General features: G+C 41.7%; 8 protein-coding genes across 18 annotated transcripts; 4 read left to right on the forward strand and 4 right to left on the reverse strand.

Moving 5' to 3' along the window:
* Positions 1-13,358: 13,358 nt before the first annotated feature.
* On the reverse strand, positions 13,359-176,625 carry LOC117429602 (protein CASP-like). Of its 6 annotated transcripts, none has more exons than XM_058998292.1 (24): positions 176,382-176,625; positions 134,588-134,698; positions 109,397-109,444; positions 101,251-101,329; positions 93,494-93,631; positions 92,118-92,241; positions 87,995-88,071; positions 87,216-87,282; positions 73,184-73,232; positions 70,443-70,547; positions 68,799-68,987; positions 68,111-68,169; positions 66,462-66,510; positions 65,540-65,636; positions 61,328-62,074; positions 57,163-57,228; positions 55,630-55,731; positions 54,390-54,877; positions 52,379-52,705; positions 51,751-51,910; positions 41,422-41,691; positions 37,612-37,800; positions 34,280-34,547; positions 22,209-33,386 (listed from the first exon to the last, which is right to left on the reverse strand). In XM_058998292.1, the coding sequence occupies exons 1-24, from the start codon at positions 176,442-176,444 to the stop codon at positions 32,903-32,905; spliced, it is 4,356 nt and encodes a 1,451-aa protein (XP_058854275.1). In that variant the 5' UTR covers positions 176,445-176,625; the 3' UTR covers positions 22,209-32,902. The 6 variants fall into 6 exon arrangements, with proteins under 6 accessions (XP_058854279.1, XP_058854275.1, XP_058854274.1 ...); XM_058998291.1 differs by having other exon boundaries at positions 57,148-57,228; XM_058998296.1 differs by lacking the exons at positions 22,209-33,386; positions 34,280-34,547; positions 37,612-37,800; ... (5 more) ...; positions 57,163-57,228; positions 61,328-62,074 and adding exons at positions 13,359-14,880; positions 15,158-15,222; positions 15,741-15,821; ... (4 more) ...; positions 19,034-19,100; positions 19,575-19,711 and having other exon boundaries at positions 176,382-176,609.
* A 10,538-nt stretch (positions 176,626-187,163) lies between these two features.
* LOC117429842 (myosin regulatory light chain 2B, cardiac muscle isoform) lies at positions 187,164-192,259 on the forward strand. 2 transcript variants are annotated; one of them, XM_034049714.3, is made up of 7 exons: positions 187,164-187,306; positions 189,632-189,721; positions 190,087-190,162; positions 190,805-190,909; positions 191,278-191,356; positions 191,618-191,666; positions 191,936-192,259. In XM_034049714.3, the coding sequence occupies exons 1-7, from the start codon at positions 187,304-187,306 to the stop codon at positions 192,038-192,040; spliced, it is 507 nt and encodes a 168-aa protein (XP_033905605.1). In that variant the 5' UTR covers positions 187,164-187,303; the 3' UTR covers positions 192,041-192,259. The 2 variants fall into 2 exon arrangements, with proteins under 2 accessions (XP_033905605.1, XP_058855240.1); XM_058999257.1 differs by lacking the exon at positions 187,164-187,306 and adding an exon at positions 188,940-189,083.
* A 4,589-nt stretch (positions 192,260-196,848) lies between these two features.
* Positions 196,849-237,194, reverse strand: LOC117429170 (collagen alpha-1(XXVI) chain-like). 3 transcript variants are annotated; one of them, XM_058998298.1, is made up of 14 exons: positions 236,691-237,194; positions 231,018-231,140; positions 228,593-228,696; positions 210,280-210,341; positions 209,286-209,412; positions 209,102-209,191; positions 207,406-207,552; positions 204,033-204,107; positions 202,679-202,731; positions 202,478-202,531; positions 201,983-202,018; positions 201,209-201,274; positions 199,508-199,592; positions 196,849-199,273 (listed from the first exon to the last, which is right to left on the reverse strand). In XM_058998298.1, exons 1-14 carry the CDS (start codon positions 236,849-236,851, stop codon positions 199,119-199,121), a joined length of 1,338 nt encoding a protein of 445 aa, XP_058854281.1. In that variant the 5' UTR covers positions 236,852-237,194; the 3' UTR covers positions 196,849-199,118. The 3 variants fall into 3 exon arrangements, with proteins under 3 accessions (XP_058854281.1, XP_058854282.1, XP_058854284.1); XM_058998299.1 differs by having other exon boundaries at positions 228,593-228,690; positions 236,691-237,193; XM_058998301.1 differs by having other exon boundaries at positions 201,221-201,274; positions 236,691-237,193.
* Positions 237,195-239,586: 2,392 nt separating this feature from the next.
* Positions 239,587-247,226, forward strand: LOC117429366 (intraflagellar transport protein 22 homolog). Its single transcript, XM_058998306.1, has 5 exons — positions 239,587-239,889; positions 240,177-240,259; positions 245,172-245,261; positions 245,432-245,634; positions 246,413-247,226. Exons 1-5 carry the CDS (start codon positions 239,851-239,853, stop codon positions 246,559-246,561), a joined length of 564 nt encoding a protein of 187 aa, XP_058854289.1. The 5' UTR covers positions 239,587-239,850; the 3' UTR covers positions 246,562-247,226.
* Positions 247,227-247,542: 316 nt separating this feature from the next.
* LOC117429364 (protein MIS12 homolog) lies at positions 247,543-249,712 on the reverse strand. Of its 2 annotated transcripts, none has more exons than XM_058998305.1 (2): positions 249,618-249,712; positions 247,543-248,496 (listed from the first exon to the last, which is right to left on the reverse strand). In XM_058998305.1, the coding sequence occupies exon 2, from the start codon at positions 248,477-248,479 to the stop codon at positions 247,850-247,852; it is 630 nt and encodes a 209-aa protein (XP_058854288.1). In that variant the 5' UTR covers positions 248,480-248,496; positions 249,618-249,712; the 3' UTR covers positions 247,543-247,849. The 2 variants fall into 2 exon arrangements, with proteins under 2 accessions (XP_058854288.1, XP_033904655.3); XM_034048764.3 differs by lacking the exon at positions 249,618-249,712 and adding an exon at positions 249,495-249,611.
* A 58-nt stretch (positions 249,713-249,770) lies between these two features.
* Positions 249,771-254,000, forward strand: LOC131696491 (uncharacterized). Of its 2 annotated transcripts, none has more exons than XM_058998303.1 (7): positions 249,771-249,883; positions 251,078-251,171; positions 251,498-251,585; positions 251,710-252,115; positions 252,349-252,442; positions 253,032-253,119; positions 253,445-254,000. In XM_058998303.1, exons 1-7 carry the CDS (start codon positions 249,838-249,840, stop codon positions 253,817-253,819), a joined length of 1,191 nt encoding a protein of 396 aa, XP_058854286.1. In that variant the 5' UTR covers positions 249,771-249,837; the 3' UTR covers positions 253,820-254,000. The 2 variants fall into 2 exon arrangements, with proteins under 2 accessions (XP_058854286.1, XP_058854287.1); XM_058998304.1 differs by having other exon boundaries at positions 253,566-254,000.
* Positions 254,001-254,534: 534 nt separating this feature from the next.
* On the reverse strand, positions 254,535-257,624 carry LOC131700525 (putative nuclease HARBI1). The gene is made up of 2 exons (XM_058998302.1): positions 257,187-257,624; positions 254,535-256,073 (listed from the first exon to the last, which is right to left on the reverse strand). Exons 1-2 carry the CDS (start codon positions 257,478-257,480, stop codon positions 255,033-255,035), a joined length of 1,335 nt encoding a protein of 444 aa, XP_058854285.1. The 5' UTR covers positions 257,481-257,624; the 3' UTR covers positions 254,535-255,032.
* Positions 257,625-257,729: 105 nt separating this feature from the next.
* Positions 257,730-263,241, forward strand: LOC117429362 (derlin-2). Its single transcript, XM_034048763.3, has 7 exons — positions 257,730-257,880; positions 258,713-258,778; positions 259,319-259,392; positions 260,060-260,153; positions 261,376-261,571; positions 262,370-262,460; positions 262,763-263,241. Exons 1-7 carry the CDS (start codon positions 257,788-257,790, stop codon positions 262,848-262,850), a joined length of 702 nt encoding a protein of 233 aa, XP_033904654.3. The 5' UTR covers positions 257,730-257,787; the 3' UTR covers positions 262,851-263,241.
* Positions 263,242-267,334: the final 4,093 nt, after the last annotated feature.

Raw genomic sequence — 267,334 nt, forward strand, 5'->3', positions numbered from 1 at the left:
GGAAGAACCTTGCAGTTGCTACAGTAATCTTTATAGTTATAATAGAATGCTCTTCAACAACCTGGGTCCCTCCCTAGATCTTGCTGTCCTGTGAATAACACTGACTGGACTGCCCTGCACTGGACTCTCTGAAGGATCTCTGCAGTTTAAAATTGTGCAGTAACCCTTATAGAAGTTCACCATAGTAAAAGCATAGCAAAGTGTAATAAAGCATAGTGAAAGCACGCTTAAGCACTGTAAAGCCAATTGAGCAATGGTAAAGCATATTAAAAAAACAAAACAAAAAGCAAACTGGTAAACGATGGGAAATAGTATAACCATGGGAAAACAGCATTGCCATGGACATTTACCATGATAACCTTAAGAAGAGACAGTTTATACTGGGGCTACTCTCAGAAGAGCCATTTCTTCAGTTGTTGTTTAGAGAGGGGTTGATTTAATCAATCTGTACCCCATTGGGATAAGCCTCAACGGAGGGTTTGTTAGAGCATTTTACAGCACTGGGTGCTGTATCCAAGGTAAAATGCTCAAATAAATCCATCAGTGGCTTATTCTGGCAGGGTACAGGTTGACCAATCCAACCCCAATCTTGTAATGAATTCTGTTTGGTTATTGCTTTGGAAAGTTCAGAGGTTGCTTTGTAAACTGGCCTCATATTTATTTTAGTTTCAGTTGAATGGAGGGACGCATGCGTTGTGCATACTGAGACCCTGGGGCAGGATGATACACTACATGTGTCCACTGTGCCTCCCTGTCCCATGACTGGCCCCTGTGAACCTGTCCCCCCTGTAGATTGAGAAAGCTGCTTGTGAAACTGGATCCCAGTCCCTAATGGCCATCCCAGCCGGGGAGATCTGTAGTAAACAGAGCCCCAGTCTCACAGCATCGTGTTTATCTGGGTTGTCAAAACATATAGGCCTCTTGCTATTAAAAGCTGTGCCCATGTGCCAGAAACATACAGACACATGTTTACAACTCTGTAAAGTGCTTTGTGATGGTGGTCCACTATGAAAGGTATGATATAAAAATATATTATTATTATTATTATTATTATTATTATTATTATTATTATTATTATTATGTCCTAGTCATGAGTCAGGTTCTACAGGCTACACTTTCACTGCTGCCCTGGGCCTTAGCTGCTCCAGTGGTGACTCTTTTAGACAACCATTGCTCTGCTCTGCAATGGTGGTCTTCTCTGTTACACGACACTGTAGACACACACACACACACACACACACACACACACACACACACACACACACACACTAGTGAAGCAGGCTGCTCTGAGAATTCTCCACCCCCACGCACTCTCTCACAGATTCTTACTTTAAACAATATTCCAAAAATTCCTGTCTAGTGGGGGATGGGAGGGGTGGGCAGCTGGACAGCTGAGGAGCCCTTAGAAGGCAGAGAAAAAAAAACAACAAAGACAACAACAAAAAAAATAAAAAAACTTACAAAAAAAATGTTTTGCTTGTCAGGACAGACCTTCGATATAACCCTGTCACATCTTCAAAGGGGGGCTCAATGAAAGCAAAGCCTCTTGAAATACTACACTGATGATATCTGGAATAATCTTGAAAAGCAGGCCTCTTGAAATACTACACTGATGATATCTGGAATAATCTTGAAAAGCAGGCCTCTTGAAATACTACACTGATGATATCTGGAATAATCTTGAAAAGCAGGCCTCTTGAAATAGTACACTGATGATATCTGGAAGGAATACTCTCGAAAAACAAAGCCTCTTGAAATAGTACACTGATGATATCTGGAATAATCTTGAAAAGCAGGCCTCTTGAAATACTACACTGATGATATCTGGAATAATCTTGAAAAGCAGGCCTCTTGAAATAGTACACTGATGATATCTGGAATAATCTTGAAAAGCAGGCCTCTTGAAATAGTACACTGATGATACCTGGAGTAAACTCTGTAAGCTGACATGTAAGACCCACCCAGCCTGCCAAGATGGTTAAAAGTGTTCTTAAATAGCAATACAAACAAATTATATGTATTACTAACAAAAAACAATGACTGTAACATTAAATAAGTTTAGTTAACAAAACACACAGTATGTTTCTGCTCATGTTTAATTACAACATCAATGTATTTGCAATTTGACTGCAATTGCTTCAACCAGGTCTGCCCCATCGTCGCTGCTGAGCTGAAGAAGAAAAAGATGAAGAAGAAGAAGAAGAAGATGATGAAGAAGAAGACAATCTTCTGCCAAGGCTGGTGCTGCACAAACCCATTATTCAGATACATCTCTCTACAGAAATCAGGTGTGGTCATTAGTGTTGATTCACCATTCAAGGACCGTGATTGGACATCTCTGCATTAGAGCCTTGAATGGGATACTTTAATTGGTGGGCTCATTTAAAATCAGTTGAGCTTCTGTTTAGGATGACAGTACTGGGCATTATTACTGCTTAACACTGCAGGGGTGCTGGTGGTATTTGCAGGGCAGGGGGATACAGGTATACAACATGAATGCTCTGTTTTAGCTCAAGGAATTAAAACCCAAATGTTAACATTGTGTTTTGTTTTTTTACAGTGATAATCTATAAAGCTAACGTTTTCATTATGGGCTTGTGAGGTAACAACCTAAGATAAACTACAATATGAAAACCGTATGAGGCACCTTAAATAATAACACGAGCACAATCTCCAACTGGAATCCTGCTGATCCACTGCTACCCTCCCCGAGGACTGAGGAGAGTGGCAGGGGAAAGCAGCCTCAAGCCAGAACACACTAATCATTAACACAATCAATCCAATTCAGCAGAACACAGTGTGCACAGCAGGCAGGCCTCACATAGCAAAGAGAGAGCTTTTTAAACAAGACCAGCTTAAATGATCTATATTCATTCACTCCAAGACGCTTCCTCCAAGAGCTCCCTGTCACGGAGGCTGTTTGGAACGTATGCTTTACAGTGGCAACTATCATGTTTAATGGAAAAGTGCATGAAAAACATTGCATGCCGGTTCATTCAGTCACAGAGGATGAGGGTCTGCAAGAGGGGCAGTTTGCAAAAATTGGCTAAAAATAAACTTCTAAAAATTAACAAAAAATTGACTTCTTTACTACAGAAGTCGTTTCACCTTTAATGGAACTACAATAGGGTTGCAGAAATGAACTGGTCTGGTGCCATATTCTGTCTATCGACTCCTATGTCCAATTACAATACAATCATTTTTATGTATTCATAATGCTAAACAACATACTTCAGCTTTTTAAAGATGGAATGCAAAATGCAAAAAATGGATGCCAAGTAGGAAAAATGATCTTAAAGTCAGAAACACTGCACAAGTGGAAAAAAAAGAATGTGACAATAGACGGTTAAAACTATTATATTACCAAATTTATGACATTTCCCAATGTCTCTTCCTGGTTTCTTCTGTGCCTCCTCTTTCTTGTGTCACTGCAACTCACCCAAGGGCTTGGCTGGGGAATCCTTGTACTCTTAATCAGGAACAAAATCCCAAATAAAGGAGCCCATACCTGATACAGGTATCCGGTGGAGGGGGAGGCTGTGCTGCTGCTGCAGACACAGACACAGACCAAGACTGTTAGCAAGGATACATATAAGAAAGAAAAAAATGTGCCCTGAGGTTTCACTCAGTCACATGCGGAAATGTAAGACTGAATCCATGACACTGATTGGGTAAGAGGTTCCGCCCCTTCGAATGTGTTCCTTATATTCTTTAAATATTAAAATGAAGACATATGCTGCCAACATTCATGTATGCGGTCACCTGCATTGCCAGCCAACGAATGCTCTTTTGTCAGTGCCAGCGCTTGACTGAGTCACCGGGAGCAAGCACCCACAATGGTTAGTTTCCCTGTGCATGCGTGTGAATTGCAACAAGTGGTTTTTAAAGTGTTCATTGTTGTTGACTGTAAGGCCTATGTGGTGTTCATTATTGGTTGCATGGATTTAATCTGTTCCGGTCATTAATGTTGCATATCCTGGAATTAGAAAAGGATTTTCCTCAGCAGTCAGTATTCTCAAAGGAAGACCATCATGAGATGACACCTGTCTTCAAATAAATCAATCAATCAAGTGAAACCTTTATTTATCCAGATTCAATGTTACATTAATACATACCGCTTTGTAGTTTTCCCATTATTATTTATTTCTTAGCAGATGCCCTTATCCAGGGTGACTTACAATTGTTACAAGATATCACATTATTTTTACATCCAATTACATTCTTTTTTACACATTATTTTTACATACAATTACCCATTTATACAGTTGGGTTTTTACTGGAGCAATCTAGGTAAAGCACCTTGCTCAAGGATACAGCAGCAGTGTCCCCCCACCTGGGATTGAACCCACGATCCTCCGGTCAAGAGTCCAGAGCCCTAACCACTACTCGACACTGCTGCCCATGTACAGTACTTAACAAAAAACTGAAAATTGAAAAATGTGACTTAGAAATCTACCATGAAATACTGTACTACTATTATGGCTTCTGGTAGTGTTTTGCAGTATTGGTTAGTAGTTTTGATTACATGATGTTAAATAAAATATCTAAATGATGTTCATAACGTTTTTTTTTTAAAATTATGTCTCAATCCTAAAATTATATGTGATGAAAAACTTTGGTCCATATCTGTACTGTAAAGTTCAGTAAATCCTATTTGGAATATCATTTTATTCCCAGTGTATCACCCTGAAGAAACGCTAGCAGAACCAGCAGACCACAGCATTACCAGCAATGGATTGGGTACCAATACGCACAATGTTGCTGATACAGTTGCACACTAGTAGTAATATGGTACCATGATATTGCAATTCCCTCTGTGTTCTGGACCATGGCATGTCAGATTATAAAGGCAGTACCACTGTGATACTCCAATGCATCACACTGCATCATTATAGCTGCTCTACCATTGTCATTGGCGATCACTTGGTAAGAGACCTTCATTTAAAAACTACTGTGCAATATTTTAATTTATATTCAAATCAATGTTTTTAAGATTTGTTATAGGCAGGCCTTATCGATATCGTTGTAACTGTAATAAATGCCTGCATTGATATTTGTGATTCATGTTTATTTTATTGTACGAGAAATCAATAAGAATGATTTGTTGGGAGGGCGGGGTCAAAGTTGACATCTGTAGTTTGAAATAGGAAATGGAGGGATGCTTGCTTCTCTGCTGGGAATTCAGAAAATCAATGGTGTCAATCCATCAATCAGGCTGGCTCAGATTCCCCCGACACAAACGAGATGCACTCTCACCAATATTGTATGGAAACGAAGGCATAAAAGTGTTAAGTGGCTCAGTGTTGATTCCAGTCCAGGCTGTCTGAAATGAAGCCAGCACTCACAGTGCTATGGCATGACACGTGTAGAATTCAATACAAACAAACACTGCTGTTTCAAAAGCGAAGTAAGTTGCCTGTAAAATTCTACATTCAACATCCCTTACAAACTAATCTGCGACCAGGGGCAATGACAGCACAGACAGCAGCAATGCTGAGGCTGCCATTGGTAGAATGGAACCATCCAACTTTCACCTGGGAGGGGCCCTGCTGAGTGCACAAGACGAATCGATACTGCATGTGAATATTCAGCTGGAAACACAGACACAGTCTGCTTTCTTCATCATTCACGCCGTCCTGCCTGGAGAAGGCGGAAGCCGAAACATCAGATTACCTCGATCTCATTTTGAGAAAGAGCTGAACTGGAAGAGCATTGGAATGTGCCACATACAGTTAGTGAAGAGGCTGGGACTGCTCTGATCTCATGGGAAGCAAAGCATTGTAGCCCCTATCAGGCCAGGCATCAGAGTGCTCTTTCACTGCACGCTCTTACTGTTTACACTCTGGGACTGGTGGGAAGGAAAGTAAACACTTTGCCGCAATGGCTTTGTACTGAGGGGCAATGGAAGCACAAGGGCAGCTACAGTGTTATGGTAACATAGTGGTATGAACACTGGTAAATCCATTGCAGTGCTATGGTACCACATCAGAACCAGCACATGCTAATATATCAGGACCACTGTTTCTATTGTTTTGACCTGCAACACTTACCACACTGCAGCCCAGCACTCCAACCACTGAGCTACTCCAACCCACTGCCTTCCAAACTGCAGCCCAGCGCTCCAACCAGTGAGCTAATCCAACCCACTGCCTTCCACACTGCAGTCCAGCCCTCCAACCAGTGAGCTACTCCAACCCACTGCCTTCCACACTGCAGCCCAGCACTCCAACCACTAAGCTACTGAAACCCACTGCCTTCCAAACTGCAGCCCAGCGCTCCAACCACTGAGCTACTGAAACCCACTTCCTTCCACACTGCAACCCAGTCCTCCAACCACTGAGCTACTCCAACCCACTGCCTTCCACACTGCAGCCCAGTCCTCCAACCACTGAGCTACTCCAACCCACTGCCTTCCACACTGCAGCCCAGCACTTCATACACCATTTTAGTATTCTTCTGGGGCATAAATGAACCTTAATGATCCGTGATAATAAACCAGCCCTGGCAGAACTGCTCTTTCCTTTGCAGAGCTGATAAACACACTGCTTCATCTGAACAAAGGGACTTCCTGTCTGAAAGAGCAACAGTGAGGGTCGAGAGGCAGCAAGAAGCCGATTGGTTCACATCAGTCACAAAGCAGCAAATCACGTATGGGTGCTGCAGGGAATCAACTGCAAGACTTCAGTCTGGCGTTATGACAACAGCGTTATGTTACCATGGTGACAATTCCAAGACAGGATCAGTGGCTGAAGTGCATGCCGGGCAGCTGAATATATTTACAGTGCCCTAAAGGGGGGGGAGGGGGGGGGGGGAGCCACAGATATGGGGACTTGGGACAGGGAGATTGATATACAATCTAATCATTTACTTTCCAGCGGTTCTTTGTTTATTACACAGTTCAGGGTGTGATCATAACCTTTGCAGTAGTAGGACCATTCCATGAAAATGGTGCTAAACCAATGGTGTAGATAAGCCAATGGTATAAGACCAAAGCATTGTAATACAACACAGTTTGACCTTTAGGAAGTCTTGGGCTTGACAGTAATCTGTTATTAATGACACCCAATGTAACAATAATGTTCATGAAATGGCCCAGCACTTAAACAAAACTTAGCGATAAAATTAGAGGTTTTAATTAAAGACCAGTGCTGGTACGAACATGGGTTTCTCATGTTCTAATATATATATATATTTTTAAATTCAACGACTATTCAAACATTCTTTCACTTTAAATTAACTGGAAAAGTATAATTACAGTTCATTTTAAATTAACTGGAAAAGTATAATTAGGGTTGAGTAAAATCAACACAGCGGTTCCACGTTATATTACCTGTTAAAGAAAGCAAAGAAACACTCTCCTGTTTATTTCAGGTGTTATTTATGCACTGATTTCCTTTGCCTGATATTTTTCTGATGCAGTCGTTTGTTGTTAGAAAACATGGAACAAGTATTGAATAGCAGTTTGCTACGCATGAGGAATGACGGCTGTATTCATGTTATTTTTCTGAAAAGTGATTTAACATTGGATAGAAAAAACTGTTAGTTCCAAAAATGCAAGCACTGCTGTGATAGATGAAGGCTGCAATATGGTAGAGAAGTTAAGATTATTTTGTGTCAAAGCAAATGGCTGGCCAGCAGCACACGGCTGTACAAACAAGTCCTTTGATCTCCAGCCCTGACATGAAAGAAGTTTGCCCTTCGGGAGTCCACTGGGGTATAAAACTAGTTAACAGGTTTTTGCTTAGAAAATACAGCTGGTTTATGACGGGGTCATAAAGCTAGTTTTCAAGGGGACCGAAGAGCCAGGCTCTAAGACTTCAGAGAGATCCAAAAAGAGATAATACTGGGATCAAAGGGTCTTAGGCAAATCGGAGAGATAGGAACAAGGAAGATGACAAAAACCAGATGTATGGACCTTTGTGACACCAGGGTCTGAAGAAAGCACTGAGTTCAGAGATCTTCACACTAGATCACACACACACACACACACACACACACACACACACACACACACTCACACTAAATGAAATATATGGTAATAGGATAATGAGTTGTACCTTTTCTATTGGTTAAGTGTCAGAGAAAGAGGAGGAGAGAGACACCTATGCAGAAGGGTATTTAATGTCATGCAACAATTGTAAGAACGAGTATTCTGTGTCCTGTACCTGGGACCAGACTCCCTGCATATTTCAATAAACCTAACAACTGACTGAAGAAAAGGACTCTGTGCAGTTTCTTGAATCTACTTACTCACCATCCTTTTTTAAGTTACATCATTTGTAAATTCTGTTACAGTACAGTACGAATAGGAACCTGGTTATTTTTGAATAAATTCCAAGCACGGTTTGTTCCAATATTCAACTATTTGTCCAGCATGATTAAAGACACTGACAAGGACTTCTCATTGATTGCCAAAGTTGCTTTTTAATACTGCTGTAGATGATTGCGTGCTCATAGTTATCGCTAATTACTATAATGTCGAGACAAAACAAACTAATGTGTTGTTAGGGGCCGTCCCTACATGTGTGGTTAAAGTATCACTTACTGAACCATGTACTGTTGAATAGAATTTCATTCATAAAGAAACACTGATCCACCACGCCCTCTTTCATCCAGTACATGGTGAAGAAGGGTACTGGCTGCTTGTAGACTTGGTTGGTCCTGCTCCCTCCCTGCCCGGTCCAGGACAGACTCCTCTTGGTTGGTCCTGTTCCCTCCCTGCCCGGTCCAGGACAGACTGCTCTTGGTTGGTTTTGTTCCCTCTCTGCCCGGTCCAGGACAGACTGCTCTTGGTTGGTTTTGTTCCCTCTCTGCCCGGTCCAGGACAGACTCCTCTTGGTTGGTCCTGTTCCCTCCCTGCCCGGTCCAGGACAGACTGCTCTTGGTTGGTTTTGTTCCCTCTCTGCCCGGTCCAGGACAGACTCCTCTTGGTTGGTTTTGTTCCGTCTCTGCCCGGTCCAGGACAGACTCCTCTTGGTTGGTCCTGCTCCCTCTCTGCCCGGTCCAGGACAGACTCCTCTTGGTTGGTCCTGCTCCCTCCCTGCCCGGTCCAGGACAGACTCCTCTTGGTTGGTCCTGCTCCCTCCCTGCCCGGTCCAGGACAGACTCCTCTTGGTTGGTTTTGTTCCCTCTCTGCCCGGTCCAGGACAGACTCCTCTTGGTTGGTCCTGCTCCCTCCCTGCCCGGTCCAGGACAGACTCCTCTTGGTTGGTCCTGCTCCCTCTCTGCCCGGTCCAGGACAGACTGCTCTTGGTTGGTTTTGTTCCCTCTCTACCCAGTCCAGGACAGACTCCTCTTGGTTGGTTTTGTTTCCTCTCTGCCCGGTCCAGGAGAGACTCCTCTTGGTTGGTCCTGCTCCCTCCCTGCCCGGTCCAGGACAGACTCCTCTTGGTTGGTTTTGTTCCCTCTCTGCCCGGTCCAGGTCAGACTCTTCTTGGTTGGTCCTGTTCCCTCTCTGCCCGGTCCAGGACAGACTCCTCTTGGTTGGTCCTGCTCCCTCCCTGCCCGGTCCAGGACAGACTCCTCTGGTTGGTCTTGTTCCCTCTCTGCCCGGTCCAGGACAGACTCCTCTTGGTTGGTTTTGTTCCCTCTCTGCCCGGTCCAGGAGAGACTCCTCTTGGTTGGTTTTGTTCCCTCTCTGCCCGGTCCAGGACAGACTCCTCTTGGTTGGTTTTGTTCCCTCTCTGCCCGGTCCAGGACAGACTCCCCTTGGTTGGTCCTGCTCCCTCCCTGCCCGGTCCAGGACAGACTCCTCTGGGACACAGCTACTGATCGGGTGGGGTGTTGCTCAGATGATGTGTCCAGGTTGGGTTTCCTGGGGTGTATTGGGTTTCTTGTGGATGGCAGTCCATTAGAATCTCTTGGGGGAAGCTGTTACCAACACTGAGGCCTGGCTTGTAATGAACGAGCCACAGAGCCACACAGCACCTGCAGGCTACTTGACACTGGAGTGGGTAGCCACTCGTCTCTTTCTTTTTTCAGCGACAGCGTCATTGATTTTCTGAATGCTTTATAGAAAGTGGTCCCTCGCTATTACACGCTTGTAAAAGCCACAAACTCTGTAAATCATTAGGCCATGTCGACAGTGAATTGTCATACACAATCCTTATTAATTTGTTTCAATATGAGTGAGCACTGTACTTTCATTTGGAATATATATATATATATATATATATATATATATATATATATATATATATATATATATATATATATATATATATATAAAAATGCATGGCAGTTGATTAAAAGTCTGCTTCCCAGGACCTAATCACTCCCGGTGCTGTAGGTCAATCCCACTCTACTGGTCCAGTAGTTATCATCGTGTTGCCTACAGTAGTGGGAGAACTGGGAAGTAGCAGCTTAATTTATAAAAATCTGTGATCAAAAATAAAGTAAAAACAAACAAGCACTGAACTAAGAGTTCCCTTTCAAAAACAAAGCTTTCACTGAAAGAAATTTAACTACTGGTTACTAGGCTGCCACCTCTGAGGAAAAAAAAAAAAAAATAAACCTCCGAATAGAAGGAGGGGCTGTTAAAAGTTTAAACTCTCTTTAGATATCCTGTATAATTCATCCAATAGGAAACATTGATAATATTTCTACTATAGGATTGACAGCCAATTCATATTGTGTGTCTATGGCAGTAATGTTGTGTCCTGATGTATCTAACTTGTGCTCAGTTTACTGTACTGGCATTTAGTGTCCTGGCAACACATATGGATTTCCCGGGACAGCATCCTCAAAACTATCCAGGGAAAACTGGGACAGGCGGCAACCCTACTGGTTACCAAAAATGAAAGCTACCAAACCAAACCAAACCAAACCAAACCAAACCATTCAGGTAATTCAGGTAACATTGCTGAAGTAATGCAGTATTTTTTTTTACAGGGGCCTTCCTGTTATTATCACACAATATTTAGTACCCAAGAGACACCCTTCCACCTCACTCTGAATGCATGTCTTCAATAAAACACACAGACAGCTCTTACCTTCCATGTTTATCAGCTGCTTTTTCTGCAGAAGGGATGAAAAAGAAAAAAAAAAGATGTCAAGCATTTCCTCTCGAGTGAGCTTCATGGATTGGCTCCTGCCCTACATGTGACCCTCCATCCAAAAACTGTTGCTTGGCAACCGTAGAAGTGTAGTTGAGAATTCTAGTTCAGAGTAATTCTCCTCACAGAATGAAGTTTGGTTTTTGTCAACAAAAGTTTAGCTAGTTTTAAGAACAAAACTACTGTTTATTTAAGAAAGGGCAGGTTTGTTTTCAACCCAGTGCTCAAAAGACAGCAGTCTATAAATGTCAGGTGGACAGTGACAACGTACTGTTCTGAGTCTGCAGTAACCATTGGATTAGAATTTCAGCAGCACGCCACTGGATTGGAATGTAAGCAAAGACACACTTGAAACTAGTCCTGGGTAAGCATGTTATCCCACTTCAGTGCAATAACAAAAATGTATCCCACGCTGGTGGTATAAATATTATATATGTATCTTTACAGGTTTCTGAAATATGTGGGGACACAATGCAGCAGTTCATTTTTTACTGGGATGACAACAATAATCAAAAGATGATTCCATAACACTGAAAATCCAAAGCCAGTCAAACAAAATACGAAGATGCTTCTAAAAAGAGTCCCTGCTTGCATGTATAAAAAACCTGGGGAACTGGCACAGAGTTAAGAACCCCTGACCTTGTTTAATGGCTGTGAAGTGACGTCAATACCTGGGGACTGTGTAGAGAATGCAAAAGCAAAAGGCTTGTACTGTAAAAGAGAGAGTGTGTGAGAGCAAGAGACAGATAAAGAGAGAGTGAGTGCTGACAAGCCCCTCCTCTGGACTGTGAAATCCAGTTTACTCACGTCTGGATAAGCGGCCACTGTCAGTGAACTTTTTTTCGCCCCTGGATGATAATGGAGGAGAGTAATCCATCACTCTGCTGCTGGTTAAAGGGGGAGTGTCCTCTTCTCTTCCCTGCCTCGCTACACCCTGATGGGGGGGCTGGGGTTGGCTGGGCCCCCTCCAAGGCTGATGGATGGGTTTGACTCATTCCGATGCTAAGCCAGGCTTTGCTAGTTGATGTAAAAAATTGCTAGATTGTGAACGCATCCAGATGCTGTCTTATTTTAATACGACCATTGATCAATGTCATCTTCTGTGTGGTTTATAAATACATGATCAACCATACAGAATGCTGTGTACAGCCACTACCCTCCAAGCACCAAGTGACAGAGCTGATGAATAAATGCAGAATGACTGGGAGTTGTTCATATAGGAATGGATGTGTGTCTATTTTTTCTCTACTCTAGATCTCTTGCACTTTAATTATATTCAGTATCCCTGAATAGTTTTCCCATCTCCAAATACAAGCAATAGATTTTAATGAACAATCAATCAATCAATCTCACACACTTCCATAATGATTCAATTTATATTTATCACACCGTTACATGTTAGAAGGATTAAGAGACCTGGTTTAGTCCAGGTCACTTAACCGAGAAAATATATACTGTATATTGCTAGTGAAGCACATTAATTGAGAAGGCTGGATTTGAACCCAGGGTGACACAAAGGAAAGAAAAACACCCTGAGTTATTCATTTGATTTACAATATTTAATAAGGTAACAAAAACACAAATCAAACAAACACGCGCCTCTGCGTCTCGTTAGCCTGGTAATTAGGGTCTAAACCGTCAGACTTGCTCTTCACTAATGAACTGCTATACAAACAACGGGACTCAATGTTGAAAAGGGCTGAATTATTCAGCATCCCTTTAGAAGCGCTTGGTCTGTCCAGGGAGCTGTTACATTTGGAATGCAGGATTCTGAGCGAAGGTTCAAGCAGTGAAACGCTCCCTGAAGCTATGCATTGTGGGAGGAGTGGGGTGCGAAGGCAAGAGAGTTAGTCGTGTATTCCATTGCATCTGCTCTGGAAGAGGATTTAAGGAGTCGCAATCTGGTTAATTTTACTCACATATATCTGTCATGCTTCTAACCCACTTAATATCACCATAAGAAGGTTTACATGAAGGTGCTGCTAAGTATTGAAATGTCCCAACATAAAGTATGGGAGCACAATACAGCAAACAGAGCACTGCAATGGGTATGATTACTTCTCTTGTATTACAATGCCAGGCACATGCACAGTATAGTAGACTGTATATTTAAAATCATTTTATTAATGAACACTTGTAAATCACTGCATATTTGCTATCAATACTTTTTTTGCCAGGTTATTGGTGAACTCTTGACAAAACTCTGCTGAGTCCCTCTGAATTAAAAGCAGGATATGCTTACTTGGCGTGGGTCTGTATGTTTTGGGAGGCACAAAGGCAACAGAATGAATCAAGGACGCAGAATGAATGCTGAGATATTTTATTTATATTGTGCATCTACCAGAATCAATAATGTCAAAGTTAAAGCATTTGGATTTGAGATAAAAAGGAAATATTACAGAGACAAGGGTCAAAACTCTTCCTTCTTTGGCTGGCCCCAACCAAACCAAGACCTAAAACCGCAGCGGGTTTACCAAGATACAAGACTGTTCACCTGTTCAATCTGACCCGTCTTCAAATCTACACTAGATTACAATAGAATCAGAGAAACTACAAAGCTAACTTCAATATAATATGTTTAACGTAATTTGCAATCACACACACGCCTCGTCGTGGAGAAATGTATCCGTATTAGCAATCAAGGGCAGGTTGTGTGTTTATCAATTTTGGAACTCAAATGATTAAACAGGGTTATAAACGGAAAAGGGCTCAAATCGGCAGTGATGTCATGTTGCCATGGACTGCCATCTCCTTGACTACAGCCTCCAACAGCTGCGTGAGTCCATCGCTGTGATGCTGCGTTATCAGCAATCAAGCAGGCGTTTCATATTTCTATCAGCGGAAGCTACAGCATTGTAAAGATAGGGTGTCCCAGACAGGCACATGTTTAAATGGTCCCTCGACATTACAAGAAATGACACACAATAAACTAGCTCCTTGTGTCCCGCTCCACATTAAAGCTGCAGTGCCCCACAGTCATGCTTCACATCACACTACAATATGATTCCTGGATGTTTCTGTGTACTTCATCAGACACTGTTGGCTTACCAGTTCGTTTCCATTAGCATCTGGCATCTGGAATCTGGTGACTAGTCTGTGTGTGTGTGTGCGCGTGTGTGTGTGTAAGTCTTCCCACTCTTTTCCCTTGCTTAACTAGCCCAGGTAAACATTGCTGATAAGGTGTCTTTATCAGTTACTGGATTATGTTTTCACATGCATTTTATAATCTAATCCAAGACTGACTGCAGTTACTGGAATTAAAAGAGAAGTGTCCATCATCCTGGTCTTACGTAAAGTAAAGGAAAAGAGACCAACCCCCGTTATATATCAATGTAAATAGTAAATCATCTGTTACTTCAAAGAAAACAATGGCACTACTTCGTTAAAGCTACGGTACCAGACATGATTAATAAACCACAAAACCAAAATCAAACATTAAAGAAATGCCACTAGATGTCATTTAAATCAAATCCGAGTAACGTTTTAAGGGCCATAATGATCAGAAACTCTTTCTACGGCCCATACTTACTCCCAAGCTTATCCTTTATCTTTTAAGGTGCTAAAGGACAACATGTTACACATCTGATCGATACAGCGCTGTCACAACAAGACTTGAAAAAGACAACACTCTGACAGAATGGAGGGGATTGCAGGTAAGAATAAAGTATATAGATCTGCGCTCTACTGAAAAAGCTGATAGCCATGCAGTGCCCCCTAGTGGTGCAGAGCGGGGCGGGGGGCCCGGCCCCACAATCCTCTGCTGCATCACTGCCACATCTCGCCATTCTCCCCGTTCTCATGGAAACGGTGCACATGGTCCGAAAACCTAGCAAACGAGGAAAGAAAACTGTTTTATAACACAAACCCACACATCTATATAAAGATTTCCATTTCAACAACATATTCCCAAGTTTATTAACTGTGACTGCTGCGTACCAGCCCATACTGTCTCAAGACTGACCAATCAATGGGATAGTTAAAACAAAACGCTGATGCGTCAGAAGAAAAGCAGTGGAACATACATATATATAGATATATAGATAGATATATATATAGATAGATATATAGATAAATAGATATAGATATATATAGTGAGTCCTCACTTCTTAGCACAGAATGCAGTGCAGTCTCGTCCAATGCTCTCACTCCAGGCAGTTTTGTACAGCACCTAGGAGCACAGAAACAGATCAGGACACACAGGCAGCTGCTTCAGGCAATGGCTCTTTGGGGAAGATCAGTAATAATTACAGCACAGTTCTAACTTCTTATTTTTATTTCGTGCCACTAAAATCCAGCAGTCCCAGTCTCAATACTGGACTCCTGGAAACTGTCATCCACACCTAGAAAACACTCAACAGTGCTCAATTCAGAAATACTGCACTAACAGAAACGTTACACATGAAACGACAAACTCCAACGTTGAGTTTCTCTTAATGATCCCATTAAGAGGACTCTACCCTTGAGTTGTGAATGAAGCTGTATAGAACAAATCGTTTCTAGCATGCTTTATTCACTTATAGGGTGTAATACCCAGTTTGTAATGCCCAATGTTCATGGCTGTAATCCAGGTAGCCATCAGCAGCACTGAAGACCACCTCCATCCCTGCCAAGTCCATCGTCTCATTTAGTTCAACCCTCAGTGTGTTGCCAAGCTCCCTGGCTGAGTCTGTCAGAGGGATCACTTACCAGGAAGACCAGACAGTGCAGCAGGATGGTGTAGAAGAAAGCAATGGTCCGAGCCACCTTGTTGGAGAGAATGACTCTGCCCTGCAACACACAGCACAACACCAGCACTGCTGTTTACTCTCATATGGTATTGCTTACTTCAACATGTACTTAACAATGGAACTTCAATAAAACATCACACATAAAAAGAAATCAAACTCCTATTTTTCAGTTTCATATAAAATCGAACCCTAACAAACTCACCATGCTCAGGGTAGCTTTATCCCATGGGCTGAGACTCAGATAGCGCCGCTGGCGCTCCTTTGGGAAAAAAAAAATACAATAAAAACATGTTTTCTTTGTTATAGTGTAAAAGGAATTTGAATTTTAAAAGCTGCTGAGTCAGGGTTACCCTCTTGCTGAAGGAGGCGAAGGGGTCCAGCCTCTCCTCATACTGGGAGGAGTAGCGCATCACTGTGTCATCACTGCTGCCTGCCTGCAGGGGGAGCCAGAGGGAAACGCTGCATCATAACACGCTCATTAAATCAACGTAAAATAAGGGTGCGCTGATACTCGTATTTTCCAAGTAATTACCTTTAAGACATTTGAAATTGTTAGGCATTAATTAAATTAAATACACCATGTTAATTACTCAACACAAAACAATGCGCCCCCTCGGTTTCACTTGTTTACACAATTAGTGAGTATCAATCAGTACAAATCTGACAGTGTCATTTAATATAGAACCTGTCATAATTAGAACCAAAACTAATTTATATTTTATAAGCCATTATTTTACTTACCTTTCTTTTATCTTTTTGATACCAACTATATATACATATATATACATATTTTATTTTCCTTCCGTTTCCTTAGAATTGTGTTATCTCTGGAGTGAATTGTGGGATTGTAGTCCCTGGCGAGGTGTTATCTCTGATTAAAGTCGACAAAGAACTACATATCCCAGCTTCCACAGCGGCAGCTCGAGTTTAAGGATAAGAGGATAATTCAGTTCCAATCAGCTTTTAATACACTCAACGCGGAAGTTAATTGCCATTGATTGGTACTCAATTGTAAAGGTGAGGGAAGGGCCCTTTTCTTGTTGTGAAATCAACACATTCATACATAGGTGGGTTTTGATTTATTTAATACCTTCCAATAAATACTTCTTAAAAGGCAATTACTCTGAAAATCAGCACAACCCTACGGTAAAACCTCTATTACCTGAACTAATTGGGATAATCAAATTACAACCCAAATTAAAATGTGTTTCTGAATAGCAAACAATCCATTATGAATGGATAACAGGGTTCATAATTGGGCATATCAGTCCATGGTACTTGTCTGTTTTTATGAATTAAACAGTGGCCAGCTTAGGCTCCTGAGTGGTGCATCCAGTAAAGGCGCTCCGCGTGGAGTGCAGGATGCGCCCTATAGCCTGGAGATCGCAGGTTTGAATCTCATTGCAAATGGCACACTGTTATGGATGGCCAGATACTGTAGAAAGACACAACAGTCTGAAAGCATTCATACAAATCCGCTTTACTGGATAATGCATCCTCCTTATGCACAGACATCTCCAAATCCCCAGCAGAATTGTAAATCAATAATTTACCATTATAATTTATCTAGGGCTGTATATACAAAGTACATGGGATTTCATAACCTTGAAAGAAAAAAAGAAACAGCACTTTTTTCCATAAGGCAGCTGATCAATAATAAATGAATGTCCACCTTCTTAACATCATAGTGCCGAGGCCGGAATGCATTGCTAGATGTCTGTTGGGTATGATTATGGGACGGTGCCATGCAGTGTTTTAACAGAGTTATCTTTAATATGCTTTTAAGAGCGTTCAAATCCCGGACTTGGAAGTAGTTTTCACGACTTCATATAAACATTACGATGATCTAATGACTGTTGCATTAAAGCAAACTATCAGGATATATTATGAATATTCTAAACTACAAGGACGTGTGTCAACTGGCCTTGGGAATCGTAACTTTTTTATGATGTAAAATAATGTGTGTGAGAGTGAGTGTGAGGGTTCCTACCCTGCCTGGGTAGCTCTGCAGGAACTTGATCTTCTCGTACAGTTTGATGTTGTCGGCTCGCAGGCTGTCCAGCTCACTTTGCAGGGCCTGCATGGTGTGCTGCACAGAGCGGCTCTCCTGGAGAGAGGGGAAAGAGTGAAGGACATAGAATACATGACACAGCTTTCCAGGGGAAGGGACAATGAGATCCGAGAGTGAGTTTTATAGATTATTTGTATTATGTAACATTAATTTATATATATAAAGGAATGATGTTATTTATGATATCTATATATGGGTTGGATTGTGTCAAAGGCATTTCCAGAAGTGAAGACATTGAAATGGCCTAACAATATATTTTGAGATGAGTTTGTTGTTATTATTATTATTGTCAATGTGACAATATTGTGACAATGTAGTATGGGTGAGTGTGTGGGGGGGGGAAACAAAACATACCTCATGTCCCTGTAATACATTACTATTATTATTATATATACACAACTCGCTGGAATTGGTAAAATAGTTTTAAGAGAAAACTTTCAATGCAGGATTATTTACTTCAATCCCAACTTTCATTATTGTGGTGATCCATGTTCCCCTGGAGGTGTGTGTGTGTGTTTCGCTGTGTGTGTTTCTCTCTGTGTGTGTCTGTCTCTGAGCCCCATACCGCCTCAAGTTCCTGGTTGCGTGCTCGTAAACGCTCCCTCTGGCTGGAGATGATGGAGAGCAGGGAGTCCATCTGTCCTTGAGGGAGCTCGGCCTGGGGGGAGGCACTGAGACCTGGGCAGGGTAGGAGCACACAAGGGGGTGGTGGGTCACGTATTCACAAAAGATAACCAGGGCTGTCCTCGGGTTAAAACACTGGGTCATATTCATTAAGGTTTATCTCAAACAGCCCTGTTCTGAAGCAAGTGCAAAGACACTGGTTCAGAAAACAAAATAAATCATTTGCAATGGTATGAAACTAGCAGGAAACTGCTCGGAACAAGCATACAAACACTCCTGCCTGCTACTGAACTGGTCTCTCTTATAACGTGACAGTTTTTTCTCTCTCAAAACTAATACATTCTGCGCACTACGCCTCAACATATAAACCAAAAACAATCAGGCTCATTAATCAGTGTCTTTAGTTTGTAATGTTTTAATGCAATTAAAGAAATGTCACAAAACTAGTAACTAGCAGCTCAGCAGGTTCATGATAATGATGTTTCATTAGTTTCATGAGAAATTTTTAAGACAGATTAAAGATAAATGAAGAGAATGAGCATTTCAATCTGGTTTACCAGAGAAGAGAGCAGTCGCCTCCTTTATCGGCTCAGGGATTCTTTCCATATGGCTGACATCCGCCCCCTGTAATCAAGTAAAGCCTTTCAGATACTATCAGTACCACACCCCACACATCTCCCATCAGCATTACAGCCAGCCGTATCAGCAGAAACAGCCTACATACATTACACAAACATGGAAGTGTGACAAACCTATGAGCAGGCAACTCTGTGCAGACTCATACCAGTCTCCTTACAAAGTTTCATCTCAACTGGATATGCGGTTCCCTTGAAATGTAACATACAGTATGCAAGTACTGCATGTACGTACATACAGGCGCTGGGGAAAATGTTTCTGAAGACACGGCTAAGCTGAAAAGACTTAGGAAACACAGCATAAAACTGCAGAGGTGAGAGTGAAGGAAGGGGAAATATCTGATATGCTAGAACTCCTTTAACACTCTCCTTATTGACCTGTGCAGTGCCTCCACTTATTGAGCACCAGTACCAGGCAGAGTGCCCGCTGGGTAGGTTCTGAATGAGCCGGGCTGGTACCCACCTCTGCGTCGGGCCTCTGCAGTGATGTCATGGCCTGGATGGTGCTCAGGTCGTGCTCCAGCTTGCTGATCAGGTCCTTCTGCTCCACGCTGGTCCGCACTGCCTCTGTAAACTCCAGCTGCAGCTCAGCATAGCGCCCTGTCACAAGAGCCGGTCAGTCTCATAGCACTCCAGTGAATTCACTTTTTACTCTGTCAAATGTTATTGGCTAATGCATGAGCCACTGGAAAGATGCTTACAATATATTTGACACACGAAACACAACAGTGTTCCAAAGAGGCACATAACATTGAGGAAGGCTTTCCTTATAGTTTTACCAACTGTACTTACCAGAGAATGTAAATAACACAAATCCAACCGATCCGAGGGCTAACCTCATGCTTGATGCATCTGATACATTGAGATACAGGTACTAACATGCTTGATCCTGGTGGTTGGGCATAATCTTTTTCACTGATTATACACACACGCTTGCATGCTATTGTTTCTGTCTCTTCAGTTTGTCTTTTCAAGAACGGTCTAGTCCAGAGGTCTGTCTGTGCTCAGTTCACTGGTTGGTCAGACACGCATGAACAGGATTGTTGAAGAATAAAAACACGTTAAATCGAAATATTGATGGTCAAATGCATGCTACAATACATGGTAGGATGTGTCTTACTGGCCCGACATCATGGTTATTGCATTACTGCTGTTCAATTTAAATACTTCTTACCTACCCTGCTGTGTTAAATTTATTTTAGGATTAGTTATAATTGTGACAGGCATATTGCCCTATGCAAGCAGCCTATTATGTTTGATGCAATATATATGTAAACTTAATATAGACACCTACAGATATTCAGCTGCCGTTCTGCCCAGTGCTTGCAATGACATTTCATGTTTTTGCATTCTTGGTATGTACAGCTATAAACTCCAGAAAGGTGATGGAGAATTACAGTCCAATGAATACACAAGACTTAGCTGTCACTTAAACCAAATATCAATATAGAACAATAACCCACTGCACCAGCAACACTTTTAAAAGGGAAACAAATGGCATATATGTTGTCCATAAAAACATTTTTATACAAATGATGTTTTATACAGCATTACCAACAATGCACCCAGATTAGTATTATAAACTAGAAACTACACCATTCATTCTTGACCATTTCCCATATTGAACACCTTTAAAAGACCTCCAGATGAACCAGAAACGAGCCACGCTATACGAAGCAGTGCACTGCACCATGTTTGAAACAGCTCTCTGAGCATAGAGCAGAAGGAAGGAAGGTAAAGAGCCACACTGTACGAAGCAGTGCACTGCACCATGTTTGAAACAGCTCTCTGAGCATAGAGCAGAAGGAAGGAAGGTAAAGAGCCACACTGTACGAAGCAGTGCACTGCACCATGTTTGAAACAGCTCTCTGAGCACAGAGCAGGAGGAAGGAAGGGTTAAGCTACAGTGGCACATGATTAACCCTCCTGAGCCATATCGATCTTCCAATAAAACCATTCTCGTCTGGAGGCTTGTGCGCGTTCTGTCTGGAAGGAAGAGATTGGCATGACAGGAAGCCTTTGTTTTGTCTACATTAGCTAATCTGTTGGATCCACTGAATATGCAGTACTGACAGCATGCAGTATTATGCTTTGGATTGTGATGAGTATACTGTATACACTGGGCTCCAAGACATAACAGAAGTTGCTGCAAACTTTATCATTCTGAAAGTACCTGTAAAAATAAATCTAGAAGCAGGGCTTACCGGAATTGTCGTTGGTTAGCGATTGCATTTCTACCTACCCGCTAAATGTTGTCACCAGTTTACTTTTTCAATTTAAAGAACTTCTTATAGGTTGGCATGATTTCTGAAAGAACATCTTTAAATGAATAAATAAATAAATAAATAAATCCATAAAATACTATCCATCAAGCAAGCCAGCAGTGCATGAACAAGCCCCAGTAATCTTAGTCTTGTAAAGGCACAGCACTGAAGTGAACTGATTTTGAAAGTGTCACTTTCGCACTATGTAGTATTCAATTGACCTTCACAAAGGCTACGTAACTCTGTGTGTGTGTCTTTTCAAAATGAACCGGCAGACAGGTGTTCATTAGATAGTCATAACATTAGCTACAAACCAATAGAACATTCTGAATTGTAGGTGACTCATAGCCATTCAAACTTTTACTGCAATTACTGAGATATATAAAATTATAAAATCTGCAGGTAATGTATTATTGTAACATATATTATTACAAAAGTATATACTTACATGGATTGTAAAATGATTCTTAAGGGTAATTCACACTTGCATAGTGTTCTATAGCCTTTATGAAGGTTGTCAATGCTACATTGCGTTATTTTTTTATAGAGTCAAAAATATATTAACCAAAAAACTATTAATCCAGCAACCCCTTTAACATGTTTTCTTTAAACGTTGTAAACAGCTTGAATTATAAATATCAACCTTAAACACTTGATCATAACATGTTAGCAATTCTGAAATGAAATATCAGACAACCAGAAATAAGACAAACGTTTCCTGTTCGTGGCACATTGTCTCTCGGACAGATTTGTAAAAAGAAATAACGAAATAAAATGTTTGAAAATGTTTGCTGGGGTTTTCAAATAAATAAATGAACACACGGCACGCCAGGTTGTGTTTGTATAAAAGATATTTACTTCAATTATCACACCTAGGGTGCTAGTGAATAATAATAATAATAATAATAATAATAATAATAATAATAATAATAATAATAATAATAATACATTGTGTGAGTTTCATACAGTGATATTGCTTCTCCATATTGTATAGGGACTGTCTTACAGTGCTGAGAACAGACTGACATGGTAGAACTGAAATAAAAAACTCAAATGTTCAGAATGGGACAGGTGACAGAGAAAACCAACGCTATCTTGCTGAGGGAGTGACCTCCCAGTGCCACCAATCATGCAGCCTCTTATATATTTATAATATATTTATATATTTTTTAAATATAAAGAAAAACACAAGACGTTTCAGAAGGTGAGCCACAAGGAAACACAGGGGCAGCCCAAGTGCTACTTTCACAAAGAAAGACATTGGTCAACTGGGTTCCATTTACAACAGGGTAGAAACTTCAATGTGAAGTTTGGTAGTGAAAATAAAATGAAAAATAAAGGAAAATTGCACACAATTGTTTAACCCTAGAATGGCAGAGGCCTCCAACTTGGCAACCAAATTGCAGCAACTCCTGCTAAAACAAGTGTCTCCTGGTTACTGGCAAGAATATCTTAAAGCTATTGAAGACATCGGAGTATTACCATTAACTAGCGCATGACAAACAAGTAGGATATTTTTATGGTATTAATTCATGTTCTACTCATTGAAATTTACAGTAGTCTATCTGGACCACAATGTGTAACATTATATTTATTGTATCACGGATTTAGTGTGACATTCCACCTCAAAACACAGCTGCCACTTAAAAAGATGCATTCATTACAACAGGCATCGAGGGGCTAGGATGGCAGGTTGGAGACCTCTATTTAAGCATGAACATGGCCTGTTCAATTGATAAAAGTAGTGTCCCTGTTTATGGATATCAGCTGAAAAATATTCTTCTAGAAAAACGGCTTATAAATCTGGTAGTAGTAAAGTGATACGACGTAAGAGCCAGTAAATTGGCGGCGAATCAGTTAGCTAGTTACAAATTGTGAATGAAAATCTCTACAGAACCTCCACAAAGCAGGATATGGCCAAATATACTGCGACGAGGAGGCAGAAGGGAATCCATCCAGAACATTAAACACTAAATGATAAACCCCAAGGTAGTTTTTACTTGGGTCAGTAGGCAGTAACGTTATTGTTGAGACACCATTCGACTCCTCGACGCAGATATACACACACGCACACTCAGCTGAAACTGTAAGACACCAAGAGGGGAAGAGCTTATAAAAACTATTAGGTAAAAAATTTGGGAGAGTTGGGTCAATCAGACACTAAATGGTTCCTATATCCTGAATTTTGGGGTAGCCCAATCATTCTCATATCAATTTCTGAGACAGGCAGTGGAGAATCCCTGGTGTGCTGCCTTACAGAAAGTCAGAGCGGCAGCAAGGCTCCATGGGAACTGTAGTTCTAATAAGCATGTCTGTACATGAGTCTGTGGAAGGGTTACCAATACAACAGTCCTAGACAGGGTCTTTATTGTAACAGATGTCTGCCAACAATGGAGTCAGTGTGTGTGTGTGTGTGTGTGTGTGTGTGGGGGGGGGGGGGGGCGACAAAATTAGAAGGAATAACAGTCGCCATCCACCTCCAGGAGGTTTGAGGAAATGCATTAAGAGCAAGACGTTTATTGCTAAGCTTTTAATCTGCATCAATTCTACATACAGCCAACGTGCCTGTGTCATTGTGCAGGGCTGTGCCAATGTGCTCAGTATGTGGCAGCAACGTTCTACATTTAAGTTGCTAGATGTCTTTGCAACAAAATGCAGCTGGAAATCAACACAACAGCTTCGCCCCCAAAGGTATATGTAACATGGCACAGCTGTGTGTGGACTTGTGGTTTGCGGAACGCAGTATGGAAACTTTTTCATAGCCCCCTTAATTTGTCGTGACAGCTATAGTAAAACTACCACCCTTTTTCTGCAGCTGAGAAGTTTTCTAACCCAGAAACGAGTTTCTAGAAATGCACACAAGCTTGTGATACATATTTCATAGCACAATGGACAACTCGACCTTGTATATGTTTTAAAATTCATTGTCATACCTCTCATTAGCTCTACTGTGCTCCCGCATCATTTTGCTATCTGAAATATTGAGTACAGCACATGTAGAATTTACTGTCAACATGGCCTAACCGCGAATTAACTGGGGTTCTGTATTATCAAATCCTAAAACAACGAGGACCAATATATTGTCACTGCTCTGTACAAACATGCTTTTAAAATATTGTAACCAGTAAGGGAATACATGGAAAGCACAGAGCAGGCAGGCTGTCATACCTGTAGAAAAGGAATCCAACAGGAAAATGTGCTCCTGGCTTCAGTGTTAAACCTACATGGGTGTGTGTAACCCCAAAACTAACAATACATTAAAAATACATTAAAAAGTTCACCAGTACAGGAATAATGGGAGCAGTGACAATGGCAATAAAGCTAAAAAAGAGGCAAGGACATAATAGTAACAGGGCATTGCCACTGAGCTAGCATCTGGAAACGTGTTGCCATGGTCAACCTGGGTGCTTCAGTCACTTAACTTTCCCCCAGGACACAGGGGGGGCATACGAAATTCATGGGGGGGACGGCAGAAACATCTACCACACAATGGAAAGATTACTCATCCCAAACAGGGACCAATTACAATAAAAACACACATGTCTCAAGTGCTGCCTCATGTAATGACAAAATATATAATCTGATACAAAGAGATATAGATGAACAGTGAAGACAGAGGTGACATTAACACTATGTTCAAAACCTGAAATACTACGACTGCAACTCAAAAATGTATACATTATCATGGTTTGTTCTCACTAGAGGTGGTTGTGTTGATATGATTTTAATTGTACATTGTAACTTTTTTTTAAGCTAAAACATAATGCCACAAATGATAATAATGATCCCATAAAGGGAATCCTTGCTTACTTTATTGCAATTTTACTTTATTTCACTAGGTAGCATCCTTGAATATCGGGATTTGACCATTTGCCCACAATGGGGGCTTTTTGTTTGAAGTAGCTAAGGGCCAGCCTAGTTTTTTCAGCAGTTCTCAAATGGGGAGCAGGCTAAAGACACAAGAATATGGAACACTATACAAAAAGATTTATGATTCAGTCATTTTTATAACAAAAAATATTTCAGACATACGCACCACATAATGATGTTTCGTAAATATAACGTAGAACATTTGCTACTTTGATTACAAAACAAAACTCCCGGTTTCCCTTCTGAGCGGGCAGCTCCAATTATAGCTACCAAACGCTTGAGCTACTGCTGGAAATATTTTATAAACGTATTTTCAATAGGAATAACAAGTTCAATTTGCATTTGAAATTAAGCCTATTCTAGGCTAATTTTTTTTTTTTTTTTTTTTTTTTTAAAGATCTTGCCAGAAAACACCTGGATTTGGACACTCAAGGGCTTGCTGTCTATTCCTGCTCAACACCTACCTCTACAGAAATCGGCCGACATCCACCCCCACGTGTGGCACTCAAGGATCATTTTCCAAATAGAGGTGAGGATACAGGTAAACACTTTGTATATATATTATGTGAATAAAGATCCTGAGACAGAGATCCTTGATAGCCACGAAGCAGGCTCCTCATACAAAAAAAAAATAAAATAAAAAGCTTTTAGCGCTACAGCCTTTCACAAAGTAACAGCAGCTTCCGAAACCATATACGTGAACTGCCATTGCATCACACCACAATTAGGCATTCCAGCAGCCCAATAAAATAGCTTTCAATGAGCACATCTGCTTGTTTATTCTGAGATTTTAGAGGTTTTGAATGGGGTGCGAGAGTAGATCTAACCTCCGGTATTGATTTTCAGTTTAACAATCTCTTTTTCAATGGCGACTGCTTACTACCTACACTGTGTTAGAATCGCTCTTAACAAGCTAATGCTAGTTTCCATCATTAGCAGACCTAAGATCAAAGCAGCTGGATTCGAGAACCGTCATAATATGCATCCACTGCAAGCAAGGGCAGGTTTTGAACCTCGAACCTTTGAAATAATCATGTATGCAGAATGGAAGGCCAGCACACCTGTACCGCCTTACCTCTGCCAGACAACGATACTAAAGCTTAATAATGCATGTGGGGGAGCCCTGCACTACCATCTTAACACATCTAGCAACTGCCAAGGAGGGGTCTCCTAATTTGCCCAAGAAAATGAAGCAGTCTTGCTGGATTCCCATTCATTTCAAAACTGGCACTGATGATGCTGTGTATCTGGTAGCCATCTATCTCCTTCACCCCTTGCACAGTCTTGTTCTGTCTAGATCGTAAATTACAGTGTAATCCCCAATGTCCTTCCTAATCCCAATGATTTCCCTAAAACCGCCACACTACAGTTCAGTGAATTATCGTGCAAATTCGCTGCAAGGCTACGGCTGCTGGCTTCTGAAACCAAACCAAATTACTTCAGTAGAAATGGACCACCCTCAACTGACTGAAGGGTTCATTAAAAAAAAAAAAAAAATTCACTACCTATCTACGGTCTGGGAGGCTTAAAGTTTGAACACAGCATTCTGTAAGGTATTTTATTGCCACTTCATTTAGATTCATGTGAGGCCAGATTTCAATCTCCTTCAGATCGCAAGTTCTGTTAATCGCTCATGCACTGCAAATGAAGAGATGCAGGGAGGGCAGTGTGCTGTTCAGCACCTACACAGATCACAGCCAATGCTTGAAGAACCACACAGAGAGGGGCGAGGACACAGAAAAGGCTTCAGTTACCAGTAAGTCCATTGGTTTTCACTGTCCTTGCACTGAAACAAGTAGTTCATCTATTGGATAAAAACGGCCACCTAGCGAAAATTAATCTCATTACGGCAGAATGTTTCCTGTTAGGTTTTGCTGTGCAACTGCTTTAAACTCATTAGTAATTTCATTTAAAGATGACCCGCCTTACACATTTCCTATTTTCAAATTAAAATGTACACTGCTTTATTGCCAATGTTTACTATTCCCTAGATCTTTTGTAATTTCAATCCACAATTGTCACAGAACTGTAACTCAGGAGAGTTTTAATTTAACAAATCATTTCATATGCTTGTCACTTATATATCAGTGACATATATATCAAGCATTATTCAATCCATCCAAACAGACAATATAAATAACTCATGAGTTTAATATAATGGTGTGTCTGGGGGAGCTGGTTAAGTAATTAAATCAAACTTGTCTTCAGATTTGTTACAACACTAAATGGACCAAGTTTCTCCATCCACACACTGTGATGGCGAAGTGCAGATTTTAGGTCCAGTGTTGAGATGAAACAACGCAACAAAATCTGGAAAACTAAGTGCTATAAAACCCAGAAAGCTGTTTGCGTTTCATTTGTCATTCTTAGATAGATGGTGTGCTGCAAATTAGACCAGCAAGCCGGAAAGCTACAAGGTAAAGGACTGTTTCCATTGCAGTTTGTGAAATGTGGTTTGATTATGAAAATAGTCTTGTATAAAAGACTACATTTACGAGCAGGCCTGAAAAGCGCTCTACTTTGTTTGTGCTTTGGTTGTGAAGTGTTATTAAAAAATGATGGAAAGAACTACAGCGTATCGATTTGTCACCTTTCTCCGTTATCCAATAACGAGTGGTCCTCAGTTCAATAAGTGCGTGGATTAGATGTGCTGTTTGTAAGTACTGTATGTTTAAAATGGCTACAGAGTTGCTGGACTGGGACAGCCAGGTTTGCTGCAGTGACACACTGGGAGAGCTTTGGTTTGTAACCAAGTATAAAAAGGCATCCTATTCATGTGACTGCACTGCCCTGCTACCACGCTACAGCTCTATAGAGGGAGACAGAGCTCTGGAGGGGGCTTCGTTTTTACGAACCTGCCTTGCCAGAGTAATTGCATTGCCCTGGCTGCGCAGTACAAGACTCTAGAGAGTGCTGGGGTTTGGAACCACATGTTTAAAGGCATTGCACCCCAGAGTTCCTGCTTACTCTCCCTCTCTCTCTTTCAGCAGTGCTGTGGCGGTATCTGAGGGTGTGCTAGGTTTGTAACCATATGTAAAGGCATACTTTCCACAGAGTCACTGCAGTGCCCCCTGCTGTTCCTGCCACACAGCAGCAATGCTATGCCACGGGAGTCAGTTTCCCAGATCACAGAGCTGTTTAAGTCTCTGTTTAAGTGCTTAGTTCAGTTTCTATGCTAACATGATGCTGGTTAGACTAGGGTGTCAATCTAGTGGTTTATGGGGGTGATTGCAAATCACCCTGTGAGGTGAGGCATGTATATTTAGCAGATTTGTAATAAACACACAATTATTGAATGTTTTACAGTATATTCAAGAGATTTTCCATTCAGCCTAATTGGTAACTGCAGCTTCAGAGATAAACTGCTATTGAGATTTTCCTGTGAACACATTTGTGTGCTTTATGAATGGAGTGGTACATTTCCACAACTCTTAAATAGAGTATTACTGGGGCCCTGGTACCCTGCTTGTGCTTTTTATGTGCTGTACATTGGAATTTAAGGCAACCCTTTTTTGCTGGGATATTCACATGAGTTTAGGTAACGCTTGTGCTGAAGGATCAGAGAAGACTGATCCTTGTATGTTGGGACTACTCTTTTGAGATTATTATTGTGCCTCAATTTAAATGTGTTGCCCAAATTCTGGCTTTCACATGTTCTACTTGTCATTTGACAGCAAGGTGGAGTGGGACACACCTCATTCTTCCTGTACTTTTGGGATTGTGGTTTACAATATGAACACGTTTGCATCTTGCACGACTGTAATCAGGTAATGTTTTCCAGGTTCTGTGATAACGCTGTATATATTTTATAACGAATACCGACTGAAGCCTTTTCTGCTTGCGATCCGCACAGTGTTTAAAAAGCAACTCAAATCTAATACTCCATAAAAAATAAAAGAAACAAAATTCTACACAGTTTTGGACAAAGCCAGCGCAAACCCTGACCACAAGTATAAGATTTCTATCTGAGTGCTGCTTACCACTTTGGAACTACTTTGGGACTGGCAAAGCACCCCATCTGCCATCTTGACACATCCTTGCTAACTGCTTCCATCTTTAATGCTGTACAGAATCCATCAATTTAATGAACTTTTAAGTGCTGAGAAGCTATTTCCCTAAATATAGACTACATGCTGATTTTAGTGTTGTAAAGGGTTGCACCCCAATACATACACTTTGCCATGCTACCACCGACTACTGTTATTATAAAACCAAACTGGCCCTGTATATTTACTTTGACCTCAAGACCCTAACACGATAGAAGGTAGCACTGCAAAACACAAGCCCTTCCACTCCAGTCAGCGCTTGTAGTCCACCAAAACACTGCAGTGCTCCAACAATGTCTTTAACAAAATAACACTTGTTAATAAACATTTTAGCTTATTACACAGCATGGTGCTAGGTTTTGTACTGTGACCTGCACATTGTACTGTGTCTTGGGTGTATCGTTGCACCCTTAGTTAAATATAGTCAGAAGTGGCCGCTGGCTTTGTGCTGTTCTACAAAGTTTAAGCCTCCTGAAGCAGTTTGAATTCACTTGTCTCCTATCCCTGCTCCTTTTCTGTTACTTCAATGAGTATTTTTCATTAGCTTAAGAACACTTGAATAACCCAGTTGCTAAGTGCTTTTCTGTTGCTGCAAGACTAGTGTGAGAGAGAATACAATTACTGAAAAAGATACACGTCATGCAAGGAAAAAAGGTTACGTCATCTTCTAACAGTGAAAGAAACCTGCAGCGGATTCCTGAACGGATACATTTTGTTTGGTGTCTTCTTGAAATATTAAACTAGAAAAAAAACACAAAAAACTGTAACATTATTAAATCATATCGAGTTATGAATGCACCATATAATGTTATCATCACCGGTTGCTTACTTATTTTTCTCTTAAAACAATATAAATGACACAGTCAAAATAATCTTCAGAGTTCATTAATATACATGTATGACAACGACATCTTGTAAATATTATCCAATACTGCCGGCAGTCTATCAGTCTAAAAAAAGTAACTTGCCCCCTTTTAATCCCTTCCTAACAAACACAAAAAAATGGACATCAAATAAAAATACAGCACCTATAAATAAGCGGAAAACAAAAGAACGAAAATAAAATCCTTATATACTGAAATCATCTACTGTAAGAAGTCTTAAAGATATGGCGATAAAAGAAACCTAAAAATCAGCTACACTGTAGAAGCCATACATTGATAAACACAGCTTATTAGAAAGTAAGGGTGGCAGTTGTGCACTCGGTGTGTGCGCAGGTACGTACAAAACACCCACAGACTTATAAAATCTCACGCACTCGCTCGCACGCGTGTGCAAATGCACGCTAACACACACCCAACACTCACACGTACATATAGACAATAGGGAAGGCGTGGGCACTGGCGTACTCAAGGCTTGTGTTTAAGAGGGGCAGGCGTGTCGTGTGTGTTCGTTTGTGCAGATATTAGAATAGATACTGAGAAGTGATTTAGATAATATTTGTCCTGATAGACTGGAGTCCCTTTGCCATGCAGTAGAGGTGAAATAGTTCATTGTGTATCGTGAAAATGATACAATATGAACAGAACTTGTACTGTATTCCACACAGTGACTCTTTAATAATGAATCCATGGGAGACGTATTCAACCATGTTATCATTGAAGGTTTATACTTTATCATTATTGACCATTTCATCGTATTGCACGTCACAGGTGCACAGCAGTGTATCGTAGCACTAAGTGCATTTGCACTCAGTTTAGTTGTGAGCTTAACGAATGCTTCTCTGTAGCACGGTGGCTAACATGCTATTTTGTTTTCAAAACTCGCAAGTGCTCCATCTGAACAGCAGCTTCTATAAGAAACGCAATTGGATGATCCTTGATCATTTTACACTGACAATCGGGAAAAAGAAATAACCTGGAAGACGCACTTCTGCCTCCAACCTCACAGATTCTATGTGTCTGTTAAGTCGTAGCAGTATTTATTTGGCAAAGTAATAAGCCCTAAGGTAAGTTTTGCTACGCTTGGACTGCAATACTATCCTCTGGTATCGCAGCGTGGAGTGTGGCAAAGGAGGAGCTTTCTTTGGGTAAAATGTATGACTGCTACACTGTCTACAATATCAGAAAGCATATTTGGAAACCAATGGGTATTTAAAAATAGGTACTCCTTTTGGACATCTTTCAGTGGAACAATGGGACTGAATTAAAGGGTTAGACCAACGACACAGATGAACCATTCCACCTCTTTGTGCTGGAGTGTGTAAAGAACACACACACACATACATACACATTAATAAATGCTACACATACGTGTGTAATGTCTGCGGCTGTGTCTTGCTCGCAGCATTGCTCGCAGGTCATTTTGGGCCATTTTGCAGGTCAGTCTGTGAGGCTGGTGACCTGTGCGACTCTGGCATTTTGGAATCGCTATATTTTTCTGTGACGCACACACAAGCCTAAAAACAAGCCCCCACAGCAGCACTTTTAAACCTGTGCCCCACACCACCCGGGTATGAGGTCTGAACAGCATGGTTAGAGGTTAAAAAGCAGGTTCTTTTGTTTAAAAAATACGTAGACGCTAATCTTCTTTTGTTTGTTTTTACGCCATATTTCCTGATTTTGGCCTAAAATGGAGTGTATTAAACAAACCCCTTACAGGCCCTCAAAAGACCTAGAAGTCAGTTAAAGCTATAAAACAAAATGTTCACTACTCAAGAACTCTACTCCACAAGAAAAAAAAAACACTAGATCAGCTACCACAATTTTTTTTTTTTTTTCATGACATGACCTTTTTTGATATATTTTTTTTTGTTAAAAAATAAGTGAAATTAAATGTGTCATCTTATTTTCCTTTCAAAGTTGAAAACAGCAACCCCCCCCCCCCCAAAAAAAAATCTAGGAATCCAAACTAGTGTGTTTAGAGTCGGCAGACTGTGCAATCTCTTAGTGGCAACCGAACAGCTATAAAATGTATTTTTTTGTTCCTGTTCTTATTTATGTTTTTTTCTCTAAAGTCGTTATAGTGTGATGGAACTCCGGAGCCATCAGATGGCTGCTTCAGGAAAAACAAAAATCAAAAGAAGAGGAAGGAGGTGGTGGGGGGTGTAGAGACTCCTATTCCACGCCCCTCCCATTCGGTATTTAATGCTCGGGACTTGCTCTGGAATTGTCTTCTTTAGTTTTCCGTGCTTGACATCCGAGCACAAAAAAAGGATCCAAATTACACGCACACACACACACGCACGCACGCACACACACACACAAGGCAAAAGTTGTAACAGTTATTCAGCTTGACAGCGTGAAAATAATTCACTCTGGAGACGGTATTAAAAACACTTTGAGAAGGTTAAACACCTCTGAAAAAAAAAAAGAAAAAAGTTTACAGTTTTCATCCTTTTGAAACTGCTCAGACTCCTGGGTTTTAATGCTCCTTTAAGTCTCTGGTTCTCCTTTTCTTTTTGTTTCTTTTTATATATATATTTTTTGCACCATTGGCCTATGGTGTATGGGCCCTGTGGCCAGCAGGGCTTTAATAAGTGCTTTTGCGAATAAAACCAGAAGAGGTCCAAGTAGAATCCCCCCCAGGAATCCAAAATGACCCTTTGCTTTTCTCCTCTTGTCTGCCGGGCTGCGGCAACAAAAAAAAAATGCTAACAACCCTAGCGAGCTTCAGAACTCCCACTCGGACGGCTCCTCGCGGCTGGCTGCTTTCTCCAAGCGGTGGATGATGTTGTTCAGGTTGGCTGCTTTCTTCTTGCGCAGGCTGCTGTCCCTAGGATTCCTTGCGGTGGCTGGCGCTGCGTCGGGGAAGCTGAATACGCTCTGGATGGCGCCGCCCTTGTGGCCGCTGGTGCCTGGTGCGCTGGAGGTTGAGGTAGTGGCGTCCTGGGAGGTGGGGGAGCGTGCAGGGGTCTCGGGACCCCCCTCCTCTCTGGGGTCGGCCCCCTCCCCCTCTGAAGCCCCTCCGTACTCCTCTGGACCGAGGGAGCCCCCTGGCCGGCCCTCCACTGTGCCGTCGGACTCGGTGCCGTCGCAGCTGTCCCCCTCTCCCCCCGCCTTGCACCCCTGCGCTGAGGGAGAACCGCTCTCACCCCCTGCTGCCTGATTGCCAGCCTGGATCTCCTCAATAAACAGCTCCCTGCGGATCCGGGACCTGCACACAGCAATGACCAAACAAGCATGTGAGTAACAGACGTCTAATTCAAATTTACACATAACCAAAAGGTGGATGCATAGCAACAGCATGTACAGAATATTATACAGGGTGATTAGAAAGTAACTTTGCCACATCAACGCACCATATCTCATGTGGTACACTTACTTTCTAATCACCCTGTAGAATAAGAATGTCAATGAATAGTTTAGTTAAAATTAGACAAGTATTATTTATGTCTGCTTCGACCCACCTACTAATGTATTACTGATATATCTCTATGTAGGTTTTTAACATAAAAATGTATTACACTAAAATCATACTTTCTAAACGCAGCTCTCTACAAAATATTCACGGGTGTAGGAAGAAGTCAATACATAACCGAGTCGGTCTGCTTGTGATGTGGATGTGTTGTGACACCCTGAATCCTTTCTGCAAACTCCAGCTCGAGAGCCTCTGGTGTGGTGCATCACTAGTGTGCACAGTGACTGAACTTCTGTAAGTGTCTCGGCTCAATGACATCCTCACAAGCACAGTGCTGTTTAGTTGGCTAGACTTTTATTGCTCTTCATCTTGGGTGAAAGCAATCCTGCCATCACACATCCACACTTGAAGCAGGTATGTGGACCCCAGCTCCGAGACTGGCAGTGTGAGTTAGGGTGCTAACACTCTACAGAGTTCCAGCTCCGAGACTGGCAGTGTGGGTTAGGGTGCTAACGCTCTACAGAGTTCCAGCTCCGAGACTGGCAGTGTGGGTTAGGGTGCTAATGCTCTACAGAGTTCCAGCTCCGAGACTGGCAGTGTGGGTTAGGGTGCTAACGCTCTACAGAGTTCCAGCTCCGAGACTGGCAGTGTGGGTTAGGGTGCTAACGCTCTACAGAGTCCCTGCTCACCTGTAGTTGTGGAACCAGTTGATGACGGTGCTGGTCTTGAGGTTGAGCTGGCTCGCGAGCTCCTCAATGGTTTTGGGGGAGGGGTATGGTTTCTGCTGGTAGGCTCGTTTCAGGGCCTCCTTCTCCTCTGGTGCCAGGACCACACGGGGCTTCTTGAGGTGGTGCTGCTGATGCTGGGGACTGGCCCCCTGGCTGTAGTCCAGACCAGCCAGGTTGCTGTCACCCGGCTGACTGTCACTCACAGAGCTGTGGCGCCGCTTCATGTATGCTGTGGAGACACAAGGGGGCGATACTGAGTTACAATACAATACAAAAAAGTACTAAAGTTTAAAGACATGAAAAGAAAGTCAAAGGGCAAGGTTCTGTAAGACAGGAATTTTGAGGCAGAAAAAAAATGAAATATTCAGCTGTTTCACGTTAAGTGGGTATATTTGAAGAACTCATCTCATGCCATTAAATCCTATGTAGGCCTCTTTGCTCATTTTAAGGAGTTTTTTCTTAATTTGCATTCATTTTTTCAATTACAACGCCATCTTTAAACAACTTCAGTTTTCAGTGCGTTTAGCATTATGAGATGTGAGCCTACGAAGCCGACACTCAAAATATAAGAATGTGACAATAGACAAGTTTCTGCAAATATACCCTATGGTAGTTCCATTAACACACAACTTCCACTATAAAACATATGTGGTCTTTTGACCATTTTGCATGCAAAATGTCCCTCTTATAGACTCTTGTACAGTAAAACCTGCCTTAGCGACCACCTCTGAAGAGAGACCGCCTGTCACGAGTGACTACGTGCAGAGGACACGGAACGTCTCGCTCCTATAACTGTGACCAGCGACCACATTTTACTCCCATCCATAAAAACAAACCTGTAGGATCAACTGATCTCCGCTTATCAGTCAGTTTCTTTGAAGTTTCTAGCAAAAGATTTTTTCTTTTGCTCGTTACCGTTTCTGCTTTATACGGCTTCATGCTCAACATGAACCCGAACCGGAACTTGAACACACAGGAACTTGAAAGGAAGATGTGAAGATGTGTTGAAACGAAAGGTCTACACTACTGTAAGTTACAGTTTAAAGCTAAAAGTAGTCAACATGGAAGCAAAAAATAAACAAAGCAAACCCAAAGTGTTTCTTACCCTGGAGCAACGTGTTGAACAACATCACTATAGAAGCTGGTACCAGCTGCCAAACAGTTTGGAAAAACAAAATCCAAAACCTGTTCCGACTGAAGGCAGAAATCCTTGTCGATTATGAGTCAAGGTACTCTAGACTGAAACCACGCTCATTTTTTTAGAAAACATTTTAGTCTTTTTGATAAGGATTGTATAACTTCACAGTCTAGAAAATAATAGCTTGCGTTAGTACTGCATTTCCTCTTCTTTTGAGGAACATAAATGTTAATAAACCCACCAAGAGATTTTAAATACAGTACTGTATACTGTATGTAAAGTTAATACAAAAAAAAAACTAAGACAGTGTAGTGGATGCCTTTTGAAGCCTGTGATTAACATTTTACAGGAACCATCAGTAACAACAGTAGCCTTTCTGTACATCGTAGAAGTGCCCTTTTTACAGCTGACCTTTGAAGAGCAACCACCTCTTACAAGCGACCACTTTTGCTTACTCCTATGAGTGGCCGCCCCTTGGCAGGTTTTACTGTATTTTATTACGATTCAGAACACAAAGTGAATCTCAGTTGTAAATTCTTGCAATGAAGAGTACTGGTCAGAGATGGTAGTAAACGTGTAGTGCTGGTAATTCTGCAGTTTTCCCCCATATGTTTCCTTGGTTATACTATGCATTTACCAGAGTTTACCATATCTCTCTGGGATTTACAATACTTCCCTATGCTTTACCATATTTTCACTGTGCTTTATTACAATTTGCTCTGCTTTTATTATGGGGAACCTATTTAATTCCCATTAGAATCAAAACCCCTCAAAGAGTAGGCCCATACTGAGGTTCTTTATTTCATATTCCTTAACCAGGCCGATCAAGTTCAATGCATCATCTGCATGCCCTCTGCACAGCATGCCACTGAGCACAGCACCTCTACATTTAAAACAGTGTTTCTTCTGCCTGCCAGCAGATGGCGCTCTTTTTTCACTTTTCTGATCAAAACATCATCACTCCCTTAACTCGTCACAGCTTTACCACCTGGAGTTGCACAGGTGCATTTTCTCAGTGAGTTGGAAGTGGACGTGAGTAATTTCAATTGGTTTTCTTGACAGCAGACTTGATCTACACGCTTGTGTATAGCCATTCGTCCCACAAACGTATCCCAATGGATGGAGTCCAGTGATTAAATAGAGAATATATAATAACCCATGATGCCAAAATATCTTCGTATCCCCTGGATAGAACAGTCCATACATACCAACGATTAAATTAAGCAATACATCCTAGTGATACTTCAAATAATATCCATTGACTAACAAAGTATGACTATGACTGGGCAGAACATTTGTTCTTAATTCTACCCTTTCAAAAAGAATGTGGTTCTGCAGTGGTGACTGACTGTCAAGACTGGTATCACACGGAATACTTGTTAAAATATTCTAGATACACATCATTGATCAACATTGCAATTAGCAGTATTCTGTTAAAATGAGCTTCTCACAGTGGCAACAAATTACTTCAATTGAAGTCCCTGTTAGTCAATTAACTTGGCTTCAAATGAAGCTGAAAAATGATCATCTAAAATACCAATTCCTAGTCTTTCAAAGGAGCAGAACGAATACTCCAATCTGGATGAACTCTCGTACTGAGTTAGGAACACAAACCTGGCTGCTTTAGAAGTAAATCTGATGTCGGCCACAGTGCGTCAGGTAAGAGCTGCAGATGCCAGAATCTACAGGATTGTTTAGTCCTGGAACAAGTTTTTCATGTTTATATATTCTTTCAAAATTGAAATCTAAAATATTGGAATATTCTTCAATTGAATGAGCTGGACAACAAAAGTATAACTTGTACCATATTACTCCAAATAAATGGAGAGTTAAATAGACTGAGTTCCCCACTAAAATACCTATTACCTGCTTCAGACAAAACATTTGACTGAGACAAATAATAGGGTTCAAAAAAACTCCCCCCCCATTCATTTCCAGTTATTGATGGACAGAGAGACAGACGGACACAGACAGGCAGGCACAACTGGACAGTGACGCACAGCAACATGATTGACACAGTAGGAAACCTGTGCAGAAGTTCCTGAGCGGTGTCACTGCACTGAGTGTGGAGGCAGTGGCCCCCCCTCAGTGGGTAGGACGGTGGGCAGGGGGCTGTCTGCGGGGGCAGTGCAGGGATGGGGTGGGAGCGGGTTACCTTTCTTCTCCATGCGCTTCATGTCCATGAGCTTCTCCACGTTGTGCGGGTCGCTTAGCCAGAGTTGCATGCGCACAAAGGGCTCCCTCCCCTTCAAGCTCAACTTGTGCCAGGGCTTGGGTCGGGCCAGGAGGTCCGAGACAGAGCCCTGGGTCAGGCCTAGGATGGTCTCCCCAAACAGCCGCTGCCCTGCAGAACACAAGCACAAAAGGATAGGGGGTGTTAACCCTTCGTTGTGCCCAAACACTTTGCAGCTCAAAGGGGTCGCGAGTGCTTTGCAGGCCGCAGGGAGTGACTGTGCCAACGCAGCAGTGGGATGGGTTGCAAGGCTGGCTTTGTGGTGTAATAAACAAGGCTGTCGTCCACAACTCAAACACTCATTGTTTCTGAGGTATAGGAGTGTAGTGGACAAACATGTAGGCTTTAACAAAGGCCTACGCTGTCACAAGCCTTTCCTAGACTTTCGTTCCACTTTGATCAGGTGTACTGTCCTCTGTCTGTTCATTTCTAGTATCGCAGGCAATAGGATCCAACCTACAGGTCAACTCAATCAAAATACCCAGCGGTGCTTTATGTCCTGTGTTATTTCCCATTTCTATGGTGCGATTCAATGAAACTTCATAGGTGGACACCCACATACGCAGCTGTGTCAGCAAGCATGGCAAGACGTGACTGTAGCATAAAAAGCAAGGAAATGGCTCTTGCAGGGTCCTATTACCTGCAAAGTAGGAAAGAAGTGAACTATAGTGTTAGCTTTACCCGTCCGCTTAAACAGGTATTCCTCAGGATGGTAATAATTTGTAATAATTATATCCAAGCCCAGACAAAACCTATTTGAAGAAAAAAATGATCGCCATTAATAGTTTCTAAATCAGATCAGAAGGTAGCCAAGACAGCAATGCCTGCTGTATAACAAAAAATGCAGTAACAGTTTGTCCAGGTAGAGACACCATACAGTGCAAACAAAATATTGGCATAACCACTTTAAACCACAGGGTGGCAGTGTTGTGATTCTCAGTCAGGTTCCAACACAGACTAAACTACACAATCTGATACAAGACACCACCCTGAGCTCTTTTGAAGTTCTTGTTACAATCGGTTTGTATCGGCAGTTCAACATATCTGCATGGCCTTACTCCAGCATGCTACTAGTTTAACTGGAGGATCCCACAACCAATACAAATTAAACACACACATACTGAACCGCAGACCTGGGGCCAAGTGCAATTCGTACTTCATTGCAATTCTAATGTAATTGTAATTGCACCTCTGCACACCTATGTAATTGTAATCACAATATCACTGATCGATTACAGTTCACTCATTTATTTGTCATTCGATCATTCCACTTTTGGATGAGCCCATTTGTTGGAGAAATCTAGTATGTTTGTGTAATTGCACCTGTGATTATTGCTGGTTATTTATATAGAGTAAACATGTTAATGTGTGGAGTTGTTGCTGTTTTTAGTGTAATTATAAGTATACCTGTAATTACTGCAGCATAACTGTAACTAATTGTAATTGAACAATGTAGCATTGTAATTGTAGGCACACAACACTTGCCCTGAAATGGGTGTCTCTTATAGTCAACCCCAATGAAGAGATCATCTCCCAGCAATCGGGTCCACTTGGTCTGGAATGACCCGATACCATCATTGGTGTGAAATCCATTTCTTTAAACAATGTCATCTCTGATGTCACAACAAGAGATTACATTAGAGAAGCTCTGGAAGCATTCCCTAAAGATCACATCAGCCACTTCACTTTTCTTACAGCGATCCTTTTACATACAGAAATACCAACCAACCCTATTCCAAAACCATGTGCAGTCAGGGTTTATAAAAGAAGAGGCGAGCGTATTTACACAGTGGAAAAACACAGCTCTGTTCCACTGAGAGTGTTCGGGGTCAGCCCTCACCAAGCCCCCTGCTTTTGAAGCAGAGTCTCTTCTTGTGTCTGGGCTGCTAAGCACACAGCAGGGGGGGGGCTGGGTTAGTAAGAAACACGAGCGAGAAGAATCAAGCAACCAAGACCCCCTGTGGCTGCCAGACCAACACAACAGCAACAAAGAAACGCACGCCTCCCCCTCGGAATACTGTCGTTTCTTTTTTAAAATAAACCCTTTCAAACACAGCTAGGCACACTGTCTTCTAATGTATTGAGAGGTCTTATAAATCACTTTCAGAAATACTAACAGAAACCTAAATTCATAAATTCAATGGCAAACATTTAGACTATAAATAAGCCAATCACTGTTAAGGATCAAAATTCCAGTACATCTTATCTTGTGCGGAGATGCCATGCAGTGCACAGAGCGCAAGACCGAATTCTAAAGTTAAAAAACCACAGCTTTTATTATTATTATTATTATTATTATTATTTATTTCTTAGCTGACGCCCTTATCCAGGGTGACTTATAATTGTTACAAGATATTGCATTATTTTTACATACAATTACCCATTTATACAGTTGAGTTTTTACTGAAGCAATCTAGGTAAAGTACCTTGCTCAAGGGTACAGCAGCAGTGTCCCCATCGGGGATTGAAACCACGACCCTCCGGTCAAGAGTCCAGAGCCCTAACCACTACTCCACACTGCTGCCCGTATGTTTAATAGTAGTTTCAGAGTACACTCTTGGTTTTTTGTGACTTATAATAGTTAATATGTTGTGTGTCGGGTGTCTCTTATTGTAACAGAAATCATTTTGCACAGTGCCTCGTTTCATGGTACTCTTGCCCAAACTGCACCCGATCTCCAATACCAATAATACACTCCACTTATTAACCTAAACGTACACTGCATTCAAACAGCCAACACTGCTGATACTGCCTAAAGACTCTGCGTACCTTTCAGCTTATCGAAGAGGGACAGAAATAAAAGCGCCACAGCCTAGCCTGTGTCATCAGGAATTCTGGGTGGCAAATCGTCAACCACATGAGGAAAAAGCAAGGGAATGACTTCTCCTCCCTCTGATAAACCTGCCTGCACTTCCAATCTTGAGCCGCATCCAAAAAAGGCTAAAGGGAAATGTCAGTGCCCTGGGAGCCAGCAGACAGTAACTGTTTAATTATAGTGAACCACAGATGTGTGGATTACATTACTGGGTGATAATGGACCTGGAATTTTGCAGTGAAGTGCCTTGTTAACTATTGTATGTATTTCATTATCACAGACTCGATGCAATACTTATGGTGTGTTTCGAACCAACAGGACACAGCCACTTAAAAAAAATCAACCTCAAAATTTTTTAATCCACATCAATACATATTATATACAAGAATGCATGCCTCACTGTGCATACAACAAACACTCGAGGTAGCAACTGTGCACTTCAGAATAAAAGTGGATACAATGAACTCTCTTTTCTGTGGAGGAGTGCTCTCACCCAGGTTGTTGAAAGAGCAGGTGAGATACACAGAGCTGGAGGAGTGCACTCACCCAGGTTGTTGAAAGAGCAGGTGAGATACACAGAGCTGGAGGAGTGCACTCACCCAGGTTGTTGAAAGAGCAGGTGAGATACACAGAGCTGGAGGAGTGCACTCACCCAGGTTGTTGAAAGAGCAGGTGAGATACACAGAGCTGGAGGAGTGCACTCACCCAGGTTGTTGAAAGAGCAGGTGAGATACACAGAGCTGGAGGAGTGCACTCACCCAGGTTGTTGAAAGAGCAGGTGAGATACACAGAGCTGGAGGAGTGCACTCACCCAGGTTGTTGAAAGAGCAGGTGAGATACACAGAGCTGGAGGAGTGCACTCACCCAGGTTGTTGAAAGAGCAGGTAAGATACATAGAGCTGGAGGAGGGCACTCACCCAGGTTGTTGTCGGTCAGCACCTCTTTGACCTTCTTGGTGATGACGTAGGTGTCCAGCTCGGGGGACATGGCCACCATCTCCTGGATGCCGAGTCCGGAGTGTCCAGGGGGGGGCAGTGGCGTGCCAGGCTGGGACTCGGATGGCTCGCTGGGCTCCGGGGCAGCGGGCTGGGCGGCCGGCTCTCCCAGGCTCTTCATGGACTCCCCTCCCGAGCTCATGGGAGACTCAGGGGCTGGGCTGCAGCTCGCTGATGTCTTGGGAGTGCTCTCTGGAAAAAAAGCAGACAAGGGACTAGTGTCAGAGGGGGAATGCAATACTGATTACTGGAACTGTCCCACAACACAAAGCTCTTTCAGTTTTAAAGGACAGAGAATATGACATTTTATTCTTAATTTTAGGGTATTTGATCACATTCTAGGGGATTCAACTGTATTTAAGTTTTGTTTTTATTGTGAATTGGAGATCAATACATTTAAAAAAATACAACTAAGGTACACTTGATTTACCATTTAATTAAAGAAGTGCTTCACTTGGCTTGCCCTCCCAAGAGCAGAATTATATTGCCTTATAAAAGTGGTGTACTGATATTGTTAATCTGAAGCTGAATGTAACTGTTCTGTTTTTACTCAGTGGGGGTAGATGACCATTCCGTATCATTAGGGACAGTTTCAAACATTCAGGCAATGAGAAGTCCAGTATTATAATGTTTCAGCTAATGTCTTCATCAATGACCACTGATACTGCCCAGATATATATCTATACACTTGACAAGATCGGAAGTCCCTGGATTGTCAGCACAGAGTGACCATGAGCTCTCTGCCAAACTGCCCCCATCAGAGAAGCCGGACAGTCACTTATTTGCACAGCTCCTATGCAGTCTGGTGTGTCTATGGTTATATTTCATTGAGCTTCACATTGTCACCTAATGAGAATCTCCCTGGCCTCGCTGGCAGTTCTTTATTGTAAGGTCTGAATCGTTTCTTAACCAGTTTATTGCTGTATTTTGTCCTTTTATTGTTCTTAATAGACATTTTAATCCATTACATCAACTTGCTAGGATTGAATTTGCTACAAAATATATTGGAATTGTGTTGCTTCCTACAGAGATTACCTTAACAGCGAACATATGTAGCTGTGCAGTTATTTTGCTTGGAAAATGTCTCAACAGTAGACACAAGCAAGCAACCTGGGAGCCAAAAGAAGCTCAATAAATTCAATGAGAATCACATCGTTCTGAAGACACTGAGTCGAAACATTTGTCACTGAATTTATTATGTTTCTAAATTCTGTACTATTGAGTGTTTAATCGTCATGGATAATCCCCAAGAGGCAAGCTTGTGACACAGCGTGGGGAAGCGCAGGTCTCTGCACAGAGCTGTATCTCCGACAGCTAGAACTGGAGAAGTGACTGTACAATGGAGACTGGTATTACTGTACATTAAATACTGTACAAGTCTTTGAAGAATTGCAGAAACCTGTTTTTGGGTGTCAAATGAAGAACAAGAATCCCAATCAGTCATACTGCCTTGGTAGTAAATAGATCACATTGGCAGTACCATTGTGGGCTGTCTTACTAAACTTTTGGCCTTTTATTGAAAAGGGGAAGATTATCTAGTCAGGTTATTCTGTCACATAGACTTACTGATGCATGGCTCTATATAGGTATGTATACAGGGTTTAAACACACAAGGGCTATTGCTCCCCCATAAGAAACAAGACCCACCCCCCTCCCCTAAGAACATCCCTTCATTTTTAAAGTACACAGAAAATAACAATTGATGATCAAAATGATAAATTCAAATATCTGATCACATTCTAGGTTGTTATACAGTGTAAGTTCAGTTTACAACTGCAAAGCGATCAATGCATTTAAAAAACGTTACCAATGATTTCCCAATTAAATAAAGTGGTGCTTTAGCTCGGCCCCCTAAGAGTCAAGTGGTTACGTAGATGGAGAGACACAGACACAGACAGAGCTATACATAGAACACACTGACCTACGCAAGAGATAAAGAAAAGAAACACACCGTCTCAAACAAGCAATGCATCTTCCACGGTTCAGGTAGGCGTATTAATCGACACATTTTCACATGCACACAGATGCATCACCACCTCCGTAAGTGAATGAGCTGTATGGATGACTGCCGAGGTGCTGCAGTCTCAGTGCAGGCTGCCCTGCTGCTTGCGAATGCGGCCCACGGTGAGAGACTGGGCCAGCCCAGCAGAGGAGAGCTCTGGCAGGCCATCCATCTTGCTCAGGCTGCCCTGTCAAGGACGGCACAGACTGCCGTGTGGTGAGCCGGGGAGCCGCGTCCTTTAACCCGCAGCAAGGTCAGGCTGTCGGCTGGGGGAGGGGCTGCTCGATGCTGCTAGAATGGGATCCCCAGCGACTGCTTAATCCAATTGAATAAAAAGAAGCAGAGGACCCCAGTCCAAACTCAAATTCAATGCGGCCCAACAGTATGCAACTACACTTATAAAACTATAAAAAGATCAGACTGTACATGAGTCCAACATGTATTTGTGATCACCAGTTATGTACAGTAAAAATGAATTTTGTAAAGGCAGATGGACAGTACAATACATCAATTCATTGCCAGTTTAACACAGGAGATGTGATTTTCCCAACATAAAATGTCATATTGGTAAAATTCCTTGAGGGAAGTTGGGGTTGAAAATCTCCAGAATGGACCACATAAACTACTCATTACCTTGGAGATACCCCAGTCTTGGGTAAGGAAGCTCCTGCCAACCAAGTGCCTACTATCAAGATCTTTACCTTGACTTGTATCAGGGAGATGCAGCTTTTACTGTACATATAATAGAATAAATATCAAGGATTATATTTACAAATTAAAATAGCATATTTGCTAAGGCTGGATTTGAATCCACAGCACAGGATTGAGGCATGTCTCTATTACTCTCACTAGCAGAGGGGAAAGGCGCCCGTCTGAATGTAGACACTCATTTCACAAATGAATTGTCTTTCAACGCTGTCCTCTTCCAAGGGCCCTGTGTTTGTTTGCTCAGCCTCACAGGGTGCACTGTAGTCCTGAGGAACATCTCTCTCTCTGTGCTTCACCTCTCTGTACGCAGGCTGGCTGCAGCTTGCAAGTGAGCAGTCCGGGCTGCTGTCACTTGCGATCATCTCCCGCTGTGTTAATGGAAACAGCTGGGAGGGGGCCAGTCAGTTTGCATCTGCGGCAGGAGGGATTTCCGCTTGGTGACATTTTTACTGCCGGCGTGGCGAGAGGCGCGAGGGCTGGAGCTGAAATGACAGGTTGCCCTCTGACACCGTGCCTGCCAACCACCCACAACACAACCGCTTGGGGAAAAAAAAAAATAAAAACCACGAACGCTGCTGGTTATACTGGGAGCAAAAAATATACTGCAGTAGTATCCATCCATCCTGTATTGAAGTCATCACTACTGTACGTTAGTTATCTGAATAATACTGCTCTATATTTGTTTAAAGATGAATTACCCTTATGAATGACTTTTTCCCTTTATTCTTTTATACAATACAGTGTTGATGCAACATGTGTTTCATTGTGTGAATCTCACACTAGCACCATTCTATGCGCCAAGAAGTGCACTGAATACAGTTCACGGATATAATCTGATTCAGAACAGTACTTATTAAAAATCTAAACGAATATACTAACTGGATTCTGTACGATGTGTTGAGCTACTTTAAATGTCAATAAGGTAATTTTTTCAAAGAGTCTGAGAGGAACAACACACGAGCGTTACACAAGTTTTCCACACTGAGAAAGCACTGGTGTTTAAAAAGCAAACTGTAAATCTGTTACCCCAAAGAGATCCCAAATGAGTTAAAAGCCTAGTTTCAAAGCTTCTGGGCAGCATCACCCCTTATGGGAAATCCTCCCCACAGGAATGTAATTACAAAGTGCTTTCCAAGCCTACTGACATCAGCACGGTCCAGATGCTTCCACTGAAGTGCTGTGGATCGAATCCCTTCCCCTGGCTCTGCATTTTATTCATGGTCAATCCTACTCACATGCTCAGTACAGGCTAACATACTGGAACAGTGTCAGAAAGCAGGGGAACGCGTTTGTGGGTTAAAAAACCGTACAGCACGCTACCTTTACTTTACAGAACAGAAATATTCTTCTATTCCCTCATGTGATTATTCTAAGAAAAACACTGCTGAATAGGAAAACTAAGATCAACCTCTTTTTTTGTGTGTGTTTTTGTTGAAGGAATGCGCTGGTTACCTTGGGGCACAATACCTTAGATCTCGCCCGCTACTGCTGGCATTCAAGACAAACAATGAAAGCAGACAGATGAGGGGGCAGGATGTCTCGTCACACTTTTAACAAACTACCTGGAGCGGTTTTCGCTTACGTCAAGACCTAAGGAAGAGACTGTTTTGGTTTATTTAATCACAACATCTTAGTTAGCGAGATCCATTTATCCTACCAAGAATATAAAAAACTCATATATAAAAGTGAACAAGTTTGCTGTGCCAGCCAGCAGACCCCCTCAAAGCAACAATCGGTAGAAAACAGAAAAATCTCACCAACACCAAACTAACACAGAAACAAATAAATGTGGCTGAAGCCCAATGTGTTCCCTGTTTACCGAATGAATGGAAACCACGCTATTCATTAATGCAAATGAGATAATGCATCAAAACCATTCAAATCCTGCCTACTTTTTATTTAAAACACATTTGGCCAGCTCCCAGTTTCCTCATCCATGGTATCCTTTTAAAAGGCACTTGAATTGTTAGCACAGCTATCTATTAAGAGCAGCGAATTAAACCCATCACAAGAACATAATGTCCTTTTAAATTCTTGCCAGACTGGATTAGGCATGAAGACAAGCTTTTTTTAAGCTACAGATTTTAAAAGCCATTAATTCAAATCCTTAAAAAAAAAAAAGACATCCCCATAATCTATATATATTGTTTTGCCTAATTTGTGATAAAAATTATAGAGAAAGGGTACTTAATGTAGGACAGGCAGTAAAAGCAATTCATCATGCTCCTGCTCCGCTGCTCGCGTTATGGGCCGGCTCCTTTTCAGCATTCATCATGTAATCAGCAGATTATTTGCATATTAATCAGGCAGTGGAGCGCGAGAGAAGAGAGTTGCGGCCAAATGCTGCGCTGTCTCGGGAGGAGAGCTCAGTAATTATCATACATCAGCGTTATGATGGGGTAATTGATTACAACATCTCCGAGAGGCCCCAGGGAGGCCCCACGCTCACCCAGCCCCCTGCTCCCTACTCCGCTGTGTGCATTTGCATAGGAGCACTCAGCCTCCTTCATTAGTCCTGTCCTTACCTCTCCTGCTGCACAGGTCTAGCTCGCAGTGCTCCTTCCCAAATACAGCCTGCCTTTCTTTCATCCTGTCTCCAGCTCAACAGACCCAGCTACATTTCTCTTTCTCTCAATTTTATTTTAGTCATCATCCATAACTATTAAAACACTAAACATAGCTAAATTTAGAACTAAAAGAAACCTAATAAATTCAATGACAAGCATTTCTTTCTTTCTCTTTAGGGACCTAATGCAAAAACCCTTATGCGCTGATTGTGCCTATTATTATTATTACACCGTGTAACAAATTTTTTTTTTTTTTTGGTTCCTGGGTAGTAAGTGTTATTTCCTAATTGCTTATGCCTCAAAAGTATAGAAAATGGCTATTATTCCCCACAAACTTTGCTTTTGTGACCAGGACAGTGATATTTTGAAATTTACCTATTTCCAATGAGAAAACGGGTGAATTTGTGTCTTTTCGTTCACATAAAGTCAGAAAAAAACAACATATGAATCCAAATTAACATGTATTTATACTAAAGTAATACAAAAATGACTACAAAAGATTTAGAAGTGAGTAGTTTTTTGAGATTTACGATTATACTGTAAATCACTTTCACGAATCAGCCCCCAAATGTAGTCTCCCATCATGTTCTCGTTATACTGTCCTTCATTGACAGCTCATCCAGGAGCCTCAAAGCCGTGCTGCTCCATAATGGTAACAAGTACCCGTCTCTTCCCCTGGCTCACTTGGTGCACCTCAAAGAGGATTACAACAGCATCAAGACCTTGCTGGACGCCTTGAAGTATGATGAGTACGGCTGGGACCCCCGGAAGGTGCTGATGCCACCACTGCACATCAAATTGGGCCTTATGAAACAATTTGTCAGAGCTCTAGATAAGGAGTCGGCAGCCTTCAAGTACCTTCAAGACTTCTTCCCTAAGCTGTCTGAGGCAAAGGTCAAAGCCGATGTCTTCGTCGGACCACAGATAAAGAAGATCCTGAAGTGCAATGAATTCCCCAAGAAGCTCACTAGTAAGGAGAAAGCGGCTTGGAATAGCTTTGTCGCAGTGGTTTGGGGCTTCCTGGGCAATCACAAGGCCGAAAACTATGTGGAGCTGGTTGAGACTCTGGTGAAGAACTACGGCACAATGGGCTGTAGGATGTCCCTCAAAGTCCATATCCTTGATGCTCATCTTGATAAATTCAAGGAGAACATGGGAGCGTACTCTGAGGAGCAAGGCGAGCGCTTCCACCAGGATATACTGGACTTTGAACGCCGCTACCAAGGACAGTATAACGAGAACATGATGGGAGACTACATTTGGGGGCTGATTCGTGAAAGTGATTTACAGTATAATCGTAAATCTCAAAAAACTACTCACTTCTAAATCTTTTGTAGTCATTTTTGTATTACTTTAGTATAAATACATGTTAATTTGGATTCATATTTGTTTTTTTCTGACTTTATGTGAACGAACAGACACAAATTCGCCCGTTTTCTCATTGGAAATAGGTAAATTTCAAAATATCACTGTCCTGGTCACAAAAGCAAAGTTTGTGGGGAATAATAGCCATTTTCTATACTTTTGAGGCATAAGCAATTAGGAAATAACACTTACTACCCAGGAACAAAAATTGTGTTACATAGTGTTATTATTATTATTATTATTATTATTATTATTATTATTTATTTATTAGCAGATGCCCTTATCCAGGGCGACTTACAATTGTTATCACATTATTTTTTACACATTATTTTTACATACAATTACCCATTTATACAGTTGGGTTTTTTACTGGAGCAATCTAGGTAAAGTACCTTGCTCAAGGGTACAGCAGCAGTGTCTCCCACCTGGAATTGAACCCACAACCCTCCGGTCAGGAGTCCAGAGCCCTAACCACTACTCCACACTGCTGCCTATCCGTCTATCTTGAGCAAACTTCAAATCATACACTCCTAACCTGCTATAAACATTTCGGATTGCATTTGGCTAGAATACAATAAACTCTCGATTTCATACAGATGCGGTTATGAGGAGCCTCTGAAAGTATGGCACCGGTTTTGATAAAGAGCGGGTCAGAACCTCAAAAGCACTATCCACCTGAACTGAACAGCCTGCCATTCCATCTAGGGTCCCTCTGAGACAGCTGGCTTTGTGGCTGAGCTGAAACCCCCAAGCAAGCTGGATATGAACACAAGGACACTAACATGCAAACTCCTACATTAACCCCTCTCTCCTGCTGCACAGGCCTATAGTGTGCGCATCCCACAACCTCTCTCTCTCCTGCCTTTCCCTCACCACACCTCTTTAATAAATTATACTTCATACTCATCATCTTTAGTGATGCAGAAGCTTGCACACTTGGGGTTTGCATGAGATGTTAAGCAGTCCTGTCGACTGTAAGGAGGTCCCATAACATGCAGGGTAGTTAACTGTGTCCTAGCTGAAACGATCCAGGGCTGTAATTAGGGTGACCACGTGGTTCCTGGTTCACTGGGACCGTTCAAATTCTTTAACTCTCATCCTAAATTGCTTTGAACAGTTGTCTTTTTTGTAATGCTTTAATTTGTACTGCAGTCTAGTGATAAACATAGAGCGAACGCTGCAGTAAACACCGATACACAGCGTAGAGACTAGCTGTAAATCTTATGTACACTGGGAAATGTTTAAAACAAATATTTAATTCCTGGTTTAGTTTCTGGACTGGGTGTTTGAGTACTATGGTTAGAAAACAATGCTTTACGAATTACATACAACAGAATGTATTGCGAAGCAAGTTAATAACCTGAAAAAAGGTGATCCCGATTCTTTTGAGATAATTCACAAATCACAGGTAAATCAACTGTAGAAATGTTAATTTGTTTCCAACTTTTACTCAAGATTGTTCGCTAGGAGAAAGAAAATGTTTCTTTTAAACATTGCAGTGTATCCAGATCATTTAACAATGCTGGTGCTCTAACTGAAATGAATGGCGTATTGTGGGAACTGAAATAATGTTAACATCACAATCAGAGAAGCAGTTTTCTATATATAAGGCAAATGTCAAATGTGATATTCGTATGTACGACTGCCTGCACTATATCATGGACTCCGGGGGTTTCATCCCCGGGGGGGATAATAAAAGTGGTAACGTTTATTCAGTGACTAATCAAAAGGCTTCATTTGACAGGAACGGTGCTCTACATGTGTTAACTGTACTGCACTGGACTGTATCACTTCAATGCTCAGCAGCTTCCCCACACTGCAGAACAATAGGGCACTTCCACAAGCGCGGCTGCCCTTTGAAGCACATGACACACGCTCTAAAAACCGAGGATTTATTTTTAGTCGAGGCGACTCGTTTCCTGATCCCATGAGGCAGTGACAATTAATGCGGAACTGCGATATTGAACTAGGCAGAACTTGCACTTGTGCAGCACTCCCTATATCCTACTGCAATGGGAAGGGCTTTAGTGTTGAACCATCCAGCTGCCATATTAAAGGAACGCTACAGCACTCCCCCCCCTGGTGTCTCATGGTTGAAATTACAACTCTACACTGTTCAAATTGTTTAAAGAGGAACTGCTTTATAATGTATTTTTAAATGACAACACACAGCTTTTGTTCTGTTAAAATGTTTCATATTAAAGTTTGCTGGGTGCTGGCCTATAGTTGCATTCCCCCTCTATAAACTTTATTCACAGTTGGGTATAACTTATACAAGGGCAGTGAAAGCATAAACACAACAACAAGACATATTAACAGAAACAAAAAGGGGAGTGTTTGTATTTGAAAGTCATTTGTAAGGGAGTAGCAGAACACTTTGATAAAACTAGCTGCATCAAATATGAAGAACAATGCAGTACCATAAAGCCCCCTCTAAGACAGCGGCAGACCCCCCTCCTCCCCCGCGTGTTGTGTCAAAGGGCCCCTTACTGGGACGGTACAGGGTCTGATTGGGTGGTTTTGTTCCTGGTGACGCGGCTGCCCTCTGCAGCAGGCTAGTGATGAATGGTGCTGGGATTGCTAGACAAACAGACAGGCAGCCCAGACTCCCCGGGGACTGGGAGACACACAGCTGGAGAAACCTACTCCGGAAAGAGGGAGAGCAGCAGGAGCTCAATTGCATTTGGGGAGCGGAGATTAAACTAAACTCAACGGCCGTGATTGTAAGCTTTTATCCATCTCTGGTCTGTGTCATATAATAAATGGATTGAGAAAGGCAATGGGGGGGGAGGGAGGGGGGGGGGGTACTGGAAAGACACCTCCACCGCATCACTAAACAAGAATAGTCCCAGTGCCTAGAGAACAAACTGCTACAATATTAGCTATAATCAATTTGTTAAATAACTATATTAAAACAGATGACAAACAGCAGTAAATCAGCAATGCATACTGTATATCCTCCACCATGGCTGTAAATACTATATTCGACTGGTATCATAAATATACACATCTGCCTCCATTGTATTGCCAGGTTCTGATGTACTCAGTAACTTGCAATAAATAACATCCTTACCATCACATTTGAATCGAGCAATTCTTAAGAATATACACATGTGTGAAAATGGAAATGTGACATACATTGCTCCCACTATCTTGCAGATAGAATAATAATATGGGACTCTTTTTCTAGTCCTGGGCAAAGAAATACATACCCCAGCTTCCACAGCAGTAGCTCATGTTTGGTTTATGGTGACAAATCAGTTGCATTTGGTAGTTTTGCAACATACTTTCATTGCCTGTTTACAGACTCTTTTAAAACACTCAACGCGGAAGTTAACTGTCATTGACTGGTGCTCAATTTTAAAGGCGAGGGAAGCTTTTCTTGGTTTGAAATCAAACACATTAATAAATAGGTGTGTTTTGATTTATTTAATCCCTGCAGACAAATTCTTCTTGAAGGCAATTACTCTGAAAATACAAGTATCAGCACACCCCTATTAACTACTAAAATATAAATCAGAGACTCAGACGTTGAACTGATGGGGCCAGTAAGTATTCTCGAGTCGTTTCTGGGTGTTGTTTTCTTTGTGTTTATTTTGTTGCTCTTACCTTGCGGCTGGCCCTGCAGGGGGAGCACGTTCTGGCCCAGCTCCCCGTTGAGCCACAGCTGCATGCGGATGAAGGGCTCCCGGCCTTTCTGGGTCAGCTTGCTCCAGGGCTTGGGCCGGGACAGCATATCACTCACACTCCCCTGAGACAGACCCAGAACCTGTGGGGGGAGAGGAGACACCGTCAGCACAAGCACACACAGCATTCCAGCACGCTTGCTCACTACATGCTAATCTTCTGAAAATACACACTTGAAATTCAGAAATCTGGACCTCTTCTACGCACGTGGAGCAACCCATGCAACCAATTTACAACCAATTCATTCGATAAGAAAACATCATCAGCAAGGCCTAAGTGTAATGAGTTTAGTGGTCTCAAATTAGCCCTCAGTAGAATCCACATGAACAAAGCAAGCACACAAACCATTGTGCTGTAAGACACGTGAGGACTAAACAGCAAAGAAAACGTTTTAGCCATGTTGTCATGTTCAACCTCTACTGAACCAAGTGCTCTCTGTGTAACACCTTCCCACGGTTAGAAACTCTCAGTAGCTCTGCTAGTGTTGAGTTTCCAGCCCTCCACCACCCCCTTGTTGTCCAGTGACTCTGTGGTGAGCGTGGGCCCTGACCTTTTCTCCGAAGATGCGCTGGCAGATTCCGTTCTTGGCCAACTTGTCCTTGACCTGCCTGGTGAGCTCCAGCGTGTCCACCTCCTGGTACATGTAGAACTCATACTGCTCAGGGGTGAGCGGGGGCACGGCCGGCTTGGCAGGCTTGCCGAGGGGCAGCAGCGGGGAGGAGGGCAGGGGGCTGCTCTGGGGGGTCTCGCTGCAGCTGGCTCCCTGCATGCTCAACTCCGAGCCCTGGGAATAGGGAGACTCGGCGCTGGGCCAGTCCTTCCAGTAGTCTGAAGAGGAGGAGGGGGCGGTCGAGGACCCTGCCAGCCGGGGGGGCTTCTAACAACAACGGGAACAGGAACACAAGACAGGCAACCAGTCAGCAACCACGCTTTCCAAAGGGGGATTTATCATTGATGGGATCGCATTACGAATTTTTCATCTTTTACCTGTTCAATGTCCTATAATGCGTGTTCCCAGCAAATGTCCTCTTTTTCAAACAGTGGGTCTGCTTCTAAGAAGACTTCTTAAAGCAATTTTTTTTTAAACAATTATTTTTATTCATTTTCCAATTATTCTCCTAATTTGGAATGTCCAATTATAATTCAACCTGGCTCACCGCCGAAATGAGTGCCGTCAGCTGTCCGCTTTCTTTCACTCTGCAAGCCCGCCGTGCAGCCATATTCAGAACTTACAGCGTCGGAGGATCGCGCAGTTCTGAATTGCATACAGCCACAGGGGTCTCTGGTGAGCCAAGGACTCCACAGCCGACCTAACCCCTTTCTCACCGGGCAGCACTTGGCCAATTGTGCGCCACCCCCTGGGAACGCTCGTCCACGGTCGGCAGTGGCATAGCTTGGATTCGAACCGGCGATCTCCAAGCTATAGGGCTCATCCTGCACTCCAGTGGAGTGCCTTTATCAGATGCGCCACTCAGAAGCTCTTTCCTTAAAGCAATTTTGCAGAGATTTTTTACAAATTCCCTGTTGCTACAATTGCAGAGGGGCAAAAATTACAGTTGCACACTACTAGTGGTCATTTCTTAAACCACCTTTAGGAGTCTTTTCAGAGGCGTTCCTGTGGTTGAAAAAGTTGTGTTAATGTATATGCTAACTAAAATAAGGTATTGTATTAGGTAATAAGTATATTACCTAATACAACAGTTGGTCCTTCATTCCTACTCCTTATAAGTTTCGTGAAAATCTGAGCAGTTTACATTATGCCCATTTTAGTTTATTTAAAAGTATGAAATTAATTATACTGGGATTGTCTTTCAGTAAAGCCACTTGGTGCTGAAAGATCTGCCAGGGTTTAAAAGACTCTCAGTCAGGGCCAGTAGTCAAAGGTCTTGGTTATCTGCCTTCACCGCTGAAGCACATATTAATTTTACTCGGTCTGTTAGACTAGATAAATAAAAGTGATCTTCAAGATTTATTACAGTTTTGACTAATTGTGTACTCTTTCTGAAGTGTAACATTCTGCCATTAATCTATAGAATGTGTCATTGCGCAATGTGCAAGGAGTATAGGGATCTGGAGACGTGCTTAATAACCATGTTATCTACACGCGCCACAATGTCGGACACATGATTCGAGAAAAATAATAAGATTACAGTTCTCAATAAAGCAATCGTTTCATCTTGTCAGTACTGAAGCAGCTAGTGAACTATCCCCTGCAAATGTACTCTATTCTTTTCATTTATACACTTTGTTTGAAATAATCCGACTTCCATCAACTGGGGCTACTGCCTATAATACTGTTGGCTTTTCATTTCTGTAATGAATTTTGGAGTTTACAAAAAAGTCCACACAACAGGGATAGACCATAAAGCATAAGCGTTTCCCTATGTTGCCCTACACAGAAGCACTTGACTTTCATTTAGTGGATTGCTCAAGCTACTGTCTACTGAGGGCTAAGTTTAGACCACCAGACCCATTACACAGTACTTGAATTCAAACCTCCAGAGATGAGGGTAGTCCACTAACCCACTGCCCCGCCCAGAGATCTGAAGTCCAGCTCATACCTCTTTGCTTTCCTCCTGTTGGCGGCTCTCGTCTCCAGTAGGGGGTGCGCTCCGCCTCTCGGAGTGCATGGTGCTCCACCACTGGTCCCTCCAGGAGCCCCCACGCCCGCTCTCTGCGTTCTTGCCTTGCTTAGGGCCTCCGTCGGTGATGCCATGCAGCTCTGCGATGGACGACTCTGTGCTCTCTTTCTTGATGGAGCCTCCGGAGTGGAAGTCCAGGATGGAGGAGGAGCCCTTTTTCAGGGACAAGGCCAGTGGGGAGAAGGTGGGGACAGCCGTCAGGGAGGCAGAGGTCAGCAGCTTGGGAGACAGCAGCGATAGGTCGGCCTGGGAGATGGGCGTGGCTTTGAGGACAGGATCTAAAGCAGCCTGCTGGGCCTCCATCTCACGCCGGGCCTGCTCCAGGATTGAGCGGATAGCCTCATCAGAGCTGCCGATGCTGCCCCCTGATACACTGCTGGAGGGGGGAGGAGGCTGGGAGGGCTCCACTGCAGACACAGGCACAGAGTTATTAAAGAGGTGAATTGATCACATACACTGAACCATTGTATTAACTACATGGATTTAGCATATACTTGGATGGAACTCAACACATTAGCAGCATGTTTTAGCAATTTTTTTTTCCAGATCCTAGACTTTTATTGTACTGTATAGTGTCGCTTTACCGTAGTTAATGTAACTGCATGTTGACGTTTACAGTAAAAAACAAAACAAAACTGAAGGAACAGCGCAGATTACAGCAACTTTCATTAACCATTACACCTGGTTATAAAAATGTGTTCAGACTGGATTGTTTTGAAGTTTTACAGGAGCTTTATTTTTTCCCTATTTTTACAGAGGGTGTATCAAAAATCACAGATTTTCACCCATAATTTTGAAACTTACTGCAACATGAACACAATTGGCTTATGTGGTCTTCCCATGTCTTGAGAAATCAAGTACTGCTGTAACCTTTAAACTCTGTTACCTCCACAGAGTTGAAAGGTCACAAATATCTTAATAATCATTGATAATCACTGCCAACACAAAAAAGGTAAGGGAGGGGCTTATAAATGGTATTTGTAGCTAAATCTACTTTAAATGCAGTAGAATCCCAGGAAAGAACAGCAAAAACGTGAAACTATTCTGTGTACAGCAGTGGCCTTCCATTTGTGCCAGCTGGCTTCTGTTGTAAACATGACTGACTGTAAGGGCACAGCTGCACTGCACAGGGAACGCTTTCACAGGCTGACTGCCTCACCTGTTTTCTGCACCTGCAGCTCCCTCTTGGCTTGCTCCAGGATGGACTTGATGGCCTCGTCAGACCCGCTCTCTGAGGTTCGGATCCGGGTCGTAATGTTCCCTGCGAGGGCAGAGACCAGAGAGTGAGGCCACAGGAGGGGGAGAGAGGCTTTACCACTCCAGCACAGGCTAAACAACCCAGTCAACACAAGTCAACTGTAAACCAGCCCTGCAGTCCAGCACAAGAGAGGAAAAGAACCGCACTCCACACTCAGGATGTGCAGTACAATCCCTGATACTTTACTAAGGGTCTATTGTAATGATCTATATGCTTTTAACTCTGTATCAATCCAGCTCCCGTTTCCCCATTGACACCCTTATCAACAATTAAAAGAGACAGAGGAAGGAGGTGTGCAAAAGAACTTAAGACGGTGGCATTATTAAAACTCAGCACTACTTATATCATTAAAATAGACTGTAGCACGGTTTACTTTTAAACACATTTAAGTGCGTACACTTGCTTTGAACTATTTTTTTTTTTTTTAAATCCTGCACACCCGTGTAATGCATTATGCACACCCATATTCTCTTTTATAGATTTTGCTAAAACTGATAACTAGACAGCATATATTTTAATGATGGACAAAAACTGTTGTACTGTGTAGTATACAGAATACCGTGATTGTTTTTATAGTTGGAAACACTAAAAGAAACTCAATTTGATGAAAAGCACTCCGACTAGAAGGCTTTCTCAATGTCTTCACTGTTTTATCAGAGATGGTGTTAAATGGACAGGGTTGAATTAGCGCAAACGGCACGCTGTGCACGAGTCAAGGAGGTTACAGTAACCAGTGGGCTGAGTACGTCCTAATCCCCTCACACCTCCTGAATCTGACGGTCCCACAGCTGCTGCCCATAGCACACGTTCCTGAAGCGAGTGCGTGTTTATGGTGGCGATACAAATGGTTCAGAGAGGGAGAACCTCATTTGAAAGAACTAACAAAGTCAGACTAAACCACGCCTTTCCAGCTTATCATGCAGATCTGAACTGGGAGACTTTTTATCCTGGTTACTTATTACATAGAAGTGACGATCACAATGGTTCATTGCACTAGTACAATCGTTTGATATGGGTATTTTAAATAGACCTTCGGAGACTTTAAAGTGTATTTTTTGTTTCAGCTTTCAAACCTGTATTAACACAGTCACCTGAACTAAGTGGTCATCTTCTCAGACCAGCTAGTAAACCCAAGACATACATGTGCAAGTAAATGGCACCTGTCTACAGCAACCACAAATACGCAGCCCCTTCGGAGACCAGTTAGTTCAGATTTCACTGTATTTCCACCACATCAGGAACTGGGTATTTCTTTAGTTTTTTTTCCCGGGTGACCCGACCCCCTCCTCTTTCCTGAAACACTCACGTCGCTGTTTTTTTTTTTTTACCAGATTCCAGGCCAGAATGAGAAACGTGTGCAAAGCTAAGACAACCACACACAAGTATAGTTTATCACACTCCAATCACCAGAGCACAGACCTGGCCGCGACGTACCTTCTGAGCCATTTCTTCTTTTCGGTAGCTCTTGAAATACTCTGTTCAGGTTCTGGCCTGGATTCTCTGTTGAAAAACAAGCGGCGACAGATAGAAGATGAGTCAGGGGTTGGACATCCCAATGGAACTGGGGAGGGGGTTAGAATCAGGGGAGTGGAACTGAACTAAACTGATCTCGACAATATAAGCCTACAGCAATTCTGCACTGGCAGCCACTTTACAGCCAGTAATACACAGCAAAGACTTCCTACCCCCTTCTAATTCCTGGTGCCAATATGCAGTCCCTTTGGTTTTACTGTATTTACCGTATACATCTGACATGTTCAGAAACTGCCTGAAAAAAGGGATCAGCCGCAAAATGGGCTAAGTTACAACTGAGTTTAAAGTGACCCATTGGCAGCTTAAATTTTAAGGAACTTCTTCAATTAAATTAACAACAAGGGCCAATTTAGCCCAAGCTTGGCCCCACTGTAGATACTGAATCTTTTATATGGCTGATCCTTCCTTCCAGGTGTCTCCATCCATTCTAACCAGACTGCAGTAATTACTGCTGCTCTATTTGAGTTCTACCTGACCTCCTGAGTGGAATTTTTTAAGGTTTAAACCTCATTTTACCTAATGATGTTATGAACAATCCCTTCTATGTTAGCTATTATAAATATGTTCTTAATCAATGGGCTAGTGATTTTGGCTCGCTCTTTTAAAGAACTACAGCTTACTCCAGACGTCTTTTACTGTGCTATTTAGACTAAATGCCTGTGTGCTTAGTTTCGTACACCTCTGGCACTATTGCTAGCTATTACTGGAACAGTATTGACACAGAGCTGTTCCTGACCAACTGATGTATTACTCTGCATTCCACTGTATATTACTTGTTGACTATACCTCAAATCCTCATCAATTCTGTAGCAGGGTTACATCAGATTGTACTTTATTTTGACTGCTTATTTTTTTTTTATCAGTTTCGTTTCTGGCAAGTTTCTATGCAATGATGTTTTCTGGAGCGAACGTTTTCTACTGTGCAGTTGTGTCTTTTTAGTGTTTTCAGTTTGTGTTTTCTATTTAAGCTTCAACAAAGCCTAGGACTCGGGTCTAGGAAGTATGCTGTTGCTCTGTTTTAGTATCTAACGGTCCCTCTACAAATAAAGGAACAGTCTTGTACCTGTGTAACAGCCTCCCTCTGCTCCGTGCTGGTTAAGCAGAGAAAGCAAAGCTTTTAAAATATTGCAATGTATGTTTTCGGTGGCTCCCTCGAATCATGCTGACAGTGTATTTCCCACACACTCTTTGTTGTGTCAGGCCCGCGAGTGGAAGAATACAAGAGAAACACACCCTCAACATGCTTAGAGGTGGCCACCAAGCATTTAAATTATAATATGCTCTGCTGGGGACATGACTGATAATACTGCACAACAACTGGGGAATGAGTGAACGGGAACTAAAGCTACAGAAAGGTGGGGACATTTCTTTAAAAGGGGTGTAAGTCCCACCTTTCAGTTTGGATAGAGCTCATTCTCCTTATACAGGCATTGCAAGTCTTTTAAAAGCTGAACAACTGAATGGGCAGCAGACATTTCCTTTGTAGCAATTCCAAATAGCAGACACGAATATGGAGACTCAAGAACACACGTTCCATGAGCTCTGCTCAGTAGAACTGTGCCACACAGAGTTTTGCCATGGGCAGCATTTTGTTTAGCTGTCAAGTTCAAGTTGTTCCCTGGTTATAATTAAGAGAGACTCCTATTAGTAGCTACTGTTAAGCACGCATCAAGCAGATACTTGTCATGTTGGCATTTATGGATTACTGATATAATTATGTACACAGCTTTATTGTAGGGACTGTCCATTGTATATTCACAACTGGCTTAATCAACATGTAAAAGAGTCTCATTTGCCATGACAAACTTGATCCAAATTGGGATTTGATCCAGTACACCAACTGGGAAAAATACTTACATCTCTATAGTAAAATACTAGACAACAAAACCAGATTAGAATTAGAAAAGGGGGTTCTGTAGTCTACTGCAATTAACATTGTTGTAATGTTAAAACAATTTGGCAGTGAAGCAGATACTTTTTTTACCAGACAATACAAACGTAACTGAGAGAATCACGGCATACAGCTGTGCACCAAATATTAAGACAATAGCTCTTACTTGTACAATACCCACAATCCAACGTGACCTAGAGAATCACCAAATACAGTACCAAGAAAGTCACAATTTCAAAGCGTTTTATCATCCAGAAACCAAAAAGTCACACTCCCGGAGGTTTTTACACTGAAATATACTTCCTGTGCAGCAGGTATGAAGACCCCACCTGCTTTCACAGTGGTGGCAGGGGAAACAAGCTCAACCAAGTGAAGTGAAAATAAATCTTGCACTGAACAATACACAGCAAAAAGGATAAGGGAGGAAGAAAATGATTTTTAAATGTTTGGTTATTCCCCTTTAAAAGTTACTAATATCACTGCTTTATTCATGTCTACCTCTATAAAGCGCTGCGACGGATCTAAATGTTTACAGTCTGGAACATGAGTCTATTATTTATAAAGACTAACAGAGGTTGTTCATACTCAGCTTTTAATTGTTCTCATTTTGTTCTTGTTAAATTCGAACCGGAGCAATTCCCAGATAATGAATTAAGTGACAAGCTATCTGACAGAACTGTTCAGCAATAATGAAATACATTTAAACATTTTAGCAACATTAATTTTAATAATTGTATTCAGTACAACCAAGTTATAGACCATGTATTAGAATAAATATACACTGCCACTGTTCAGAGAGTTTCCCAATGTTTAAAATGTCTAGTTTTGTATATATGTACATAATTCACAAGTTAATAAGAACCTATGACTAACACCCTTAATATTTCCACATGTGCCATTAGGTCATCTTCACCACACGTTCTCATTGCTTATGAATGCAAGCTGGTCAGTGCTGGCTGGTGCTATAGAAGCGAGACACATACCTTTTAATCCTTCCCAGTGAACAGCAGCACGGAACTAGATGCATAAAGCATCAGTATGCTGGTACGCACACTGCCTTCACAGGCACTTCCCAGCACGCCAGGGTTTTATGAATACAAATCAAATGTGAGTTTCTAATGTTCTTGTAATACAGTTAGTGTTCCTGCAGCAACAGAAAATCCACCTGATACTAAAGTTTCTGCATAATAATAATTGTAAATCTTGTTGCAAACCTGTGATCACTTTGTGTTTTAATCCACACTGGCTTATTTTCTTACTGCAGTGGTACAGAAACTTCCACCAAAAGAAGGATTTTACGTGTTGGAAGAAACCAAGTGCGGCCTACATGCGGTATTGGTATTGGATTGTTTGAGATCTTATTATTTGGTCCTAGAGTGTCTTATTGATTCCTAAAACGCGTGTTACAGTCAACAGACAAAATAAAGCATTCTGATGGCTTTGTATTGTGTACTAACACTGCCAAAAGGCCATTAACTTTATAAGCCAATAGAACAGTGGTAACAGACAAGATAGCGCTCAAAATGATAGCCAACAGCCTTACATCCGTTTCTTTTAAATGAATAGTTATCATGCATTTCTATTAGTTAAGCATTAATCTCTAATCATGTTGAGCGCTGCTTTTCTGTTCTACTTCCAATTAATGTAACCACTCTAGGATATGTTTTTTTTTATATATAAAAGTTTGAGGGCCCTATTCTGAAACAAGTTTGAGAGTAAAAACAATAACACCAATAACATCCCCATCGTGGGACCAAGGGCTTATTCATAAAGCATTAGTACGCTGGTGGGCGCATTGCACTCACAGGCATTTCCCAGGAAGGTATTGTTTTATGAATACAACACCAAGATCTGAATTAAATCAAAGATAATAGCTACAGCTTTATCTAGTTTTGATGGGACCAACACTTTGATTTGATCCTGGACAAAGTTTCAAAAGTTCATGTCATACCCTTTATAGGTTTGTTTACCACAGTATTTCAGCATTCATGTTTAATATGCATTTACCATAGTTTACCATGTTTTTAAATATGCTTTACGATACCTCTATGGGCTGAACAAAGCTCATGCTTCACCGTGCTTTCAGTATGCTTTGGTTTTGCTATGGTAAACTTTTGTAAGTGTGAATGAGGCTGGTGTATGGTTGTGTGTGGGTGTTTCGGCTCAGCTACTCACCTCTCTGTCGGCCCTGGATGCTGCGCAGTGCTAGGATGTTCTGCTCGTCGGACAGGAACTGCTTCATCTTGTGGAAGGGCTCCTTGCCGCGGATGGTCAGCTTGTTCCAGGGCTTGGGCCGAGCCAGGATCTCGCTGACCGAGCCTTGGGACAGGCCCAGCACGTAGTGTCCGAAGATGCGCTGCCCGATGTTGTGCTTGATGAGCTGCTCCTTGACCTGACGGGCGATCTCCGCAGTGTCCATGTCCTCACCCTCGGAGACGCTGCCCGCGCCCTCAGACTGGCATGGGGAGGGAGCCATGCCATTGACATCCGGGCTGCCGGACTGCTGCTGCTGCTGGAGGGGGCTGGCGGAGAGGGAGTTTGTGCTGTAGTGCCCAGGGGAAAAGAGCATGGTGGGGGTGCCTGCACTGGACTCCTGGAGGGCCTTGGAGTAGAAAGTCTGCATGAGCTGGCGCTGAAGGAGGGAGTTCAGGGCCACCTTCCCCGCCAGAGGGAAAGCAGTGGCTGTGCCAACCAGGGGGGACCCAAAAAAATCCTGTCCGATTCCGGTGGGCGAGAATTGGTGGGTGCCGTTGGCGCTGGAGGCCTGCTCTGCAGCGCCGGTGCTGTGGTTGGCAGACACCCGTAGCAGCTGGGAGGGGGGAGGAGAGGCTTGAAGGATGGCAGCGGCTTTGGTGGAGGTGGTGGTGACGGCGCGCTGGCTTGCTTCCGGTGTCGGCTCTTTCCCTTTCCTCCCGGCCGACCCTACAAGAAAGGTCAAACACAATGCATTATGGGGGAGCGAAAGGGTGTGCGTCAAAAAAATAAAATAAAAAAGCATAGTTAAACTAAAAAATATATATATATGTATATATATATATGTATATATATATATATATATATATATATATATATATATTAGCCTGGGTTTAAAAAAAAAACTACAAAAAAGGAAGAAAAAAGTGCATCTTTTACTTTATATAAAAAAAATAAAAAAATAAAAAAGATAGATAAATAGGGCTATTTGCTCAGACCCCCCACAGACAAAACGCCTATGCATTTGATGTTTGTACCTTTCTTGTATGGTGAAGCCAGTCAGAGAAGCCTATACCCAATTCAAGTCTTTCCAATTGATAGAAACAAAACAAAGGCCACCGCTCTCCAGCCAGTGCTGACAGAACCCTGTTAGAAGTGGTCTGGAGTCCTGGGAGCTCAGGTGGATTAATGTCAGTTAGTCCGCTTCTTTCTCACCCTGTCTCCAGTATCCAGCTGAGTCCCTGCAGTGGAAGCCTGGTACCGTCCTTACTGCTTAATCTGCAGCCGAGGCAGGGTGGACTGAAACATGCATGCCTGCTCCCCTACTCTGTGGAAGGAAGTACAGTGCATCTGCCTACTAACAGTGTCCTGTGTCGTTTGCCTAATGAACGCTAAACTGCAGCGATGCGCTGTCCCTGGCAGGCATGTAGATCTATGTAGGCAGAGGCAGCTGTGTCCAGGCTACCTCCGTGCTGGTCTTTCTCCTGAATCTCTTTCCCTTCTTTTCATAACTGATCGGGGGCTGGCTGGTTACAGCTTGTGGGATGTTTTATTGTTACAGTCTTGTGTTGCATCACCACACATTGCTTATCCTTGAGGCCACTGAACAGATATATGTGTGTGTGTGTGGGTGTGTGTGTGTTGTGCCATATATGGAAGAAAAATCCTGGTGGACTGAGGCCAGTGAATTGTTAGTCTTTTGTGCCACAGTACTTTAAAAAGATACCAAAAAATGCTGGCCGTATTTGAAAAAAAAAAGAAAAAATTCTGGTGGATTGAAGCCAGCGAATTGTTACCAAAGTCCTTCATATTTTAAAGGAACCCCCGCCCCCAAAAAAAAATGTGAAAGAAAAATCCTGATGGATTCTGTCATTGTAAAATTTTGCGCAAATATTACAAAAATAAAGATCAAAAAAATAAATAAAAGTTGCCGACTAAGGACTGAACAGCACTGCTCGACTTTGAAGTTTCCAAAGAGCTTGATGTGGATCGGTTTTGAAAACGATAAGAAGGGACTGATATAAACTGCAGTGGGTTGGTTGCAGCTACCAAGAATATACATTGATTAGGACAGCAGTATTGAAAGACTACAGGCAATGAGCCACATCTCAAACTAGAACATTTCTGAGAATATACCAAAATAAAAAATATACAAAATGTTTTTGATCAAACAGAAACTCCTATAGCATATTAACATTGAACTGTAGCACATAACCCTCCTATTATGTTGAGAATGTGTCTACATCTATCACACTGACCCCAAGCATAACCTATGATTATGTTCCCATTACTATTAAACACTCAATACTGCTAAATTTAAAACAAACTTGGTATTTCTAAAGGTTGAAAGAAAAGTCATAAAATGTCATGATGAAGAGATTATGATTTAAAACTTGAATGCTCTATCAGGTCAACCTGACCTAAAGCAAAACAGGACTCAAATAATTTGTATAACACCTTGACACCTCTGTTTAACCTTGCAGTGCAGACACAGCTACACACACAGCACATGTGTCTGTGCAGAATGATTAGTATGGCTGTAGATTCAGATTAAACTCTTTGGACAATTTCTTGATGCTCCCCATACGCATCACAGATTTCACGATACCTGTGAAATGTGCCATTACCATGTAATATGTGAAAGGTCCCATTTCTGAGAGAATAGTGTAAATATACTTAAACATAAACACATATTTCTGCTAAAGATCTCTCTGTCCAGTACAAGGGGACATGTCACATGCTTGTTGTTATTTTTACATTTATTTATGTTTTTATTTTGGTTGATAATTCACTGATGACAAAAATGTAAATGTCTTTAAAAGGTGGACAAATGAAATATTCTACAAATTAGCATGTACTATTTTTCAGGTAAGCATTTAAAGATTTGGGAACATTTGTTGAATGAATTTTGAATGTGACTATTCTGCTTAAATACATATATCATGTTTAAATCATGACATATCTGAAAATACCTATTTTTAAATAGTGAAATAAGCCATTTTTTACCATGAAAAAAAATACAGCCCCAATCATAGATCCCTTGTTTCTGCACCACTGTTACAAAGTACCATTGGAACAACACTATTAACAATGTGGATGAAACCTTGTGTGGGAGAATGTATTGTTGGTGGCTCCAGAGAGGCTCCGATGTCATTCTTCTTGCTGCTGCATCTCTGATATTTCACACTAACACCAGGTTACTCTTTAAGCACATCTCAAGGTGTTTGGTGTTCCAATACGTCAGAGTTCAAAAAGCATTCATTAAAAATTACATTAATTTTTTTTTTAACTGGATTCTAAAAGGATGCACAATAACCAGCTTGATCTAAAGTTTAATGAATGCATTACTAAAATAAAATGGTTGATCAACTTTGAATGAAATTAGTTTCTTTTTGCTAAATTACTACTGTAAGTGTTTCAAGTCTAAAATGCATTGTGATTGTCAATGCTAGAATCCATATTTGTTGCAGGGGGCTCTGCATGAATAAGAAAGCTTGTTCACAAATAAAAAAGCACAGTTACAATACTTAAAAGTGCTTCTCTTTATGCAGACCTGAAGCGCATTCCTGTGACATTTCCACAGCCCTGCACAGAGCACTGCTCAAAGGCCAGGACGAGGGGAGGGGAGTCAGGGTTTAATGTGCTTGCCCTCAAGGTGCCAGCGTTGCACCATCTAGAATAAATGTGTGCAACCTTAAAAGAGCATAAAAATAACATTTGCATGGGGATATAAACAGTGTGGTCAAACTATAAGACAATGCAGGCCTTATTCTCAGAGCGTTCTCCCTTTAAGTTACTCAACAAAGAACTAAAGGACTTGAATTATGTAATTTAGTGCTGGTTTCTAGTAAAACAAACACGTCTTTTTCTACTATAAAATAATAAGAGCCTGGAGTAAACGCTTTGAAAATATAAGTCAAGTAGATACACGTCTGATATAGTGTTTGAAGTTTTAAACAGTACCCTAACCCATTTGTGAGGCGTACTATCACTATCTTGGTGGGTTTTTCCTGTTTCTCCCAAGTCTTAAGCACTGTATGCTTGCTTTGACTTTACAGCAACTGCCTTCAATGCTCTATTGATGATGAAACAGAAGCTGAATCCCCTAAAAACACTCTGTGTCTTCTTCAATTGGATTCAATGCAGAGCATATCTGAGATGCCCAGGCCCCCCTCCCCAGTGCCAGGACCTTACCGCTCAGCTCGCTGTTGGCAATGCGCAGCGTGGTGCTCTCGGACTGCAGGGCGCGGTTCTTCTCCAGCAGCAGCACCTCCAGCGGCTTCGACGCATCCTGGGAAAGGAGGGGAGACCGTCACCAACACACCACACCACCCCGCACCCCGGCACTCAAACACTACTAAAAAAATAATACATTATGGAACTTGTGAATTGCTACAGAACCCCCTACAACTGTTTACAAGAAACACATTACTTGACCTTTATTAAACAAGTTGAGGACACAATGCCCATATTTCTGGAGCCTGGTCTTTAAACAATATAACTACATTTATATTTCTGAATACCAGGATCCATGGCTAGTGCTAGAGTCTAAACCTCACTATGCCAAAATGCTGTTCTATCAAAATCAAGATTACAGTTGGTCACTTAGATTGTGTCCTGTTAGCATGCCTGTCAGTTATTATTGTGCAAGAACAGCATCCACACGATTAAAGACATTCTGAATTGTGTAAATACAACACTCTGTTTGTCTGATCAGTTCAGAGCATGTTTAGCAGGAGCCTGACTGATCACCAGGACCCTAGAGTTCAGGTACCGTATTATTGCAAAAATAAGTGTTTACACCCATGTTCAGACACATGGCAAAATTACATTGTAAATTATGATTACACTATAAACACTTGCAAAGCTTTGGATTAAAAATGTTGGACAGACACCACACAATTCATAATAAGTCAGTTAGCATTAGTTTTATCCATATATACAAGTTTTTACTTTGATCTGCTTCAACTCTTCATGCGCTTACATTTACTCACAGGCGCATGGGCTTACAGTTGTGATAATACAGTAACAATCAAACTAAATAACAGCCTCAGGACAAGTAGATTAGTGGATTCATGTCCCAAGCCAGCACTGTCCTTACGGCTGGGGTCCGTACCTGTGTAGCAGAACTTTCAGACGGTACAAACTCCATGGACTTCAAGATACTGCAGAGAAAAAAAACAACAGCACTGAATTACCTTCTGCAACAGACAGCAGGGACAATAGCAGTGGTGACTCAATGGCAGCATTCTAGGATAACTGCATCACAAAGAGAGAATCGGCTTCTTTCATGTGAGTTCTGAGATCAGCCTCCATACACACACACACACACACAACAAGCTTTGTAGTCATCTCCTCTCATCCACACCCTATGTAGTGGTGGTATGTAAAGATAATGGTTGCTAATTCAAATGACTTACAATGAATTCCAATTGAACAATGAATGGCTTCTATTTTCTTGTGACTTTTATGGATAATATTTAAATACTGGTCCACTGGAATCCATATGGATCTGTAGACATTCCTTTAATAGGAAGTGCTGTGGGTTTATACTACATACTGTAGTAGACTCTGACATTGATGTGATGCAGCCATCTGATCTTTCTTTATGTCAGATAGTTTGTGTCAAATCAACATAACTATATTATATAAAAACTATAGTATAGGGTGCTGTGTAAGGTACAAGCTGATTTTCACCCACTCAAGGTCAGAGCGGCCAGTAAGCCACTCGCGGCCAGCCACTGGCCCCTGATGGAGTGGATATCAGCTTGTATCGTACAGCACCCTACACAGTATTCTATGTATCTGCAATAGTCGTCATGATGCACATTCTCTAACTGATTTGAAAAGGTGGTAGAGAAGCAGGCACACTGGATGCACACAAGCTGAAAAGAGAAAAAGACAATCAAAGAGAGTGACACAACGATTAGACAGGGGCAATGCAGAACATTTACACAGAAACAAAAAAATATACATATATTTATGTATATATAACGCTAAGTCAGATTTCAAATCTGAACCCTTCCTGCTCAACAGAATACATACCCAACTCTATCTCAGGATCCCATCTCCCATTCCTTCCCACTTCCCAGGACTTGATGCAAAAGCCTTCTAACACTGTGTTCCAGAAACTAATGGGAAGAACTGTCCTGACAAGCAGACCAAGCCACAGCTGTGCGGCCAATGAGATGTGAGCTCTGCTCTGTGGAGTGGCCGGCAGCGTGTGGACCATCTTGAGATATTTCCAGGCTGTGTTTAAAGGTTAATGGGATCTAAGCATTCAGTCTGTCAGAGAGCTACACTGCTGGTTTCAGATATCTCATGGAAAGGAATGCCCTGCTAGACACCAAGAGAGCAATGCTTCATCGTGTTGAGACGCCCTTACAGGGGATTGTAATACAGTGAATCCTCTTTATTCAGGCCAGTCAAGGGACCAACTAAATGTGGCCCGAATAAACGTTTCAAGTTAGCCATTCATTAAAGGTTCAAATTAAACTCAGTAAAATCACCCACTGAATTTATGATAAAAATTGTCATCAGGATCAGGAGCTTGATTTGTATCATGATGCCTCTTTATACCCATACTGGAGACTGGGCTACTCCATAGACAGGGTAGGGGCCAGGAGGATGGAAGCCAGACCAACAGGGTTCATTGACAGGGATGTATGGTTATTCATCTAACAGACAAACACTTCCCCCAGCACCTACCTGCACCGCCTCCTCTGTCACACACTACCTACTGCAAAAGGGTTTTTAAAGACTTACTTCAGCTCCTTCTTGACTTCTTCATAGTCACCCTGTCCCTTCAGCTTCTCCTCCAGTTGCTGGAGAGACAGCAGGCATTAGGGAAAGTTAACTGTCGATATGTTCAAAATCTCACAACATGGCAAATGTACAGTAAAGTGCAGCAAAGCAGAGGGAAGTACCGTAGAATCACAGGGACGCAAAGCAAAAACATGTTCAATTCAAGATGAAATTAGGGGGTACAGCAAAATAGTAAAGCATTGTAAAGCACATGGGTGGAAGATAAAACACAGGGGTGCTCAGTAAATCACAGGGTGGCAGAGTAAAGCACAGGGGAGCAGGGTAAAGCACAGGGGAGCAGGGTACAGCACAGGGGAGCAGGGTTAAGCACATGGATACTCGGTAAAGCACAGGGGAGCAGGGTACAGCACAAGGGAGCAGGGTACAGCACAGGGGAGCAGGGTTAAGCACATGGATACTCCGTAAAGCACAGGGGAGCAGGGTACAGCACAAGGGAGCAGGGTACAGCACAGGGGAGCAGGGTTAAGCACATGGATACTCCGTAAAGCACAGGGGAGCAGGGTACAGCACAGGGGAGCAGGGTACAGCACAGGGAGCAGGGTACAGCACAGGGGAGCAGGGTTAAGCACACAGATATTCGGTAAAGCACAGGGGAGCAGGGTACAGCAGGACTGGCATGGTCAATCACCTTGAGTGTGGAGTTCTTGGTGCTGAGCTGCTGTTCCAGCTGGCTGATCTGGCTGGTTGAGCTGTCGCGCAGTTTGCTCAGGCTGGCCTGCAGTCTCTGTACGTCCTCCACCAGCTGCCCAATCTCCCGGTCCTTGGCTGTGAGCTCCACCTCCAGGCTGGACCGTGTCAGCACCTCCAGTGCCTGCTCCTGCCGGCACAGACCAGCAGAGTTAGGGTCAATTCCATTTTTAATCCCAATTCCCTTTTAATCAATTCAAATACCTATTCCAATCATTTTACAAAAAAAAAAGGCTTTATTGAGCAAACAAATACTACTTAATGAACTTGTCAGGTAACCTGATAAAGCCTATGGCATAAACCTAAAAGACTATGCCGTAAAACGGAATAGGAATTGTAATTGTATAAAAGGGAACTGGGATGAGAAATGGAATTGGAATTGAAAAAATGGAATTGACCCCAACTCTGTAGACCAGACAGCACACCGCACACCGGGGTCAGCCAGGCCAAACCAGCAGGCATGGCACTGACTCACCACCAAATGACAAAGAATGCGGCAAGATCCATGTTCCTACCCTTGAAGGGGTTATTATTTGTTTGTTTATTTAGCAGACGCCTTTATCCAAGGCAATTTACAGAAACTAGGGTGTGTGAACATCAGCTGCAGAGTCACTTACTACGTCTCACCCGAAAGACGGAGCACAAGGAGGTTAAGTGACTTGCTCAGGGTCACACAATGAGCCAGAGGCTGAGGTGGGATTTGAACCGGGGACCTCCTGGTTACAAAGGTTCTGGATAATGAAGTGATTCCATAAATCATCCCTCAAGTGCAATTCCATTCCCTGTGTAGGTCATTTTGAAATAAGTACATGGAAAACAGTTAAAGAAAGACTACTTTCAAGTAATCTTTTATGATTGCCCTTCCTAGTTTATTTCACCTTAGAATTACCTTCAGGGTCAAACATCCAGCTCCTTCCCCTAACCACTGACCTGGTTTGACCGTGAAGACATTGCTAAGGTGACCAAAGAAGTAATTAAACCTAGTAGCAGATATCATTCTAAAGAACACACATACATGTTTGCTGTGCTTGCATTCAAAATTGCACAAGTGAGACCTAGCAAATGTGGGTGAGATTTATGGAGTAGTTTCATAAGCTACAGTAATTAGCTTCAGTGTCCTTTCCCAGATTGTGTATTTCACTTAAAAAGTGTGGCTAAATACACTCTAAAACGTGTGCCAAAGAATGTCCTTAGCCAGTTTCATTACAACTCTCACTCTCTCTCTCTCTCTCTCTCTCTCTCTCTCTCTCTCTCTCTCTCTCTCTCTCTCTCTCTCTCTCTCTCTCTCTCTCTCTCTCTCTCTCTCTCTCTCTCTCTCTCTCTCTCTCTCTCTCTCTCTCTCTCTCTCTCTCTCTCTCTCTCTCTCTCTCTCTCTCTCTCTGTGTCTGTCTCTGTCTCTCTCTCATACAGTATGTACATGCTCCTCTACTGAAACCCCAGTGGGGGGTAGCACAGGTATCTATTTAGTAGTGATAACTTACATTGCTGGTGTTTGGGTGCTATCAAATGGCCCAGGCTGTGTGAATATGGGGGGAGGGGGGTCTATGTGCATCAGTCCCCCAGTTTAAATGACCGTGGCCCTTACCACATCAGGGGCCTTCTGGATCTGCGTGGCCAGCTGAAGGGATTTGTTAGCGGATGTCAGCTGCTCCCGTAGGCCCTCTGCCTCTCTCTCAGCCACCTCGGCTCTCTGCACCAGAAAAACAACGGATTCATTTCAACAACCGACAGTTACTACAAGCACATTCATCAAGTCATGAACCAGCGGCTGTAACTGATTTCCTAAACAATCCACCTAATAAACATTAAGGGGGAGAGAGAGACAGAAAATAAGAAATTCAGAAAGTGATGGATTTTCATTTGAAACGGTACAAGGAGGAAATAATGGAGCCATTATGACAGTAATTTCACGCTTGTGGAGAGGAATCCCCCTGCTGATAGTGGCGTCGCGGGCTGATGAACCTCCCAGACTGATAGGAGGAACACTGGAGAGACTGCGCCTGCTCTCCCCTCTCCACCCGCCACGGGGATGCAGTGGGGAGGACATTCTGAAGCAAGTGTATTCTGAGAGGTTATTGCTAACGACACAAAACTAACAAGAAACGAGAACAAATCACTAGCTCTTGCTAGTTTATTTTTTTTACTGTTTAATTCCTCTTTGAATACTTGCCTTTCCACTTGTCTCAAAATAGGACCCCCTGAGTGTGTGTGTGTGTGTATATATAATTGACGACATTGAAAAAGACTGTTTGTCATTGAACTGATTAAGTTTCTTTAAGTATTTCTAAACTTCTCTGGATGCTGGCGAGCTACCGACCTCTGGAAGGCAAAGGTAAGCCCTGCAGGTGTCCGCTTGAGCTAACCAGGTGCTTAGCCAGTAGGGTCTGCTGTAGTGCGATTATGAGAAACAGTCCCTGCTGATTCTGCCCCCTAACCCGGGGATTCAGAGCCAGACGCTCCCTATGGAATCCCTAGTGTAGACTGTCAACTTGGCACAGCCAGGACTCAAACCGGCACTCCCCTGACTGTATGACTCTCCCTGCACACCACTCAGTCATGCTTTTACCAGGTGAGCCACTCAGGGACCCCTGCTCCACCTTATGTTTTACATCTAATAGGTTTTCAACTCACCTAGAAAACAGTGGAGCTAACTGGAGCAAGGGCTTAATAAATCTAGCTCAATATACTGGCATCAACATAAAAAATGAACACATACAACTTTGATTTAGTAGTACAGACTTGATATGTGTTGATAAGATCGATGTCTCTAGATTGACAGCAAGGTATTAAAGATGTAATAGTAATCTGTCTGTTTCTATGTGGGAGCTTTGCCAGGATTCAATCCCTCTGTCTAGCCCACACAAAATATCTCCAAATACAATGGTCCCAAGTTCTTAAAACTTTAATGAAACGTGTCATTCTCAGAAGCTAAATAATTACAATAGCTGTGTAAATTAGTCTTATTATTTGATCATAATGTAGCTGATTGCTCTTCAGAAATTATATACAGCAAAAAAATAATAATTATAGGGTTTGGGTTAGATAATTACACAGCGGCAGGATTTTAGAAAAATGATCAGAGCTTTTTTCCGTCTTCTAAAGGTAAAATTTAATTACACGCATTGCTTTTGTTCTAAGACACAGCACAAGTATCTATATAGATACAGTAAATGTAGTAGATTTCTCAGTACTTACATGGGGTTCAGTTGCCTACTATATTACTACTACTACTCAATGTACTTGTACCTAACACAATAGTTCCAGAAATGTTCTCCACCAAGCGCTATTCATTATATTGTTCACAAATGTGCAGTTTTGAAAGAAACGCATGCTACAGCAAACACGTATTGTCATTTGAAAACATGATATCTGGCTCTACACTAGGTTAAAGAACTCACTCTTTGCAAGCCATGTTATTAGACTGTCTTACACTTCCTGGTTCCTTTCAACTGGTGAAATTGTCCCCACTCCTTCACTGGCTTCTTTCCAGTCAATAAACCAATCAGCTGTGTCCCTTTATTGACTGACATGCTTTCAGCCAGTAACATGGTGTGACTGAAAACACTGCTGGGGGGAAATGAACAAGGAAGTAAAGCAGTAGCAGACTTCCTCGAAGGCATGGCAAGCACACTGGGAAATGTTCTTGAAGCTAGTGTAGTGCCAGATGTCTCTTTTAAATGAAAATACATTCTATATAACATGCGTTTCAACAAGAGCTGCACATCTGAGACCTGGGTAGCTAATGGAAGTGCAAAATGGGTAAGATTTCTGTTAGCTACAATTACTTTAACTCGCATGAAGACATTCCTTCCAGTTCCAGCTTGCTGTTTTCATTCAAAAGATCAGTAAAATGTGACGTATACAATATTTGTTTTTCATACATTTTCTGTTGTTGTTGTTTTATAGTTAAATATGAAAGCATCACTACAATGCAAAATAAAAGGAAAAACCTGTAGGGTTTTGTTTGTTACTAGAGGTGCTGTTCAACACATCGTTGGTCAAAATTGCAATTAGCAGCATTCTGCTAAAATGAGCTTCTCACAGTGCCAACAGATGACTTAAATTGAAGTCACTATTTGTTGAACAATCTCTAAAATATCAATTCCAATTCCTTGAAATGAATTATAATTGGGAATTGATTTTAAAAAGGAATTGGAAATGGAATTGGAATTGAAAAACAGAAATTGACCCCAACCCTGACACCGATTACAATTTTAAAACCAGAACACGCCCATCATACAGAGGGTCGTCATATTACCTTTAACTATATTATACCCAGATTTTCAAACAAATAAAAACCTGTCCAAAAGAAGATCAGAAACTCACCTGGTTGGCTCTCTCCAGATCTGTCATAACCATCTCGATCTCATCAGCCCTGCGAAGGACAAGACAGTTAATACAGTAACAGGCTTGTCAAACCATACTGTGTACTGCACCCTGATCCAGTATGAAAAGCACTGCCCTTCTTTGGATTAATCACAGATTCTCAATACCTGAAGACATTTTAATGGTCTGAGCAATGGACCGTAAAGCATTGATGATTCCACCCTAGTGTTAAAACATTTAATTAAAGTCAACATGTATTGCATGCTACTCAGGGGAGTAACATTGAAATGAATAGAGTGCGGCAATGCTCATGTGCACCATTGCATACGTGTGAGATTGGGTTTTTAGCATTGTGATACAAAAATGTGAAACAAATGTAAGAAATAAATATCCAGAAACTTACAGGAATCTGTCATAATGCAACCAAGATTCAAGCAAGACAACTCCAATCCATTCTGATTTCATCCAGTACTCCAGTACATTAGGACTGGGCTAGACTTATTATTAGTATGTCGTGATTTCCCACTACACCGTTTAAACTGGATTAAATCAGAATGGAAGCACCTTTCACCGATTCTCCAGAGGCTCCAGCAGCAGGAGGCTATTTTGGTAAATGCATTTATTCACATATCACCTGCTTAGTACAGCTTCATCACAATGTATACTAAACTCCTTCACCCAAAACAGAACAACAAACACGGCAAGGCTGAACCACAAGACATAACAAGAGATTTTCGCTATACCACAGCTGAGTGCTTCAACCAAACCGCCCACTGAACCCAGAGTTAGATTTTAAAAAGTAAAGACGTTACCAGCCGTTCATTCTGACAGATTTATACAAAAGACTGATAACCGCTGATCTCCTTAAATGGGTTAGATTAGTCCCAGGCATTTTACAAATAAAAACTGTTTCAAATTGAATTACATCAATAATCCCTCAATGGAGGCTGTGTGGTCCAGTGGTTAAAGAAAAGGGCTTGTAACCAGAAGGTCCCCGGTTCAAATCCCACCTCAGCCACTGACTCATTGTGTGACCCTGAGCAAGTCACTTAACCGCCTTGTGCTCCGTCTTTCGTGTGAGACGTAGTTGTAAGTGACTCTGCAGCTGATGCATAGTTCACACACCCTAGTCTCTGTAAGTCGCCTTGGATAAAGGTGTCTGCTAAATAAACAAATAATAATAATAATAATAATAATAATAATAATAATAATAATAATAATAATAATGTGAATTCTCTGGAGGTGGGTCTTCCATTTCCCAGTGCAAAGTCTGTTGTGAGCAGCCTCTCCAGCACTGTGCAATGCCTGGGTATCAGTGAGCTGGGCAGGAGGTCTGCTGAGCAGACAGTTAACTTGCACTTGACATCCCTATCCTGTTCTATTCCCAATGCCTGGAAGAGGGGATCTGAAACTACGGGATCGGGACCCCCGGGAGGCAGAGGGGTGCAGTCCACATCACATTCTATACCTGTTTTGTCGATCGGTCAATTGATACGTACCACATTAAAGAGGAAGTAGTGGGGTTCCGAAAATATAGCGTTACACGTCCCCACGTGTTGCTGCAATTGTTTAAATAACGCACCTGTCATTTCTCTTTTCATTGTTAACATCCTGACAATGTTTTACACTTATAAGTCTGTTTCAAAGCTCTTTTCAAAATGTCAGCTCAAGTGCACTCATAGTGTAAGGATTATTGCCCACATTGTCAAACAGGTAACACAGCAATAACGATCCATGATGTGGTACGGACCAGAAAAGCCAGAGCACTTGTTATGTTTTTTTTTTTTGTATTTCTCTTCCTGCAGTGATTTAGAGGACAGATCTCAAACCCCAGTGCACTGGATCGGACATTTTGAAACAAGCTTTGAAACAGACTTTAAAGTTATAAGTGTAAAAAGTTGTCAGGATGTTAACAATGAAAAGAAAAATGACAGGTATGTTATTTAAACAGTTGTAGCAGCACGTGGGGACGTGTAACGCTATATTTTTCGGAACCCTGCTACTCACTCTTTAAGAATAATACAAACTGTTGGGTTTTTTACATGCATTCCCATTCTACATATAGATGCATTTATGTAATCCAGCTTGTTTGTACACATTTTGCTCTAAATCTCCCTCTACTTGGCTTGGAGCTTGCTTTGAGTTTCACTGGAGATCCTAAATACCTGCGCTGAACTGCCCTGCTCATTCCATTCAAATCTTTCAACCCTGCCAGCCCCACCCACCAATATACACAGAAAAGGAGAGAAGAGGCAGGGCCATTTGAAAGCTTATATTGTCATATGATCTGAAGGGAATGATAAAGGCAGGTTTAAAGAAGAATAAAAATGATTTAATATTTAAGCAACAGGACCAAGCATCATGAAATAGAAATGGAAATATTGAAATGACACCTGAAGCTATTTGCTCTTTAAAATCCATCCCCACCTGAAACAATCTTTGGTTTACCCTCTCATGCCATTGAGCCCCTCTCAGTTACAGCCTAATCCTTCAGGCGGTGAGTAGCGAGGATCTGGCTGGGAGTGCGTGCCTCAACGAGAGAGGCATACCAGCAGTAAAACTGAAGGATTACACTGGTGTAGTCTTTAGGCTCCCCTTAATACACTCTAATCGGATATCATATTTTCTATTCTGTTAGCGCAGAGCTGGATCCCACCCAAAGGCTTGGTCAAGGCGTTTATTCAAAGTTCACCTGCTTAGCTCAGAGTTTTTACACAGGCTCTGCCAGGGTCACTGCATCACATCCATTTGCTTTAAATGGACATGTAACTGTACAAAATAAGGCTGTCATTTTATCAAGGGGTTTTGGGGGACAGAAATACAGCTGGGTGTACTTTATTTGTTATAATTAGTTGTAAATGTGTACATCTATATTTGCTGGTTGTTTCGAAGAAGCATAGAGAAATCTAGACAGCAATCTAAATATTTCTAATATAAAATCCAAACATATTTGCCTGTTCACAATTGCCTTGCCCACAAATCTACAGTGAAATAAGGAATCTGACTCAAAAAGATTTCAAGAGCTGTGTAAAATATCTGATCTCGATACTGAACAATGATGGAGAATTAACAAAGCTAAGGAAGATGTTGTAGTTTGACTCCAGGGTACAGTTTATAATCAGAGAAGTACACACTTGTCTCACTGTGGATAGTAATTACAGCGAATCAATTTTTCTGTTTTAAAAGAAGAAACCGTCTACAGTTTCATCATTCCCAAACGCCATTTAATGAAAAGGACTATGGAGGATTTTGCTACACACATTGACATGAGCAACTTCCGTGAGCGACACTGAAAATGAAAAGAGGGATGAAACAATATAGTGGAGAAAGTGAAAGGTAGGGAAGAAATAAACGCTACCAAGCACACCTTACGAGGCACAGTCTAATACGACAGTTTTGTGATCACTGCAAATTCATAGGCTTACGTTAATCGCAGGAAAAAAACAGGCATTACCAGTAAGTATATCCGACGTTAATGCAATCCACAGGGGTTAAGCAGCGAAAGCAGTCAATCAAGGTACAGATGTGAAATATTTCTAAATACGTTTGGATTTAGCTGGATTTGACTCTAAACCCCAGCAGTGTTATAGACAGAACAGAATGCTGCCTGTATCACTAATACAGGTCACAGTCTTTCACACAGGGAGTTACCATACAACAGGCTTCAGTGCTTAAGACAGATATGGCAGGCAACAGCTTTGCTAAAGCTTTCTAAAAAATAACAAGGAATACACTATCAAAGCCAGGAACTGTACAGAAATAGCAGAGCCCATTCACCATTTCAATTCTGGATACCATTCTACAGTTTAAGTTGGACTTTCAGAAATCCTACGAAACAAAATGCAAGATTCGGAAAGAGGAATCTATTTGATTGATGTAAATAGTGGTTTATATACAATACACTGTTAAAAGGGGGGGACTTTGAGAAAACCATCTCTACGAGTGTGTGTTATTAGTGTGATTGCATACAAGTAAAATGCCAGGCTTGATCCTATTTTAAAATTGAAACCGTGGTGGTACTGAGATCAAATTAATACAACTCTGAGACTTAATCATCACTGCACTGGTATCCATGGAAGAAAAGGGTTACATTTACAAAATAAAAAAATGACAGTTCATTATGAATGTAAAATGTTCTGAAGCCACTCGGTTACAGTTTCAAGCATATCACATTTTCTTTATGCATCCAAAACAAGACTTTAAAAAGGATGATACTTGTATGTGTGGCCCTGTATAACTGAATATTTAGATACCTTAGACAAAGTAGGTTCTATATAATTGACGAATAAAGATGTTGTTAGATTAAATTAAATAATTTTTACACACAGCATTTATGATTGCTACAAACAAGCCTTCCTAACCAGATTACAAAGTTTGCCAGTGACTGAGCGACATTCAAACCAAGAATTGACAGGTTCTTCGCTCTAATCTCTAGACTGTACCATCCCTGATCCCTGATTGCTAAAGTAACCCATTTTGACCTAAAAGGTTTTCATTATCTCCAGTCTCTTGAGAAGCTGCAACTCACAGGAAAGTCCTATAGCAAACTCACCTATTCACAAATTAACAATGATAATATGCAGGTCCTCAATTTGCAAGCAAATGAAACGGTCTCTCTTTCTCTTAAACACAGTTCAATCCTCTACGGTTAGAAAAATAACCTTTCTTTTGTCACTAGTCTGTCTGCCTGCCTGCCTGCGTCTATCACAGGAGCATTGTTCATGGTGTGGTGAATTCAATTATGACGCACAGCACATCGGGTCTCTAAAAGGGATATGATATGAATAATATAACATGTGAAGGAGAGCTCTATTAAAAGGCAGTGTGAATGAGTCTTCCATCAGTCAGAACTGGGTCGCTGGGCTTTGACCCTCAGGCTGAATCTGTAGCCTGCAATACTATGTCTTCACCACTAGGAGGAACCACCTGGCCTTTATGAAGGTGAAAATTGTTTGGTGCTCTGTTTTGAACCTTCTTAAAACTGTCAACCTGTTTACCCTTTGCTGTGCCCGTGACGAAATTCATTTTATAGTTTATAGCAATGATGTTGTTGTAGGTTCGTTGTAGGATGACAATGAAAAACACTTCCAAGTATAAAAATTGACAGAACATGTCTAAATGCCCTTTTCTGGTTATATATGATCCTATTTTGTTCTGGGTGGTAATCTTGTTGGTAAATCGGGTTAGTTTGACAGTCGGGTAGTATTCATAAACCATTTATCTCTTAAGCTTGCATAAAAAAAACTTAGCCACACTTAAATATTACAGGCATCTAATACTGTAAGATCTTCAGCTCATTCTGAACATAGCTGATATGTAGCCATGTCTAGCTTAAAAGGTGTTTTAGGAATACCAGTTAAAATTCTGTTGAACAGTAATAATAGTAGCAGTAGTCAGTATTTCTTATTCATCATGACAGAAATGATTACAGTGTTGTACGGAAAAAAAGGTCAGTATTTTGCACAAAGGTTACAGCAGACCAGACGCAGGGAAACCTACATGGTTTAATATAATAAAAAGAATGCTTTAAATTACAAACTGGAATGACATGACGTGACACAAACCCTTGTTGGCTACTCCTCATGTGATTCTTTTTTTGGAATGCATTTCCTGTACAATGTTGCGGAATGAGATTTCTATCTAAAAGAATAGACTGAGAACAGGCAGCACTGCTTCTGCTTTCCGCAGTGATGGGTTAAAGAAAAGACCCTCATGGGAGCTAGCCAGGCACTGTATTAGAAACACCTTGAACCTGCAAGCACAGCAGACTCCAAGGCAGGGCCTAGGACTGCCTGCAGTACCTGAGGGACATTGTTATTATTACTAAAACACACACACAGCACAGCAGGTCTATACTGCGCCTCATTAATGCGTCTCCCGGTCTTCCTGCCTCAGCCAGTTTGTAGCAGAGGGGTGCTTATGAACACAGACAGACCAGACTCGGGCACCGCCATGACCTTTCTCTCTCGCCGCTGTCGGAAATGAGAAGTTAACCCGCGGGTGAGGCCCTACAGCCTGGAATAGCCGGCTATATGAATTCCCAGTAATCCCGCTCGCGCTCTCTCTCATATCCTGTGTTCGTGCTCGTCCCAAATCCCCCGGGGCTATCACGCCATTTCGCTCATTACATTTATATCTACCCCCTCTCCCCTCACTCTTTGCCCTCGCTGCTGCCACCGAACAGGGATTGTTTGCTTTTTCCAGTTGCTTAACCTTTTTCTGAAGATTGAGTGCCCAGATGGCTGCTGGGTTTGAGTCCTGCAAGCGAAAGCAGGCAGGCAGGCAGGCAGGCAGGGAGGATGTGCTGTACTAAGAATGTCCTCCTGTACTCACATTGCCATTGCTCGATTTCCTTTCCTTTCTCCACATCAGTGGAGAGCTGGGGGCCGGTTTAACCCCTTTAAGGAATCGTCTGTTTCTCCCCTGCCTGACAGCTTGTCACTATGCGGGCTAGCTAACTCAGATTAGAACAACTATTGATATTATCGATAAAACTATAAGCGATTATCATATTATTGGAAAAATCGTGTTTTTCACCTAACGCTAGAAAGGCTCAGCGCCACTGATACTGAGATGTTTTGTTCCTCTCTTGTCCTGTAGACAATGATTTGTCCAAAAAGAGATATTGGGGGGAGGGGGGTTAAGTGCAAACACTTTAAAAACTAATATTATCTCAGACACGTTTTGATCAATTCACTAGGCAAAATATATGACAGAATGAGTTAGGGGTTCAAACAATTTCGGATATCTAAAACTCTAAATGGAATCAGCCATTTCCAATACTAAATACTGCTCCCTAAAATGCTGTGCACATGCTCTGAAGCAGCTGGGCTGTACTTCCCATCTCTAGTTTGGGGTTCAGGGTTTTCCTGAGACTGTACCCTGTGCATGGAGCTAACTGTTCACATGCAGAGTCTGCTTCAATGCAGCACTCTGACATGTTTTCTATTTAAAGAGCACCCAATCAATAAGACATTAATCTTTCAACAAAACAAAACCCAATACACATGGCAACCACTTTTAAATAGGAAAAAATAAACTAAAGGTCTTTATCTTCCTAACCTGGTAAATATAAAGTGAAAGCTGGGAAAAGCAAGCTTCTGAGTGCATGTGCGGATCTGTAGAGAGTGCATTCATCTGGCAGTACAAGAGCTTTTAGGGGTTAAAGAAATACATATTACTAGTAGTAGAAGAAGTGGTCACTTTTCAGGTTTTAAAGAAAGCAAATCGTCTATTTTCCAGGTTTTCAATAATCCAGGATAATTATGTTATTTATGATTATCAATATAATCTACAACTACAATCAGATTTTGCAGTGTTGACTAAACATTTCCAGTTAAGGCAGCAGTTCATTATAGGCGAATCCTCTCTTTTGAATCTACAGCTCTGACCAATTGAGACTTGGAAGCCAGCCCCTCAGTGTGTGACTCAAAGTCATCCTGACAAGTACACTGCCAGCCCTCCACCCTTGAGAGTGGCAACACAGGCTGGCCTGCACTTAGAGGAGCAACACGACAGGCAGGCCTGCACTCAGAGAAGCAACACGACAGGCAGGCCTGCACTCAGAGAAGCAACACGACAGGCAGGCCTGCACTCAGAGAAGCAACACGACAGGCAGGCCTGCACTCAAGAGAGCAACACGACAGACAAACTTTTAGATAGAAGTCCTTCTCTTGAATGTATTATGTTTCTTTTAGGGTTTCTAAATTGTAATTTTTACTATGAGCAATTATAAATCATGTATGAGAAATCAACTAATCGCTGTCAGTTCTAAATATATCACTTTTTTATGTTTAATAGTAGTTCCGGAGTACAATCTTTGTTTTTGTGATTTCTAATAAGTATGCTGTGTGTTGGCTGACTCTTATTGTAACAGAAATCATTTTGTACAGTTTGAGCAGCCAGTCGCCCAAACTCTCCTATAACAAGGAGACACCCAACACACAGCAAATTAAATTATAGCATATCTGAGTAAATCTGTCCTGTATATATAGTACAATAAGTCAACAGATCTCCCCTTACAATTGTTTTCCTTCAATTCCATATCATAAGGATCACACAAGACAAGTGATCATCAATAGTTCTAATGAATCAATAGTCCAAATGACCCCCTAACTTATTATTGACTGATGTGTAATATCAGGGTTCATATTGACGGAGATACCTGAGAATGTGTGTCGATCCCTGTGCATGTGTGTGTGCGATTCTCCATCAGCACTGCATGGGTTAACCCCGCCTGCACCAGGCTGGTGCTCTGCTCAGCCGAGCGGTAAATGGGGAGGCTTGGAGGAGGCAAGCAGCCACGCTGAGAGGGCTGTGATGTAAAGCGCTGCATTAAAATTTCAGATCATAGCACGCCACGCGGCCAGGGCTGCTGTCTGCCTGAATGGAGAGCTGGGGGAGGGGGCACCCGACACCCTGCAGCCTTCTCGGCAAACAGCAACATTCCTCAGCTAACACCACTGAGGAGGGGGCCAACAAACCATGAAACAAATCGATGAGTTCCATTATCCTGCTCGACTGCAGATCCCTCCCTCCTCCCCTCTCACGCACACGGACACTGGCGTCACCTTCACAAACACAGAGAAGTAGGAAGGACTAGTGCCAAGACCAAATTTGGAAAAGGGTGAGGATGGGTTCTGGTTTTAGGATGGTATCATTGTAGTTAAGCAGTACTTTGCCAATTATGATCAGCAATACCTCTAATGTACCTTCTCCTCCTCAATCAGGAATATTCTGCTTCCAGTACTGTGCATAGTCAAAACTCATTCAGGTTCTACCATCCTTTTACAACATCCTTCCCCGGGAGTTTTTACCCGTCACACAAAACTTAACCCCATAAAATACTGGTTTAAGCAAGAAATCCATTACTTTACATTCAGTAGACACACTTACGTAAATGACTCATTAAAGCAATGCAAGGCTGTCTATTTTGTGTACTGTGGTACTGATACAAGCCAACTTCATTAATTTGTACCAAACCTGGTACAAATAAAGTATAAAAGTTTACCATGGTAAATTTATACTGTACCTTTTCCATTAGTTATACTGAACACTGACTGTATTTTGCAATGGTTAGCCATGCTTTTTAATATGCTTTACCATACCTCCATGTGCTTTACAATGCTTACCTATGCTTTACCATGCTTTCACTGTGCATTATTACACTGTGCTATGCTTGTACTGCAGGAAACTTTTATAAGGGTGGTGAAGGAGGTCAGTCTTTAAAACACAATGAAGACTTTCATCCTATCTGCAATGAATCATGTCATGTCCATAGTGTACCGTTACAAGTCTGTTTGCAGATTGATGGCAGGATTGCAACGGGATTGGAAAGCATGCTTTACTGAACTCCTTTCCTGGAGAGACATACAGTACAGTACTGTACTCCTCGGAGTTTTGTAAGCTTCATGTGGTTGATTGGTTGTGCGCTAAGTCATGTGCAGTTTACTGTAGCGCCACTGACCCTAGACATACTGACATAAGAACACAAACTTCAAAAAAATAAATAAATAAAAGGAGTCGTGTCATTTGCAAAAGGTTTTTTTTTTTTTTTTTAATTAATGTATTTGCATAATTTAACACTCTTGCATACATGTGGAAAGAGATTCTGTAGCTTTGAGAAAGAAGGTCAGTACCATGAAACCATAGGTCACCATGTGGAATAGAATCAAGGCAAATGCTAAAACACAGGTCCAACAACTCTGCCAATCAAACCTCTGGCAATAAGGGCCAATCTTGACCTAGTTGCTGATACCATCAAGAATATATGCTAAGGAATGTCCATACCAAGTTCATCCAAATGTATTCACCCGTTTATTCATACGTTCTGTTACTGACTTAATTTTATACATCTGCCACCAAGTGTGAAGGAATTAAATGTTTTTATACAGCTTATCTAGTAGCATTATAGTGGAAAGAATGTATAGATACAAAACCCAAACAGCACTCCAGTAAGCATAATCACTGTGCAAACGAATGATTTTAGAGAGCTAAACATTTTAATCGTAAAGCCTTTTTATTAATATTATTATATTTATAACCCCTAAGAACAGCTGTATTAAAATGCCCTTGGCACATTTGTGGTTGAGCCAAATCATGATTTTTGAACAAGAAAGCAACTCCCATTTATTTAATGAATGAGGATCTGGCCAAAACAGAAAGCTGTGCTTCACGGCGCACTGTAACGCCTGAAGGCATCTGAAGTAGTCCAAAAACGAAAGATCATGGGGGAAGCAGTGAAACTGAAGTGAAGCCAAAATCAGCGTCCCTTCACAGCTCAGCGAGACTGAGAGACAGAGACAGAGGGAGTGAAAGAGAGAGAGAAAACCAGTTGTGATTAAACTTCTTTAGCACACGCTTTAAAGTGTATTGCAATCTGAGGGTATATGGAGGCATACTTACAGTACATAGAGAGAGATAGATCAAACCTGGGATTGCCCACTTTGGCCTGAGTTTGTCTGGTCTGGACTGAGTTTTTTTATCCAAGTTTAATTTGACCTGATTTTGCAGGAAATTATCAGGTTCAGTCTAACATGGACTGTTGGTTTGGTCTGGGATATATTAGCATGCTGTGGCCTGGAACTATCAGCTCAGACCAAGTTTCATCCCTGTGTCTGGTCTGGGATATGTTAGCACGCTTTGGCCTGGTCCAGGTTGCTCTGTCTGATCTGGGCTGTGTTAGTCAGGCCTGGATGGCAGAGGCCCAGCAGACAGAGCTCTTAAAGCAGCAATGTGAAAGCTCCCAGCCTGAAAGCCGCTTGTTTCAGGGGGAATGTTTTCCATGACTAGTTTGAATTGAAATGTAATTAGCCTCTGGAGACAGAACAAGGAGCCATTGATGAAGTACAAGCAGTCTGTCTGTGCAGAGCCTGTGTGTGTGGGGGAGGTGCCCAGCCCCTGCATGTTTATTAATGAGGGGCATCTCCACACAGCCCTCGCCAACCCAGTTGCCAGCTAGAACAACCTCAACAACCTCCACTCTCACACCCTGGGCTGCAGCTCGAAAAGGTACATTACAAAGTGTAATAAACACACTCAGCACATGTGACCAAGGACTTCGTTTTGGAAACCATCTTGAGGCTTGGGTTCGAATCTAGAAAATGTTCGTTGACCAGTATTAAATATCAAAAAACCGCCTTGAAATCTGACACAATTTGGCATTGCCAGCGAACCCTGCCATGCATTACATTGAAGAAAGAGTTTCCGAATTATAAAAACAATCTGATATCTTGATAAGCAATGGCTGAGTTTAGTTGTGAAGCTCTGTCTAAACAGTGCCAGGGATATTATTTTTAATGTCTTCATATCTGTCTTTTTTCGTGAAGACTACTATACAACTCTACAAGATATGAAATCCCTACTGCTGTACTATCTTCACTACTGGGGGTTGAATTTGGGGGAAGGATGACCCATTTCAGCCACCCCCCACAAAGAAAAAACAGCGTTAAAATGAAAGGTACCGTGAAATCCATCAATCAAAATGCCATCTTTCTGTTTGCACAATGACATCAACAAATAGCCCTCCACTGGGCCGGACACACAGAGCTCCTTTTCAAAGTGGCAGAGAGCTTGTGTATACAGGCCCACAGCTGTCTGCTGCAGTATGCAGCCGCCAATGAAACCCTTATTCTTTATCTGGGGAAGCACCAGATTTCAGAGTGTCCACTTCACAGTATTATTAGAAAAGATAACCGGGGTGGTCCCGCAACCACTGGGCAGAAACACAATACAAACAGCCTGGCCCCTGCTGCTCGCTTCACCATGCTGGAGATTGAGGAAATCTTTACATTCATTATGCAATACCATTGTCTAAGGAAGGACTGTACCTTCAACACATAAAATCGCACGTTGTTTTTTTTATTGTTATGGTTATTGGGACAAAACTTCATAACGATAACAGCTGAATACTTCAGTTTATAGGAACATTTCACTGATCAGAATATAATAATTCTCATTAATTAAAGCTAATTAACATGAATAGTAAGTTTCATGACAACCGGATAAGCGTTTTTCCAGATATACCCACGTTCGTAAGACCGTCTCCATTATATCCCCTTTGCAGGGGATAACAATAATACAATTGACTCCTGATTTCCTTCATAAATGTACATTCCTTAAATAAAAAATGGAAGGATATGATACTGCTTTTAAATGACTTTATTGATAAGCTTTATTTTAGTAATTTGTAGTCAACTTTCCTAGCGCCTGTATAAAGCCAGTACTCATATTAACTCAATGCACCGTTTTGAATTCAGCTGCACCTCCGAACTAGTGTATTCTTCCAAACATATTTTACATCTTGGTTCTCTGACTGTCAGGAGATGCCAGGCTGCTATAAACTTGACCCTGCTTCACAACAGCAAGCGCCACCCTGCAGGCCTCCTCCCAGTCTCCACTCTGACTGCCATGACCATCAATCTCACGCACACACACAAAGAGAGCAAGCAGCCCTGGCTTCCTGGAGTGTGGAGAGCTCACAGACACTGTGGCTCTGGATCCCAGATAGACAATGAGATCTGACACGACACCCAGCACAACACCTGGACTACTGACAGGTGAGCTTGTGCGCTTTTCACAGCCGCTACAGCAGAAAGTAGTACTGACACGGCTTTAAGAACGCACTTTCAAACATATCAACTGTCCTAAATTGCTTGTTAATACCGTACAGTTAAGTACAGCACTTTTATAAAAAACTATATAGCTGTACAAACCACTTTCAGTACATGTCTTGGTGTTTCTTTATACTATACAGAATAAAGACAGCTGGCTTTGTATATATACAGTGCTCCCCCTTTATAACGCTGTTGTCGGGAGCCTCAATAAGTGACTGTGGGGCAAATGAAAGCTATGACCATATAAGCTGCTTCACTGTATAAAAAAGTAACCAAAAGTTCAGCACAATAAAGTGGGGAGCGGGGCTAATGTTAAATGTGTTTTAAAGCACTGGTTAGGATCCCTTTGTCATGAGATTGCCACACTAACATACTGTATTGCTAGGATAGGTAGAGCACAGGAGACAGCGCAGATAGGGAATGAGTTTGTTCAACATGCTCCATGGTGTTGGGCAATGCTGAAAGGCTTCAGGCTATTCACTGGGGAAGAGCAGTAGCACTCCAGTGTGGTTATCTGGAGAAACCCCAGCACTGTGGTGACATGGGGCTTGTTCACTTCAAAGCAGTGCAAGCAGCCCTGGCAAGCACCTCTTTTATTTGGTTACTGAAGCTATAATTAAGAAGCTTCCAAAAGCTGGGTGGTAAGCCCCAAAATAGCCTTGGGGCTCAAATGCAGCAATAGGCAACATAGTTGTGTGACAGCTCGACATGTAAATTACAGCCTTGGCCCAACCACAGTGTGAGAGGGAGGGAGTGCTTCGGAGGGAGCAGCCATTTCCACTCTGGGGAAATATTACACCTCATTGCCACACTACTGCAACCCACTTGTCTGAACTGATGGTGGTTTATCTGGCGTGCAAAAAAATAGAATCGCTCCATTCCAACCACCCAAGAGTATGAGTAAAATGTTACTTTAGTAACTGTTTTGTACCATCTGCAAACCTTTTGATCAACATAAATTTAGTTTAGCTGTTTTCATTTCAGAATATATTCTTTGGTGCAGGAAATTGTACATCAGTTGCCCAAAACACTTTCCTAGCAGAGACCTGAATAGCCAAGCCCTCCTCCAGAGCAGTGTCTAGGGGGGAGATTACTGAGCTGTAGTGGGCCGGGCTTGATGGGAAAAGATGGATTGAGCGACATGCATAACGTGAAATTGAAGCAAGCCATGTGCTGTTAAAATAATCCCACTGGTAAATTTCTTCTGGAAAGCTCTACCTTAGTGGGTATAATGGACGGTACATCCTGACATTTCTAATAGTACTGTATATTAAAGTTTACCACAGTATATTTGCACGTTTCCCATGGTTATATGATGCATTTCCCATAGTTTACCAAGCATAAAAAGAAAAATAAATCCAAACTCCATCATAATGTGGATACAATGTGTTAATGGAGACTGAGCTCCAAAGACTCACTTCGCTGTGGTTTCTTCATCATATTTTGACTTTAGATCGAACAGCTCTGCCTGAGTCGAGTCCAGTGCTGAAAAGAGATTGTAGAAATGTTAATAGTACATGAAGATGAAGTAACCAACTGCAGCAAAGAAAAACTAAACTGATTCCTTTTTATCTTTTTACTTATTTAGACAGTTACTTAAAGTTTCAATCTTATGCAGTGAAATTATGTAATGAAAATGCCCTCTCTGAGGTTGTAGCTGTCTGCAATAAGTGTTACTGCACAGACACACCTGAAGCCATACTTCAGAATAGCTAGGCAGATTTTCAATTGACTCTAATTAGTTTAATTAGTGCAATGTGTCCTTCAACACCACTTTACAGCAGACATGCCATCTAAACTGTCAGAATTATTTTTGGTTTGGAGTTTTTCCAAAACCAGGTGTAAATTTGACTGCAATTATTTAACTGTCTGAAAACTTGAGATACCACTGTATACTATCCATAACTACAAAAACACTAAACAGTGGTACATTTAGAAATACTAAAAGAAAATGCAATGGCCAAAGTTAAATAAGTCTTTCTCAATGTCTAAAAGACATTTTGTAAAATTCAGTGACAGACATTTTGACTAAAAGTCTTTCTGGATGTCTGAAGACATGGAGAAAAACTTTCTGTCTAAATGTTTGTCATTGAATTTGATATAGTTTCTAAATGTAACCCTTTTATTTTCTAGGACACTTGGATAAGCAGGGTGCAGTGTTTGGCTGTGTTGTGGCTCCGGGGCTGTGGGCTCGTACCTGACTGCAGTGAATGGCTCTTGTGTTCTGCCTCATCCAACCTGGAGGACAGGGACTCCTGTGCCTCCTGCAGCTTCCTGAAACACAGAGCGAGAGAGAGAGAGAAGGATCCAGATCAGCTCAACTAAACAAGCGGTGCCATCACACTTCCACTGGAGTAGCTACACTGCCTCCCAGTCCCTCAGCTCTAATCACAAGGCCAAACTGCTTACCTCCGAGTTCCTTATCCCTAAAAACTAAGCCACACTACCCCCTAGTCCCTCAGATTTAACTACTAGGCTGCACTACCTCCTAGCCCCTCTTCTCTAACAACTAAGCCACACTACCTCCCAGCCCCTCTTCTCTAACAACTAAGTCACACTACCTCCCAGTCTCTCAGTTCTAACCGCTGTTTGAAATGTTTAAGTATGATCTGGAAACCACATCCCCATGGCCAAACTTTCCATTTTTGTTTTATTGGACCTACATAATGGAACTCCACCAAGAGCATCATAGAATACAGTTGGATACCCAGTTTGAAAAAAGCGTCTGATGTCTATCATCCTGAAACCAAAAAGGTTACACAAGTCAATATGGTACCCATATAAGGTTGGAGGTCAAGATCAAAACAATGCATTTCCCCCTAGGTGTTTATAATCTAAAAGCCAGCAGAAATGAAGCATGTACCTCAAATGAAGTGCCTAGGAAGTTCTGTAAGGAGTTTATTTTACACTTTACTGAGTGTGGGGCTGAAAGTGCAGGAAAGGGCCTGTCTATAGCAGAGCTTCATCTCTTTCACAGGGGGGCCTCACCGAGGAGGTCAGGTCTCAGGAGACTGCCCAAGCCACAGGTATTAAAACAAACAGCAGTGATTTGCTGCGATTGAGTGTCGGTTCTGGGAAGTGCAGCGGCAGTCCTTATCCGTGACTCATAAGGCCACATCCTCGGCTGCTCTTTGAAGCCCTTGCCTTGCTGATCAGCAGCTTGGACTGCCCTAGTGAATATAAATAAAAACACGCCGGGGCCTTTGTAGCAAGCGCCAACACAAACGGGCCGGCCGGATATCCTGAGAGCACAACCCTTACAACGCAAAGCGCAGGCCATCTCTGTCCCCTTAGCCAGATTGTGGAGCTTGTTTTTTTTCAATCTAATAACCAACCCTTTAAAAACATTTCCTGACCTTATTAAAAAAGGCATTGATAAAGACTTCTAGTCAAAACGCCTCATATCATTTTTAGTTTCTTTTAGTATTTTTAGACAATCCGTTATCACTTTCTCGTACTGAAGATTGTTTTGTTTTAATTTTGACTGGATTGTGTAACAAAGTTAGTGTAAGTCTTATAAGAAACTGAACGGTTGATCTGATCAGCCTGTACCCTAATAGACCACATTTATATTATTTAGAGCATTTTACAGTACCAGCATATTAACCCTGGATTGCATCAACCATTTAGAGGTAATCCCTAGATAACTATGGGTGGGTAGTTTGTGCAATCCAGGATACATCCCCATTGCTGTAAAACACTAACAAACCCAGTGTAGATTAACTTAGACAAGTTTTGATTAGTGACTCATGTGTTTCAAAATACAGTGACTGCCGTCCAGTGAATGTATAGTGTGGTGGCTGGATAAAAGGACTTCATCAAGTCAAAGTAAAAATAAAAACAGCAAAAACGAGAGGGGAATTGCTATTCTAAACAAGGTGTCTCCACATTCTAAACCAGAAAGTGTCCAATTAAAGGAATTATAGCACAAATATCTGTTTGAAAAACAGTCTTCTGCTGCAGGCAGCCCCTCAAGAGAGATCGTTTGAAACGTTTAAAAACCAACACACACCTGTGGGCCAATTCAGTTAAGAGGCTTGCAATGCTCAGAAACCACAACAAAACTGAAGGAAACACAGCCCTGCGCTGCACAGCAGGAAAGATCCACAGTAACCGAAGCCTGTGTGTGAATTGATCTTATTTGCACTCCATTTTAAAGCTGCAGTGCCCCATAACCACAGTGACTAAAGCAGAGACAACTTGATACTCTTGTTCTTTATACTACCGTGGCTATATTCATACTTCTTGCTAGCCATTCAGTTCCATTTCATCACAATCAGTTTAAAGTATATGTGGAATTAATCCACTTCCGCCATATTTCCATCTGCACAATGAAACCAGTCTGTAAAACTTGTTTCAATATCAAACTGCGGCTGCCTGCCGGCTCCATCTGCAGTCTGCAGGGATGGTAGTAAGACTCGCATTGCATAGCAGTTTAACCCGTTCCAGGTTTTAATGCAAGCTTGATCAGCCACAGTGTACAGGTAACAAGCTCAGGTGTGTCTTAACTCACAGCAAAATCAGGATTAGATCAAACTGCTATCCAATGGAAGCCTTATTTCCATCCCTGGTCTACAATCCAATCTGCAATTGGATGTTACGCAAAGGTCAAAGATCACTTGTATGTATCTAGTCTGATTGTCATTTATAAATGAATTCACCTACCTGCAATATTTCTCTGATAGGATAATGAATTCAAAGATCTCCGTTTTCTCATTGGACGCTCATTACGTACATTTCTCCATCAAGATGACTGGGCCAAAGCAGATTTCAAACTCTTACTGTTAAGAGTCCCAGTTCACATCATGTTGCTAAGACTGCCAGTTCAATTCATGTTGCTAAGAGTGCCAGTTCAAATCATGTTGCTAAGAGTGCCAGTTCAAATCATGTTGGTATGAGCTGGACATCAGGTCACCCCTTTAACTCAATTCCAGTGGCAAATGGAAACATGGCATGTTCGAAACTCATTTAGCATGTTCAGGCCTTTCTGTCCCGACAGCGTCTCCCCTCTACATACTTCACTGTTGCGGTCTGTTTTTTGTTCCCACAATAGAATAGATAGTGGGTGCTGTAGGGGGAGCTTGTATTTGGAAATAAATCCTCCAAATCATCTGAGCTATTACAGCTTTTGCCTGCGAGTTTGGAATCAATGCCTAAGCAGATTAAATCACGATTTACATGAAAATGATCGTGAATGTTGTTAAAACTGAAGCGACAGGGCCATGACAGTAAGTAACCAGTTGATTGTAAGTACGTCACCCCTTATTGTGAAGCACTTGGAACGTCTTCATGGTGATAAGGATGGAATCGTGGATCAAACATTAGGAGGCAGGTAATCAAGCATTAAGCCCAACCAACAGCACTGATCAGGATTAGGGATGACTAGTCAAACAATACAGAACAAGCATTAAGGCCCAAATGTAAACAAACATGGAATTACAGGCATTTGAGGGGATTATGGCTTTAGGAGTTGACTACATTTTGTCCCACATAACCAGTGGTTCAGGTGTCTGAGAGCTCCCGGACTTCACAGAGAGACAGCTGCCAGCCATTCCTCACCGCGAGTGAAGCATGTTTTATAAACCACTACCTGACACCTGTGCTGCTTTTCAAAAACACCAGGGCTGGGACTGGCAGGCTCAAGCAACTGAAAACCCCAGGAGACAGTGCCAGGTCTAATTAGCACCATCCTTTAAGGCTGCCAGTGTGAAAATTGACACTAGAGGTTCAGTATATGCACTGGTCACTGGTCACCCTGAAACAGCGAGCTTGAGAGACATTTCCTTATTAATACCTGGGATAATACAAAATAATAATAATAATAATAATTTATTTCTTAGCAGACGCCCTTATCCAGGGCGACTTACAAGATATCACATTATTTTTACATACAATTACCCATTTATACAGTTGGGTTTTTACTGGAGCAATCTAGGTAAAGTACCTTGCTCAAGGGTACAGCAGCAGTGTCCCCACCGGGGATTGAACCCATGACCCTCCGGTCAAGAGTCCAGAGCCCTAACCACTACTGAGGAAGAAGCTTTAAACTAGCTATATAGGTCATTTTGGAACAAGACAACTTCCTGCTAACTTCATTGGCCAGCTGTAGTAGTAGGTTCAGGTATGTGCAAACAACAAAGTCAAAACAGTAACTCAGCAACTTTGGGGAAATTAGTTGTTTTAATGATACCAGAAAATGATACCAGAAACTTCAGACAGCCAGGATGCAAACCTGCAATCCCCTGACTGCACACCACGTGGCCGTGCCTTTACCAGGTGAGCCACTCTGAGATCTTGTAGCCCCCCACCACCCCCCTCACCTCTCCTTCTCTGCATAGTCGTTTTGTAGTTGCTGTTCCTTCTCAAGCGCGAGGGTCTCTGCCTGGGTCTTCAGTGTCTGCTCGTACTCCCGGATCTTCTCTTTAAGTGCTTTAATTGTGACTTCTACAGAGGAGAGAGAGAGAGAGAGAGAGAGAGAGAGAGAGAGAGAGAGAGAGAGAGGGAGGGAGGGTGAGCAGGGCTGTGAAAGCATTTGCTTCTGACTGAGAGCTCTCTGTTTTCAACTCTTTTTTTTTTCCTCCCTGTGATTTAAACTCCAGCGTTTCAACCCTGACACATAATCAATGACAACGAGTCCCTTCAGAGACCTTTTACTCCTTAACTGTTAAATTGAACTTTAAACGTTTAGGTTGTGGAGGATCAATGGCTTCAGCTAGGGAGAGTGTGTGTGTTTGGGGAGGGGGTGGGCGGGAGGAAAATCAATGTCAAAATATAATATTGCCGCTAGCGAGCGGTCTCAATTAGCTCTCGCCGGAAGGGAGATTAATAAAGTCCCCATGCGCAGGTGGAGCGCTCATGTCGGGACAGGCTTGCTCGATAGCTGGACAGTCCCACAGCTGGCTTTGTAACTGACACGGATCAGGGGAGTGTTTATTTCTGTAAACTGCTGTATCCAGGCAAGCAGATTACTCAGGGCTGGAGAAACACCGCCTGCTCAAAGTTTATTAAAGAATCTTCTAGGAGATCACTTTCGTTTCAGTGCATATTATAAAACAGGTGGGTCTGCTTTAACCCATCATTATAATTCTTACTCAGGTGCACACTGTAGAGTATGCTTTCTTACTCATATTTATAAAAACAAGGCTTTTCTGGAGGGCTACCTTTTTTTAATAGGATCAGCTAAATTATGTATACACATTTATATACACTTCTATGAATGTTTAAATTTGTAAAGCACTTCTGAGTGGTTGTGAGTTCTGATTTTATAATTAATAATTTGCATATATAATTAATAAACTGCATATATAATTAATTGCAGCTGGATTCTAATTATATCAGAATCCAGCTGCAAAACCTTTAAAGGTCACGGCACCATAGGATTTCTTTGGAATCAGAAATACTAAAATAAATAAATTCTATGACAAAACTAGAGGTCTTTTTCAGTTGTCTTCAAATGGTTGGAAGACATTAAATTCTTTGGGATCAGAAAGTACTGAAAAGAAGCCGGAAACTAGGATTCTACAAGCACAGATTCACATTTAAATTCAGTGCTGTGAGCAATAGGATCACTCAGAATGAGTAAACACCATACAAAGAGGAAAAGAGAAGGTCAAAGAAATGACATTTGAATTGAACAAACCAAATTCCTACACTGACGCAATGGAGAGCACCCCTGGGTATAGGGGGATAGACGCACCCTGATTCTTGACCTCGGCGAATTCCTTGTTGTACTCCTCCAGCGTCTCGCGCAGCTTCTGGTTCTCGGTCTCAATGTCGTGCATGCGTTGCACCTTCAGCTGGAGCTGCTGGCCCAGGTCTAGTGCTGGCACCGGATCTGCAGAACAGCCCAGAGCAGCACAGTCACACACACAAAGGCAGAGAACATCACTGCACAAACCCCAGGACTGAATCTGCTTAACGTCCTACATCATCTTAAACTGAATATATAATGTAGTCTGTAACTAGAAAACCCATCATGAGAAGCACTACAATAGAGTGCAGAGATTTTTTTTTGTTTTTTTTTTAATTTTGGGGGATTAATACACTTCCTGATCAATGCAATTGACTGCAGATTTGTTCTTGGGTTACAAAGATTTATTTTGTTTGATCCCACACTGACAAAAAACGATCAGCCGTTTAACGTTTAATCATAACAGCACATCTTCAATGAAAAAGATGTATATATTAATAGTTCAAACTTCAAAAATGAAGGCACTAGCAACACCGTTTGTCTACTTGATCTTCATTATTAAACTAAATTAAGGTAAATAAAATTAAAAATACTTAATAGAGGTGTTTTGCTATGGTTTATACAATCCATGGCAGTTTTTTTTCAAGTTTTTGTGTTGATATTTTATATAAAGAAGTGCAAATAACAGCCTGTTTTTGAAAAAGACATTTAATTTGAAGGTTTAATGCATTTCCATTATTATCTATGGGCAATGAAAATGATATAAGTAAAATGAAACACCTTAACACATTTAAAGCTACACATTATTTTAATAATATCCTACGACGCATTAACTTCTACTGCTACTGCTTGAAGAAAGCAAGAAGTTGGGATAAGTTCTTAATGTGGATTGAAGACTACAGATTAAGAGAGGAACATTTGTTGTTTTACACAATTGAACTAAAATATGCTGTATAAAACTATGAATATTAAAACACTGTGAATAATGTATCATGCCACTGTATATAAATCATGTTCATTACATACTAGAAGCTCCCAGTGGATGAACACGAGCACTCCGAGAGAGAGGGAGAGACAGAGAGGGAGAGCACCCGTCACATTCCCACCCCACAGTCTCAGACCTCAGAGAGGGAGAGAGAGACAGAGAGGGAGCGCACCCGTCACATTCCCACCCCACACTCTCAGACCTCAGAGAGAGAGGGAGAGACAGAGAGGGAGAGCACCCATCACATTCCCACCCCACACTCTCAGACCTCAGAGAGAGGGAGAGAGGGAGAGAGAGACAGAGAGGGAGCGCACCCGTCACATTCCCACCCCACACTCTCAGACCTCAGAGAGAGAGGGAGAGACAGAGAGGGAGAGCACCCATCACATTCCCACCCCACACTCTCAGACCTCAGAGAGAGAGGGAGAGACAGAGAGGGAGAGCACCCATCACATTCCCTCCCCACACTCTCAGACCTCAGAGAGAGAGGGAGAGACAGAGAGGGAGAGCACCCGTCACATTCCCACCCCACACTCTCAGACCTCAGAGAAAGAGGGAGAGAGAGAGGGAGCGCACCCGTCACATTCCCACCCCACACACTCAGACCTCAGAGAGAGAGGGAGAGACAGAGAGGGAGAGCACCCGTCACATTCCCACCCCACACTCTCAGACCTCAGAGAGAGAGGGAGAGAGAGAGAGGGAGAGCACCCATCACATTCCCACTCCACACTCTCAGACCTCAGAGAGAGAGGGAGAGAGGGAGAGAGAGACAGAGAGGGAGCGCACCCGTCACATTCCCACCCCACACTCTCAGACCTCAGAGAGAGAGGGAGAGACAGAGAGGGAGAGCACCCATCACATTCCCACCCCACACTCTCAGACCTCAGAGAGAGAGGGAGAGACAGAGAGGGAGAGCACCCATCACATTCCCACCCCACACTCTCAGACCTCAGAGAGAGAGGGAGAGACAGAGAGGGAGAGCACCCATCACATTCCCACCCCACACTCTCAGACCTCAGAGAGAGAGGGAGAGAGGGAGAGAGAGACAGAGAGGGAGCGCACCCGTCACATTCCCACCCCACACTCTCAGACCTCAGAGAGAGAGGGAGAGACAGAGAGGGAGAGCACCCATCACATTCCCACCCCACACTCTCAGACCTCAGAGAGAGAGGGAGAGAGGGAGAGAGAGACAGAGAGGGAGCGCACCCGTCACATTCCCACCCCACACTCTCAGACCTCAGAGAGAGAGGGAGAGAGAGAGAGGGAGCGCACCCGTCACATTCCCTCCCCACACTCTCAGACCTGAGAGAGAGAGGGAGAGACAGAGAGGGAGAGCACCCATCACATTCCCACCCCACACTCTCAGACCACCCTCAGTCTGCACTGGGATAATGGCTCTATTGTGCTCCTCCTGTATGCTAGCTGCACTAGACGATGGAAACAGAGGAATAGTGACTGGATTGTTTCACTTGAGGGAGCCACATGCAGGGATTTTATTGGAGTAGTTTGGTGTTGCTCAAAGATAATTCTCTCACTTTTGGCAGGATAGCCTATGCACCGCCCTGTGCCTTCTAGCCAATGCCAGCTACCTACATACTGAAGAAGACATTACCCAAACCCTCAGTATGTCTGATTTTGCTTTACCTCAGATTTCATTTCAGCGTTTGAAGTTTGCTTAACATTCCTTAACATTCAAGGCAGCTTGCTGCAGGAGTTAAAGCTCAGCAAATCAGGCCTGCAGTTTCAGACCATTTGATCTAAAGAATTTAGCTCCATTTCAACACACTCCCTGTGGTGTCAAGAAATAACAAAAATCTGTACTGCACTATTTCAGCTACTGATAACTACTGCAAACTGGTACCTGTGCTCTAGGGTATTGTAAAATGGAAGGATAAAGTTTGTTTGGGTCATAAAGGGATACAATAATCCTGTGGGCCCCAACACTTTTGTAGTGGCCCGCTCAATATTAATTGGCGTAAACAATATCTTTTAATATTTATTGCATCTCATAATGATGAACAACATAAAGAAGAAGACGTTTAAATAGGAAGAAATGGGAAGTAGGTAAACAGATGCAAAGTAGGAAAAATGACAAACCTGCACACATGGATCAGCATAGGATTCAACACACATGGAAAAAATATGAATGTGGCAATAGACAAGTTCTGCAAATACACCCTAATTCCATTTCAAGTTAAACATCCCAGTAAGTATTTCATTTGCGTCGCTTGTAGGCAACATTCCCATCTTAGTTTTATTTGAAAACATTTTTAAAGCAGACAGCAATACTCTTTGGTGACCAGTTAATTGAGTTGGTAATTCCAACGGAATTGAAACACATTAGCTGTTCTCCTCCAGAAACCCCAGGTTGTTATGATGTCCCTTTTAACTTTCAAAGTCAACTGGTGCCTCACTGAAGGTTAGGGGGATGCAGTGAACGCTTGGCAAGCCTGACCGGCATATTAAGAGAGCTCTGTTCAGACATCAGGCGAGCCAACAAGGGGACTGAGCGCCTACAGCAGCTAAGTATTGTTTTGGGACTGCGAGAGGATGTCTGAAGCACCTCCCAGGCTCAACGTTTATTACTGTATTTAAGAAACAACTAATTAACGAACGAGCAAGATAGCGATCAGTGCGTGTCTGGGCCGGGGGAACTTCAACAATGAGTTTCCACTTGCCAAACCTCAAGCCCTACAATAATCCTTACAGAGACAGCGAAAGAGAGAGAGAGAGAGAGAGAGAGAGAGAGAGAGAGAGAGAGAGAGAGAGAGAGAGAGAGAGAGAGAGAGAGAGAGAGAGAGAGAGAGAGAGAGAGAGAGAGAGAGAGAGAGAGAGAGAGAGAGAGAGAGAGAGAGAGAGAGAGAGAGAGAGAGAGAGAGAGAGAGAAACAGGGCTCCATTGAGAAAATGACTTCCTTTCCAGATGTTCAAGGTGTCGTTTTTAAACCCTTAACTGTGCAACAACCAAGGCTACAAAACACTTTTTCACCATGCTTTAGTATACATTAATTTTGAAATGGTTTCCAGACTTAAACTTACTGTAACTGGAGTGTTGTATCCGGCTCCAGTTTTACCCAACTGTTCAAGTACATAACAAAATGATTCCAGTAAATATTACCTAATATCATTAACTGTTATTCTGTAGGGATCACATTTTCCTGTTTTGAATGGGATTTATTTTAAGCTAATGAAGGTATTTCATTGCAGCACTTCTGGCGTGTCCTTGCATTCCACTTAAAGAGGTCACATAAAGAAATGCAGAGACACTGAAAACATGAGTGAAAAAGCAGTTACTGCCCCGAGAGAGCCAAAGAGTGAAGAATCTTTTAAAATTCCCAGAAGTAAATTCAGGACCCAAACTCTGCTTTTCCAAACTCATTCCCATTAAATGAATGAATCATTCACTGGTTCTGCACGCATTAGGCATTAACCTTGTATAGGACTGAATACGTCAAGTACTGTTAGGGAAATGTAGGATTCAGTCAAGACTGAATGCATTTGAATATATATTTAAATAACGTTACTTGGTAACTCATCTTTATGTACACTGGTTTCTCTGGTCCTGTACTTGGAGGTACAGTAGTGACCAGTGTGTGTGTGTGCACGCACGTGTGTGTGTGTGTGTTCACAGGGGTGGTCTCGCTACAGACCCCTGCCAGCTAGACAAACCTTTTCATCAGCGCTCATCATCAGTATGCAAATTGCCGTATGACTAATTATGCCCCAATTCCAGTTGATTTTCTTTAATGAGACAGCTGGGTTAATTATGTAATCATATGATTACATTAGCCCAGAGAACCCCAGCGGGAAAAGAGAGAGGAGGGAGAGACAGAGATATGAGGGGGAGGGGGGTGGAGGGAGGGAGGGGAGGGCAGAGAGCATGAAAGGGGAAAAGAGAACGGGAGAGAGATGGAAAGTGAGAGACAGGCAGGAACAGGGAGATATATTAAACTATTTCAGAGACAGGCAACACACCTGGGTTTGAGAGTGCATTTGACTAATACAGAGCAGTGGAAATACAACTTAACAAGCCTCTTGATATGTGGTTATATTTATCATACAGGCTGAAATACAGTTTGGGAAACTTAAGAAAGACTATAACGATGATGGGTAGCATGGGAGACAAGCCTGGCCCAGTGGTTAGAGCTGAGGTACTGGGAGGTAAGCAGTGTGGCCTAGTGGTTTGATCTAAAGGACGAGGAAGAGGAAAGTGTGGCCTAGTGGTTTGAATAAAGGACTGGGAGGTAAGCCGTTAAAGCTAAGGAATTGGGAGGGAGGCAGTGTGCCCTAATGCTTAGAGCTGAGAGACTAGTGGTTTGATCTAAAGGACGAGGAAGAGGGCAGTGTGGCCCAGTGGTTAGAGCCAAGTCACTATAAGGGAGGCAGTGTGGTCAAATGGTTACAGCAGAGGGACTGTGAGGGAGTGTAGCCTAGAGGTTAAAACTGGAACAAGGAGAGAAGTAGTGTGTCCTTAACAGTTCAAGCCAAAAGACTGAGCATATAGCCCCAGCAAAGAGCTGGCTGACCCTGCGTCTTGCACACTGCCAGGGCAGCAGCGGAGAGGTTACTGAGTGGAGGCGGATGGATATGTCTGTGTTCCCAGCGCTCCTGGAATTCTCCCGAGAATGTGGGAAATCGCGGAGGCAACCAAGTCTCGCACTCGCACAATAACACAGCAGCAGAGAAACGTCAGAGCACATGGTAGAAAAGTCTCTAGGTGCCGTTCCTCTGCCTCGGCAAGGCTTCTGCATTCTGTGTAACAGCTTGTTGTAGACTGACTTTCCCTCTACTATAGCAGGGCTGGGGACTCCTAACCGCAACACCCATAATTTACTGATGCACTAAGTGGTTCCCCCATGCAGACCAGCTCAAACAGGCCTGATGTCTGCTGCTCAACTGCAGGGAGGCAGTGAAAATCAGGAGCGGAGTTCCACGGGCAGCAGGATCCACCCACTGTGAAAACTGCTTAAAAAGGACTGCTAACCAAGGATTTAAAATCCACGTTTTACTTCTTATTTGCACTGTCAATATTAATCACATTTTCATGTGTTGAAGATCTCTTGGCTCTTTGCTGGCATTTTCTACTTCTTTTGGAATATGCAGATAAGAGGACACTATAGATGGAAAGTTGCTGCTGCTTCTTGGCATCTCTTCAAGTCCTACAGTTCAAACCACAATCAAACCATGTGATCTACAGCAAAGGTACAGAGATGCAGCAGCTTATCTGAAGTACTGTATTGCAAATATCTGCATATTGAATTAAGGTAAATAAACTAGATAAGAGTGAAAAGATTCTCACCACAATAAAAGGGATTTTGTATTCCAGAAATAGCAAAGAAACTAAATTCATGTACATTACAGAATTTCTTCTTCATTTTCACCCTATCACGGGACAGAAGCTTGCGTACATTTGGAACAGCAACTGAACAGTAGATTAACAAAATGAAACCCCAAGTATATATAAAAATACAACCCTGTGCATTCTTTGTAATTCTAAATGATTTCCAATGATTTAGTTAGTGTTCCGCGGCAAAATAGTAAATGTATACTTACCTTTTCGATTTCTATACTGTGAATTAATGTAGACAAACATTGTGGCTAATTCCTTCATTCAGTGTTGTAATACTTTTTGAATTTATTAGTCTGGCGTTACAGATAATTTACTATTAAATATAGGGCCCTATTCAGCTTTCACTCACAACTGTTATACAAACAACTTTGTCAGAGACATGTAATACTCGCTACAATATCACAAACGAGCAGTGTGTGCATGAAGTAATACAATTGTGACATACAGAACACACCTACATATCTACACACACAGACAGAAGACGTTAACGATGTCTATATATGCATGCTAATTAAGCCATTAATATCAAATGGTCTGCAGCACCCTTTTCTTCTGCAATGCATTGTAGTATACAGTATATGTTTTATTACAAATCACATTAAAACCTGCAGACCCGCGATACTCACTGCACAACCCGCAAAATAAAACGTCTGTGTAAGATTATTTAGGTCAGATTAATTATTTTCTCGAGGAAAACTTGGGACCTATGTAGAACATGAAGTCAAAAAGCATGTTAAATAGTTGTTCTTTAGCACACTCTTCATTCTGGGTTTTATAAGAAGCTAATGTGTCGCCCACAGTGCACCAGATGACATCTCTTAGAACAGTAAGACACCCTTACACACAACCCATTAACGTAGGCTATACTGTTTGACTTATTTCCAGTAACAGCAACACTTTCAAGTTGAACCAGAAATGAGAACCGCTCCAGGGCACAGTGTATCTAAGGCCCTTTATTTTTGGTTTTTATTTTATTTTGAATGTCTTGGGATTTTAATAATAGTTATTGCAAATTCGTGAAAATGAATGATTTCGCAGTTTTCCGGGGATTATTTTGGGGGAAGGACATGAGAGCAGCTCTTCTGCTTCTGACAAGCCGTTGCCGTTCAGCTGTATGATTAAAATAGTGCAGTCATTACCAATGCATTGCTGACAGAAATATATCTGCCACATGTGAAGTCAGGGATTTTTGGGTATATCAGTCATTTTCAGTAAACACATTTCTGAAAACAAAGACCTATAGCTTTAGAGTTGAGAATTTTCTGTAAAAATAAAGGGACTTGACTTTATGTTGTCAAATTTGTTGTAATAAGTAATACGTGTTAAAGCTGACACCAGTGCACAGGAATCAGGTCATAGTGAACAAGCTGTACCCAACTGAAACACACAGGCCAGCGTTACTGAGAGCTGAGAGAAGACAGAGTCTTACCAGGGACATCGATTAATCTTTTGTACACGTTCAAGAAGGCTGCCTCTGCTTCTTTACTTCTTTTACTCAACGCGTCAATCTAAAAAGACAAACAAGAGGGAGTTAGTCCAGGTCTCTGCGGCTGAGTGAGTGGGCTCCTCATTTCACAAAGCATTTACTCATCATTTATTTAACCATTTCTTTCTTGTTTACATAGTTTGATATGTGACAAACCTCTGTAAACTTAAAGGAGCGTTATTTTAAAATCCACCTCTTATTAGCACAACCATTCTATTCCAGCAATTCAAACTGATATTATTGCTGAAAATCAAGATTCTCACTGTTTAGCTTAGCCGGTACTCCATGTTTATTTCTCCAAAAGCTCTCAAGTTTTGTCAAATAAGTTATTGATGAAGCAAAAAATTTAAAATCTCACAATATCGCAATATGGAAATTATTATCGACATTGAACAATATCGATATCTTATCAAAACATCGAAATTGGCGCCCATCACTACTATTACATATATTTAAGAGGAAAATAAAAAAGGTAGATCTAAATACGGTTTTCTGAAGAAAAAAAATGATATATTCTATATCATACTCAAAAACATAATCTGATTTCAACCCAATCCTCATTATCCGTGATTTATGGTGTAATGTAGTTGCCACTGTAAAGAATCAAGTCTTTTCAATCCTATGGGGAGGAAAATAAATATTTTCAGATGTGTTCTGAAACAAAAACATCTGTTGAAATCTAGCAAAAGCCAATTTTCCTCACAGTCTGAGCATATAATATATTCTTTAAAAATTCAGCCAAAAATAAGGTTCTTGTCCTTTAATGAAATTTGCATTTTGAAAGGTTATGAGCCACGGGGCAGGTTACAGTCTAGAAAAAAAGAGATATGGTTAAAGGCTAACAAATTGAAGCATACACAGGACTTCTGAAACAGTACAATCTGACTCCTATCCCAATCCCTTTTAAAATGTGTTTAACACAACTTCACCTGAAAATGCTTTTGTAAGTTATTAGCCTGACTAGGGGTAGAAAGACTACTAATTTGAGTTGAGCAGTGAAGGTAAAAATAGTTGAACAGGTCGACTACTGGCCACTTTAAAAGAAATATGAATAAATCGTGTATATAATCATGTCAGGGGCTCTGTTTGTAAATGCACTAAATTTTAAAACTACTTGGATTTTTTAAAACTATTTATTAATGTTTAAAGTGTAATTTATATGTTCATGGATTGCATCCTAAACTGCTCTTCTGTCTTCTGGTACAGAGCGCCTCCCAATTACTTTACAATCATGAGATTAGTCGGCTACCAGTTTCTGAGGTCAACAGTAACTTTGATATTCAATTAGTTGACGATTCGGGGCTAAAGAAAGAGCTATTTCTAATGTTACAAATTGCCAAGTCTTATAAATGGAAGTACAATCAAAATAAAAAAAAAATAATACGCACTTCCAATATTTTACTGATTATGAGTGTAATAAACCACATTTCACTTCACTTCCTCCTTCTCTGTGCAAGTGAGAAAAGGAGGCCAGCTTAAACCTTTTTTTAACTGGATAAAATACTACAAATGAAAAGGCGTAATAAATCCCACAAATGACAGAAGGACACATTACACTGTATTACGGGTACCCATTTATCGAACGAGAATTTTCGATTTCAAAATAGAAAATCAAACTTATCAGCACTAAAAAAGTATCCTTCCTAGTAGTGATCAGGGGGTACTGTGAAGAATATCCGAGGTGAAGCAGGGAACACTCCAGTCCTGGCCTTCCCTATCTAGGTTTAATGAGGTTTAATGCTCCTCAATCCATTCACAGAAATTGCGGCTTGGCGGAAGGGTGCATTATGGTCTTGAAAGTAGCCATCGCCATCACGGTACAAGTACAACATTGCAGGGTGGACTCGATCCGCACTGACGCTTCTGTGTAAACCAGCATTTGTCCAGGGACTCGGGGTAGACCAAGAGAACATGCCCCATGCCAGGGTGATGCCAATGCCACTCAGGAAGAAGCTGCCTGGCTGTTTAAATCATTTTCAGTAGGGGTCTTACTGTGCAAAGGTCAGTCCATATGCACAGGTAAGTGTGCATATTTTATATATATATATATATATAAAAAGAGGAACTTCCACGAACAGAGATGGATGGAAACCCTACTGTAGCTGACCTGAAGTGCACTGTGATTTCAAAGGGGATTTTCTGCCATTATGGACCGCAGGATTACAGGCTTTGCAGACTTTTTAAAAGCAGGGTGTTACACCCTCTGGCGCGTGGACACTCTTGGAGCCTCTGTTCGACCTTAGAAGACCATTTTTAAAACCACTGAAGCTTTGAAAATCAACGCTTTACTGTATTTTACTCTGCAAACCTACGGTATAAACATTGAAAAGTGTTGGACTGGTGAAATAATGCACTGTTTCAGCACAGTTTAGTACTCAACAGTTTTTATGACACTGACGGCTTTTCAAAATGAAAAACAGTTGCTTCGCACTAATGAATAAGAATACTTGTGCAACTTTGTACAGCTGGCTGCGGTGGGTGAGTTTCCTGATTTAAAGTAGAACCGTAGAATTATTCGTCTGGTTCGTGGAATTATTATTCTGGGTTTTACATGTTTGAATATTCTTTCAAAATTTAATAAGAATATTGGAATATTCTTTTATTTTGGATTAGCTGGAAAACAACATAAAATCACAATAAATAAATCTCAATACTCCAGAACCCCATCAAATGACTTATTAAAGAGAGAAGCACTCTTCTGTACAGTAGAATGTGTGTTGTTTATAAATACTGAATATCATGTTCCTAAAAATAACAGAATCTACTGGATATCCCATGGTCTGATTATAGGAAAGAGATTTGGCTTCTCATTCTCTTGGCTTTCATTGTAGATTCTGATATTTACACCCGCTGCATAATATTTATTACATTTCCAATTTTAAGAGGCTTGCAGGAGATCATTAAGTAAGAGAGCCGTACAGTTCTCCTTGAGCTTAGAAAACACGCAGTCTTTAAACAGAGAGGACGCATTCAAGGCCAAGTGCTGCAAATTGACATTGGCGCCAACAACATGAATACTGATCTTAACTGTCCTCGAACACAGGGACAGCACAGCCAGATAATACCAACAGATGTGTAGTTACTTACATGAATGCAGAGCGCTCCTCTTTTGATTTCATTTCAAAATCAATCAATTGACTTACAAGACAGCCTTAAAAAAAGAGCTGGATGGGAGAGTGAGTGGGCACTGGCTTTGTTAGATTACCTTTTTACAATCCTAACTGGCAAGCTGTTAAAAACCAGTTACAATTATTGCCAACTTAAAGGGTACCTGTAGTGGTAGTGAATATAGAATCATTTCAATAGAAAACATGTGGCTGAAAACTTCTGACACAATTTAAAGCCCAGCTAATGTTCAGTATAAAAGCATTAAAACAACGTTAAGTGTCTATGCATTGGGTCTCTCTTATTACGCACAGGATATGACGTCGGGTCGTTGATTTCCCTATTTCAGAACACTGCCAGTCTACAGCTGCAGCAACAATTTAGGAATAAAGTTATATCTATAATGGGGTCTGTCCCCAGTGGATCCCACAGTAAAAGCACTGCATTATACAATATAATGTTGAAAGATCTAGCATTGAATAACTTTTTCATATAAAATGCCACAGTGTGAAGAACTTGTACATGCACATGTAGTTTGTGTTTATTCCAGTCATGAGGATGGCCTGATATAACCCATCCTCATTCGTGGGATGACGCCAGTGCTCCTCTATTCATCCCCAGCTACGGATGATGTGCTTAATATAACTGGATAAGGCATAAACAACACAATCACTGTTTATTTTGAAGTTATACAACTGCAGTACGTAAACTTGTACTACTGACTTCTAATGAAGGAAGGAATTACACGAGTTAAGAGGCCCTTGTCTGAGTAAATGAGACACTCGTGAGCCACTGTAGACATTCGCTTGAGAAGACAAGCAGGTTATTTTAGTGCCCTTAAAGCTCGAAGGCCAGCATTATTCTTCTTTTATTAAATCCCATCTGCACTTATTTTTCTTATCCGAGATTTCCTGCCTATATATAAAGAACAGCAACTGACCAATTATGTGTAGCCCTTCTGTTCTTTACTTTTAGAGCTCAGTATTAAGTTGCTGGGTAATGACAGCGCTGGAGAGCTGAGAATGGAGTGTTTAGACTAGTGCTTACTATTAAGGTGAAGGGTAATGACAGCGCTGGAAGAATTAAGTGTTTTATGGAGCATATTTGCCCCCCTAAAAAGGTTCAGAACAAACCAAGTTTTAAAAGCAAGCTGTGCTGGGGGGGCGTGCAGACCAGGGTTACTGAAGGATGTCTCCAGAGGGCTTCTCACAGGGTGCTTGTGCTAACTTGTGTGCTGACTTTTAGGCAGCAGTGTGGAGTAGTGGTTAGGGCTCTGGACTCTTGACCGGAGGGTTGTGGGTTCAATCCCCAGTGGGGGACACTGCTGTTGTACCCTTGAGCAAGGTACTTTACCTAGATTGCTCCAGTAAAAAACCCAACTGTATAAATGGGTAATTGTATGTAAAAATAATGTGATATCTGTATAATCTGAAATAATGTATAATGTGATATCTTGTAACAATTGTAAGTCGCCCTGGATAAGGGCGTCTGCTAAGAAATAAATAATAATAATAACAATAGGGACCTTTGATAGAAATCCTTAGGGACGACTAGAGGCTTGAAGGGGGAGGGGATGAGGAGTGAAATGGCAGAAGTGAGATAGACCGAGAGCACAAGGAGGAAAGAGGAGGAGAGAGACAGAGAGAGAGATATACACTAAAAGATGGGTGATTCTGTGCAGCCAGAGCATCAAACTTACAATGGTAATGGTAAGTGCTATGCAGATATCTTTCCAGCCCATTTCACTGCTGTTTTATTGGTTTGGGTGGCTTGCTTTCCCACAGCTTTCCTTTATGCTACCCACTATTGGCCAATCGTAAGCAGGCACCAGTAATCAGAACCCTAAATGTATGTTTAAAACCCATTCGTTTAAAGGTTAATGGTGTGCAAAATGCTACTTTTGCACATTGTTTAATGGGAGTTCTAGTCATTTATCCCAAGTTCTTGCATTAGGCAGCACAGGCAACACAGGCAAGTTGTTCTGTCTTTCTTTCTTTCAGGTGCAATCATTAAGCAAGCAGAGATGCAAGGAAACAAAGATTCTGTTTCTCAACACCAATTAAACTTTCTCCATGTTTTCAATTAAAGTGGAACTGTCTCTCTCAGCATCTTTACATGCATTTTAAATTAGTATTGTACTAAAATCCATAGAAATATCCTGTATATGATTGGCCATATGATGAATAGGAGTATGCATCAATTTCTAAGTGGTGTATGCCAGTGTTATCCAGAATATTTGTAGAATTCTTGGGATTTCTACCCAAATTTGCAGTGAAAAATGGGGAACTGGAGAGGAACAGCATATTCCACATCAAACACAATATGCAGAATATATATTCCATGTATTCATACCAAATGTAGCATACTGCAGTATGCAGAATACCAAGTGCATGTAAACGTACTGACTGTCTGACCAAGAGCAGGCGTGCTTTGTGGTTAGAGCTGTGGACTGGGAGTCAGAAGATCCGGCTCAGGCACCGACTTACTCAGGTCAGTTAAATTGCTTTAAGGGTAAGTCACAAAGAGAATTCAAGAATACGTTCATATACAACTTTAGCTAAATCTGGGAAGTGGAGAATGAGGGGGGTTTAGTGGAAGATTCCAGGGACAGCACAAGTTATGCTCTGGGTAATAAAGGGTGCTTTGGCCACAGTCCAGACTGGCTCTGAGCAGCTGTGTGTAAGCTAGAGCAGAGTGAATGAATGAATGAGAGAGAGAGAGAGAGAGAGAGAGAGAGAGAGAGAGAGAGAGAGAGAGGCAGTGATTAATGACCTGCTGAGTCCCCCTCCTTCTCTCACTCTCACACGTCTCCCCTCTCCCCTCAGACCAGGGGAGTTATCTGCTAGATATCTGAGTAGAATTGAATTTGGCTTCCCTCTCGACCGTTCATTTCCTATGTGACGGAAGGTTATATCCTCTCTCTGCGCTACAGGCCATGAGAGCAGCTGCAGTGGCGGGGAAAAGCAGAGTGTGTTTCCAATTACCAGGCCAGGCCTGCTCCTGAACCCTGCAGGTGTGCCAACACAGCACTCCAACACACCACAGTTATCAACACTCTTTATACTGTTAATAGGTAAGAGTTTAAACTTTACCCAACTGTTCCAAATGTTTGCATAGAAAGTCAAATATAAATGTTGTACACCCCATATTATTAGAAGGTCACGTGCCTTTAGCAGCATAAGAACATTTACGAACGAGAGGTAGCCAGTCGGCCTATAAATGCTTCTCCAGTTCTTAGAAGCTGATGTCCCAAAACTCTGTCTTAAAGGATCCCAGTGAATCAGCATCAACAGCATGGCTAGAGGACCCATTCCACACCACCCAAGCCGGTCTCCTCTTAATTTCCAACAGTGTCCTCTGGCCTTGGTTTCTGTGCTGTGTTGTTTAGGGTTAACTTTGTCAAGTCCTTTCAAGATGTTAAAGACTTCAGTCAAGTCCCAGTTTGTTTTAGGCTAAATCAGGTGTGTAAGATTATGTTTCAGAGAAATGAAGCACAAGACAGATAAACCAAAAGTATACAAAAAAAACATAGCACTGCACATACACATAAATATAAGCTCATCTGTAAACAAACAAAACAATAATAATAATTTCATATTGAAAAATACTGAAACATGAAGTAGCTTGATAGAAATCAATAGAAACACTTTAATGGTGATTTAATATTACAATTATGTTTTTCATGGGATCCTAGAATTCTAGGGCAGCTTCAGAAAGGAAAATGTCACGAGGCTTGCACTTACTCATCCTTGTCAGTATCTCAGACAATGCCTGATACATTTTTTTAATGCATCCTTTTCAAAATTCCAGCCAAAAGCCTCCTGTGTATTGTAAAGCTTAGTGATTAAAAATATCCTCTTTGACCCTATTAATTAAAGATTTAGCTTGTTGGGTGCAATGCACATTCCTGTTTACTTGGCTTTTATGGGACTGAAGCGCTCATCAGTTCCGATTGTTTTGTTTTTTTTAAGGGATGCAATTTAAACATGGCTGGAAGCTAGAAAGCTTAATAAAAGGACACAAATAATGTCTTTCCTCACTGAATGCCCTGCTGGGGACAGTATTAAGAGTGATCTGGGAACACAGGCAGTTGATCACCACACAGGAACACAGCGAATCTAGGGCAAACAAACCAGGGGAGGGGGGCGGGGGCAATCATGAGCCACCACATATTATTGCAGGGCTCGGACTCACTGTGATATTTACTGTGCTAGTCTTCACTTGAAATGGGATCATCTGATAGTTTCATGCTGTGTAGGACTGCTAAGAGTCGTGTGTTGATAGCCCAGGAGCACAATACACACCCCCGCCCCCAAGAAGAATAACAACACCATAAAACTACCAGGAATGGAATTAACTATGGTTCAGGTACAGTAGGAACAGTTCAACTACACGTTATGGGTTGAAAAACTACATTTCAACATTGCACTGCTGCAACTCACAGCCTTAGGAACTTAAAATGAGGGCACACCCAGGCTTTAAAATCAATTACTTGCCTTAGCAATATTATCACTTTGTTTTACAGTGCTTTCAACAGTGGCAAAATATGTATGAAGCAGTTAAACCATTTAATATATATATATATATATATATATATATATATATATATTGAGCTGGTTGTAAAATCGGCTTTAAACAGAACCTTCGTTCAAACCTTAACTATGTCTACATGACCGCACAGACATAATATACATACACACACATGTTTGTATTCCTTTATTTGTGGGGACTCATTGACTCTCACTATATTTTTATTTACTATTTCTAACTCCAGTCAGACAAAACTCCACACAGGGAGTATTTAGTTCTTAAAAAGGTGTTTTATAAAGTGGGGACATCCTCACTATCATTGTGGGGACATTTTCTCACATTTTGTCCCCACTTTTATAGTACTACATGCCCACACTGACACACACACACACACTGAGACACACACACACACACACACACAGACACACACACACACATCCTCTCTGGTACTCACCTCTGCTTGGAAGCTCTTCAGAAGTGGAGCTGCCTGCTTTCGCAGATCCTGTAAAAACAAAAGGAAACAGACCGTCAGCCCCTCAGCAACAGCATATTCTTTAACACAAGTGGGGGGAACACTCTTTTCTCAGTATTGTAATACAGGCAGAATATTTTTGGTAATAATCTTTTTGCAGGGACAAATATAATTCGAACAAACACAGCTTGAAATGAATTCGGCAAAAATGACCGTGTCCGTTCATATAATGGTATTAAAAACATTTGTATCAAAAAGGACACCAAGGCAGTAATGGAGTCTGAAATAACACAAGTACACAGAAGAGTGTTTCTCTCCCTTCTCAAACTGGTAATTGGTAATTGGTAAAGCTTTATTTTGAGTGGCAAATTATATTTTTATATATATATATTGTAACACATCAGGGAGGGGGTTAGTATCCTCCCTGAAGAAAACATGTGCGTATGCACATTTTGTTTAATTGTTTTATTATTTTGGTAATTTGTTTATTGTTTAATTATCACCCGCACCTGATATTTATTGTAAATTAATGCCAGGCGCAGGGTATTTGAGACGTGCAGCTTGTCTGCACAGGGCTGCTGAGTAGAAGGAGGCAGAAGGTGCGCTCTGCTTCCGAGCAGTCAAAGTACTGAATTAAAACGTATGTGGTTTCCAGTGTTTTTATGACAGGTAAACGGCGTAGCCGTCCTGCGAGCTAGTCAGGGACCTGCATGAAATGTTTAGTTAGTGCTCGAAACGGAGCTAGGTGTTTTGTTTCGTTTTGTTCATTTATTTGTGTGTATATTAAAAGTAGCGCGTAAGCGCTTGAAAATCCATTTCTTGTGTCCTGGGTCCTGCTTTTAAAGGGGCAACGAACGACCGTGAGTGCCGGCCGGTTACAATATATATATAATTATTTATTTTTTTAATTTAATGTACTGGTTTTGAACACTTGACTCATATGGTGATGTTTTCATGTTTTGTTTCCTAGATATAGTTTTATTTAGCATAACCAATCCCCAGTCATTAATGGTGAAGACTGTTTATAGCAAGTCACAATTAGGTAAGTAATTCCAAAAATATACTGGCAAAAAGGTAGCTGTAGGGTGTACTGTACATACAGACATGGATACAGGTTGAATCAAGTCTTTGGGCTGAGACAGACAACTGTTTTTCAACATGACATGTTGCTGCTCATGCACATTTTCATGAAATTCAGGCGACAGGTTTCAAAGATATAGCCTTCAGCCAGAGTAAATTTTCTATTCACACACAATTAATACAAACCCCTAGACCAGTCTGAGCAACATCTATTAGGGGAAACAGACTGTAAAATCATCTCTGCGGCCTGCTCTCTGTGATAGACAGTATGTATAAACAGACGGACATGCGATAAATAAACTGATCTATACAAGAGTATACACAAGGCTTCCATTAGCGCACTGGGGAGCTCCCAGCCTGGAGAAGAGCCCAGAAATCCGAGGTGGTGGTGTGGTTGAGGCTCCTGTTTGCAGACACAGGCCTCCAACAGGTTCCTGGCGTCTGACTGTCAGTTTGCCAGCAGTGCCAGGGACAAAACAACGCCAAGATGCCCCGGCCTGGCAAGTAATAATACATTCCTCTTAAGCGATTGCAATTTGCTTAATTTTAAATTAGGGATTTGGGATTTTGTTTAATTTCAAACACGTTTACACTTCAGGATTGAACATTTTTAAATGTTTCAAATGTAACTTATTGGGATGTTTTGTAACAAATCAAAAAAGCCATCATGACTCAGAGTGCTGTTACTTGCGCTACAATATCACTGTGGATGAGACTACATGTGCACAATGTGTATATGGAAAAGACTTCCTGAATACTGAATACATAACTTTACACTGCACACGTCCTCCTGTATAAAATCCACAGCAGACAGCTTTGTGACAAACATATCTCTTACCATGGTTAAATGTTTAGGGAAAAAATATTAACATCCCTACTTTTCAGTAACAGTCGCTCATCCGAACTGACCTATAATCTGAACCTCACTGTCATAATGAAATCCAGGCCGATAGCAACTACTGAAACCTCAATATCATAGTTCTATAAGTATATGCAATGGTCTCAGTAGTTTATAAACAGTTATTAGAGATACAAAACACATGTTCTAAAGATCTTTGATAAGGACATGTGTGACTAAAGGTGAATGTGTAAAAAGTTGCCAGAATATAAACATCGAAATAAAAATAACAGAAAGGCCAGAACAACACACAAGTAAATTCAACACAGTACCCTAACCCTAACGCGTCTGCTCTTTCAGTAATTACAATAGAAATAAAGGGTATTTACAAACAGTATCCAAAGAGCAAGTTCCTTTTCATAGTAAACTCTTAAACACTTTTTAACAGTGTCATTATTCTTATCACTCAGATGGTCCTGTACAATACAATACTTTACAACAATAAACCATTTGAAATGTATGATGTCTCAAATGTAGCACATCAAAACGCCCAATTATAGATGTGTATGATGGTTGTGTTCCATAATATAAGAAAAGAGATACAGAGAGAGAAAGAAAAGAAAGAAAAACCTTTTTTTTTTTTTTTTTTTTTTTTTTTTAAATCAGAAGACATTATTTTCCCAGTAGTAAACGCCCAACTTAAAATCATTTCCAGGGCTGGTCCTGTCATTTCTAGCTGGAATGAGGGAGGTAGTCAGACTGCTAGCTCTGAGATTGACGTGCTGGTCTGGAAAAACATGAGTCATGCGGCTCCTACTGAAGCAGCGCTCTGTCCTGCAGCGCATGAACGCCAGGCTGGCAGACGAGTACGGTGGGGCCGCTGTTTCGGCTTTCTTTTACCGTTTTCTTCTCTTTTTTAGAGACGCTCTGAATAGATAAAGGAATGTCAGCATTCTCCAGCCAGGCATCCCAGGTACTTCTCTCGTTGGTCTGACTGAGAAATCTCTTGTGCTGAGTTAATTACACTGCTTGGCATGCTTGCATGTAAGGAACTGGTACAGACAGGCTAGCCGGTACACTTAACTCTAACTCAATTAGGTTTTCTTCTGGCGGTTCATAATGCCTTGCTTATATCCCATTCCTGAAATTAGCCTTGTTATCCCATAAACATAATTCCCAGCTCCCGGGAGCATGGTCAATTGTATACCGTTTTAGTATGAACAGCTTCAATGCACTGTACAGGTCTGACTCGCTAGAGCACAATGTCTTTACTCCAAAGAATTATGTAAGAAGTAAATTACCACAGTATGCAAATGTAACAAGTGTGAATAAATATCGCTACCAAGTTCCATCTGAAAAAATCTATAGGAGGCTAGGAGTGCAAATTCAAGCCAGTTATTATGTTCACCAGAGTGTGACGGGCAGATGGATTGGAGACCCTACAAATGTAAATGTGCCAAACGAACAGACAGGGTGCCTTCACATAATCTCAATAACTTGTGCTAAAGAATGTCCAAGCCTGTCCCATCACAATAATGCACATGTGGTAGCTCTGAAAAGCTTTCGTTACACATTTATAATAGTTAAGAAAACATCATGTGTGTCAAGGTTCAGTGATTGGTTTGTAGTTTCTCTCATGTGGAGTTGAAATGGAGTTGAGGTGTATTAGTAAGAGAGATCATGGCAAGCGATGGCTCGTGAGAGCCACAGTACAGCTCTTACTCATTTATAAGGATGAGTTTGAAAAGAATACTGGAACAAGCTACGAACTTTGCAACAACATCCGTGTTGTGTTTAAAGGAGCGCAAACACACTGAAAATGTGTCTTAGTGTAGTAAGATTTAACCTTTTTTTAAACAATTTAGTCAGCTACTTAGGGTCTGGTAAACTAAATGTAAGTCAGCTGTCTTTTTTGTTCAGTTTTTTGCTGCTGATTTAGTTTGTATGTCTCTTTAGGAACTCACTGATGTCAATATGTCTCTTTTTGCCAAAAATGTCTCGAAAGCTCTGGATTGGAGTTAAATGTTACAACACTTACCATCTGAATTGTACTAAACCACCTGTGAATTAGTGAAGGGCCTGCATACATGAAAATATAATACACTATTGTTTTATTACTAAAATGTAAGAGTTGGTTTCTTTGAGACACAGTTGTGAAGTTAAAAGGGGAATTAAATGAAATTAATCCCTATAGTTTAAACATGCTACCAAGTAAAAATCCAGTATACAGTAGCAAGTAAGAAAGAAGCAGAGACACTCAATGCAGGGGGAAGAAAGGCTGTACTGAGAGAGGAACCAAACTATATTATACTGTATACAGCTACAGATATTAAAAGTTACCAGAACTGTCTGAATTATTTTTGATACGGTTGCATACGGATTACGGGCCTCTTGTTGGTTGGTAAAAATAGCTGGCATTTAAAGGGCAACGCTAGATGCTTCAATTTTAAATGTTCTTTTTACAAGAACATTTAGATTCAGTCTAAGTTGCTCTAATGTTATAAAGTTTCAATGCTGAGACTTTATAGCTTGTATTAGCATGCATGCTGTAAAACTTCATTTTGCGGATGTCCTGTTTGGGACATATTTACAGCAGCAAATGTTTGTGTATACAAAGGAAACTTATACTGTATATAAACTTGATGTAGTGATTATGCAGCTTTTGTGTTTGCAGATTTGCAAAATTAACACATTTCTTGCATGCATACATTTCATATTTTACAGTATTTATAGGTACTCCTTTAAAACTAGATGGTTTTATCTCAAGGGTATATCCTGGCTAAACAAGTTTAATAAACAGGTAACAAAGTTTTGTAGCAAGCTGTCACCAGTCAGAGCAGGAAAGCTGGCCAGTGGGCTGTCAAACGTTGTATTTTTTGGCGCGCTACAGGGCAAAGTCAAAAGATGTTAGCTGGTTCATTATTCTAGTAAATGAAAAACAGTGCAGCGGCGCTGAAAGAGCAGAGAAGACCCAGTAATAGATGAGACAAGATCTCAGCCTTATGAGAGGCAGCGTTTCCAGAAATTGTGCAGGAAATAAGCGCCGCTTTCCGAGAGCTCTGCAATTAAAGGGGCGTCCTGTCCGCTTTAATAGGCCCCAAACTTCTGCTCCCCCTGGACAGCACTGTTCAATATCAGCCACTTAACTTTTTATTCCCAAAAGATCTCAGTGCATCAGCGCTTTATAAAACACGGCTGTGAAGCTAAGAAGCCCCGTTCTAACCTTGTTACACAGGTTGGGAAGAAGATTTACAGTGTAATCTTTCAGAGGACCGCTGGGCACAGATACTCATTCACAGTCTCCAAGGACCTCCAACTCCTCCGACTACTGCAGTGTATCATCAAAACAGTGGGCAGGATCCGACTCCCCTTGGTATGATTGTGCTCAGGCCAAAAGCTTAGTAACTTGTTTAAACTACAGAGCAGAGAAGAACTTTTAAGCTTAAATGCAAAACTGATGTGAGTGAATGGACTCGCTGCCAAGTTTTGAAAATCAGGACACCACGTCACTCTGTATACATGCACAGAATGTTAATGATGAGGACCAAACTGTAAACTGTTTGAACTGTAAATGGTCTATATTGTATTGAATTAGCTCTCATATCTCCAGTACAGTACTGAGTTCTCTACCCTATATTGCATTGAGGTGGCTGGCTCCCTGTTCCCCAGTACTGAATTCTCTATACTATACTGTATTGAATGTTCTGTCTCTCAGATCCCAGTACAGAGTTCTCTGTAAAATACTCTATTACCTTTGCTGAGCCCCTGTACCAAGTTATACTGTACTGTATGTAGTTTGCCGATTGGCAGATACCCTGGTTGAACAATGCCCTCTACACCACATTTCTACATTTTAATCCTGATAAAAAAAAAAGGAAATTCCCAGATGAAATTTGAATTGATAGCTGTCACCAAGAATTAAAGCACCACAAAGGGGGTCAGCGGGCTGGCTGGCTATGGGTTTCAGAAAGTGACTGGGACCAAAGTCTAAGCGGGAATTGAGTGGTCTAGGAGAGATGCCCACGCCTGCTCCCAACCCCCTAGACGCTAGTCTGTGACTGAGGTAACAACACTCCCATTGTCACAAACAAAGAGACAAAGCTGGGCCTGACAAGTTGCCATTGATACAATGACCTCTCAAGGACCACGCTTTATACTACTGATGCCACTCCTAATTTTCCATGTCTAAATATGTTGGTTTGACATACAGACAGATGCCTCCATATACCCACAGATTCTGATCATCACTATCATTTGTGCTACAGCATGTTCAAACCAACTTTCAATACAGACAGATGCCTCCATATACCCACCGATTCTGATCATTGCTATCATTTGTGCTACAGCATGACCAAACCAACTTTCACCACAAATGAATAACTGTGTCTCTAGATACATACATTTCCAGTAAAAAGGTATAGGGGAAACTACTTAATATTGTGCTAAAAAAAATTGCACTCACCTCTGAAAATTTGTATTTTATTTCGATTTAAAAAATAAAATAGTAGAAACTAAAGCAGTAAATTAGAACTAAAATAAATCACAAATGTTTGGGCTAAGTACCTTCAGCCACCAAGGGAGTTCCTTGATTGGTCTTAATAGCGAGGGTCCAGTTAAATGTGAATGATGTGAGAATAACTCTTTGTGTGTAAATGACTGCACATGTGCTGAATGCTGCAGGGTTCTTGTTTACAAAGTACAAGCAGCAAAGCTCTTAACACAACACCACCACCCAGCAATTAGCAGTCGCTCCATGAGCTTTCACTTGCACTAAACTCACAATCACTTTCATTTATATCAAATTCAGCAAAATAACCATTTCATAAGTGCTGCAGTGTGAGTATTGATGTTCGCTAAATTAAAAATCCATGGCAAAGAGGAACAGGAATTCAACAAGTTCCACACACATTCAGACTGCCATTAAAACTGAGTAGTTTACTGCGGCACAGCTATTAAAATTAGATTACCGAGCTGAAATAATCTAATTACAGCCTTTACAACGAACAGACGTGGCTTTCAATGTTATTTAAAGCATAGCTGACTCTGCCTGTGAGACAAAGCAAACAGTTCTTTCAACGACCGGTATGAAAAACATTTCTTTCAGTTCTGTGAAATATTAATTTTCATTTCATCTGCTATCATCTATACAATCACTTGAAGATGAATGCAGTTTGGATCCCGACAGCACAGTAAATTAACAGGACAGGACAGTCTAGGCCCCGAGAATAGAAAATAAAACTTTCTTGTATCTCTACCAGAAGCAAACTGGTCAACAGAAACTAACTGGTTAGCCTGCTTGGTGCTTGTATGTCATCTTGATTCAAACCTTGGTCTAGTGGTTAATTCAGGGACTGGGAGGAAAGCAGTGGTTAGAGCTGAGAGACTGGAGGGCAGTTCAACCAAGCTGATATATCTTACGGACTGGGAGGCAGTGTGGCCTAGTGGTTAGAGCTGAGGAACTGTGTTTACATTTAATATATTAAGTGCAGAAGGATTCTTAATGAGTTCCCATTGCAACAATAACAGAATTAAAAGCATAAAACAAGGTTTCAAATAACTGCTCCCCGAGTACTTGTGAAAACGACCACTTGAAAAGAATAGCATGGCTCCAGGGAGGTGCCATCTGAAACATAAACGCAAACTGTTCCACACACACAAAACAAAAGATTAACTAAATAAATAATCGTTTTTAATAAATAATTGGATAAATAAATGAAAGTGTTGCTGGACTGTGCTGCTACATTCTAGTTAAAAGTCTTTTGAATAAAGCGCAGGTCTGGATAACGGCAGCTTGTTTTAAATCTGTGAGGGCTGCTGTGGAGTTAAACAAACAGGAAGTTCTATTCTCCTGCAATTAGTTCTGATGAGCAGGTCTGCCTGGCAGCAAGCTGTTCAGGGGCTATTTTTAGCAAGTGCTTAAGGACAAAACCTGGGCTGCAGCCGTGCAGATCGGGAAGAGCTTGATCTTCTTTTACTCTGCTACCCAAAACAAGGGGGTCGGGTACAGCTTGCAGGGCTACCAGTGAATTCCCGGTCTGATGGTTACACCATAGACAAATCTAAAGGAAAATATATTATATATTAAATACTGCAGAACACTAAATATTTGTAAGCAAGACATTTTCACTAATTTGTTGTTTATTAAAAAATCCACAGAATCTTCCTGCCGCAGTATTAGCATAATTTCTACACTGAGTTTATATACAGTACACTTGTATTTCTACAAAACGTTTGTTACTGTATGTATGTAAGTATGTCCATAGCAGAGCATCTGCAAAATGAAGCTGCTGCAGACATTTCCTGTTTTACACTTTGCATCAGTTATGACCGTATTTTTTTCTTTTTCTTCCATGACTTATTTAGAATTACTGGAAATGTATTTCTCATCCATGCATTTGAGCTAATCCATTATCGTGTGAGTGAAAATGTTATTGATTTATTATTATTATTATTGTTAATGTTGTTGTTTTATGATATAAACCCTAAAAAACACAATAAAAACAGAATGCTTGAGGCTGGAGATTCAATCAAAGAAATTGTTTAAAAAATGACAGTACAACCTTACTGCACTGTAGCCTTTCCAGCGCCCTGTGTAATTTCAGTGTCAGGATACAGGGTTTTAGAAGTGCAGGGTTTATCAACGCTTATACCAGTTCTGTAATCAGTTGGTCTGTCGTAGGATACTGTAGGATCCACCCACTTGGAATCCCTATAGAAATAAGTGGGGCAGTCAATAGAACGGTCATGTAATATAATAGCAGAGAGGTAGTGTAACAGCAGAGAGCGGAGAGTGGAGTGGATAGCAAGTTCTAGCAGCTTCAAAGTACAGATGGTTTTCTTATTAACATGGAACTTGCTCACAAATATGCATGTTCTCCTACTAAAATATTTACTATGAAGTGGCCCACATGTACACTGGCTGTGGAGAAAACAGCAAGCCGGTCGGTATCAGCTTAGAAGCAAAGCCAGGTGAGAATGGAAGTCCCATTTCAAGACAAGATGCCAAGAAGGCTTGGAAAGTGGAGGGGGCCAGAAATCTTGATTCATGTTTAGATTGCTTTGAAGGGATGCCATTTCAGAGAGCACAACAGGGAGAGAGACGACCGGAAACGGTGTTCATTAGGAAAGGGGTGAGGGGGCCGAATATAAACACTGGAAATCAAGTCAGCATCCAGGGCCAGTGTTTTGTATTGCAAGATTAAGAATCACGCGCTGCAGGTCTGAGAGAACTGGGCCAGCCAATGGTAAAGATGTATCAGACGAACAGCCGTCTGTCACTGTGCATACTGTATAGGCTGTATTGGTGCTGTGGAATGTTTGTTTTGCAGTCGGGGGGGTTGGGGGAATGTCTCGTGACATTTTTAGCCAATTGCATTTTGCGCACACATCCCTTGCATCTGTGAGTGCACAGAAGAATGGAAGAATGGAAGATACCGCAACAAACCACCAGCAATCTAAATGTGTATATTTAGTATTTACTTCCATTTTGGTTCAGTTTATTTGCAGTATTACTTGTTTATTATTATTGCAAACAAAACAAAATATGTCAACATATAAGATTGATTCATACACAGAGAGTAAAGAATAGTTTGATGTGTGATCGGGGGGGGGGGGGTTGTTAAAATGAGGATGATGATGATGATGAAGACGTGGAGCTGAAACCATCCTTTGATTTTGAATTGCAGCAATAGAGCAAAACATCCTGCCTTTCATCTCTGCATGCTTTCAACTTTTTGGGGTTTAACCTAAAAAGGTGTTCACATTCCTGTGCGCTCGCATCAACAACAAACAAGCAATTACTTCACAAGCAGCGAAAATATGTAAAAAAGAACTGAAAAGGCATGATGTGTTTTAGCTAATGTAATGTACAGCATCCAATGTTACATTTTGAAATGTAATTTTTCAATGTGTCAGTTTTTTCATTATGTATATGTAAAACTACAAAAGCGGTATGTAATTCAATATGTTAATGTAACATTATTCGGCAGGTTTCATACAACTTTATGAAGCAAAATTAGTTAATCTATAGGGTGATGCAGAACTTTTGGCATGTTTGACGGACACACAGGGGCTTAAAGGGTTAATGGAAATGTAACTGATTTATGTTTTATTTTCTATCTAATAGTATTTTAAGGCAATTTCAACAGCAAAAATAGCAATTACATTTTTGTCAAATCTGGTAACTGGCATGCACGTTCATTTTTACATCTGGAAGGGTTTAAACAAACAGAAGCTGCTGACTTTGAGGGTGTGCTATGCAATCATCTATTGAGAAGGTCATATGGATGCAATAGATCTCCCATGTATTCTGGGGTTTTGTACATCACAACTACTACTGTCCACACTGCTCCCCAGAGCTTTCTCTACCCACGGAGCTACTCAAACCCACTAGCTTCAACACTGCAGCCTAGCACGAACTACAGAGCTACTGCAGCCCAGCACTCTTAATACTAAGCTATTAAAACCCACTACCTTCCACTCAGAATCCCAGTGCTTTCACAGTGCAGCCCAGCACTTTAACCACTGAGCTACTAAAATCCAGTGCCTTCAAAAAAGCATCCCAGCGCTTTCTCTAGCCACCGAGCTTCTCAAACCCACTACCTTCCACACTGCAGCCCAACACTCTACCACAGAGCTTCTCAAACCCACTACCTTCCACACTGCAGCCCAACACTCTACCACAGAGCTTCTCAAACCCACTACCTTCCACACTGCAGCCCAACACTCTACCACAGAGCTTCTCAAACCCACTACCTTCCACACTGCAGCCCAACACTCTACCACAGAGCTTCTCAAACACACTACCTTCCACACTGCAGCCCAACACTACCACAGAGCTTCTCAAACCCACTACCTTTCACACTGCCATGAAAAGGTCTATACAGCAGGGATCAGCAGGCAGCTGAATCTGCAGATGTACAGCTAGCTGCTCCTCCAGCGACAGGCCTGCTTGCTTGCCCTCTTGCACACACGCTGTTGATGTGATCAGCCCAGCGGGGACGATTACCAGGGTCTGAGGTCCGCAGCCTCGGGATTTTACTGTCCAGCATCCCTTTGCTGTGGGCAGCAGGAGTTTTACTGAGCATCAGCGTGAGGAACCTTAAAAAAACAGCACCTCTGGTTGTCTGCTGTGAATTTAAGTGTGGATCTTGAAATGTAAAAACAAGTACATGTCAGCAATGTTGATCCTTCGCCACAGCTGCAAATTCAATAAGTGAAAAGAAAAAGTCAATAACCATGATGTATAGCAACAGTATGTATGAATAAGATGCATGTAAAAATGTAAGTGACAAACACAGACACCTCCATATATCTCAATCTGATACTCCCAATAACAAAGTGCGCAACAGTAGAGAATAAGAAATGGCAATGAATAGTTTAATGAAAATTGACAAGTGGTTTTTAAGACCTGGATGGAAAAAGGTACACACAGACGCATACAATCCAAGAACGTAATATTCCAGATGGAGAAATGTAAAGTGTTAGGTATGCCTGACCGTCTCCAATACATCCCAATTGAATAATTAGGGGTTTCCAGTTTGAACATTTAGAACTGGTAGTCTTTGTGTTTAACTGTTTTCATGTTACTTTAATATTTATAGAAAGCCTAATTGAAACCTCGGGCTCAAGAGGTGAAAGTCAGACCAGACTATACCAGACAGACAAGTTCATATTCAAACCTTACCGCCTGACAGGGAATTATCACGGGCCATAAAGCACAGTGCTGTGTTTCTGGCCTGCATCCATCCAAGTGAAGTTCAGTTGCCAGACAAGAAAGAAAAAGCCAGTTGAGAGCTGCATACCTGAATTCAACTCTGGGACTGCACTTGAATTATGGCACCGCTATCACCATAGCGGCTTATAAAATAAACCAAATAACAAAAAAACTGTGATAAAGAGAAAAATCAATTTTAGCAATGTTAACTTAAATCAGATCTTTATCACAGTTTTTGGGCACTTCTTTAAAACCATAATTAAAATCTGATCTCCAGACAGACACACCTTGACCAGAATTTTAGCTATGCAGGACAAACGGTACAGTACAGTACTGCAGAATCATCAGCCAATTTAAGTTATTAGTGATTAAATGTACATGGCGAATTAGCTCAGATTAATAAAACAGGCTTTAGAGTCCAGGTCATCACTGCAGGGAAAGGCCTGTTTCTTCAGCATGGCGGACAGTCTAGTTCTAAGCATCCTCAGAACCAGCTCTGCCGCAGCCCAGTATTTGTGCTGTAACCCAGCCCCCAGTTCAGGCTCAGCCTCCTCCAGAGTTCACATGGACTGCAGGCCCCTCGGTCGTCAGCGAAGGTGAAAAGCACTCCCGTGCCAAAGCTATATATACACAGCAATTTGTTACAGTGAAAAACCATCTGCTTCTCGCTATTACTATTCTCAGAGGGCAAATTACAGCTAACGTTCAACATAAAACATCAATTTAAACTATCAGCTATTCATAATTTCAAATCATTATTGAAAACAAGGGCATAAATGTCAAGGCGTACAGCCGTATTTCTGTTATTAACTCCCTATTCATGTAGACAGGGAGGAATACAAAATAAAAGGAGACAGAAAGAGAACAGATGCTTGCCTTGCCTTGGTCAAAACACACTCTTCTCAACAACCGGGACAAAACATATTTTGTTTGAATATTGGAGCTGTTTTTGCAGGTTGTACAGAAAAATAAAAAGACGATTTTGAAATATCTTCAGCATGTATTTTTTAATCAGAAATAGTCAAATCAAAACATAATGCAGCCAAATGTTTCATCTAGTGGCTTCTCATAAGTCCACTGATTCAGTACAATCTGCACACTGAGGACGTCAGCTTGTCTACTTGTCTAACCTTGCATTTTTTTTCTTTTCATACATCTTGTATTCTTTACCTCATTAAAAAACACCACATTCCGGAACCTTTTTTGCCATAAGTTTCGTCTTTTAATCCAAGTTGGTCTTAAAGAGAATTGACTGTTGATTTGAGTGACGTACTGAAGGAATTGGCTGCTCTACTCTGTGGTAACTTAAGCACAAGTAGAGTGCACATATTAGCGTCACTCCTCGTTTCCATGCACGGCAGCATTCGCAGACAGTGAATCATCAGAGAGCAGCACTGGAGTAATCAGAAACTCACAATCACAGCCCCCAAACCAAGCAAGGCAGGCGATGCAGCACTGCCTCAGCACACTGTCAGACAGCTAGTTAACTGTGTACTTTCACTGTGGTTCTTGCGAATTCAGCTTCCCAGCGTTTAAGTAGAGGCATATAAACCTTTTCAAATGAAGCAAATGTTTTCATAGGTTTCTGGTGGCATTGAAACTATTTTGTTAAAGGAGTGCTGCTAACATTATTTAAATCTGTCTTACCTTTAAATAGCTTTATTTACATTATTACTGGTGTCCTTTTGTGTTTGCTAATTCAGGGTAAGCAAGTATTTCAAATACAATGCTGAAGATAAAATGCTGTATCCTGGTCCCTTTTCTGTAGGTCACATGATGAGTCCGAACTACAACACATAGGATACAGCAGCAACTCTTCATCTATGGCTTTGTCTTTGAGATATCTACAGATTTCAAAAGTATAAAATACACAAACCTAAAAATCATCAAAAGAAGAAAGGGAGGGGGGGCAGTTATAACACTGTTAGAAAATTAGAGTTGCAACAATTCATCGTTGCAGTTAGTTAGTGCTACAATGGTATTTAGCCAACCTCAGCGTGTTTCTAGGATACACACTTTCGGCCAGTGGTTTCGCTGAAGATATTTCAGATCTTCTGTTAAAAAAACAGCAGTGATTTATTATTATTAATGTCTAAAAGGAACATACGAGGAGGGCGCACACATATTCTTTTCAGTTAATTGAACAAGTAGTTTAGAGTATATCTTTTTTTTAATCAGAAGGGTTCTCATTTGAATGTATGTTGTGGTTAACTATCACACACAGCAGTGTTTTGTTATTGGATCTTCTCATAAAAAAAAATAAGTTTGTTCTTGATTTTGAAAAAAAAAAACTGCTGCTGATGCATCGATTATTGCCGATAAAAGCCTATGTGATAATCGATTAAGAAATTAGATTGCCGATTGCAACACAAACTAAAATGGATTAGCCCTCCTTTAAATTGTGATGTACAAAATCTATATTCCCGATTAATAAAGGTGCACATCGGTGGCTACTTGGGGACAGTGTGGTTTAATCTGGTTGAATAAATTGCCAGTGCATGGCAGCTCAGGGGTCATGACAGATTGGCTGTCGACAGCAAAGACAGAGGATGACTGATGATGGCTCAGCCCATGCACTCACCGCTCGAGATGTGTGAGTGGATTCCAGAGGGAGCTGTGACCCGGGCCCCCTCCTCTCCACCCTGAATTAGATTAAACATGGAAGAGAGAGAGAGAGAGAGAGAGAGAGAGAGAGAGAGAGAGAGAGAGAGAGAGAGAGAGAGAGGGAGAGGCCGTAGGCCTTCATTGCAAATTTACCACACATTTTTCACAGATGTTATAGAGAGAATTTGTCCATGTTTCAAATGTAGAGGTCAATCTTTATGCATTACGATGTGTGCAGTGTAAGGTTCTTTGTGCATTAGGATGTGTGCAGTGTAAGGTTCTTTATGCATTAGGATGTGTGCAGTGTAAGGTTCTTTATGCATTAGGATGTGTGCAGTGTAAGGTTCTTTATGCATTAGGATGTGTGCAGTGTAAGGTTCTTTGTGCATTAGGATGTGTGCAGTGTAAGGTTCTTTGTGCATTAGGATGTGTGCAGTGTAAGGTTCTTTGTGCATTAGGATGTGTGCAGTGTAAGGTTCTTTATTCATTAGGATGTGTGCAGTGTAAGGTTCTTTATTCATTAGGATGTGTGCAGTGTAAGGTTCTTTATGCATTAGGATGTGTGCAGTGTACGGTTCTTTATTCATTAGGATGTGTGCAGTGTAAGGTTCTTTATGCATTAGGATGTGTGCAGTGTAAGGTTCTTTATTCATTAGGATGTGTGCAGTGTAAGGTTCTTTATTCATTAGGATGTGTGCAGTGTAAGGTTCTTTATACATTAGGATGTGTGCAGTGTAAGGTTCTTTATGCATTATGATGTGTGCAGTGTAAGGTTCTTTATGCATTTATTTATTCATTCTAGCTTTTATAAATATGACCGCATACCCATCTAAGATCAACAATTTTGAAATCTCATATACATTTCTGTACCGGTACAAATATTTTTTTAGGTAGATGTGTAGAAAGATATGAAATACACTGTAAATGCATTATTAATTAGATTGAGAAACAAAAAAAATAAAAGTGGAATAAAAAGCTATGAATGTCAGCACCATACCTTGTGTTTAAATTAATATGATCTTTTTGATCAGTGCTACAAATTTAGATTTAAAAAGGAAAAGTACTAGTTTTGCTACTTTTAAACATCTCAAATGGATGCAACCCTGATGAAGGTGATAGTCAAAGTAACTGATTTAGTTTCTAATATGCAGCAAAATTGCATTTAATACTACTGGCGAACACATACACATTTTGGCCTCTCAAAACATTTCAAGAATTGTGTTTGAATATATTTATCTTATCAGTATAAACAAATAGCCTATGAAATGCTTTCATTCTAGTTCAAAACAGCTGAGAGGAAAGATGTTTTATATAGCTCCTAGCACTGATAATATATATACTGCTGAATACTGTACCCTAATATGGAAATGATACAGCCATCTAAAATTCTTTTGTATCAGATGGAAATTACCTCACATTATAATGAGCTATACTCAAGGCTCAAAGTTAATGTATATTTGGTAGCATTTTGCTACTAGTTTTTTTATGCAGTAGCATTTTTCCGATACCTTACGCTGCAGTTTATATGACCGACCCTGAGTGAACACGTATTATTATTATTATTATTATTTGTTTATTTAGCAGACGCCTTTATCCAAAGCGACTTACAGAGACTAGGGTGTGTGAACTATGCATCAGCTGCACAGTCACTTACAACTACGTCTCACCAGAAAGACGGAGCACAAGGAGGTTAAGTGACTTGCTGAGGGTCACACAATGACTCAGTGGCTGAGGTGGAATTTGAACCGAGGAGCTCCTGGTTACAAGCCCTTTTCTTTAACCACTGGACCACACAGCCTCCTCCTCACTGGACCACACAGCCAGCCTTCATAAAGAGGGAAACCATTGCTAATAGAGCTTCCCGATTGAGATGACTGAGGTTTGTACCGCCCCATGTAGATACGCGTGAGGCCCACAATGCAAATCGTATTGGACAATGGAGTACAAATACCTATAGTACCAGAACAACGTGGACACAATTTCAAGGTATGAAGTTTATTTTATAGACCAAAAGTACAATTAAATAACCGTTAAAAACATTACGATTTTATGACCTAACAGGACATTAAGTTCATTCAGTGTCTATAAAATGCTCATTTCATCTGTCATGGAGAATGGCGGATCCGGTTATATTATAATTTTAACCCTGGTTTCACCCACGATAAAAATGAAGTAGATCAATATTACTTTATCAAAACTCCGACTACGAAAAAAAAAAAAAAAACAGGAGCAAACAGCTAGCTATAACGTTACTATAACACACACACTAATATCACTGTTTAATAAAACGAACCCAGCGTTTCTTTTTTTATTTAACCCTTGTGTGATATCCCTTATTCTGTCATTAATTCTAAGTTAATTTCTTCAAAATTGTACAGCGTTTAAAATGCAGTGAAAAGGCAGGGTGTGAGCATACATGTTTCTGAACAAACCAGTTAGTAGAACACATTGCATGAATCTTTTAAATGTAGCGGTACCGTCCTGGAATTTTCAAACGACTCGGTTGTGGATGTAACCTTGTAATTTATAAGGTCATACAATGCAGGATTGAATGATAATGTGGCACACATCATTTTTTATCCCTGTCTTTATAGGTGTGTATGATTTGTTAGTTACCGAAATCTCAGACAGCTAAGAGGATCATTTCGTACCACTTAATTTGCACTGATGAAACAACCTGTTTAAAATGTACTGATGGCATATCAAATGCTTAGATGACAGATAGGGTTGCATTCTCGTAAAACTTAAGGATAAAACAAAATACATTTCGACAAGGAATTTCATTAGTTCCATTACTTAGTTGAGCAGGGGGTTTCAATAAATACTTTCTGATTTAAATATAGGCCTACTATGTGATAGTTTGGGATATTCAGTCTATTTAAAACAGTAGGTAGGTATTAATTTTTTTAAATTATTTTTATAAATAATTATTAATAAACCACTACCGAATAAGTCCATTTTGCTACCTACTTTCCAGGCAGGTAGCAAATACTCACTACTGCCTTAAAAGTTAACTTCTAGCCCGGGATACTGTTAATTTTTTCTTTATATATTACAGTATAGGGTGCTGTGTAAGATACAAGTTGACTTTCAAAATCAAAGCCACTCGTGGGCAGCCATTCTGAGCTGTCACGGAGTGGATAGCAGCTTGTACCATACAGCACTATACTATACACCCTATTCTAGATATACATGCTGCACACAAAGCAGACAGGCACTCCAGTAACAGGAACCCATTCAAAGCAGCTAAATGACAACACCCACAGGAGGAGAGTATGGCATGTATTCAAATCCAGTCAGTTCTGCTTCACTGTCAAGCCAGCATTGCCAGACCAGATGGACCAAATCCTTTTGGCAGATAGACACACGACACCAGTGTAATAAACACAAGCACACGATTCTTAAATTAAAAAGACAGTTTAAGCCATTTCAACAGCATCACAGCCAAGCCACTCAATTACCTTATTTAGAAACTAGGAATACAGGAAGAGCCAATGTTAAAAGCACCGACTTGTAGACTGAAAAGCATGCAGGATCAAAAGCTGAGACAGGACTGGCATGAAACGCCACAGTGCTGCTGGGCTGCAGGGTGCCTTCCTCACACTTGCAACTGAAACAGGAGATTGTCAGGCAACATTCTTTCCTTATATACACACACACTCACTAAATGTGTTAAATGACTGTGTAACGGCACAATTAAGCATTTCAATACTACATTGTAATCCTTGACGTTTATGTAGTGTACAACAGTAAATTATTATTATTATTATTTGTTTATTTAGCAGACGCCTTTATCCAAGGCAACTTACAGAGACTAGGGTGTGTGAACTATGCATCAGCTGCAGAGTCACTTACAATTACGTCTCACCCGAAAGACGGAGCACAAGGAGGTTAAGTGACTTGCTCAGGGTCACGCAATGAGTCAGTGGCTGAGGTGGGATTTGAACCGGGGACCTCCTGGTTACAAGCCCTTGTCTTTAACCACTAAATGTAAATGCAAATGCTTGCATTATAAATCTCAAAAAAGCATAATGAAATAACGAGACACCAAGCAAATGCGTTTCCGCCATACTTTTTGGAGAGTTTACAAGGGTGCCCAGTGTCTCATTTTACATTTCAGACTCAAAGTCAGGTTTCTAAGCCCCTACTGATACCCTTTCAAGTCGGGCATCAAATTTGACTCCCAAGCTCCAAGCCAGACCAGATTACAGACAACGCCTGTTTCATTAAAGAGGCCTCCACGCTGGGTTTTCTCACTGTCTCGCTGGTAAATATGTGTGCTTCATGTTAAACAGAGCTATAATTAACTGTGCAAGACGCCAGTCAGCCAGCATGGGCACCATGCCAGCAGATCAGCCCTAATTACTATATTCACTTTGTCAGGAACGCTCACTTTACAGCTCCTTCTGATTCGCCCTGGCAGCCCCTCAAATTCCTCATCACATCCTTCGACGGCAGGTCTTTTAATCACAAGCGACGGGCTAGAGGCAGCCAGACAGGTGACTTTTGTTACCAGGCTTCCTCCAGGGGCTGTTGCCCAGAGAGATCTGTGGCTCAGTCAAGCACAGGTCACAAGTGAAATGAATGGTGCCCCCTGCTCTTAGCATGCTGAAAAAGGCATGCAGTTAGGTGGCTGTGTCATGTTGTTTTTTTATCTTAATATCTAAATGAGACTAACTGTAGTCAAAGTCTATTGCGGATCTGGGTTTGAATCAAGTTTAGAGCCGAGGCACTGGAATAGAGGCAGTGTTGGTCTAGTGGTAAGAGCTGAGAGACTAGGAGGGAGGCAGGGGGGCCTAGTAGCTATAGTTGAAGAACTGAGGGGGAGGCAGTGTGGCCTACTAGTTAGAGCTGAGCGACTGGGAGGTAAGCAGTTTGGCCTAGTGGTTGGTAATGAGGGACTGGGAGAGCATCAAGCTATTAAGAATACTCCTCACTGCTTGAGGTAATCAGAAGCAACTCTCCCCTCACATTATTCTACTTTATTGATGTTGAAGATCATACAAAAAAGATTTCACGATAAATGTGTCAGTTCTGACGGTGCCTGCTTAAGTGGGACACCTAGCAAAGGTGCAACTGAGAAATATTACCATTAAAATGACACAGGAACGCTCAATAACACTCAAAATAAAAAGGTTTTCTGACTGATGCAAATTTAATAGGTCTATTTTTGGCTATGGAATGGAGGAGGGCCACTTTACAAGTACAAAATTAAGAGAAGCATGAAAGAGCAGGGCTTTAGGGAAAATAGGCAGAATGGAAAGTTAAGCTGTCCTGCTTTGTGTAGAGGGCAGCGGTGCCAGGATGAAAAATGAGAAATACAGACAATCACAGCCTACCATGAAGCCCTTCATCATCTCTCCAAAACTCTGCATAACTGGAAAAGCAGTATTCAACAGAGAAGTGTGATTGTCCAGTCATTTCTACATACTAAGGAGATGTACACAGATAAAATGAGAGTGACCTGCTACCGATGCATATCTCCCAGCATGTTATTTGAGTGGAACAGGTGTCCAGGGTTGGTTTCTGTGGTTTTGGCCACTGTAGCATGTCTGAATATCTTGATAGACATGTTGGTCAATGCAGCCCCAAGCACCCATTATCTCGACCCATGTGACATCACAAGAGAGCCTTCTGCTTTTTCAATAACCCTTACACCGAGAGAGAGGTCTAGGGGATCACAGGGCATATCACAGACCACAACATTTCCTTCTTTAACTTACAATTTTCTAGGCCAGTCAGCACACTTGTGCATGAAATAACCTTATTCTCAATATATAGTTCTGCAGCCAGTGAGAGACCTGGCCCTGTAAACACAACCATGCTCAAGTGTTCAGAACACCATCAGATTCCACTTGCATGTACACAAATGATTGTAATTTTTTCTCTGGAACATTTTTGACATTGAAACCACCACATACACTCTTCGATGATTCCATCTGGAATATATCTGCTCAGAAAAAAAAAATCTGTGGGAAGAGACGGCCTAATGGTAAGAGCTGAGAGACTGTGTGTCCTTGTGGTAAGAGTTGAGGGACTGGGAGACTATGTGGTCTAGTAGCTAGAGTTGAAGCACTGGGATAGAGGCAGTGTGGTCTAGTGGTAAGAGCTGAGGGACTGGGAGGTAAGCAGTGTGGCCCAGCGGTTAGAGCAGAGACTGGGATGCACTGTAGCCTGTGGGTAGAGCAGGATATCCACGTATGAAAATGACAGGAAAGACTGTTTCCATGACTGTATCTGTGGCCATGCTGGGTGTTCAGAATGCTTACAGTATCTAATACAGGAACAGCAGCAAGCGAGAACTGTGAAGCAATTAAGGTAAGTTTCCAATGCTTAGCAACTGAGGATACAATTTCCTCCCCAGGGCTAGAGTCCCTTGATGTTTTGTACCTTCAGTTCTGGGCAGAGGCTGAGAGATCATTTTTTACAGAGTTCACAGAATCCCAGAGAACACAGCCTCCCAGCCAAAACCCCAGCACGATTAATTTAGTAACGGGTTATTAAGCTCAAACATAAATTGCAACCTTGGACATTTTAAAAGGAAAAGACGCCTGATTTATTGTATAGCTGGAGACAAAGCAGGTTTTTATTTTCCATTTATTCATCAACACTTTTCTACGCGGTAACTCAACAGGAATTTGGAGGAAAAAAAAACACAAATCTTCTTGTAGTCTAGCGCCGCTTGCAACGACTTACATAATAAAACATGAAGGGCTTAAATAAAAGGGAGAACAGAAACGGAACATAAAAAGATTGCCGCTTTACAGAGCTATGCATGTAGGGAGGCAAACACAAGTGAAATTACTCTGTGACCAAACTCTCATGCAGAAAGTATTCAGAGTTACAACTTTCAGAAAAAAGAACAGGCCCCCCTCCCAGTGATACAGAAACCAAAGCTTTATAAAAGCATTTGCATTGGTGCAAAAAGCTAATGGCAATGCAGGGGTTGTTTGGGAGGAAAACCACAGCAAATGTGTATTTTCATTTAAAATGTGGTGCTATTCTAGGTAAAAGAAAAACTGTATTTAACACGAGATGTGGTAATGCAATTGGAAGATTTACCGTATTCCTTCAAATTTAAGACGCCCTCGAATTTAAGATGCAGCCCAAATTTCCCACCCTCAACTTGAGAAAAAAATAAAACATCAAATAAATATGCATTTACAAAAGATACAACCTCAGTTACACATATGGAGGCAGTTTGCGGTCGTCTGCTATCACACAGGGCATTACAGTTATGTGCTGCTTCTCATTTCCAGTCGGGATTACTCACACCTGTTTTTCTCCCAATTTGTGAACTGTGGAATTGCTTGGCATGTTTAAAAATACGAGGGTCTGATTAGCATTTCCAATCCGTCCAAGCTGGTACAACAATTATCAAAATATATACTGTACAGCATTGTTCAGAGGCAGAGAGAGCTAGTTTAAAAATTGATCTTGCTCCGATTCTTGAATTGTCATAACTGCTCTTCATATTCAGACTGCCAGGCTAAGAGAGTCTTAAGTCTGCTTAGTTGGTTTCCAAGGCACTGACAGCCCATGAGTTGCCAGACTCCCTGAATAAGTCCCTTCGGACAGTTAGTGGAAGATCGCTGCTGCGTCTGTTGCTCTTCTTCGTCATCATCATCGTAATTCTCATTCATTTGCTGCTTTTCGGTTACGAGCTCAACAAGTTCTTCGTCTGTTAGCTCGTGTCTGTGTTCTTCCAAATGCTCATTAAAGTCCTCTTCAGTTAAGCCTTCCAAACCCAGCACTGATTTACAGCAGCAACTAAATCCTCGTTAGTAACAGGGGCATCTTCCAAGTTTTTGACATTTACGCAACCAGGCCACAGTTTCCTCCATATTTTGTTTAAAGTCACTGTTGTAAATTGCACCCTTAAAGTTGTATGTGTGCCAAAAGTTCTTCACAGCATTTATGTCATATGCACTGTTGTTTAAATCTCTTTATCTCATTAGATAATTAGTCATTGTGGGAACTGGCATTGTCAAGCACCAACACTGCCCGTTCTGGCAAATTCTTAGATCGCAAATAAACTTGTGGAACAAAGTGGTTTTTCAACCAATCCTCAAACATATCTGCAACCATCCAAGATTTTGAAATCTGCCTCCACAGAACAGGCAAATTCGCTATGTTTGTGCTTTTAAAGCATCAAGGATTTTTTGTCAGCTGCTTCAACCTGTCCTCCCCCGTTGCATTTGCACACATTAAGAGAGAAAGCCTGTCCTTACTGGCTTTAAATCCAGGAGCTGAGTTCTCATCCTTTGCCATAAACATTCTTTTTGGCATTTTCTTCCAAAAAGGTCCGGTTTCATCCGTGTTATATTTGCCCGGGCTTGTAATCTCGGACATCCTCTAAGAATTTTGCCTTGTATGGAGCAACGCTGTCTTCATCAGCTGATCCTCTCTCCCCGTGCATAGATCCAACATGTATTCCAATGCCGCTGCCTTCACTTCCACAAAAATCTTCAATGTCAGGCGAATCAGCGGTAAGACACTGGAAAATTGCACAAGCCTTTTCAATAAGTTGTGGTCCATCCACAGGGACATTGTATTTTCTTTGATTCATGAACCACAAAAGCAATGCTTGTTCCATTTGCTAAGATGCACCTCTCAATCTATTTGCACTGTGCACAGTCCATTGTCTCAGCTGCCGTCATTAATTCTTTCTCTATGATCTTCTCTCTTCAGCAATTTTATTTTTTTTTTAATACGCTTTTGGCTGATAGGAATGGAGATGTGTTTCCTCTTGAAGGCATTTCCAATGAAACCAAAAGCAATTGTAGTACAGTAACTACAATACAGTACTGTCCGTTGGCTTGCACTATACTGTACTCAATTTAATTGAAATGATGACCGTCTGCTTCCGCGCAGATACGCCGATTTCCACATTAATAAAGAGTGTGAATACCCGCTTCACAGATACGCCGATTTCCACATTAATAAAGAGTGTGAATACCCGCTTCACAGATACGCTGATTTCCACAGTAATAAAGGAGTGTGAATACCCGCTTCACAGATACGCTGATTTCCACACTAATAGTGTGAATACCCGCTTCCACAGATACGCTGATTTCCACACTAATAAAGAGTGTGAATACCCGCTTCACAGATACGCTGATTTCCACATTAATAAAGAGTGTGAATACCCACTTCCACATACCTCCCTCGCAGTCTCGGCTCTAACCACTAGGTCACACTTACTCCCTCACAGCCCCCCCCCCCCCTCTCTCTCTCTCTCCCTCTCTTAAAACAAAGACACAGTTTCTTTCTGAGCCACATTACAGTGTTTAAAATACAGGGAATCTGTTGGTTAATCTTACACCCTTCATGATGTTCATATTCATATATATATATATATATATATATATATATATATATATATATATATATATATATATATATTTTTTTTTTTTTTTATTGACTCAGTCCTAAAATCACAGATGCGAGTTTACAGTCCCAAATTAGACATGCTGACAAAGCTCTACAGAAGCACGGTGCTGGCCTGGATTCTTCAGCACAGCAGCTAATGTAGTCTTTTATAAGTTCCTGTTCATGAAGTTTTAATGTGGATTAATGGTTTATTATGAATAAAGAGTAGAATGTATCATCAAAAGAGGTTTACATAAATCATATTCATTCATATAGAGCTAAATATGCATAAGTATGTATCCTTTATAAATGTACAAAACATGTGATAGAAATAATTTTTCATACAATATCATTTGTTATAAGCGACTGGGATCTGAAACAATCAGCATCACAAAAGAGTTGCCCATATAAAGTTAAGGTTGTCAGAGAAAGTTCTTATGTTATAAATTATGAAATCAATGCAAGGTAAATACATATTTCTACCCAGTGTGCATGTGATCAACAGAACACCATACTGCCCTGTTTCCTCTGGTTCTGTGTTCTTAAACATCAGTTTTACTCAACTATATTCATATATCTAGAATGTACTATTATATACAGCATATCAAAACTATAACCAGTGCATGCACATACGCAGGGTCTGATCAATCAGCATCAGAAGTGAACTGATTCAGTGTGCTGATCAATTGCAAAACATGACGTGGTATGGAGGTTTAGTGTGATGAAATGCAGCTATTGTTGTCCATCAAGTGCTTCTCGAATGACAATAAAATCTGATTTACTGTTGTCAAGAACATGTGTTCCACTACATCACATTAAAGAATGTGCTTTTAAACAAAAACAGGCCAATGATCATTTTATTGCAGGTGATACAAAGCAGTCCACCTATCAGGATCATCTCCTGCATCTCTTGGAATTAATATGGTGATATTTTGAACGTACTAGAAAGGAAACCTTGGAGAAACTCAATGAACACACATTCTGCCAAAAGACAGCCCTGGACAAAATGACTGCTCGATCCATGACAGCAGGACTGATGGAAACCCTTGTGGTTAAAGGACAAGAACTGAATCACTCTTGTACAGTGCATTCCAGGGTTAGACAAAAATTGATACATTTATTCCCATCCTGTAATTTTCTCTTACAGCAACATCAGGAAATGTCTGTTAGGTTTCACTTCAGCCAAGCTGTGGGCCATAAAAGTATCCTTATAAAGCAAACAGATTGTCTATGCAATGCAATTTTTTCAGACTAGCATTTCTTACCTATTCACACAGCTTTAACCCATTAACCCATTAAGACTAAAACTGATTCTAGAGAGCATGGAAAAAATATTAATTTCCTCCATTTCAGAAATGTCAGATGAACTAAATCAATAAATAAATAAGCGGATATCCGTATCCAATTCTACTGAAGGCGTCATCATATTTTTATGTTGATTCTGGTATGGAAATTTTAGTTTAAATTACTGGTATAGTTTAGAGTACTGGTATAGTTTGTACAGTGTCTTGAAAAAGCTCTGATCAGCTGTGATTGACATGCTAATGAAGCATGCGTGACTCACCTCTGGTGTGTTTTTCTTGAACTCACGGCTCTGGTCAATAAGCTTTTTTCTGGACTGCTCGCTCTCATCCTGTCGGTTGGCCAATACGGTGGCTGTGGTGTCGAGTTCTCTCTGGGAAGGAATAACAAGACAAGCCTGTAATTACACAGCGCTCCACAGGGGGCCCCTCATTTACACTAGAACACAAGCCAGAAGAGAGCTTCTCCCAAGAAGCAGCCCCTCACAGAATCGATGCCAGTTCACTTCAGAGCCAACACAAGTTTGGACAGGTTGCGGTGCGATGCTTACCCTGAACAGAGCATTGCTTCAGCTCTCAGAGTACAGTAGCTTTTAACTGAGCCATCTCTCACACACTAGATTAAAGTCCATTGATTGCACCTTTTTGAACGGGTCTTTTCTGTGCATAACATCTCAGGTCATGGGTGAAATGAATTTGGGGAGTCTCAACTTAGCCCCCCCTAGTATATTTGTGTAAGGCACTGTGAAAATCGCGATTTCACGGGCTGCGCGGAAATCGTGAAATTAGCCCAATACCGCAATTTTTACAATATTCTTAAAATTAATTTCATAATTATATGGATTTCATACAAAAAATTTTAAAAAATCACATAACAAAACTGTACAGCTCTGCTATGTGCCTGCATGTAATACTTGCCATGCACACAATGTTGTGCAGTGATTATGTCATGTCACTATATATAATCTAAGCAGGAAATTAAAATACTACACACTGTAAACAAGAAAATGGATGTCTCTAAAAAGGCTAAAAACGTGTCTGCAGCAGATCACGTAAAGCAGTATCCAGCAGGAGTTTTACACAGCGATGGAGGTAAGCTCTTCTGTATGTCTTGCAACGTTACTGTAGATCACTACCGAAACTCGTCTGCTGACAGGCATTTAGATTCACCGAAAAGAGAAAAGCGGAAATCCAGAACAGTACTGCGACTGCATTACTTGCAAAGAAACAAAAAATGGTGACTTGCATATTCCAAAAGTCCACTTATTAAATTTTTACCTGACAGAGGCATTTGTTTGCGCAAATATCCCTTTTGAAAAATTGGACAACCAAAAGTTACATAAAATTCTTCAGACAGAGTGTAGCAATGAGAGTGATTCATTCATCAGCCCAGCTGAGACGTGAATACTTACCTAAAGTTGCCGAGTATCACAAGCAGGAGATTATGGAATTGGTAAAACAGCCTGGTTGCTTGTCAGTGGTCACACTGACGAGCCGACTGATGCACAAGATCAGTATGGGTTACACATTTTATTTGTTTTGCAAGACCTAAATGGTGACATGCACCCGACGTACTAGAACTGAAAGCTGGTCTTGCAGATACACTTTACCTACAGGCTGTTAATTACAACACTGTTTCACAAGCTATTGCAAAAGTGCTTGAGTAACTTTGATGTTAATTTTGATGTCAGTGCATTTATCTGTATATTTGCAGTTTAAAAAAAAAATAATAATCTGTTCTCATAATTTATTTTATATTTCCATGTACATTCTGCGAAATACAATACTTTACCCGTGACAATGCTGTGAATTTTAAAGAAAATTTCCGCGATTTGCACAGGGCCTTATACATGTGGTCTGGATACAGTGTGCATTATAAGGCAACCAGTTATGCATAACTGGTTATAAGGTGGTCTGGTCTTGGCTCCAATTTTCTCTACAACTTTGAGTCAAAGGGGAGCCAATTCCCAGCAACTTTTTAGAATTCTGCATCTAGGTCAATACTAGCAAGGGTTACAAACACAAAACATCTGGTACAAGGCCTTTAGCAAAGGAATAAACTGAAGAGTTTGTCTCTTGTAATATAGTTGCACTACTGAGTGCTTTATAGTTATGGGTGACAATGAATATTAAAAGAACAAGTCAAAACAAGTTAAAAGAAGGTCAAAACAGTGCAAGGTAATATGGAGCAATGTTTAAATGGGCACATTCACAGTGCAATCACACTACTGAATTTTCCTCAACAGCGGGAAATATTACTGATATTATTACTGCTTTTCCCGAACTCTAAACCCTATAAATCCACTCCAGGAATATCACAAGGAGGGCAGCCGAGGCCTGGCTCTTAAACACCCGCCAGCTCTATACTTCAGGAGTCAAATTCGACCCCAGCCCGGCGCTACTGCAAGTATTGAATACCTTGCGGTGCAGAGCAGCACAAAGTTCTGCATAGCTCCTGACATCTGGGAAGCAGATGCAAGAAACAAAATCGAGTCAGGCTGCAACACTGCTCACCAGACTGAAGCCTTGAACACAACAACAGCAACAACAATTGTGGGCTTCAATGTTGACAGCTCTTGGTTTGTATTGCTTCTATTAGAAGCATTACTGTTAAATTAATAGGATTATTACACACACTAGCCCTGAAATCTCCAATTTGGGATTGACATACTGTAACCTAATCTTGGAGAATGGCATGCCAAGGCACAGTTTGTAGAATTATTACTACATTTCAGTCAACTTGAAAAGCTATCTGATCTTAGATTGTGTGGGCTGCTGGCACAGCCTGTTTCCTCTTAGGACAGTTATTGGACGGACCAAGCGATGTGCCATCGGCAGGTGTTAACACTCGACTGCCCTTTGCACATCTCTGGATACTGTGCGATGCGGGAGGATTACAGATTTTCAGTCATTTAATAAAATAAACTATTACATAGGTAGACAGGTAATTGTCTGGTGGATAACTATCCACGATTGTAAGAGCCCAGCTGAGACCAACAGAATTCAACTCGCCCATCCAAGGCCAGACTGAAACCACAGAAATAAATATTTCACTGATTTTTTAGAATACAGACCAAACATCGAAACAAGAAATAGACAACTTGCTTTTGTTTTCCCCCAGCCTTGTATGCAGGTCAGTAAACTCTGTCTCGTCCTGCTGCAGCCCACTGACCGGCAAAACAAGCTGCCACACATTCAACCCAAGCTCCAGCCTCAAATCAGCTTTCTTTTAAGGGATGGGGGAGAAATCTAATAAAAGAAATACAGCCCAGCCACTCTCTCCTCTCTCTCTTGAACCGAAAGAAACCGCCTTCCTCCCCTGGGCCTCACTCAAATTAAGCTCTTGAGACTGATTAGCAGATGCTGCAATTACGCCTATTTTATTATGCAAATGAATTGGTTAATCACTTAAAATTGATTAGCAAGGTCCTAAATCCTAATTTGCGCTAACACTGGGACTGCTTGGCGCCAGTGTACAGGAATAAAATAAATAATTTGTTTTTATCTGGGTAATACTGGGGCCAGGAGCCCTCCCAAGCAGACACTGGTCACTTGGCCCCCATTTTGAATATTGCAATATCAATATTACTGCATATAGTGGGTTCCAAGGATTATATTGGGACAGCTGCACTACTTAAAACCGACGTGAAAAATGAAGTACTGTAAGACAGACGTCTAAAATGAAGTGCTGTAGAAGTAGTAGATTCATAAAATGACACAACTGATCGAGTATTTGAAACCACAATCATAAAATGAAACAACTGATCGAGTATTTGAAACCACACGGGCATCACTGTAAATGTAAAGACAGAGATTCAGAATCCCTTTGAAAGAGAATGAATCCATGTCGGTCACTGTAGCTAAAACCACAGCCATTTTTTCAAACTTTCTGGAAGGGTCATAAGTCCTGCATGAGGAGAGGAGAGGATGAAACTCACCAGAACAGAAAGATCCAGGGGAGGTCTCCAGTGGTTCACCTATTAAATGCACTGGCGCTTGGAGTGCAGGGTGAATCATGCAATCCTGTTTGCACAGTTGCTGATCATAGCTGGTAGCGTGGCATTGGTCTCTGCACTCCTGGCTGGGGATAGTTTGTCTCGCTGCTCTTCTGAAACCCTTACTGGGGAGCCCGACCTGGTCAAGCAGAGACTAGCCAGGTTTGGACCTTTTCTTCAGGGTTCAGTGGCTTGGTGACATCCACTGCATAGGTTCAACAGGTGAACAAAGGCTTACTGAATGGGCCTTAATGTCTCCTACAACATCTGAATTTGGTAAATTTGAAATTATATGCCAAATGGATCAGACAAAAGATAATGGGGAGCAACTGTAGGTTATTCTACATGGATGATTTTGTATTTCATTTTTTGTATTCAAAAATCAATTCTGAATGGACTTGACATAACCCAGTTTAACCAAATTTGGGATTACAGTGAAGCACTCCTTCCTGGCTGTAGAACCCTTTTCAGCGGGGCAAGCAACAAAAGTTTGTCCATAAAGAGCAAACTGTAGTCTGTAATGGCTTTATAATTTTCCTAATGGAAGAATTTCGCTGGCTCAGGCAGTGGTGCTTGTCTTAGTTAATTTGTTCAGTAGTAAATGCTGATGGAACAGATTACTGCACTCCCCTGAGAACCAGCCTGTGCCAGATGCTATCAGCTGCATGAGCAACGAGAAATATTTGGCCATTTTTATATAGCCAGCATATAAAGTAGAGTTCACTGCAGCTCATCAACATTTTATTTTCAATTAACGGCAGGGTAATCAAGTGCTTCTCAACACACACTCAATAGCTTTACAGATGCATTAGAAAAGGGATAGTGGGGTTCACACAATGGCTGTAAACCCAACAGAGTAGAGCCGTTTCCTCTCAACCAGACTCCTTCTAGGATGGGCCAACAAGTTTAAATCAACACAGATGGGGCATGTTCATAAGCAACTGCGCCAGACTGGAAAATCATCTGTTCACATTTGTTTGAAAGAGCATTTCTAGCTAAATTGTCTACGTGTGGAGATTTTACATGCTGGCCATACAATGGTTTACTGTTTTATGATATGTTAACATGTTTTTCATTTGGTTAAGCCCCCAGTGGGGGCAATAAACTAACTAGCAAGTGTTACTTTTCAAATTTGTGTCTATGTTTGGTGGCCTATAAATCATGTCAAGGTTACAAAATTATCTCATAATCTCAACATTTTTTAAACGTCAAGAGATACTGTCATCTCGCCAAAATATATTTGTTATTTTTTTTCTCTATCCTAATAAAACACTGTACTATACTGCATTTTATAATAAAATCATTATTGTGTTAATGAAAATGCATCGGGCACATACAACTCTTTACAATGGGTACAAAGTGCTATTTACTCAAGATTTGATATGAAGAACAACCAGGATTCAAATGAATACATACAGTAGGTAATAATAAGATATTGTATGGCTGTAAATGAATATGAATATTATCTTGCACAGCAAGGATAACAAAATGATTGGTTGAAACAGATTGCAAATATGACAACTCTGCAAAGACACTATACAGTACAAATGTCCTTTTCATGGTTCTTTGAAACGCTTCCTACAGTTAATCAAACAGTTCATCATTCATTCCTATATGTGAGCGGGGCACAAATCAAGTCCTCTAGTTCCGGAGTCCTCCTGGCTTTATCTGTATTATTAAATAGTTATTTGATTAAGACCTACTGTAGAAGGAGATTACACTAGTTCAACAACATCATTTAAAAGGTATAGCTAGACCTCAAGGACCAGAATTATGCACCACTGGTTCAATGGTCAAACATGAATCCAAACTCTGGTAAAACTACTTGAGCTACACTTTCCAGCTTGATGACAGTTTATTTATCATTTATATTTCTACCTATCAACACGTCCACTGACTGAGGAATTTTATCAGGCGATTCTAAATGCAGCGTCCCAGCATGGTTTGTAAATTCCTTTTAGAAGGGTTTTGTCTATTTGTCTACTCTACCTTTAATATAATTAAACCTCTGCTGAAACTCCCAGTGTGCACTGAACCATTAATAGTCTTAAATGGGATACTGTACCTCCAAATCAAAACAGACATATTTTGGAGCTCAATGAACCATATGGCTCATGCGTTGGACTGCCCTGCAGTCCTTGTTTCTGGAGAAGTAGGTCTCTCCTCCTGCACTTGAGTAAAAGCTTAGCAAACTAGGCTATCTGTGTAGAACTCAGAGACTGACTACTTCCAGCCTGAAAGACACAGCCTGAGGCGTCTTTGCTTGAGTACAACTTTATATCTGGAAGAAGTCGGTAACTCCATGGCAATGCTGCTTTGTGGTTGGAGACGTGGACTAAAGGAGCCAGGAGATCTGGGGTTCAAATCCCACCTCCGCCACGGACTCTAGCCTTTGTTCCAGTGAAAACTTTGTAGCAGAAATCTGTTAAAACCATCTCTGTTAATACTGTAGGACTGGAACGTATGGGTTTAAATGTACTTTCAAAATCCACAGTATTTTAGTTAAATATACATCACAATATAATATGCACCACTATACACAGGTCACGATACAATGTATGTTATGGTTAAATGATCATTAAATGATGGACTACATGGTTAAAAACAACATGAATCATTGATACTCAACTACAGTCAACTCTCATTAATACATATGTCAAGGGAGCAGCATTCTCCTCATCAGTAAGTCTCAATCAAATGCATACTGTCAGTTTTTACTGAAGTTACAGTAACTGAAATACATTTCAATTACAGTACAATGAAAAGTATTATACAGTACTGTGCATTTCATGTGAATGTTTTATTCCATGTATATGGATTACCTCTAAAATAGGATTCTCAATCAAATATAAACAAGTAGCTATGGTAACGTCACCACTAAATTATGCAAACTAGTACCATTGAAGGTTCGAACCTTCCTTCGGTAATGTGTTCTGAACCTTCAAAATTAGGTCAAAATGTACCCTTTGTTGCAGTCCTAGTTTTAACTAGAATTGACTATTTTCCTTTTTGAAAGAAGGTTGAAAACTTTATATTACATAACTAAATCTGACCCATAGTTTCACTTAGAGGGACAAGTGACCTTCTGGGGAAAACAGCTTGCTACTCAACACACAAACGCAAAAAAAAAAAAAAAACACAACACCAAGAAAATCTGCTTGGGGCTTTTAACCTCCCAAAGTTGTCAATTTCCAGCCAAACATTTATTCAGCTGTTTTGGAAAAAAAAAAAAAAAAAAAAAAAGCTGCAAGTCAATCTGTGATCCCAGACCTGAAGTAATGGAAATTTCCCATGATTTGCCCTCGTTAGTCAGATTTCATTTCTCTTGGAGCGATATCTCTACAGATAACCGAGTCATGCGCGGCCCCTTGTCCTAGCCAATGAGCCTGTGACATCTTGGGCTCCCCAGATTCCAGTAATGCACTTCTTGGCCCAGCACTCGGCTCCTGCCACTTACTGGCAATCAGTCCAATTAGAGAGGCAACACCTTCGGCAGGGCTGCCAGCTGCTCTTAGGGACAAGGCAAGCAGGAAGGAACAGAAGAGGGAAGAACAAACAGCCTTACTTACTGGAAGATATTTATACCACACAGGGCAGAGCCAGCTAGCATGCTCATTTCCACACTCTCTCTGTAGCACTGCTGAGTGAGGGGAAGGGCTTAACAAGGTAGTCCCTTTTGTTTGGTGGATTACAGTCTCTGTTCCAGTACTGGGCTCATGTTCATGTAGGGAAATTGCCCATATAGAGGGATGCAGTTAAGATCTCTGGACTGGGAAACTCACAAGACCGGCTTCTTTATATTACAGATATTTCATGTCTTTCAAAAGCCCTCCTCTTACTACACTGATTGGTGCAATCAAGTCTGAAAGCTTTAATAATGTTTGTTTCACTTCAATACTTTGCAGTTACCTACCTGGATATACAGGAAAAGTGACATTTTTTAATCTTACGTTTTTCTTTAATATGAATTGCTCAATAAGGTGAGGTCAGAACAGTGCATTGAGCTATATTCAATTCTCAGATAACACCAGCTCCTGTCGTACTCCCTGCAGTAGTATGGAGGAAACTCAGGGCTCAAGTCATCTCTAACCATTGACTGCGTATATTTGTATAGAGAATAATCGGCAGTTCTACTGTTTCTTAGTGTTTTATTTCATGGTTCTAGCGCTGTAAGAGGAAATTCAATTCCAAAAGAAGTTTTCATAGTTTTCAGGAGATTTAATAGTTAACAAGATGGTTTTACATCTAATAAAACTCTTCCTTTGTTCTAAATCTCCGAGGGGAATGCAGATAAAACAAAGCCCTTCGGTAGTTTGATTAGAAGCTTAATTACAGCAGGAACAGTCTAATTCTGGATTAGATACACAAAGTGAAGGATGTGTCTCAAGAGAAAAATCTCATAAGAGATATTACCGCAGAAATCTTACCATGCGCAATGCAATGCAAAGTAAGTAAGGAATTCTGCCACCTGTAGGATTTATCAACAACATTAAAACATTTTGCCATTACCTAATGTTTAATGGCAAAATGAATCGGAGGACAGCGTGTGTTTGTCTTCGCCGCTCCCGAGTCAGCGCGGGGGTGGTAGCGAAAAATAATTGGATATGCCAAATTGGGAGAAAATAATAAAATAAATTTTATAAAACAAAAAAAATAAATAATGACTGCTAAAAAAATAACCAATTATCTTCAAAGCAAAAATAGTGACAATGAATGCAGGGTTTTCAAAATATGCCGTTGATCGGCGCAATCCACCACCTAATACTATATTTGCGCCGCTACTTTATTAAAAAGATATTAAGATTATTTTAGAGTATTATCACTCAGTCCATTTTTTGTCATATTATTGTACTGTAGTACATAATAGCTATACATATGCACACACACAAAAATGTTCCTTTTGTTGTGATATCGTAAAAATATGTACACAGGTGCTTGTGAGAGATATTGGGGGTTCACGTATAGAGGCTATCAACGGAATCAACGGAACACTTGTCAGCTGACATACTAATGCTTAAGTGCAGAGGTGCTGGATTATTACACACCGGTTTTATGCAATAATTATGATGGTGACCAAACGTGTGTGAGTACTGTTGTGTAAAAAAATGGTTAAAATGAACAGCGAAAAACAAAAACAGACGTGCATTAACAAAATGCCCTGAAAACTTAACATAAAGAAAACAATTTAAATGAAGCAATAATCTCAATAATTAAAAAGGAAGTGAGAAGGTTACCTTTTTTTTGTGAACTCCAATAAATCTATGTTTTCTTTCCCCAGTCAAATCTTAGCGTGCCTAAATAAGCACGGTGACATACAAAAGCGCAACCAGATACAGTCAACGAAAGACAACACATTATTCAAATTCTTTGTCGTATTATATATTTAAGGTAAGGCAAGTTTATTTAAAAGTGCACCTGGCTGTAATGTTCTGCCGCCCGGCTGTACAGAATTCCTGGGGAGAACCCTGAGTTTATGAGCCCGATAATTCAAGGTTTTGTGTACAGATAAAGTAAACTACTGTAAGGGCACCCATGTATGTCTACTTTTCCTCTAAGCAGGAAACCAGGGATGCATGTAAGAATTCTACAGTTAGTCACACCTGAATTATGAAAACCATTCAGAGAAAAAGTGGGACTCGGCTCCCTGCAAAACCTAGACTGTCTCAAACTGTTATGCAGTGGGAGTCTTACTGTATGCCAATATTAAAATGAACAGACATTAAGTAAGCATGTCAAAGAAATAAAGAATGCCCTAACAAATCACAAATGGATAAGTGGCAAGATACGTAACAGATTATAGCTTAACTAACAAACTACAACTCAGACGACTCAATCTGTACCTATGCTTGTGAAAATTGTGGCATGCCCAAAAAAAATACTCAATCCCCAAAACTCTCACAAAAAGTTTCACTGGAGGGTCCCCAGAGGCCCACCTAGGAAAAAGATCCGAGGATAGTTCACCTCAATGGCCTCCATGGGTCAGGCCCCCAACGAGTCCAGGTGGAGATGTCTCTTGCTTCAAGGCTCAGTGTGTGAGAAGATTGCTCGAGTGGGAATGGAGGTTGTCCATTGATCTTCAGCCCTGATCAGTAAATACACTTTTCTCTGCTGCTTGGCAGTGAAAATGTTAGAAGGGCGAGGAAACATGAAGGCCAGGGTAAGCTGAACCACAGACTGCACTGTGCGCCAGCTCCCATTGCTCACCTGTGTGTCAGCATGCAGGGCACGGCGCTGCTGGCAACCACAGCTATTCCCACTGCATCCTCTGCACTTGCCAGCCTCGCCCACGCCTTTCCATTCACCTGCAGTCAGGCACCTTTCAGGCAAGTATTTGGAAATGCTGCTGTACTCCATAGTACCACCACCATAATAATCAATGCAGGACGAAAACGTCATCTTTATCGGATTATATCCAAACGTAATTGTGATAAAAGTGAGGATAATCATGAAAATTTAATGATGGATAGTGCATACGGGACCCTGAAAACAATACTGTGCAAGTTATAACCAAGCCTTACAACTTTCTCAGAAGTCCCTTATCATTTTACTTTAGAACGACTTTCTAGACTTATTTTCACTCCGGTGAAGTCCACTCATCCAGCCAGCACTACAGATTCACCCTCCGAGATTAAGGTCCATAGAAGTGAATGTATATTGTGGTGGAGGTAAAATAAAGTCTGGGAAACTAAACAGTCTTTGCTTTTAAGCTATTCATAGGCCAACAATTGTCTTTAAAGCCTCGTAAATACAGTAGACTACACCTTTATAACAACAGCCACATTCACAACTTATTTTGACATTTTATTCTCTCAAGTAAAACAAAACTACCCAAGTTCTACAAGTGCCAGAAACGTTTTTAAAATGTGAAAACATGCATTTCCTTGCATTTCTTTTAAATATTACTGGGTGACTGACAGAACCATGAAACATCCCACCGCACCCCACATACTGTAAATAGTTTTTTTTATGCTATTCACATGCTGCATCAGGCTTGTGCAATATATAAAATACCAGAAAAATTATATTTCCAGCTGCAGGAAAACAGACAATTATATTTGACTTTCCCTAGGGCATTCTGTTGACTGTCCTTGGAGCTGGGGGTGGGCAGGGATTAGTTCCGCACTGTTTAGCACAAGCCTGATACAGCATATACACACATTTACAGCGTGCTGTACTAGTAAGTCATTGCTGGGTTATTTAACATTCCTTAATATACAGGGTGCTTATAAAGTCAATTGGCCTGTTTGTGCTGTTCTTGAAAACGAATGAAGGATGCCAGACATCAAGTGTAAAGTGCAACAGACAACTAGGCATAAGTGATATAATAGTGCTGGAACAAACATGGGCTTTAAATGGTTAAATATATTTTCAAAATGGATGTTATTTATTTCAGATGTCACGTATGCATGTGTTTCCTTTGTATGAGATCTCTGATACAGTTATTTATAAACATGTTATATGAACGAATATGAAAATGGGCCTTTTTTATATACATTTCAAGCAGTGTTTGTTCAACTATTCAAATATTTGTTCCAACATAATCTGATGAAGGTGCTTTCAGATATGTTTGTCTACTTTCTTTAAAGTTATGCCTTATGGCATGTGACATTGCAGAACTTAATGTTACTAATACGTGTCATAGGAAATCCATTTCATTGGATCTGCAAATGCCTATGGTATAACTGACAGGCTCCTCCATACACACCCATATTCTGATACTCTCCAAGCTGTGATATAAAATGTTGAAATCATGGGCTCTGATTTTTCACTCTGGGGAAACTGCCCACTTCATACATTTACCTGCAAGTTGCAAAAAAATAAAAAGTAAATGCCGGCCCGGGTGTTTCAAAACTAAATGAGCGTTTCTTTGTAAAAATGCAAGGGTGACACTTAAACTGTACATGTGTAAAGACAGACAGACAGACACCTCTTCATATTACCAGACTCTGATACAACTAAAGATACAAACCAGACGACTCAACCTGTAGCTGTGCTTGTGAAAACTGTAGCCTCATGTATTGTATACTATGAAAAGGAAAACGCCTGGCACAGCAGCTGCTGCTCAAAGGCTGCTGTATTTATTGTTTTATAACGTTTGTGTTGCACGTCGCTTGTCTAAATGTAAGCACTGTGCATTCTCTATAATCAGTATTTAATCACAAGCTTTATTGAGTGCTCTTCAGTTGTAAGGATTTGGTGATTACGTTGGAACAGTAGTCTCTTTAGGTCCTCTTACTGTGAATTAAACAGTCAGATTGTGTCCAAAGCAACACAAATCCAGTAAAAACCCCAATATCAAAAACCTTTCTTTGGGATGAATGGGGAAAGATACATCTCACTATGCAGTCTATTTAACTGATCAAAAACAGGGATTAAACTGTATACTGCTGTCATTTAAATCATTCAAATAAAAACCTTCCAAAAAGACTAATATTAGGAGTGTAATAATCCCTAATGGCACTATACAATACGCACTGCTACTAGGGATGTGCTTTTGGTACATTTTTATGAACATTTAAATGCTTTGCAGTGTCAACATTCAAATGTTTAAACCATATCTACACGCACGCACGCACGCACGCACGCACGCACACACACACACACACTCTTTATATTACATTCTGATAATGACAGCACCAGTTAGTATTTTCTAAGCAAATAAACCCTAAATAAGCAAATAACGTTTTAACATCCCAAAGACTTAACTACAAAGTAAAAAATAAAAATGAAAAAAAAACACGTAGACATCTAAGTATATATTGAAATGCTTATATTTATGGTTGTAATTAAAGTTGCTAGTGAAGATACACCTATATACGACATACATACTGAACACATTTTCGGATAGTATAATGTTTTCAGAATAGTTAAAGGAACCTATTCTGTTTTTTTTGTTGTAATTTTTTTTTTAGAAGTAACTTTGCCCATATGGTTTAAAAAATAGATAAATAAATAAATAAATAAATAGATAAAAAAGAGACGAACATCACCCACTGTACAGCGCTAATGCAAAATGGATACAGGAAAGCGAAAGTGAGCTGTGCTTACAATTGAAAAAAAGTTGGAAAGACTTTCACTTCTGGAAAAAGTAATTACCAGGGATAAAATAGCACAATATTTTGGAATTGTAAAGAGCACTGTGACTGATATTAAAAAGTCTGCCTCAGAGATTTAAAAGTTTGCTGTCTTTGATAGTAGCGGTGGGATTTTTGAGATCTATTGTTGCTCGAGACGAGTACTTGAGCATCACAAGTACTCGAATCAAACGCCACTCTCCTCTACATACTATACTAGTGTACATAAACCTCCCAAACATTGCTTTCTATTCCACAATAACTCTGAATGTTTTAATTTCAAATGGTGAAGCACTGAACTTGTGTTTTTGTGGTACGGTAATTTTGTTTGGCACAGTTATTTACATACCACGGTTCTCTCCTCAAAATACTTCGAAACGTGGCTTCCTATGTTTAGAGATGCTATTTTAAATCTAAAAAAAAAAAACCTTTGTCATTAACGTTATTACCCCGCAGTGGAACTGATCCCATACCACGCCTACTACAGGCATGAACACACACAGTGCACCAATGAAGCGCCAGATCGACTGAGAATAAAACCCGCCCCAGTGTCAATCTTTCTGTTGCACCAATTAGAAAACGCTACTTGGAAGCAATTGCCAAACCCCTTCCTTTTTATAATATCCACCCTTACTGTGGCACTAGAGCAGTCTGATACGCGACAGACTACTGATGATAAAATACTAAAATTAATGCAGAAAAAAAATAAGCGTTTGGTGACATTTGTCACGTGACCGGTTATACGTCTAGCATATTATTAAACGTTTAACCACTTCTTTAGAGTTTATATACGTTAAGACGTTTAAAATTCCCATCCCTAATTGCTACATGAGATAGAGAGACCAGATTCATTCAAGAACCACTTGGTGAACCACAATGAGCTATGTTGTGCTTTTGGTCTTGAACCACAATACAAAAGATACAAACCTCTATGATATATCATGTAATGAATGTATCACAATTCATCAGTAAGTGATTAATCGTTACACCCCCTTACCAATATGCACGGTTAGATGTTTAACTTTGATAACTTTTATTAATTATTTAAATCTGTGGTGATATTTAAATCCACCCTCTTTTTTTACCGAAAACTAAAACATTACGTTGAGTAATACCGCAAACAATCTAAACACCCTTTTTTGTGATTCAAAGTACATGCAATTTACTTTTAAACTTTGTAATACTGTATAGGGAATTCCTGCTATTAAACAGAAACACAGAAAACAAAAACCCATCCATTAGAGTTGTTACTTTTATAATTCAATACAAATGCATGTTTATAATACAGTAAGAATACATTTTGAATATGAAAAACAAATAAGCCTTCAACTACTGAGCTACAGTATGCCACAAATTGATTTTTTGAGCATTTTAGAGTCCTGTTTGTTTTAGGGGTAATCCCAAGGTGAATACGAATAGGTGGTCGATGCAATCCAGGGTGATTCCCAGTGCTGTAAAATGCTCTAATAAAATCCAGCTGTCATTTACTGACTCAATTGATGACAATTAATTTAACAGTTAAGCTGCATTCTACTTGTTTTTAAGCACTTGGCTGACATTTAAACTGATCAACACACATACATTACATTTTAAAACGCTTAAAAACATAACACCTTAAAGATCAGGGTCGAGATTCAAAACCCTGCTTCTGGATGCACTACAGGGTTAATAATAACATTTTTTAAAATACAATACCACACCACTTTATGACCTGGCAACAGACAATCACATTTTCCAGGAAGAGGGCATAATGCATGTTTCCAATTAACGACTTATTGAATGTTAACACGAGAGTTTAGTATTGCTTCAAGGCAGCATGTGTGGGAACTTCTGGATGTTTGATTATGAAGAGCCATAGAATAGAGAAATAAACCACATCATAAAGCTGCACATTCATAGCATTAACTCTCAGATACAGGGGGAGCTGTCACTACACTGTAATCGCTAGCTTGTTCTTGTTTGTGCATTGCTGTCAAGTCTTGCTATCGACCCTGCTGGACTGCTGAAGTAGTCAATGACCCGCTTACTGTTAGTCGTGTGGTTGCAGTGAGTTAACCTTCACCCCATCAACACACACATTCCTCAAATACTTTCCAAGCTTTGCGGTGACTAATTAGAGAAATTATACATTCTGCTAAGGGAGAAAGGGAAGTTTATCTGGAGCCAGGACCCAATGAGAAACAGTCTTCGGTGCAAAACAAAAAGGAGAGCGGGTGCACCTCCTTTTTATAATGGATAGGTTATTCTGAGCCTTTGCAAACTGGGTGTGTTATATATATTAGGGCTGTCAAGCAATTATAAAAATGAATTGCAATTAATCTTGCGATTACAAATTTTAATCATGGTTAATCTTGGTTTTAATCGCATATTTAATTGATACAATTACTGCATCCATCTCATTTGTTTGATTTATTAGTGATGCTATTATTATTATTAATATTATTATTATTATTATTATTATTATTATTATTTTAAAGTTCTTCTTATTACCTATAAGGCCTTACATGGTCTTGGACCTTCTTATCTTCAAGATCTGCTGACCCCACATGCCTCTGGTCATTCCCTGAGATGGGAAAATGCTAATCTTCTGACAGTCCCTAAAATTCATTTGAACTCTGTCAGAGCCACGGTATTTAGTTATAATGCCCCTCATCTTTGGAACTTGCTCCCGATTCATATCAGGAATGCGAGCACAATTGAATCTTTTAAACCTGTTTGAAAACGTATTTGTTTAGGTCTGTTTATTTGTAGCTGGATTATATATTACACACAGGCTTTTTTATATTTCTTTTGTAAAGCGCCCAGGAATGCTTGCATGAAGAGCGCTATATAGGTGAAATTTGTATTGCATTGTCATTGCATTATTATTATTATTATTATTATTATTATTATTAAAAAAAAAACCTGGCTTGCTAGCATATTATAGAATTTTCTTTGACAAATCTGTAGGTATGAGCATTCAGTGCTTTAATGTAATTTTAAACCACGTTAAAAACTCTATATATAAACACACACACAAGTAAATTATTATACATGACTATTATTTCTTTTGGCAACACATTATTTGTCAGGTTGAGATGAATTGATAAGTTTATAGGTTCCAGTGATATATAGACTGTCAGCATTAATATACCACAAATGTTTTTATTCACTGATATGTACATATATACGTATGTATTTTTTTAAAAAGCACCAGTAATAGGAGTAGAATTTCACGAATGAGAAGAATATTCTGTAAACAGGCGATGCTACGTTTGGTATAATTCTTTTGTTACATCGCATATCACTGTCTCACATCAGTTGTGACAGAATGAGACACTTATTGCAAAGCAGGATTTTTTTTTTTTTTTTCTGCACACACTTCCCCGCCTCTCTGTTACCAAGGGAAGTCAGGAAGCAACACACAAACAAACTAGGTGCTGATAAAAGCCTGGTGTATTAATACAAAAATAAGTTTAAACAAAGTCAAGAAATAAAGACAAACACGCGATTATCACACACGTTTAAAAACAATGATCTCCAAAGAAATGAAGGCGTTAATCGCAGAAGTTAACTGTGACTAACTGACAGCCCATACATACATTATATATATATATATATATATATATATATATATATATATATATATATATATATATATATATATATTAATAACAATTGCTGTACCTTTAATAATGTATAGAATAAAGTTAACACACACAAGTACTTAGTATACAAGTACCTACTGATGAGATATAGCTAGTAACCTATTCTATCACATTAAAGCAAAGAAAATTACAAAGCTTTACAAATCATTAAATTAATGCAATTTAGTAAAACTTGAACACCTACAGTTAAGATAATGAAATAATGTGATTAAACGTACCATATACCAAACTTTGAAAAATCAAAGAATACAATTCAGTAGAACTTTATGCATTACAGAACTTTAGGAATCAATAAACTTAAATTCAGTAAAATGTTTCTATACTTGCTCTTCAGGCATTGTAATAACATAATTGAAATTAATAAAATGCAAGTTCTTAGCTGCTCAGTAATAGACAGGATCTCTAGACCTTACTGACGAAATAGAAGAAAAATCACAAACAAGGTTTTAATTTGCTTAACTGCAACAATTTAAAGCACACAATGCTCCATCTAAGGTTTTGCTGGTCTGAATAATTCTGTAACTTTCATTTGCTTCAGTCTGCTGGTCCTTTTTTTGGCAGCTAAATCTCATAGCTGTTTTAGCAGCAGAAGCTGTGTGTATAATACACCACACGTAATTCATCACGTGATTACAGGTGCGTTCGGTTGATTAGACAGTATGGTTGATTAAGATTTTTACAAGATTTTATTCAATATAACAAATACAAAATTTTTTTTGAAATGGACTGAAAGGTAACTGTTCAACATTTTTGAAGATCAATTCATAATACAATTACAGCTAAAATCTTCCCACTACTAGACACAAAAATCACCCAGAGACTTGTGATATTTAAATTCCATTTCCAGAGCACTGCAGTGGCAGGAAAGGGCCCTGTGCAGATTCATATTTTACATTTTTAATTTTACATTTTTTTCACATCATTTTCAGTTTATCCAGGGGAGGGGGTTATAAATATTTCATTCACTTAGACAGAACACTAAATAAAACAACGGAACGCAACAAAACTGGCTTTGTCTACTGCTTTTACAATTCTTCATTAGTTAATTACTTTGTATAGTGATGGTGCACGCCACCTGCCAGCACTTCTTTCGGGCTGTCGTGCTTTTATGACTTTGTGATAACCTGGACCCCAGCACGGTGCATTTGTAGGGTGCTGTGTGGTCAGGTTTAATGAGAATCCCCATTTTAAACCAGCATTTCTGTACTTACGAATATAACAGTGGAGTATGCTGTTCCTCCTTCTTTATCTCTTAATCCTTTTGTTTTCACACTGTTTTTCACTTTCTGTGTTTCAGCCATAAAACAATGGTAGAAGATGTAGTAATACTGAAATACACTTATTATAGTATACATATAGCCTGTGTTTTAGGAAGTGAGCCTTACATCGTGAAACTGCACGTGTGGTCCTATTCCTTGAACTTAGTGCGAAAAAAAACAAAAACAAAAAAAAAAGATGAACAGCAAAACAGGAGGTATTCTACTACCCTTAGGACATGTTTTAAAATCTTGTACACCTCACTGTGTATCTATTCATTGAACATATCAGCCCTTCACAAACTGCAATATTAAGCCATTGAAACAAACAGCTGCCCTCAGTACATTTCACTTTCTCTGAACACTTCAGAAATATCTTGCACCCTTCTTTCCCAATCTGACCCGGTATTTGCCAGGTCTAAAATAGCACTGTTTCACCTGCTGCTCAATGGCTATTCTAGATTGAAGATCAGGTACAAAAGTGAGGCACAGCTACTACAATGGGGTTAACAGGACTGACTGAAAGTAAGCGTGTTCTCTTTAACCTAGTAGTACAAGATATTCATTTTTTAAATGAAAATACATTTTTTGCCATTGTTTGTTGTAAAATTGCATATATGAGACCTATTAAGCTTATATATTTCATAACAAATCTAGTTTTTTTATAAAACAATCTTTTTTTTTTTTATTTATTTTTTTTTTTTAATAGAGACACACATGTATGATGATTTGTCTTATTTTTTAGCACAAAGTTTATTTGTGTTGGACTGTGAATGAAGAATTAAGTCCATCTCGTTGGGACCCTGCACAGAGTCTGACGGGGAGCTAGAGATCCACGTGGCTCCTAATCCTGCTCAGATTTCTGGTCTGTTTGACAACACACAGTGAAATCCCTGCCGACACCAGCAGGCTCAGGCAGTGCAGGGACAGGGATGTCTAAGAGGGGCGAGGCAGCTCCCAAAGGGGTCAACATCCAGGCGCCAAAAAGATGTTACATTCTGTGCACTGCAGGGGGTGAATGCACGTCCACCCCATCCACTTGCCACATACACCACCAACAATAACACATGAAATAATGAAAAGAGAGAATTTGTGAAGAGCCCTTATGCAGTAAAATACAGTACTTGTACAATTTAATGTCAACATGAGAATTTGGGAATTATCAAATTGTGAAATATCGAGGGAGCTCTGTTATAATAAATACATAAATAAATAATTATCCTACACCACAGCTGTAAATTCTAAATTAGTCACCCGAAAAAGTAGATCACCAAGACCTACACTTTATGTTCATGTAAAAATCAAGTTAAATAACATAGAGACAGACACTTTCATATGCTTCCAGATTCTTACACTCACAATAGTTTGTCCAGACCAGTTTTCATCTTAATGTAATAGAAGCTTTTTCAGGTAAGTGCTAAAGGTCCTCAGCAAGTTGTGTCACTATTAGACTAGTGGTTCTCTAGTTGTATGCAAATTCCCAATGTAAAGACGTACACCTCCACTCCACTTCAATAAATCTACACAGACAGACACCCCAGAGGGTGTCAGGGGTTGCTCAATGATTCATCCTTGCCAGAATCCTCATGGAAATGAGACATGCAATCTGAAGGGATCTTATCTTGGTTAAACAAACATACTGAGTATTCCAGCTCCAGGGAAGGTGCTCAGGAACCAGGTTTGTTTGCAATAATCTATTTGACTCTGTCCTCGTGTTCTATCAGATTATCGCATCCTGTTTACACCCTGTTGTGCAAGCAAAAGTCTGTGCTAGCTTTCAAATGAATCTCTAACATTCCTCATCCAACACAGCCAGTCTCACAGTATTCAGGTGGGTATTCTCTTGGTCGTGTCCTTGTACTGCACTGTACTGACTCGACGACTAGGAGGTTAAAACTGAGGGACTGGGAGGCAGTGTGATTGAATTATTAGAACTGAGGGACTGGGAGGCAGTGTGGTCCAGGGGTTAGAGCTGAGAGACTGGGATGCATGCTTGACTTCTTCATAAAGGACATGTGATTACAACTATGTAGGGAGATAAAAAGGCCAGCAGAAGTAGGTGGGGCTTCGCCTGAAAGTCTGTGCCACTCAAGTATTATTATATGTTAAACACCACCAGAAATGTCTCCGTTTAGGGGAAAATGCTGTTGACTAAATACTCCACAAATAAACAAGTGCCACCCACACAGTGATTAAACTAGACATGTAGGAGGCTAGGAATAGGAATCTCTCTCTCTGGAACAAGGTGAAGCACAGAGGACTTCAAAACCCCATCTTGTTTTTATTAAATTCATTGTGTTTAAATTACTGGGTTTCTTTCATTAAGAGAAATAAATTATGCCGCCTCCTGGCAGTTAGTTATAGACGCTGGCACCGAGCCATTGCTAATTCAACGCTGTATCCAGCTTGCTCAGTCCAATCTGCACTCTCACATAGTATTGCGTGGAATGCCTACTTTCAAAAACACTGTCTTACACTTTCTGTGCACGCAGTAACAAAGAGTTGATGGACGGAATGGAATTTGCTTTTGCATGCTCTAGATACATATCAATTTTGGGGGTGATTACCCCAGGGAAATTGGGTGAAATGATTAATTGAGATACTTCTTTACATGATACAGGCTGTGATACAGAAGTTGTATATTATGATACATGAACAAAAGCAAAAGTAGCCCACTTGGCCAGAAGCATCTTAACACCCCAGCAACACGAGTACCTCGTGAGCGGGTTTTCAGCCATGCTGGGCAGATTATAAACAAGCTGCGTTCCTCTTTAAAAGCAAACAATACGGATGCTAGCCTGTTTCTTAAATGAAACCAAATACAAGAAATGGACTCAAAGATACAGGACTGTTTTTTGTAAATAAGTTATGTTGTTGTTGCCAGAAAGGAACCATCCATTACTTGGATTTACTTGTTTAATCATTCAATGGATGATTATTTGTGTTTATACCCCACTTGGCACCAATTAATACAAAAAATAAGGTATGACATTAGAGGAGTTATGCATAATCTGCTGTCATTTAATTGATTACATCGTTTTTTTAAATCATTTAGTAGTTATTCAGTATATCATCAGTAGTTCGAAACGTTAGTTTTGGTGACTTTAAGGACATTGATGCATCAGCTGTTTTGAAAAACGATGCACTGATGGTAAAAACAAGGAGGCATCTTCCCAGCCTTAAATATTTTACATGCATGTGGATTTTGAATGTCGTTCACGGAGCCAAGAAAGGTTTTGTAGTGCAAGAGGTAAAATGTCCTATTTAGAATAAAGAATAAAAGGAATCAGCATGCATGGAAACAAAGAGAATAAACAGAGGCTATATTATTTAAGGCTACAGCCAGCCCACCACTATAACTCTGTGAGGTGCAAAACCTCAACTGTGTATCATCACCCCAGCCAATGGATTCTAGAACTCTCATGCAGTTTCCCTCACACACATCTACAGTAGGTCTATACTGCATGTACTGTACATTTTACACAGATGCGTAGGCTTGTAAACCACTCATACTGAGATCCTGAAGATCTCGACTCGATAGCAAAATCAAGACAACGCCTACACAGCGAGAGTCTACTTCACGATTTCGGTTTGCTTTACACAGTCGCTGATAATGAATATACTGACTGCAGGCATGTTGCTCAGGAGGTTGCAGTATGGTCTGTGGTTTTGGGTTTCCTCATCTACATCTCTGCACGATTAATTCACTGGCACAATCCATATCATCGACTACAAATGTACTTTTGTAGGTCATGTTTTTTAGATTATGTTAAGACTCAATGATGCTATTTTTCAAAGAACTTTCAAGTGGATTCAAGTTGATTCAAGTAAAAATGCACATTTATTTTCTTTTACACCACATAGCTACATTGCCAGGGAAATTGCTGCCAGTGTCATCCAGTTTGTTGATCGAAAAGGCTGTGAATCTAAGCTTTTAATGAAAGCAAATAGAAGGTATTTTAGTTGTTTGCACTGCACATTTTATATGACACACAATTTACACAGTATAGATATTGTACCATTCTAGTTGTACTTGCCTTCAATAAAAAATCTATTTTGAATATCTGACTGCAGTATCAATACACACCTCTGATCACAACGATAAATGCAAATGTCAGTCTGCTTTGCATTTATTATTATTATGGTTGGCGCCACTCTAACCTGTGTGCAAACGGGGACTATGCCTGATGCATATTAAATACAGTACACTGATCCAAACTGTTGGCTGACAGCTGTTATAGACTGTGCAAGATCAGCACATTTAGTGTGCTGCTAGAACAACAAATAATAATAATAATAATAATAATAATAATAATAATAATAATAATAATAATAATAAAAAACTATTTCAACAGAGCTTTTCAGAATACCCATCTCAAAGTACAACCGCTGTAAATGACTGTTCAGGCGATGTGCAGGCTTAGATTAGCGCAGCAAAACCCTCTCTCACTATCCACCAGAGGTAAACTGTTATTCCAGCTGACTGGCTGGGATGAGCTGTGCCTCAGCCCTTATCTGGAGCCCTCCACCCCCTCCCGCTCGCTGCAGAACAGGAGAGTGCTGTGCTGTAGATGGATTATCCCTGTGATGAGCGCGATCAGATAAACATAATAAAACCTTTCCAATACACAGTGGAGGCATGCTGTAGCTACAGCGCGGGCCCACATCAGCTTTGTCAGGCAGTGAATGAATGGCCTCAAAGCTTATCTGAGAACCTGGGTTTCTCATTTCTGCAGTAACCAGCGCCGTAGCTGTCTCTCTCCTACTCGGCAATATATAGAAACCAAATTCAAAAGACAAACTTTGATTACGTGAGCTAGTTTTAAAGAAGCAGACAGGAGTTTGCATTTATGTATAGAGTTAACTCTTGGCAGGCCACTTTAGGGCACAAAGCGGATAACATACTGTATAACATATACATTTGTGACAAACACGTTTGTCGATTTTGCAGTCTTTTATACTACCGTCAATAGATCACCATACAAATGTCAAATCTAACAGCTCTGCACTTCAGTTTCCTGCTGATCATGTTATTTCTCTATAGAACATCTTTTCATTATAGATTTTAGTTTTATAAATGCATTAGAACTACCAAGTGTGGATATAAATATCAAAACAACTGCAAAAAAAGACCCCGTAGTGCCAAGGTAAAACTATCAGAAGCTAAGTCAATTTGACTACTTCAGCCCTTTTCATTGTACTTTCAGTTTCATACAGCAGCCCTTTTCATTGTACTTTCAGTTTCATACAGCACTGTGATTGAGAGTTTTGAAGTTATGGATGACCCCTTCGTGCCTGTGCTGTACAGCTGTACACACTAATGGAGGGGCTCAATACCCTCGGTACTGCCTGCCTTTTCTCATATTTAATGTTTGTTTCTTTTCAAAACAGTCTAGACTAGCAATCATCTAGTGCCAGCTGATGGTGCTTTCTGATTGGTAGAGGGAAGTCCCATGGTATAAAATAATCAGTCTCAAATTCAACTCTAGACGTCATCTTTTCACTAAAGATACCCTTTCTCCTAGAAACAGATACTGCAGGCTATACTTTACTGTACAAGAACATTTGCTGATAGGCCACAGAAGAAAACAAATCCAGTGCATCAATGTAATTAGTGTAGCATAGGATTATGTTCTACAACTGAGCCCATGCATACTGCATCTCCTTCACATTTTCAGCCATTTTAAACCTATGTGATTCAACAAATATTATGTTTGACCCCCTAAATGTAACAGAATAGTCACTTGCTACTTAAAGTGTACCAATGTATATTTTCAATTTTCCCATGGTTATACTATGCTTTACCAAAGCTTACCCTGGTTTGCCATATTTAACCCTAACCTTATTCCTAGCCTTACCTCTGTATTCTTTACATGCTTTCACTATGCTTTATTGCACTTTGCTATGCTTTTACTATGGTAAGCTCGGGTTCTCCCCAGGCCTTGTTAGCCAGGCGCGCCGCCCGGCTGGTTAGGTGGTGTCACCTGGAAAATTTGCAGCCGCCCAGCTGTCATTGCATTATTGCAACGGTGTAAACTGGACTGCCAGCAGCCTCAGTCCTTCACGCTCGTGGTTTCTTTTTTTATAGCACTGAAACGCATTGAATGCGTCTACCCATTCCATTCCCGCAGTGGTAACATTTCTAACCAATCGCGTTGATTGGTGTGAACGGGGTATCGCAGCTCGTGGAAGACTAAAATGACTGCTAAGAAGATTTTTTACTTTTTTAAATAGTGGAAGCAAGCGTGAAAATAACCAAACCAAAAACAACAAAGCAAATTATGAAACGCGTTTAGAAAGCGAAAAGGAACAATACGATACAGCGAACGAAAATAAAAAAAAAACAGAGGAAAGGCAGGAGGGGGAGGCCGGGGATCCTGTGTGAAAAAAACAGAAGCATCGTTATAGTGGGTAAGATGTTACATGAGGAAAAAAATGGAAATGGCTTTTTACAGCACTGAATTAGGTAGAATGATGTGCAAGCGCTGCCAAAAACACAAACAAAATAAAAAATCTTCGGGGGGTAAATGGAGCAGCATAGCTTGTGTAAGAATGAGAGTGGAGAGTATTGAGGATCATGCAAAATCAGAGGTACACAAGGCATCGGTGTGCGTGGAGGCACAGTTACTCCAAAGTGGCAACATCCTGCAGAAACATGCAATGGCTGGGACTAACTTAAAGAGAGAGGCATTTACCGGAGCACTGAAATGTATGTACTGGTTGAGAATGTATTAAAAAAAACATTTGAGAACTCAAAAGTAAAAATTATAAGAGTGAAAGGGGAACTAAAGAAATAGAAATTGAAAGACTAACTTCTAAATTAAAAAAGTAGGAATGAGAGATACACAACAGTGTTAATAAATGTACTTTAATAAATGTTTTTTTTTATTAAAATGTGTTTGCTTAATTATTTAAGGTAATATATGGTACATGGGCGTGAACACACATTTTGTTCTGTTGAAAGTGTTAATGGCTGCTATGGTCTGCCACCTGGCTGTAGAAAATTCCTGCGGAGAACCCTGAAGCTTTGAGATGGGTATCTTCACATGAGCATTTAGTAATGCTGATGAAGGCGTTAGCCAAGACCAGCACGTTTGCCTATTTCACTTAAACCTGTACTGCCTTAATGCCAAGACAGTGAACAACGAGACTCAATCAATGACAAAAAGACAAAACAGGTTGTATACAGAAACAAACACCCTCTAAAGTGTACTTCATTTTACTATTTGTATTACAGTCAAAGAATCGACAGCCTGTTTCTCCCAGTCCAGTTTCCAATACATAAACCAGAAACAGAAAATATTATCTTCATACAATCTTGTTAAAAAGAACGCTGACCGTATATACCCACCTAAAGTTTGGTTTAGGGTAGCCTAGCTACTAAGCCACCTGCACTAGCTTTTCACAGGCCAAACGCATTCCACTGAAAAAGAAGCACAACTCCCTGAGCACTTTCCACGCTGTTCTCTCATACCCGCGGTCCTGAAGCACGCTAAAACTACTTAACAAGCAGGATTTTAAAATTCAGCCTGTGGAATTTGGAGTCTGGGAGAGCATCTGCGTTGCAGACCTAACCATGTAAGTCAAAGCCCTGGTGCTGCTTCGGAAACTGGGACGCAGTGTGGAACCCTGACGAGGATGTTATTCCTGCAATCTGTGCTGCCCTGTGCGAGTCTGGGCCTTTTCCTGCCCTGTAATTCACTCTGATTAGGGCTTCTTTCACAAATACTGGCTCCTGCTCGTCAGCGAGTCTGCAACGCTCCACACAAATGAGCTGACTGCTAATCATTTTTAAGTATGGAAGCTGATGCAGAGGAACTGAACAGCTGCCTAAATGCACAAATAGAAATCGCTGAGGAACAAAACACACTGATCAGCTAGACATTCCAGAAGAAACAGTTACAAAAAAATAAAGGTGGTCTGGAAAGACCACTACCACAGCTTGCTGATTTTGAGCTGGATACACTAGCATGTTGTAACCTGCCATTCGGTCCTGGGCTAAATTGTGTGTTGGTCTTGTGATGCGGACCGATATCCACTGGGGGCTAGAATGGCCAACTCTAATTCTGCTTGTGACAGGAGGCAGATACGAACCCCCAATAGTGAAACTAGAAAATTAACTTAGTGCTGTCTAGTCAGCTAGCTGTTCACTGAAAAAAGGGATAGTTAGTTGTCAGCACGCTCAGTTTTATAAATACACTAACAGTCCAAAGTATTTCTAGAAAAGTTCTTCCCCCATTCTCACCTCATAAACGTCCACCTTCATCCACAGCCCCCTGTGCCTCAGTACTTTCTCCTGCTGTGCTCACAGAAAGCAGACTCCCTTTCATCAGCTGTATATAATATGCTGGAGACTAAGTCACAAAGCATTATGAACAGTCACTGTGCAAGTCCTAAACATGCATTATGAAAAACAGAGCTGCTTCTAAGCCAAAGAACAGTATGGGAACAGACAGACAACACAGCCTGGTGGCACTCGATCCTGGCTGACACACACACACACAGCTCCAGACACTGCAGGAGCTAAAGGGACGGCCCAAGGCAGGCATGTTTGGTCGGGATATCTCCAGAGTGGCTGTCAGCCGTAGCTTGGTGTCCAGAAGAAAACACAACCGCTCAGCTATTGCGACAGCCACCCCTTTGATAAACCGTGTGAGCTGCCAGGGCCCCGCGAGGGAATGGGAAGCAAAGGGTTTTTCCCTGGGTGTTGGATGGGCTCCAGTGAAAACTGGTTGTAACACGGGAAACATGGTGTCAGACCAAAACAGAATCTGGCTTGTGGTTTCTCTCACTCTCTCCTCTCTCTCGTGTTCACATTGATAACTCTCACGTTCCTTTCTTAGCAATGAGCATCTGTCATAGACTTACATTCTGCCATTTTCTAGCCCCCCCTTTCTCTATGTTGATTTTAATTAGAGCACAACATACATGGATAATTAATGACAGCGAAGCGTGTTGCTCTTTATTTTTCTCTCCTTATGATAACGCTCACGTTCAGCTTCAAATTCCACTGTTAAAAGGAGTCAGTGAAAAACAGAATCCCCACACAACCGAATTAAAGTACAGTTGGCTTCTTTCTCTCGTCTGGTATGCTTAAAAGATAAATATTGTATTAGTCCTAATTCCATGCAGTGTTTTTTTTTTGTTTTTTTTACTGCACTCAGTCTCTTATCTTATTCTGAATTGACCGCTTTACTGATTTATGACATAAACCATCAGGGGGCAAGTCAAGTAAAGAACACATTAATTACACAGCACTTGGAAATGTAATTTTTAAAGAAACATATTCTATAATGGTGGTTTAATTGGATTTCATCTGTATTCATTGTTCCATTATTAGATTCTCCCAGGGAAAAAAAAACATTAAAGAAAAGGGTAAAATGCACACCAAACCAATGTTTCGATTTGGTCAGTAACCTTTTGATATCATACTTAAGCACATTTTTATGAACAGTGGACATTTAAAACAGACGGAATAGAAAAGCCTAAAGCTTAAGAAAATTGAGAATTTTCTGCACAACTCTATTACAACACATTGTTAACAAGTTTCACATTAAGAGACTTACTATTGAAAAGGAAAGCAATTACTGAGTTTCTCAGGTGCTCAAATCATTTCTTTTTCATAACTTACTCCGAATCAACGGATTGAATTCTTTTGTAACCGGCATTTTACAAAAAACAGTGCTGTACTATACTTTTGAATCCTACCCAGCTGGCACTACTGGGTACAATACAAGGAGGGAGATACTGTGCAGAGAAAGTTCTGAAACTCACTGATATTTATAAAAGCACAGAAGAACCCCAGCAGTGCTTGCCCGGTTCCTAAGAGCTGGATGATCTCTTAATGTCAGGTCTTAAAGAATCCCATTGATTCAGCATCAACAACCCATCCCATTCCCTCACCACTGTACAGCATCTTCTGTTCTAACTGTGTTAAACAGTTTATAGTTTATAACTATAATCTGCAAGGGATGCCATTCCTAAAACATGGCAACAAAAGCATATTGTGTTTTATATAGCCTGTTAATGAAGATGAATTCCCAAAACTTGATGATAAAATTAATAATTTCCAAAAAATGTAGCTACTGCTTGAAATGAAAACCTGGTGGGTATATTTAAGGCCCAAGGAATTATTTCAATCTGTTCAATTCATTTTCTTTACAGTGCACATTTCCTGATGTCTTTGGCTATGCTGGGGGCCTTTCTGACTATTCTTAATAAAAAACAATGCAAGCTTGCAAGCTTGCCAGCCAACAAGAGCAGTGTTCAAATCCAGCTTTGCCAGCATGTGTTTATTTACAGAGTCTGGTAGAAAAGGCTATTCAGCACAGTGCTGTGGATTGGGCAGTACATTCTGTCCGCAATAGCATGCTCCTGCTACAGCGTCATGTCAATCAGAAGCCCCTCCGAAACAAACAGGAGAATTCTATAGAGGCGCTGACACTGCAGGATCACAGGGGACTGTGAGCTCCTAGAACCTGGGCTGTATTCATGCTGTACACAGCAGTCTTCCAAGCTGAGCAGAACACACTTAACTGCGGCCCACTTTCAAACCTACATGCCTTGTTTCCACTTGCACCTGAGCTGTGCCAGAGGCTGGGATTACATTTTAATTACGGCTGACCCCCTATTCTCATAGCGATTTTAAAGATGCAATAGAAACACTTGGTCTTTCTTCACGGTGGCGCCATGATTCAAATTTAATCCAAGTCACAATCACTTTAAGGGCATAAACTTACATGCCGATGCCTGGTGCTTCATTTCCGGATTCAGATCCATACAGCCCTAATTATTACCTCTCAAACAGGTAGGGCCAAACAGTGCACCCCATCCACATAGACTTCATCTCACTTAAAGGGACATCTGACACAAACCATTTTTATAGGTTTAGGGCCTATACTTTTCATAGTTGATACAGTAGGACAGTTAACATGTCAATTTCCATTACATAATGAAATTACCTTGGATCATCAGCTCAATATGATCACTCCCATACAGTCCTAACTAATTGTGTTTAGGGGGCTGTACCGATCCCTACAGTGTATGTTTGTTACCTGCTTTCATTTTTATTCACACTTGGTACCCTGGGTCATTAATCACCTGGGGAATGAAACTGAACTCTTTAGAGAACAGAGAACTACTGAACATCATATCATTATAGCATACTGAAATAGCACTCCCCCTTACAACCAGGCTCAGCATGTTTAGACAGTAAAAACACTTTCATCACAATGAGAAAGTTATTAACATACAGTACAAGTACACCCCCCTCCCCACCACCACCACCACGGGTGTAGATGGACCCATCGCTATAATGTAAAAGTAGATGGCCTACATCCATCATGCAGAAGTGTAAAAACGTAAGTGTGACATACGCACAGACAGCTGAATAGTTTCCTCAAAATCAAAAGATTCCAATAGCTAAACATAGTGACCTAATATGAAAAGGTGAGAGACACGTACAGACATACTGTACCAGACAGCTCTCCCCAGAGCTTTCATGGGGGGGGGGGGGGGGGGGGGGGTCACATCCAGGGAAATTAGCATACCTGTTCAAACAGCTTTCCTTATTGTCGTTAAGAAAAAACATCTGAAAATAGGGGCTACTCTACTTCCCATACTGCCCTAACACTGCAGGCAAATGCAAAGATCAATGTCACTTTCATCTTACATGCACAACGATTATCATACCAGACATACCAAGTCTCAGTCCAACGTCAGGGTCCAGAGAATAAACAATTAGATATCTGTAACTGCTACTGAGAAACAGCCGAGCGCGGCGGCCCCTTCCGCTGGACTTCTCCTAGAACAGTTACTGTGCCTGGCTGCTGTGTAGGCTAATGAGCACACAGGGGCATAGCTACACGGGCTGAAATTACACAGGCTAGTACTCCCCTGCTTCCACTCACACACATCAGCCAGCAGCCTGAAAAAACTGGCAAAACCTGTCGCAAATAATTGCCATTTTACAAACAATGACAAAGGACTTAAAACACTTCCAAAGCGTTCTGCAGAGAATGAAAAGCACGATTTTTAGTTATTAAGCATCCTAAACAGGCTTTAGACCGCAGATAACTGATCTTTAATGGTTAAAAACAAACTCAAGCACCGGCTCCATCTGCAGTCAGCATGTAATTTGAATATGGACACTGTCTAGTGGAGACTAGAGTTTAAGAATATAGGAAAGAACATTTGAGCATTTACAAACGAGAGGAGACCATTTAGACTATCGGTGCTTGTCCAGAAGCTGGCTGATTTCATAACCTTGAGCTGAGTGACAGGTAGGCATTGTGGCCCAATGGTTAGAGCTGAGGGACTGGGATATAGCGTGCTTATGTTTATTAAAACTGGTATTGGGCAAATGATGAGTGGCCAAGTGATTTGAACAATCGGTAATCAACCACTGGCTTAGTAAATGGCTCTTGTGTGGGAACAAGTCACTTAACCATCTCAAATCTTAGTGCCACCTAGCTACAGAAGTAAGCACAAGCAGCTGCACCAGTCACTTGGGTTTTCTTAAGAAAATTTATTTCCATTGTACAGTATTAACACATGTACTGGATCTGGTTCCTATCACTTAAAAAAAGGTTTCAGGCTATTTGTTTTATTAGATCAAGCTGTTCCTAACAAGTTTCTACAAAGCAAAGTTGAGAAAGGGTTGCACTTCTCCATTTCACAAAGTCAAACATCCTTTTTATCTCTATAAAGAAATGTCATCTGAACGAGACAGGGCACACCTTTCAGGAGCCGAATCAGCTCGTCAAACCAGGCCTGCAAAAGCAGAAAACGACGGGAAGACGAAAACAAGCCGGCAGCCCGAACAAAACCTCGGAAAGGGCAGAGCTCGACATGGAAAATCTGTCAAACTGCACGCTTTATTCGAATACATAATATCATTTTCCAGTGACTAACTACATCTGGATTTCATTTCCAGGACTCCTGGAGGTTTTCAGGTCACTAATAATAACTATTTCAGGCAAAACTAAAGTTCAGCCAAAGTCTACCTCTGATTCTTGAACTGTACCACAGACAGCTGCTCAGTTTTGTGTTTTTTTGTTCCTGTTAAACTCAAGCCCCCCCCCACCCGATGAACAGCAGCAACAACCTGTACAGACTCAGCGAGTGCTGGGGCATGTAAATCACACCTGACTGTAGAGAAGGAACTTTCTGCAAGTCGAGTTCTCAGCACTGGTGTGTTCCACTATAGATCTATATGACTTACTTTCTACGCTAGGCACTCAGACTTCAGGATTAAACATTTACAATACTTGACTTTTAGTCTTATAGTTTTACCTCCAGCTAAGATGCACAAGCTTGCCACGTTTATTTGTAATATTATGATTTCTGTCTCTGCTCCTTACTGAAATGGCAGGTAGGCTTGGCACAGATTAATGTTAGCCCTGCTATAAAAAGCATGCTACTTGGCAACACACGCAGTGCCAAAACCATTGGGGTCAGTCTGACCGGCAGCTGTTGAAGGTCAATGCATAATGAATTATGTGTGCATGTAGGCAGGGGAAGCAGGTATTTCCAGCAGTGAGGTCACATGGCTTACTATGTTGGGAGCTGATGACTTGATGTCATCGCGGCTTCTCTTCTCTGACACAGCTCCGAGGTCTGTGCTGAATGGAGCACTTGCTGACATCATCTGCCTCTGTTTGCAGCGTGTACTCAAGGCAGGGACAGGTTTGTTAGAACGCTACACACTCTGTTGGACATTCTTCCTGTTATGTTGGTGCCATCACATACAAACACAAAGGTCACTATATTATGAAGGATTAGAAATATAGGTTCCTTTTGCTCTGTTTTGAATGCTATACTAAGAGACCAAGTGCTGAAGGGGTTAGAAGGCAGGTTTCTTGTACAGCTTTACAACCTGTAAGAGGAACGTTTTCCACTTGATGCCGGAAGAAGAGATATTGTTGTTTTGAGTACTAGTGTATCTTTATATATTATTATTAGTTTATTTAGCAGACGCCTTTATCCAAGGTGACTTACAGAGACTAGGGTGTGTGAACTATGCATCAGCTGCAGAGTCACTTACAACTACATCTCACCCGAAAGACGGAGCACAAGGAGGTTAAGTGACATGCTCAGGGTTACACAATCAGTCAGTGGCTGAGGTGGGATTTGAACCGGGGACCTCCTGGTTACAAGCCCATTTCTTTAACCACTGGACCACACAGCCTCCTATATACAATGCTCCCCCTTCATAACGCTATAGGGTGTAATTATGAGACTGTGTGCCATTTATTACAAAACTTTTGGCCATATACTCTGTATATTGAGTTGATCATTTAAGAAACAAATGGTTTACTTCTCATAGACCAGCGAATCATATTCAATGGATAGCTTCTTTAAAAACCCATGACTCTTAAATAAAAGGTCATTTCCTTTCTAATAAATCCATTGCTTTTTGTTTGCTGCTCCTCAGAACACCTGTTTTTCTTGTTTATTGAATAGAAATATATTTTTAGCAGCACCCATTATAATTATAAAAACAGTCATCTTTTACTGTACCCCGGACATCTTTGAAAAGAAAACTCCGCGAGTGGCAGACTCCTGTCACGCCCGGCAAGGAATGAAACAATGCGGTGCTTAGGGTTAAATTTAGATGCTGGAAGCGCAAAAGAAATGGAAGTTTTTACATTGGCTTTTAAATTTTCCAAGAAAAAAAAAATCAGCCTGGGAATACACATTACAGCAGACTGGGCCTTCATTATTTGTAGTTGTAAGGACACACAGTCTGGGTATTTGTCTGAGAACACAGATAAATGTTCCAGAAATGTCCCTGCATTTTCATTCTGAGTTGTAACTAGCTGAATTTTAGCAGACAATGGCCTGATTCTCAAAGCTACAGATTAGCACAATTTTGAACCACTCAGACATTTAATTTGGGGTCTTGTAAGCTGAATGAAATGTACTTGGTGTTTTATTCCTTTCAGTTCAAAAAGTGTGTCAATGACGATTTAGTATTTTTAGTTTTTAAAAGGTTGAGCATAAAAAGAGGTTGAACAATATAATTAAACTATGTATATCACATTTATTGTTAGAGCAGCATTACCCCAGATTGTGTCCTCATGCCTTTTAAGACTTGCTTTTAAACCCTGTTTTTAACCCTTGCCCCAGTGAAGGTCCCTACAGGAGCTGCAGTTATTCAATTGCTTCCAGTTCTGAAGACGTACTGTGTCTGCTCCAAAGGTAATTGCTCCCAACACGGTATTGCTGGCTAATTCCTTAATGCGTGAAATAGGCTGTTTAATGTGTCCAAATGAACCTATGTTCATGAACTCTGTGAAAACAAATGGCACGATATTCTGTGTACATTTTGTTCAAGAATTAACAGAAATCTAGAGATTAAAAAAAAAGACTTTTTGTTCTCCTGACTTTCACTTTGGCTACGGTGAAGTACTGTACTATGGGTCTGATGGTAGCTGTAGCTCCCTACAATACAGGCAATAACACCCCACCTCCTGACCCCACATCATTTCCTATGGGCATAGGAATTGGAGGCAGACTGTCTGCTACACTGCACAGGAATCAAACTGATAGGGCTGTGGCAGGAATAATTGACACCATCGAAGTCAAAATGAAAAGTGTAGAACACAAAAAAGATCAACAGCAAAACAATGGGCTTGTGGGAATACTGTTAATAAATGTGTTTTTTATTTTAATTTATTTTGTCCATGCTTTGGTTATACACATTACTGCTAGGACCAGGTCTTTAGTCAAAGTACTCTGCAGATTACAGCACTTTAACCCCTATGATGTACTGTGCTTTGTGAAGTCTTGGCATCAAAGGCCCTTCACGTGGAATTGTGTTTGTTATTCACACCATTTCACAGCAGCAGATCAGGATTAAAAACAAATAACCATTTTTTGAGGAGATGGTGGTACCGTATATGCTTGATGTGACTGTCTGCCCTTATTCAGATTAATGCCCAATACAACTGGCAAAAGGTTAATAAGCACCCCCCCCTCCACCACCAATCAAAAATGAAGTTTTCTCTTACACACTTTTTTTCGAGCCTGTGAGCAACCTTGTGTTCTACGGTCTGTAAAAACAGTCTGTTCCAGCTTTCCCGTTTCAGGGCTATAAGCAACAAGTGCTGGAGGGAGGGCTTAAACTCAGAGGAAAGAGCCTTAAGAAACATAAGCAAAATCTTATTTCGTGACAGAGTGTTACAAAATAGCTGTTATTCCTGTTATTCTGTTATTCCCCCACTTCCACTTCACCTGCATTAGTTCATATCAATACTTGTATTTATTTTTTTCGCTCCGGTGTGCATTGGCCCTCACTGAAATGCACTGACAAGCTGCATTATTTGAGGACAAAACAGACTGAACATCAGGTGGGTGATCCCCTAAACTCACTCTGAATCTGTATTACAAAATCTATACGTATAGCCGGTTTAAAATGAAACATTCCCAGCATTCGATGGTATTGAGATCAAATGCAAAACCTGCATGTGAGGCTTGTCTGGCCTGTTGGACAAGGCATTTACCTTTAGGAATTACAATGTGGAGACTTCACATTGTGGAGATTCAACCCCTGTAAAAGACTTGAGTGAATTATTTAACAAAGTGTATCCCGGTCATGTTGGCTGTATTGATGACATCACAGTGGCCAATTAGCACCCACTCTTAATCGACGCTCTTATCCAAATAACCGCCCAGGTAAAGAGAAGACTGTGAAAATAAGCACCGATGTGCTATTTCAAGCAAATACGCTCATCATTATCCATCTGGTTTCAGCAGCTCTTGTATCAAGTACAATAATGAACTTTACACTTCACTCACTAGATCGACTAATGGGAAAAAAAAACCCCTGATTTTTCCCATAACACTTAAATCCCTAGTACTTTCAATTTGAACCTATTTTCTCCTAACTGCTCCTACATATTCAATAGTACAGTGGATTTTGCTCCACTTAATAAAAAAAGGGTTCTGTAAAATAATACATTAAAACATAGAGGCTATTAAAGAGTAAACACTGATTTCACTGCATTTACTTTTATTAAAACTGCAGTAATTTGAAAAAATACATTTTGATGAATCACCCTGTCATTCCAATGGCTTGTTTCACAGACCCTAATTGGCACTTAATCTCCAACTTACCTGTTTTAAACATTTTAACGGGTGCTCAGAAAGGGGGATTTTTGCTAGGGTTTTTAATCAATACATGACATCCTGGCTCATCCTAAAATGTCATACAGCCCATGTTCAGTGAGTTCACCTAACAGTGCCTGTTGTACAAAGAGTAATCCATGTGCAGAGTACACTACAGTAACCTTAACTACTTAATTTAAAGCATTTCATGAACTTCAGGCATCTGGTTCCTGAAATATCGCATTCCTTAACCCCACTCACAAGCAAGATTCTAATGCTCAAGAACTTCCAGGTTCCATGACAATTATAACCAGTTCTGTACTTCTAATCTAAAAAACTTAAATGTGACCTACATACACAAGCGTGCCATCGCCCACAGATGACTAAGAAAACACAACAGGAGTAAATCTCCATTATATCTAAAAAAAACAATAACGAACAAGTCAAACAAACTGTTCAGTCCAAATTGAACAAGCCAGGAAGAGCACATCAATGACTAAAACAGAACCAGCCTTTTTCACTGTGCAGACCAGAGGGAATTCCACCAGCAATCCCAGCTGCCTGTCTGCCTGCCTGAGGGAGGGACCGAGGCCTGCGTCAGCCGCTGTGACTGACTGCTTCTTACTACCCCCTCCTTCTGGAACTCTTAACAGCAACTGACACAGCATTCCAAGCTAATTGTGCGTTTGGCATCCGGGCTTCTAGAAAACTGTGCGAGGGAGAGGGGCCCACATGGAGTCGCAGTGATCAGACGCAGGACTGAGCGCCCTCGGTGAGGTCATGATGAAAGGCAGTGACCTGGCTGCAGTCCTGACCAGTCACTCCACGGTAGGCAGGCAGGGCCTTCAACAGACAAGAAGGGACTTTTTATTTGTTTATGTTAACAGGCAGCCATTTTAGTGCAGCGTCCTATTTGTTTATTTCTAGATCCGCATTGTACACACTGCATTAACTGACTAGTAGTGTTGCTACATTGACAAATACTGTAGGACCATGCAAAGACATGATGAATACATCCATAAAACTTATTTAAAGTTCATTCAAACAATGCACATAAAAAAAACTCCATTTGCACTTTTTGGAAGTTTATTTAATGCTATCATAGAGAAGATTTTTACTGTGTAAAAAAGTAATTAAAGTGTGTCCTACCCTCTGTCCTAGGATATCTTTTTTGTACGAACATGAACAGTACGAAATTTCTGCTTCCAAATAAATAATGTCTGTTTGAATATATTCCAGTGCGTGTCCCAGAACTTTTAACATGTACAGGAAGACCCGACACAGAGATTCTTACACAGCAGGGCTTTTTTTAAACCTGTGCAGTCATTAAATAGGTGGTCTGATATGACAGAGTCCCTGGATTCTCTTCTAATGATATGATAACTCATTGCCTTTTCCCTTCATGCTGTGGAGTAAGCCTTTCAAGTTTCTATAACACTCCTGCAAAATCTAGCAAGGTAACTAATTTATGAATCCTATTTTTAACTGCAGTGAGTCATGCTCAAGTGTCTGTGCTGGGCTTTGCTGTGTTATCTCTTCACACACAAGGCAGGGACATCGAGTAGGGGCTGCATACCAACACCAGATCCATTATTCCTGGCTAGACCACAGGATTAGAAGTTCCTAATAAAAGATCTACTTTAGTGTGCCCGGTGCCTCAGTTGGCTTCCATCCAAATGTATATACATGTCCCTAATCTGATATATATGGCACCAGATTCACTGGGAGGGTATTTTAGGTTGCTGTGTATTTTAGGGATAACCTTTACTGTAAACCAACTTAATTACATTGGTTTCTAATAGCAATGTTACTAATAAAAACCCTCACGCTTAGCCTGCACTGTGCTTCTGTGATTTACATAGAATGCATGGCCATACAGGGTTCCACTCATGCGTTTCATCACCTTAACCCAATACCTTACTGAAATGATATGACCTCACTACTGATACCAGTGCCTGGTTAAAAATCAGCAACAAACTTCACTTGACCTTGGAAATGGAGAAAAGGTGACTGGTAAACATGCTTATCTGCTTCAGAATCCAGAGCTTCTAGTCAGCCTGATAGCACTATAACACTGCAATCACAGGTTTTCAAAACAAATCATTAAATTTGCCAACGAACAGAAATTAACACCTTATCAAACTTCTTGCATTTCTTTGACATTGACTAATTAACATGGAATTTGTGGGGGGAAAAAAGTCTGAAGCAGGTCTATATCTTATATCTTACTTTAGCTCTAGGACACAGGTTTGATGCCTAGACGATCATTTGTGGTTTTAAGTGAGAAGTGCTTAACCTTAAAGCATCTTCTTTTACAGGACCCCCTCCATGCCTCAAATAAAAACACAGAACTTAACACAGTACTTAACCTGTTGATTAAAATGTGTTGTAAGACACTGCATTGTGTGGTGGATCTGATCGTTTGTCTAAAAAAGCAACCACCTTGACTCAAGTGCCCAACAAGACACCACCACAAAATCTCATACCCAGCAATAGCAAGAGGGGAAAAGATCAGCAAATTTGAAGCCTGCCACGTAAAAAAAGCTTTTAAAAAAAGAAGTAGCCATGATAAGATGACTACAGTGTATGTTAGTTCAAATTACAATAAAAAGGTTGTAACATAGAATTATTGCCTCTTACAACAGCCATCCTCCACAGAACAACCCTACAAGGGAATTTCATTTGATTTCAGACTGCCTATTTGTATGCCAAGAGATTCAGTCCCAAATTTAATGAAACTGCTCTGCTGATCCCAGCACCTGCCCTTTAAAATCCCACTTCCTCACAAATCCTGATCAAACCCAAAACAAGCAAGGGATGCGTTTAAGCAGAAACGACCCTGAAGCAGGCATCATCATTAGGCAAGAACCACACTGGGATAGGCTAAGGCAGTAGATTAGCGCAGACCTAAAGAGGTCATTATCTGATAACAATACCCACATCTGAACACGTCGTGGTTATAAACCAGGCAATTTTTTGTTTGTTTGTTTTAAAGGTTGCAAGACAAGCCAAGTTCAGGTTCTAAAGTAAGGATACAGTTTGTTACCTGTGATCTCAGCAACTGCACAAAGAAGAACTAACTGGATTAGTTAGTTTTAGCAATTCAGGTTATACAGGGCAGCAGTGTGGAGTAGTGGTTAGGGCTCTGGACTCTTGACCGGAGGGTCGTGGGTTCAATCCCTGGTGGGGGGACACTGCTGCTGCTGTACCCTTGAGCAAGGCACCTTACATAGATTGCTTCAGTAAAAAACCCAACTGTATAAATGGGTAATTGTATGTAAAAATAATGTAATTGTATGTAAAAATAATGTGATATCTTGTAACAATTGTAAGTCACCCTGGATAAGGGCGTCTGCTAAGAAATAAATAATAATAATATACATGATAAACTGTACAGTCCAATCGTGCTGACTTTATATATGTTTAGTGTGTAAAGTTCTGTCTTAAGCTGTAGAAAATATTAAACTTTGAAATGACTGTCAACAGGGTTGAGTCCAATTCCTTTTTAAAACCAATTCCAACACATCGATCAAAATTGCAATTAGCAGTATTCTGTTAGAATGACCTTCTCACAGTTACAATAAATATCTTCTATTGAAGCCACTGTTAGACATTTAAATTGGCTTCAAATGAAAAGCAGGGGAACAATCACAACAACTGGGCAGCAGTGTGGAGTAGTGGTTAGGACTCTGGACTCTTGACCGGAGGGTTGTGGGTTTAATCCCTGGTAGGGGACACTGCTGCTGTACCCTTGAGCAAGGTACTTTGCCTAGATTGATCCAGTCAAAACCCAACTGTATAAATGGGTAATTGTATGTAAAAAATAATGTGATATCTTGTAACAATTGTAAGTCGCCCTGGATAAGGGCGTCTGCTAATAAATAAATAATAATAATAATAACAACAATTATTATGTCTCTAAAATATGAAATCCAATTCCATCAAAGGAATTGGGAAATTATTTAAAAAAAGAGACTGGAATTGAAAAACAGGAACAGACCCGAAACCTGGCCGTCAACCCACAAACAAGGCTCAAAAACAGGATTAGCAGTCCTTGCAATTTCTGTTAAGGCTGTGTTCTATTAAACTTTTAAGCCTTTTAAACCGTAAAACAACCATTTACACTACCAATTATCAATAAAAAGTACACAGATTATATTTTAATAACGGATTTCGTTTTTTTACACACAGGACTAAAAGTACAAAAGAGTATCAAGATACTACAAATGAAACTGAAAACAATAAAATCTATAAAGTATGTTTTCAGTAGAAACATTTAACATGCAGTATTGTTTAGGATTTTTCATTTTCAGATTTTAAAAGAGGCTTGGATAATTATAGTTCTTAAAAAAATCAACAGAGAGAGAAACAAACTTATTCAAGCTTAAATAATTACTGGGGGGGGGGGGCAGGGGGGGAGAATTGCTGATTTAAATGATGTGCATTATCAGCTTTAAACTAAAACAGATTTTTAGATTTACAGATATCAAATGTTGTGTCCCGCCCAGCAAAACTTTAAAGTTCCTACACTTTTCTGTTCCTCTTAAGACACCACAAGAAAACAAGCAAAGATATATCAACTTCAATGACTCCAAACATGAATAAGATATCAATCTAACCCTTAGCAAAGCAGGCCTCAAAGGCAAGCTTGTGTGTCTCAAGTCTGCCCTCCCCCTCCATGCACAGCACACATTTTAAAACTCAACCTCAATGCAAAAGGGTAGAGCACCATATCGGTTACAGCAGGAACACGCAAATCCCCCAAGCAATCCGAGGGCAAGGCAATAGAAAAATGAATCAGGCCTGCCAGGTTTTATTGTGGTGGTGGACACCTGGTCATCTCATTTAAAAAACAAGTCAGCTGCCTTTGCCCGGATACAGCGAATCAAACGTCAAAAACCAACAAGAACCAATGGATCACGCAGTTTCAGAAGGCTGAAGCAGATTACAGGAAACTGTTTAGGTCTAGTCCGATAAATAGTTCAGAAATTCAGGCGTCAGCTAGTTTAATGCACTGTACTAAATACAGCACAGATGTACATGAACAGGTTGGTCAAATACAGAACATCATTTCATTGGAATAAACAATAACCCAACATTTTTAAAATCCCCCATATCGTGGCGGCAAGGCTTGTCTGGGGGGGGGGAGGTTCAAATGTTCAAGTTCATAACCTCTTCGCTGCCAAGACGAGGACTGCCGCGGTTAAGAGAAATAAATGTTAGTACCGTTTAGAAAGCACAGGCATGTAACATAACAAAACACAAGGACACTGGAATTACTAACAAAAGTTAAACTAAAATAATGTTCATGTAGGGAAAAAAGTTATTCTGTGCACACGTACAAAATAATTGCTCTAACACGTATTGCCACATTCCCCCATTTTAACAACAACAAAACAAACACAGATAGCGTTCGCGTACAACCAACCTTTGGCATTCTAACAAACTAGTAAATGAGGTAAATAAATCAACCAACATTGATATATATATCGCAATAAAACATCACGGTTTCATCCAACATGATAAGGAAGCTTTTTACTTCTAAGAAAGAGGGGGATAAACTCCTCAAGGTCGACGCGCTGGGATGGTTAATTAAATATTTAAAAGCATAAACACACAAAAAAAAAAAAAATGCGTTAGTTAGTTTCCGCCTCGGGTTTAACTCCCACATACGAGTACATTTTAATCTTTCAGCAACTATTTATTCAAACCCAGGCACAAGTGTTTGAATAAAGTAATGTACATAACAGTTGAACCTCAAGTCACTTTAAAATATATTTACATCAGAGGGTCGCCCCTTATGTTCACACTATTTCCTGAACACTAACATTCCAGATGCAAGAATACAATAAAACAGTATTTATTGTACGGCACAAAAATGAAAGCAAAACCAAATACAGGTTTAAAAAGCCAAGCTTCGCGATCTGTCAACTAAAGAACACAATATACATCGGAAGCCTTTCTTACACATTCATGCACTCGTGTCGACCACTGTACTTTTAATGTGTACTGTAAACAGAAAAATAAAAAGGAAAAATACAACACGTCAGTCCAAGACGAAAAGAAACTCCATACAGTCATGAAAAAAAAGAAACAAATATATTTATTGATCCACAATGCAAGACACAATTTTCTAAAAATGTACATCTTTAGGATATTTCTTTTATTTTTAAATAAGCAAATGTTTTCAACATTTAAATTTAAAAAAGAAATAGTGCCGTATTTAAAAACGCATACTTAGTTAGTTCTATTTTAAAACAAAGCCATGGTTAAAGTAAAAACATAAATAAACACACGAGATTTGTTTAAAAAAAATTAAACAAATAGCAATAAACATAACTTGTTTACAAAACACTCCGCGGGACTTTCGGAAACAAAAACAACATTCTTTAGATTAAAAAGAATTAAGACAGCGCAAAACGAAAACAAAAACTTAAAAATTAAACTTTTTAAAATTCCACTGCACGCTTCGCAAATAAAATAATATTTTGTATATTATAATAAAAATAACAAATCCCAACTCTCTCTCTCTCACTCTCTCTGGTGTTGCTTCAGCTACCACAGCGCCACCCGTGAAAGCAAAAAACAACAAACGCACTTCAATTTTTACAAAATAATTCAACCAAATCACACAAAACCGCTCAAAAACATCAAGCCTAGACTGCAAAGTTGCTAAAGCGACAATAAAGTGTTGTTTAGTGGGTGTTTGGGTCGGCTTTTGCCCTCGGTTTGTCAAGGTAGCCGTTTCCCCGCGGCGGCGCCGGGGCGCCATGATGGTTTGATCGATGGGAATTGAACAAAGAGGATCAATTTCCGATCAGCGAGAAAGCCGCTTTAATCAATGGGAGAAAAGGCTCCGAAAGCTGCCCCAAACACCGGCAAAACGGGGCTCCAGAGAGGGGCTAGGACCCGAAAAGCGCTCCCCTCCCGCCGGCCTTCAAGAAAGTAAAGCAACTAAGGGGGGAAAAAGGCTGACCTGCAGCTGCTGTAAATCAAAGCGCTTCCAATATTGAAACATCGATCCCGCATTGGCCGCCATCTTGAGACATATTGAGACGGAGTGAGAGGCTGATAGAGAGAGAGCGAGGGGCTGGAGTTCAGGAGAAAGGAGGGGGAGCGCACATAAAACCCGGAGCGGATTAATCGAACACTGCCTTCGCTTATTGAACAGGGACACGGAATGGAGTTATTGAACAGGAACCTGCGTTATTGAACAGGGCCACGGAACAGAGTATTGAACGGGGTCTGGCACATTTTTAAACCAGTAAAATGCGGAATGGAATTTTAAACAGCGGGCACCGACTGAGAAGCAAAACAGTGTTGTTATTGAACGACTAGAATTTAGACTGAGTTTATTTTAAAACAATAAATAAAATAACTGTGATCCTACTTCTGTTGAAAAAGAAAACAATGCAACTTTTTTTTTTTCTAGCTGTAGTGTTATGTTACCGGTAAAATAATAATAATAATAATAATAATAATAATAATAATAATAATAATAATAATAATAATAATAATAATAATAATAATAAAGTCCCATTCTGAATTGGAAAGATACACGTAACATGCATTAAGTACACATTATTAATTGATTGTTTTTATATTTTTGTAGTTCGTTTGTTTGTTCTTTTTTATTAACAAGTAAAAACACGTTGGTAGTTTTTAGACGGGACTAAGTGGTTGTTTATATGCTGGTCTGCAGTTATTGAACCTGAACAATAACCGAAGTTATTGAATTAAGACGCCACGGGTTAGATTTGAATATGCTGGAAAACGTGCATTGTTTGGAAAGTGAGATTGCCCAGTTCGCATTGATTTACACTCCATAACTTTCATTTTTGAATACATTCGTAATTCACGTTGAGAGGCTGAAAGTTTGTATTCTGTAGTGTTGGAGTGAAGTCCGTATTGAAAGCAGCGACAGTGTGGCTGAGCTTCCCGAACCGCCCCACGAGCGGGTCTCAGCACTGAGTGCAATTTAGTTATGACCACATGTAAAGCTGAATAGAATTGCAGGTGAGTCTATGTCTACAGTCTTCATTAATAATACCGTTAATATCATCTCCAGACATGTGCCATGACATGTTTGTCTTTTTACTATTGAGTTACCTGCTGGTTACAGGCTACTGTGATGTCATACTGTCGAAGAATACAAATGTCCTCACCGTTATGACATCACAATCCCTAGTCTGACAGTACCCAGCTTTTGCGACTTTGAATTTGTTCTTCCAATCACATTTTACCTGAGCATTTCTACAATACCCTGCCCTTTCAAACATAATCTATATAACCATTCAGTAGGACGAGTAAACAGAATGCATCACGAGGCTCAGCGATCCGACTTTATAGCTAAGTCGTGGCTCTGCCACGCACACAAACATAAGAAAAGTTACAAACTAGAGGAGGAAACTGGGCTCATCAATGCTCATTCGGTACCTAGCAGCTGATTGATCCCAGTCCAGTCCGCTCTTAAGGGGTCCCAGTTACTGAGGAGCAACAGCGTGGCTTGGCAATCCATTCCATACACCCACCACTCTCTGTGTAGCGAAACCTTATCTAGTTTGCTTGGTGTTGAGTATTGTTAATAGAGTAAGCCACGGCTGAATGTAGAATACCGAAGCTTTAAGATTCAAGATTCCACTGCTCTCTTAATAAAAATGTAAAGTTCGCTACGTCTGCCGCCGCTCAGGTTTGAATGAACAAGGCGAGGTGTTAACTGACACGCTCTTCCTCTACCCTGGCATTCACATCCTGTTACCAGGGCGCTGCCTGCCTGCAGCAATGGACAGCCTTAGGTCATGCTCTATATAAACGTGTTATACTGGTCTAAAACAAACAGCAGCATTTTGGGGCATGTTTTATTTGACTGGGATAACAAATGTTAGTGGTCAGTACAAATATAGGTGCCCTGTCACTCAGTATTAAACATCCCATTTAATGAAACACATTTGTCTTAGTAACCTAGTTATTACCAGTTAATATAAAAGTGTTATAACTTGCGTCACTATTGTTGAATTCCACAGTGAAGTGATGATCAGCTTGTTGCAAAGTGAAGGAAAAAGGTGTGCTAGAAAAGGTTTATTTCTCATTAGCACAGCAGCTTTTGAATCTTATGAGATAGGCAAGGCCATCGGAAGCTAAGAAAACATTTATGCAAAACCTAAAAAAGAAACCGCATTAAAGCCTTATTCATAGAACTTTATGTTTTAGAATTAGTTTGGTAACAAAATGACTTTCCATTCGTTCTTTAATCAGTGATCTGCAAAACAAATTGAAAGTCAATAGAAATTCAGATGCACAATAACATTTCTGAACAGGGCCCTAGAATCCATTCTCCTGCCATTTTAACTTTGGTAACATGCAGCTCTATTTGGCATTCCTATACTTGCACCAATGCATGTTCTTTACTGTGAAACGCCACTGAAGGTACAGCAATACAGAGCAGCCCCCATGTTGGTCCCCTTCTGCTGGACAGAGAGAGCTGTACGGTAGTACTGTCCAGAGGAACGTTTTGTTAACCCCGCTGGCTAGGTGCCCGGTGAGCTCAGAGCAGACTCCTGCAGAGCAGGCCTTTCTCCTCCAGGGGCCTGTAGCTCGCCGACACCCGCTGTGGAGATCCTGGGTGTAAAGATGCAATTGGCTTGGACTGCAGGATGCCCACTGACCGGCAGTTCTCTGTTGTGGGGAGTAGCTGCAGTCACGGAAGATAATTGGAGATTCCAAATTGGGGAGAAAAAATGAATAACTGGGAACATTAAAGTGAAAATCCTTAACAGCAGCGCTCCAGGTAGGCTGTGCACTGGGGGTTTTACGCTTTGAAGAGATATGAATTACGTATGATTTTTAAATTGAATGCGTAAAGAATGCGCATAGCAATTTTACTGCACAGCTCGCGTTTGCATGTGATCAAGCTTCTTGAACTTCATTGGTTCACAGCGTCTCAGTGGTCAGTTTGTGAATACACTGCATGCTGTAGCTGGAGAATGATCACACACATGGCAGGACAGCTCACTGTAGCTGGCTGGGGGAATTGCCAGAGACACATCTTAGCCCACCTCAACCTAACCTACCAATTTACATATCTGTCAGCTGACTTTTTAGAAGGTAAATCTAAATAATAAATAAACTATTCTGTGTTCAGACAGAGTCAGGATGCTTTATATTGTTTTAGCAAGGTGATCAATAAGGAATACAATATCATCATTTTGTTATTTGCATTAGTGGAGTATCAATTTAAAAAAAAAATGGAACGATATAGTATGTGCATGCAGGCCTTTTGTTAAGTATATTCCATCTGCAGTGTTGGAATCCTCTTTTTCATTTTGTTTGTGGGCAATAAAGCAAATAAGAATAATTGCTGTTTTTATTGCAAGACCAAGTTTTTGTACAGTAGTTCAGAGTAACACTACAGTTCAAATGCAAGGCTGTAGTTCATGCATACCCCATAAGTTAGCATTAAAGTATGTACATGATTTATTGGAAGGACTCATGACTTCAAGGTAATGATGCATTTTATTCACCCAAAATACATTTCACTCACATAGTGTCTAAATTGGAGAGTACATTACTCAGTGACCCAAAACCTTATCTGGAGTGCTGCTCAAAAGTGTTATACATAATATAAAGCTATGCGTGTTTTAGGGGAAAATATGTAAACCCCAAAGTGATCCTCATCCTACAGTCCAAGTGTTCCTTAACTCCCCTCCAGCCAGACTCTCAGAAAAGGACTGGAGACGTTTAAATCTGAGAGAAAAATCAATACCAAAGATGAGTAAAGAAGAGTTTGGAGTCACCCGCTCACATTTATTTAGCTGTGAAGAGGCTTTCAGAGTCATTGATGTATCTGCACTGTCAAACACAGAGAGCTGAAATACACAGGGCCTTCACCCAACTAAAGTAGGCAATTTCATCTCAATTTGTAAAAACAAACAAACAAAAAAAGAAACATTATAGAAAGATGACACAACTGTATAGGGGTAAACTTATTGTTGGGAAATAGAAATGTTGAACATTTTTTATTTAGATTCATCACTGATGTGCTTTAAAGGGGATTAGGTAGCAGGTCACAGCATCTTTAAAAGGGACTAGGTACCAGGTCACAGCATCTTTAAAAGGGACTAGGTACCAGGTCACAGCATCTTTAAAAGGGACTAGGTACCAGGTCACAGCATTTTTTAAAGGGATTAGGTACCAGGTCACAGCTGAGTTCAGGAGATGCTCTCTCGTTCTAGTTGCCTGCCATAGACATTCACAACATAGGCTGGATCAGCCACTGTCTTTCTTAGGAAGAGCCAGTGCCATCTAGGGACCAGCTACTTTGGATCAAGTTTCCTTTTGTATCGCTGGCAAATATACATAGCTGTGCAGTCGATGGTGCTGACTAATATAAAGACACATTGATAGCCTGTCGATGACAGCAGCTAGAACTGAAAAGCAGCTCCTCAGCTCAGGTATCAGCACCTGGACACAGACAATGTGAAAAGTAATAAACAGTAAAGAAAAAGAAAAATGAAATGGAATTTGAAACGACTCTGTTATGAAACTGCAGCAATAGCAAACAGGAGACAGCAGCAGACATTAGCAAACACTGTGAACAGCACCTTGTGCTATAATGAAGCAACAATAACCGAACCACAACCACCACCAATGCATTGTAACAACAGCAGACCACCCAAGGACCCGCAAATCAACACTCCCCATGGCGCTTTGCTATGCTAGCCCAGCCAAGGCACTCTCCCCATGGGCAGACAGGCCATCCAGAGAGGGCGCAGTTAGGGTTGATCTCTCAGGCCTATTTTACTGTACACATCCTACACGTTTCAGGTCTATTTTTATAACTAAATTTACCATGCTAAACAGGGCTAAGATAAAACCTAAATTATAGCTCTGCCATTGTTATTTACAAATGAATTTTGGTGCCTTAAACTAAACTCTATACCAGACTTAATTAAACAAATACACTGATCAAATACACTTGTTCCCCGGCTTTGACAAATATTATAGAAGGCTTTCTTTGAAAGTAGTGCCATCTACTGGTCATATTTAGAATCGCTATTGATTTCTAGTTAGCCCAACTGAAGCCTCCTATAACCATAACAAACCCTTTTTATAGCATGTGGTCCAATAAACACCCCATTAGACGAAAATAATAATAATAATAATAATAATAATAATAATAATAATAATAATAATAATAAAAACAGTTATAAAGTGGGTATAGGTTGGTTTGTTACCTGTCTTCTTAAAACATACCAAATACGATTATAATCTTGTGCAGTTATTAATGCTGACTTTTCTTTAAAAAGCATCAGTTATTTGTATCCCAGTTATTGGTTGGTCAGTTATCTGTTACTTTTTAAACCCCTCTATAAGGATTGTGGTGCCACGACTGAAACGGAACCCTAGTTGTCGTTAGTTGTATTGCTGAAATGCTCCCAGCAAGCTAGCCGTGAAATGCATTGGAGCCAAACATTTTACCACAAAGCCAGCTACCAGTAAGTGATTTAAATAGAAAGATATCAAGTGTAAGTCTTCCTGCGGTACACCAGGTGGAGTAGCGTCCTGTTCACTGTGACATTGAAAAGCTAACATAGATTAAGAACTAAACTCAAGGTAACTGCTGCTCAGCATTGATTTCGTTCCCAGAAACCCACCTGAAAAAACAGGTGACTTGCCTATATCTTTTAGATGAGTGCTCACACAGGTTTTCAAATGACTTTCTTACCTCCCATTAGCGCTAGCAGAATCATCACTGCCCCCTTTGTTCTGTTCAAGATCTCTTAGTTTATTGCTTGTATTTCAAACTTGAATATGTCAGTATCTCATAGACAATGCCATACATGCAAAGTTCTCTGTGCTGTAGTTCAAACCCTCCAATGGTTGAGCAACAATCAGACCATGTGACCTACAGCACAGGTACTAGCATGTAGCAGAGTTTACCTGTGTTTGAAATATTTACTCTACGCTTAGGTTAAAGAAATCTCTGTTTGTAAGCCATGCTTTCGGTTAGCGTTACACTTGCTTTGTCACCCGGAGGGTGAAAATGTCCCCATCCCTTTAACAGCTTCTTTCCTGTCATCAACCAGCTGACAAGCTTTCAGCCAGTGACCCAGAAACATGTGACCTAGGACAGGGCAACAAATATCCTGAGAAACTCAGAGCTTTCTTTAACCTGAAAATGTAGTACCAGAGATCATGTTTTGAAATGAAAACACATGCGTGCTATAACATGTGTTTATTTCAAAACTGCACATTTCAGATCTATGTAGCTGATGGAAGTGCAAAACCTGATGTATTTTGCTACCGCTACCATCTGTCAGTTGTGGTGTTATACTGTGGACACCTGACTGCTTGGCGCTAGTCTGGGACTCCCATAAAACTCATTTTCCTCAGGCCCTGCCACAGCTGGCAGGTTATTTTGAGAACGAGGTGGGTGGGAAGGGATTGATGGGGGCTGACTGCTGTTAACTGGCTGTCATCAAGCTTGTTAAGCAGATCTCTGGGGAGCAGGAGATGAAACAATGACTAACCTGGCTGCCTGGTAACATTCTTCAGGGCTGGGAGTCTGGGCCCTGGGGATCCAAGTTCAAGTCCAGTTCCACATGCAACTGAGCAATGCATGTTAAAGTGCAGTCCAGTTTCTGTGTGAAACACACCAGCAATGTTAGAAAACAATCCCTAGCTACCCATCTTGAGATTAAACGCCAACAAAGTACTTTGTGTTTTTTCAGTCGCATCACAGAAACAGCTTTCTTCTGGAGTAAAATTATTAGATAGAAAGTTTAAAATGTGTAAAAAACAGACACATAAGTTGCATTCCATCTTACCCACTGATTCCTCACTTTTTAAGATCCCTGTTTTAAAAACAGGGACCCTTATTATTATTTATTTCTTAGCAGACACCCTTATCCAGGGCAACTTACAATTGTTACAAGATATCACATTATTTTTATATACAATTACATTATTTTTTTTACATACAATTCCCCATTTATACAGTTCGGTTTTTACTGGAGCAATCTCAGTACAGTACCTTGCTCAATGGAACAGCAGCAGTGTCCCCTACTGGGGATTGAACCCATGACCCTCCGGTCAAGAGTCCAGAGCCCTAACCACTACTCCACACTGCTGCCCACACTTATGCACTCCTTGCGTCTGTCTGTGCATCACATTCTACATGGTGAACACGATAACCCTTAATTTAGCACCAATCCTCATCAAACCTTCACCATACACTCATAACCCCCTATAGACATTTTAGATTGAATATTATTTGTTTATTTAGCAGACGCCTTTATCCAAGGCAACTTACAGAGACTAGGGTGTGTGAACTATGCATCAGCTGCAGAGTCACTTACAATTACGTCTCACCCGAAAGACGGAGCACAAGGAGGTTAAGTGACTTGCTCAGGGTCACACAATGAGTCAGTGGCTGAGGTGGGAATATGGCTATAATCAGATACAATTGTGAGGGGGTGTGGGAGCGAGTCCAGGGTTCCATGCATGTTGGGTTGAGTTTGTGAATGCCAGCCTGTTGTTCAGAAGGTAATGTGATCCCTGGACCGACTCCAGGGTCTCTATTGTTTCTAGAAGACCTGCTCCACACCGAACATGGGCAAGAGCTCCCGCACAAGCACAATGCCAGACAGACAGGGGGTAGCTAGCCAGCCTGCCAGACAGATAGGCAGACAGACAGCCAGACAGACAGAGAGACAGACAGGCAGGCAGGCAGACAGACAGACAGCCAGACAGACAGACAGACAGACAGACAGGGTAGCATCTTGCCAGACAGACAGACAGACGAGCAGCTAGCCTGACAGACAGACAAACAAGGGAGCAGCTGGCCAGTCAGACAGACAGACAGACTGTCCGGCACACACCTTCATCACTTACCTCTGTCCCATTACAGCAATGGACTGTGAATTACCAGGGAGACTAAGAGAGCACAGTCAAGCACAGGCTAGCAGAGTTCTGCTAATCCATGTAGAAGAGGGTAGATTTACTAATCTGAATCAGTGGGACAGAATCCAGATCAGATTTCTAATCGACGCCAACACTAATGTCTAGTCTTTGGTTAATACAGTCTAAAATGATTTGTTTGTAACTTTTTTTTTTTTTAAGTTACTTTCCAGTGAACTTCCTATGTCCTGTTTGAAGTATTATTCACTTTGATCAGTGTGGCTGGAGGCTAGTGAGGTATGTATTTAGGATTTGAAGATTAGACTTGTTAAACAAGCAGGGCACTGATGAAGACACTGGCTGGCTCCTTCATGTTTTCATTGCGGATTGTGAATTCATGGAGGACATACTGTACCAACAATACAATAAAAGAGTATTTACACATTACGCAAAACCACTGTACAAAACAACATCCCTCTGCACACAGTGCAGTACAAAACAACCCCCCTCTGCACACACTGCTGTATAATTTGACTTTCCAGCAGTTTTAGGGGCCTGGAAAAGGGGGGGGGGGGGGGGGGGCAAATCATACTTGCAGTTTCAGTAAAATAATATTTTTACATCAAATAAACTCTCATTTTAAAACTGCCAAAAAACACGTCAGCTGCAGGAAGGAGCAGCGCTGTCATTATTGTCTCAAGCAGTTTCTGGTTAGTTTTATTCCTCTCTGAAATGTTGCATTTTCTTTTGATTTGCTAATGGTCTGTAATCCACTCCAGAAATATTTCCTCAGAAGTGGTGCGTGACATTGAGAGCAGAAACATTTAACCTTCTAATACAAGAACAACAGGGTACATGCCAATACAAGCTGAGGGCTGTGTTACCAATGGGACAATAGACAGGTGGGATTGTAAAAGCTGGAATGGTGTTTGTGTGATCGTGTTACACATTGCACACTCAGGGTGGGACAATGCAGCCTCCTGCTTGTGCACAGTGAAGACATGTATATTGTGTTGAACCAGGCTCAGGGTTTTCTCTTAAAGGCACAGGACTGAATATCTCAAAATAGCAGTAGTGTCAAAGTCTCTAATTACTGTGTATGTAATTAGTAGTGACTTAATAAAGAGATGTGTACTTACACAATGACTTAAAGGGGTTCTAGCTAACAAAAAAAATAGTGTACCTGACCTGCACTTCCATTCCCTGCCTCAGCCTCAAGTCTGCGCTATAAGAAACACAAGTTGTAGCAATACAGTATGTGGATCTGCTATCATACTAAGCATGACTGTGTTTGCAATACAGTATGTAGATCTGCTGTCATACTGAGTTCAGGATGACTGCGTTTGCATGACTTACTTTCAGGTAGTCTGGCACTTCACCTGCTGATATTGTCCCCATCCCTTTAGTAACGCCTTTTTCTGTAACAAACCTGAAATGAATGCATGCAAACTGAGAAGACATTGAGAAAGACTACCCGGGAGTCTCTTTATAGTCATGGGGGGGTTCTTACAGTACTGAAGTGAGCAGCCTCATCATTTCATTGTGATGAAAAACTTTTGGTTCCTTTACATATGGAATATACATATATTTCAGTACAATGCTCAGTTCCTGTGCTGTAGGTCTGTGACAGAGAGAGAATGAATCTTGGTTATAAGTCTCCCTCCCGACCTGTGAGGGCGCTGTGTAAAGGGAACAGAGTGCCCCGGACTGGATGGTCTGACAGTTCATTCCAGGGAAGGTGAAAGTCGGCCATCTAGAAAGGGGGCGGAGCCACAGTACACCAAGTCATCACCGCAGACTGGAGGTGATGTAGCAATCATGGATTGGAGGAAACACGATTACACTCGCTAACCAAGGAGGCGTGGCTGAAGGTACAAAAGGGAATGTGGTAAAGAGAACTGTTCCTTTGTTATGGTTACGAGAGAACCGCTGAAGGACCATAGAGTAACCGTGAGTGTTTCATGTTTGTTTGTTTATCGTTTTAATTGTTCTCGTTTGTACCAGGAGCTGTCACTAAAGGCCAGCACCAGCCTGGACAGCACTGCACTACTGTGCACTAATAAATGTATTTCACCACTCACACTTACAAAGCACTCACTTTGGACTTGTGATCGTGTTTGCGTTCTGTGTGTGTTTATACCGTGTTTCTTATTTCGGGACTGAACCCTGAGGTTTCACTGTGCAGTACACATTGCTGTGTATTACCAGGAATTATATTTACAGTCGCCAAATGACCCGGATTATTAAAACAAAGGATTGTTTGGACTGTGAACTTTGTTGTCTGTCATCTGTTTAAGCACTACATCACATCCACACCTGCACACTGTAAACCACTTTGCCACGCGGTCACACGGTCCGACCTAGACCATTGGACAGAGATTCAAGTTTAAATGTAAAGAACCCAAACATATTCAACACAAGAACGTTTCGCCTTTTAAAGGCACTAAAGGGACAGCATTGCCATCATTAACATACAAACCCCAGCCGCTGTTAATGTCAGTGATTGCAATACAATTAGAATCCACAGGTTACTACGCACTGTATTGTAGTACCCTGCGCCACACCACTGTATGGACTGTGGAATGCTATGCTACAGATTACAATCTCACACTAGGAAGTGTAATTGACACTTCACATAACAGTGCAAGTCAAACGCTAGACAGCAATTCCTGCATCACAAGAACTCAGAGAAGCCCTTAGCTACTGCCTGCTTGTTTGTTGTTACTGACTCCCTGCCTTCGGTAAATCCCTCAGCCCCCCATCACCCCAATATAGCTCTTCTGTCAACCGCTCTCCCCCCCTCCTAACGCATGCCTCGAGTGCCTGGCATTACAAACAGTTATGTCACTTTTCCACTCTGAGGTCTATTAACTAAACTCAGAGCAGGGCTATTTTTAGCCCTGGCTGTGTTAATGTGTATATATTGAGGAGGCTCGTGTGCTTTGTTTGGTTGACTGACGGGAAACTTTGCTAAGTGGAGACAAGAAATACCACATCAATATGGTAGGGGCATCTATCTGTCTGTCTGTGTGTGTGTGTGTCTGTCTGCATGTGTGTCTGTCTGTCTGTCTGTCTGTCTGTCTGTCTCCGTCTGCCTTTCTGTCTGTCTGTCTGCCTGCCTTTCTGTCTGTCATATTATATAGACAGTCACTGTAAATGCATTAGCATCGCATATTATATAGATAGTCACTGTAAATGCATTAGCATCGCATATTATATAGACAGTCACTGTAAATGTCAATATGCTTATGCATAGTTCTATATATTACAGCTTTCATTGTGCAAAAACATTCCAAGTAAAGCTGTAAAATAAGAAGTTAAATAATAAAACTGATTTGATTATTACACTGTGGCAGGGCGGTGTAAATAGTGTGTGGGGGTGGGGGGGTGCTTTTATCAATCCCTGCCGAATACACGTGGGGGATGTAGCTATTCCCCAATTAATTAATTGAGTGCTAATTGGGGAATGGCCACATCTCTACAAAGCAAGTCAAATCCTTTGCTTGGTGGAGGAGTTTAGGTGAGTTTGTGTGCTGTGCTGTGCTGTGCTGTGCTGTGCTGCGCTGTGCTGCGCTGTGCTGTGCTGTGTTGTGCTGTGCTGCGCTGCGCTGTGCTGTGCTGTGCTGTGCTGCGCTGTGCTGTGCTGTGTTGTGCTGTGCTGCGCTGTGCTGTGTTGTGCTGTGCTGTGCTGTGTTGTGCTGTGCTGTGCTGTGCTGTGCTGTGCTGTGCGGTTGGAGTTGTGAGTGAAGGTGAATGCCTATCCTAAACAGTAGTGTTTGTATTTTTTTATTTTTTTAAAAAACCTTTTTATTTTGGCCCATGTGCCCTGTTTCTTGCTTTTTGTGTCTTTTGTTGAATAAAAGTGTGTAACAGCGCTTTAAAACTGCAGCTTCTGTCTGTGGGTCTGCTTTCCTGCCACTGACCAGCCTTGACTGCAATGCTACCCTGCTACATACACATTCAACATCTGGCTGAGCTTCCCTGTACTGAAAACTCAACGGATGCAGCAGCAAGCACAACACAATGGGCAGCAGGGCAGCTCCCACAGGAACTGAAATTCATTTTGACAGCCTATTTTTTCTATTTTAAAAAAATTCTCATTACATTATACTTTCATCTACTGCAGTAATGCAACCAAGCAGACAGCAGAGGGTATGAAATTCAAGTGCTTAAAATAACTTGAATGATATTACTTAGTTATTTAGTTCTAGTTTTGCAAAATTAACTTTTCTTTCAAAAAATAGGATTGCATTTCAGACTTGAGAAAACCCTTTAAAAACATGCCCTAACATCTAGTAGACACAATTTTAGGATGATGCCTTCAGCGGTTGTTAACCTAGATCATTAAAATTGACCTCAGTTACTTTTTACTGCAGTTTTTTTTCAGTACAGCGATGGACATTTTGCAGTAAAAGTGCAAAGTTACAGGTTTTTCCCATACTGTACTGCAGTATTGTGTATTCAAATTCTTTGCACTATTGGGACTCCATAAGTAAGGCTGTGTTTTTTTCACGGTCAACACAGATTTCACAATTTCCATGAAATGCACCCATTGTTGTGTAACATATAGTTCCCTGTGAAACTTCCCATTTCTGAAAAACGTAAAAATAAATCCATCAGTTTGCCTGATGCACTACCTGTTACACTGCATTTGGGAACCTGGCAGCTGCTGTGATTGAACACACACTGCCTAGAGCTCCACGATTTCTTTAAAATATCTTCAGTGAAAAAGACACCAGCTGCAGCAAAGATCGGAAATATTTCTGCTAAAGATCGCTCTGTCAGTACAAGAAGGGGACTTTTAATGTGTCTGTTGTTATTTTTAAATGTATTTATGTTTTCATTGTGTTTGTTCTGTGTTGTTCTGTTTAATCGTGAAATATGTATAGTATTTCTTTAGACTGGTATTTATGGCCAAAAGTTTGGTATCACCCTATAGAATAAACTCATTTAAAGTCGAATGAAACCTGCTGAATAATGTTACGTTAACATATCGAATTACATACTGCTTTGTAGTTTCCCATATACTTAACGAAAAACTAACAAAAATTGAAAAATGTGACATTTCGAAATCTAACATGAAATACTGTACAACTATTATGGCTTCCGGTAGACATTTGCGATATCATTTTGTAGTTTCTTTGATTGAAAGATGTTAAACAAAAGTTCATATAGTTTTTTAGTTTTTAAATGATGTCTCAATCCTAAAATTCTAGATGATGCAGAGCTTTTGGCCCTAGCTGTACAGTACATAGCTGTGCACACACATTATGTTTTGGTAGCAGTTCTAGTTACACGATTAACCTGCGCTGTTCCTTCCTCCCTTAGTCACCTAAGAAGGCGAAGAAGAAGGCGGAGGGGGCCAGCTCCAATGTGTTCTCAATGTTTGAGCAGTCCCAGATCCAGGAGTTTAAAGAGGTGAGTGGCCTGTGGCCCTGCCAGTACCACCGAATATTAATACTGTGCTTCTTTTCCACCCTCAAAGGTAATTTGAATTGTTTGTTTGCTTCAATATTGAGTTACAATCTTCCCTGAATCTGCCTTTACCCGGGTCTGAGATTGCTTTGAGCTTGTATGGCTTTCCTCATGCCATTCATGTAACAATAATGGGACCAAATTAAAATGACCTTCAAAGTTATAAATATCCAAGGTATGTGGTCGCATTTTATGTAGTTGTTTAAATAGTTACCTGTTTAAAATCTCTTCCTCTGTCTATATTGACAATGACAATGTCAATCCTGCGGGTGTAGTGAGAGTTCCTGGTGTTTCTTCTTCTCCTCAAGGCTTTCACCATCATGGACCAGAACAGAGACGGATTCATTACCAAAGAGGATCTGAGAGACACCTTCGCAGCGCTGGGTAATCACAGTCACAGCTCGGGAATATCACACATATCTCAACTGACATTCTCTTCTTCTTGCTTAGAATAACTTTGTACATTTTCTATTTCAATCAGCACATCCTGTGGCATTTATAGAGCTCTCAAACATGTCTTCTCTCAAAGTACAGCCGGTACACCAGAGTGTAGCCATTAACCTGTCCCCCTGCAATGCTCTGCCCCTAGTGGATGTCAGAAATACTGATACTGATGTATTTCTTACTGTACAGGCAGAGTATTGCATGGGGACAGGTTAATGGTTACACTGGTGTACCGGGTGGACTCAGAGAGTAGACATGTTTGAGAGCTCTAAAGAGGACACAGAGGTGCTTTAAACGTTTTAAAAACTCACCAGGCTGTGATTACTAGATATACAAAGTGAATCTAAGCACGGAGAAGAATACAATAGTTAACTGGGATAGTTAATTCCTGTACCAAGTTTCTCTTTAAGATCTCGAGGAATCTTGAAAAATAGTCTGTTCTAAAAACTTCACTTCTGTACCAACAATCACCTGTGCTATCTTCAAATGTTAGTTCAAAGCATGTTTATAATGTGAGTGTGTACTTGTCTGGTATTGTATTATGTTTGCGAAGGAGGGTTAATCTGGATGTGTGCTTGGCAGGACGTCTCAATGTGAAGAATGAGGAGTTGGAGGACATGGTGAATGAGGCCCCTGGAGCGATCAACTTCACCGTCTTCCTCACCATGTTTGGAGAGAAGCTCAAAGGTAGGTTCCTGTCTGTACGGTTTAGTCAATCCAATTCCAATTCCAAGTTCTATCTGGGGTAAGGAATTTCTGGGAAGGTACAGCAGCATGCAGCACAGAGTGCAGAGACTGAGGATCCTGCAGAGAGCACTCCATTTACAAGCATCTACAGGAGTGAAATGAGAATGAGCATTCATCTACACATGCTCAGACTGAAAGACCAACACAAGCTGTGTAAATCAGCTGTCATTGATTTTGTCCCTGAAGCAGTTTGAAGAGGCTACTAAAGCAGTACTGTACACAAGCAGGCATCTAATGTCTTTCACCTGGAAACTACAGTGAAAGTAAAGGACTGTGACTGCATATCACGTAATCTCTATTTCCCTTAGGAAGCGATCCAGAGGAGACCATCGTGAACGCATTTAAGATCTTCGACCCTGACGCCATAGGTCACATCAATAGTGATTAGTGAGTACACAACGTTGCAAGTCTGCACAGCTACCGGAGTATTTCAACATGCTGCATTTGTGGTTTTACAGCTTTTAAGCTCATCTCACCGACTGGGCAATCCATAACGGTAATGTATCACACAACACTGCCCACTACACCAGTCCCCACTGTCACTGCCAGTATATCTTATTAGTTAATGCTGCAACCCCCTGTGAACCCCCCTAGCAAAACATCCTGAAAAGATGATGGATTATGAAGCGATTGCATCTTCTTTTGCAGTATCAAGACAATGCTGATGACTAAAGCAGACAGATTCAGTGAGCAGGAGGTAAGAGCACCATCAGAGCAATTCTGTTGATAAAACTTTGAAGTTCTTGAGAACTCATCCATGAACGCCAGGTACAGCAGACCTTGTGAGGCATATTTATTAAAGATCTTTTATGTCTCGGGTCTTTAAATACGTAAATAATACGTATTTAAAGTAAGAATACAGTTCTTATCCAAGCGGGGTCGCAGGTTCTTAAGCATGTGAGCCATTGTAATATTAGAATGGCTCAATTTAGCAATATCTTTGACACTTTTGCCCTCCTTCTCCAGATCCAGCAGATGTTTGAGGCGTTCCCCCCCGACGTCTCCGGAAATCTCGACTACAAGAACCTGTGCTATGTCATCACCCACGGAGAGGAGAAGGACCAGGACTGAGCAGGAAGTGATGTCATCAGTCTTCCTGTCTGGAGATAGCGACAGTTTACATCCCTGGTACTAACAAAAGGTGTAAACAAACGGATTCCTTTGCCAGTGTAACCTGATCTCTTTATCGTGCATTGCTGCTTTTACAAAGAGATCTGCCCCAAATTCAGCACCAAGTAGAAATCAATAACTAGGATTCTTTTCAAATGTTGATAAATAAATGTTAATAAAGCTTTGGAACTAAATCCTGTTTTTTGCATATTTACTGTACTTAACTCCCTGAACTGAGCAAAACAGAATATAAAAGGTGTGGAATCAGAGCAGATATACAGGTATGAAAATGATAAATGTCAATATAGGTACTCGTTTTTAACTTATGCACGATGAAATCAGTCACCTCACTCTCTCCCAGTGTCAAAACCGTTCCATGTGTGTGCAGTGCACTGCGCCTTTCAGTATTGCTTTTGAACACAAACGATAATAGACCAATCAGGGCTGACTGTCACAACAGGGGCGGGATATTTTATAAGCCTGTCACAAAGACGGCCGGAGTGGGTGGCGTCAGACCAGAAGCAGGAAATAAAACGACAGAGAGGTGTGGTTTGGTGGAGCTGAGCGAATGGTTTCGCTCAGCATTTAATAAACAGAACAGAAAATAAAAAGGTTGTAAGACAAAAACACACCTCTCTGTCATTTTATTTCCTGCTTCTGGTCTGACGCCACCCACTCCAGCCGTCTTTGTGACACGTGGTGTCCTGCGTGGGATAACAGCGCCTCCAAGCGTCAGACCAGGAGGGGGGTTTTTGGAGGAAAAAAAAAAAAAAAAAAAAAGGCAATGGCAGAAGACGCCATCAAGCTACGGGACTGGATCCTGGAAAATGCTGGGCTGGAGGCCCAGTCTATGCCAGTAGCGATCCGGATCCTGTGGCTGATGGACAGGGAGCGATGGGAGGCCTATGAGAGGGAACACACCCTAAGCACCTGGGAGGAAGGTGTGGAGTTGGTCCTCAGCTACCTGGAGGCAGCTATAAACGGAACAGCAGCCCAGGTAGCAGGGTCTCCAGCAGGAGGGTTCATGGCCAGCTGCCCCTTCCTAGAGTGGGAGGAGCCAGAGCGTCCACAGCCCAAGCGGGAGGAGCCTGAACGTCCTACGCTTGAGTGGGAGGAGCCCGAACGTCCTACGCCTGAGTGGGGGGAGCCCGAACGTCCACAGCCCAAGAGGGGGGAGTCGGTGCGTCCACAGCCCAAAGAGAGGGAAGTCGGGCTTCCACAGCCCTAGGACCCAAGCTGCCAGCAGAGGGAGAATGTCTCCTGGTTCCACCTCCACCAGCAGAGGATGAATGCCTGCTGTCCCCATGTCCACCAGCAGATGGAGAATGCCTGCTGTCCCCATCTCCACCAGCAGAGGGAAAATGCCTGCTGTCCCCATCTCCACCTGCAGAGGAAGAATGCCTGCTGGTTTCCCTTTCAGAGGCAGAGCCGCACCAGTCCCCTGCAAGAAAGGCAGAGCCGCACCAGTCCCCTGCAAGAGAGGCAGAGCAGCACCAGTCCCATGCAAAAGGGGGAGACTACACGCTGCTCCCACCTTCATTGCCAGGAGACTACATGCTGCTCCCACCTTCACCGGCAGGAGCAGAGCAGCCAGAGCTGCCTCTGCCTCCGCTACCTTCACCGGCAGGAGCAGAGCAGCCGGAGCTGCCTCTGCCTCCGCCACCTTCACCGGCAGGAGCAGAGCAGCAGGAGCTGCCTCTACCTCCGCCACCTTCACCGCCAGGAGCAGAGCAGCAGGAGCTGCCTCTACCTCCGCCACCTTCACCGTCAGGAGCAGAGCAGCAGGAGCTGCCTCTCTCCGCCACCTCCACCGCCAGGAGCAGAGCAGCAGGAGCTGCCTCTGCCTCCGCCACCTTCACCGTCAGGAGCAGAGCAGCAGGAGCTGCCTCTCTCCGCCACCTCCACCGCCAGGAACAGAGCAGCAGGAGCTGCCTCTGCCTCCATCACCATCAGTGGGAGAGGAGCAGGAGCTGCCTCTCCCTTCACCAGAAGGACCAGGACTAGATGCTGGCGGTCCTCAGCAGCCCTTGCATAGGCTGCTGAGGGAAGCACGGGGAAGAACCGCCCGGCCGCAGAGGCCGAGAAGAGGGCCAACACCCGCACCCCAGCTTGTCCTGACTCCCTGCCTCGCTTTGCCCAAGGATGCTTGCCTCGCTTCGCCCAAGGATGCTTGCCACGCTTCGCCCAAGGATGCCTGTCTGGCATCGCCTGGGGTTGCCAGCCGCTCCGCATCGCCTGGGGTTGCCAGCCGCTCCGCATCGCCTGGGGTTGCCAGCCGCTCCGCATCGCCTGGGGTTGCCAGCCGCTCCACATCGCCTGGGGTTGCCAGCCGCTTCGCATCGCCTGGGGTTGCCAGCCGCTCCGCAACGCCTGGGGTTGCCAGCCACTTCGCATCGCCTGGGGTTGCCAGCCGCTCCGCAACGCCTGGGGTTGCCAGCCGCTCCGCATCGCCTGGGGTTGCCAGCCGCTCCACATCGCCTGGGGCTGCCTGTTGCTCCGCATCGCAGCAGGAAGAACTGTGGCCGGAACCCCACCAAGGTGAGCTGCCAGCCACGAAGAGACCTGCTCCCACTGCAGCAGTTTCGCTGCCGGAGATCGTGGGGGAGGTCGGGAGACCTGCTCCCACTGCAGCAGTTTCGCTGCCGGAGATCGTGGGGGAGGTCGGGAGACCTGCTCCCACTGCAGCAGTTTCGCTGCCGGAGATCGTGGGGGAGGTCCGGAGACCTGCTCCCACTGCAGCTTCTTCGCTGCCGTAAGTACTGTGGTCGGAGCCCCACCGAGGGGAGCTACCGGCTACGAAGCAAAGGGGGAGAGGTCAGGAGACCAGCATCCCCCGCTGCAATTTCGCTGCAGTAGTGGACCAGCATGCTGTCAGCCATGCCACTACCGGCAGGGGTGCTGACAGCATTGCCAGCAATGGGCCCACTGAAGCCTCCCTTCCCAGCCCGAGACTTTGTCCTGGACTGCTGGGTTTTTAAGGGGGGAGGTGGCCGTTGAGGCCATGTGTGCTGCGCACAAGGGGGGGTATATGTGGCAATGTGCTCCGCCCCTGTGTGCATGTGTGTGTTATATGTTGTATGTTGCGTGTGGTGTGTTAAATGTTGGTGTATTGTAGTTGGTACACGGGATATAAATGGGTCTGTGCAGCACGAGTATTTAAATTGTATAATTATATTTAGGCACGGGATTGCTTCACGTGCATTTCAAGTATAGTATGTGAGCACGGGGTTGGGTGTTCGAGAGTGGAGAACGGGAGAGAGAGAGAGGAGTTAAAATAAATAAGAATGTAAATATAAGTGTTGTACTCACCGTGTTTGTTTGTCTCTCCGTGCACCGTTTGTTAAGTGTTTTGTTTGTTTGTCTGTTTTATTTTGGCGTAAGTGCCGTGTCCTGTTTTGTGTTCTGTTTAAACCTTTACTTTGTTAATAAACGCTGAGTGCTACCATTTGCACTCAGCTTTTCATCACCACCGTCTGTCTGTGTATTCCTTTCTGGTCTGACGCCACCCACTCCAGCTGTCTTTGTGACAAAGCCTCACGGTTGCAATCCCGCGAGGGTCGGAACACATTAGACACAAGTGTATACACTAGAGTGGCTATTGAAAACGAATATCAGATTTTCTACATTCTTCAGCGGCACCATCTGCTAAAATCAGCTTGTCACAAATTCCGCTAACTAGGGGTGCTGCTTTGTGCAGTAATACTAAAAACACAAGCTGCCCTATTCCTGTAAAGGAGACTCCTGTCAATGCTCCATCTCAGTCACCAGTGATCGCAGCCACTAAGGAGCCACTGAATCAGCCACTTCCACCAAAGGACTACCATTTTCCTGCAATGTGCTTTGGGACAGAAACATTCACCCGATCACGAATGTCTGCTTGGTTTATAAAATGGCCGTGGCTGCGCTATGTTAAGGAAAGTAAATAGTGTTATTTGCTTTACATGTTTAACAACAACAGAAAAAAAAAGCTTTGTTCAATGGCTTTCAGCACCCCTACTATAAAAACCTGATAAGCTTTGTTCAATGGCTTTCAGCACCCCTACTATAAAAACCTGATAAGCTTTGTTCAATGGCTTTCAGCCCCCCCACTATAAAAATGGTTCCAGCGTCGCTGCCTGCAGTAACCCACAACTGATTCAGTGGGATAGGCAGAGCAGTGCATCTATGAGTTCAACAGATTCTGCTGGCCAAGGAACTGAAGCCTGTCTCATGTGAACCAATCATGGACCATACATACCAGCACGGTGGACAGCTGCATTAGCATCTTGAGAGGTGTCACTGTGGGCTGGACAAGAGGTTATTCATCCAGGGAAATGAAAAGGATCTGAGCTAGGATCTGGATGGAGGGTGTCTCATTAAGAGTCTGAATCGGGGGCTGCAGTGTTTGAAGTGGTACGGAAGCTCAAACGCATTCACTGCATGCATTGTTGGAATCTCTGTTTTTCTTTCATGGTTTTAGAAGATGTAAATCCCACTATCCTCCAGCAGTGGGATGAATAAACACAGCAAACTGAGACCACGCAGCTGTGGCCTCACTTAGACCTCACTAAACATCTTTGTATCCACAAAGAGAAATGGATCCCATATTCAAAAACTCAAATAGACACAAAGGGTTAGAATGAGCAATCCATCCCACAATGGCAAGCGAAATGATCTATTCACTACCACCACCGCAGACGACTGCCATAACTGCAGTTCAGGTATACCAACGTATTTAGAAAGTAAAACCGATAACACATTTCAGAGTGACACACAAGGGTATAACAAACTCAACTCAAAGATGTTTTATTGGAGTGTTTGGTTTCTCAGTGCAATACTGAGGGTTCTTCCGATTGCCCTCCAATGCAAGATGTATATAAGTCCATATGCAAACAAGGCGGCAGAATGCTTTACACATACAAGCAGGCTACACAGCAAGCGTACACATCAGCGATTACAGTACAAGCAATAGGGGCTGGCCCTGCTGCGGCAAGCTTTCAAAAACTCCAATGTAATTAAGCAGTATGAACAGGCACAGAACTCCCTAATATACAGAATTAACATTGAGTTAATCTATTTGGGGAACAACCCTTAATCAGCACCTGTGAAGAAACTACACCAGCTCCCATTAGCTTCATCACAATGATACAAGTACAGCATGATAAACAATCGTCACAAAGGCTCCCATTGATGCACAGCACAGCAGCAGCAGCAGCAGAATGGCTGATTCGGTTAAACCAGACAGAGCAGAAGCAGCACAGAAATTACTTTAAAATCCAGTCCAAAGCTCTTGTCATACAACAGCAAGAACTAAAGAACGCATGGAGTGTACTTGCTGGTAATCAACCTTCATTCTCTCGCACATCCACCTGGAAGACTGATATCGCCTCATACACTCTGCACCCTGTAGGCATCGCTTACATACATTATTTTATTAGCACAGTAACCTAAAGGCATGCGGTTGTATTGAGACGACCCAGTTCTCAGTGTTTGAAGGGACTTGGCTGTGCCTGTGTTATTGCTTTCGTACACAGAACGCAATGCAACACTGGGGTAAAGTGTGATCTCGTTTTCAATAGGAAATCAACATGGACATTCTGTGTTCCCGAAGCACTGGTCGTAATGAACAGCGCCTCACCACAGACACTGGATAAGACACTGTTCACTTTGGAAAGGGGATGTCATGCAATTTCCATCAATCTGAAAAATATAAGCAACTCATTTCCGGGTGTTCACACAAATCTCCTAAGAGCTTAATAAACCATAACTGAGAGAATGAGCCATTCGTAGCTTGCCCTTTGTAACAGCATGTACTTAGACATGTCCGAATCTTTACAGCAAACATCTAGTAATCAGTCTGGGGATTTAGTGTGATGATACCGGATCAATAAAGCCATTATAACTCCAACGTGCAGCTGCTTTACAGTTTTGAATGATGAATGATTTGTGACTACTTTGTATTTGACCTATGTTTCCAAATCTTCTGAAATAATCAGAGCTTTTTTTTCATAAAGAAGAAATCTGAAGTGATAAATTAGGGATGTAAACAAGACTCCTGTTGCATAGCAGTTTCACCCATTCCAGGTTTTACTATGAGCTTGATTAGCCACAATGCATAAGTAACAAGATCAGGTATGTTCTATTAAACTCATAGTAAAACCAGGAATGGATCAAACTGCTGTGCAATGGGAGTCTTATTTCCATCCCTTATTTCCATACCACGGCTGGAGTTTTGATAGAGAGTTAAACAGGAATATCACATGTAGGAATCAGAATGCACTAATGATTAAAAATATCAGCAATACTTTTCAGAAATGCATGAATACGCACCCTGCAAACTGACGGAATACATTCACAGTATGTTGAATAACTTCTTGTAACAAATCCATACGTTTAATATATATCCATGGCCTCTCCAGTGCTAAAGAATGTCCGTACCAAGTGCGATCTCAATTGGATGATCATTTTAGATGTTTCTATAAATGGAAGTGGAATATGCAAGTTGCTGATATTCTGTAAGTTTCCAGAACCCACATTAATTCAGAAATACGGCACACTAAGTTTAAATGAAGGCTAAATATACTGTGAAACAAGAAACGCAGCAGAGACACGCTCTGGACAATTTTAGGGCAGGAAATATTAATATTTGTGGTATGCTCAGTAGGACAACAATATGAATGTCAAGGCTTTGCATTGGAAATTAAAAATAAATGTTCATTTTGTTGGCAAGCATAAAACAAACAGGAATGTAATGTGGCAGATCCAGTACTGACATTTGCCCACAAAACCAGCACACAATTCAACACAAACTGTCAGGCTCTGCTCAAGAGAGGCCCAGGGCTGGGGGGTTCAGGTCAGATTGAGATGCTACTGTACAAATTTGTGACACGCAGATTAAATCGATTTAAAAAAAAAAAAGTGTATAAGCATTTTTTGGTTTTACAATATAGATTAAAAAGATTCCCTTTTGTGCCTGGGCTGTCACAACTTTAGCGAAGCCCCCTGCTGGCTAATGTGTGCCGTTTCATCCGGAGCTCTCGATGCACGCCTCCCAGGTAGGCTACTCGCGGCCCCGCCCCTCACTGTCCTGTCCAATCAGATTGCTGTCAGCCAGGAGGAGGTGGTCCCACCCCGCCCTCTTCATCTTTATGCTGGGAAGCTGGGTGGATCCTGATAGATCCAATCCGGAGCCAGGCTCCACTGAGGAGGTGGGGTCTGAAGAGAAGTAAAAGAGTTAAACAGAGTGTGTGTTATCGAAGTCGGGTACACCACTACACAATGGATCACACACTCACATCTTCACACTGTGATGACATCATTCCCTACAACAGCTCAGGTCATTTTAAAAGCTTCACCTCCAACCATTGCTGACAGTTACGGGACCCAAACCAAACTACAACAGGCTGCGGTCCAGCCAGGTCCCCAGGTCAGCTGACCTGCGCCCCTCACCGTGGATGCCAATCATGTGCTCCAGGATGAGAACTCTCTCGGCCAGGATCTTCAGGGCCTCCCTGAGCTGCTGCACCCCCTCGTCCTGTAGAGAGAGGCAGCAGAGCCAGTGACACGCCCTTATAAAAGCAGCAAAGAGCAGTAAAAGCACAGCAAAGTGTAATAAAGCACAGTGAAAGCATGCTAAAGCACAGGCAAGCACTGTAGAGCACAGAGGTATGGTAAAGCATAGGCAAGCACTGTAAAGCACAGAGGGATGGTAAAGCATAGGGAAGCATTGTAGAGCACAGAGAGGTCTGGTAAAGCATAGGGAAGCATTGTAAAGCACAGAGAGGTCTGGTAAAGCATAAGGAAGCATTGTAAAGCACAGAGAGGTCTGGTAAAGCATAGGGAAGCATTGTAAAGCACAGAGGGATGGTAAAGCATAGGCAAGGATTGTAAAGCACAGAGAGGTCTGGTAAAGCATAGGGAAGCATTGTAAAGCACAGAGAGGTATGGTAAAGCATAGGGAAGCATTGTAAATCCCAGAGGGATGGTAAAGCATAGGCAAGGATTGTAAAGCACAGAGAGGTCTGGTAAAGCATAGGGAAGCATTGTAAAGCCCAGAGGGATGGTAAAGCATAGGCAAGGATTGTAAAGCACAGAGAGGTATGGTAAAGCATAGGGAAGCATTGTAAAGCACAGAGGGATGGTAAAGCATATTAAAAACATGGCAAACAAGGGTAAACTATGGTAGTGCAAAGTACAACCATTAGAAAAGCATGGGAAAACTGCAAAATTACATTACAAACTTTTATAAGGATCAATATGGCTAAATTAAGAAATACTAGTATTTCATTCTTCATAATTTCAATGACAAACATTTTGATTAGAAGGCTTTTCGCACTCTTAACTAGTTCAAAGATAAAGCATGCTGTAAAAATTGTGTGTAAGGATTTTTGGGGTGCTAAAGGCACAAGCATTTCATTTTCAGAAGCGGACACATTGCGAACGCTTTTTCCAGAGACGAAGTTTATCAATACGCAATGAATGTCTGGGGGAAAAAAGAAGTAAGACAGATGTTACACGGGACAACTCTGTCAATACTGGAGGAACAAAAGAATACCTAGAGGACTACCACTTCAAAATGACCCGACCATGATCTAACCAGACAAGAGATTAGGAGTTTACTGCAGGAAAAATGTGCTCTCAGATTTACGGGGGTTGAGTTTGAGGGTACCCCACGTCAGGGAGGTGACCAAAATCTTTTTGCACAATATATGTAAGTACACGATTGTATCAGAAAAGGGTTAGGATTAGGTTTAGAGTTAGGGTTGTAGTGTACAAAAAGATTTACACATTAAGTACATTGTAACTATGCATAATAACATTGTATTATGATGTGTAAGTACACATGCATTTACTAAGGAACACAATAATTAGAGACAGCTAATGTAAATTGTTACCTTTATAACTGCATTATTACTTTGTCGTTTTCCATATAAAGTATTTCTTCATTGTACACATGTAGTACAGACCTCAGGAATGTTTAAACATCCACAATGGCTTTTCTGATTTACAAACATTCCGAACGAGTTCCAGTTTAAAGCTATGATGTTTATTCCGTCAGTGGCATGTGCTAGAATGATGTCATAGCTCAGTGCTAGAATGATGTCATAGCTCAGTGCTAGAATGATGTCATAGCTGAGTGCTTGAGCCCACCTCCTCACTCACCTCCCCTGCTCTCTCTCCTGGCTCTCCCATCTCTCCTTTCAACCCGGGTTCTCCCTGTAATCACATGGGCAGCATTAGAACACAGCACTGTCAGCCAATCACACTGCTTGCAGAGGGACCATTATCTCCCTGTGTACATTCCAAAGCATTCTGATTCTGAATTCCATTGCTTACAACACAGCTCCGTCTCCTCTGAATGGCTAAATTACTACAAGATATTATGATGTGTGTCGGGTGTCTCTTATTGTCAAAGAGATGTCATCTCGTGCAGTTTGGGTTGAGCGGTTTGGCTGCTCAAACTGGACAAAATGATTTCTCTATAAAGAGACACCTGACACACTATGTAATGACTTCTTTTTTTATTTTTTTTTATTTAGTAGTCGCCAATTGTTTTTTACCCAGTTTTTCTCCCAATTTGAAATATCCAATTTTATTTTAGGCTCAGCTCACCGCTACCACCCTTGCGCTGACTTGGGAGCGGCGAAGACAAACACACGCTGTCCTCCGAAGCGTATGCCGACCGCTTCTTTTTACTCTGCAGGTCCGCCATGCAGCCACCTCAGAGCTACAGCGTCGGAGGACAAGCAGCTCTGGGCAGCTTACAGGCAAGCCCGCAGGCGCCTGGCCAGCCTACAGGGGTCGCTGGTGCGCGGTGAGACGAGGACATCCTGGCCGACCTAAGCCCCCCCTCCCCTCCCCCCCCCCCCCCTCTCCTGGGCGCCACGCCCTGGGAGCTCCCGTCCACAGTCGGCTCATACTTACAGGCATGCCCACTTCCCCTGTCCTTCCTGGCGGCCCCTATTGAAAGAACCGTTGTCAGTACACACAGCAATGACAGCTACTGATAATATAAACAATGCATCCCAGGGCACAACTGAAGGAGAATTTCATTTCAGATCCAATGGCTTGAAAACTATGAAATGGACATCTGTATTGATGATCTGTATTCTCGATTCATCCACAGATACAACAACGTGGCAGTGAAATGGTTCACTTCAACTGGACACCACCTAGAATGGATCTTGACAGAATCATAGAATACAGCAGAGTACCGGCTGTGAAGACACTAAGTCAAAGGGTGTGGTCTGCATCATTGAGGTAAAGCAATGCGTCAGTGAAAGAGCTCTTTGTGACCAGAATTTAACAAAAAAACCTGAGGGGTGTGAAGGTCAGTTCAGCCACAGAAAATTAATAAACAACTGATTCATTTTACTTTTGAATTTTGAATTACATTTTCCCAGCTCTATTTCTGCTCACCCTGTCTCCCACCTCTCCCTTTGCACCCGGCCGGCCAGGAAAACCTCCCTCTCCCTGGAATACAAAGAAAGCCAGAGGATCTGTCACTCCAAAACACAACAGAAGATTATAAAAACACTTCCAAATGAATCATGTGTCACAAAGTCAAGTAAACTGGTGATATGACAGTATCAAATTCTGTTCCATTCCTGCTGTACTCACATCACGCCCGGGGGGTCCTGGGACCCCTGGGGGGCCGGCTGATCCAGGGGGGCCTGTAGGGGGGATTCAAATGTATAGCGTGAACCAAGAAAGCAGCCCTACATAAAGCTCCAGCACAAAGTTTTGTCTCACTTAGAATTTTAGGACTGAGACATCATTAAAAAAAAAACTATATGAACATAATTATGATCTCTTATGTAAACATTATGTACTTAAAGAAACTACAAAATGATATTGCAAAAGTCTACTAGAAGCCATAAGAGTAATACAGTGTTTCATGTTATATTTCAAAATGTCATGTTTTTCCATTTTTCCAGTATATGGAAAACTAGACCCTCATCTCTCCCTACACCCCCACTCGACCTCTCCGCTCCGCCTGCACTAGAAGACTGGCTCTACCTCCGCTACGCTCCCCTGTCTCCAGAGCCTTCTCCACCCTTGCTCCGCAGTGGTGGAACGACCTTCCTACAGATGTCAGGACTGCCCAGTCCCTGACCACATTCCGGCGCCTCCTTAAGACTCACCTCTTCAAACAGCACCTGTAGAACTCCTCTGTTTGTATCCTGGGACACTATCACCCTTCATTTAAATGTGCTTTATTTTGCTCTTATATGCCCCCTATTTTACTGCATTTAATCCTGTACTTCAGAATACTGTAATCTGCCAAGTGTTTAACCTGTAGTATTTTGTATTTAATCATATCGGGCAGCAGTGTGGAGTAGTGGTTAGGGCTCTGGACTCTTGACCGGAGGGTCGTGGGTTCAAATCCCGGTGGGGACACTGCTGCTGTACCCTTGAGCAAGGTACTTTACCTAGATTGCTCCAGTAAAAACCCACCTGTATAAATGGGTAATTGTATGTAAAAATAATGTGATATCTTGTAACAATTGTAAGTCGCCCTGGATAAGGGCGTCAGCTAAGAAATCAATAATAATAATAATAATAATAATATCCTGATGTAACTATCACTATTTAATCATATCCTGATGTAACTATCACTATTATCTGCTGTATTATTGAATTGTGGTTTGTCACACTTGAACAAAAGTTATTGTATTTCTTGCTCTTATTGTATTACTTGTATTGTAACACTTGAAATGTATTTGCTTACGATTGTAAGTCGCCCTGGATAAGGGCGTCTGCTAATAAATAAATAATAATAATAATAACTTAACATTATTCAGCAGGTTTAATTTGACTTTATGAAGCTCAATGTGTTAATTCTACAGGGTGGTGTTGTAGTACACAGGAATCAGCAGAGACTCTAAAGGATATATCTGTAGAAGAGAGGCGACACACAGCTTTTACCCTCCCAGCTTTCTCCCCCAGTCTGCCCCATGTTTGAGGTGCGTACCTTGGGGGCCCCCTGGTCCTGGGGGCCCTGGTCTTCCAGTCTGAGTCTGTGTGGGGGGCAGGGTAGACTCCCCATCTGTATGCAAACACAAAGAAGCCACATTAACTAGCGTTCTCTCATAACAACACATTATTCAGGCAGACAAGTGTTGGAACATGTACAGACGTGCTCAAATTTGTTGGTACCCTTCCACAAAAAACGAAGAATGCACAATTTTCTATGAAATAACTTGAAACTGACAAAAGTAATTGGCATCCACCATTGTTTATTCCATATTTAATAGAAATCAGACTTTGCTTTTGATTTTTTATTCAACATAATATTGTAAATAATAAAACAAATGAAAATGGCATGGACAAAAATGATGGGACCCTTAACCTAATATTTTGTTGCACAACCTTTAGAGGCATCACTGCAATCAAATGTTTTCTGTAGCTCTCAATGAGACTTCTGCACCTGTTAACAGGTAGTTTGGCCCACTCTTCCTGAGCAAACTGCTCCAGCTGTCTCAGGTTTGATGGGTGCCTTCTCCAGACTGCAAGTTTCAGCTCTTTCCATAGATGTTCGATAGGATTCAGATCAGGACTCATAGAAGGCCACTTCAGAATAGTCCAATGTTTTGTTCTTATCCATTCTGGGTGCTTTTAGCTGTGTGTTTTGGGTCATTATCCTGTTGGAGGACCCATGACCTGCGACTGAGACAGAGCTTTCTGACACTGGGCAGTACGTTTCGCTCCAGAATGCCTTGATAGTCTTGAGATTTCATTGTGCCCTGCACAGATGCAAGGTACCCTGTGCCAGGCGCAGCAAAGCAGCCCCAAAACATAACCAAGCCTCCTCCATGTTTCACTGTAGGTATGGTGTTCTTTTCTTTGAAAGCTTCATTTTTTTTGTCTGTGAACATAGAGCCGATGTGACTTGCCAAAAAGCTCCAGTTTTGACTCATCTGTCCAAAGGACATTCTCCCAGAAGGATTGTGGCTTGTCAATATGCATTTTAGCAAATTCCAGTCTGGCTTTTTTATGTTTTTCTTTCAAAAGTGGAGTCCTCCTGGGTCTTCTTCCATGGAGCCCACTTTCGCTCAAAAAGCGACGGATGGTGCAATCAGAAACTGACGTACCTTCACCTCGGAGTTCAGCTTGTATCTCTTTGGCAGTTATCCTTGGTTCTTTTTCTATCATTCGCACTATCCTTCTGTTCAATCTGGGGTCGATTTTCCTCTTGCGGCCGCGCCCAGGGAGGTTGGCTACAGTTCCATGGACCTTAAACTTCTTAATAATATTTGCAACTGTTGTCACAGGAACATCAAGTTGCTTGGAGATGGTCTTGTAGCCTTTACCTTTACCATGCTTGTCTATTATTTTCTTTCTGATCTCCTCAGACAACTCTCTCCTTTGCTTTCTCTGGTCCATGTTCAGTGTGGTGCACACAATGATACCAAACAGCACAGTGACTACTTTTCTCCATTTAAATAGGCTGAATGACTGATTACAAGATTGGAGACATGTGTGATACTAATTAAAGAAACTAATTAGTTTGAACTATCACTATAATCCAATTATTTATTATCTTTTCTAAGGGGTACCAACAAATGTGTCCAGGCCATTTTAGAATATCTAAGCAATAATTCATCTCTTTTCACAGCTTCTTTGCTTTATTCTATGACATACCAAAGGCATGCAAGTATACATGATAAAATAGCTTTTAATTTCATCACTTTTCAGGAGGAATGAAGCATTATTTCAATGAGCTGTAAGGGTACCAACAAATTTGAGCACGTCTGTATGTGTTGCTGTCCTTATGTTCTACAACAACTTGTCAGATATCAAATGAATTCCTCCAGCTCAGGTGTGATCTGTCAGTGTACATTTTGGTTACAATGATGAGATTCTAAATGGACAGCCCTAGCCTTGTAAAAGTCTCCCCTATTAAAAGCAGAGCAAAGTGTAGTAAAGCATACTGAAAGCAGCATAAAAGCACAGTGAGGTAAAGCATATTAAAAAGCAAACCAGGGTAAACCATGGTAAATGCACAGTATAACCATGAAAAAAGCAATGGCACAGCCTGTAGAGATCTTTAACGTGGCACAGCAAGGATGCAAAAACATGTGTCTTCTAAGGATCCCAGTGTATCCAGATCATGCTCCCTCCTGTTTCTTGTAAACACTGCATGGGGTCTGGAACACTTTGATAACAGTGATGCAACACAATCCAAACCCACTTTGCACTATCCCTGGTAACAAGGCTGCTCGTCAAAATGTGCGTCATTGAACTTTTGAAGTTTCTTTCACTACAGTTCTGTCTGTAATCATTTCATCCGAACCTTTCCCGAGCAGATTGTAAACGCACACACTGTGTGAACACATCAGTCTCTTAGCTTGAAAAGCAGCCATTAAGGGGATTAGGAGCCATTCAAAGGCATGGTTGTGATTAACCTTCAGAGAACTCCAGCCTCCAAACCCGGAGAAAGCGCTCGAGAGACCGATCCTCTGGAACTCATTTCTACAGAAAACACCACAATTCTAGGAGTAGCGGTTTTTTTTATTTGAAATCTCGCCTCTTGCTTTTTTATTGAAGGCGTTTTTGGCTGGGAGGGCAGGCTGCGATGCCAGGAGCAGAGTGCTGCGCTGACAGGTTACAAATTGGGTCTGATTTATGGCACACTGACATCAGCCAGAGCCGAGGTTTAAACAAAGACAGGCTCCTAATTAAGAACATCTTGAGGGCTGCTGGAGCAAGATGGGTAGCCGCTGCCATCTAGTGTTGTTTTGCTGTCAGTGCAAGTCAAGGAGGATGGAACCTCCTATTACAAGTCAGGTTTATAAATTGTTGCCACTCTTCAAAGACGTTCGCTCGGTTTGGTTCTGTTTTTTGTAAATGTTAACGACAGTGCTTAAGAGATGTTGGAGTCTATCTGAACGATCTGTGATTTACTGGAAGTATAAATGAGAGGCACTCTGGAAACAGTTTACAACTCAAAAAGGGTTAAAGTACGCAGGGCTACCAGAACAATTCAGGCAAATCTTATTTAATATGTATTGCTACCATTTCATAGCTCTTATTGCCTCTCATTAGTGAAGGAAATGTATCGATCGCTCCTTACAGATACTTCAATTCTATACATCAGACACAGACACTCTATTGCCATCAAATCATTGATTGCAATACATATAAAATACTCTGGAAACGGTTTCAACTAGAAGTCTTTGTCATTGACCATAATATAGGAAAATGCGAGCTCTTTGAAGCTATGGTAAGACATGCTAGGTTAGCTTTACAGAAATGATTTTGAGAGCTCTGTGTACTTTAACCAGGTAAATTCAATGTGTTTAAAGAAACAGTCAGTCAATGCTGTCCAGCGGTTGTCCACTCACTGTCCCCCTCGGTTGTGGACTCCAGCCCGTAGACATCTCCCCTGGGAATGGGGGGCCCTGGGGGCCCTGGCGGCCCGGGAGGCCCAGGTAGTCCGGTCTCCCCAGGGTACCCCCTTGGACCAAGGAGTCCTGGTCGCCCCTCTGGCCCTGGGTGAGTGGACAAAAAAAGGTAAAATATCAGACTGTGTTTTTGGCTCATTGTGAACTGTTGGTAAGAGTTGGGGACTCACACCTTTAGTGGTTCCTCACTGAACAGCAGATACACGAATCTCCAGCACAAGTTAACAGCAATTAGATTCATGCAGAGGTGTAGACATTTTACAAAGACAGCTTAATCAACACGACCAGTTAACAAAAACAAGATAGACCAGTGCTGGAACTGAGCATTTAAATAAATATATGGATAAATTAAACATAAGAACATAAGACATTTAAAAATGAGAGGCCATTGGTCCATGCAGCTGATTGATCCCAAATTGTTGTCAAGACATTGTTTAAAAGATCCCAATGATTCAGCATCCACAATGTTGCTAGGCAACCTATTCCATATATGTGTATGATAACACATTTTTGAGATGCTGTCTGTATCTCTTTCTTTTTTCTTGTGTTGATCTGATCTTGCGATGCTGTGAGTAGGCAAACGCTAACACTGATTGGTCAGAACGTTTGTCTATTTGAGTTTGGGCTAAAAAACAAGGGGTGCTTCTTGCACCCTCTTGTGACCTAATAATGCAACAGCAGCACCAACATATTCCGAGTCCTAGTTTGTAAAAGCCGATACTTCATTTCATGCCGGTTGGGTTTATTTTATTAAAATGATAAATCAACTGTGCTAAAACATCCCCACTGAGAGCTCAGCACTGCCACTGCACTCTATAATGGACAGGCAGCCAGACAGGGAAACTGGGAAATATGTAGCGGCTGGTTAACATTGGCACACAGGGCCACAGTCAGAGCCAGACGCCTGGGCAAGCATGGCATTTTAAAGCTGAACTCTTATAAAATTTAATTTCTCAAAATTAAAAATACTTCCTTTTGTATGTTGAAATTGAAACAAACAAACAAACAAAAAAAGGGTGCATGTAATTTTTGTACTGTGACATATTGTATCATAGCTCCTTAGCGAGTGTAAATAAGAGGTAAAAAAAAACAAATCATGGTTATCATTTAACCTACATATTTAGCTAGAAAAGTATCACTTAATCACATAATGCAATGGCATTTACTGTATGTAACATACTTATTTTTAACATACAACTTTGTTGCAGGAAGGGGCAGGTAAAAGCTGTAGCAGTTCCTGTTAAAATGGCTGTATTCCTCTTGAAAATGTGTCTTGGCTTCTTCAGAACAGGTGTTTCGTGTCTGAGTGAACTTTATGAAGGGGTGAAGGTGTGTGGTGGTGTGGTTTCAACCGAGCCACTGCTGTGATTGGACACACTTCTCATATTTGGGAATCTTTTTAAACTCTTCGGTGTATCGTTTAAAGCCCCCAGGTGGAGCTGACATGCAGTCACTGCTGGTTATATTAAGCCTTCATCTGTGTAGTGAGTGCATCCAGAAATGTAATTCTCATAAACAAGATATATAGCACTGCTAAAAGAAACAAACATTTCAACGAGATTGTCTGTGTTGTGTTGGCAGTGCTGACCCCTCCCCTTGAGAATCAGTTTTTACAGATCAATAACCGGGGTCTCACCTACAGGTCCGATGCGGCCGCTCTCCCCAATTGGTCCCCTCTCTCCTGGGGGTCCGGGCAGCCCCGGTAGGCCCCTGACGCCAGGGGGTCCTAGAGAAAGAAAGAGCAAAAATATCCCAGGGACGAAAAAGCAAGTGCTGAAAAAGTCTAAGCGTAAGGAGTGCGTGCTTTAACTGCAACTGACCTTGCGGTCCTGGCTGGCCAGCTGGCACAGGTCTAGGCGGGTAAACCTCATTCTCTGGAGGTTCAAAGATGCCAGGTCTCCCTGAATCTCCCATTGGATTTCCCGTCGCATTTCCCAGCATCATAACCTGCAACGAGACCCCCAGCCAGGTGGAGAGCAAGGATGGTTTTAGAATCCATGCGGTGCGTCTGCTGTTATCCAGTCAACATATTACACACAGTCTCTACTGTCAACCTCTATTTCTGCTGCTACTTATGAAGTCTGAGTCAAAAATGTTCCACTGCAAATCTTTAAAAAGCTGAAAAAACAAAAGAAATCAAAATAAGAACAGCACACAAAGATCTTGAACAGAGATATTGCTGCTAAAATAATCCAATTCGAGTGTTTAGAACTGCCAAAAATGTGCTTGCAACTCTCAAGTTCATGTAATGAGCCAGCCAGGGAATTGAAATATGCACAGCATTTGTGCATTTGTTTTGTATGCACTGAGATTGAATCACTGACCCTGGAAAACTATGAGAAATAGGAGAGCAGTATAGAGTGACACACGAGGAATCCACCCCAATACAATACAATACAATACAATACAATACAATACAATACAATACAATTCCTACAGCGCCTTTCATCACAAAGATCCCAAAGCGCTTCTCACAAAAAAGAACAATCAAACCAATAAATGAAAACCAGTCTGATACAAAACTGTATAAAACAGAAATTAAGAGAGACACAAAAATTGGGTTTTAATTGTAAAATTCTAAGATAAAAAGCTAGTTTGTAAAAATCGAACAATTAAAAACAATCTCATAAAAAAAAAAAAAATAAATAAAATGGGAATAAAAAAGCAGTTTTGATTGTAAAATGGGAAAGCTAAAATAACTGTAAACTAAAATAACCGTACTTTCATTTACAGACAAAATCCTTCAGAAATGACAGTTTTCAATTGGAATTAAAAAGCACAGCTCTTAACTTTGTAAAAGGTTCCAGATCTCACCTTGGACTCCAGGATGCTGAGTCTGTTGTTCACGTCTGAAAAGCTGCTGCAGTTCATACACTCTGGAGACAAACACAGGACAGGAAGCAGTGATGAGATCAATTTGTGGCTTGGAACTTGGTTTCAGGAGACTAAAACACTTTCACACTGGCACTCCTACGTGGGTCACAATCCCATGTAGTATGAAACCACATACCTGGGTCGTACCCGGGTCCCAGCGACCCAGCTCAGGATGTGGGTCGACAGGCTTTGACCCGGGTCGAGCGAGACAAAATGCAAGACGGCCAACGAAATAACAAACAGCCACGCCTGCGTGAAGGTTTCACTTCCACAAGGAACGTTTCTGTTGATTCTGTTTAGCCATATTTTCGTTGACTGAGACACAGCATGAGCCAGATTGCAGCAGGGATGTAGAAACATTTGCTCTAATCAACATTTGGGCAGACGGTTCAATCCACAGAAGCATGGATGGAAGCATCAGTAACAAGCTGCATTGATGCACTTGCGTGTGTCACCCAGGTTGACCCTGCTTTATCAAAAGCAGTGTGAAATCAAGCACCCGACCCATATGACACCCGGTCCTGACCCGGGTAGAGCATGCCAGTGTGAAAGGGGCTTACGTTTCAATTCAGTGTTATCTTGGTTAACCCCATGGTCCCCTTGCTTCTCTGTGATGTGCGTTACTACTTGAATATACTTTATTCTCAGTGTATCGCACTAACTTTAGGCTTGATCCCTTCTAAAAGTTTACCAAGGTAAATTTGCACATTTTCTATGGTTTTCCTATTGATATACTATGCTTTACCACACCTCTCTGGGCTTTACAGTGCTTGCTTATGCTTTCACTGTGCTTTATTACACTGTGCTTTTACTATGGGCAACGTTTATATGGGATAGCAGCATGTGTTAATGTGATGGTAGACAGACCCAAACTGAAATGAGTGTGTGCTTGATGACCCAGAGCCACTGACACAGTGAAAAACTGCAGCATCTGTCATCCTGTGTGCCATGACCTCCTGAGGCCCGCCTGGGTTCCTCTCTCCCTCCACCTCTTGTTTTCTGTCTGTCTGCCCACTGGCATTCCCTGCTGCATACCCAGACACTGTAAACACAGAGGAACAGCATGCTGCTGACTGCAAACAAACCCCCTACCCTCCCTCTCTGCTCCCCCACTCCCCCTCCCCTCTCCTGCACCTCGCACTCACTCACTCTCATGCTCTCTCTGAAGGAGACTCTGGATACAGCCCTTGTAAGCACTGTAAAACATGACGTATGACAAACCATTGTAAACGATGGCAAATACTCTATGCACAGACCTCAGCTAGAGCTATAACCAGGAGCCTATTAATCGCCTATTGTAAATATTTGTAAAAAATGTGTATGAAATGAACAGATTAACATGCGATCTGAAAAGGGATTAGAGGAGGGACTGGGAGGGAGGTAGTGTGGGATAGGGTTTAGGGTTGAGGGACTGGGAGGGAGGTAGTGTGGGATAAGGATTAGGGTTGAGGGACTGGGAGGGAGGTAGTGTGGGATAAGGATTAGGGTTGAGGGACTGGGAGGGAGGTAGTGTGGGATAAGGATTAGGGTTGAGGGACTGGAAGGGAGGTAGTGTGGGATAGGGATTAGGGTTGAGGGACTGGGAGGGAGGTAGTGTGGGATAGGGATTAGGGTTGAGGGACTGGGAGGGAGGTAGTGTGGGATAGGGATTAGGGTTGAGGGACTGGGAGGGAGGTAGTGTGGGATAGGGATTAGGGTTGAGGGACTGGGAGGGAGGTAGTGTGGGATAGGGATTAGGGTTGAGGGACTGGGAGGGAGGTAGTGTGGGATAAGGATTAGGGTTGAGGGACTGGGAGGGAGGTAGTGTGGGATAGGGATTAGGGTTGAGGGACTGGGAGGGAGGTAGTGTGGGATAGGGATTAGGGTTGAGGGACTGGGAGGGAGGTAATGTGGGATAAGGATTAGGGTTGAGGGACTGGGAGGGAGGTAGTGTGGGATAGGGATTAGGGTTGAGGGACTGGGAGGGAGGTAGTGTGGGATAGTTGAAAGTGATTGTTTGGAAACTTTGACCACAGCTTAGATCACTTGTATAGATTGACTGATTTTGACTACTGTATAAACTGTTGTTTCTAATGCAGTCTCTATCTTGGCTTTAGATAACACAGGAGGCGCATCTGCTAGTATTTTGACTCTAAAACACAAGCCCCATTTCAAAGTGTGACAATTCCATACGCAGTGCTGAACTCTGTATATTACCAGTAATCCTGTGTCCCAGGCAAAGCTGCAGAACGGCCATGAAACAAGCTCATATAAGAGAACACAACTAAAAATGCAACTTTACTATCACACAAATACATGGTAGATGACACAACACAACTGTAGATCATACTTTGTGATACAAACCATTATTGTGTCTCCAGACCATTAAATCGCATTTTGAACCCGATGTGAAACCGGTGTGTTTTTACTCGACCTCAATTATAAATTTCCTTCTGGAATTTTATGAAAAAAAGTCCTGAGACGTTAATGCACACAATCGTGGGGAAAGGGTTAAGCTCGCCTGGGCTCCGAGGGGTCTTGATTTTCCAGCTGCTCACTCCATGAATCAGGGCTACAAAGACAGGAGAAGGACTGCACTCAACACAGCCTGTCCTGCACACTCCCTGCTGGGACTCACAGCTCATAAATAACAAGTGACCAAGCAGCTGCTGACAAGTGCTGATCAAATCCTGTCTGCAAGATTCAAAAGAGCATTAGGAAGAAAATCTGTATCATACAATAAAGAACAGGGAAATCAACCGCTAAAGAAATAAAGGCCAGGGAGTCAGGGGCCAGGAAGCCAGGGAGTCAGGGAGTCCGGAAGTCAGGGAGCCCGGGAGTCAGGGGCCAGGGAGTCAGGGAGTAAGGGAGCCAGGGGCCAGGCAGCCCGGGAGTCAGGGAGTCAGGGGCCAGGGAGTCAGGGAGCCCGGGAGTCAGGGGCCAGGGAGTCAGGGAGTCAGGGAGTAAGAGAGCCAGGGGCCAGGGAGTCAGAGGCCAGGGAGCCAGGGTTTTAACTTACCCCCCAGAGGACGTTAGTGTAATCCACATCCGAAAATAAAACACCATACAATTTGGCACACTCAATGATCCTCAGCTGTGCTTCACAATTACATTAAATCACGTTTGAACTCATTTGTGACTTTCTCCCTCGTTAGTAGTTCTTTCTCTTTCACATAACCTTTCCTTAGACAGAACACTTGCCCAGTTAAACTGTATGGAACGTATTTAACACACATGCAGGAAGAGAGAGGAAAGGAACAAAGCCTCTCGGTCGCAGTGGGGAATTTCCTTTTAACTTCAGACGGCTGTCAGAAACAGGGGTCTCGCAAGTGATTATTCAGTACAATAATAACATCACGATAAACCATTGTGAACTGGAAAAACTGCAGATACTACTAAGAAAAATGCTTTATGTACGTATGTATGTATAAATGTATCTATTTATACATTCACACAATTCTAAAATAAACTTGTATTTTAGAATTTAAAAAATATAGCACTACTGAGTGTTTCTTTTTTTTGTTTTAATTTAGTGACCAATTATTATTTTTCTTTATTTTTCCTCTAATTTGGAATGTCCAATTATGTTTTCTCTCCTCGCCGCAGCGAGTCACCACACAGCACAGACGTTCTGAGGGCGTGTGAGCGTCCTCCGATCTCACAAGCCTAAAGCCAGAATCGCTTTTACGCTGAGCAATCCAGAGCAGAGGTGGGCGGGCTACCGATCCCAGAGAACACAGACCAGCCCTGCCTCTTATCCACTCTGAATGTGCTCTGTGTCTGGCCAGTAGGGTTCGCTGTTGCACGATGAGGAGAAGGAATCCCTGCTGGTTTCCTATCCCCCACCCCGGAAGAGTCAGAGCCAATGTGACGCACCCTTCGGAGTCCCCAGCAAAGTTCAGCTTCTTTGCACAGCCTGGATATGAACCAGCGGCGTCCAAGCTGTGTAACTCACCCTGCGCTCCCAGTGGCAGCGCTTTAACTGGTGGAGCCACTCGGGGACCCCCAGCTCTATTGAGTGTTTAATAGTTATGGACAACCTAGGTAAGTCTAGTACAGAGACAACCCAAGGCAGATTGCTCACAAGCCATACAAATAACAACATGTCCTACGATGCTTTGTTAAAGAAATATCATCATCAACCAAGCCGGTCCACGGGGCACGCTCTCTCTGAGCAGAGCCCCGCAGCAGCAAGGAGTGAATGTGTTTCCCAGGTGAAGGAAGTCACTTACACCCTGGCAGGGGCTTCCTGAGGGCTGTGAGGAGAGACGGAGAGTAGCTCTCTCCCTGCCCACACTAACACACACACACACACGCACACACACACACACACACACACGCACACACACACACACTCAGAGAAATTCCACTAGACATGTGCAGTCCTGCCACTGTAGTCCATGTTGTTACATCTCAATTAAACAACCCCCCTCATGCTTCACACAGACACACACCCCAGGAGATATCACTGCCTGTGTGTGCTTCCTTTATTCGTATGGGGCTGTAGTACTAAAAGAGACCGTAGCAGCTTTGATGCTGTTTCAAAGAGAATGGCCTAGATTCTCAGAGCTAAATTCTCTAAGTTGTTGTTAGCACAGTTTTTTTTTTTAAAATACCAATATTATAAAGCATAAAGCAATATTAATGACAGAAACAACCTAGAAACAACAGCAGTTAAGAGAAAGGTTCTATGCTTTTGCTATTTTTACGTTTCTAACACAAACAAATCTCAGGCCTTTGTCCTCTAGAGACCTTGGTCTCAGGTTTCAAGGGAACTGAGCTTGGTGAACCTAACCACCACACAAACAACACAAGATTCGTCACAATCGTCAGGCTCTGCTTGAGAGAGGCCCAGGACTGAATGGCAGACAGGCAGGGGATGTTCTGGTCAGGAGTGAGGTGCTCTCTCTCTCCCTCTCTCTCTCTTGCAGTGTAGGGAAACGCTCATGAAGCTTGCTGGCACTTCATCTTTCCTGAGCACTTAATTCACAAATAAAAAAAAAGTATAGTAAAAAGTAACGGCAGCGTGGTCTGGACTGTTTTAAATGCAATGAGCTGCCCTTTCCCTGCCCCTCACGTTCTCACACTGTCCCGGACCCCTATGAAAATACGAGATCCTGCCAGCGTCTGGGAGGAATTAGCTGGGTCAGGCCAGGCCTGTGCCCCGCAGTGCCCCTGACCAGACAGCCTGCCAGACGAGATTTATAGTCTGGGCTTCAACTTTTATCAAAAACACATGGCCCAGCACTAGAGCCTGACAGGCTCGCTGAGATCTCAAACCAGCACTACAGCCTGACACAGGCTCGCTCAGACCTGAAACCATCACTAGACCTCTACACAGGCTTGCTGAGATCTCAAACCAGCACTAGAGCCCGACACAGGCTTGCTGAGATCTCAAACCAGCACTAGAGCCCGACACAGGCTGGCTGAGATCTCAAACCAGCACTAGAGCCCGACACACGCTTGCTGAGATCTCAAACCAGCACTAGAGCCCAACACAGGCTTGCTGAGATCTCAAACCAGCACTAGAGCCCGACACACGCTTGCTGAGATCTCAAACCAGCACTAGAGCCCAACACAGGCTTGCTGAGATCTCAAACCAGCACTAGAGCCCGACACAGGCTGGCTGAGATCTCAAACCAGCACTAGAGCCCGACACAGGCTGGCTGAGATCTCAAACCAGCACTAGAGTCCGACACAGGCTGGCTGAGATCTCAAACCAGCACTAGAGCCCAACACAGGCTCGCTGAGATCTCAAACCAGCACTAGAGCCCGACACAGGCTGGCTGAGATCTCAAACCAGCACTAGAGCCCAACACAGGCTCGCTGAGATCTCAAACCAGCACTAGAGTCCGACACAGGCTCTGAGAACGCGGTCCAGGTCAGCGGGACCCACTCCAAAAGCGATGCATCGGCCGGGGCCCCGGAGAGAGAAAAGCCGTTTGAGAGTATTATTGTTACAATCCATCCTGACTGCGAGGGATTTACAGCGCCCATGCTGGCTGCGGTATCGTGTGTGTCTGACGCCACCGTCCCGTTGACACAGCTGTCACTGTCACCTGCTTCCCAGCTGTAAAACAAATCAATCCCCTCTGCAGCTCCTGGACATGGCTTCCAATACCCTGCACCCCCTCGCCATCTAGTCTGACCTACACTAGAAACACCCCCAGGAACAGTGCAAAGGGACGAGCATCTGCAATCGAATGGTGTGTGTGAATGCAACACAATTTGCAAGAAAGAAAGAAAGAAAGAAAGAAAGAAAGAAAGAAAGGCTAGGAGCCCAGTACAGATCCCCCCTCATTCATTAGTGGAAGTCCTGGCACAAGATCGCTAGTAGAATCCCACTCTGTACAGCTATTACTTTTTAATAACTGCAGGCCCAGTGTGTTTACTGGAACAGGGTCAATTGAAAGGGGATTAGGACCAGAGCCTGCAGCTTGTATGATTACTGGAGATTTCAGCACCATCAGACAAGTGAAATGTTCATCAACTTCTGCAAACAGTCTGTGTGCAACAGATGGGGAAAAAAAGAAAAAAAAAACGATCTGGACACACTCTAATTTAAATGGGATCATGATCAAAATAGCTTTGTTCCAAGTCTCTTATTGCCATTCCATAGTTTTGTTTACCCTGTCATTCATTCATCCTGATACCCCCACACTGTAGATTCACTCTCTCTGTGCAGCAGGTATTAGGACCCCACATCCTGACACCCCCACACTGTAGATTCATATACAGTATATATATATATAGTCATAAGTGCTGAGAAATCTAGCATCAGATATCTTTTTCACGTACTGTGGTGAATATTATTTTCAGGGTCTTGTTTCAGATCCGAGGACAGAATGAATCACACTGTTCCAAACTACATTGCTTTACTAAACAGACGCAGAGCTTGATCTAAGGAACCTCTGAATCCAGCTGTTTAATTCAGGTTTAAATATGCTTTTGCTTGCCAACATTGCACTTGTTATATAAACAGAATACTACACAAAACCGTGTATACAGGACAGCAGTAACCCTCTTGAATAACTGCAGCGAAGCAGTTAAGACATGTAGCTACACTGTCATTAATGCACCTCTATTGGGAAGTTTATTGGAAAACGGAAAGAGAAGGGTAATACATTTCATAGTTCTATATGCTCAGAAGCAAAGGATTGCATAAACAAAAGTAAAACCAGAGACTCAAACCCATTCTGTCCAAACACCCCTCCGTCAATACTGTCTTGCATAAATGTAACAAGCAGGTTTTTTTTTTCTTGTTTTAACAGTAAAGATTTATTTAGCATGCCTGTAGTTGCTTTGGATGTAGCCCAATGCAAACTTCAAAGTTTTCACCAGGGAAACAGTCTTAAACAGCGCTGTTTGTCAGTTTTCTAGGAGTTAACCCTTCTCTTCCACCAAGTGCTGTGCAGACAGACTAATAACATCAATAAGTCCCTGTGGCAGGGTACTCCCCGCCCTTGTGCATATTATGATTAATATTTTGCGTTTGTTTATTATTGTGATTTATATTTTATATATGACGGTGAAAAGCCGGTTTTATGATGTATTATTATTTGGCAGGACGAGCGAGGTGCCGTCTGCCATTATTTGTTATTGTTTTGTGTATTTTAAAAACCTCGTGAGAATGCGTGACTGTCTGCTACTGTTTACTTAACTGGATGACAGTCACAGAAATCATGAAAATCGTGCAGAGTCTGGCCGAGGGGTAATAAGATAATTAATAGCTAGTTAACCCCTCGGCAAGAATATAAAAGACCGGCGGGTTTGGCTGCACAGGGAGAGAGTGCTCGTGAGCAGAGAACGGGAGTAGAGAGAGAAGGTACAGCAAATTCTATAAAATAACAAGTGCTACTTGTGCTGAAAGTACTAGCACGATACCTGTTGTCTCAGTATTGTTTGTTTGTTTTGGCCCACGTGCCCTTTTGTTTTGTGTCAGTGTTTTGTTTTGTTTAAATCGTTTATTTGTTTGTTTAATAAAAAGCTGAGCGCAGTAGCGTTTCAGTTTCACCCGCAGTTGCCTTGTGTGTTGCGTTCATTTCCTGGCCTGACATCACCCCTACAGCCATCCTTGTCACAGTCCCATTTCATAGTCAACTGGTTCGTTCTCTTACTAGGTACCATCAATGCTTCTTACTATAGGTAATGGATTTTAAAGGAATACCGTCTCAATCTGGTAATATACCTCTTATCTGTTTGCTTTACCATGAGATGTGTAATTCATTTATATCTTGTTTAAAATTTGCAAAAGAAATACTCAAATAAATGAACTGTTTCAGGGAGAAAGGAATTACTGGTGCACATCCTTAGGAGTCAGTTATGAGTGGTTTTGCAGTGAAGAAGATATTATGGGTTAGATTCTCAAAGCTATTTACTCCAAACAGTCAGTGTAATTTTTGTCCTGAAAGAAAAAACTGCATTTACAATTCTAAAACAAATAACAAACAGGATCGACTACTCCCAAGCGTCTCTGCTGTGTCACTCCTGCGTCTCTCTCTCTTGTGTGTCTCTCTGCTGTCTCTCCCGTATCTCTCTCCTTTCTCACCTGTGTCTCTGCTGTGTCCCTCTCTCGCCTGTGTCTCTCTCTCCTGTGTCTTTCGCTCCTGCGCCTCTCCTGTGTCTCTGCTGTATCTCTCTCCTGTGTCTCTCTCCTGTGTCTTTCTGCTGTCTCTCTCGTATCTCTCTCCTGTGTCTCTGCTGTGTCTCTCTCTTGTGTCTCTCTCTTCTGTGTCTCTCCTGTGTCTTTCTCTCCTGTGTCTCTCTGCTGTCTCTTCGTATTTCTCTCCTGTCTCTCTCTTCCTGTGTCTCTGCTCCATGAATGTTGTTTTGCAGAGACAAAACACGTGGTTTTGAGGCCCTCCTTATTCTTAATTTGACTTGCATTTTCAGGTTTCTTTAATAGTGAAGCAACGTAAGCGTTTTCTCAAACAATCTTCAGTGGTGGCATGGCTTTCAGCATGGTGGAGCATTTCTTGATCGGTCCCAGGACTGGTTGGGATGTAGTCTAAATAGCAGCACCTGTTTCTTCTTAATGGCTACTGTGACAGAGATCGAATGATTCTTGGTGTTAGATCTCCCTCTCGACCTGTGCAAGAGGAACAGAGTACCCTTAATTAAATGGCACGACAATTTATTCCGTAGGGTAGGTGGAAGTCGGTCATTTAGGAGAGGAACGGAGCTACGGTATCCAAACTCAATGACCCCGACGGTAAACGGTGTGGCATCCGAGGATTGGAGGAGCGGATGCACTCGTTAACTTAGGGGTCATGAGCGAGGATATAAATAGGGGGGTAGCGTACGTGATCGGTTCCTTTTTTGCATATGGTTAGGAACAACCTAGAAAAGGAGACTGTATATTGAATACCGTGAGTGTTATTTGTGAGTCTGTGTGTTAACACTGTTTGTCTTGGGTTTGTTGTATTCAAAGAATACTAACCCACACGATCCGGAGCTGCAGCCGCAGGCCAGCGTAAAAACCGGACATCACTGCTCACCTTTTCCACTACAGGAACCGTCTTTGCACCACTAACGAAATCACGCACTGTCTGTGTATATGTGTTTTGTGTGGGTGAAAGAACTGGACTTTGGGTTACGGGTCAAACCCACTGGATTATAAACAGAAGTGTTACACGCCGCTGTACCACTTCTTTCATTACTGTTTACAGGTTTTGCCTTGAGGCTCTGGACATTTAATAATTTAAATAAACACCCTTTCACCTGTACAACATTGTCTGTGTGATTAATCCGCTCTACACTGCACTCACCTGCACGTATTCACCACTTTGCCACACTACCCATCTAAGTACTGACAGATCGGACACATGAGAAGTTATGGTAGCATTGCTGAACGATTCAGAGAATACAACAGACACAATGTTGGGTGAAAAATGCAAAAGAAGAAACATGAAGCCCCGTCATCTGGAAGAGATTAGAGCTGGGGGGTCAGGGGGGGGGGAGGGCGGTCAATCACTGTTTGTCTTGTTTGTGATCCCGGGCCCTGCGCTGTGCGGCCCTGAGCTACACTAACGAGAGCTGACAGCTACGCAAATCTGGACACAATCCGGTTGCTTCACAAAAAAAATAAAAACCCTGACAGCATTCTTTCAATGCAGTCTCCGGCACATTATTGGCTTTCCCTAGTTCATCTCAATCTCTACAAGTATGCCAAGTTTCAGAGGGATCCCACTTAATTTACTTAAGGTTTGAATTCTTCAGCAAGAAGAAGTCTTTTCCTCCCGTTTGACAGACTGCTTCTCCTAACCTATCAACAGGTATGGTTGATGTGCTGAGGTGTTAGAGTGCCAGGATGTGCTCAGAAGCACAAGGAGAAAGATATTCAAACAACTGGGCGACACCCATTAGCATGAATTGAATACAGTAACCTGTCTAGCTATTTATAACATGAGTAAGTAACATATTCAAACTATGAATGTTAAAACTGAACTGTTTTGTCATAATATAGATATTTGGCAGCTCTCTTGTCATTGGGCTGTAGCCAGCCTCCTTCGTACATGTGGTTGTAATTTTGGAAATGTTTTAAGTGTTTTGGAAATATTTTCAGATGTATTTTATTACCCCTCATTAACAAGTGTGTTGCTGTTGGTCTTTTTTGTTTTCTAGATTTTGCCACAACACAATAAAGTTAATGTCTCGTCCTGTGTTACAATAACAGTACCCCACCCAACTCCACATAAGGTTTGTGAATGTGAAGAGTATGTTCCTACCATCAAGGCTTCCTTGAACACTATTTTGCAGAGCAATACAATGCATTTGCCACAATTCTGCCCAGTTACAGAGAGGGTCCAAATCACAAACAAGCAGTGTGGAGTAGTGGTTAGGGAATCTGCTCCTTGGTCCCCTGCAAAGGCAGCTCTGGTATGGGGAGCATCTCTCTACCCAGTATCTGCTGCTTGGTTCAGCTCTGTGTGGGCAGTATCTCTGTACCCAGTATCTGCTGCTTGGTTCAGCTCTGTGTGGGCAGTATCTCTGTGCCCAGTATCTGCTGCTTGGTTCAGCTCTGTGTGGGCAGTATCTCTGTGCCCAGTATCTGCTGCTTGGTTCAGCTCTGCGTGGGCAGTATCTCTGTACCCAGTATCTGCTGCTTGGTTCAGCTCTGCGAGGGCAGTATCTCTGTATCCAGTATCTGCTGCTTGGTTCAGCTCTGTGTGGGCAGTATCTCTGTGCCCAGTATCTGCTGCTTGGTTCAGCTCTGCGTGGGCAGTATCTCTGTACCCAGTATCTGCTGCTTGGTTCAGCTCTGCGTGGGCAGTATCTCTCTGCCCAGTATCTGCTGCTTGGTTCAGCTCTGCGTGGGCAGTATCTCTGTACCCAGTATCTGCTGCTTGGTTCAGCTCTGCGTGGGCAGTATCTCTGTACCCAGTATCTGCTGCTTGGTTCAGCTCTGCGTGGGCAGTATCTCTGTATCCAGTATCTGCTGCTTGGTTCCCAGCCTCCTGGAACGTCCCGTAAAAAAGGGGCAAAAGGAAACACTTCTAATTGAAAACGTCACCTAGATTTATGTTAGCAAAAGAAACAAAATCTTGTTCTCTGGCCCCCCACCAGCCAAACACAGTCTTGTTTAGTATGCTAGTTTATTACAGCATGCCACTCTATGGATAAGGCCCTTACACTTGAATTAAATCAAAATACAGATAGAATGCAGCAACAAAGTAATCAGGCAAACAAAACTCATTTAATACATGCACAGTAAATGAAACCACATTGCTTAATACAAAGAAACAGAAGCATCTAATTAAAGCAGCTTCCAGATATTTGCGCTAGACTCCAGTGCAGGTGATCGTGCCTCTTTGAATTATGTGAGGTGGTTTTGGAGCCGGGCAGTAAGCACAGTCTTTCTCAAATTACTACCAAGGTAAGTTCCAATGAGGATGCCCAAGTCTGTAGAACCTCTTTCCCTCATTATGCAGCTTCGCCTGCTCCATTGCTTTTTCCAGTTTCGTTCTTGTTCAGGACCTCATCTTCTTAAAAATGCAGTGTGCCCCCGTTTTACTCCCCAATTTAGATTATCCGATTATTTTTTTTCCCCTCACCGCAGCGATTCCCCACACAGCTCTGAAGAACTGAAGGTTCAGTGGGTGTCCTCCGATCCCATGACCGAGCCAGCTTCCTCTTCTACACCCAGGAACTCGAGAGCGGATGTCAGCGAGCTACCGGTCTCTGGAGGACAAAGGCCAGCCCTGCAGGTGTCCACCCGAGCTCCCTGGACGCCTGGCCAGCAGGGTCGTTGTAACGCGAGGAGGAGAAACAGTGCCTGCCGGTCCTGCCTCCCTAACCAGCGGGAGCACCAGAGGCAACGCAACGCTCCCTCCAGAATCCCCAGCAAAGACAGACGATTTTGCACAGCCAAGATGCGAACCTGCGCTCCCCTGACTGTATGACGTGGCCGTGCTTTGCAAAATACTTTTTTTAACTCTTGCAGCTTCAGTGTTTAAGTTATACATATATGTTATATATTTTTAATAAATGTTAGAACTAGGACCAGCACCTCTCATCAACGAATCACTTTATTTTAGGACCCATGAAAACAGCCTGGACATCTGAACATGTAGACTATGTATGAAGCCGTGGTTATCCCTACTGAGGGCTGTCAGAATCAATCAGGGAAGTCTTGTCTTTATTTTTCATTTATGTAACCATATGAAAATGATTAACGGATGTTAATATGAACCGTCTACATGCAGCAAAGTGTGCGATGAGCTCTCGGAAAAATGCGGCCGATTTTCATTCTATCGGGCGGGGTTGGTTCATTTTAATCTTTTTTTGGTTTAGAATTGTATGAAAATGCTGGTTTCGGTTCAGTTTCGGTTTGGGAAAACCATAACCGTTGCATCCATAGAGCAGGTTGTTTGAGAGATTAGGGATAATGACTGAAAATCTAACATCTCACAGTACAGAGTCTCTTCAGTGTGTTTTTGTCTTTAAAAATGGAAGGTTCTTATTTACTGATTTAGAGGATGGTGGTACAATTGGCATTTGTTTGGTTTTTAACAATGTATAGTACTGAAACAAACACAGTGGAAGTAAGGTGGGTTGAAACCCGCTGGGGGTGTGCACCTTTGATTTCTGTCCCCTCTGAAACTGTGACTTTGTAAAGAGATTTTCCATTTACTAACTCACAGTTGTCCCAGTTTCAAAGAGAGGCAGAAATCACAGACGGAATGCTGGCTGAAACTGACAGGAATATGAAAACGTAGTGACCTGCAGAGAGCCAGCACCAACCCTAATTACATCCACACTACAGTATAACACGCAAAGAAGACTCTACCAAATCAGAGCTGAACTGAAAATGTGCCACTTTGAATTGCAGTGTCCCAGCCCTGCACTGCACCTCGGCCACACACACACGTCTTCCTTTATTAGTGACATCCATCTCCGTGAAACCCGATTCCCCGCCACACACTCGCACGCAGGCCAGGCTTTCTGCTGATTACCTGAGGGAGCGAGCTGGAAGCCCACAGCATGTGGAGGTAATTTGGGGGGATTTATTCACAGCGAGCTGGGCTCTGGCTCTAGGGGATTAGGTTAGGAGGTTAACATTAAACACAGGCCTAACTAACTTCCTGCAAAGAAGACCCTGTGTGTGATGTAACTGGCTGCGGCAAAGCCCTTTCAATACTTCAGAGAGCCGCGATGGTGTGCTCGGTTACAGAGGAATGTTTCTATGATCTGACTAAGTTTTTCTGTAAGTCAAGCCTACCGCCACGTCGTAGCCCTAAACAAGGAGAGAACTGCCACGATAATGAAATAGTCACATGCTTACCTTTGTTTTTCTCCCCATGTCCAATTATGTTCCCTCGCCACAGCTTAGGAGAACTGAAGGTCAAAGGGTGTCCTCCGATTCCCACAGCCAAGCCAATGGCCTCTTTACACCCAGTAGCTCCAGAGCAGATGTCAGTAAGTTACCACCCTCTGCCCTGCAGGTGTCTGCTTGAGCTCATGGGGTGCCTGGCCAGTAGGGTCTGCTGTAGTGCAGCTGGGACTGTCTCTGATGATTTTGCCTCTCGGGACATTTCTTGATATGAATGCAGCATTTTCATCGGCGGTGAAGACGGACATAAAGACTGACAAATCGTCCACAGATTGCGGGGAATCATTTTCACTTGAAAGTGAAATAACACTAGCAGAAGCATCACATTGTAATCGCGCTTCAATTCAGTAGACTGATTAACTACAGTCAGCTGGAGCTAACAGATGGGCGCCCTGACTGAGATCTGTTTTAATTTCCAAGATGTTGTTTTTTTGACCCACTCAGAAACTTCGGATCCAAGCGCTTTCAGTAGGGTTCAATACCTGGGTTCAGGAGAGTTTCAGGTTGTTTTGGAACATTGCAGTAACATGGTCGGACCACACTGAGCTCAGAATATGTCCACATTGGTATATGTGTATAGGTATATAGGAGGCTGTGTGGTCCAGTGTTTAAAGAAAAGGGCTTGTAACCAGGAGGTCCCCGGTTCAAATCCCACCTCAGCCACTGACTCATTGTGTGACCCTGAGCAAGTCACTTAACCTCCTTGTGCTCTGTCTTTCGGGTGAGACGTAGTTGTAAGTGACTCTGCAGCTGATGCATAGTTCACACACCCTAGTCTCTGTAAGTCGCCTTGGATAAAGGCGTCCGCTAAATAAACAAATAATAAATAATAATGTGACCATCAGAAAAATGAAATAACTACCTCCAGATTGTTAGTTAAGAAAATATGCCAGCTACGTGGAATTATTTAAAGGACTAGATTGGTCAAGTGTCACTTTTCTGAACCCGGATAAGAGGGCTCTGTTTGTAATTTCTGATGGTCGGTGATTGTGACATGCTCGGAATAGTTGGCAAATGAAACGTATGCTTATCATTTCCACCACTTTATAATAAGGCACATGTGGTAAAAAAAAAAAAAAACTAAATGCATGGTATGTGCAAAGTAAGAAGCGAAGGAACTGCAAAATGATTGTATAAATGGTAAAACGGTTTTCTGTGAGAATGGGCCTGGCTTCAGTGCTGCAGAGGCCAAGGTCAGGCCAGGGTGTTTCCATTCTCTTACTCCCCTTCCCTGTGAGAAACAGGGACGTGCTGGAGTCCAGCCAGCAGACAGGCTGGTTCAGGAGTTCCAGGTTGCAGCGTTTACTGCTTTTCGTTTCTCCCTGTTTTGTGCTTTTCCCCCCAAACGTCCACTTTATTGTTTTCTGAACTTGGAAAACATATGCTGTCAATATGCCTGTCTGGAAATGTGTGGTTTTGAAAAAGCCCCAGAGTGCGTGAGTGTGGATTCTTAATAGAAACCTCTGTAAGGCTTCAGACAACCCTGTCACAAGCATCAGTGCTGGGGTCTGTACTTTATACCACTTAGGGGCCCAGTTCTGAAGAGGAAAAGCAAAGGGATTAGAGCAAAAATGTACCGTTTCATACGGGGTTAAAGAAAGCTCTGTGTTTGCATGTCTTACTTTCAAGTAGTCAGTTATACTTCACCAATATCTTCGGGGCAAAGTCACTGGCCGCAAAGCATGTCAGTCATTAAAGGGAATTTGCTGGTTGGTTAATAATAGGTAAGAAGGCGCTGAAAGGGTAGGGGGCCAGCCTCACTGTTCAAAAGCTGCACATGTGAGACTACGTGGCGAACGGAAGTGCAAGGCAGGTAAGATTTTGTGTCCTGGCTGTGCAAAGTCATCAGTCTTCTCTGGGGATTCTGGAGTTGGTGCATTTGCCGTGGCGTTCCAGCGGGTTAGGGAGGCAGAACAGGGAGGGACTGTCACCCCTCATCGCGCTACAGTGGACCCTGCTAGCCAGGCGCCCAGCGAGCTCAAAGCAGACACCTCCAGAGGCTGGTAAACCGCTTACATCCGCTCTTGAGTTCCTGGGTGTAGAAGAGGCTCGGCCATGAGATCGAAGGACGCCCACTGAACCTTCAGATCCCCTGAGTTGTGCGGGGAATTGCTGCGGTGAGGAAAAAATAATTGAACAGGTAAGATTTAGGGGATTCTTAAACTAGAACTTGGGGTCCACAGGATGGCTGGGAGCCAAACCTAGTGGAGCACAGCCTTTATTATGAGAACTATGCATTTCAGACAACAGGAGACTAGCATGAGAGACACAATGCTTTAGTAAACAGACAAACAAAAGCCTCCTGGTTTTAATTATGAACACATTATTGGTGATGAGGACGGTCTCAAGGGGTCTCTCTCTGAGATGGTGTGGTATACTCTGTAGACCCCTGCACGGCGAGGCAGACCACATCACACAGCAGCCCTGCGGAGCAGACTATTCCTTCAAGAGGTCTCTGCCACTGCTCTCAGGAGTCATCAAGAGAGTGTGTGTGGGGCGGAGTTCTACAGGACTAATGAGACTTCAGATTTACCAGGACAGGTCCCCAACACACAACTCACAAAATGGAGTAACAGCAAAGACTAATGTCTTTGTCACTGTACCCTTATAAAATTTTCCCATAGTAAAAGCACAGCAAAGTGCTAGTAAAGCATAGGTAAGCATTGTAAAGCGCAGAGAGGTATGGTAAAGAATGTTAATAAACATGGCAAACCAGGGTAAACTGTAGTAAATGCATAGTTTAACCATATGGAATAGCATGGTAAAACTGCAAAAATACTGTAGTAATCTTTTATAAGGGTAGACACAGACACACAAAGAATAATCTTGGATCCGTAGAGTAATACACCAACACCACACAGCTATGTATTTATTCACACTGCAGAGCTCAAAATGAGAATTCAGCTGCCAAAAAATGTGATGTTCAAAGTGCTAGCTATATTTTAGGAGTGCCAGAGGAAACAATGTCTTCTATAAAGTAACCTGGATCCATGTTTCTGCAGAAAAGGGACAGGGAGGACTCAATGACTTGCAACATTTCCTGTGGCTGATGCAGCACATGGACTCTCGTAAACCATGTGCTGCATCAGCCACAGGAAATGTTGCAAGTACTGCAGCTGAGTGAAATCTAAAACAAGCACAGAACAGGGGAACGGGGTCAACAGGGGCACAAGGTCAACAGGGTCATGGGGTGAACTGGCTCTTGGCTCTGGGTTTATTTACTCATTTTCTGGAAGCTGTTTGTTCCGTCTAGCTACATGCACACTCCTTCTATTTAACCCTTTCCTTGCCGCTAGTCATTGATAATCAATAAGAGCCTGGCCACTGTCCTAATTACAAAGGGGACCCTAACCTCAGCCCTAGCACAAACTAACATTTTAATAAACTGTATTTAAAAATAAACTCATTTACGGTATTTAATAAATATTTTTTTTAAAGGTATAATTACTCTAATTAAGTCGGACAGGAAGTCACAGAGGTCTGTCTGATGCATTGTTTCCTGTGTGGCCCAACTGGGACCCACAGTCTGCCCTCTCCAGCCTTCGGAGAGAACACTTGCAGCTTCCTGTTGTGTTCGTGTAAGGGGTTCTGTAAACAAGGTGACTTCCTATGGGAGCGTCTGCCCTATCTATCTGTGAGAGAGCTCAGCTCCGCCCTAAAACCAGCACACACATACAGCTCACTACAAAACAGATACATTTCTATATTGGATTACAACCATAAGCAATCCGAAAAGTCTGTAGGAGTCTAGGGGCTTGATTTGATCATCCTATACCCTGATAAGGACAGCTGGGTTTTAGAGCATTTTACAGCACTGGGTTTATGCAATCCAGGTGGAATTCTTGGTGCTGTAAAATGCTCTAACAAATCCAGCTGTGGTTTATCCCGACTCAGACTAAGGCATCACCAGAAGGTCTCATTTGAACCCTCCCTTCAGAAAAACACATGCAGAACAGTCAGCTTGAAACAGTACTGCCCAGGCTGCCCATATTGCTCCTACACCTTACTGACAGTGTTAGGGCAGGTGTTTCTGTTTGTAGGTGTTTTATTACTAAACCTTACAGCTACATGCCTGTCTGTCAAGTGAATTGCGATCGTGATAAACCTGGCATTGAATTACTTACTAAACCAGGGACAGACCCCTTCTTCTGTACAATAGTGTGTGATATTCATTTCAGACGTCATGTATGCATTGGTTTCCTTTGCATGATGTCTTTGTGATGCAGCCATTTATTCATTGTGTCATGTGAACGAAGCCCCTGACTACATTGACAGCAGTGTTTGTTTGAATATTTGCCCCTGTGCTATAAAATACAAATGTAGCTCAGATAGGAATGTGTACAGGACCATAAAAGATGTGTGAATGTGGGAGTCTAGCAGGTATCTGAGTATGTGAGTGTGTGCTGGTGGAGGAGGTGGTGTGAGGGGTAGGGCTGGACTCACCCTCGCTGCAGTCGTCCCCCAGGAAGCCAGGGCAGCACCTCCACTCCAGCGCCGTCACCGAGCGGTATGCCACTCTGTAGGTGGGCCTGATGAGGGTCCTGTAACTGACATCGTGCCACCGTCACCACCAGCAATCTCAAAGTCATTGGACCTCCTGTATCTACAAAGACCACGTGCAGACGCTCCCTTGAGTGGTCAACACGTTTCAATTATTACTAGAACAATGCATTCTTGAAGATTGGTTCCTAGGGGGAATGAACATTCCATCCTTGGGGAACAAATATTCCGGGGGACACCAGGGTTACCCCTATAAACAGCTGGTTGATGCGATCCAGGGGGACTCTCCAGTGCTGGAAAATGATTTTATAAAATCCAGCTGTGGCTTATCCAGGCAGGTCAAAATTAACACTGTCATCCACATTATTATTATTTATTTCTTAGCAGATGCCCTTATCCAGGGCGACATACAATTGTTACAAGATATCACATTATTTTTACATACAATTACATTATTTTTACATACAATTACCCATTTATACAGTTGGGTTTTTTACTAGAGCAATCTATGTAAGGTGCCTTGCTCAAGGATACAGCAGCAGTGTCCCCCCACCCGGGATTGAACCCATGACCCTCCGGTCAAGAGTCCAGAGCCCTAACCACTACTCCACACTGCTGCCCCATTACAGGTAGACTTTACATTACAGGTAGACTTTTCTACAGAATATAGAAGTTACACTATTCTGTATGCAGTTCACCGTTTTCATGAAGCACTGAATGTAGCGTGAAAAGGGAGCACAGTATTTGTTTTTGGGTTTGTGTGTGTGCGTGCCATGTGTGCTTCAGTTTGCATGCAGATGTTGCAGAATGACATTAAAGTTCTTTAAATACATTTGAAACCGCTTCCTGTAATACTTTAATCTGTTTATACTGAAAGAGGACATTGATAATGAGTTTTCATTGCAGATTTGGGGCTGTGATTGAGCACGTCTTGTTACACTGGGGAATGACAGCGCTGGAGAGCTGAGAGTGGAGTGTTTAGACTAGTGCTTAATATTATTAAGATTCAGGGTGATGACGGTGCTGGAGAGCTGTGAATATCGGTTCCTCTCCCAAATATTTGTACCCCCTTATTTGTTTGTAACAAATCTTTCTTTGCATATAAGTCTATATCCATGCATTTTCAACTAAAACGTTCATTTTAAGACCACTTTCGCAAACACTAACCCTAACCCTGACCCTAGCCCGAACCCAAAATGTGTACCATCCAGTCCCCTGTGACCGCTCCAGTCTCACTTACAGTAATACATGAGAACAGCCTGACAGCATTGTTCCCATTCACTAGCATTATACATGCATCATTTACATAACAGGATAAATAACAAACATGCATGTAGGGGGAACAAATGGTCGCTGGTGGGAACAAGTATTCATGGGAACCAATATTCGTTTACACCGGGATAACCACAGATTAGGGGTTTGTGTGACCCAGGCTGATTCCCCAGGGCTGGAAAACGCTGTAATAAAACCCAGCTGCGGCTGGTCCCAGCCTCGGCATTTGCTTCACATTAGGGTGCGATGCCAGGGTGAAACAGAGAAGGCAAAGTAAAAACGTTAACAGAGGTCTTGAGAGATGTGTTGAGAGGCTAATGAGAGGTAAGAAAGGTTCAGACACTTATTACTGGAGACAGGCTTGCCCTCAAAGTGATTGGAGCTATTTTAGCAACCATTTTCATGTTAACACTGGATATCTGGTACTATAATGCATTGCTTATCTGATTTCATTTGGTTCAGTGAGAACACTCTTTTGGAGAGTAATGCATGGATGGTTTGTTAACGTACTTGTTTCTAATGTGTAACATATTTCTTTTCAGAATAATAAAGTGAACTGATACCATGTGAAGAGAGCATTGCACTCCGGGCAGCGTGAGGAGTTTGTGGACTCATTGTTAATTGATATCACCTGCAGTGTGGAGTAGTGGTTAGGGCTCTGGACTCTTGACCGGAGGGTCGTGGGTTCAATCCCAGGTGGGGGATACTGCTGCTGTACCCTCGAGCAAGGTACTTTACCTAGATTGCTCCAGTAAAAACCGAGCTGTATAAATGGGTAATTGTATGTAAAAATAATGTGTAAAACATAATATAATTGTATGTAAAAATAATGTGATATCTTGTAACAATTGTAAGTTGCCCTGGATAAGGGCATCTGCTAAGAAATAAATAAAACCTGAATGTTCTACTGCTGTTACTGTATATATGTAGCACTGATACATTTAGGGTACAGTACTGTGCTAGCACAGAGCAGAGCAGCGGCAGGGCTCTAGGGTACAGTACTGTGCTAGCACAGAGCAGAGCAGCGGCAGGGCTCTAGGGTACAGTACTGTGCTAGCACAGAGCAGAGCAGCGGCAGGGCTCTAGGGTACAGTACCTGACGACGTTGGCACAGGGTCCTGGCCAGCGGCAGCTCTGGTAAACCCGCTGGACAACCGTCTCCGAGCCGTTGTGCACCTGGCAAGACACCATCTTCGTCACCGTGTACTGGCACCAGTTCCTGTCAATAGAAATCATGATGGTCACTCATCCATTCTTGCAGCGCCTTTCATCACAAAGATTCCAAAGTGCTTCACACACACACAAAAGAACAATTAAACATTCAATTAACAGTCTAATACAGAATTTAATAAAACGGAAATTAAAAAAGAGCTACAAAAATTTGGTTTTAATTGTAAAAGTAGAAAAACTAAGATAAAAAGCTAGTTTGTAGAAACAGAACAATTAAGAGTCAAAAACAAAAATGTAATAAAATTGGAATACAAAATAAATACAGTTTAATTGTAAAATTAGAAACACCAAGATATAAATCCAGTTTGTAAAAATAGAACAATTAAAAACAGAAAAGATTTTAAAAACGGGAAAAAAGGACAAAGAGAAAATGAAGCTTTGATTGTAAAATCGGAAAACGAAGATAAAAAATACTATCCCAAAACGTTTTTTTTTTTTTAATTCTGTATACTACAGTGTTAGTTTATATTTTCTTTATATATACAGAAAAATTATAATTACTCAGAATTGGAGTAACTGAACCCAGAACACTGTACAATAGTCAGGTGATACTAAACAAAACACTTTAGACCTTTCAGTCCTGAATTATTTTTGTTTTAATGAAGCTATATAAATTTGAAAACTCTTTTATTGAGTATACATGAGAAAAGGACAAACAAATATACATACAGGGTGATTAGAAAGTAAGTTTACCACATCAACGATATGGTGCCTTTATTATTTAGTGTGTCCAATTATCATTTTTCCCCCCGATATTTCTCCCAGTTTGGAATGCCCAATTGCTTTTCCCCTCACTGCAGCAATTCCCCACCTGGCTCAGGAGAGCCGAAGGTTCAGTGGCCATCCTCCAATCCCACGATCGAGCCAGCTTCCTTTCACACCCAGGAACTCCAGAGCAGATGTCAGCCAGCTACCGGCCTCTGGAGGACAAAGGCCAGCCCTGCAGGTGTCCGCTCTGAGCTCACTGGGCGCCTGGCCAGCAGGGTTCGCTGTAGAGCAATGAGGAGAAACAGTCCCTGACAGTTTTACCTCCCTAACCCACGGGAGCGCCAGAGCCAATGCGTATATGATAACATACAGTGTTACAATAAGGAGGGACCTGAGGGTTAAGGTTGGCTAATGCCTGATGCCTTTACCTGAGTTAGCCACTCCACATAAACAATATAAAGTAACACATACTGTAGGTAGATAGGAGATTTTTTCTCTCTCCCCCTAACAAGGTTACTCCTCTCATCTGTTTTCACATTTTGCTGCCTAGGAGTTTTGGTGGGTCCTTATACCTGCTGCCCAGGAAAGAAGTGAATCTCCACTATTGTGGCAGGATACACACGCTTCACCAATAGAAAATATATTCTGGGAAACTATATGACAGAACAGTAATGTTACTTGTGTTAACGAGAGGTAAGAAAGTATTTTTAAAAGATGATGACAGCATTAAAAGTAACCCAGCAGACCCACACAATCTTTACAACCCCACTGTTTAACACACAAAAAAAGAACTGCGCAAATTGTTCAGTAGAGTAAGTCAGCTCAACACAAAATATTGTCAACAATATCGCTTATTTTACCAGACTCAGACTCTTCTTGCTTACTAAATATATAACAACAACAACACTGCACTTACATACCAGCCCTATATAGCGCCTTTCAAGACCAAGGCCTCTCAAAGCAATGAACACGTTTGAACACAGCAAACATGGTTACAAATAATAGTTCAAAATGAATAAGAAACATTTTGGTTGTTAGTCAGCTATTTAAAATCAATTCATAGCCTTACGGCAATGTGCCAGGAAATGCCTTTTCAAGGAGAGATGTTTTTAGATTTAAAAGCAGGAACAGACTGCTTGTCTGACCAAAGGTGGTAAGGAATTCTAAAGGCTAGGGTCGAGGTAAGAGGATGTCCTTTCATCTCTGGTACGCATTTTAAACCATGGAACTCACAGCAAACGCAGCATCCTGTGAGTGCAGTGTATGGCCAGGGATGTATAGAGACAACAATTCAGTGAGATATAAATGGAGCAAGATCATGCAATTCCTTATAGGGAATGAAAAGGATCTTAAAATGAGCTCTAAATCATACTGGAAGGAGGTCAAAACCGGGGTGATGTGATCGGATTTTCTAGACTTAGTTAACACTCTTGCAGCACCATTCTGAACAATAAGAACATAATACAGACGATAAAGCTTTTTCAGACAGGCCAGCAAAGGGTGCATTGCAATAATCAATCCTAGAAGAAAAAAAAGCGTGGACCCGTCTCTCAGCATCAGGCAAGGATAGACAGGACCCGAGCTTGGCTATATTTCTAAGATGAAAAAAGGAGATTTAGGAATATGAGCCTCAAAAGAGCGCTCAGGATCAAAAACAACTCCAAGTCCTGGATTTCAGATTTTGGTTCCAGAGCAAACCCATCAACGACAGCCTGGAAAATGAACATTCTAAAACTGATGACGGGTACCCAGGAGCATTATCTCTGTTTTATCTAAATTCAGAAGAAGAAAATGTTGCTGCATCCATTTTGTTATGTGAAAATGCCAAGCAGGCAGATACAGCTGAGCGTCGTCAGTATAACAATGAAAGTTCACCAGAATCGATCTCTGAAATGGATGATACTGAACCCCCAACTGTTCCCTGTTTGAAATATGTTTTTTAAGACAGTACCAGATCAGCATATACAGCCTTTAAGAGGGCGAAGGAGAACAGAATGATCCACAGCATCAAAAGCAGCGCTCAGATCTAACAGAACTGATGGAGATCTGAATCAGAGGCTGCCAAAATATCACCTCCTCTTCAAAATATTATAATGAGCAATCTGTCCCTCAAGTGCAGTGCTGCCCAAATACAGAACTACTGTGGGTGTATTTGGTATTCGTTTTGAATATTGCAACCACCATTGCATATACTATTTGTGGAGGGTGGAAGCAAATGTCCCACCCAGTCATTCTGCATTCAGAATTAGGGGTACACTTAAACTGTCCCATAGTAGAATCACACCAAAAGGTAATAAAGCACAGTGGAAATATAGTAAAGCATAGATAAGCACTGTAAAACCAAAGGGCTGTAAAGCACATTACAAACAAAAACATGGCAAACCATGGCAAATGCATAGTTCAAGGAAAACGACTGAGCTAATTTACTGTGCTTAACTTTGATAAGGGGTCCAATCTCTTGCTGTCTCACAAGTGCATTGATACACCCAAAATCTAGTCAGGCTTATCAAGACACAGTGGGCAAGGGCAGTGCTAATGTGCCAGTAGCTGTCAGAGGTTAGAGTATGTGTCGATTTAACTGATGGTGTCTGCATGTGCATCGCAGGTTAAAGGATGAATACATCTGCTTGTCTATGTGTTGATCATTCAGAAGATAAGATCCATTTGTTGCTCTGCTTAAGGGCTTGGCAGCAAAAGGCAGTAGCAGTGTAAACAACTGTGCTCAGTGATCCCCTGTGTTTTGTTAAGGATAATGCGCTGTGTGTGGAGGTGCATTTTCCCAGAATGTCCTAATCTCATTTTAACTGCAAACTATATAACAGAACTTCTTCTATCTTGTACGGCATCTCCCTGAAAAACCAGAGAATTAGAAGGGAATTGAACCCTCAAGCATCTCTCTGCAAACATTGAGAAAACAGATACCATTGAGAGCAAATATCAGTGCCTGCATCACAAACTGCAGGATTAAACCAGCCAGCAGAGAAAGAACATGAGAACAAAAGAAAGGTTTGGGAACGAGAAGAGGCTGTTTGGCCGATCAAGGCTCATCCCTGGTGACCACACCACTTGTAATGGTTAGGGGATCTAATTTAATAGGACAGAATCCAATCATTTTTCAAATGTTCCCAGTGTTCCCATGTTTAGAGCCATGTACCCCCTGATACCATCGCTGGTACAAGGGAGGCTCTTTTTGTTATTGTTTAAATAAACAAGGACATTTTAGGAGAAATACTGTTTGGACCTTGCACCTGTTTCCAGACCACACACACCTGAAACACCTCCACCAAGCACAAAGGAAGCACCTCAACCAAACACAAAGGAGGAAACACCTCCACCAAGCACAAAGGAAGCACCTCAACCAAACACAAAGGAGGAAACACCTCCACCAAACACAAAGGAAACACCTCCACGAAGCACAAAGGAAACACCTCCACCAAGCACAAAGGAGGAAACACCTCTACCAAACACAAAGGAAACACCTCCACCAAACACAAAGGAAACACCTCCACCAAACACAAATGAAACACCTCCACCAAGCACAAAGGAGGAAACACCTCTACCAAACACAAATGAAACACCTCCACCAAGCACAGCAAGCAGTCTGGACTGGCATTCCAGTTGATGAAACTCGGGCCCTGTGCAACATCGCAAAACAGTAACAAGCGCCACAGAGTTCAAACAGCCTGTGTTTCTCTCATTCAGAGCAATGCAAGCAAGATGATTCTCCTTATTGCATATATTTGGCTTAGTTAATAACATGCTGCAAAGACCTAAAGGGATGCTTATTAATAGGGGGTTGAAACACAAAGCATTACATGCAGTAAACCCCACTGGAATTGCTATAGTTAGAGTGCACTTAAAAGCTCCAGTGCGTCTTTAATTGTACATTAAAATATGATCACTGAGGGAATTTACCACATGTGTTCATACTATAGCCTTCTGTGCACTCTGCTTCCTTGGAAACCAGGCACTGTTGGCATACCAATTTGTTTAAATGGTTTATGGTAGTTTTAGTGTCCTGCCTCCTTGACATTTTCTGGCAACTCTGTGAACTAAACAGCCCTCCTACTGGTGCTACCTGCAGCAGCAGGGGGGTATGAATGTCACATGTAAACTCTCATGTAACACAGGGACACACATCAAAAATGACATCAACGGGAAAAAAGAAGATAACATTTTCCCCTTTGATTACATTTTTGGTGTTTTTTATAGTGCACTGAAAATGTTGTGAAACTCATTTGAGTATACATTAACAAAATGCTTGTTTAAATTAGCATGTGTGTTCTTTACATGACATGTAATATATGGTAAGACGCCTAAAGGAATGTATGTAAGCTTTGTATTAATTAAGGTTTATGCATATGGTTATGAAGTGCAATGCTAGTTTAATACAGCTATGATTGAGTATTATGAATGATATATCCAAATAGGGCATTGACAGTATCATATTAATAAGAACATACCAACATTTATAATGTCGGTGCCATTGAGTGATATAGAAAAAGTCGAAGTTCAAATTTCAGGTTTTCATTCAAGGGAACAACATCATTCTTTTTTAAAAGTCAATTCCCCATTGTGTCTAACCGCTGCTCTTGTGGGTGTCAATAGCACCCTGTTTATTTAATACATGCTCTGCTTTACATAAAATAAATGTGAATCATAAAACTAAATAACTAAACAATATAATGCGTTACAGCCACAACCAACTCATTCAATTGCGACATTTTACAGTTTAATGGCACACATGAAGATGACAGTTAGTATCACTGTGTTAAATTAGTACATGTATTTAAACGTGTTTTAAAAATACGAGCGCAATGAAGGTACCTACCGGCGGTGTGTGGCGGATTCAGAATGGGGTCCTACACGCTGTCCTGGGTTCATATGCTGCAGAGCCGCCGATGAAACCTGGTAAACGAACCCAGTACCGGCTGCGGAACCGAACAATAGGCTCCCAAAACAGAACAGCAAAAGGATCGTCATTCTCAACATGGTTTATGTATTTCCCTATTTCGCGGTCTGTGATACTATTGCTAGAATGTGCAATGTTACGTGAATTCATGAAATTGCTAATTTTGGAAACGGTCGCTTTGCATGCAAGTCAACGCGAAGAATTCACGTACAGAGATGGGCGAGGAAGATTGCTGCGCTCGGGTTTTACATGTTTTTAAACCCTGCGCTCTCGCTGCTGTATTTAATCTTCTCTCTCTCTCTCTCTCCCTCTCTCTCTCTTCCAGCAGAGCTCCAACCTTGAAGTCTTAAGGAGGGATTTAAAAGTCTCAGGAGTGTCTAGCTGCGTGCGCTAAGACGCACTGGAACTTGGAGAAGGAGCGAGCGTGTATTGTGTGAAAGTGGGGGCGAGCGTGGAGCCGAGGGGCGTGGGGAAATTACATTAACCGTTTGTGGGATCCAATAGAAAATGTTTTATTTGTTAACAAACTTTTTTTCTCTTTATCGCATTTCAATGAGCTATTCACCGTGGATTATCCAGGGTCAAAAGGCGATATTATTTTGAAGCACTTCGCGGCCTACGCTAGAGTCGGGTCCGGTTTCTGCTGCACTATCCCCATATAGCAAAGATACATCAATTATGGATATTATTTATAAAGCGATTATTTGTTATCCATGGCAGGACATCGTCCTAGTCTAGTGCATCTGTGTGGGTTTATTCACTAACACACGGTTATAAATGTATCCCAAATGGGGGTTTAGTTCTGATGATAACGTTTAAACACACTGAACATACACAGCTGCATGAACACATGCCCCCACACAGGATATCAATCTCAACGCACACTACATACAATCAGATACCATTTCACCTCAACAGCTGGCAGTGCAGTTATACTGATAGAAACCACAACAGCTGCCCTGGGACAGCTGGACCAAAGCAATAGCAATTTCACGAAGGACGGGGACTCAAAAAATATTGTTAGGAAAAGCACTGACAAAAAAAAAATTGCAAAAAGGTAACTTCAGAAGTTTAAAACACACATTACATAGGAAATGACATAGGAAGCATGTAGGTTACATGGCGTCTTACACCAAAATACTACAGAATACCTTGAGAATTTGCTGTAGGAAATCAAGTAATTGTTGCCAAAAAAAATAAAAAATCATGACTCTTGCATATTGTGCACTTCCATTTCTTCAATGGGTCTCAAATGCGCAGTAAAAAACATGTAACGAGCTGGCATTGTGATCATCTTGAAAAGTCATCATACTGGTATTACGAAGAAATTAGATCACTTGGATGTGAAAAATAAAGTGTGTATTTTTCTTTGAAAACCTGACATATGGCAGGGCATTTGCTTCAACAATCTCTCATTTAACCTAGAGCAGATATTTTCCCCACCCCTTCATCCATCTAGTTGAGGCTCCTATTGAGGGACATGCTTTCAGTCAAATACATTCTTTCATCCAAAAGACACTCCTGAGGCAAACATTCTTGAACCTAACATAGTACCAGATATTATGTTAGCTAGAACATGTGTTTCTTTCAAAACTGCACGTTAAAGACCTATGGTGCTAATCAAAACAAGGGTTATGGAATCATATTTTTTTTAAGCTTTTTTAAAAAATGATGTTGCTGCTGATTGATTTCTGTCTCTGCGTATTCGTAATTGAAAGGAACCTTTAAAAAGATAGAAAAACAAATATTTCCTTGCTAAATGGTGAAACCCTATTATGAGACAAAGGGATTACTCAGCAGTTTATCTGGCAAAACATTCCCTGAGATATAGGAAAACAGCACAAGCGTGAGATTATAGAGTATGACACTTCAGCAGGGGCTCTGCTTAATTGAGGCGATATCTGCAAAGCCAGCTGCTGTGGAATTAGCTACTGTATCCAACCTCTATAATCACTGGCTTTATAGATAATGCGACAGTAAGTATTTGCTGCTGCAATGTCACTTCTAAACTTCAAGCTGTTTAACATTCTCTTCTGTGTGAATTTAAACATACACCGTCCATCTACTTTACTAGAACCTGTCTACCCGATTGGATTTGACATTGCCCTGGAATTAGGGATGCAAATTAGCGTGATCATGGGACATGTCATCCCTGCAGCACTATGAGGCACAAGTAATGCAGAACGATCTAACAGCATTCTAAAGAGGCATGACAGCAGCGGGTGCACGTGGAGCAGGTGCCACAGTAGCAAGGACAGTCCTGTTGGTTCGGCTGCTCCAAGAGTCACCAGAGTGGGTCAGCAATGACAAAGGGAAAGTGGTCACCAAGCTGTGTCTAGGGTGCAGGTCTTTATTTAGTTTCCATTGCAGTGCATTCTGGTGCATTTGTACCTGCCTCGGGTACCTTTTGCTTGCTTCTTTTCTTTAAGAGAAGCAGGACTACATTTACCAGAATGCATTGGGTTGTGATTTGAAAAGCCAGAACTGCCCCATGAACATGGAGTCATTCGCTCACACTCACTTTCGCTGCACAGGGTCAGGTGGGTCCTAATACCTGCTGCACAGGAAGTGCATTTACAGTGTGTGTTGGCAAGACAAATTCGCTTTTTTCGCATGTAAAGTGAAAATAAAATACAGAAAAACCGAATATTCTACAGCAAAAAATGGAAAAACGAAGACAACAGGTTAACAAAAAAAATATTGCCGACTGTACATGATTTCTTTTTATTGAAAGTATATTTTATAAAAATGGGTTTACATTGTGTAATTCTATATTTACAATGAATGAATCTGCAGACAGTTTTACATGGCAAAGAGCACCGTTGAAACTCCTACACAGAAATAGCAGCTAGATTTACCTTCTCCTTGGAAACAGTCTCCAGTAACCACAGAACTGACGTTGTTGACACTGAGGCTGCAGTCACAAGAATTTCAACAATTCAATAATACAGTTCAGTACTGTAGTAACATATATATGGTTTTTGTTTTTTCAGAGCCGTCCTGCTTTATTTCCCTGTAAGAATTCAGAATACTCGTGATATCTTATTTTTGTCTGGGGGAGTGAAATAGCGAAGCCAACATGTTTAAAGCCAAGATATTGATAGTAGGGCCTAGTGAGGTAAGTTCTATATATAGTTACTGGTATGTTGACTATAAAGAATGTAATGACTCGCAATGAAATTGCCAAGAGAAAGCCGAGTGTGTGAAAGTACACGGCGGATCATATATGGTCTTTTGAAAGTTTAGTATAGCGTAAATGTTTTTTTTTTAAAGCGATCGGAATAAACTTGCTGACATTTTTTTCTTGATTGCAAAATTGAAGCCACCGTTTTACAAAACGTTTTAATAATAATATGCACAGTGGAATATTGCTGTAAAAGAAACGGCAGCCGATTTTCTCCGCAGTGTGGGAAATCTATTCTGGCGAATTTTCTCTCTGATGCGACAGAATCAGTTGGAGGAGAATACAGTCCGACCCAAGGTGTCAGGTAAGAGGAGGAGTGTCTGATTTGACTCTACAGTGAGGGGCACACAAACTACCACTCTCCTTACTGGGGGGGCGTTTCCCTTCATTAATCTACCCAACATGCTCAAAGCATTGCAAACAGCAGTGTTTCTCAAACTTGTCTTCCAACACTATCGGAGATGCACTGCAGACGTGTGCATTCGTGCATCGATGTAATACAAAGAATATATATTTTTTTCATCTTCAAAAAGCCACGGTTCAATGTTACAGAGCATCTAATCCTTTTCACGCCCTAGAAGACTTAATTTGTCTTTCCTAATTGCACTCATTGTTATATTGCAATAACGGACGCAAAACAGTGTTTGTAGTCTTAAACACGTTGCTGGTTTATTTTGGCTGTTTACAGTATGCTCTCTACCATCAGTCGCCCGTCACATCCGTTTTCCCAACCACTCTCACTTACCACATCCCTGCAAGCACGACACACATTCACAACATCCGGCAACACGTAACCTAGCAACCACACAGCATTGACTGACTTCCAAAACACAACAAAACAAAGCAGGAAACAGAACATCAAACAAACATAACATTTTCCCCCCTTTCCCACCAAGTTCAGGTGTGGAATGAAGTCTCAAAGTCCCGTAAATGCAGAGGACGTTGGCGGACTCTTGGAGGATGTTGCACTGGTCTTGCTGGTTCAGGACCTGCTATGACAGTATCATCGCTGACCCTGATGGGACAGAAGGAGGCTCCCAGCTGGCTGAATGACTGGGTCTCTGACTGGGTTTCAGGTGACAGTACTTTCCTCATCCTACTGGCGTGCCACCGGGAGCCATCCTGGAGCAGATAGGTTGCTGGTCCCAGCTGTCGGCTAACACAAAGTGGTGGAGACCAGAAGGATTGCAACTTGTTACCTCTGTGAGGCCGCTTAACTCGAACCCAATCACGAGGATGTATTGTAGGTGGCTTTGTCCTGTGCCTTTTGTCGAACCTCTGTTTCATTCGCTGTTGGCTCCGTTGGACGACAGTGCGTGCAGTAGATGAAGTAGGAACAGTCCCCGGGGGTCGTAGCCTGTCCAATGGAAGTTGCAATTCACGTCCTGTCATCAACCGTGCTGGTGAGACCCCTGTGGTTGAGTGCTGAGTGGCCCTGTAGTGCATAAGTGTCTGCAGTAAGGCTGTTTGAAAGGCACAGCCTTGAGCTAGATGTGCCCGGATACCATTTTTGAGTGTTTGATTAAATCGTTCCACCCCCCCATTAGATTGGGGGTGGTAGACTGCTGTACGAATGTGTTTGATGCCGTTGATGCTGAGGAAACTAGAGAATTCATCCGAGATGAACTGTGGACCATTATCTGTAGTGATGACCCGTGGCAAACCCCAGCGTGCAATCAGTGTGTCCAGTATGTGGACTATAGTCTCGGAGGTGACCGTCCCAGTGGGGACGACCTCAGGCCATTTAGAATGCAGGTCATAGACAACCACTAAATAACGCTGATGATGGGGAACACCATGTATTTCACCACAAATGTCCAGCTGCAGATGTTCCCAGGGGTGAGATGGCCAGGTAACTGGCTGCAATGGCGGTGGGGCAGGGAGTCCCGACTTGCCACTGACCACACAGGCCATACAGTCTTTGACCAGAATCTCGATATCATGGTCAATGCCGGGCCACCACACCAGGTCCCGGCAGCGTTGTTTAAACTTGACGATGCCCAGGTGACCCTCATGTGCCATATTCAGCACCCGTGCACGTAGAGCACTTGGCACCACTGTGCGGTGGCCTCGTGCCACACAGAAATCATTCCAGCAGGACAGCTCGTCTTTAATCCTGGAAAATTGTTGCAGTTCGCCAGATACCTGCCGTGGCCATCCGTCTGTAATATAGGAACGTAGAGTGCGGAGGGTAGGGTCCTTCTGCGATGCCTGCTGGAGCTCTTGGAGGGACACCATGTCCTGCAGGGGTCCGTGAAGCATCTGAATCAGATCTTGCTCAGTGTCTTCTGATTGGGATCCCTGCTCAAGCGCTACAACTGATCTGGATAAGAGGTCAGCCACTGCATTATCTCGCCCCGGGGTGAACTGGAGCTGAAAATTGTACTGCTGTAGCCGATCTGACCATCTGTACAATCTGAGTGGTCTGCGTCCCGTGCCCGAAGTAGACATCAGAGCTGTGAGTGCTTGGTGATCTGTTCTGAGAGTAAACGCCCGACCATACAGGTACATGTGCCAGCGTTCACATGCCCAGACGCAAGCTAGCGCTTCTCTCTCTCCCACTGAGTATTTTTGTTCTGTGGGGTTCAAAGCACGGGAAGCAAAAGCTATAGGCTTCTCCACACCCTCTTGTATCTGGGATAAAACAGCCCCCACTGCCGTGGCCGATGCGTCACATGTGACCAAAGTGGTGCTAAGGAGATCAAAATGAGCCAGAATAGGGGCTGTGGTGAGCTGGTTTTTAAGCATGCGCACAGCTGCTTGGCAGGCCGGGGTCCAGTCCCAGGGGGCCTCCTTCTTCAGAAGCTGCCGTAGCGGTGAAGTGGTGGCAGAGTACTGTGGCAAGAACCGTAAATAATAAGCTGTCATTCCCAAGAATGAGGCAAGCTGAGAAGCAGATTTAGGCTCAGGAACGCGGTGAATGGCTTCCACATTGGACTGGAGGGGACAAATCCCATGGGCTGAGAGTCTAAAACCCACAAACTCAATCTCGGGCACAGCAAAAAGACATTTGTCACCATTCAGCGTTAGGTTGTTCTGGGTGAGTGTTTGGAACACTTGGAGCAAGCGCTGATCGTGAACTGCAGTGTTGGGACCATGCACCACAATGTCATCTAAGTACAAGGACACACCTGGAATGCCTGCAAAGATAGATGACATAATTTTTTGGAAACAGCTGGGTGCAGAGCTCAGTCCAAACGGCATGCGTGTGTAACGGAAAACCCCAGTGTGTGTGACAAATGCTGTGAGATCCCTGCTGGTTGGAGAAAGGGGAACCTGGAGGTAGCCTTGGCGTAAATCTAATTTACTGAAGACAGTGGAACCGTAGAATTGGGTAGTGAGCTCTTCGGCTGTAGGTAGCGGATATTTGTCAGGGATGATTGCTTTATTTACAGCGCGCAAGTCCACACAAACTCTGATTCCCCCTGATTTTTTTTTCGCTATGACAAGATTGGAGATCCAGGGGGATGCGTTAATTGGCTCTATAATCCCAGCGTCCAGCAGGAGTTGCAGTTCCGTTGAGACCTGGTCCCGCAAGGCAAGTGGGATGCGGCGCAGAGGCTGGATGACCGGTGTCACTGTGGGGTCCACTTTCGGCTGGTGGATGAAGGCAAAGAGAATGCCCAAACCGTCAAAAAGTGCTGGCCATTGTTGCTGCCAGGGAGTGGAGACTTGCAATATTTCTGTGCCACTGTAATCTGTCAGAGAAAATCCAAGGCTGGTAAACAAGTCAAGGCCCATTAAGTTGGCCCCAGTTCTTGTAATGTAGAATGTGAATGTAGGCACATGCCTGGTGCCATAGCGTACCGACAGCTCCAATGTACCCAGAACATCAATTTTGGCATGTCCGTATCCGCTGAGGGCAGTGGAGGAGTGTTGCCGGGGCAGGCTGGAAAAATACTGCCTGTATGTGTCAACATTTAAGAGAGAAACCTTAGCCCCAGTGTCCAAGAGCAGAGGAATGCACTTGTCATTGAGATATATATCACATGTTTTAAAACATGATGGGGTTAAGAGCACAGTATGAATGGTAGCCGGAGCTGAGAACGAGGTCTGGGACTGATCAGATGCTGAAACTGAGGTGGAGCGACACCACCTGGCAAAGTGATTCAATTTGCTGCAATTCCTGCACCGTTGGCCCCGGGCAGGGCAGTCAGTGGCTCTAGACTCGTGCCTGGTGGACCCACAGTTCCCACAACGTGGCCTGGAACGTGCAGGGCGGTGCTGCGCTTGTTGAACTGCGAGGGCTGAAGTGTCTAATGGGTTAAGAGGCTGCAGCATTTTCTGAACTGCACAGTCTGTAGTTGTAGTAGGTGAGGATGTCTCTGTCAGTTTCTGTGCAGTGATAAAAGCTGCTTCTACTTGGGTGGCAATTTTTTGTGCTTGAGTTAATGTTAAATCATCAGCCTCCAATAATAACCTCTCTCTCACTTGTGTACTGGAAGTCTTTTCAATAAGCTGGTCTCTAAGCATCTCATCGTGCAGTGCACCGAATTTACAAGGCAGCGCTAATTCTCTTAGTGCAGATATATACTGAAGTATGGACTCACCAGGCCGTTGGCTCCTTTGTCGGAATTTAAACCGGCGGATGAGGACGCTCTGAGCGGCTCCGAAATGTGCAGCGAGAACCCCGACTGCTTCATCAAAAGTCGAGGCAGGACCCAGTGTCAGGAAAACGCGTTGTCCCTCTGTGCCCAGACAGTGTATCAGTATAGCACGCTTACGCGGGTTGGCCACGTCTTCCAAGCCCATAGCAAGCAGGTATGTATTAAACGAGTCCAACCAGCGAGCCCACGGAACCGGCGGTTCGCCAGGCAGAGCCAAAAAAGGAGGCGGTGGAGTAAACGAAAATTCCGCCATCTTCGTCGCCAATGTTATATTGCAATAACGGACGCAAAACAGTGTTTGTAGTCTTAAACACGTTGCTGGTTTATTTTGGCTGTTTACAGTATGCTCTCTACCATCAGTCGCCCGTCACATCCGTTTTCCCAACCACTCTCACTTACCACATCCCTGCAAGCACGACACACATTCACAACATCCGGCAACACGTAACCTAGCAACCACACAGCATTGACTGACTTCCAAAACACAACAAAACAAAGCAGGAAACAGAACATCAAACAAACATAACACTCATAAGTGAAAACCAAAAGAGAAACACACGTCAAAGGGTTCTATGCGGGGTAACCCCGATTTTCCCGCTGTCACTGCAGAATCCTGGAGTTTGAGTTCCAGAGTGTCAGTGGATTTGAGAAGAATGCAGGCTGTGAGGCTGAGCTGTGGGACTGTGCTGGTGATACCAAGTAAGCATTACTGTTGTAGGATGGCAACGTTTACACACAAGTTCAAATAGGTATCCACAAATACTGCACTGATATTAATAACGCTGGTCCACACCGAATCATTTTTCCTATTCAGAAATGACTACGGTTGCAGATTTGACTTCTTTTCTGATGTTTTTTTTTTCATTGAGGTTTGAGTCGTGTTGGCCTGCCTTGATGAAGGATTCCAGCGGGGTGGTGTTGGTATTTAACCCTGACATGCCCAGCCACTTGAAGGAGATAGAGACCTGGTATTCCTCCTTCGTCAGCACACAAGGGGTGCAGGACAGTCAGTGTCTGCTGATCGCACACCACAAACCAGGCAGTGGGGCTGACAACAGACGCCTGGGTCTTTGTAAGGGCTTTGAGATTGTTTGAGATTGATCAGAGGTTATTTTGTATGGCTCCTAATTCAAGAGAATATATATTCACTGTTACCTTTTATCTCAGTTCTAAAATACAATTCATTATCCAATACCCAGACACGATTGTGTCACCTGTATTGGTAAAAAAAAAAAAAAAAGGTTCTGGGATTGGCTGGCAGGTTTTATTGGAAGTAAAAAAAAATGTGTTAATACATCTTTAACAGAGCTAGAAAATGTAATCATGCTTTGCCTGTGGACAAATTCATTCCAGATTAAAAAGGGACCGCAAACTTGCGTCATCAAGCATCGGCTCATGTTCTTTCAGATTTTAAGCCAAGATGAAAGAGCAGACATGAATATGAAATTAAACTGGTGCTGCCCTCTAAGGAATACTTATGTAAACAATGCTGTACGAATGGAAACACAGACAGATGACAGCTCTGCGAAGTGCGTTGGCATCTTGTCGATCCGGCTCAAATGGGATTTCATATTGCGGCAGGAAAGATCTGTCACAATTGGCTTGTAAAGGTTACCCCTTTTGTGCCTTGATGCCACTGCAGAGCTGTACAAAGATATAAAACCAAGTACAGCAGTAAGGATATGCAGGATAAAAAGCAGCTAGCTGCTGTATCACCCAAGTTTTATTCAGTTCTCATCAAAGAACAGGATTCCCCCCCAAGTAGTTCAAAAGAACTGGGTCCTAGCAGCACTCATCTGAATCTAATGTGTGCCAGCTTGATCCTCATGGTCTCTCGTTTTCATGTGTAGCCCCACAGCTGAGCAAGCTGAACCTGATCCACTCAAACCTGGAGGAAGACCCCGAGGAGGTGCGGCAGGAGTTCCGGCGCTACCTCGGCTCTGTGGTGAAATCACTCTCCGAAAGCAGGGAGCGAGAAGAGATGTCCATCATTAACTAGAGTCCAGCGGATCCACAGCCGCTGAGCTGGACCACACACCACCAGGAGTGCCCCCTTCACACCTGGACAGATGGTTCAGGTTGAAAATGTATTCCTTTTGCACCCTCACCCGCCCAATACAGTATATTGTACAATGCATAACATATTCTATTGGCATCTCAGGTGGCAACATCTTAAGGTCTTGTTGCCTATACATTTTGTACTGGAATCGGTACAAATAACAACACTCAGAACCCCACAAGAATATTCAGCTCAGTCAAGTTGTCATTGCTTTGCAAATGTGCAGTGGATTAATCCAATGCATGTGTGCAAAGCAATCTCTTTGCAGTGATTCCTGAAAACATGCTGTGCAAGTTCATCATTGAAAACTGCGTTTGCTAGTCACTACAGTATGTATGCTAAAGCTGAGGATCCAGGTGGAGGAAATGGTAACTGAAGCTCAATTTCTGATTTGTGGCTTTTTAGATGGAACCCCCACACTGTATATTTTAAACTTTGTAAATCTAAATATGTTAAGTCAGTATAAAGCTTTAAAAATGTATGAAAGCCAAGTTTGTGTACTTATGGAGTATGCTTTAAAAACATGTTATTTGTAAATTGTTTGTAACACAGTGAATTAAAATATTTACATTTGTAAATAAAGCCTGTTTGTAATATCTATCGTACCAGGAAACTATTCACGTTGCTGTATTCGAAGCTTGGTGAAGCTGTTATTGTCACTGTTACAACAGCCTTCTTGGCTGGCCACTGAAATATGATAAATAACCTCATGTGTAGTATAAAGCAAAATAATATTATACCATTCTTCTTGTGAGATGGATTGATCACTAAAATATTGTGCATATATTAAGAGGGGCAAGGATATTTAATAAAGCAAAGGATCGGAGTGCAGTCACTCATCTGTCCCAGTACTTGCTGGAAGGTTGTGTATTCCTTTTCAAGTTCTGTGTTTTGGGAAGGAGAAAACTACGGAGCAACAAGTTTACAAAATGCAATATTTATTAAAAATCAAAACATACACAAAACAGAAAAAACAAAAAACAAACATGAAAGGAAAGTGCAGTCAACCACTTAATTTTAAATTTCACTTAACTCCCTCTGCTGGAGGATGAAGAAGCAGCAACAAATCTCTAAATAGGGACCATTGCTTACAGCTGGAGGAAGTTTTGCATCTGTATATTATACAGTCCTTTATAAGAGAATTGTATTTTTTATTTTTTTTAAGATTTGTCATCAACAGTTTATAGCTGGCTGAAAGTTTGTAGGAATCTAATAACAGGGATCTCTGCTAGTCTTTCCCACTGCCTGTCAAACTGATCTCCTTCAGCGTCTCCTGGAGGCGGCGCGCGGTCTGGATCATGAAGTCAAGGCTCTCGTGGACGTTGCCCATGCCGCTCTCCCTCCAGGCAGCTTTCAGCTCTCCGATCCACTGCAGCACCCTGTCCAGCTCAGCCTGCGCCTCCCTCTGCTCCTCCAGCTCCGCCAGCAGGGCCTGCTTGGCAAAAACCTGGGCCTGGTAGCGCCGCTGCAGCCGGGACATCTCGGCCTCCAGCTTGGCGAGCTGCTGGCTGCTGTTGGGGTACTTGTGGTGGGGCGCGTCCTCGGGCAGAACCACGTTTTGAGGAACCGTCAGGACGCTGCTCTGCAGGAGGATCTCCATGCGGCTGGAGATGAGGCTGACACGCCCCTGCAGGAAGCTCAGGAACTCCTGGGTGCACTCCCGCACTCGCTCTGCCACTGCTGCCCCGTCGCTGGAGCGCCCGGCTGTCGCGCCCCCCATCTTCTTGATGATAACCGTCTCCACGGCCAGCAGGATCTCGTACAGGCAGTCCTGGAAGCTGCTGTAAACCCGCAGCATGCAGGTCTGCGGGGTAAAGCCAAAGAACTGAGCTTCGTACAGCTTCAGAGATTCAGCCATCGCGGCAGGCAGGGGGCCTGGGGTCAAGGTGGAAAAAGATTAGAGACAGCTTGTGAAATGTGGGACAACAGAGGAGGGCTGATCCAATGGACAGCTGTAGATGGGGCTTGGGCCAGGGGCAGAGGGAGTTCAACGTTCATACTGCAAAAAGTCCAGTGATGTTGTCAGTACCATGTTGGTTTATTAGTCGAACCCGCTCTTGCATGTAATTATTTACTGTATTCTCTATTTTTTGCTCTTATTTGAATTTAATATTTTGCTACAAATGTTATTGTACTTGACAACTGCTCTTATCTGTAATGTGATGTTCTGAAAGGTGATACCTTGTAATGTGATATTTTGTAACATTTGTAAGTCGCCCTGGATAAGGGCGTCTGCTAAGAAATAAATAATAATTAAACTGTAACTCGATAGCTGACGATTTGTTTGCATTCATTTCAAATTTAATAACAATCAGGGTCTGAATGCAAACTTTGCCCTCCTTCTCTCTAAAACAACAGACTCTCCTTCACCATTTGTGTTGCGTCACCAAAGAAGGAAGAACACGATTTTTAAAATGGATTATATGAAAATCTACATAATATATTTAAAATGCGGTTTGTTTTTCTAGATCAATTCATAAACATAATAATGAGATTGCATCAACTGGATATTCTGTGACAACGCCAGTTTTGACAAGTATAAGTCACAGTAGTTTTTCTACCCTTCGTTGTTATAGACATTTGTATTTAGTTTATGAATATATATTATAGTTGCACTTAATATAATTAAAACTCAAATTGTATTCTCTCCTATACGTATTTAAAAGACTGTCTAACCTGTACACCCTAACTGTCCAGCCTTCTTTTCTACACACGAGAGTTTCAATAAATATTACCGTCGCTTTCGACATTTCGCTGTCTGTTTTACTCTCTAGTAGTTTGTGGTTCGCTCTTTCAGAAAACACTCATAAGTACAATCTACAGCGCATAGACAATGAGGAGAGAAAGGAACATTTTCTAAAAAAAAATCTTACTTTTGGTTCCACCGTCCGCCATTTTCTGAATCTCCCGCTGAAGTTCTGACCCTCCCCCCACAGAACACGCGCACTCTGACCAATCAGAGCCCGAGCAACACATTTTCGCATCACCATACTGACCATTCGGCGAGGGAGAAAGATGTGGCAGGAAGCACACTAAACAATATTATCCAATCCTGAGGATGGTGAATAAAGCTCCTCTCGGGATCTCGTCCAATCGTCGTCTCCGAAAACATTACTAAGGGCGGGGCATCCAGCCAACATCTTAGCCGCCATCTTGTAGGGGTGTCTCAACGGTAAACATAGGGAGGAGGAGAAGGGGCCGACTTGGTGTCGAAACATGGACGACTCAATGATGGAAACTTACAAGGAAACTGCACACCGATGTGAGTATCAATTATTTGAAGTGTTTTCGGCACCGAAGTGTGTATCCAAGTGGCCGACCACTTTCAACTCCTCGGGCGAGGAGGGAAGGGCAGAAGTCTGAGTAAGGGTTCGAACAAAACATAAACAACAACAAAAAAACAAAAAAAAAAACACATATTTTTTGAGAAATCGGTAAATACATTATTTAAACTTCCAAGTAACCGGTATGTTATACAGACTAGTCATTTTTTCCGATATTTGATTAAGGCACCTCCAGCGTTTTAAAGTAAACCATGTTTAGGCTTCGCCCTCCATTTTGAAATCGACCCGTGACCTCTCCGGGTCAAAGTTGAAGTGACAGGTAAGCGTTGTCACCTGGTTGTATTGACAATCAGCATGTCCTATACAAATACATGAAAGCAGCATCGATCCCATCGTTACTGCACAATGAAATGCAGTGTGACAAACACATGCGTTTATAGGAAACTGTATCATTTATTACATTATGCATATGTCATTACATGTTACTACAATAAACCAAATAGTAACCTTGAATTATTTTTTATTATTTCATAGCATTAAAAAGGCAAGCACACACTCAACATCATAATAAAACTCCCAGTTTGTGTCACAGACCCAGATTAGCAGCAATCTTGGACTACATCGTGTTCAGTTAAGGGAGTCGGTTGTTCATGCTCAGGGTCTTTGAAACCACCCATATAGGTGTAAAACAGACACACAATACAATACAATACACATTTATTTGTATATAGTGGCCTCCCTTCACACCATGGCATCCCAGAACGCTGTACAAAGTGAAAAACAAAACAAGAGAGCGCATGTGTACAATACACGCCAGCTACAAACAATTATACAAAAGCATGTTCAAAATAAAGTATGTTTTCAATATAGACTTGTTTCAATCAGCCTAATGAGAACCATAACGAGGAGCACAACAGCAAAAAGCTCTGATTTAAATGATTTTTTGGAACAACTAATTCTGCATTTTCTGATCTCAAAGAGTTAGTAGTTCTTGGAGATAGGATGACCCTCATACATGAGGGACCTTATAAGTTACAGCAACTTTAAAATCATTTCGGTAGGTAGCCAATGTACACACATGGAAATTGATGACTACCATATTTGTATTGTTAGCTCATGATATTCTTACGAGGCAGTGGCATTGGTGTAATTCTCACACTTTCTCTGTACAGGGACTGATGATGAAACAAGAACATTTATTCACTTGCGGGCTCTGAATGATCATCTTTTTACAGGCAAGAGGAACGCTGCCAAACACGGATGGGAGTAAGTAAACCCAACAGGTACACTGCCTGTACAGTACATGTCAGAATGACATTAAAACACTTCTCATTCAACAACCAACTGTGATAGCAAAGGCACTGCACAGCACACACTAACTGAACTAACAATACGTAGTAATAATAATAATGAAAAAGACTAAAGCTCTTGATTCAACTTCCAATTAAACAAATCAGCGAAGAACAAGAACATTAATCAGAAAGAGAGGTTTAAAGAGAGTATACAGAGATAAAACCCATAATGGAAAAAGGCAAGGAGTTGTAATGTGCTTTTATGAAGTTTTAAATTGGAATTCTGTATCCTTTTCTTAGAACTGTATTGATACAACTAGGTCTGCAGGATAAAGTCTCGATCACACAAGCAGGGAAAAAGTGGGAAAATATGAAGAAAAAATATAAGGTAAGCAAATCTGTATAACAGGTTGAGTGATAGCATGGATAACTAGTTAGAGAAACAAATTCATCTTACACTTTCCCTTTCAATGCTCAATACTGCGCTAATGTGGTGTTAATTGATATTACAGGAAATGAAAAATCTGGCCACAGTTTCTGGGACAGAATCCTTAGAAACCACAGCTGCAATGTGGCGGTGGTACTTCGAAATGGACGATGCGTTTGGGAGTAAAGATTCGATTAGCCCATCAGTCCTGTATGCATCCTCCAGCATGGATCAGCCAAGTGCAAGCCCCTTGTCTCCAGCCAGCATGTCCTCTGCTTGTCTCAATTCCAGCGGGACACCGGAGAGGTGTACCAGCACTGAAATCCTAGACTTGTTAAAAGAACACGTTACAAAAGAGGAGCACTGTAGCCATGCTGAGAACGGATCAGAGGCTGTTGTTACTCCACAAGACTTTGCACATTGCAGTCAACTTGAGTTGAAAAACATTGAGGAATCAATCGCGGGCACCGTCAAGGAAGCTGCTCACAAATGTAAGCACTTTTCTATACAGACCTTGCTGGAAGACAATGAAGGAATTACTACTTACCTAATTATACATCACAGCACCATGTAGGGATTATCCTGAAATCAAAGCTGTACATGCATTGTGTCTTCAAGTAGTGCTGTTGAAAATATTCTGACGTAGCATTTGAAGATTTTTTTTTATTGTCTGTTTATGTAGCTAAATGTGTGCATAATTTAATTCTCCACCTTCTTTGCCCAGGGACTGATGGTGAAACCAGAATATTTATCCACTTGCGAGTTCAGAATGATCATCTTTTTACAGGCAAGAAGAATGCTGCCAAACACGGATGGGAGTAAGTAAATCCAATGGGTACACTGCCTGTATAGTATAAAGCCAGCACATACACTATCTGAAAAGTTGATCAGATTATAGTGGAATCCAATCTGAAACATGCACAGGAGGCTAGGAGGATATGATTGATACAGAATCGAGGCAGTTCGTATGTGTGACAGACAGACGGAAAGATACGATCAGCGAATGAGAACCCTAAACAATAAGCTCACTTCTAAGTGCTATCTGGGTTTTTTTGTGATTAAAATTTCTGTTCACATTTTTTAAATGTGTAACTTAATTTTATTTGAAAGCATTTTATTTGAAAGCATTTTGCAACAAATAGAAACATACATCTATGACCACAAGTTTAGCATTACCCTATAGAATTTTGCTTCATAAGGTTGAATGAAAACTGCTGAATAATGTTACGTTAACATACTGAATTACATACCGCTTTGTGTGTGTATATATATATATATATATATATATATATATATATATGTTATTATGTCTCAATCCTTTTGGCCATAGCCATACACCTGGGATGTGCTTTTATAAGATTTAAAATGGAAAGACGATCTCAATTCAAAGAATTTTTTTTTTTTAAGAACTATATTGAAAGAGCTTGGGCTGCTGGACAAAGTCTCATTTGCACAGGCAGCTAAAAAGTGGGAAAATCTGAAGAAAAGATATAAGGTAAATATTGTGGATAGCATTTTAAGTGTTTGCTGTCATAACATTCACGATTTATAGAGTAATTGAGAAAGCCAAATTAATCTTAAAACATCGTCATTCAAAATAATATTGCTAGCTTTCAACGCATAGCATTGTAAGCTTTTCTTTATAGGTTGTACCTTATTCTTATAGTAGTGTTAGACAATGAACTCAATTCTTTTTAGCGCAACTGTACTATAAGAATCATTGAACAGCTGTTTAGTTTGATTACCTTTATTCACCAAATGATGGAATTGCAGGATAAAAAATAATAATTCAATGATGAGATTATTATTTATATCTGCAGGAATTGAGCAACACGACTATAGGTTTTGAGTCAGAATCCAAGCAAAACACAGCAGCTACATGGCGCTGGTACTTTGACATGGATGAAGCATTCGGGAATAAAACTTTAATCTCCCCACCAGTCCTGATAGCTTCATCCACTATGGAGCAGCCGACTCCCCCGTCTCCCGGCAGCGCTGCCTCCTCTTCCTCAGCTTGTCACAGCTCCAGCCCCGAACTTCCCAGGCGGACGCCAAAGAAGAGGAGGAGATCCAGCAACGAAATCCTGGACTTTTTGAAAGAGCAAGCGGAAAAAGAAGACAAGCGGGAGGCAGAGGCACAGAAACGTGTTGATCGGTTCTTGGAACTGTTTACAAAATTAATAGATAAGATGTAATAGCCATAAATATGACTAGGAAGCTGAGGGGAGTACAGAAACAGTAACAGCAACGGTCATGCACCTGACATGTGCCCTTTAAATACTCCACAGCGTTCCCTATACTAAACACTGGCTCAGTAAATCGTGTAATATACAACCTGTTGGTGAATTTTTTTTTTTTTTTTTTTTTTTTAATAAGCCTAAAAGATTCATTAAGAATGGACCATTTTGCTCTACAGGAATATTATGGAGGCTCCTGAACATGTGTATATGTTACACTATCTAAAGAACTGCTTATACAATAATGATAAAACTTGGCACTACAAGTTCTTAAAACGTCTGTCTGTTTGTCCATGCTTGTGTTACACTTTTTAGCCGTATCTTGAGGTACAAATGTATGAACATTATTCCTTGGCACAATCAGAAGCTACATTTGCACACGTTTGGGCCTTGATTTGGATAATGAAGACATGCATTTTAGGAACTGCATGGCCATTTGTCATTGTTTTGAATATCTTACAGCTATGTCCAGGAATATGTTCAAGTGTTTGTTTTATTTTCATTTGTGTATATTTGAAAAATTACTGTATTTAAAGTCAACTTTGTAAATCTTTGTTTTCGTTCATGTTTTTACGCAGCCAACTAAAACAGTTTATTTTTTGTATTTTGAGAATTCTGTAATTTAAAACAAATATCTGTTGTTATGGACAAAATAACAATGAGAACAAACAAGCATATACCAACACTGTCTTTATTTATCATTATATTCACAAACATACTGTTTAAACAAAAGATAAGTTTGCATTACAAACAAATATTGTTCAACCACTTCACAATAAGGGTTATTCAACATTTATGTGACTTCCACTCCACTTCTTTTGGTGGATTTGACATACATACAGTAGTGTACACCATTGTGAATTTCAATATTATCTGCATGTGTACATTATAGACACCAAAGAAAGGATTGTAAGCTCACAGAAATGTTAAATAGTCCCTAACTATTAGTAGATTGGAATGACAAAGTCAGAACAAAAACTAAGTAGCATTTTATTTAGTAAGGTTTGAATTCATTTAGAAGACAAACTTCACCAACACTAAAGAATAACTGGGGGGAAAAGGATATAAAAATGTTGAAACAATCTCTTTGTATAAATGTTAGAACTCATCTTTTTAATATAAAAAGGTCAAACAGAATGTGATCTATGTGCAGTAATCCAATTATAAAAACTTAGAAGACATAGTCATGCTCCGATATAGGAGGGGGGATGTCAATTGAAGCAGACAGACGGGCAACAATCCTGCTCCCAATGTCATCCTTTTCTCCCAAATGCTGATCTTGTTGATGAAGAAGAGCATGTTCAGTGTCAACCTCAATTAGGTCTCCTTCAGTGATACAAATGTTATGCAAAACAGTACATGCTGCGATGACCATTGGAGCACACTTGTAATGGACCTCCAAGGTCTTAGAAAAAATACCACGCCATCGACTCGTCATCATTCCAAATGCATGTTCTATCACGGACCAAGCCCTTGAATGTTCAGCATTGTATTGTGCTTGAACTGGGTTCTGCACCGGTTCCTTGTAGGGAGTAAGAATGCCTATGGGTTCCTGTAAACAGGGATACTCGCTGTCACCCAGCAGAAAATATCCCGGTGGCGGGTACAGTGATTTTGTGTATATTGGGCTGTTGCGGAGAATACGTGAATCGTGAACAGAACCAGGATATCCCACAAATATATCCACAAACATTCCTTTGTGGTTGCAGATGGCTTGCAGCTGAATGGAGTAAAATGACTTCTGGTTAAAATAGCAAGGTGCTTCGTTAGTTGGAGGTGCCTTAATCCGCACATGGCATCCATCTATACATCCGACAGCCAGCTGAAACTCCCTGGACTGCGCAAGTTCAGCAAAGCCTTCACCGATGACTGCAAGCTCGTCAGGACCAGGGAGTTTAATAACCCGAGCTGTGATTCTGACCACTTTCTTCAACACCTTTTGAATTATCCGGTGCACGGTTGACCGCGGCACACCAAAAGATGCTGCCACTACCCTGTACGATGCCGCCCTTGCCAACCAAAACATGAACATGAGGATCTCGAGGTCATATCCCCAGCCGTTGTTTTTATCCTCACGCAGCACTGACATAATTCGCTGCATGGTTCTCCTAGAAACCCTGAAATGAGGGCTAAGGTCATTCACTCCTTCAAAGTAAACCCTCAGCACTGGGACGTGTCTGTTTAGCAAGCTGTAGGGGGCCACGTTAATCTTCTGAAATGAAAAAAAGAAAATACAAATGAGAGAAAATTAATGTGAAAAATATATTTCTGCACCTGAATTCATGTCACTGGTGCTGAACGTTAAGTTGAATCAGAGTACATACCCCACCTGCTGCCAGCCCAAAACACTGTTGGTTCAAAGACACCTTTTGTTTTAAATCTATTGCTTGCAGGCCTGTGTGGTTTTGCCTCCTGGATTTAAAGTCGTGTGATTTTGTGACCACCTTCGTGGTAAAGTATAGAAGGAGGGATCAAAAAGATTATCATATCATGAATTCACAAGTCCAGAAAGCTTGTGTGAAAACCATTGCAATCCCAGTGTAACAGAGGTCAGGTCTTTCTTTAGACTGCAGTGTGACAGGACAGCATCACTGCCAAGGCTGGTGAATGGCAGGGCGTTTGACCCAGAGATGGAAAGCTGCAGTTCTAGCACTGTTGTGCACGTTTATTAACACAGAACAAAACAGGAACAAATAAACAAGGGCGCAGGGGCCAGAATAAAAGGTTTAAATAAAAACCAACCTGAATAGGAACACTACTGTTCAGGCTGGGCTTTCACCTTCACTAAAGGACAGCAGTGTGGAGTAGTGGTTAGTGCTCTGGACTCTTGACCGGAGGGTCGTGGGTTCAATCACCGGTGGGGACACTGCTGCTGTACCCTTGAGCAAGGTACTTTACCTAGATTGCTCCAGTAAAAACCCAACTGTATAAATGGGTAATTGTATGTAAAAAAAAATAACGTGATACCTTGTAACAATTGTAAGTCGCCCTGGATATGGGCGTCTGCTAAGAAATAAATAATAATAATAAACCGTTCACATGGCCATTCCCCAAATAGCATTCAATTACCTAATTAGTGAATGGCCTCATCCCCCACGCTGTTGTAGGCAGGGATGGATTAATTTATATTCAAAGTGAATCAATCTTTATTTAACCACACACTAGTTACACATGCAGTGTTACTACTTCATAACACAAACGAACCTATTTGTATTCATAGTAAGCTTGACAAACGACCGTTTTATCAGGACGCGTACATTCATTATCTACAGCAGCTACAGTCACAAAAGTACAGCTAACGTGCTGTTTCAATGGAAAGACTTACTTCCTGTTTTGAAAGCAGCAACAGCATGATTGCCCTCAAATATAGACGCTTCCGCGCAGCTGCTCTTCTGCGCTGAATTTCTGAAATCCTCCAAAACGTCAGCAGCGATGCTGCAGCTGCGATTCTCTTTTTTGTTGCCATATTTAATAAGACCCTCGGTTTGTGGACGCGGACGTGCCTCCTCCCCGCACTACCCTGGTGGTGAGAGGACAGGGACGCAGCATGCAGTTTGAAATGTAAACATGGGTCTAGTGCTTTACTATGTTTGTCAAACACATTAGCACAGCCTACCATACTGTGATGCTAACACAGCATCATGTATACGCCTCTTTGCATTGTTATACAGTAAAAAATAAACTTTTTCTCCACTCTCTTTAGGGAGTTCCATTCGACAGCAGCTACTGCGATACACGGACCAATGATGCAGCTCCAGAACGCCAATAAGCCTTTAAATTGTGGATTGACACCTATCCAGTCCTATCGCGCCGCAGAGTTATAGGTCCTCAACGAATCAAGTGCGAGGGGTGAAGATAAACCCCCGCCTATCGTTCTCTTGCCTCCGGTGACGTGTCGGGTAAGTGCCGGAAGACTATAGTCCAAGATGGCTTATCAAACGTTTCAGCAGGAGTACCTGCAAATCCCTTTGGTGACCAGGGCTTATACAACCGCCTGTGTGCTCACCACTGCTGCTGTGGTAAGAGGGGAGCGGGACGGTGGCTTATAGTTTGAATTGTGGTTGCTACCGTGTACGTTGAAAGAGATAATGGTGTACTCACAGTAGCAGGCACATCTGTTATCGTACCTGGGTACCATTTAGGCTGAAGTTCTGTTTTGAAACATAACATGTTCTAAATCAACTTTTGGACTCAGTCGGGATGTATTATAGCCCTATGTTTGTTGAGTTAATATGGAATATGAGAGGTGTATTTCTACTGTTACACTGCAGCCACACGATATAAATACATGGTTAGGCTTCATAAATGAAGCTGGGTCGAGTTAGGGAGTCTTGAAATGGTATGTGATCAAATCTGTTTGTTGGAGAAGTGCTACAATTACATTTTTTTCATTTGATTATTTTCAATAGTGACAAGTTACCACCCATTTCAAAACTGTTACATGTAATGCAATCAATATGATGCCAGATTTCAAGACCAGTTGAAAACCAGCACTACCAGCTCTTTTGAGCTACCTCGTTAAGTTGCTGAAATGGTCTGGTGCAAGATGTGAGCTCTGGCAATAAAACTGAATCTGTGTGGTATTGACCAGAGTATTACAGCAGTAAGTCAAGCCACAGAAGTCTTACCTTAGTCAAAGCCTTTACCTGCTGGACAGCAATACAGCAGCCACAGAGCCAGAAAATAAAAATGCACGCATTATTTCACAGTGTGTTAATTCTAGATGTACAAACCTGGTCCTTTCCTCTTAATGAACAGTAACACTAAGTCTAGGGCCTGTCATTAACATAAGAAATGTAATTTGCTGCATTTCACATTCATTGACTCTTATTTATTTTCTTTTTTTTTCAGCAACTAGAGCTAATCACTCCATTTCAGCTGTATTTCAACCCAGATTTAATATTTAGGAACTATCAGGTAAGTGTGTGTTTTAGGTTGTGAAAATGCATTCTCATATTTGTCATGTTGGCTTCATAACCGACTCTAGACAGTGGTCAGCTTCATAACCGACTCTAGACGGTGGTCAGCTTCATAACCGACTCTAGACAGTGATCAGCTTCACAACCGACTCTACACAGAGGTCAGCTTTATAACCGACTCTAGACAGTGGTCAGCTTCATAACCGACTCTAGACAGTGGTCGGCTTCATAATTGACGCTACAGAGTGGTCAGCTTCATAACCGACGCTACAGAGTGGTCAGCTTCAGGGTGAATCGTGCTGCACACTGCAAAAGACTGCTGAACAGCACCCCAAATCCTTCCATGAAAACAGTAGGAAACTGTTTTGCAATATTGAGAGACCACTAGGCTAAAGTACAAGTGGTCGCGGAGTTCGAAAAAGAGACGCCAACGAAACATAAAACAGTGCCTCATACCAGCCTCTACATAGACCTGGAGGAGAGCTCGTTCGAAGCTAGTTGTATTCTTAATGCAATAATTCTCTTTATTTCTTTCTAGGTATGGCGGTTAATCACAAATTTCCTGTTTTTCGGTCCAGTTGGATTTAACTTTTTATTTAATATGATTTTTTTGTATCCTTTCACTATTTGGTTTATTAAATTAATTTAGTAGGGGGGGTGGGGTTACCAGATTTACATACCCCCCTCTCAGTAGTGGTGGAGACTAGCATTAAATATATTACCCCCAATGACTGACTGCCGTGATAGAAACCAGGCACTTTAATCTTGGGCTTTTAAAATGTAAAATACACCACAGTAAATCTTTTTATATAGTCACCAAATACGCTTTTAAATCAAAATACACAAATGACTCCCGCCACTACGCAATTTATTCACGTCATGTGCAGCAGGTATTGTCACCCCACTAGAACCCTCCACTCTAGTCCGCAACTCTATGCAGGGTGCTGGTGCCTGTTGCACAGGAAGTTAATTCATAGTGTTGTGGTAAGGGATGACGTCACTGGTCAGGCCGTCCCTGCCACCCATACTTCCCACATATACAAACCTGTGCCTCTGCAGGGCTCTCGCTCTCGCCCTGCCACAGATGTGAAAACGAATCGCTTCGCAGGAGAGATGAGAGTGATCTTTAAAGTCTTGGTTATGGACCAACCTTTTGGCAAGGCATCTGTTGAAGGTGTGAGCTGAAAGATGTGTCTATCTAGCAGTAGTTTATCCTAGTTTTACCTCGGAGCTGGCCCCTGGCTGCCTGTCTGTTGTCTCCTTGACCGTGGGGTTGCAGGTATCGATACTGTCGCATGCTGGAGGAAGGCTCTTTTCGGGGACGCACGGCTGACTTTGTCTTCATGTTCCTGTTTAGCGGGCTGCTGATGACTGTATCCTTTAAGACCCGCACACAGCTGGCTTTGAGCGTCGCTGTGTATTACTGTGTAATGCTTGGGGGTTTGATCAGCCTCTACAGGATAAGCCACAGCTGGATTTTATTGAAGCACTAGGGAATCACCCCAGAGGTAATCGTAGGATAACCATGGATAGGTGGCTGATTCAATGCAGGGTGGTGCCCGGTGTAATAAAATTCAGTTGTGGTTTATCAGGGTTGATCAAATAAAGCCATCAGCAGTAACGTATTTAAGAGGCTGTGTGAAAGTGCTAACCAATCCATTTGCATTCTCTTGATTAGCATTATAAACAATAATGCAGACCTGGGTCAAGTCCAATTGTGATGAATTGCAGTTACAATGTAATTGTAGTCAACCCTTAGCACACCTGTGTAATTGCAATTATACCATATAATTGATTCATTACAGTTCAATTACACATTTTATCATACGATCATTTTTGTATTTTCAACCACTTTGTCACCCCATTTGTTTGAAAAGAAATAGTTATGTAGTGTGTTTGGGTATTTAGAGTAAATAGAGTAAACATGTTAATGTGTGAAGTTACTTTTAGTGTGATTGTAACTAATTGTAATTATTGCAGCATAATCACAATTGTAATTACTAGGTACTAGATAGTAGTTTGAGTAAAGTATTGAAAGCGCTGAAGCATACAGTATGCAAATGACCTTAAAAAGTGCAGTGGAAACTAAACTAGTTTGAATTGTGCAAGTCACCGGTACACTGATATGTTGCTGCTAAAAACACAATATATTTGCATCTGTTTTTAAGACAGAATACCAGTGGACTCCACACCAGTTCAGAAGAGAAACAGATGTTATATTTAATATTTGTTATATAGCCAAAATGTAGCAGTCCAGAGAAGTCCTGTTAGATTACTGTCGAGGTCTGATAACCTCACCAGAAAATATATTCTTGCACTTAAGAAGGTACAGAAAAAGGTAACGAAGCTAATCCCAGCATTAATTGGGAAGAGATACAGATGGTGCCAGATAGCACCCACACTGTGAGAAGTACAAAAATCAGAACAGAAAGTACACTGATGTCTGGAATAGTTTACCAAGACTGGGAACATTAAAAGATAAAGTGAGCACACAACAATTGGATACTGACCTGGTGCCAATCTTGTGTTAGCAAGCAGCAGCCTCCTCTCGTTTCTTGTTTGGTGTGCGGTTGTGATTCCCTGACAGCAGCTCAGGTCTTTGGCATGTTCGTGAGTCTGGTGTTCTTGGGCCAAGCCTTCACCATCATGCTGGTGTACGTGTGGAGCCGGAGGAACCCCAGCGTGCGCATGAACTTCTTCGGGCTGCTCAACTTCCAGGCCCCCTTCCTGCCCTGGGTGCTCATGGGCTTCTCCCTGCTGCTGGGCAACTCCATCATCGTGGATCTCTTAGGTACCGGCCCCACTGCAATACCAACCTCGTCTTTATCATCCATCTGTCCATCTCCACTGCAATACCAACCTGCTCTTTATCATCCATCCATCCATCCCCACTGCAATACCAACCTGCTCTTTATCATCCATCCATCCCCACTGCAATACCAACCTGCTCTTTATCATCCATCCATCCCCACTGCAATACCAACCTGCTCTTTATCATCCATCCATCCATCCATCCCCACTGCAATACCAACCTGCTCTTTATCATCCATCCATCCATCCATCCATCCCCACTGCAATACCAACCTGCTCTTTATCATCCATCCATCCATCCCCACTGCAATACCAACCTGCTCTTTATCATCCATCCATCCATCCCCACTGCAATACCAACCTGCTCTTTATCATCCATCCATCCCCACTGCAATACCAACCTGCTTTACTAAACGAAAAACAAACATTTCGACTAGATCGCTTTCTCAGTGTTTTCTGTCCATAACTTTGAACTAAGAGAATAAGAGGCGGTCAGCTGTACCCATTGCCATATTCTGGGCCCTATCCACAAAGCTTGAAAGAATGTCGTTATGAAAGCTGTTTTTTATAAATACAGTATACTGAGTGTCCCATAAGTCGGGCATCACATGCAGTGCCATATTATACAGTGTAGGTTGTTCTCACACCCCACTGACTGCACCACACATTTCATTCAATTCATTCCTCTTTGCTTGTGCCTTTCTTCATCAGTACAAAACAAGAAAAAACTAAAAAAAAGCACAAGACAAAACATTTGTTGACTTTTCTCTCCTCGCAGGGATCGCAGTCGGACACATCTATTTCTTCCTGGAGGATGTGTTTCCAGACCAGCCTGGGGGAGGGCGCTGGTTAAAGACCCCGGGTGTTCTGTAAGTGCACACAGCCCTGTTTGATTTGCTTAACCCCGGCACATAGATAACCCGATTTGAATCTTTTTAAGGGGGTTATAGTTAAATAGGAATAACAGTATAGCTAATTAAAACCTGACTTAATTTCCATTGGATGCAAAGACATTTCAGAGGGCTGTATGACATCAATATCAGAGGCTACCATGTATTCTAAAGACATTTCAGAGGGCTGTATGACATCAATATTAGGGTCTGTTATATAGCGGTCTGTGAGGCAAGCTCTTTCTGTCATTGCTAACACAGACCTGACCCTCTCTCTGCAGGAAGGCTCTGTTTGACACCCCAGAAGAAGACGGCAACTATAACCCCCTCCCCGAGGAGCGGCCGGGGGGCTTTCCCTGGGGGGGCTAGTGGAAAAACTGCATCCAGCCCCCACAGACACGCACTGTGCTCTCATACAGCTTGCGCAGATAGATTTTGTACTTTCTTTCTCACTTTGGACTGAAATCTTGAACCCCCTGTGTATATAAAGTGTTTTGTAAAGCAAACAATCCGAACGCCAGCGTTCCACAGATCCCGAACGCTGTCTTTGTGCAGCATTTGGGTTTCCATGCCAATGTTCAGGAACAGGACTCTCACAGAATGAGCTGCCTTTTATTTGGGTGGTGATTTTTATTTTGTATTTTATTGAATATAAAAGAAAGTAAGAAAGAAAAAAAAAAACGCAGTCTTTTTTTTCTTTTCATATTTTAGGACTGTCAAGTCTACCTTTGTATATAAAAACAAATATGTCAGAACTACATTTGGCCTGGTTCTTGTGTCGCATTGTTTGACGATGGATTGCCCAGTGACTGTTTTCATTTTTAAAAAGGTAGCGCAAAGATTTGAATTGGGGTATTTTTGAAAGCGGTGGGGAGGGAACGCCTGGACCAGGGAAATGCAAACCTGTTCCCCTGTAAGCCATGTGTCACTGCTGATTGAATCTGGACTATTGCAATACTGCAATTGTACTACAGAAATTGCAGTTTACTACTCTGTACTCTCAATCTCTAAAACAACGAGGATCACTTGACCTGGACTGTTTCATGATCTCAAACCTTTATCAAGTCTGATTTTAAAAGATACCGTTGATTCAGCATTGACAAAATGATTGGTAATCCATTTGATATCCTCACTACTCTGTCCTTAGTCTATCTCCATGTTCTGTCCAGCTGTGTCCTCTGGTCCTGGTCTCTGTGCTTGAAGTATTGGCTAGGGCAACATTCCTGACTGCTTTTAAGATTTTCTTAAAACTTCAATCAAGTCTCCTCTGATCCTTCTTTGTTCTAGACTAAATGGATCCACTTCTCTCCACCTGTCATCTAAACTCATTCATATTCCAATATTGCAATGGACAGAAGCTCCTTCACGTCCTCCCCAAGTGTATACAGACAGTGAGCTGGGTAATCAAGCTGGTCTTTACATCTGCATTTCATTTGCCAAAGTACAATAAAACTTTTAATGAAACGAGACCTCAGTCTGTCTCCAAAAACTGTGAAATGAAGCACTGCACCAGATTAAGGGTTCCCTAATAAATGTTTATGTTAGTTAAAGCATAGCAAAGTGTAATAAAGCACAGGTCAGCACTGAACATTCCTGTATTGTATAGCATGGGCAAACTGTAAACTGGCTGTGCAAATGTATAGTGGTAAACCTATGCAGCTTCAGACACTGATTAGCACTAACCATAACTTTGAAACACTTAATAGAGCTAAATCTATAGATACTAAAAGAAACCAAATATAAGTGACTTCTTTAAAGATTTTGTCAGTTTCACTGTACAAGGAACAGACAGCAAAGCATCGAAGAGAAGGCACTAGAAAACCAGCAGGAGCTGTGTGAAGAAAACACAGCATAGCGACTGCTGCTCATTGTAGAATGTTTTTGTGACCGGATTTCCTATGAACATGCTGAATTCAGACTTGAAATGGAATTACCCAGACTGCAGAAACGCTGCCAGATTTTTAAACCACAAACAGCACAGCTGACACCATATCTGAAATAGAGGAAATGCAACCGTGACTTGAAGGTCTTGTTTACTGGTAACAGGTTTTCAATGTGATTCCGCATGACCTACGATTCAATTCCACAACAATACTATAAATTACAGTCATGACTACACATACCAGATGTGTTATTGATTTGATATAGATATGTGTTATCATGTACAGATATATTTGTATCTGTCATTGTCATTACTCCCCGTTTTAGATTCTGGTGATGCTATTTATAAGATGGTCTCTTAAGACTATTGATTTAAGTAGATGTTTTACACCATTCTGCTGTACGATTTGTCACTGGTGCCCCCCACAGAACATTGTGACCTTCGCAAGCTGATTAACTGACCCTCTCTACATACAAGGCGACTGAAACACGGCTGTATGTTAATCTACTTAACCTTCACTGGGAAAACGCCTGCTTACTGGCGTAGTTTACTGGAGCGCTCTTCTTCATTGTGAAACTGAAGATCCAGTCATTTTATTAAACTGCTTGTTCCCACCTTATGGTCGTCGCTCATTTCAGTTTGCAGCAGCCAATGACTGGAACGAGTTTCAACAGAAGTTCAGATAGGAAAGGTTTATATCTGAGGCTGCTTTTAGCCGTAGGGCCGACTTATTGCTGACTGACATCTGTGTCTGAGTTTTATGTTTTATGTTTTCTGATTGATGATGTGTTTTTTGTACTTGCTATTTATCGTGTTTGAAGTTGTTTGCTGTGGGGGTGTCTCTTGTCGGGTCGTCATTGTAAATGAGAATTTGTTCTCCGTTGACTCATCTGGATAAATAAAGGCCTTGATTAATTGTACTCTGTATATAATCAACAACATAGTATTACATTATTGACACTAAAACTATTAATCAAGCTCAGGTTTTCACTCGCTGAAGGAGGTGGGCTCTGTCAAAGAAGAATGTGAGTTTTCATTATTCACTGGAGCTCTGAAGAAAGGAGAAGTGATTTTTCTATAGAACAAAGACATGAATTTCGCCTCTTTAAGGAACTCTTGTTTTATTCTAATGATATTTTTACAACAGCCTTTTAACCCATTGAGTGCCATTGTCCTCGTTAGAGAACAGGCCACCTTGTCATTTTTTTTAACATTTATAACAGGCATCTACCTGTTATTTTAATGTTCTCTTTAACTAGATTATTATGATAACTTATGATAACCACAAAAGTCAAAATGTAACTGTTAATTCTGCAAATGTAGCCCTTCAGGTTTCATGACACCTCAATATAAAATAAGAAACTGAACCCTAAAAATGTTTCATTCATTGCTGTTTTCCTCTCCACAGTGGTGCTAAGGCTCCATTTTACAATGGTAGCATATTGATTTAGCATGTATCAAATTACATGCAGCTTGTGTTCTGATTTTTTTCAACAAAAAACGTATTTGGTACTTCATAGGTTAATACGAATACAGGAAGTGTTATGTTTTATAAGCTGTAGAGTGAGAAACACAACTGCAATATCTGGGCACTTAGGACAAGCTAAGAGACAGCTGAGAGACAGCTAAGAGACAGCTGAGAGACAGCTAAGAGACAGGTGAGAGACAGCTGAGAGACAGCTAAGCCAATTCAGATAAAGGCAGACGTAAAATGACAATAACTCAATATTGGAGCAAAATAATCCAGAGGCATACAAAGTGATGGCAAACAAATCAATCAATCAATCAATCAATCAAGACCTTTATATATCCAGATGAGGTAATAAAGAGCAAATTCTCATTTACAATGACGACCCGGCAAGAGGCTCACACCCCCACAGCAAACAACTTCAAACACGATAAATAAGAAATACAAAAAACACAGAATGGCCTTTTCTCGTTCTCAAACGCTTCTTATGTTCTTGTTAATAGGTACGATTATGAAAAGTGATTTCGACAGGCAGTCAAAGTGACAGTTTCCATACATTTTTTATTGTATTCAATTCTAAATGCCATGTTTTTAGAAAGCTCATTTACATGCACTAAAGACAAATACATTAAAAGGAATTATTAAAAGGAAATGCAATCACAATTCTGTATCCGAGTCTGAGCTATATGTAACACTGAAGACCTGATGCTACATTTCCGTCTGTGCCACGAAACCAGTGTGTGCAAAAGAGATTTGTTATCCATTATGAGCAATGAGCTGGACCAGGAGTTCCAAACGTATTGACTGAAGAGCCCCAGTGACATCAGACATCCCGAGTGAGGACCCCACCCAATAACTCAGACAAGCAGCCTTATATACAACAGTGGCACCCAAAGCTGAGCCCATAATACTGCAATGTGGATGTAGTAGAGAAAACACAGCTATCACCAATGATACTTTACTCTCTGCTCCCAATCTCTACCCTGTGCCATTTCATACCTCTCTGTTTAAATGACATGTTGGAATATGTACACATGTTCTAGTATTTAAAGAGAGTACAGGTAAGGTTAAAATAAATACTTATATACAAAATATTCATTGAAAAACATTGAATTAATACAACTTTTTACAGCAAGCCATATACAAAATGTAATAGCTATGATGATTTTGCCTAGTACAAAGTTTTCTAAGCTTCGGAAAAAATGAGCAATGAAAAATATTTATTAGTCTTCAGAACTGAAAGACACCTAGGATGATGTTAAGGGGCATACACTGTAAGATCCAATTTCAGTACCATGGTAATCTACCATTTATATTTGAAATTGACCATGCTCGTGTTTAAGCTTCACCATGCATTCACCATTAATTATGACACTTTGCAATGTTTTTACATGTACACATGTGTGAGCCCGAATTGTAGAAATCCTGCTGTTTGCATCAGGAGCAGTGAGGCCGCTTGTCTCCGTCTCTGTGCAGCCCAGCTCACTTTGTGAATCCCCGGTC

Source organism: Acipenser ruthenus, chromosome 24, assembly GCF_902713425.1.
Source record: "Acipenser ruthenus chromosome 24, fAciRut3.2 maternal haplotype, whole genome shotgun sequence".
NCBI lineage: Eukaryota > Metazoa > Chordata > Actinopteri > Acipenseriformes > Acipenseridae > Acipenser > Acipenser ruthenus.

Coding starts and splice junctions, on each gene's coding strand:
- LOC117429842 (XM_034049714.3), top strand. Junction 189,722..190,086: donor AGATCCAGGAGTTTAAAGAG/GTGAGTGGCCTG, acceptor CTTCTCCTCAAG/GCTTTCACCATCATGGACCA. Junction 191,357..191,617: donor GGTCACATCAATAGTGATTA/GTGAGTACACAA, acceptor CTTCTTTTGCAG/TATCAAGACAATGCTGATGA.
- LOC117429362 (XM_034048763.3), top strand. CDS start 257,788: ATGGCTTATCAAACGTTTCAGCAGGAGTACCTGCAAATCCCTTTGGTG. Junction 258,779..259,318: donor TAATATTTAGGAACTATCAG/GTAAGTGTGTGT, acceptor ATTTCTTTCTAG/GTATGGCGGTTAATCACAAA. Junction 262,461..262,762: donor TTAAAGACCCCGGGTGTTCT/GTAAGTGCACAC, acceptor CTCTCTCTGCAG/GAAGGCTCTGTTTGACACCC.
- LOC117429366 (XM_058998306.1), top strand. CDS start 239,851: ATGTTTAAAGCCAAGATATTGATAGTAGGGCCTAGTGAG. Junction 240,260..245,171: donor AGTCCGACCCAAGGTGTCAG/GTAAGAGGAGGA, acceptor CTGTCACTGCAG/AATCCTGGAGTTTGAGTTCC. Junction 245,262..245,431: donor GACTGTGCTGGTGATACCAA/GTAAGCATTACT, acceptor TTTTTCATTGAG/GTTTGAGTCGTGTTGGCCTG.
- LOC117429170 (XM_058998298.1), bottom strand. CDS start 236,851: ATGTTGAGAATGACGATCCTTTTGCTGTTCTGTTTTGGGAGCCTATTG. Junction 210,342..228,592: donor GGGGGACGACTGCAGCGAGG/GTGAGTCCAGCC, acceptor GTTTGTCTCCAG/AGTGTATGAACTGCAGCAGC. Junction 209,413..210,279: donor TCAGCATCCTGGAGTCCAAG/GTGAGATCTGGA, acceptor GTCTCGTTGCAG/GTTATGATGCTGGGAAATGC.
- LOC117429364 (XM_034048764.3), bottom strand. CDS start 249,597: ATGTGTTGCTCGGGCTCTGATTGGTCAGAGTGCGCGTGTTCTGTGGGG. Junction 248,497..249,494: donor GGCGGACGGTGGAACCAAAA/GTAAGATTTTTT, acceptor CCTTGACCCCAG/GCCCCCTGCCTGCCGCGATG.
- LOC117429602 (XM_058998291.1), bottom strand. CDS start 176,444: ATGGCGGCCAATGCGGGATCGATGTTTCAATATTGGAAGCGCTTTGAT. Junction 101,330..109,396: donor TGAAGAGCTTCCAAGCAGAG/GTGAGTACCAGA, acceptor TTGTCTTTTTAG/ATTGACGCGTTGAGTAAAAG. Junction 88,072..92,117: donor GACTATGCAGAGAAGGAGAG/GTGAGGGGGGTG, acceptor TCTGTGTTTCAG/GAAGCTGCAGGAGGCACAGG.
- LOC131696491 (XM_058998303.1), top strand. CDS start 249,838: ATGGACGACTCAATGATGGAAACTTACAAGGAAACTGCACACCGAT. Junction 251,586..251,709: donor ATATGAAGAAAAAATATAAG/GTAAGCAAATCT, acceptor TTGATATTACAG/GAAATGAAAAATCTGGCCAC. Junction 252,116..252,348: donor CAAGGAAGCTGCTCACAAAT/GTAAGCACTTTT, acceptor TTCTTTGCCCAG/GGACTGATGGTGAAACCAGA.
- LOC131700525 (XM_058998302.1), bottom strand. CDS start 257,480: ATGGTAGGCTGTGCTAATGTGTTTGACAAACATAGTAAAGCACTAGAC. Junction 256,074..257,186: donor TGCTGCTTTCAAAACAGGAA/GTAAGTCTTTCC, acceptor TTTTCATTTCAG/AAGATTAACGTGGCCCCCTA.